Raw genomic sequence first — 288,358 nt, 5'->3', positions numbered from 1 at the left:
GTTGTCAGTTGTTGAAGCCAGTAAAGATTTGGAACCTTTGTATGTGCATGCAATGGTTTCATATTATCATCAGAGCCCGAGTTTTCAGGTGGCCTGTGCGTGATTCATGATGTTTGGTTTTCATTTAATCTGGGCAGTGTGGAAAGAAAGGGAAGGATATTGCAGAGGGTCGCTATTGGCATGATTGGTGGGGGGTGCATAAGGGAGGGAGGAACGTCATGTGAATTGCTGCTGAATGAGATTGTCTCATGCTGTGCAAGCTGCCAACTGGTGCTGCTAAAAGTCAGCCCTTACTCTTTAGCATCCTCTTCCTCAGAGTCGAGGCATGTGACCTGTATTGGAAGTCTCCCCTGTGAAATGATCCAGGCAATGTAAATGTGTTTCAGGAGGCCACTCACCAGCTCGCGGGCATGGCTCTGGTTGTAGCAGTGTTCTGGTGGAATGCAAGGGTGACATAGTGGGGTCATCTGCCAGGTGTTCAGAGGATAGCCCACACACTAGCTGCTCCTGATGGAAAATTGATGGGACATTAGATTACTGCAATATAGCAACATATTGGCATCTCCCTGGGAACTGCATACACACCTCCATAATCCTCACATTATGGTCACTGCCAAGTTGGATATTCATTGCGTAAAATCCTTTCTGATTAAAAAATACAGCTCTCTCATAGGGAGGTGCCCTGATGGCCATTTGTGTGCAATCTTTTACTCCTTACACATGGGGAAGCCAGCAATCCCAAGAAGCCAACAACCTGCTCATGTTGGTTCCTGCTGTCTATGGGGAAAGATATGTGTCATGTATTCAACTATCATTGTAACCCATGTATAAGCTGACCTAAGTTGTACACTTTGAGAACATTGACCACAAGGGGGTGAACTTGTGGGAGACACTCCTAACCTGGACTTTCAGGTATAAAACGGGAAGCTCCACCCACCTTCATCACTTGAGGTCTTGGTAATAAAGGTAACTGGTCACAGAGTGACCTTCTCTCAAGTATGGCCCTCGTGTGCATTTATACTGTATAGTAAGGACATACTATTGGCGACGAGAAACTGGGATTTAAACCACACGAGCATGGCCACTAGCAGCACAGAAGAGAGGTACTGTGTTGGTGGTGATTGGGATGACTTGTAGTCGAACCCAAAGGGGGAATTCAACAGAGACAATGGCTAGCTGAACGGTGATTCGTGCCATCTTAATGGACAATGCGGCCAGTAATGGGGCCATCAACACCTGTTAATGGTGCGCTTAAGGACAGTTACAGAGACAGTCAGAGACAATCGACTGGTAATGGACCTTTTTCTTCCAACAACGGGGCCTCCAGCTCATGCTGGAGGTGTGGAGGCAAACACCCAGCCAGAGCTTGCAGGTATCAGCAATATACCTGCAGAAACTGCAATGTCAGCGGTCACTTGGCGCGTATGTGCAGGAAGCCTGCAGCCAGGTTGATGTACGAGGAGGACGGGGATGATGTAAGCCCTACAAGGCCAAATGAATACTGGGGGAAATCGCTGGAAGCTGAAGTTCAGCGAGTTCATGTGGAGCACATATACAGTTCATTTATCAGGACGCCACCGATAATGATGAAAGTGCTCCTCAATGGCATCCCAGTATTAATGGAGCTAGACACAGGGGCCAGCCAGTCCTTGATGAGTATCATCAGTTCGAAAGGTTGTGGGTGTCCAAGGCCAGGAGGCCAAAATTATTGCCGATTGATGCACAGCTACAGACATACACAAAGGAGATCATTCCGGTGCTAGGCAGCGCCACGGTAGTCGTGACCCACAAAGATTTGGAGAACAGATTGCCACTCTGGATTGTCCCGGGGGACGGTCCCGCACTACTGGGGAGGAGTTGGCTTGCTGTCATGGGGCGATGTCAATGCAATTTCTTCTGTGGAGCGAGTATCATGCTCACAGGTCCTGGACAAATTTGACTCATTATTTCAACCCGGCATCAGCACTTTCATGGGGGCCAAGGTAGTGATTCACATAAACCCGGACGCCAGGCCAGTACACCACAAGGCCAGACTGGTCCGTACGTGATGCGGGAAAAGAATGCGAATTGGACTATCTGCTGAGAGAAGACATCATCTCGCCAGTCGAGTTCAGTGACTGGGCGAGCCCGATCGTGCCAGTGCTCAAGGCGGATGGGTCGGTCGGGATATGTGGCGATTACAAGGCCACCATCAATCGGGTGTCACTCCAAGACCAGTACCCGCTACCGAGAGCAGAGGACCTCTTTGCAACGCTATCCAGTGGCAAATTTTTTTCAAAATTGGACCTGACCTCAGCTTACATGACCCAGGAGCTGGTGAGTGAGTCGAAGAAGCTGACCACCATCACGACAGACAAGGGGTTGTTTGAGTATAACAGATATCCGTTCGGGATTCGTTTGGCCGCCGCGATCTTTCAGCGAAATATCGAAAGCCTCCTCAAGTCGATTCCAAGGACGGTGGTTTTTCAAGACGACATCCTCATCACGGGTCGCGATACTGAAGAACACCTCCACAACCTGGAGGAGGTGCTATGCAGACTGGACCGGGTAGGGCTACGACTGAAAAAGCCAAAGTGCATCTTCTTAGCTCCAGAGGTAGAATTCCTGGGGAGGAGGGTAGCAGCAGACAGGATCAGACCCACTGTGTCCAAAACGGAAGTGGTCCAGAGAGCACCCAGACCCCGTAACATGACGGAGCTGCGTTCGTTCCTGGGCTCCTGAACTATTTTGGCAACTTTCTTCCCAAATTGAGCACGCTGTTAGAGCAGCTACACGTGCTCCTACGCAAAGGTCGCAATTGGTTCTGGGGGGACAGCCAGGAAAGGGCTTTTGATAGAGCACGCAACTTGTTATGCTCCAACAAACTGTTAACGTTATATGACCCATGTAAGAAACTTGTTCTAACGTGCGATGCGTCGTCCTATGGGGTCGGGTGTGTGTTACAGCATATGAATGCCAATGGTCAGTTACAGCCGGTAGCTTATGCATCCAGAAGTTTGTCCCAGGCAGAAAGGGGCTATGGGATGGTAGAAAAGGAAGCGCTAGCATGTGTATATGCAGTAGAAAAAATGCACCAGTACCTGTTTGGCAGGAAATTTGAGCTGGAGACAGATCACAAACTCCTAACGTCCCTTTTGGCCGACAACAAGACCATAAATGCGAATGCATTGGCCCGCATACAGAAGTGGGCACTTACATTAACCGCCTATGACTACACAATTCGGCACAGACCGGGCACTGAAAACTGCGCCGATGCACTCAGCAGGCTCCCACTAGCCACCACTGAGGGGGCAACTGAGCATGATGCTGAGATGGTCATGGCTGTTGAAGATTTCGAAAGCGAAGGCTCACCTGTGACAGCCCGTCAGATTAAAATCTGGACAAATAAAGACCCACTACTGTCTTTAGTTAAGAAATGTGTCCTGAATGGGGACTGGGCAGCCACGTACGGGGCATGCCCTGAGGAATTTAAACCATTTCACAGGAGCAAGGATGAACTCTCGATTCAGGCTGATTGCCTACTGTGGGGAAACTGAGTAGTCATGCCCCAGAGGGGCAGAGAGGTGTTTATCAGAGAACTTCACAATGAGCACCCGGGCATTGTCATGATGAAGGCAATTGCCAGGTCACACATTTGGTGGCCAGAGATAGATGCAGACCTGGAACTTTGTGTTCGCAGGTACAACACGTGTGCTCAGCTGGGCAAAACACCCAGGGAAGCTCCCCTTAGCCCTGGTCCTGGCCCACCAAGCCATGGTCACGCATCCATGTGGACTACGCAGGTCCTTTCATGGGAAAACTGTTTTTGGTTGTAGTAGAAGCCTACTCCAAATGGATTGAGTGTGCCCTTTTAAATTCAAGCACATCCTCTGCCAAGGTAGAAAGTCTAAGGGGAATGTTCGCCGCCCATGGTCTACTGGATGTCTTGGTCAGCGACAATGGCCCGTGCTTCACAAGCACTGAATTCCAGGACTTCATGGCAGGCAATGGAATCAACCATGTCAGAACGGCACCGTTCAAGCCGGCCTCAAATGGCCAGGCGGAACGAGCAGTGCAGATAATCAAACAGGGGATGCTCAGAATCCAAGGGGGTTCCCTACAAAGCCGCTTATCACGCCTCCTGTTGGCCAATAGATCCCGACCACACTCGCTCACAGGGGTTCCACCCGCAGAGCTGCTAATGAAAAGGATGCTCAAAACCAGGTTATCCCTTATACACCCTACTATGAAAGAAATTGTTGAGAGCAGGCGTCAGTCACAATGTGACTACCATGACAGGAATGCGAGGGCGCGATGTATTGATGTCAATGACCCTGTTTTTGTCCTTAATTACGCTGCAGGGCCCAAATGGCTTGCAGGCACTATGATTGCCAAAGAGGGGAATAGGCTTTTGGTAGTTAAACTTACCAATGGACAAATCTGCCGCAAACACGTGGATCAAACTAAAAGGAGGTTCAGCAATCCCATGGAAGAAGCAGAGGAAGAACACGATGTAGAGTTTACTCCACCACAGGTGACCGAACACCAGAACCAAGTGGAGGAGAGCCCAGTCACTGTGGACAGTCTGGACAGGCCTGAGGCACCGCAAACAGCAGACACTCAGGCCAGTGCCCAACAACCGGAGCCTCAACTCAGGCGCTCTACAAGGGAGTGTAAACCACCAGAGAGACCTAACCTGTGATCCCAATAAGACTTTGGGGGGGAAGTGATGTCATGTATTCAACTATCATTGTAACCCATGTGTAAGCTGACCTAAGTTGTACACCTTGAGAACAATGACCACAAGGGGGTGAACTTGTGGGAGACACTTCTAACCTGGACTTTTAGGTATAAAAGGGGAAGCTCCACCCACCTTCATCACTTGAGGTCTTGGTAATAAAGGTCTCAAGTATGGGCCTTGTGTGCATTTATACTGTATAGTAAGGACATATCAATATGTATGTACTTACTTTCCAAAATAAGGGCCCTGATATTTACTGGGAGGCGGGGAGAGTGTAGGTGAGGCCGAAAACAGCCGTTGAACCTGGCAAGGCTGGGGACGGCGAGGTATTGCTGATCTTAATGCAGGGTTTCATTAACATCTTGTAGATTCGTCTCCCACCCGGCAGCTGATCAAATGGACAGCCTGGCCAGCGGACAAGCAGGAGGGAGCATCAGTGGCAGGAGGCCGCAGCCAGTGACCCTTGGGGATGGTCCCCAGCAATCAGGAAGGGGAGGGGAAAGAACCCCGGGAGGGGTGGTGGGTGGGTGGGTGGGAAAGCTGGCAGTTGGACCTCGAGGAGGCTGAAGGATTCCTTGAGATGTTGTGGCAGCTCTCCTGCTCCTCCTGGCCCTCAAGGAGTGTTGAAAGAGCCACTTAGCTTGTGGAGCAGACAGCTCTCACCTCTGATTCATTGCCGAGTTTCCAGGCCTCTGAAAAACCCATGCGGCAGCAGTTAACTTCAAATCAGGCTCCCAATGCACCGTGGGAGCCCGGTTTAAATATATTAATTAAGTGTCCCACCTCTCCATGGCAGGACATGCGGGCACCTCGATATCTGGCGACATAAAAAGGGCGGCAGGCGCGTGAGCGGCGGGTTGGGGACACATTCCATGCATTTCACTTTTTAACCCACACCTGACCCTCTCCAGCCCATCGAGGGGGTGTTAATATTGGAGCTAAGGAGTCTGACGTCTGCCGAATGCAGGAATGAATAGAAAATTGATTAATATTCATTATTGCATCTGCTGCAGCCTGGAAGGACCCAGAGACAAAAAAGTTCAGTGCTATCATAACTTTGATGGCCACTGGCAAGGCACGACCACCTCATGTGTTGGATTCCAGATCAGACTATAGCAGATGACACAGCGCGGTTGTTATATATGTATACTATAGATCTACTCTCTGTGTAGTCACTGTATTATTGCATAAGATGGAGACTTGTTTACCGGTGGTACCATCAACAAGATTCACACTGTATACACTATGCTGGCATCACCAGAGGGCGCAACTGGTGGAGGCCCAGGGGTCACCTGTACACCACAGGTACCCAGGTATAAAAGGGAGTCCACCATGTGGTATCCTCACTCTGGAGTTATATTAAACGGACTAAGGTCACTACAGTTCAAGTACAATACTTTGCCTCATGGAGTCATTATCAGAGCATCTAAAGATATAACAATTGGTGACGAGATTACGGGCTTTCACACGAAAATGGCTAACCTTTGTACATTGCAGCAGTTCGCCGATGGGGATGATTGGGATGTCTTTGTGGAGAGGCTCAACTATTTCTTCACAACAAATGATCTGGCAGGCGATGATCCGGCCACACTGGCTGATAAGCGCAGAGCTATCCTGCTCACCAGTTGTGGGCCCACCGTCTATGGCCTCGTCAGGGACTTGCTGGCACCAGCGAAGACAACGACCAAGACGTATGAAGAGTTTGTAACGCTGATCCAAAAACAACTCAAGCCCAAACAGAGCATCCTCACAGCCAGACACCGGTTTTACACCCACCGACGGCCCGAAGGCCAGGAAATCGCGAAATATGCTGCCGACCTCAGGAGGCTGGTGGCACCATGTGAATTCATCAAAAACCTCACCGAGGCGCTGCGGGAAATCTTTGTCATCGGAATCGGCCACGAGGGCCTTCTTCACAGGCTACTATCTGCGGATACCACAGTCACACTGCAGAAGGCCATCACCATGAGCCAGGCATTCATGACCTCGACCTGCGGCTCTAGGTGGCTGACTCATCCTCAGGACACAAACTCGGCAAGTACTGTACACAGACTTGCACCTTTTAGAGGCTGGACTGTAGAATGTGAATCTCCTCAGGGAGAGAGGACAGGCCCCCGAGTCCCTTAAATCTGAGTCTGCCGAGGAGGTGCTAATCGGTTAGCACCATGCTGGCGTTGTGGAGGAAATCACCGGGCTCACCAGTGCCGTTTGAAGGACTATGTGTGCAAAAGGTGCAGCACAAAGGGCCACCTCCAGCGAATGTATAAAAGAAATAGGACTCACCGCGTTGATGAAGAATCTGCAGAGGGCCATGAATCCAGCGCGGATTATGAAGAGGTGGTCAGAGAGGCAGCTCAGCCCCATGATGAGGTGTGCAGAATGTTTATCTGCACCACAGAATGTTCCCCGTTGAGAATGGAAGTCGAGATAAACGGCGTTTCAGTCTTCATGGAGGTGGACACGGGGGCGAGCCAGTCAGTAATGAATGAAGAAGCCTTTGAGAGGCTATGAGACAATCAAATTGAACGACCCAAGTTGGTCCCAGTTCCAGCAAAGCTGCTCCCTACACCAGTGAACTTATCCCAGTCGTTGGTAGTGTGAATGTAAAGGTACTCCATGATGGCACGGCGCACAGGTTACCTCTGTGGATTGTTGCAGGTGATGGACCAACGCTACTCGGAAGAAGGTGGATGGAGAAGATCCATTGGAGCTGGGAAGATTTCATCCCTCCAGTGATCGATGTCCCCCGTGCTCAGAGGCAAAACAAGCCCACCTGAGGTTGGATCCGGCATCAGAGAGCAGACCAGCACAGCACCCGAGGCACAGCACAACTGCACGGAGATGATCCAGCTGAGACGACCTGAAAGCACCTTCCAGGCTCCAGTGGCAGGACTCCGGAGGAAGAAAATCGGATCCAAAGGCGACTTTCCAGCTTCGGTGGCAGAACCCTGGGAGAAGAGGGTCACAGCAGCTGACATCGTGGATGGAAGAAAGATGGCACCCAAACCATGAGGTGAAGCGCTGAAGAAAAAGATGGCGGCGGCCAGACCACGAGGTACAGCGCTTATGGAGCAACACGTGGTACCAAGTGAAGAAGAGGAGGCCAGCAACCCACCACACTTAAAGGGACAGTCCCACATTCTCACTCAATGTAATAACAACTGTGAGCTAAATGTAAAGCTTGTAATTGATGATCAGAGTTTTATACATGTAATAAGCAAAGGAAAGTTGGGCGATTGCGATCGGAGTACAGTTTATCTACAGTAAGCAATGAAACGTTGTGCGATGCAGGATTTCAATTGTATTCTGATAATGTAGCGGGCAAACACCCATCAGAAGCACATAGGTCCAGCAGACTACCCGACGCTGTAGCCTGCGCCCCTGGGACCAGAGTGATGCACCACGGAGTGTGGCCACAAGCAGCTAAAATAGACAAGCTGCAGAGCAAGCGAACTCAGAAGGGCAACGGCACCGGTATCAATACCCTGCCCCTGATCGGCTCCGCTTCTCAGGCATCCGATGGCACCAACTGCCACGAGCCTGAAAGAGCAAACTGCACTAAGGCACAGCCCCAGACCCCATAGCCACCAAGGCTACACCCTGGAACGAAGGATCATCTGCAACGGTTCTCCTGGGACCGGGACCAGCCAGATTCTCAAACCAAATAACGCCCAGACAAGCGAGTTAGCAGTTCCCTGTGCACTGCTAGACGACTGCTCCTCTGGGAGCAGCAATAACCCAGGGTTCAAGGAGAGGACAGGGAGGTCACAGGCATCTGTGAACCTGCCCGATGCTAGGAGCAACGGCAAAGGGCCCGAGAGCAGACAACTCGAGCCAACCGGGTTCCCACTGCCAGCGCCGGGCAACATGCCGCCACCAGGCTGCCTGGACACCATCCAGCAGCTCTGGAACTAGCTTGTCCTCACGCACCGGTGCTGACCCCAGCACTGATCCCAAAGATGTACCATCAATGTATCTCATCAGTCAAATGTACTTGCCTCACAACTGTACCACAAATGCAGTGATGTAAATGTAAATTTCCTTTTCTGGACTTGAATGTTTATGAATGTATATGAATGTGATGAGCCACCGGCATGATCTACATGTGGGGCGGGGGGGGGGGGGGTAGGGCGGGGAAATGGATGTATGTAGCCATGGACACACACATGGATCACACCCAGAACCCACTGAAGCCCCACTGCATCATTGAACCATCCCAACTCGTAACCACTATCCAATGTTATGGCAATGAGGACTTTGGGGTTTACAGGGAGAGAGCCAAGCCAATGCACAGCTAAGGTGCAAGGGCTATTGGCACTTAAGTCTGAAGAAAGCTAAGCCAGAGCACATAGTGCAAAGGTATTGGCTCAAAAGACTTGGGGGAGAGTGATGTTATTTATGTATACTATAGATATACTCTCTGTGTAGTCACTGTATAGTTGCATAAGATGGAGACTTGTTTACCGGAGGTACCATCAACAAGGTTCACACTGTATACACTATGCTGGCACTACCAGAGGGCGCAACTGGTGGAGGCCCAGGGGTCACCTGTACACCACAGGTACCCAGGTATAAAAAGGAGTCCACCATGTGGTATCCTCACTTTGGAGTTATATTAAACGGACTAAAGTCACTGCAGTTCAAGTGCAATACTTTGCCTCATAGTGTCATTATCAGAGCATCTAAAAATATAACAGCGGTTACAGTCTCACAGCTGAACCCAGGCTTCCACGGTCGCTGCTCCATAAAGAAGTTGAGGTATGTGACCCTGAGCTGGGTATTGTCATCTTGCTTCCTCACCGCCACTCCCACCCCCACCACCACCACTCTTCACAAGGATCCTGCAGCCTCCTTAGCAAGTTGTGGCTCCCCATGTTGTTACTGTTACTGCTTTGCTATTGCTGCTCGTCTTCCACTTCCACCAACCATATAGAGGTAGCAAAATTACTCAATTTTAACAAGATTTCCACCTTCTAAGACAGCCTCTCCCAGTGCTCTTGAGAAACCAATAAATCCTACCAGAAAAGGCCCTATGTTCTGGCTAGTTACCTGTGAGTGCTCCTTTAATAGTGCTCGAGACTCACTCAACTTCCTGAGCACCCAGTTTCCTGTGCAGGTCCTGCCCTCAGCATTAGTCCACTGAATTGCCTGAAAAGTGAATGAGGGTCCTATCTGCACTATTGGACATTTCATTTATGTATCTCTCTCGATGCTGCCCTTACGTTATAGGTCTATAAAATAGCTGCAAAATTTAGAAAATAACATGCGTTACACAAATTACACAGCTAAGCTTTACAGACTGGTATGAATCAAATGTCTTTCCATAATGTACACGTTTGAATAGTTTAATAATGTTCATGCCAGATACTGGCAGGTGCCTGGGCCACTTGCGCCCTAATCAAAATGGCGGCGGCAATCTCGCAAGCACAATTGAGGTCGTTAGTACTGCACCGCCAATTTTAACTTATTACTGCCACATTTGCACCCATCTGCTGAAAGAAAAACAAGGACTTTCCAGTATCTTGACCAAATATCCTCCCACAACCATCACCGCCAAAAACAGATTATCTAGTCATTCATTCATTTGCTGTTTGTGGGGCCCTGCTGTGCACACATGGGCTGCTGTGTTTCCCTATGCAACAAAAGTAATCCATTGGTTGTAAAATGATTTGGGACTTCCTGAGGAAGCTCTATATAAATGCAAGTTTGCTCATTCATTCAAAGGGTCATGTTAAGTTTTGCGGGTTAATTTAGTGAAAAAGATTCAGTTAGCACTTTAAAACCAAACAACAAATACATTCTATGCTTATCTATATTTTCCAAATTAGCAACTGTTGTTATAACATGATGACGACAAAGGATTACCCTAGAGTTTACATAGTTGCTGGTTCATGTTTATTTTCTACATTGGAATGAACTGGACATTGAGTAACATGGAGAAAGATGAACTGTATTTGGGAAATTGTTGTAATGTTTCTGAAAATCATGCAAAAATGGGGGATAGGATGCAGTAATTTTCTAGATTTCAAGTAAGCCCTTGCAAAAACTAACCATAAAATAAATTAAAATCAACTCTCCGGGAAAAGGAATGTGAGTGGGTAATTTAACAATTATATGCCTCAGCTTTGTCTAGCTGGTAGCACACACATCTTTGAGTCAAAAGGTTGTATCTTCAACCCCAATTCCAGATCTGAGCTTGCAATCTCGGCTGACACTCCAGCATACATGCCAATGTAAAAAGCTGCCGAAAAGTTTTAAAAAAAGCTGACAATTCACCAAAAGCTAACAACTCAAGAATGGCCTGACATGTAAAAACATGTAGGTTGCACAAGCATCTTGCCTTAAACTGGAGGTATACACAACAATCCTTCATTTGTATTGGATGAATAAAAAAACCATAGTACATGAAAGCCTGAAGAGAAAATCCAAATGTTAAAGGCACAAAATTGGTGGTGCATTTCGAGGATGACCTGAGACACAATTAAAACAGATGCATTCTGGTTAACATTGAGCACTTTTATACTTCATAACTAATAGTTTTTTGACAAGGAAAAAAAGTGATGTTGGATTTTGAACAGAATCACACTCCCACATTCAATGCCCCACACACCCCAGTTCATAACAGCACTCCACCCCAACCAATGTTAGTTCACAGAGACATCGCACTCCATTCAGTCCCCACTCTTTCACAAAGACACTAGCCTAGAAATTGTGGGGCAGTACTTCCACCTGCCATACTGTTTCAGAGCTGAACAGCTAAAAATTACAGGGTCAGTTAATTATAATATTTAATGGCATTGTAGGCTGTGTAAATTTAGCCTGCACTCCAAGATGCACTGGGGTGGGGGAGGGGGGGCTGTTGGAGGAGGACAATGGAAAACACATGAAGAGGCAGGAATAATGTAATTGATAAGCCCTGAATGTTCGGATCATTGGCGGGGGCGCGGGGGGGCAGGGGGGAGTCATTTTGGGAGAGACCTAGTGTAGCAACAGGATATAAAACCTGCTGGAATACAACTGGAAGCAGTAGCTATGACAGAGAGAGGGAAAAGGAGAAGTTTCAACTTCAGGCAATTTTTTTTCGAAGATATTAGACGGAGGAGGAACTGACTGTTTGGGACCAAGGCCAGCGACTTCTACATGGAGAGTCGAAGGCAATGTAGGAAAAGATTATAATTGCACTCAGTGCCCCATCGGTAACACCCAGGACTTCTCTTCAGTGCAAACAAAATGTAATGATCCCACCAGAACAACAAAGAAAAGGTCCATGTGATTTGTAACCCTTCCCTACACTCAAAATTAATATGTTAATTGAACTATATTTAAATGTGACATGCTCTGTATGACACTGTGATGTATGGATCAAATACCCACCATCAGTGACCAGCAGAAATGTTAATATTAAGAAAATCCATCATTCTTTACAACAATTTATATTAAAGATTTAGACTTTGGAATCAATTTTTAAATTTGTGGATGACACCATATTGTGGGGGGTGGGGAATGGTTGGAGATAGTCAATACTGAGGAGGAGTGCAACAAGTTACAAGAAGACATTAATAAACTTATAGATTGGGTATATCATTGGCAAATGAATTTCAACAGAGATAAATGTGAGTTACTACATTTTGGTAAGAAAAATAAGGAGGTCACCGATTGCTTGGAAAATAGGAAACTAAGGGGCAGAAATTGCCCCCCTCTATAGCAGATAGGCCTTACCGACCGGGGGCAGACAGATAGGCCAATTCATCCTAAATTGTATCCGGGCCGGGAGCGGCGGGAACAGCTTTCCGCACCGCCCGTGTTCCCATCCTGTCGGGCACACACCAACACCACACCGACCGCCGGCGGCCCCCTTTCCGACCCCCGCGGTCGGTGCCACTGACAGCTTTCCCCTGCGGGAAGCTGTATGTGCCTGGGCGGCATATCCGCTCTTAAAGGGGAGGGCGCACTGCCAGCGCCTCCATTTTATTTTAATTGTTGGCCAACTCTGAGGTTGACAATTAAACCTCAGGCTGCCTGGTACCCGCTCTTGGGAGGGCTGGCCGAAACCCTCCCTGATGGCCCAGTCGGCCAAACAAAAATATATGCAGAGTTCACAGTGGCCCTCCCCTTTAACAGTGCGGTGCTGATGACTCGGAGCGGCGGCCGCCCCAACAGCATGGCACGTCCGCCCCACAGCCGCCCGGAACACCACCCCGCTGCAAAAAAAGAAATTAAAGTGCTCATAGATTGGGGCAGAGAAAAACATAAAAAATCAGTAGGGACGCCCCATTTCGGCCCCTAAGTGGGATAGAGGAGTCATCATCATCATAGGCAGTCCCTCGGAATCGAGGAAGACTTGCTTCCACTCTAAAAATGAGTCCTTAGGTGGTTGAACAGTCCAATACGAAAACCACAGTCTCTGTCACAAGCGGGGCAGATAGTCGTTGAGGGAAAGGGAGGGTGGGATTGGTTTGGCGCACGCTCTTTCTGCTGCCTGCGCTTGATTTCTGCATGTTCCCGGCGATGAGACTCGAGATGCTCAGCGCCCTCCCGGATGCACTTCCTCCACTTAGGGCGATCTTTGGCCAGGGCCTCCCAGGTGTCAGTGGGGATGTTGCACTTTATCAGGGAGGCTTTGAGAGTGTCCTTGTAACGTTTCCTCTGCCCACCTTTGGCTCGTTTGCCATGAAGGAGTTTCAAGTAGAGCGCTTGCTTTGGGAGTGTGGTGTCTGGCATGCGAACAATGTGGCCTGCCCAGTGGAGCTGATCAAGTGTTGGGGATGTTGGCCTGGTTGAGGACGCTAACATTGATGCGTCTGTCCTCCCAGGGGATTTGCAAGATCCTGTGGAGACATCGTTGGTGGTATTTCTCCAGCGACTTGAGGTGTCTACTGTACATGGTCCACGTCTCTGAGCAGTACAGGAGGGTGGGTATTACTACATTCCTGTAGACCATGAGCTTGGTGGCATATTTGAGGGCCTGGTCTTCAAACACTTTTCCTCAGGCGGCCGAAGGCTGCACTGGAGCACTGGAGGCGGTGTTGAATCTCGTCATCAATGTCTGCTGTTGTTGATAAGAGGTTCCCTAGGTAAGGGATAGAGGAGAAAAGGGATCTGGAAGTAAAAGTTGCGATGCAGGTCAAATAAGGCCATACAAAAGCAAACCAAGCTCTAGGGATTATTTCTAAAAAGATAGAATTGAAAAGTAGTGAAATTATGCTAAACTTGTATCAAACCTTAGTTAGACCACACTTGGAGCATTGTGTACAGTTCTGGTCGCCATATTATAAAACGGATATAGAGGCACTGGAGAGGGTGCAAAAAAGACTTACAAGGATACCAGAACTGCAAAGTTATACCAAGAGGAAAGGATGAACAGATTAGGTCTCTTTTCTCTTGAAAAGAGCAGACTGGGGTGAGCTAGTAGAGGTCTTTAAAATTGTGAAAGGTTATGATAGAGTAGAAAGAGGGAATGTTACCACTTGTGGGGAAGAGCAAAACTAGATGCCATCAATATAAGAAACCCAATAGGGAATTCAGAAGAAACTTCTATACCCACAGAGTGGTGAGAATGTGGAACTCGTTACCACAGGGAGTAGTTGAGGTGAATAGTATAGATGCATTTAAGGGGACACTAGATAAGCACATGAGGGAGAAGGGAATAGAGGGTTATGCTGATAGAGTTAGATAAGGAAGGATAGGAGGAGGCTTGAGTGGAGCATAACCTGCATGGACTGGTTGGGCCAAATGGCCTGTTTCTGTCGTGTATATTCGATGTAATTCTTGGAGTGACACATAGCAACATGCCTGTACAAATGCCTGTACTTCAGCTGTGCAGGTCTCAGACCCTCTCTAAAGATGACTGGGCCTGAGAAGCAAAATTTGGGAAGGCATGAAGAAGCCAAAGTGGTCTATTGTCAACAAATGACCAATATCCATTTCTCTATTAATTTTCATCACAGGAGGGGACTCAGCGGCGGGCATGAGGAGATCCACCACCTCACTGGTGATGGACTCCAGATCTTCTCCCGCGCCCTCCACCGAGTCCCCGTCCCCCTCCGGGAGGTCGCCACCAACAACCGGTGGGTGGACCTCACGCGGTACAGCAAACAGCCCGGCCGTACCATCTGGCCCTACCTCTGTCACGATTCCACCCCCAGGATCATCGGCAGAGAGTTCCCCCTGGGCTCCCCCGGGATGCCGAATCAGGAAGCAGCAGCAGACGGGGGTCCCCCTCCGTCCTAGGCACCAGGGAGCATGGAGAGACCGGGCTGAAAAACAGCTCCAGGTCCTCCAAGTCCCCCGGCTCCAACGTCAGGGACAACAATTGGGGTTCCACACCCTCCCCGCTACCACCCCCCGGCCCAGCGGGTGGGTGTTCATGAAGTGCATTAAAATCTTGTTCTTTTTCCGCCAGGCCGAGCAGATCCCGGGGGATGTCAATAATTGGCTGGGCGGGTTTTGACTCGGCCTCATTGGCCTCGCCTGCCTCAGTCCCCGGGACACTCGACCCGGCGGCGACATTTTCTTTTCGCGGCCCCGCGCCCCCCGCAACAGGCACTTCTTGTTCCCCATCCCCCGGGAGGCTCAGGCTGGGCAGCCTTGGATGTCTTGCCCTCCCGAGGGACAGACTCCCCCCCGCCACCTTCGGCGCGCTGGTGGGTGATGCGGGACTCGCGCTGGGCACCAACTCCTCCATGGAGGTATCCTGTTCCTCCTTCGCTTCCTTGGAGCGGTGCCTCCTTTTTTTCCTGGAGGGACGCGGAGGCGGGGAGTTCTCCATGTCTGCTGGGGTTCCCACCTCCGCTCCCTCCTTCCAATTATCTTGCCCGCGGCCGAGCCCGACCACGGGTGGCAAACTCCCCGCAGAGGCGGGTGCGGTCAGGGGCTCGGGCCCGGGCTCGGAATGCACCGCGCTCACCGGCGATAGTCGGGGGGGGGGGCAAGTGCGTTGATTGCGCTGTGTGGCCCACTGAGGGGACTGTCTGGAGGCTGTTTATTTGTTATCTTCCACGCCTTCCTTCCATGTGGACGCTTTCCCTCCCCTCCCCGCCGGAGGCCACGAAGACAAAGGCCTCCGACGATACCCGCATGCCTATGGCTCCCAGCACACTGACGGTACAAGGGGGAGGAGTGGCAACAGCACCAGCTTTGGCTGTTTTAGCGGCCTTGGAGGCGGGGCAGTTCTTGCCGACGTGCCCCACTTCCTTACAGGCGTGACACCGCACGCCGTCCAACATCCAGAAGACGCGGTAGGCAGTTCCCTCGTGGACCACACTGAATGTACCCTCTGTTACCTCCTCCCGGGCCAGCTGAACGAAAAGCTGGCGCTGGAAGGAGAACACATGACGGAGGCTGGCTTTCCTGAAGCCGAGCGGTATTGGCGTTATCCCCGACCTCACCGCCCCCAGTTGACGTAGGTGGGGGAGGAGGAGCTCACCGGGAACAAAAGGCGGAACATTCGAGATGTCGACCCTCTGCACGGTGGCCTCGAGGGGATCCACCAGCAGGAAGGTCCCACCCACTGTGAACCCCTTACTGAGGGCCAGGGATACCGCCCGCTCCGACCCCAAGAAGAACACACCCATCCTGTACATTTTGGAGGTGGCGCTAATGGCCGAGGGGCCGACTACCCCAGCCACTGCCCTCACGCACTCCTCGATGGTCGTGTTGGGGTGAGTGTAGCTCTTGACCCTCTTCTTTTTAGTAATGAGTCTGAAAGGTGACGGGAAAGCAGGAATCGCCGCGGCCTTTGCTGCCACGCGCGCATAAGTTTGTGCTGGCCCCGCCACTGGCAAAGATGGACTCGCCATATCGGGGTCCCTTTAAGGGCTACAACTCTTTTAGAGGAGACAAATAAACATTAGGTCAAGTGACCCCCGATCTGGGGGGCCACTCCAAACATTTTCCAATGCCCTTTTTTGGGGGTTTTTTGTGTTTTTTTGTGTTTTTTTTGTATTTTTGTATTTTTTTTGGGGGCATTAAAATCGTATATTTTACAAGTGCCCCCTATAAAAGGGGAGGGGGACACTAAAACCCGGCAATTAAAACAAATTAAACTTTAAAACATATCAAGTCAAATTAAAATTTGGTTGCCTGGCCCGGATGTAGGCGCGGAAGAGAGGCAGGCAGTCAGGCTGAATGACCCCCTCGACCGCCCGCTGCCTGGACTGGCTGATGTCACCCTTGGCCGTGCCCAGGAGCAGTCCTACGAGGGGGCCCTCGGACCTACCTGCTCCCCTCCGCACAGGGTGCCCAAAGATCAGGAGCGTGGGACTGAACTGCAGCCAGAAATTGAGGAGCAGCCCCTTTAAATAATGAAACAGGGGCTGCAACCTCACACACTCCATAAAAACGTGGAACACGGACTCTTCCAAACCACAGAAATTGCAGGCGGCCTGGCAGCCCGTGAACCGGCTTAAAAATTTATTGCACGGGACTGCTCCGTGCACCACCCTCCAGGCCAAGTCCCCGATAAATAGTGGGAGGACTCCCGCGTAGAGTGCCCTCCATCGGGGACCCCCGCCTCCTCCGGACAGCAAGATGGTACGCCATGGCGTGTCCGGACGGCAGACGAGGATGGCAAAGTTGAGAGTGTGCAGGAGCAGCCCGTACAGGAAACCCCTCCGCGCAGAACTGAAAGGCACGGAAGGGATTTCCCCGAGGCGGCTCAAGTTGTGAGGCGCCGGCTCCCGAGGGAGGTTCCGGGGTTTGGCGCCGATGAGGAATTCCGTCCGGACGGGGGTCAGTTCGGACGGAATCTTCCCACGTGCTTGAGCCTCCTCGACACACCTAACGGAGTCAGGGCCCAGAGCTGTTTTTAGCGACTCGATGGCATCGGCCGCGCGGCGGACGTCGGACGAATTTAGGCGCCGCGCCAGCACGTCTGGCGCCATCCAGCCCGCTCCTCCGCCATCGAGCAGGTCCCTGACCCTGGTCACCTCGCCAGCCACAGCCCTCTCGTCCGACCACCACCTAAAACCTCGGTCGTGGAGGTACGGATTCCCGAGCAGCGGCTCCTGCAGGACAGCCGCCACTCCAGCCGGTGGAGAGCTGCGCTTGGTGGAGACTTTGTTCCAGACCCTGATGAGTTCCTGGTAAAAGACAGGCAGCTCCTGGAAGGCGGTCCTGACGCCCCCCATGCTCACAAACAGGAGCTGCGTGTCGTAGTTGAGGCCGTGCTGCTGGCGGAAGAAATACGTCGCCAGCGCACACCACCTAGGAGGGGGCTCGACGTAAAGGTATCTCTGCAGGGTCTGAAGATGGAAAGTCGCTAGCTGGGCGCTGACCGCCCTCCCTAAGCGGGAGACTCAAGACTGCCGCAGAGACCCAGTGCTTCCTGTTGTTCCAGAAGAAGTCCACCAGCTTCTTCTGTATCCTGGCGACAAACGCAGGGAGAGGGATCAAAGTGACCAGCCGGTACCACAGCATAGCGGCCACCAGCTGGTTTATGACTGGCGCTCGACCCCTGTAGGACAGCACTCGGAGCAGTCCTGTCCAGCGCCCTAGGCGAGCGGCGACCTTGGCCTCCAGCTCTTGCCAGTTCGCCGGCCAGGCTTCCTCGTCAGGGCTAAGGTAGACTCCCAGATATAGGAGATGGATCATGCTCCAGGCAAAAGGCCTGAGCTCCTCCGGCAGGGAGTCATTCCGCCACTGACCCACCAGGAGTCCGGAACATTTCTCCCAGTTGATCCTGGCGGAGGATGCGGCCGAGTAAATCTCCTGGCACTCACGCATCCTCCGCAAGTCAACGGGATCCTCTACCATGAGGAGCACGTCATCGGCATAAGCCGAGAGGACGACCTCCACGCCCGGCCCTTGCAGAGCCAGTCCCGTCAACCTCGTCCGCAGGAGGCGCAGGAAAGGCTCCACGCAGATGGCATATAACTGGCCCGACATGGGGCATACCTGGCGCACCCCTCTCCTAAAGCGAAGGGGCGCCGTCAAGGACCCGTTAACCTTAATCAGACACTCCGCGGCGGCGTACAAAAGTCGGATCCGGGCGACGAAATGCATCCCGAACCTGAAAGCGCGCAGAGTTCCGAGCAGATAGGCGTGATCCACCCTGTCGAACGCCTTCTCTTGGTCGAGAGATAGGAAGGCGACCGACAGACCAGCCTCCTGGGAATGATGGATGAGGTCCCGGACCAGATGGATGTTATCGTGGATTGTCCGGCCCGGGACCGTGTAGGACTGGTCGGGGTGGATCATGTGGTCCAGCACAGCGCCAAGGCGAGCAGACATCGCCCTGGCGAAGATTTTGTAGTCCGTGCTGGGGAGGGAGACCGGGCGCCAGTTCTTAAGTAGACGGAGATCGCCCTTCTTAGGCAGTAGGACGATGACTGCCCTGCACCAAGAGAGGGGCATCTCCCCCAGGACCCGTGCGTAGTCGCCCCCCAGGACGTCCCAGAGTGCCCTGTGGAACTCCACGGTCAGCCCGTCCAGCCCCGGGGCTTTTCCCCTCGAGAGCCGGTCGAGGGCGCTGGTCAACTCCGCCAGGCTTAGCAGAGCTTCCAGATTTTCGCCGCCTTCCGGGCCGACCTTCGGCAGGTCCTCCCACAAAACTCTACGCGCTTCCTCGCTGGACGGCTCCGGAGAGAACAGAGCCCCGTAATAGTCTCGGGCACTGTTGCTGACGCCCTCCGGATCCAAGACGAGAGAGCCGTCATCGGCCAGCAGCGTCAAGAGCTGCTTACGGACACCCTGTCTTTTTTCCAGCGAGTAGAAGAAGGGGGAGCCGTGGTCCAGATCCCGCAGGAACCAGATCCGCGACCTCACGAATGCGCCTCGGGACCCGACGAGCTGCAGATCCTTCAGCACGGCCTTCTTCGCTTCGTACACCGTCTGCAGGGCCGGTTCCTCGACAACATGACCGAGACGGGACTCCAGATTGAGCACCTCTTTTTCTAGGCGCCCGACCCTGGCCGCCCGTCTCTTGGTCGACCCCCTCGCATACTCTTGACAGAAGACACGGACGTGAGCCTTGCCCACGTCCCACCATAGCCTCAAGGAGGGGAAGCCCCCCTGCTTTCTTCTCCAGTCGGCCCAGAATCGACGGAACGAGTCCTGGAACCGCTCGTCCTCCAGCAGCCGGTTGTTAAAATGCCAGTACGCGGACCCCGTCCCCGCACGGAGCGAAGCGAGCTCCGCCCACACCAGGTGGTGGTCTGAACACGGCGCCGGCCGCATGGAGGCCGCCGGAACACAGGAAACGTACGCCCGAGACACGTAAAGGCGGTCGATTCTGGACCATCCTACTCCAGGCCTCACCCAAGTAAAGGCGCTGGAGTCAGGATGGAGATTTCGCCAGATGTCCACCAAGTCGAAGGACCCGACCAGGTCCCTCAACTTCTCGATCGCCGTCATGCTCTGCGGGGCACCGGAGCGGTCCCTCGCATCGAGGGTGCAGTTAAAATCCCCCCCGAGGACAATGCAGTCGCCGACGTCGACGGAGCCAAGAAGAGCGGACACTTCTTCGAAGAAGCGTGTTTGCTGCGGGCCGGGCTGAGGGGCGTACACATTCACGAGATGTAGCAGCACATCCCCCAGGCGAACCGTGACGTGCAGCAAGCGGCTTGGCACGGGCTCCTCAACCCCCAAGATCTCCGGCTGAAAATGCGGGGCGAGCAAGATGGCCACCCCACAAGAAGTGGCGGTGAGGTGGCTCATGCGGACCTCTCCTTGCCATTCCAGGAGCCACGTGGCTTCGTGTCCCGGAACGGTGTGGGTTTCTTGCAGGAAGCACACCGCATATTTCCCCTCCCACAGGAGCGAAAAATTGTTAAATCTACGGCGTGCCTCTCTGCCGCTGTTTATGTTGAGGCTGGCTATGGTTATCTTCATGGCAAAAGCATAGTGCAACCTCTACCTTAACCTATTGTGGGGGAGGGAGCGGAGTCGTTTGTTGAACTCCGCTCCTTCAGCAACCCAGCGAGGAACGTTTTGAGCCGGCGCAGCTCAAGGCTTTGCGCCTTTGATAAGGGCCCGCCCGCGGCCATGGTTTTGACAGTGGCGCGGACGGACCTGATGAGCAGCGCCGGCTTGGACCATTTGTCCAGGGCCAGATGGGCTCTATTGCGGCGACCTTGGCATTACACCAAAAAGTCCCGAAGTTCCTTGGCAGGTATGAGGGGGGACTCAGCGGTGGGCACGAGGAAATCCACCACCTCACTGGTGATGGACTCCAGATCTTCTCCCGCACCCCCCAGCAAGTCCCCGTCCCCATCCGGGAGGTCGCCACCAACAGCCAGTGGGTGGACCTCACGCGGTACAGCAAACAGCCCGGCCGTACCATCTGGCCCTACCTCTGTCACGATCCCACCCCCAGGATCATCGACAGAGAGTTCCCCCTGGGCTCCCCCGGGATGCCGAATCAGGAAGCGGCAGCAGACGGGGGTCCCCCTCCGTCCTAGGCACCAGGGAGCATGGAGAGACCGGGCCGAAAAACAGCTCCAGGTCCTCCAAGTCCCCCGGCACCAACGTCAGGGACAACGATTGGGGTTCCACACCCTCCCCGCTACCACCCCCCGGCCCAGCGGGTGGGTGTTCATGAAGTGCATTAAAATCTTGTTCTTTTTCCGCCAGGCTGAGCAGATCCCGGGGGATGTCAATAATTGGCTTGGCGGACTTTGACTCGGCCTCATTGGCCTCGCCTGCCTCAGTCCCGGGGCACTCGACCCGGCGGCGACATTTTCTTTTCGCGGCCCCGCGCCCCCCGCAACAGGCAGTTCTTGTTCCCCATCCCCCGGGAGGCTCAGGCTGGGCAGCCTTGGATGTCTCGACCTCCCGAGGGACAGACTCCCCCCGCCCCACCTTCGGCGCGCATTGGGAGCGCTGGTGGGTGATGCGGGACTCGCGCTGGGCACCAACTCCTCCATGGAGGTATCCTGTTCCTCCTTCGCTTCTTTGGAGTGGTGCCTCCTTTTTTTCCTGGAGGGACGTGGAGGCAGGGAGCTCCCCATGTCTGCTGGGGTTCCCACCTCCTTCCAATCATCTTGCCCGCGGCCGAGCCCGACCACGGGTGGCAAACTCCCCGCGGAGGCGGGTGCGGTCAGGGGCTCGGGCCCGGGCTCGGAATGCACCGCGCTCACCGGCGATAGTCGGGGGGGGGGCGGGAGCAAGTGCGTTGATTGGGCTGTGTGGCCCACTGAGGGGACTGTCCGGAAGGTGTTTATTTGTTTTCTTCCACGCCTTCCTTCCACGTAGACGTTCTCCCTCCCCTCCCCGCCGAAGGCCACGAAGACAAAGGCCTCCGACGATACCCGCGCGCCTATGGCTCCCAGCACACTGACGGTACGAGGGGGAGGAGTGGCGATGGCACCAGCTTTGGCTGTTTTAGCGGCCTTGGAGGCGGGGCAGTTCTTGCCGACGTGCCCCACTTCCTTACAGGCGTGACACCGCACGCCGTCCAACGTCCAGAAGACGCGGTAGGCAGTTCCCTCGTGGACCACACTGAATGTACCCTCTGTTACCTCCTCCCGGGCCAGCTGAACGAAAAGCTGGCGCTGGAAGGAGAACACATGACGGAGGCTGGCCTCCCTGAAGCCGAGCAGTATTGGCGTGATCCCCGACCTCACCTCCCCCAGTTGACGTAGGTGGGGGAGGAGGAGCTCACCGGGAACAAAGGGCGGAACATTCGAGATGACGACCCTCTGCGCAGTGGCCTCGAGGGGATCCACCAGCAGGAAGGTCCCACCCACTCTGAGCCCCTTACTGAGGGCCAGCGACACCGCCCGCTCCGACCCCAAGAAGAACACATCCGTCCTGTACATTTTGGATGTGGCGATAATGGCCGAGGGGCCGACTACCCCAGCCACTGCCCTCACGCACTCCTCAATGGTCATGTTAGGGTGGGTGTAGCTCTTGACCCCGTTCTTTTTAGTAATGAGTCTGAAAGGTGACGGGGCAGCAGGAATCGCCATGGCCTTTGCTGCCACACGCGCATAAGTTTGTGCTGGCCCCGCCACCGGCAAAGATCGCCATATCGGGGTCCCTTTAAGGGCTACACTCACCCCAAAGTCACAGGCCTGAAAGGTCTTAATTGGCCTTGCTGATGAGCAGAGGGAGCTCTTAATGAGGCCCACCTCTCCCCAACTTTTGACAATTGGGGAGGGGCCTTTTTCTCTCTGCTTAGTCGTTGCTTTTTTTAATACATATATTTTAAAAGAGGCTCTCAGAGAGAAAGAGGAGAGACAGAAAGAGGAGAGACAGAGAGAGGGGGTTGGTGGCTGACGGAAAGAGGGAGGCAGTGTTATCAGGTACTTCTCTCAGCATTGGGTGGGTGCTTGCAGGGGGTGCACTCCCCGGATCACAAACAAAGTCTTTATATTCTTCTGGCATGGGGAGAAGATGTCTTCACCTGGGATGGCTGGAACTACCCAGGCACAGTCCTCCAAACGATGGGAAAGAAAAAAGCACCTAGGTAGCTCCAGCCAACCCGGGCCAGACAATGGGGGAGGGGTGCTTCCAGTGGTGTGTGGGGCCTAGTTGTTCGCAAGAACCCCAAACATTTGCACGCACACACCCCCCCCCCCCCCACCCCCAACGATGTTTTTATTAATCTTTTTTCTTCCCCCCCACCGATTAAGCAAAGTCTTTTTTGGGGAGTGCATCAAAATACACCCACCTGTTGATGTTGACAATGGCTCTCCCTCCTTCCTCACAGTTAGTGAGTAGTTGAATGGCAGTTGTTCCTTCCCCCTCTCTCAGACTCTGCAGCAGTAACAGGAGTATTGGCAGCTCTCCCTCCTCTCCCCTCTCCAGGCAGCAGGCCTCCTCCTCCTCCCAGACACTCACAGTCTCCCTGTCGATGTACCTAGAAGGCAGCTTTTTTTCTTCCTCCTCTCACAGGGTCCTGGGTTCATTCTCACTCTCACTCTCACTGTAGTTGTAGCAGTATCAGCAAAGGTTTAACAATCACACTGCACATTACCAGTTCATGCACCAGGCTCACAACTACCTGCCTCATCGTGGATCCCCTGAACCCAACTGGCTGGGGTTTTATTGAATCTTGTGAACAACATGTGACTGGCTAAGCCGCTCCCAACTCAACAACTCTACAAACCTGCTTCGGTCCTCCCAATATTCAATTGGAGAAAATTTCTGCTCATCCAGAACTTAGCAGGAGCTAAGGATAAGTCCTTGAGGGAGTCAGCCATTCTCCATGTACTGTGCAACAACCCAGGCTAAGGCTTCTTCTAATTTCATTTCCCTTCCCATGAGGAGGAATTTCTTCACTCAAATCATTGTGAATCTTTGGAATTCTCTACCCGAAAGGGCTATGGATGCTGAGTCATTGAGTATAGTCAAGGCTGAGGTAGATAGATTTTTGCACTCGAAGGGAATCAAGGTATATGGAGATTGGGTGGGAAAGTGGAGTTGAGGTCAATGACCAGCCATTATCTTATTGAATGGCAGAGCAGGCTCGAGGCACCATATGGCCTATTTCTCCTCCTAATTCTAATGCGGCCTCAGATTTCAGTGGAGATAAAAACCTGCAAATGCTGGAAATCCGAAATAAAAACAGGAAATACTAGAAACATACAGCAGATCAGTCAAATCTGAAAAGAGCAAGGACATTTTGGATGCATGTCCTTTGTTGGGACTGGCAACAGGTCGATACCAAAAATGTAATGCCCCTATTTTAAAAAGGAGGCAGACAAAAAGTAGGAAACTGTAGACCAGTTAGCCTAACATCTGTAGTTGGGAAAATGTTGGAGTCCATTATTAAAGAAGCAGCAGCAGAACATTTGGAAAAGCATAATTCGGTCAGGCAGAGTCAGCATGGATTCATGAAGGGGAAGTTGATACACTCATAATAAAGGATGAAACTGAGTACTGTGAACAATGAGCAAGTGTGACCTTAGCTCCTTTAATAAGACTCCAGAGTGCGGGTACTTCGTGGGTGACCCGCTTATATACAGTGCTCCCAAGGGATGCTAGGATCCCTTGGGACTCCAACAGGTAGGCCCCCTGGTGGTAGGCAGCAGTGTGCGGCGGCGTGATCCCAGCCTGCAAGACCATCAGCAGGCCGGGGCCTTCAAAGGGAACAGCATGCAGCGGCATACCACTGCAGTAGGGCGACAGCTGCAAAGTCAGGTCGCTGATTGCAGTGCGGGCAGGCACAGCAGGAGGGGCGAAGGAGCGGCAAGAGTTTGTAGAAGGAAGTGACCGGGGCCCAGGAGAGACATGAGTCTGGGGCCCAGGGGCAGCATGGACCGGCCCACACTGCTATATGTGTGCGCGCTCAGTCCGTGCAGCAGAGCTGGTCTCCAGTCGTCTTGGTTAATCCTTGCCACAAGACCAAGACCTAGCTCTGTCAAGCCATTTGTGGTGGCTGGTGTGCAACGGCCATCACACATTAAAAAATCCAAGCACAGGCATCTTCCACCCTCCAAAATGTAGTTCGGGATCTGGAATATTAGATCCTTCATTGAAACACCTATGAACTCATTCCTTTTTGGCGCGGAAGCAAGTCATCCTCGCTTCGAGGTACTGCCTATGATGATGAAGATGAAGAATATGATACAGGTTGCAAAGGGTTAAATACATAACATCACTCCCTCGTAAAGTTAATAGTACACTTATTTACAAGGTGAGACGATCTGGGGCTCTTCGCTCCCTTGTCGATCGTCACGGTACAAATGCAGATGTGGGTGAGTTGGTTAATTCTTCACTGGGCTGCTGGGCAGCTGGCCTTGCCGGGCTGCTGGGGATGTTGTGTTCAGCTTCGTGGTCAGCCATGATGTCAGTTGCCACTTGTGTGCGTGTTAGAGGGTCAAAGTTGATGGTGTCTTCTTCGGGTTGTTCGTAGCTGTTGGTGAACTGTAATTTAATTTGGTCCAAATGTTTTCTACATGTTAGTCCATTGGCCAATTTGACCTGAAACACCCTACTCCGCTCTTTGTCTATGACCGTGCCAGCGAGCCATTTGGGATCATTTCCATAATTGAGTACAAACACAGGGTCATTGACCTCAATATCGCGTGACAAATTTACGCGGTCATGGTATACACTTTGTTGATGCCACCTGCCCTCCACGTGATCATGGAACTCAGGGTGGACAAGAGAGAATCTTGTTTTGAGCGGCTTTTTCATGAGCAGCTTGGCTGGGGGAATCCCGGTGAGTGAGTGGGGTCTGGTGCGGTAGCTGAGCAGCACTCGGGACAGTTAGGTCTGCAGGGAGCCTTCCGACACGCATTTCACGCTTTGCTTTATGGTCTGAACTGCCCGTTCTGCCTGGCCATTGGATGCAGGCCTGAACGGGGCAGATGTGACATGCTTGATCCCATTGCAAGTCATGAATTCCTTGAATTCAGCACTGGTGAAACACAACCTATTGTCGCTGACTAGGACATCAGGCAGGCCGTGCATGGCAAACATGGCTCGTAGGCTTTCAATGGTGTCCGTGCTTTCAGACATTATTGCACATTCAATCCATTTTGAGTAAGCATCCACGACAACCAAGAAAATTTTTCCCAGAAATGGGCCCGCATAGGCCACGTGGATCCTCGACCACGGTTTGGAGGGCCACGACCACAAACTTAGCGGTGTCTCTCTGGATGCATTGCTCAGTTGAGAGCAAGTGTTGCACTGGCGCACGCATGACTCTAAATCTGAGTCAATGCCGGGCCCCCACACATGGGATCTGGCTATGGCTTTCATCATTACAATGCCTGGGTGGATGCTGTGCAGTTCACATATGAACGTATCTCTGCCTTTCTTGGGTAAGACCTCGCAATTACCCCACAACAGACAGTCCGCCTGCAGGAACATTTCGTCTTTGCGCCTGAGGAATGGATTAATCGGTTCCTGCAGCTCCGCTGGAACGCTGGACCAGCTCCCATGGAGGACACAGTTTTTTACCAAGGACAGTAAAGGATCCTGGCTGGTCCAGGTCCTGATCTGGCAGGCCGTAACGGGTGACTTTTCATTTTCGAATGCATCCAGTACCTGAGCATGTCCGCAGGCTGTGCCATTTCCACCCCGGTGGTGGGCAATGGTAGCCGAAGGAGAGCATCAGCGCGGTTCTCTGTGCCTGGTCTGTGGCGCTATGCCGACAGCGTGAGCGCCATCTTTGAATGCGGGCAGAGGCATTGGTATTAATCTCTTTGCTCTCAGAGAACAGCGATATGAGCGGCTTGTGGTCAGTTTCAAGCTCAAACTGGAGGCCAAACAAGTACTGGTGCATTTTTTTTACCCCGTAAACGCACGCCAGAGCTTCTTTTTCAATCATGCTGTAGACCCTTTCGGTCTTGGACAAACTCCTGGACGCATAAGCGACCGGTTGCAAAATCCCCGATTCGTTAGCCTGTTGTAACACACACCCGACCCCGTATGACGACGCATCGCAAGCTAGCACTAATCATTTACAAGAGTTATACAGGACAAGCAGTTTTTTTGAGCACAACAGATTTCTGGCTTTCTCAAAGGCAGCCTCTTGTGAATTCCCCTATACCCAGTCATCTCCCTTGCGCAGTAGCACAAGTAGGGGTTCTAGCAGGGTGCTTAACCCAGGTAGGAAATTACCAAAATAATTAAGGAGTCCCAGGAACGACCGCAGCTCCGTCATGTTCTGTGGTCTCTTGATGGTCTCCATCTTGGCATCAGTGAGTCTGATGCATTCTGCTGTGATTCTTCTTCCCAAGAACTCAACCTCCGGCGCCAGGAAAACACACTTCGATCGTTTCAACCTGAGTCCCAGGCGATCCAACCAACTAAGAACCTCTTCCAGATTCTTTAAGTGCTCAATGGTGCCACGGCCTGTAACCAGTATGTTGTCCTGGAAAACCACAGTGCAAGGAACTGACTTTAGCAGGCTCTCCATGTTCCACGGCCGACCGAATCTCGAAACGGCATCTGTTATAGATGAACAGATCTTTGTGCATGTTGATGCAGATGAGGCCTTTCGAAGATTCCTCCAGCTCCTGAATCATGTAGGCCGAGGTCAGGTCCAACTCGGTGAACATCTTCCCTCCAGGCAGGGTCGCAAATAGGTCATCTGCCTTGGGTAGCGGGTACTGGTCCTGCAGCGAGAAACAGTTAATCATTACTTTATAGTCCCCACAAATTCTGGCCGTGCCGTCCTCTTTAAATACTGGGATAATTGGACTGGCCCACTTGTTGAATTCCACCAGCGCGATGATGCCTTTCGCTGCAGCCTGTCCAGCTTAATTTCCACTTTCTCACTCATCATATATGGTACCGATCGTGCCTTGTGGTGGATAGGTCACGTACCGGGAACCAAATGGATCTGCACTTTCGCCCCCGAGAAGCTTCCAATGCCTGGCTCGAACAACGATGGAAACTTGCTCAGAACCTGGGCACATGAGGCGTCGTCGATGGATGAAAGCGCTCGGATGTTGTCCCAGTTCCAGCGAATTTTTCCCAGCCAGCCTCTGCCAAACAGTGTGGGGCCATCCCCGGCACGATCCATAGCGGGAGTTCGTGTACTGCTCCATCATAGGAGACTTTGACTTCTACACTGCCAATTACAGGGATTAGTTCTTTGGTGTAAGTCATTAGTTTGGTGTGAATGGGGCTGAGCTTGGGCCTGTGTGCCTTGTTGCACCACAGCCTGTCGAACGCCTTTTTACTCATTATAGACTGACTCACACCCATGTCCAGTTCCATAGATACTGGAATTCCGTTCAGTTCAACTTTCAACATTATTGGTGGACATTTCGTGGTGAATGTGTGTACCCCATACACTTCTGTCTTCTCAGTACGAGTCTCCAATTCAGCCTGATCCACAGTTGATCGATTTTCCTCTGCAACGTGGTGGTTTGCAGGGTTTGCAGCTCGCCTGCACATTCGCTGGAGGTGTCCCATTGTTCTGCAGCCATTGCACGCATAGTGTTTGAAGCGGCATTGATGGGCCCGATGATCACCTCCACAACGTCAACAAGGTGTTAACTGCCTCGCATTAATGATTGATGGCAGACTCTGGGTCATCTGAGGTCGGGCAGCAGCAGCCGGTGTGTACGTTCTGCCATGTATATTTCTGCTCGAAAACGACGTTACTTTGTGTACAGTACTGGCCGAAACCTCTTTACTCTGCGAAATCTGCTTGGTCTTGTTGCTGATGGATATAAATGCCTGGGCTATCGTTATGGCTTTGTTTAGATTCGGAGTTTCAACAGTCAACAGTTTGCGAAGGATTACCTCATGGCCAATGCCCAGTACAAAAAAGTCTCTCAGCATTTGTTCTAGGAATCCCTCAAATTAGCAATGTCCTGAGAGGCGCCTTAGTTCAGTGACATAGCTTGCCACTTCCTGGCCCTTCAATCATTGACACGTGTAGAACCGATATCTCGCCATCAAAACCTTTTCCTTAGGATTTAGGTGCTCCCGTGCCAGCGTACACCATTCTTCAGAGGATTTAGTTGTTGGTTTTACCGGAGCTAGAAGATTCTTCATGAGTGTTATGTATGTAAACCTGTAAATACCATGTCTAATCACCAGAGGGCTTATCCCCTGGAGTCCCAAGGGATCCCACAATCCCTTGGCAGCACCTGTACATAAGGAGGCCTCACAGGCTGGAGAGGCACTCTGAGATCTGTAATAAAGGACTACGGTCACACCTTACTTTGAGCTTGCAGTATCTAGTCTGACTCTTTATTCAAGACATAACAACTGGTGACGAGATACAAATGACGAACCCCACCACAACAATGCAGAGAACCGTGGGCATCCTGGAGAAATTTTCGGAGGGAGATGATTGGGAAACCTTCGCGGAGCAACTCGATCAATACTTCGTGGCCAACGAGCTGGAAGGAGAAGCGAACGCTGCCAAATGAAGGGCGATCCTCCTATCCTCCTCACCATTTGTGGGACACTAACGTATGGCCTCATGAAAAATCTGCTCACTCCAGTGAAACCCAAAGACAAATCATACGATGAGTTGTGCACACTGGTCCGGGAACATCTAAACCCAAAGAAAAAGGTTCTGATGGCGAGGTATTGGTTCTACACGCACAAAAGGTCTGAAGGCCAGGGAGTGGCGAGCTACGTCGCCGAGCTACAGCACCTTGCAGGACATTGCGAATTTGAAGGACACTTGGAGCACATGCTCAGGGACTTCTTTGTAGTTGGCATTGGCCATGAAGTAATACTTCGCAAACTTGTGACCGTAGAGACCCCAACCTTGAGTAAAGCCATAGCAATAGCCCAGGCGTTCATCACCACCACTGACAATACCAAACAAATTTCTCAGCACACGAGTGCTGCTGCAAGCACTGTGAACAAAGCAATGTTGCTTTCGAATCAAAATGTAGAGGACAGGACTTACACGCCTGTAGCTGCATGTCCACAGATGACTCAGAGTTCACCATCAAGGGTGGTGAATACAAGGCCATTAACACCTTGTTGACGCTGCGGGGGTGATCATCATTTCCATTCATGCCGCTTCAAAGGATACGTTTGCAAGGGCTGTGGAACAATGGGACACCTCCAACATATGTGCAGGCGAGCTGCAAATCCTGCTAATCCTGCAAACCACCATGTTGCAGAGGAGGACAGATCCACAGTGGATCACGACGAACCAGAGCCTCAGACCAAGGAGGCAGAGGTATATGGGGTGCACACATTTACCACAAAGTGTACCCCGATAATGCTGAAGATTGAATTAAATGGACTCCCGGTGTCCATGAAGCTGGACACAGGTGCAAGCCAATACATAATGAGCAAAAAGACTTTCGATAAATTGTGGTGCAGCAAGGCCTCAAGGCCAATCCTGACTCCCATTCGTACTAAACTGAGAACGTACACAAAGGAGCTGATTCCCATAATCGGCAGTGCTACCGCAAAGGTCTCCTACAATGAAGTAGTGCACGAGTTACCACTCTGGGTGGTACCAGGCGATGGCCCCACGCTGTTCGGCAGGAGCTGGCTGAGAAGATACGCTGGAACTGGGATGACGTCCGAGCGCTTTCGTCCGTCGACGACACCTCATGTGCCCAGATCCTAATCAAGTTCCCCTCGCTGTTCAAACCAGGCATCGGGAAGTTCCCAGGAGCAAAAGTGCAGATCCATTTGATTCCGGGGGCGCGACCCATCCATCACAAGGCGAGAGCAGTACCTTACATGATGAGAGAGAGGGTGGAGATCGAACTGGACAGGCTGCAACAAGAGGGCATCATTTCGCCGATTGAATTCAATGAATGGGCCAGTCCGATTGTTCCAGTCCTCAAGGGAGATGACACCATCAGAATCTGTGGTGATTATAAAGTAACTATCAATCGTTTCTCCCTGCAGGATCAATACCCGCTACCGACGCTGGTGGAAGGGAAAATGTTCACGAAGCTGGACTTGACCTCGGCCTACATGATGCAGGAGCTGGAGGAATCATCGAAAGGCCTCACCTGCATCAACGTGCACAAAGATCTCTTCATTTACAACAGATGCACATTTGGGATTCGATCGGCCGCGGCGATATTCCAGAGGAACATGGAAAGCTTGCTGAAGTCGGTCCCGCGCACCGTAGTCTTCCAGGACGACATCTTGGTTACAGGTCGGGACACCGTCGAGCACCTGCAGAACCTGGAGGAGGTTGTTAGTCGGCTTAATCATGTGGGGCTCAGGCTGAAATGCTCGAAGTGCGTTTTCCTGGCACCTGAAGTGGAGTTCCTGGGAAGAGGAATCGCGGTGGACGGCATCAGGCCCACCGATTCGAAGATGGAGGCAATCAAGAACGCACCGAGACCACAGAACGTGATGGAGCTGCAGTCGTTTCTAGGATTCCTGAACTATTTTGGTAACTTCTTACCGGGTCTGAGCACATTGTTAGAACCCCAGCACTCTTTACTGTGTAAAGGAGATGAATGAGTATGGGGTAAAAGCCAAGAAAATGCCTTTGAGAAAGCTAGGAAGCTGTTATGTTCAAACGAATTGCTTGTGTTGTACGATCCATGTAAACGTTTGGTACTAGCATGTAATGCGTCGTCACACGGGGTCGGGTGTGTATTGCAACAAACAAATAAATTTGGGAAATTGCAACCGGTTGCTTATGCATTCAGAAGGCTTAGAGGGCCTATAGTATGATCAAAAAAAAAGCGTTAGCGTGTGTTTACGGGGTAAAGAAAATGCATCAATATTATTCGGGCTGAAATTTGAATTGGAAACCAACCATAAGCCGCTTATATCCCTCTTTCCTGAAAGCAAGGCGATAAATATGAATGAATTGGCCCGCATCCAGAGATGGGTGCTCACATTGCCCACATTCAATTACGTCATCCGTCACAGGCCAGACACAGAAAACTGTGCCGATGCTCTCAGTAGGCTGCCATTGCCCACCACAGGGGTGGAGATGGCACAGTCCGCAGATTTAGTCATGGTAATGGAAGCTTTCGAGAGTGAGCAATCAGCTGTTATCGCCCGACAGATTGGACGAGCCAGGACCCCTTACTGTCCTTAGTAAAAAAACTGTGTGTTCCACGGGAGTTGGTCTCATGCCCCATTAGAGATGCAGAAGGAAATAAAGCCATACCAGCGGCACAAAGTTGAAATGTCTGTACAGGCAGACTGCCTTCTATAGGGTAACCGGATAGTGGTGCCAAAAAAGAGCAGGGACACTTTCATCAGTGATCTCCACAGCACCCACCCAGGCATTGTCATGATGAAAGCGATAGCCAGATGTGGTGGCCTGGTATCGATGCAGACTTATAGTCCTGCGTGCACAAATGTAATACATGTTCACAGTTAAGCAATGCACCCAGGGAAACGCCACTAAGTTTATGGTCCTGGCCCTCCAAACCGTGGTTCAGGTCCATGTCGACTATGCAGGCCCATTCTTGGGAAAAGTGTTCTTAGTTGTTGTAGATGCATACTCACAATGGATTGAATGCCTGATAATGTTGGCAAGCACGTCCGCCGCCACCATTGAAAGCCTACGGGTCATGTTCGCCACGCACGGCCTGCCTGATGTCCTTGTAAGTGACAATGGGCCATGCTTTACCAGTGCCGAGTTCAAGGAGTTCATGACCCACAATGTGATCAAACATGTCACATCTGCCCCATTTAAACCAGTGTCCAACGGTCAGGCAGAATGAGCAGTTCAAACAATCAAGCAGAGCTTGAAAAGGGTAACTGAAAGCTCACTGCAGACTCGCTTATCCCGAGTCCTGCTTAGTTATCGTACAAGACCACACTCGCTCACTGGGGTCCCTCCTGCTGAACTGCTCATGAAAAGGCCACTTAAGACAAGGCTCTCATTAGTACACCATGATCTACACGAACAGGTAGAGAGCAGGCGGCTTCAACAGAATACATATCATGATCGCGCAAATGTGTCACGCGAAATTGAGATAAATGATCCTGTATTTGTATTGAACTATGGACAAGGTCCCAAGTGGCTTCCTGGCCCTGTTTTGGCCAAAGAGGGGAGTAGGGTGTTTGTGGTCAAACTCTCAAATGAACTCACCTGCAGAAATACTTGGACCAAACCAAACTCAGATTTATGGACTATCCAGAACAACCCACAACGGACTCCATCGTTTTCGACCCTCCAACACACACAGCGGTTGACCACGAAGCAGAACCCACCACCCGCAGTAGCCCAGCAGGACTCAGCACCCCCAGCAGCCCAGCAAGGCCAGCTACGCAGCGGCCCAGCGAGGGCCCAACAAACGACTCACCAAAACCAGCATTTGCACCGAGACGATCAACCAGGGAAAGGAACCAGATCAACTCACATTGTAAATAGTTACACTATTGACTTTGGGGGGTGGGGGGAAGTGTTGTTATGTATGTAAACCTGTAAATACCATGTCTAACCACCAGAGGGCTTATCCCCTGGAGTCCCAAGGGATCCTACAATCCCTTAGGAGCACCTGACTATAAGGAGGCCTCACAGGCTGGAGAGGCACTCTGAGATCTGTAATAAAGGACTACGGTCACACCTTACTTTGAGCTTGCAGTATCTAGTCTGACTCTTTATTCAAGACATAACAATGAGGCCATAGTTTGGTGCCCCACAGACAGTAAGGAGGATTGCCCTTCTTTTGGCAGCGTTCTCGTCCCCTTCCAGCTCGTTGGCCACAAAGTATTGGTCGAGTCTCTCCAAGAAGGCCTCCCAATCATCCCCTTCAGAGAACTTCTCCAGGATACCAACTGTTTTTTGCATTTTCGTGCGGTTGTTCGTTACCTCGTCGCCAAATTGGTACATTCATAATAAAGGATGAAACTGAGTACTGTGAACAATGAGCAAGTGTGACCTTAGCTCCTTTAATAAGACTCCAGTATGTGGGTACCTCGTGGGTGGCCTGCTTATATACAGTGCTCCCAAGCGGTGCTGGGATCCTTTGGGACTCCAACAGGTAGGCCCTCTGGTGGTAGTTTGATACATGTTGCAAGGGGTTAAATACATAACAGAAGTCATGTTTGACAAATTTGCTGAAATTCTTTGAGGATGTAATGAACAGGGTGAATAAAGGGGAACCAGTGGATGTGGTGGATTTGGACTTCCAGAAGGCATTTGACAAGGTGCCATGTAAAAGGTTACTGCACAAGATAAAAGTTCACGGGGTTGGGGGTAATATATTAGCATGGATAGAGGATTGGCTAACTAACAGAAAACAGAGAGTTGGGATAAATGGTTCATTCTCAGGTTGGCAATCAGTAACTGGTGGTGTGCCGCAGGGATCAGTGCTGGGACCCCAACTATTTACAATCTACATTAACAACTTGGAAGAAGGGACTGAGTGTAATGTAGCCACGTTTGCTGATGATACAAAGATGGGAGGAAAAGCAATGTTTGAGGAGGACACACAAAATCTGCAAAAGGACATAGACAGGCTAAGTGAGTGAGCAAAAATTTGGCAGATGGAGTGTAATGTTGGACAGTGTGAGGTCATGCACTTTGGCAGAAAAAAATCAAAGAGCAAGTTATTATTTAAATGGAGAAAGATTGCAAAGTGCTGCAGGACAGCGGGACCTGGGGATACTTGTGCATGAAACACAAAAGGTTAGTATGCAGGTGCAGCAAGTGATCAGGAAGGCCAATGGAATCTTGACCTTTATTGCAAAGGGGATGGAGTATAAAAGCAGGGAAGTCTTGCTACAGTTATACAGGGTATTGGTGAGGCCACACCTGGAATACTGTGTACAGTTTTGGTTTCCATATTTACGAAAGGATATAATTGCTTTGGAGGTAGTTCACAGAAGGTTCACTAGGTTGATTCCGGAGATGAGGGGGTTGACTTATGAGGAAAGGTTGAGCAGGTTGGGCCTCTACTCATTGGAATTCAGAACAATGAGAGGTGATCTTATTGAAACGTGTAAGATTATGAGGGGGATGCAGAGAGGATGTTTCCACTGACAGGGGAGACTAGAACTAGAGGGCATAATCTTAGAATAAGGGGCCGCCCATTTAAAACTGAGATGAGGAGGAATTTCTTCTCTCAGGGGGTTGTAAATCTGTGGAATTCGCTGCCTCAGAGAGCTGTGGAAGCTGGGACATTGAATAACTTTAAGACAGAAATAGACAGTTTCTTAACCGTTAAGGGAATACGGGGTTATGGGGAGCAGGCAGGGAAGTGGACCTGAGTCCATGATCGGCTCAACCATGATCGAATTAAATGGCGGAGCAGGCTCGTGGGGCCGTATGACCTACTCCTGCTCCTATTTCTTACGTTCTTGTGTTCTTATCGCTTTCTTCACATGCTAATGATACTTCTGTGCATTTTTAGCATTTTCTGTTTTATTTCAAGACATCAGTGTGTGGTGATCAGTGCAATTCAAAAAATATATCTATTTGCATGATGCACTTCTAATTCACAAAGCCATTAGAAGGGCAAAACTCTTTCTCTAAGATTGAAGAGAATGAGGAGGGGAAGGGAAAGAGGGTAGAGAGAGAGAAGGTAAGATAATCTCTCATTCTTCTGAACTCCAATATGTATAGGTCAAACCTACTCAACTTATCTTCATAAGTCAACCCCCTCATCTCCAGAATCAACCTAGTGAACCTTCTCTGAACAGCCTCCAATGCAAGCATATCCTTCCTTAAATACGAAGACCAAAACTGTACACAGTACTCTAGGTGTGGCCTCACCAATACCCTGTAAGTTGTAGCAGGACTTCTGGTTGCTGTGTGTGTCTTTGTGTTGGTTGGTGTGTGTGAGTGTGTGTGTTGTTTGGTATTAGTGTGTATGTGTGTTGGTTGGTCTGTGTGTGTTGGTGTGTGCATGTGTGTGTGTGAGAGTTTGTGTGTGTGTGTTTTGGTTGGTCTGTGTGTGTGTTGGTTGGTGTATATGTGGGTGTGTGAGTGTGTGTGTGTGGTTGGTGTGAAAGTGTGTGTGTGTGTTGGTTAGTCTGTGTGTGTGTGTGTGTGTGTGTGTGTTGGTGTGTGCGTGTGTGTGGTGGTTGGTAAATGGAGACAGAAGCAAAAGATAGAAAGGAGATGAGTAAAAGTGGAGGGCAGAGAAACCCAAGGCAAAAAACAAAAAGGGCCAATGTACAGCAAAATTCTAAAGGGTCAAAGTGTAATAAAAAGGCAAGCCTGAAAGCTCGGTGCCTCAATGCGAGCAGTATTCAGAACCCAGGAGAGGGCTCTGAGCTAGTTAGAGTGGGTGAGAGCTCAGATGAACAGGACCCCAAGAAAGAATGCAAAAGGCAGGATGCAACAGAGCAGAGTAGCACTGGGGTAAGTGTAAACCACAAGGTGATAGGAAGGGACAATATGTATGAATATAAAGGGGCTGCAGGAGGGGTCAAAACTAAAAATCATGGTTTAAAAACTAGTATTAAAACACTTTACCAAAACGCACGCAGCATTCGAAATAAAGTAAATGAGTTGACGGCACAAATCATTACAAATGGGCATGATTTGGTGGCCATTACAGAAACGTAGTTGCAGGGTGGCCAAGACTGGGAATTAAACATACAGGGGTATCTTACAATTCGGAAGGATAGACAAGAAGGGAAAGGAGGTGGGGTAGCTCTGTTAATAAAGGATGATATCACGACAGTTGTGAGAGATTATATTGGCTCTAGTGAACAAAATGTTGAATCATTGTGGGTGGAGATTAGAGATAGTAAGGGGAAAAACTCACTGGTGGGCGTAGTTTATAGGCCCCCAAATAATAACTTCATGGTGGGGCGGACAATAATCAAGGAAATAATAGAGGCATGTGAAAAAGGAATGGCAGTAATCATGGGGGATTTTAACCTACATATCGATTGGTCAAATCAAATCGCACGGGGTAGCCTGGAGGAGGAATTCATAAAATGCATACGGGATTGTTTCTTAGAACAGTATGTTACAGAACCTACAAGGGAGCAAGCTATCTTAGATCTGGTCCTGTGTAATGAGACAGGAATAATAAACGATCTCCTCGTAAAAGATCCACTTGGAATGAGTGATCACAGAATGGTTGAATTTGTAATACAGATTGAGGGTGAGGAAGTAGTGTCTCAAACGAGCGTACTATGCTTAAACAAAAGGGACTACAGTGGGATGAGGGCAGAGTTAGCTAAAGTAGACTGGGAACACAGACTAAACGGTGGCACAATTGAGGAACAGTGGAGGACTTTTAAGGAGCTCTTTCATAGTGCTCAATAAAAATATATTCCAGTGAAAAAGAAGGGCGGTAAGAGAAGAGATAACCAGCCGTGGATAATCAAGGAAATAAAGGACAGTATCAAATTAAAAACCAATGCGTATAAGGTGGCCAAGGTTAGTGGGAAACTAGAAGATTGGGAAAATTTTAAACGACAGCAAAGAATGACTAAGAAAGCAATAAAGAAAGGAAAGATAGATTACGAAAGTAAACTTGCGCAAAACATAAAAACAGATAGTAAAAGCTTTTACAGATATATAAAACGGAAAAGAGTGACTAAAATAAATGTTGGTCCCTTAGAAGATGAGAAGGGGGATTTAATAATGGGAAATGTGGAAATGGCTGAGACTGTAAACAATTATTTTGCTTCGGTCTTCACAGTGGAAGACACAAAAACCATGCCAAAAATTGCTGGTCACAGGAATGTGGGAAGGGAGAACCTTGAGACAATCACTGTCACTAGGGGGGTAGTGCTGGACAGGCTAATTGGACTCAAGGTAGACAAGTCCCCTGATCCTGATGAAATGCATCCCAGGGTATTAAAAGAGATGGCGGAAGTTATAGCGGATGCATTCGTTATAATCTACCAAAATTCTCTGGACTCTGGGGAGGTACCAGCGGATTGGAGAGCAGCTAATGTAATGCCTCTGTTTAAAAAAGGGGGCAGACAAAAGGCAGGTAACTATAGGCCGGTTAGTTTAATATCTGTAATGGGGAAAATGCTTGAAGCTATCATTAAGGAAGAAATAGCGGGACATCTGGATGGGAATAGTGCAATCAAGCAGATGCAACATGGATTCATGAAGGGGAAATCATGTTTAACTAATTTACAAATTCTTTGAGGATATAACGAGCATGGTGGATAGAGGTGTACCGATGGATGTGGTGTATTTAGATTTCCAAAAGGCATTCGATAAGGTGCCACACAAAAGGTTACTGCAGAAGATAAAGGTACGCGGAGTCAGAGGAAATGTATTAGCATGGATCGAGAATTGGCTGGCGAACAGAAAGCAGAGAGTCGGGATAAATGGGTCCTTTTCGGGTTGGAAATTGGTGGTTACGGGTGTGCCACAGGGATCGGTGCTGGGACCACAACTGTTGACAATATACATAGATGACCTGGAAGAGGGGACAGAGTGTAGTGTAACAAAATTTGCAGATGACACAAAGATTTGTGGGAAAGCGGGTTGTGTCGAGGACACAGAGAAACTGCAAATAGATTTAGAGAGGTTAAGTGAATGGGCTAAGGTTTGGCAGATGGAATACAAGGTCGGAAAATGTGAGGTCATCCACCTTGGGAAAAAAAACATTAAAAGGGAATATTATTTGAATGGGGAGAAATTACAACATGCTGCGGTGCAGAGGGACCTGGGGGTCCTTGTGCATGAATCCCAAAAAGTTAGTTTGCAGGTGCAGCAGGTAATCAGGAAGGCGAATGGAATGTTGGCCTTCATTGCGAGAGGGATGGAGTACAAAAGCAGGGAGGTCCTGCTGCAACTGTACAGAGTATTGGTGAGGCCGCATCTGGACTACTGCATGCAGTTTGGTCACCTTACTTAAGGAAGGATGTACTAGCTTTGGAGGGGGTACAGAGACGATTCACTAGGCTGATTCTGGAGATGAGGGGTTACCTTATGATGATAGATTGAGTAGACTGGGTCTTTACTCGTTGGAGTTCAGAAGGATGAGGGGTGATCTTATAGAAACATTTAAAATAATGAAAGGGATAGACAAGATAGAGGCAGAGAGGTTGTTTCCACTGGTCGGGGAGACTAGAACTAGGGGGCACAGCCTCAAAATACGGGGGAGCCAATTTAAAACCGAGTTGAGAAGGAATTTCTTCTCCCAGAGGGTTGTGAATCTGTGGAATTCTCTGCCCAAAGAAGCAGTTGAGGCTAGCTTATTGAATGTATTCAAATCACAGGTAGATAGATTTTTAACCAATAAGGGAATTAAGGGTTACGGGGAGCGGGCGGGTAAGTGGAGCTGAGTCCACGGCCAGATCAGCCATGATCTTTTTGAATGGCGGAGCAGGCTCGAGGGGCTAGATGGCCTACTCCTGTTCCTAATTCTTATGTTCTTATGTTCTTATGGATTGGACGTCACCAAGATCCAGGTTGCTGATTGGAGTGTGGGCAGGTACTGCAGGAGCGGCGAGGTCGGGGCGCAGGAGCGGTGAGTGATCGTGGAGCGACGTGATCGGGACCCAGGAGAGGCGTGAGTTCGGGGCCTAGAAAAGGCGAGGGCCCAGGGGCAGCACGCGCCAGCCCACACTACTATAGCGAGTTGGTCGTACCACAGGGAAAGGGTCCACAGCCAGATAGGGAATGGAAGACCAACAGGAAGAGCAGTGCAAGGAAGGTAGTGCAGGAGTCCCCTGTGGTCATCCCCCTGCAAAACAGATACACTGCTTTGGGTACTGTTGAGGGGGATGACTCATCAGGGGAGGGCAGCAGCAGCCAAGTTCATGGCACCGTGGCTGGCTCTGCTGCACAGGAGGGCAGGAAAAAGAGTGGGAGAGCAATAGTGATTGGGGATTCAATGGTGAGGGGAATAGATAGGCGTTTCTGCGGCCGCAACCGAGACTCCAGGATGGTATGTTGCCTCCCTGGTGCAAGGGTCAAGGATGTCTCGGAGCGGGTGCAGGACATTCTAAAAAGGGAGGGAGAACAGCCAGTTGTCGTGGTGCACATTGGTACCAACGACATAGGTAAAAAGAGGGATGAGGTCCTACGAAACGAATTTAAGGAGCTAGGAGCTAAATTAAAAAGTAGGACCTCAAAAGTAGTAATCTCGGGATTGCTACCAGTGCCACGTGATAGTCAGAGTAGGAATCGCAGGATAGCGCAGATGAATACGTGGCTTGAGCAGTGGTGCAACAGGAAGGGATTCAAATTCCTGGGGCATTGGAACCGGTTCTGGGGGAGGTGGGACCAGTACAAACCGGACGGTCTGCACCTGGGCAGGACCGGAACCAATGTCCTAGGGGGAGTGTTTGCTAGTGCTGTTGGGGAGGATTTAAACTGATATGGCAGGGGGATGGGAACCAATGCAGGGAGACAGAGGGAAACAAAAAGGAGGCAAAAGCAAAAGACAGAAATTAGATGAGGAAAAGTGGAGGGCAGAGAAACCCAAGGCAAAGAACAAAAAGGGCCACTGTACAGCAAAATTCTAAAAGGACAAAGGGTGTTAAAAGAACAAGCCTGAAGGCTTTGTGTCTTAATGCAAGGAGTATCCGCAATAAAGTGGAAGAATTAACTGTGCAAATAGATATTAACAAATATGATGTGATTGGGATTACGGAGACGTGGCTCCAGGATGATCAGGGCTGGGAACTCAACATCCAGGGGTATTCAACATTCAGGAAAGATAGAATAAAAGGAAAAGGAGGTGGGGTAGCATTGCTGGTTAAGGAGCAAATTAAGGCAATAGTTCGGAAGGACATTAGCTTGGATGATGTGGAATCTATATGGGTAGAGCTGCAGAATACCAAAGGACAAAAAACGTTAGTGGGAGTTGTGTACAGACCTCCAAACAGTAGTAGTGATGTTGGGGAGGGCATCAAACATGAAATTAGAGGTGCGTGCAATAAAGGTGCAGCAGTTATAATGGGTGACTTTAATATGCACATAGATTGGGTTAACCAAACTGGAAGCAATACGGTGGAGGAGGATTTCCTGGAGTGCATAAGGGATGGTTTTTTAGACCAATATGTCGAGGAACCAACTAGGGGGAGGCCATCTTAGACTGGGTGTTGTGTAATGAGAGAGGATTAATTAGCAATCTCGTTGTGCGAGGCCCCTTGGGGAAGAGTGACCATAATATGGTGGAATTCTGCATTAGGATGGAGAATGAAACAGTTAATTCAGAGACCATGGTCCAGAACTTAAAGAAGGCTAACTTTGAAGGTATGAGGCGTGAATTGGCTAGGATAGATTGGCGAATGATACTTAAGGGGTTGACTGTGGATGGGCAATGGCAGACATTTAGAGACCGCATGGATGAACTGCAACAATTGTACATTCCTGTCTGTCGTAAAAATAAAAAAGGGAAGGTGGCTCAACCGTGGCTATCAAGGGAAATCAGGGATAGCATTAAAGCCAAGGAAGTGGCATACAAATTGGCCAGAAATAGCAGAGAACCCGGGGACTGGGAGAAATTTAGAACTCAGCAGAGGAGGACAAAGGGTTTGATTAGGGCAGGGAAAATGGAGTACGAGAAGAAGCTTGCAGGGAACATTAAGACGGATTGCAAAAGTTTCTATAGATATGTAAAGAGAAAAAGGTTAGTAAAGACAAACGTAGGTCCCCTGCAGTCAGAATCAGGGGAAGTCATAACGGGGAACAAAGAAATGGCGGACCAATTGAACAAGTACTTTGGTTCGGTATTCACTGAGGAGGACACAAACAACCTTCTGGATATAAAAGGGGTCGGAGGGTCTAGTAAGGAGGTGGAACTGAGGGAAATCCTTATTAGTCGGGAAATTGTGTTGGGGAAATTGATGGGATTGATAAATCCCCAGGGCCTGATGGACTGCATCCCAGAGTACTTAAGGAGGTGGCCTTGGAAATAGTGGATGCATTGACAGTCATTTTCCAACATTCCATTGACTCTGGATCAGTTCCTATGGAGTGGAGGGTAGCCAATGTAACCCCACTTTTTAAAAAAGGAGGGAGAGAGAAAACAGGGAATTACAGACCGGTCAGCCTGACATCGGTAGTGGTTAAAATGATGGAATCAATTATTAAGGATGTCATTGCAGTGCATTTGGAAAGAGGTAATATGATAGGTCCAAGTCAGCATGGATTTGTGAAAGGGAAATCATGCTTGACAAATCTTCTGGAATTTTTTGAGGATGTTTCCAGTAAAGTGGACAAGGGAGAACCAGTTGATGTGGTATATTTGGACTTTCAGAAGGCTTTCGACAAGGACCCACACAAGAGATTAATGTGCAAAGTTAAAGCACATGGGATTGGGGGTAGTGTGCTGACATGGATTGAGAACTGGTTGTCAGACAGGAAGCAAAGAGTAGGAGTAAATGGGGACTTTTCAGAATGGCAGGCAGTGACTAGTGGGGTACCGCAAGGTTCTGTGCTGGGGCCCCAGCTGTTTACACTGTACATTAATGATTTAGACGAGGGGATTAAATGTAGTATCTCCAAATTTGCGGATGACACTAAGTTGGGTGGCAGTGTGAGCTGCAAGGAGGATTCTATGAGGCTGCAGAGCGACTTGGATAGGTTAGGTGAGTGGGCAAATGCATGGCAGATGAAGTATAATGTGGATAAATGTGAGGTTATCCACTTTGGTGGTAAAAACAGAGAGACAGACTATTATCTGAATGGTGACAGATTAGGAAAAGGGCAGGTGCAAAGAGACCTGGGTGTCATGGTACATCAGTCATTGAAGGTTGGCATGCAGGTACAGCAGGCGGTTAAGAAAGCAAATGGCATGTTGGCCTTCATAGCGAGGGGATTTGAGTACAAGGGCAGGGAGGTGTTGCTACAATTGTACAGGGCCTTGGTGAGGCCACACCTGGAGTATTGTGTTCAGTTTTGGTCTCCTAACCTGAGGAAGGACATTCTTGCTATTGAGGGAGTGCAGCGAAGGTTCACCAGACTGATTCCCGGGATGGCGGGACTGACCTATCAAGAAAGACTGGATCAACTGGGCTTGTATTCACTGGAGTTCAGAAGAATGAGAGGGGACCTCATAGAAACGTTTAAAATTCTGACGGGTTTAGACAGGTTAGATGCAGGAAGAATGTTCCCAATGTTGGGGAAGTCCAGAACCAGGGGACACAGTCTAAGGATAAGGGGGAAGCCATTTAGGACCGAGATGAGGAGGAATTTCTTCACCCAGAGAGTGGTGAACCTGTGGAATTCTCTACCACAGAAAGTTGTTGAGGCCAATTCACTAAATATATTCAAAAAGGAGTTAGATGAAGTCCTTACTACTAGGGGAATCAAGGGGTATGGTGAGAAAGCAGGAATGGGGTACTGAAGTTGCATGTTCAGCCATGAACTCATTGAATGGCGGTGCAGGCTAGAAGGGCCGAATGGCTACTCCTGCACCTATTTTCTATGTTTCTATATGTGTGCACTAGGTCCGTGTAGCAGAGCTGCTCTCCCGTCGTCTTGGTTAATCCTTGCCACTGAACTAAGACCAAGCTCTGTCAAGCCCATGTGGTGGCTGGTGTGCAACGGCCACCACACGTTAAAAAAAATCCACGCATAGGCATCTTCCACCCTTTTAATTCGCAATCTTGTTGTGCGACGCCCCCTGGGGAAGAGTGACCATAATATGGTGGAATTCTTTATTAAGATGGAGAGTGACAGTGTTAATTCAGAGTCTGGGGTCTTGAACATAAGGAAAGGTAACTTCGATGGTATGAGACGTGAATTAGCTAGGATAGACTGGCAAATGATACTTAAAGGGTTGACAATGGATAGGCAATGGCAGACATTTATAGATTACATGGATGAACTTCAACAATTGTACATCCCTGTCTAGAGTAAAAATAAAAATAAAAATAAAAAGGTAGCTGACAAGGGAAATTAGGGATAGTGTAAAATCCAAGGAAGAGGCATATAAATTGGCCAGAAGAAGCAGCAAACCTGAGGACTGGGAGAAATTTAGAATTCAGCAGAGGAGGACAAAGGGTCTAATTAGGAAGGGGAAAATAAAGTATGAGAGGATGCTTGCAGGGAACATAAAAATTGACTGCAAAAGCTTCTATAGATATGTGAAGAGAAAAAGATTAGTGAAGACCAACGTAGGTCCTTTGCAGTCAGAATCAGGTGAATTTATAATGGGAAACAAAGAAATGGCAGACCAATTGAATAAATACTTTGGATCTGTCTTCACTAAGGAAGACACAAATAACCTTCCGGAAATACTTGGGGTTCGAGGGTCTAGCGAAAAGGAGGAACTGAAGGAAATCATTATTAGTCAGGAAATTGTGTTCGGGAAATTAATGGGATTGGAAGCCAATAAATCCCCAGGGCCTAATATGCTGCATCCCATGTTACTTAAGGATGTGGCCCTAGAAATAGTGGCTGCATTGGTAATCATTTTCCAACATTCTATTGACTCTGGATCAGTTCCTATGGACTGGAGGGTAGCTAATGTAACACCATTGTTTAAAAAAGGAGGGAGAGAGAAAACTTGGAATTATAGACCGGTTAACCTGACATCGGTGGTGGGGAAAATGGTGGAATCAATTATTAAAGATGAAATAGCAGCGCATTTGGAAAGCAGCGAAAGGATCGGTCCAAGTCAGCATGGATTTATGAAAGGGAAATCATGCTTGACAAATCTTCTAGAATTTTTTGAGGATGTAACTAGTAGACTGTACAAGGGAGAACCAGTGGATGTAGTGTATTTGGACTTTCAAAAGGCTTTTGACAAGGTCCCACACAAGAGATTGGTATGCAAAATTAAAGCACATGGTATTGGAGGTAATGTATTGATGTGGATAGAGAACTGGTTGGAAGACAGGAAGCAGAGAGTCGGAATAAATGGGTCCTTTTCAGAATGGCAGTCAGTGACAGTGGGGTGCCGCAGGGTTCAGTGCTGGGACCCCATCTATTTACAATATACATCAATGATTTAGATGAAGGAATTTAATGTAATATCTCCAAGTTTGCAGATGACACTAAGCTGGGTGGCGGTGTGAGCTGTGAGGAGGACGTTAAGAGGCTGCAGAATGACTTGGACAGGTTAGGTGAGTGGGCAAATGCAGTATAATGTGGATAAATGTGAGGTTATCCACTTTGGTGGCAAAAATAGGAAGACAGAATATTATCTGAATGGTGACAGATAAGGAAAAGGGGAGGTGCAACGAGACCTGGGTGTCATGGAACATCAGTCATTGAAGTTTGCCATGCGGGTACAGCAGGCGGTGAAGAAGGCAAAATGGCATGTAGGCCTTCATAGCTAGAGGATTTGATTATAGGAGCAGGGAGGTCTTACTGCAGTTGTACAGAGCCTTGGTGAGGCCACATCTGGAATATTATGTTCCATTTTCGTCTCCTAATCTGAGGAAGGACGTTCTTACTATTGAGGGAGTACAGCGAAGGTTCACCAGATTGATTCCCGGGATGGCAGGACTGACATATGAGGAGGGACTGGATCAACTGGGCTTAGAAGAATGAGAGGGGATCTCATAGAAACATATAAAATTCTGACGGGATTGGACAGGTTAGAGGCAGGAAGAATGTTCCCATTGCTAGGGAGTTCCAGAACCAGGGGTCACAGTCTAAGAATAAGGGGTAAGCCATTAGGACTGAGATGAGCAGAAACTTCTTCACTCAGAGAGTGGTTAACCTGTGGAATTCTCTGCTGCAGAAAGTTGTTGAGGCCAATTCGTTAGATATATTCAAAAGGGAGTTGGATATGGCCCTTACGGCCAAAGGGATCAAGGGGTATGGAAAGAAAGCAGGAAAGGGGTACTGAGGTTGAATGATCAGCCATGATCTTATTGAATGGCGGTGCAGATTCGAAGGGCCGAATGGCCTGCTCCTGCACCTAATTTCTATGTTTTTATGTTTCTATGTTTCAACATGTAGTTTTGGACCTGGAATATGGTCCTTCACTGAAACATCTGTGAACTCATCCCTTTTTGGCGTAGAAGCAAGTAATTCTCGATAGGAGGGACTGCTTATGATGATGATGAGGAAGACCATTTTCCTGGCTCAAGGCTGATTATTGACGCAGGATGGGCGCCTGATGCATCTCCACCACAAGGGGGAGCTCATTGCTGCCAGGAAGCAAAATTTGGTGCTGTTGCTGTGAGACAGAAGATGAAGAGGGAGAAATGCCTAAATGGGCAGAAAAGACTTTAATATCTTTTAAAATGTCAATAAACACTCTCCATCAGTCGGTTGGCCGAGAAAAGAGGTAAGGGGCCATAAGGCAGGGAGAGAGGCCCACTACAGGACCTTCAAGCTCCAACGGGGAGCTCAGCAGGCCACCTTCCCCTGCCCTAGGGTTGACTGACGCCCCCACTCCTCGCAGTCCCTGGGGTCAGCAAGGAGGGAAATTGGGCATAAACCCGTGCCACGCCATTTACATGTATTGGGACAATCTAGGCTCAATGACAGGGTAGGGAGAGAAATCCAAGTTGGTGGGGTGTGGTGATAGGCCTCCCCATCTGATTATCCTTCATTTTGAGCAGTATAGCAGAGGAAAATCTAGTCCCATTTGTTGTAAAAAGAATTATTGAATTTGGGAGGGAAACATCAATCCATGATGATCGAATTATAAAAACTGGCAACAGGTGGAGCAAAGGAAGGGCAGTGAACAAAACGCTAAAGAGTTAGACAAGTTTCTGATAACTAAGAATTAAGCCAAGAGCTCCAATCTGGTAAAATTAGTTACGGGGGTCAGAGACTGACTAATAGCCACAAATAGAAAGAAAGCTATGTCCTGGTCAGAGGCATACAAAAGCGCAAAATCTTGCTATTATGAAAAGATACCTGAAGAAATCCACGCACAAAGTTGGCTGGAGGTACTTCCCTGATAGGAGCAAGTCGTGAAATTAGTGTGGCGTTTTTGGGCAGGAACTGTTTAGAGTGTAATTATGAGAATGCGTGATGAGTCTTAATTTATTAATTAAAATTCAGAAGCAGTTAAACTTAGGGCTAGAATTTCCTTCCTCATCGCTACCACCCGAATCTTAGCGGTATTCTGGCGATTGGGTCTTTAGAACCGCCGGGATAACGCTAAGGAGCACTCCCAAAATTCTGGTATGTTGGATGTTGGTGGTGGCAGTACTAAGCAGTAGCACGCCGGAGCGGGCAGTGGTGTTTGCGATCTGCTTGCCCCTAGCAACGAGCATTTGTCTCTTCTCTGCTCATGCGCGACCATTCTCCCACAATTTGGGGGTCAGAATTGATCCTGCGCATGCAGAGAAGAGAGAGAGGCTTATTGCTAGTGGTGAGGAGGAGAGAGAGGATCATTGTCTACAGTTAGGAGAGCAGTTAAGAGAAAAGCATTTTGAAAAGAATTTCTGAATTGTATTTGAAGCATAATAATACATATTATAATACATATAATACATAATACTACATAATAAATAAATACTACTAATAAATAATAAATAATAATTATATACAGATCAATTAATATATATAAAAATAAATATAAATAATTAATACAGTTCAATATGCAAAGAGAAGATATGGAGGTGGAGAGGGAGGTAGGTGGGAGGAGGAGGAGGGCCGTGCATTTTTCTGAGGAGGCGCAGGAATCGTTGGTACATGAGGTGGAGGCTCGCTGGGAGCAATTGACATGGGGTGGGTGAGGACAACCTGCACCAAGCGTATACCAAAGAATATGGCGAGAGATCACTGAGGCGGTGTCATCTGTGGCGCCCATGATGCCGAACCAGTGCCTCAAACATTGGAATGACATCGTTGTGTCGGCGAGTGTAAGTAATACCTTGTACCATGCACTGACTAATTACTCTTAATGTAATGCCACGCTTTATTATGTTTTAAAGCTTGGAGTCATTTTTTATTTTCCATCATCAATCTCATTGTGTTAGTTTTCTGTATTTTGATGTGTTCATCATGCAACACTTGCGTCCTAATGGTACTTAAATGGTGCACTCGTTGACGAAAGGACTGGGGATGGTTAATTGGGGATATCTGCCGATCTATCTGTGAATACCAATGCTTCGTCCCGCATCCAAAGATGGGTGCTAACATTATCCGCTTATGACTATGTTATCCGCCACAGACCAGGCACTGAAAACTATGCTGATGCTCTCAGCCGGCTACCATTACCCACCACCGGGGTTGAAATGGCACAGCCCGCAGACTTGATGCTAGTCATGGATACTTTTGAGAGTGAGGGGTCACCCGTCACAACTCGCCAGATCAGGACCTGGACCAGCCAGGATCCTGTGGTATCGTTAGTAAAGAGTTGCGTCCTAAATGCAGGAAGAGTGTTCCCAATGTTGGGGAAGCCCAGAACCAGGGTTCACAGTCTAAGGATAAGGGGTAAGCCATTTAGGACCGAGATGAGGAGAAACTTCTACACCCCCAGAGAGTGGTGAACCTGTGGAATTCTCTACCACATAAGTTGTTGAGGCCAATTCACTAAATATATTCATAAAGGAGTTAGATGTAGTCCTTACTACTAGGGGGATCAAGGGGTAAGGCGAGAAAGCAGGAATGGGGTACTGAAGTTGTATGTTCAGCCATGAACTCATTGAATGGCGGTGCAGGCTCGAAGGGCCAAATGGCCTACTCCTGCACCTATTTTCTATGTTTCTAAATGGGAATTGGTCGGCCGTTCCCGGGGAAATGCAAGATGAAATTAAGCCATTTCACTGATGCAAAGATGAAATGTCCATCCAGTCGGATTGTCTCTTATGGGGTAATCGCGTGGTTTTGCCAAAAAAAGGCAGGGAAACGTTTATACGTGACCTACACAGTACCCACCCAGGCATAGTCATGATAAAGGCAATTGCCAGGTCACATGTTTGTGGCCAGATATTTGACTCGGATTTGGAGTCATGCGTGCATCAGTGCAACACTTGCTCGCAATTGAGCAATGCACCAAGGGAGGCTCCACTGAGTATGTGGTCATGGCCCTCCAAACCGTGGTCCAGGATCCACGTAGATTTTGCCGGCCCCTTTCAAGGAAAGATGTTTTTAGTAGTTGTGGACGCTTACTCCAAATGGATGGAATGTGTAATCATGTCATCCAGCACGTCCACAGCCACCATTGAAAGCTTCCGGGCCATGTTCACCACCCATGGCTTGCCCGACGTCCTTGTAAGCGACAATGGACTGTGTTTCACTGGCTCGGAATTCAATGAGTTTATGACCTGCAATGGCATCAAGCATGTCAGGTCTGCTCCATTTCAGCCCGTGTCTAACAGTCAAGCAGAGCGGGCAGTCCAAACAATCAAGCAGAGCATGAAACGCATGACGGACAGTTCCCTGCAGACCCGCTTGTCTCGCATTCTGCTCACCCCACTCGCTCACCGGTGTTCCCCCCGGCAGAATTGTTAATGAAGAGAGCCCTCAAAACCAGGCTCTCCCTAGTCCACCCAGATCTTAATGATCACGTGGAAACCCGGCGACACCGGCAGAATATGTACCACGATCGCGTGGCTGTTTCACATGACATTGACGTTAACGACCCTGTGTTTGTCCTGAATTATGGTCATGGTCCCAAGTGGGTTGCTGGCACTGTTTCGGCCAAGGAAGGGAATAGGGTGTTTATAATTAAACTGTTAAATGGCCAAATGTGCAGAAAGCATTTAGATCAGACCAAATTGCGATTTACTGACAACCAGGAACGACTTGCAGAGGACATCACCATCGACGATCCACCAACACACACCCAACCAGCAATCGACCTCGCTGTCAATCACGAGGATGAACCCACCATTCCTGACAGTCCGGTCAGACCAGCCGCGATGCAGTGCAACAATGGTCCGGCCAACTCACACATGCCAGGGTTTGAACTTAGATGATCAACCAGGGAGCGAAGGGCTCTGGATCACCTCAACTTGTACATAACTTGTACTGAAGACTTTGGGAGGGGGGAGTGATGTTATGTATGTAACTATGTAATACTTGCCACCAGAGGGCGCGACTGTTGGAGTCCTAATGGTCATCTGCACCTACACGTGCAGGGCCAGTATAAAAGGTTGGCTGCCATGTTGTTTAGGTACTCTGGAGTTGTAATAAAGAAGACTAAGGTCACACTAAGTTTAGCTCACAGTACTCAGCCTCGTGTAGTTCTTGTATACACAACACCTCCCTTCCCTCTCCTCCCCTCCCCGTCACTGACCATTAATGTTATGTTTTTACAGATGCACAGGAGGAGTCGCTGCCCCTCCCAGAGAGGAGTTATTAGAGGAAGTGATGATGGAAGAGACGGTGGTGGAAGAGATGGTTGAGGAGGAGGAGAGCACTCCTCAAAACTTTGTGATGGTGGTGGTGGTGGTGGAGGTGGAGGAGGGAGAGATGGCGGGACTTGAAGGGTCCTTTCTACCTGCGGCCACGGGTTCCTCGTCGGAATCCAATTTTCTTGGATTCTGGTCTGCGGCGGCTGATCCAGCAAGGTGGGAATGCTGCGAGATAGGCAGATGCGAACCTGGACATGGTGGGACTGTCTAGGTCGAGCAGCGACGTGAGAGCTCCTCCAGGCTATTGCTGGGTTGTCTGCAAATATCGCGGCTTGTGCAGCAAGTCAATCAGAGGACATGGTGGAGCTGATTGCGGCGGTGAGGGAGAATACCCAGACCGTCAATGCCAATGCTATGCGGCAATCGATGGTCCTGGGATATGGCACTGCACCCCAAGGTGCCATACTGCCAATGTTGACAGCACCTGACTGGCGGGAGGAAGTACTTGCTTCCAACTTTGAAGACTGGTCCTCAACACCCACCCCCCCTCCCCCCCGCCGCTTCTCCAGAGCCCACACATATCGCACTGTCATTGTCGCCCCCCCCACTCCCTCCAGCAGCCACACTCAAGGTGCTCTGATGCACGGCGTACTGGTCTTGACGTGGGCAGGGCCAGGGGTATTAAAAGCGGGAGGAGGAGGGCAAGGAAGGGTCGGGGGTGGGGGGGGGGTTGGGAAGGAAAGGCATTGGGAAAGGTAGCTGCAGGTAGAATCCGAGGAGGGCGGGGGGTGGGAGAAGTGTTGTTTCTACTGTTGATGTTGTTGTTGTTGTTGATTGGAATGTTTTGTTTTGTAAAATTTTCATTGAAAACAATTAGTTATTATTTTATTTAAACTTGTTAAAGTTAATTTCAAATTACAACATTTATTAAAAAAAATTATTCAACTAAATCATTCTTGTTCAATGTCTCACTCACTTCTGGAACATGAGGAGTAACAATCATTGTAAGGGTTACATACATGGCCATACAAGGGTGAAACATAACTCTCAACATTCAAGCAAAGCATTCATTTATGAGCTGCTGAAGTAACAGTTTTGCAGTTGCTAAAGCACCACGAGGCTTCCTCTGTCGGGGGGTGGGGGGCGGTTGCGGGGGGGCAGTGGTGGTACAGGTTCATCACTAGGCTCCTTGACCTCGTCCTCCTTGATGTCTCTGTCTTCCTCCTCATCCTCTTCCTCCACCCATCTCTCCTGAGGTGGTTTGGCAGTTCCATCTGGCAATTCCTGTCCCCTCTTGATGGCTAAGTTATGCAACATGCAACACACCACAACGAACTGAGCAACCTGCTCAGGATGGTATTGTAGGCTACCTCTGGAGTGATCTAGACATCAGAAGCGTTGCTTCAGAACTCCAATTGTCTTTTTGACGTAATTGCATGTGGCTATATGGCTTTCGTTGTAGCGCTTCTCAGCTTCTGTCTGAGTCTTTCGCAGGGGGGGTCATGAGTCAGCCGGCAAGGACATATCCTTTATCCCCCAGCATCCAGCAGTGACCTTGTGGCTGACTATTAAATAGGTCAGAGACAGTGCTCTCATGCAAGATGTATGCGTCACGGATGCTCCCTGGAAATGTTGTATTTACTGCCATGATTGTTTGCTTGTGGTCGACAACGAGCGGCACGTTCAGGGAATAGAATCCCTTTTGGTTTCGGTACACCTCCGCTTCTTCTAAAGATGCTCGCAGGGCAATGTGTGTACAATTGCACTCTGGACCTTGGGGAAGTTTGCTATTCTTGAAAAACCCAAAGCCCTCCCACTCTGTGCCACTCTGGTCATTGGAAAGTTAATAAAATCCATCTTGTAAGCATAAAGCGCATCACTTACCTGGAGAATGCAGCGATGTGTGGCATATTGAGAGATTCTGCATATGTCACCAGCTGATGCCTGAAATGAGCCGGATGCATAGAAAGAAAGTGCAGCAGTCATCTTCATCTCAACAGGTAGTGCAGTCCTGATGGTGCTGATAGGTTGCACATCTCCCTTAATGAGCTGACATATCTCAGTGATGACCTCTTTTCGGAAGTGCAGCCTTCTAATGCACTGCGTGTATCGGTCAAGTGCCGGTATGAATAATGCTCCCTGTAATTTTGTTGAGGATAAGTGTGGTGTATGTAGCACACAAATCACTGACTCCACACGGTCTGGTGTAAGTCTAACTGCTGTGACCTTCGTCCTTTATTGTTCAGCTCCAGAGTGCCTCCCAGGTGTAGTGGTCAGCCTTATATAGCCTTTGTTACAGGTACTACCAGGGTTTCCCACCGCAGCGCCCTCTGTGGTGTGGCATAGTACTTACAATACATTTAAGGTACTGGGACGATACACACATCATTACATAACAGTAAGGTCTCCTCCGCCTTAAGAATCTGTGTCCTATTTGATTAGGCACATTGTGCTCTTCAACAAACCATCTTCCAGCTCTATTCTGCATCATGTAAGTAGTCAGAAATATTGGCAGTGAAAGTACAGGCCCCATTTCTTTTAAAGTACTCAAAAATGTTCAGATGTCCACAAAAGAATTAAAGTAAATCCTATTATTATCCACAATATAATCAAAATTCCTTATTAACTACTCCAGAAATCACTCAAAATCACGCAAAATAAATTCCAGGCTGCTGGCAACACAGCCCTTTCCCCCACAAAAATCTTTTTTCCAAAGATGGAGGCATAACGCTGGGATAAGCCATGCGAAGTACCTAAAAAAAATTGGCGGTATGTATCCTCAGCAATAGCGGGCTGTAAAACCGGGCGAATTGGCTAATTTCACACTGGAGGGGAAGTTTCTGCATTTTTTGGGCGGGAAAACTGGGCTGGCAATCTGCAGCAACGCCAACGGTAATTGCATGCCGAAATTACCGTTGGCGATAATCGGGTCTTAAACAGACTGTAAGCGGGCAGTAATGGGTTGTAATTTCCAGTTCAAGCATTTTTGGGCGATAAACGAGCGGTAAACGGGCAGTAAACGGACAGCCAAAATGGAAATTCTAGCCCTCAGAATTTATTAAACGCGATTCAATGGCACTCATTCAAAGTAATATATTGACAGACAGTGGGCAAGATTGGCTATTTATAATTATGTTAATGTAGGGAAACTGAGAAGCATTACTGGAATAATTTATTGGACCAATAATTTATTGATGAACTTCTGAGAAACAGTCAAAGGAGACTTATAATTGATTTATTATTGTGCCCTAATTAACTTACTGGAGAGCTTCACAGGAACACTGTGGGAAGTAAGTTAGTGGTGAACATTATATCATAGCCACTGAGGAGCCTGAGGGAGAAATGTTATTATTTTCTAACTTATTGATAAGCAGACAATTAATAAAAAGCAGGGTATGAGTCCCAAGGTAAACATGGGTGACTGCCAGAGAATTAAATCAAAGCAAGGAGCACTGTATCCAATGTACAGTAATACGTTCAGTAGTAGCGAGCAGGGTCCAGTCAGTTCCAAGGCATACTGGCAGGCCAGCAACAACTGTGAGCCTGTAGAAGCCATAATAAGGTTCATTGTCCTAAGATAATGCACCAGGCTGTTGGAGTATTCTCCAAATCAAGATTTTACTTTGACAGTTTAAGAAAGTTGAGCCAAACAAGCACATAGATAGGATAGAAACACCCTGTGACTTGTACTGATTCACTTTGTAAACTAAGAAATCACTAAACCTTTCAATTAGTTCAATTTTTTGGGAGTTGCTTGTTTCTCAGAAGCAGGAAATGTTAATAGGATACAGGGAGATGATATGCGCCCAGTATCAATGCAGATTTCCTTCTTGTCAGCAACATTCCTTATAATTGCAAGAATAAAGAGTAAAAGAGAGACCAGGCAATTGTGCCTTGTACCTCACTCCATTAGAAATGGGAAACTTGCCTGGCCAGAAATCATGCTTTTTGTAGGGTTAACAAAGAGAATAGCAAGCCTCCTTTAAATCCACATTTCCCCAATCAGGGATAAAGGTGTATACTATAAATGCCTTTCCCTACATTGAAGAATTATGCAGTGACCAGATCCCTGAACATCACAGCAACATAAAAAAATCTGCAAATATTGTCTAATTGAAACCTTCCTTTAAGAAATCTATTTAATCTTGGCGAATTAAGTGCCATAAATAAAAAATGCTGGAAATACACAGCAGGTTCATCAGCATATGTAAAGACAAAAGATAGGTTAATGTTTCAGATGTGGACTCTTCCAGCATTTTCTTTTTTTATTCAGATTTCCAATATTTGCAGTTTCTTTTTATTTATAATGACGCTAAATAGATATTTCCAAGTTATGGTCCAGAACTTCACGAAAATTTGACAAACTGTATTGATGAATAAAATATATCTGTGTCTGCCACAAAACAATTAGTATATACAATGCAAGGAGTATAAGGAATAAGGCAGATGAGCTGAGAGCAGAGATAGACATGATATTATAGCTATTACTGAGACATGGCTGAAAGAAGAGCAGGTATGGCAGCTCAACATTCCTGGTTACAGGGTTTTCAGATGGGATAGAGAGGGGGGTAAAAAAGGAGGGAACTCGCAGTATTAATTAAAGAAACAATTACAGCTGTAAGAAGGGATGATATGTTAGAAGGGTCATCAAACGAGGCCATATGGATTGAATTGAAGAACAAAAAAGGAGAAATCACATGACTGGAAATAGTACTATAGACCCCCAAACAGTCAGAGGGAGATCGAAGAACAAATATGTGGGCAAATTGCTGCAAAGTGCAAAAACTATAGAGCTGTAATAGTGGGGGATTTCAACTACCCTAAAATTAACTGGGAAAAAAGTAGTGTGAATGGTACAGAGGGTGCGTAATTCCTAAAATGCATTCAGGAGAACTTCTTTAGCCAGTATGTAACAAGCCCAACAAGGGAGGGGACGGTTCTAGACTTGGTTTGGGGAATGAAGAGGGGCAGGTGGAAGGGGGATCAGTGGGAGAGCATTTTGGTGCTAGTGATCATAATTCAGTAAGATTTAGGGCAGTTATGGAAAAGGACAAAGGTGGGCTAGGAAAAAAAGTTCTCAATTGGGGTAAAGCCAATTTTGCTGAGTTGAGATGCGATTTGGCCAAAGTGGACTGTAAACAGCTACTTGATGGTAAATCAGAGTCAGAGCAGTGGGAGGCATTCAAGGAGGAGATCCTGAGGGTACAGAGCAAGTACGTTCCCTTAAAGAAAAGGGTGGGGCTAACAAATCTAGAGCCCCTTGGATGTTAAGGGACAAACAGGGTAAGATAAAGACAAAAAGGAAAGCTTATGACAGATACTGAGAACTCAAGACTGCAGAAACTTTAGAGGAGGATAAGAAGTGCAGGGGTGCAATTAAAAAAGATATCAGGAAAGAAGGAGAGTGTGAGAGAATGTTGGCAAGTAAAATCAGGGAAACCCAAAGATATTTTCTAAATACATTAAGAGCAAGAGTATAACTAGAGAAAGAGTGAGGCCTTTTAGAGACTAAAGGAAATCTATGTGTGGAGGCAGAAGACGTGGGTATGATTCTTAATCAATAATTTACATCTGTTTTCACAAAAGAGAGGGGCGTTGGAGACTTTGTAATGAGGGAGGAGGAGTGTGAAATATTAGATGAGAAAAACATAGTGAGAGAGGAAGTATTAAGGAGCTTAGTAGCTTTGAAAGTGGATAAATCCCCAGATTCAAATGAAGTATATCCCCAGCAGTTAAGAAAAGCAAAAGAGGAATTAGCAGAGGCTCTGAAATCATTTTCCAGTCCTCTCTACAGATGTGGTGCCAGAGGACTGGAGGACTGCTAATGTTGTATCTTTGTTTAAAAAAGGAGAAAGGGATAGACCGAGTAATTACTGGCCAGTCAGCCTAACCTCAGTGGTAGAAAAATTTTGGAAAAAGTCCCGAGGGACAGGATAAATTTTCCTTTGTAAAGACATGGATTAATCAAGGACACTCAGCATGGATTTGTTAAGGGAAGGTCGTGTCTGAGTAATACAAAAGCAAAATACTGCAGATGCTGGAATCTGAAATAAAAACAGAAACAGCATGTCAAGTCTGACTAACTTTATTGAATTTTTCAAGGAGGGAACCAGGAGGGTCGATGAGGGCAGTGCATATGATGTAGTGTATATAGATTTTAGCAAAGCTTTTGATAAGGTCCCACATGGCAGACTGGTCACGAAAGTAAAAGCCCATGGGATCTAGGGCAAAGTGGCAAGTTGGATCCAAAATTGGCTCAGAGGCAGGAAGCAAAGGGTAATGGTTGATGGGTGTTTTTGTGACTGGAAGGCTGTATCCAGTGGGGTTCCGCAGGGCTCAGTCCCTTGCTTTTTGTGTTATATATCAATGTCTTGGACTTGAATGTTGGGGTACGATTAAGAAATTTGCAGATGACACTAAAATAGGCTGTGTGGTTGATAATGAAGAAGAAAGCTGCGGATTGCAGGAAGATATCAATGTATTAGTCAGATGGGCAGAACAGTGGCAAATGAAATTCAATCCGGATAAGTGTGAGGCAATGCATTTGGGGATGTCTAACAAAGGAAGGGGATACACATTAAATTGTACAACATTGAAAAGTGTAGAGGAACAAAGAGACCTTGGAGTGCAGGTCCACAGATCCCTGAAGGTAGCAGGCCAGGTAGATAAGGTGGTTAAGAAAACATATGGAATACTTGCCTTTATTAATTGAGGCATGGAATACAAGAGCAAGAAGGTTATGCTTGAACTGTGTAAAACACTGGTTAGGCCGCAGCTAGAGTACTGTGTGCAGTTCTAGTCACCACATTAAAGGAAAGATGTGATTGCACTGGAAAGGGTGCAGAGGAGATTTACAAGAATGTTGCCTGGACTGGAGAATTTTGGTTATGAGGAAAAATTGGAGATGATGAGTCTGTTTTCTTTGGAATAGAGGAGGCTACATGGAGACCTGATTGAGATGTGTAAAATTATGAGGGGCCTGGAAAGAGTGGATAGGAAGGACCTGTTTCCCTTGGCGGAGGGGTCAACAGCCAGGGGCCATAGATTAAAAGTAATTTGGGGAGGGGAAATGTCTTCACCCAGAGGGTGGTGGAGATCTGGAACACACTGCTTGAAAGGGTGGTTGTTATTTATGTAATAACTTGATAGACTGAATACTGTAAACTCACTCAGGTGCAAACCTGGCTCAACTTTATTCGGGCCCAAAGTGCACGTATTACATGGTGGCTTGCTTTATATACCTGGCCCGCACACACGTGCGTACAGCCCAATGACCTCCGATAGTGGCGCCCCCTGGTGGCTAGTAATCCCAAGCAGACATACATGGAAACATCCCCCTTCAAGATCTTAGTATCAGTCTTTTTACAAGTTAAGACGGTCCGGAGCTTTCTGCTCACGAATTGATCATCTCAGTTCAACTCCAGTTCTGGGCGAGCGTTCTGAGTCAGTTATGACTGGAGGCTGGGTAGCCGATCTGATGGGAGTGGCAATGACCATGTCAGAGATTGAAAGTCCAGATTCATTGATGACAGAGGAGTCCTCTGATGGATGAATAGCGGTTGGTTGATCACTGATCGTATCTTCCTCAACTTGTTCCAGTTCATCCATGTGCCGCAGCTTTATCTGATCAACATGTTTCCTGCATGTTTGCCCATTCTTGAGCATGACAATAACACTCTGTTACCCTCCTTGGCCGTAACAGTACCGGCGACCGACTTGGGACCTTTACCATAATTTAGCATATACACAGGATCGTTAACAGAGATGTCGCGTGACACCGCAGCACGATCATGATACCACTGTTGATTTTGACGTCTGTTTTCAACACGATCATTCAAGTCAGGATGGACGAGAGAGAGCTTGGTCTTGAGACCTCCCTTCATCAATAGTTCAGCAGGGGAGACCCCAGTAAGCGTGCAGGGTCTTGTCCTGTAACTAAGCAATATGCATGACAAGCGACTCTGCAGTGACCCCTGAGCTCCACGTTACATACTCTGTTGATTGTTTGGACAGCACGCTCTGCTTGACCATTAGAAACAGGTTTGAATGGTGCTGACCTCACATGTTTAATACCATTGAGTTTCATGAAATCTTGAAACTCCAGACTTGTGAAGCAAGATCCGTTGCCGCTCACAACACTATCAGGCAGACCATGAGTAGCAAACATGACACGAAACATAGAAATATAGAAACATAGAAAATAGGTGCAGGAGTAGGCCAGTCAGCCCTTCGAGCCTGCACCACCATTCAATGTGATCATGGCTGATCATACAACTTAATACCCAATTCCTGCTTTCTCTCCATACCACTTGATCCCTTTAGCCGTAAGGGCCACATCTAACTCCCTTTTGAATATATCTAACGAACTGGCCTCAATAACTTTCTGTGGTCGAGAATTCCACAGGTTCACAACTCTCTGAGTGAAGAAGTTTCTCCTCATCTCGGTCCTAAATGGCTTACCCCTTATCCTTAAACTGTGACCCCTGGTTCTGGACTTCCCCAACATCGGGAACATTCTTCCTGCATCTAACCTTTCCAATCCCATCAAAATGTTATATGTTTCTATGAAATCCCTTCTCATTCTTCTAAATTCCAGTGAATATAAGCCTAGTCAATCCAGTCTTTCTTCATATGTCAGTCCTGCCGTCCCGGGAATCAGTCTGATGAACCTTCGCTGCACTCCCTCAATAGCAAGAATGTCCTTCCTCAGATTAGGAGACAAAAACTGTACACAATATTCAAAATGTGGCCTCACCAAGGCCCTGTACAACTGCAGTAAGACCTCCCTGCTCCTATACTCAAATCCTCTCGTTATAAAGGCCAACATGCCATTTGCCTTCTTCACCGCTTGGTGTACCTGCATGCCAACCTTCAATGACTGATGAACCATGACACCCAGGTCTCGTTGCACCTCCCCTTTTTCTAATCTGTCACGATTCAGATAATAATCTGCCTTCCTGTTTTTGCCACCAAAGTGGATAACCTCACATTTATCCACATTATACTGCATCTGCCATGCATTTGCCCACTCACCTAACCTGTCCAAATCACCCTGCAGCCTCCTCACAGCTCACACTGCCACCCAGCTTAGTGTCATCTGCAAACGTGGAGATATTATATTCAATTTCTTTGTGCAAATCATTAATGTATATTGTAAATAGCTGAGGGCCCAGCACTGAACCGTGCGGTACCCCACTAGTTACTGCCTGCCATTCTGAAAAGGAACCGTTTATTCCTACTCTTTGCTTCTTGTCTGCCAACCAGTTCTCTATCCACATCAATACATTACCCCCAATACCATGTGCTTTAATTTTACACGCTAATCTCTTGTGTAGGACCTTGCCAAAAGCCTTTTGAAAGTCCAAGTACACCACATCCACTGGTTCTCCCTTGTCCACTCTATTAGTTACATCCTCAAAGGATTCTAGAAGCTTTGTCAAGCATGATTTCCCTTTCATAAATCCATGTTGACTTGGACCGATCCTGTCACTGCTTTCCAAATACGCTGTTATTACGTCTTTAATAACTGATTCCAGCATTTCCCCCACTACCGATGTCAGGCTAACCGGTCTATAATTCCCTGTTTTCTTTCTCCCTCCTTTTTTAAAAAGTAGTGTTACATTACCAACCCTCCAATCCATAGGAACTGATCCACAGTCTATAGAATGTTGGAAAATGACCACCAATGCATCCACTATTTCTAGGGCCACTTCCTTAAGTACTCTGGGCTGCAGACTATCAGGCCCTGGGGATTTATCGGCCTTCAATCCCATCAATTTCTCTAACACAATTTCCTAACTAATAAGGATTTCCTTCAGTTCCTCCTTCTCGCTAGACTCTCGGTCCCCCAGTATTTCCGGAAAGTTATTTGTGTCTTCCTTAGTGAAGACAGAACCAAAGTATTTGTTCAATTGGTCTGCCATTTCTTTGTTCCCCATTATAAATTCACCTGATTCTGACTGCAAGGGACCTACGTTTGTCTTCACTAATCTTTTTCTCTTCACATATCTATAGAAGCTTTTGCAGTCAGTTTTTATGTTCCCAGCAAGCTTACTTTCATATTCTATTTTCCCCCTCCTAATTAAACCCTTTGTCCTTCTCTGCTGAATTCTAAATTTCTCCCAGTCCTCAGGTTTGCTGCTTTTTCTAGCCAATTTATATGCCTCTTCCTTGGAATTAACACTATCCCTAATTTCCCTTGTTCACCACAGTTGAACCACCTTCCCCGTTTTATTTTTACACCAGACAGCGATGTACAATTGCTGAAGCTCATCCATGTGATCTTTAAATGTCTGCCATTGCCGATCCACTGTCAACCCTTTTAGTATCATTCGCCAGTCTATCCTAGCCAATTCACGTCATATACCATCGAAGTTACCTTTCTTTAAGTTCAGGACCCTCGTCTCTGATTTAACTGTGTCACTCTCCATCTTAAAGAATTCTACCATATTATGGTCACTCTTCACACTCAATGGTAGCTGTGGATGTACAGGATGACATGATTATACACTCTATCCACTTGGAATATGCATCCACCACAACAAAAAAACATTTTATCCAGGAAAGGAACCGCAAAGTCGATATGGATCCTCGACCATGGCTTGGATGGCCACGACCACAGACTCAGGGGAGATTCCACTGGTACTTTGCTTAGCTGTATACAAGTGTTGCACTGATGCACACATGATTCCAGATCAGAGTAAATTCCAGACCATCATACGTAAGACCTGGCGATGGCTTTCACCATGACAATACCGTGATGAGTGCTGTGTAAATCACGTATAAATTTCTCTCTGCCTTTCTTAGGCATAACAACACGATTAGCCCACAGTAAACAATCTGACTGAATGGATTGTTTGGCTTTGCGACGGTTGTAAGGTTTCGTCTCATCACACATTTCCATAGGTATAGCATACTAATCACCACTAAGGACACAACATTTTACAACCGATAAAATCGGGTCCTGTCTGGTCCAGGTCCTAACTTGTTGCAGTGACAGGGGTCCCTTCACTCTCAAAAGCATCCATAACTAACAGTAGATCTGCAGGTTGTGGTGTCTCCACCTCCAGTGTGGGCAAAGGCAGATGGCTCAGTACATCGGCACAATTCTCGGTGCCAGGTCTTTGGCGAATGACATAATCATAGGCAGATAATGTCAGCGCCCACCTCTGGATGCAGGACGATGCTTTGGTATTGATAACTTTGTTTTCTGAAAACAATAAAATGAGTGGCTTATGATCCGTTTTGAGTTCAAAACGAAGACCAAACAGGTACTGGTGCATCGTTTTAACCCCAGACACACAGGCTAAAGCTTCTTTTCCTACCATGCTGTAGGCTATTTCTGCCTTTGACAAACTTTTCGAAGCATACGCAACAGGTTGTAGTTTACCCGACTCATTAGCTTGTTGGAGCATGCAGCCAACCCCATAGGATGAACATCACAGGCCAATACTAGACGCTTACACGGATCATAATGTACCAGCAACTTTTTAGAGCAAAGCAGATTTGTGGTTTTCTCGAAAGCTCTATCTTGAGACACACCCAAAACCCAGTTGTCGCCTTTTCTGAGCAGCATGTGCAGTGGCTCTAATAAAGTGCTCAATCTAGGTAAGAAATTACTGAAGTAGTTGAGTAGACCAAAGAACGAATGCAGCTCCATCACATTCTGAGGCCTGGATGCATTTTTGATGGCCTTGGTTTTCGAGTCCGTCGGTTTGATGCCAGCAACAGCAATCTTCCTTCCCAGAAATTCGACTTCCGGTGCCATGAAGACGCACTTCGAATGTTTCAGCCTGAGTCCCACTTTGTCCAGACGATGCAAATCCTCTTCAAGGTTGTTCAGGTGTTCAGCAGTGTCACGACCTGTGACCAGAATGTCATCTTGAAATACGACGGTTCTAGGGATGGACTTCAGTAGACTCTCCATGTTCCTCTGAAATATGGCTGCAGCCAAGCGAATTCCAAAAGGACACCTGTTGTAGATAAATAGTCCTTTATGAGTGTTGATGCATGTAAGTTTCTTCGACGTGTCAACGAGCTCCTGTGTCATATAGGCTGATGTCAGATCCATTTTAGTGAATGACTTCCCACCAGCTAGCGTTGCAAACAGGTCATCAGCCTTCGGTAACAGGTACTGATCCTGTTTTGAAAATCGGTTGATCGTAACCTTGTAGTCTCCACAAATCCTGACAGTACCATCACTCTTCAACACAGGAACAATGGGACTGGTCCATTCGTTAAATTCAACTGGTGATATGACCCCTTCATGTTGGACTCTGTCCAGCTCAATTTCGACCTTCTCCCTCATCAGCCCGAGCTTTGTGATGGATGAGTCTTGCATCCGAGTCCAGGTGAATCCGTACCTTGGCTCCCGTGAAATTGCCGATGCCTGGTTCAAACAGCGAGGGAAACTTGCTCAGCACTTGAGCATACGAAGTGTCATCCAGTGATGACAACGCTTTGATATCATTCCAATTCCATTTGATTTTTTCGAGCCAATTCCTGCCGAACAGCATTGGACCATTTCCTGGAACGATCCATAACGGTTGATCATGAACCACACCATCATACGACACCTTGACTACTGCACTGCCAATCACCGGTATGAGTTCTTTGGTGTAAGTACGCAACTTGGCATTGACTGAACTCAGCTTAGGCTTCACAGCCTTAGTGTCCCACAGCTTGTCGAACGTCCTTTGGCTCATTATCGACTGACTTACATCCGTATCCAATTCCATCGATACCGGCACGCCATTTAGTTTCACATTAACCATTATCGGTTGGCTCTTTGTCAGGAACTAAAACAGTCCATACACTTCCTCCTCGGGTATCTCGGGATGCATATCCAGGTCCGGGCTGGACTGGTCGTCATCATCCATGTAGTGAGTCGCGCATGCTTGCTCAGTTGTGGACACATTCGCTGAAGATGCCCCACTTTCGAACAGCCTTTACAGATGCACGTTTTAAAATGACTCTGATGATGCTGATGATTGCCCCCACAACGCCAACAGGTTGAAATCAGATTCGTACCCATTGGCGGAATTTGAGCAGCTACAGGTTTCGCATTCGCAGTCGAGTAGGCCCTGCCATAAGCAGCTCTGCCATACGACGACACAATCTTGTTTACAGAACTTGCCATGGAGCTCCGACTCTTCGTTAATTATCTGCCTTAAATTATCATCTGTCATCATGCATGCCTGGGCAATCATGATGGCCTTGCTCAAATCCAGCATCTCCGCAGCCAATAACTTCTGGAGGATCATCTCGTGGTTGATTCCTATTACGAAGAAATCTCGCAGCATGTCTCCCAACGCGTCTTCGAACTTACATGACCCAGCAAGACGTATTAGGTCGGCAACAAATTCCGACACATCCTGGCCCTTAGAACAAACATGCGTGTTGAATCGATAGCGTGAGATGATGATGCCTTCTTTTGGTTTGAGATGGTCACGTACCAGAGCAAATAATTCCTCATACTCCTTGTGTTATGGCTTTAGATGCTCTGATAATGACTCCACGAGGCAATTATGTTGTACTGGAACTGTAGTGACCTTAGTCCTTTATTGATTACTCCAGAGTGAGGATCACACCTGGTGGCCTGCCTTTTATACCAGGCCTGGCACACCTGTGCAGGTAACCTACAAGTCTCCCACTGCTGTGCCTTCTGGTGGCACACCTTGTAATAGTACAAATAGTAACCATGTAGGATACATGACATCACTCTCCCCCAAGCTTTTAGTGCAAATCGCCTATGCATTGACTGTGCTCTGGGCTTAGTTCTATCTAGTTGACCCTTGGCGGGTCGTTTCTAACTTGGGTGAGTGGGTGGTGTTTCATTGGCAGTGGAGTGCTGGTGGTTTCTGTTTGTGTGCCCATGACCACTTCATTCTCCCCCCCCCCCCCCCGACCCATATATAGATGGTGCTGTTGGCTCATTACATTCATGTCAAAAAAAAAAATTTGCATTTACAGTGTTGCATTTGTGGTGCATGCTTGGAATATTCTTGGTGAGGACAACTAGTGCCAGGACTGCTGAATGGTGTCCAGGTAGTCTGGTGACAGCGCAGTGCCCAGTGCTGGCAGTGGGAACCCGGTTGGCTCAAGTTGCCTGCTCTCGGGGCTTTTGCCGTTGTTCCTAGCGTTGGGCAGGTTCACAGATGTCTGTGACCTCCCTGTCATCTCCTTGTGTCCCAGGTCGCTGCTGCTCCCTGAGAAGAAGTCGTCTCGCACTGCAGAGGGGACTGCTGACTCGCTTGCCTGGGCGTTATTTGGTTTGGGATCCTGGCTGGTCCCGGTCCCATTTGGGAGAACAGTTGCGGGTGACCCTTCATCCCCGGGTATGGCCTTGATGGTGTTAGGATTTGGAGGCTGCGCCTTGGCACAGTTTGCTCTTTCAGGCTCGTGGCGGTTGGTGCCATCGGATGCCTGAGAGGTTGAGCTGATCAGGGGCAGGGTATCGATACCGGTGCTGTTGCCCTCCTGAGACCGCTTGCTCTGCAGCTTGTATGTATTGGCTGTTTGTGGCCCACTCCATGGTGCATGACTCTGGTCCCAGGGATGCAGGCTACTACCTTGGATAGCTCGCTGGACCTGTGTGCTCCCAATGATTGCCTGCCCGCTGCATTGACTGAATGCAGTTGAAATCCTACATCACACAACTTTTCATTATTCATGGTGAGTAACCTGTAGCTCCAATCGCGATCGTGCAACTTTTCGTTGCTTATTGCATGTACACAACTCTGATCATTAATTACACATTTTACATCTAACTCACAGTTGCTGTTACATTGAGACTTTTCTTTGCTTATTGCATGTACACAACTCTGATCATCAATTGAACATTTTACATCTAACTCACAGTTGCTCTTACATTGATTAAGAATGTGGTGAGTTGCAGGCCTCCTTTAAGAGAGCCTTACTAACTTTACCCCAAACCTCTCCTCCGTTTGGTGCCACGAGTTGCTCCATCAGGGATGGTTTTCTAGACCAATATGTCGAGGAACCAAATAGGGGGGAGGCCATCTTAGACTGGGTGTTGTGTAATGAGAGAGGATTAATTAGCAATCTCGTTGTGCGAGGCCCCTTGGGGAAGAGTGACCATAATATGGTGGAATTCTGCATTAGGATGGAGAATGAAACAGTTAATTCAGAGACCATAGTCCAGAACTTAAAGAAGGCTAACTTTGAAGGTATGAGGCGTAAATTGGCTAGGATAGATTGGCGAATGATACTTAAGGGGTTGACTGTGGATGGGCAATGGCAGACATTTAGAGACTGCATGGATGAACTACAACAATTGTACATTCCTGTCTGGCATAAAAATAAAAAAGGGAAGGTGGCTCAACCGTGGCTATCAAGGGAAATCAGGGATAGTATTAAAGCCAAGGAAGTGGCATACAAATTGGCCAGAAATAGCAGCAAACCCGGGGACTGGGAGAAATTTAGAACTCAGCAGAGGAGGACAAAGGGTTTGATTAGGGCAGGGAAAATGGAGTACGAGAGGAAGCTTGCAGGGAACATTAATACGGATTGCAAAAGTTTCTATGGATATGTAAAGAGAAAAAGGTTAGTAAAGACAAACGTGGGTCCCCTGCAGTCAGAATCCGGGGAAGTCATAACGGGGAACAAAGAAATTGCAGACCAATTGAACAAGTACTTTGGTTCGGTATTCACTAAGGAGGACACAAACAACCTTCCGGGTATAAAAGGGGTCAGAGGGTCTAGTAAGTAGGAGGAACTGAGGGAAATCCTTAATAGTCGGGAAATTGTGTTGGGGAAATTGATGGGATTGAAGGCCGATAAATCCCCAGGGCCTGATGGACTGCATCCCAGAGTACTTAAGGAGGTGGCCTTGAAAATAGCGGATGCATTGACAGTCATTTTCCAACATTCCATAGACTCTGGATCAGTTCCTATTGAGTGGAGGGTAGCCAATGTAACCCCACTTTTAAAAAAAGGAGGGAGAGAGAAAACAGGGAATTATAGACCAGTCAGCCTGACCTCAGTAGTGGGTAAAATGATGGAATCAATTATTAAGGATGTCATAGCAGCACATTTGGAAAGAGGTGATATGATAGGTCCAAGTCAGCATGGATTTGTGAAAGGGAAATCATGCTTGACAAATCTTCTGGAATTTTTTGAGGATGTTTCCAGTAGAGTGGACAAGGGAGAACCAGTTGATGTGGTATATTTGGACTTTCAGAAGGCTTTCGACAAGGTCCCACACAAGAGATTAATGTGCAAAGTTAAAGTACATGGGATTGGGGGTAGTGTGCTGACATGGATTGAGAACTGGTTGTCAGACAGGAAGCAAAGAGTAGGAGTAAATGGGTACTTTTCAGAATGGCAGGCAGTGACTAGTGGGGTACCGCAAGGTTCTGTGCTGGGGCCCCAGCTGTTTACACTGTACATTAGTGATTTAGACGAGGGGATTAAATGTAGTATCTCCAAATTTGCGGATGACACTAAGTTGGGTGGCAGTGTGAGCTGCGAGGAGGATGCTGTGAGGCTGTAGAGTGACTTGGATAGGTTAGGTGAGTGGGCAAATGCATGGCAGATGAAGTATAATGTGGATAAATGTGAGGTTATCCACTTTGGTGGTAAAAACAGAGAGACAGACTATTATCTGAATGGTGACAGATTAGGAAAAGGGGAGGTGCAATGAGACCTGGGTGTCATGGTACATCAGTCATTGAAGGTTGGCATGCAAGTACAGCAGGCGGTTAAGAAAGCAAATGGCATGTTGGCGTTCATAGCGAGGGGATTTGAGTACAGGGGCAGGTAGGTGTTACTACAGTTGTACAGGGCCTTGGTAATTTCATCGCCAATTGTTATGTCTTTAGATGCTCTGATAATTACTCCACGAGGCGATGTGTTGTACTTGAACTGTAGTGACCTTCGTCTTTTATTGATAACTCCAGAATGAGGATCACACCTGGTGGCCTACCTTTTATACTAGGCCTGGCACACCTGTACAGGTAACCTACAAGTCTCCCACTGCTGTGCCCTCTGGTGGCACACCTTGTAATAGTACAAACAGGAACCATGTAGGATACATGACACCTTGTCCATTGGACATGCAGGCGAGAGGAGATTCTTTATGAGGCCATAGATTTTCGTACTACAAACAGCGAGGAAAACCGCCCTGCATCTAACTGCATCCAGTAGCTTCCTCCATTTTGTTGGCCACGAAGTATTGGTCCAGGCGATCGATAACATTCGACCAGTCCTCTCCCTCCACGAGTCTCTCCAGAATTCCAATGGTGTTCATTTTACATGCGAAGGTTCTTGAGTTATCTCGTTGCCAAATGCTTTGTATGTAATAACTCAATAGACTGAATACTGTAAACTCACTCAGGTGCAAATCTGGCTCAATTTTATTCGGGCCCAAAGTGCACGTATTACATGGTGGCTTGCTTTGTATACCTGGCCCGCACACACGTGCATACAGCCCAATGACCTCCGCCAGTGACGCCCCCTGGTGGCTAGTAACCCCAAGCATACATACATGACAGTGGTAGAGGCAGAATGCCTCACCACATTTTAAAAATATTTGGATGTGCACTTAAAGTACCGTAACCTACAGGGCTACGGACCAAGAGCTGGAAAGTGGGATTAGGCTGGATAGCTCTTGGTTGGCCGGCGCAGACACGATGGGCTGAAATAGCCTCCTTCCGTGCTGTAAATTTCTATGATTCTATGATTCTTTTCCTGGTTGAGAGACAACATAAGGTTATAGAAAAATTCAGAGTAAGGAAAGACTGACTGGCTCATTAATGCAATTTATCTATTAACTCACCCATCATGGAATGTGAATATATTTTGAACCTATATATTAGCTCCATACAGTGCGCCACACGTTTTGGGTTTTTCTGCTATTCTTGGGCTCAGCACACCCCACGTCCCCTAGGACCTGGAATGCACCTTTCTTCTGCCTAATACACAGTTAAGCAATGTAATAGATCATAACAGGGAAGCATTATTTTATACACTGATTACCGAGATATGACACGTGCTGACAACTGAAGTCACCTCCCTTTACAAAACATAGACTGAATAAACATTCTCCTGAGACAAGGCATAGACTTTAGACCATTAATTGGTCTATTTACACAAAATACATGAATAAACAGTATACAGTTTACAAAACAAGGAACAATTTATTTCAGACCAGATTAGACAGGTAAAGGGATATGGGAACAGCCTGTGTGCACAGGATTAGGACTATGGTCATATGGAGGATAAACATCAACATGGATGAGCCTGTTTTTATGTTGTAATTCTATTTAATATGCTGCTTGGTTATGAAAAACAAAGACACAATTGGCTGAATACATGCTTTACGCTTTAAACAGATGCATTAAGCTAGTGTCAGTAATATGTCTGATAATTCACTTATTTTATTATTGACAACAAATCAATCCTAAACACCCGTACAGAACAGCGCACATTGGTCTTACATCTACAAAGATCATAAAACTTAATTTCAAGCTTATATTCTTCAGGCAATGCTTGAGATTTGTTTCCAAGGATGTAGATAGAATCATACAGCACAGAAGAAGGCCATTCAGCTAATCGGGTCTGTGTCGGTTCCTTGAAAGAGTTATCCTATTACTCCCCCACCACTACTCTTTCCCGATAGCACTGCAATGTTTTCTCCTTCAAGTATTTATCCAATTCCCTTTTGAAAGTTACTACTGATTCTGCTTCCACCACTCCTTCAGCCAGTGCATTCCAGATCATCATAACTCGCTGCATAAAAACAATTCTCCTCATCTCCCCTCTGGTTCTTTTGTCACTTTCCTTTAATCTGTGTTCTCTTGTTGCTGACTGTCCTGCCAGTGGAATCAGTCTCTCCCTAGTTACTCTATCAAAACCCTTTAATTTTTAACATTGATTTACCACCTGGTTCAAACCGAACAGTGTAGTCTTGCATGGATTACCTAGAAATTTCAAAAAATATAAAAAGTTTCAGTATTTTTTTTAAATGGAAATCAATTTTCCCCACCTATTGTATGAGGTAGGGGCGTTAGCTGTCAAGTGTTTAAGCTATGATTCCACATCCTGTGCAATTTGGACATGACAAAAGCTAGCAATTCTGCCCTCTCCAAGCTCATCCCATCTAAGAGACCCATTTTCTGCTCCCGCAATCCCATTCCCACTCTACTCCTAACCACCCACCTCCCATTCCTGGCTCCATTGCTTGCTGACATTGTCAATGGTACCCTCTCCTCAGTCACCATTCTCCCTTATCTTCAAAGCTCTATTAGCAACCCCTTCTCAAAGAAATGCACCACAAAGCTTCCATCCTTGCCAGTCACTGCCCTTCTTTTAGTCAAACTTATTTTTCTTCTCCAAGGCCTTTGAACATGTCATCACCTCCTGGGTCCATGCCCATCTATCTCATAGCTCCCTGCTTGAATCCCTCCAATCTTATTTCCACCTTTCTCAGATGACCTTAAATATTGTCTTGAATTACGACGTCTGTGACTGTAGCCATGCTGTATTATCCCTACTTGACCTCTCTTCAGTGTTCCACATAGTTGACCACACCATTCTCCTCCAACACCTCTCTTCCATTGTCAACCTGGGTGGGACTGCCCTTGCATGTTCTATTTCTACCTATCCAAATATAGCCAGTGCATCACCATCAATGGCTTATTTCCGCTGTATTGCACAATCATATTCAGAGTCCCTCAAGGATCTATCCTTGGGCCCTTCCTCTTCCTCATTTACATGCTGTGCCTTGGTGACATCATCCATGCATGTATGCTAAACAAAGGCAGCTCTACCTCTCCACTTCCACTCTTGACTCCTCAGCTGCTGTTGTGCTGTTAGACTGCTTGTCCAATAACATGCATTTATATAACAGCTTTAATGTAGAACAATGTCCCAAGGTGCTTCACAGAGATGTAGTGAAAAAAATGGATGCTGAGCTAAAGGAGATATTAGATTGGGTAAAAGAGGTGGGTTTTAAGGAGGGTCGAAGGAACTGAAAGCAGAGAGATGTAAGCACAGAACTCCAGAGTTTGGGTTCAAAAATGGGGCAAAAGGAATAGGGAATGCACGAGGCCAGAATTGGAGGAATAGAGTCTTCTGGATGGGGAGGAGAGGTTATAAGGCTGGGGGAGGTTACAGGGATAGGAAGGGGCAAAACCATGAAAGGGTTTAAATAAAGGGATGAGAACTAAAAATTTAAATTGGAGGATTGGGAGCCGATGTAGGTTTTTGGGGACAGGAATACTGGATGTGCGGGACTTGGTGTGGAATCGAGTATAGGCAGCAGAAATTTGGATGAGTTGAAGTTTATGGAGGGTGGAGGATGGGAGGCCAGGTGCCTGTTCCAGAGACCATTGGAATAGTCAATTCTGGAGGTGCCAAAGACATGGATGAGGTTTTCTGTTGCAGATGGGCTGAGGTAGTAGTGGAGGAAGGCAATGTTACAGAGTTGGAAGGAGGCAGTCTTCTTGATGGCGAGGATATAGGGGCAAAAGCTCCGCGCGGGGTTGAATAGGACGCAGAGGTTGTGATCAGTCTGGTTCAGTCTGAGATACTGATTGGAAGGTGGTGGAATCTGTAACTAGTAAGGAGTTTATGGTGTGGGCTGAAGACATTGGCTTCTGTCTTCTCAATGTTTAACTGAAAGAAATTATGGCTCATTCAAGAGTGGATGTCAGACAAGCAGTGTTATAACACAGAGCAGCAAACGAAGTCGAGGTGATATACACCTGGGTGTTGTCAGCCTATATGTGGAAGCTGACCCCATGTCTGCGGATGAAGGTACCAACGGGCAACATGCAGATGAGGAAGAGAAGAAGGTAAAGGATAGATCCATGGAGAACTCAAGAGGTAGTAGTGCAGGAGTGGGAAGAGTAGCCATTGCTGAGGTGCTCTGGCTAAGATAGGATTGGTAAAAGTGGAGCCAACCAAGGGCAGTCCCACTGAGTTGGAAAAGGGAGGAAAGGTGTTGGAGGAGTATGGTGTGGTTGACCTTATCAAAGGCTGTAGAAAGATTGAGGAGGGATAATGCACTACCATCACAGTCACAGAGGAAGTTATTTGTGACTTTGTTTATGGCTGTTCTGAGGATTTGGCAGGGATGGAAAACTGACTGGAGAGATTCATATAGGATTTTGCAGAAAAGACGTGCAGGGATTTTGGAGGCGACAACACATTCATGGACCTTGCAGAGGAAATCTAGATTGAAGATGTGGGGGGTGGGGGCGAGGAGGTAACTTGCAAAGACTGAGCTGCCAAGGGTTTTTGATTAGAAAGGGAAGAGGACAGTGCCTGAGGAGATGGAACCATTTAGAATGCCAGATAGTATAGGAGCCAGGAAGGGAAGTTGAGTGGTCAGTTTTGTGGGAACGGAATCAAGGGAACATGAGATGGATCTCATGGAGAAGATTAGCTTGAAGCGTGCATAAGGGGAGATGGGAGAGAAACAAGAGAAAGAACTGGAGTCAGGGCTAGAGCAGAGAGGAGTTTGGGGAGTTGGTTTACTGGGCGGGGGGAGGAGAAACAGCTGAGCATATGATCTCAATTTTAATGACAAAGATGTCGATGTGCATTTGTTAGAGATGAGGTTGGGGAGAGCAGGGTAGATGATTTAAGGAGAAAGTTGATTGTGGAGAAAATAAGATAGGGATTATCTTTCTTTTCCAGTATTATTACGTAGAAACATAGAAACATAGAGAATAGTTGCAGGAGTAGGCCATTCGGCCCTTCGAGCCTGCACCACTATTCAATAAGATCATGGCTGATCATTCACCTCAGTACACCTTTCCTGCTTTCTCTCCATACTCCTTGATCCCTTTAGCCGTAAGGGCCATATCGAACTCCATCTTGAATATATCCAACGAACTGGCATCAACTACTTTCTGCGGTAGGGAATTCCACAGGTTAACAACTCTCTGAGTGAAGAAGTTTCTCATCATCTCGGTCCTAAATGGCTTACCCTTTATCCTTAGACTATGTTCCCTGGTTCTGGACTTCCCCAACATCGGGAACATACTTCCTGCATCTAACCTGTCCAGTCCCATCAGAATTTTATATGTTTCTATGAGATCCCCTCTCATCCTTCTAAACTCCAGTGAATACAGGCCCAGTCAATCCGGTCTCTCCTCATATGTCAGTCCTGCCATCCCGGGAATCAGTCTGGTGAACCTTCGCTGCATTTCCTCAATAGCAAGAATGTCCTTCCTCAGATTAGAAGACCAAAACTGAACACAATATTCCAGGTAAGGCCTCATTAAGGCCCTGTACCACTGCAGTAAGACCTCCCTGCTCCTATACTCAAATCTCCTAGGTATAAAGGCCAACATACCATTTGCCTTGGTCACCACCTGCTGTACCTGCATGCCAACTTTCAATGACTGATGTACCATGACACCCAAGTCTCGTTGCACCTCCCCTTTTCCTAATCTGCTACCATTCAGATAATATTCTGCCTTCGTGTTTTTGCCCCCAAAGTGGATAACCTCACATTTATCCACATTATACTGTATCTGCCACTCGTTTGCCCACTCACCTAACCTGTCCAAGTCACCCTGCAGCCTTTTAGCGTCCTCCTCACAGTTCACACCACCACCCAGCTTAGTGTCAGCTGCAAACTTGGAGATATTACACTCAATTCCCTCATCCAAATTATGAATGTATATTGTAAAGAGCTGGGGTCCCAGCACTGAGCCCTGTGACACACCACTAGTCACTGCCTGCCATTCTGAAAAGGACCCGTTTATCCCGACTCTCTGCTTCCTGTCTGCCAACTAGTTCTCTATTCACGTCAGTACATTACCCCCAATACCATGTGCTTTGATTTTGCACACCAATCTCTTGTGTAGTACCCTGTCAAAAGCCTTTTGAAAGTCCAAACACACCACATCCACCGGTTCTCCCTTGTCCACTCTACCAGTTACATCCTCAAAAAAAGATTTGTCAAGCAGGATTTCCCTTTCATAAATTCATGCTGACTTGGACCAATCCAGTCACTGCTTTCCAAATGTACTGCTATTTCATCTTTAATAATTGATTCCAACATTTTCCCCACTACTGATGTCAGGCTAACCAGTCTATAATTACCTGCCTTCTCTCTCCCTCCCTTCTTAAAAAGTGGTATTACATTACCTACCCTCCAGTCCATAGGAACCAATCCAGAGTCGATAGACTGTTGGAAAATGATCACCGATGCATCCACTATTTCTAGGGCTACTTCCTTAAGTACTCTGGGATGCAGACCATCAGGCCCCAGGGATTTATCAGTCTTCAATCCCATCAATTTCTGTAACACAATTTCCTTCAGTTCCTCCTTCTCACTAGACCCTCGGTCCCTTAGTATTTCCGGAAGGTTATTTGTGTCTTCCTTCGTGAAGACAGAACCAAAGTATTTGTTTAACTGGTCCGCCATATCTTTGTTCCCCATTATAAATTCACCTGAATCTGACTGCAAGGAACCTACGTTTGTCTTCACTAATCTTTTTCTCTTCACATATCAATGGAAGCTTTTGCAGTCAGTTTTTATGTTTCCAGCAAGCTTCCTCTCATACTCTATTTTCCCCCTCCTAATTGAACCCTTTATCCTCCTCTGCTGTATTATAAATTTTTCCCAGTCCTCAGGTTTGCTGCTTTTTCTGGCCAATTTATATGCCTCTTCCTTGGATTTAACACTATCCTTAATTTCCCTTGTTAGCCACGGTTGAGCCACCTTCCCCGCTTTATTTTTAGTCCAGACAGGGATGTACAGTTGTTGAAGTTCATCCATGTGATCTTTAAATGTTTGCCATTGCCTATCCACCGTCAACCCTTTAAGTATTACTCGCCAGTTTATTCTAGCCAATTCACGTCTCATACCATCGAAATTACTTTTCCTTAAGTTCAGGACCCTAGTCTCTGAATGAATTGTGTCACTCTCCATCTTAATAAAGAATTCTACCATATTATGGTCACTCTTCCCCAAGGGGCCTCGCACAATAAGATTGCTAATTAGTCATTTCTCATTACACATCACCCAGTCTAGGATGGCCAGCCCTCTAGTTGGCTCCTCGACATATTGGTCTAGAAAACCATCCCTAATACACTCCAGGAAATCCTCCTCCACTGCATTGCTACCAGTTGGTTAGCCCAATCAATATGTAGATTAAAGTCGCCCATGATAACTGCTGTACCTTTATTGCACGCATCCCTAATTTTTTGTTTGATGCTGTCCCCAACCTCACTACTACTGTTTGGTGGTCTGTACACAACTCCCACTAGCGTTTTCTGCCCTTTGGTATTCTGTAGCGCCACCCATACCGATTCCACATCATCCAAGCGAATGTCCTTCCTTACTATTGCATTAATTTCCTCTTTAACCAGCAACGCCACCCCACCTCCTTTTCCTTTCTGTCCATCCTTCCTAAATGTTGAATACCCCCGGATGTTGAGTTCCCAGCCTTGGTCACCCTGGAGCCATGTCTCCGTGATGTCAATTACATCATATCCGTTAACTGCTATCTGCGCAGTTAATTCATCCACCTTATTGCGAATACTCCTCGCATTGAGGCACAGAGCCTTCAGGCTTGTCTTTTTAACACCCTTTGCCCCTTTAGGATTTTGCTGTAATGTGGCCCTTTTTGCTTTTTGCCTTGAGTTTCTCTGCCCTCCACTTTTACTGGAGTAATGGTTGTTTTTGGCGGAGAAGAGATGCCCAATCGAACTTGATGTGGTCCAGCCAGATCTGTTGCTGGATGGCTAAACCAGTTGTGTACCAGATACAATCACAGCTGTGCCCCTTGAACCTAAGGCAGTGAAGATGGAGGCATATCAGGAATTGAGGCGAGTAAAGGTTTTGCTGGGGACAAGGACATCAAAGGTGAGGGAGTGATTGTGCAAATTGATGGCAACAGAAGTATTATGCAAACAGGCAAGGCAGTTGGGTGTTTGAAAATAGTTGTAAGTCACTTATGGGGAGGGAAAGCTTTTTCCAAGGCCAGGTGAAGAAAAGGGGTAATTAGAAGAGGGTAGGGAATTGTAAATGGCGAGTGATACAAGGACAGGCTGGAGGCGAGCAATATTGTGGAGGTGTAAGTAAGTAGTCTTTGTGGTGTAGAGGGTAAGGGATTAGGTTCGCAAAATACCTCTACACCACAAAGACCATTTCGTTCCACCTCCACAACACTGCTCGCCTCCGTCCCTCCCATGCAGAAACCTGTATACATGCCTTTGTCACTTCTCGACCCAATGATTCCAACACCCTCCTTGGTGGCTTCCTTTCCTCCAACTTGTGCAGCACTGTGCCATACACATTCTGTTCTGCTGTAAGTCCTGCTCACCCATCACTCCCATCTTCACTGACTTACATTGGCTCCCCATCCCCCAACACATTAAAGTTAACATTTTTGTCATCTTTAAATTTTCTATTTCCTTGCCCCACCCTATTTCTGCAAAGCGCCACTCACCCGCCACCCCGCCCCCCCAAAAAAAAAACACTCCACTGTCTTCCTACTCTTTAGAATTTCCTACCGACACCTCTCGGCATCCCTCTACTCCTTTAAAACCCGTCTCAAAAATGATCACTTTAACCAAGCCTTCAGAGAGATTTAGGGATAGAATTCCGGAAAGTAGGATTTGGGTGGCTGAGGACTAGTGCCAATGATGGTACGCACATTACAGCAAAAACAGTGATACATTTTATTTCATATCTATCCTGTGAAAATGAATAGTGATGAAAGTAGAAGCAGTTTTTGTACCATAAACATGTTTACGGTACAATTCAGCTGACTAGGCCCCAAGCTCTGAACTCCCTCCCTAAACCTCTCCACCTCTCTACCTCTCTTTCCTCCTTTAAGATGCTCCTTAAGACCTACCTCTTTGACCAAACTTTTAGTCATCTGCCATAATTTCTTCTTGTGTGGCTCAGTGTCAAATATTTTGTTGTTGTCTTATAACACTCCTGTGAAGCGCCTTGGGACATTTTACTGCGTTAAAGACGATGTATAAATATAAGTTGTTGTCGTCGTTGTAGTTAACTGCTTCCACTGATTGTGCATAGACTAACCAATCTTCAGTGGTGACTCTCAAGAGTGTTAGAGATGGTTGTGCTCCTTATTCGATCCAAATGCTGTGGTCGTCTTAAAAGCTGTAGCTGTATCAGGATCTGGCTTATGTTTTCATATTATTTGTGGGATGTCGCACTCTGCACCCCAAGATGAGTTGACACTTGTTGCAAGACTGCTCCAAGTTGCTGAGGTGCACAGTATTAAGGATGAAAACAGTGCTTTTAGAAATTGATAATTTATAGCCTAAGCATTCTCATCCCTTAATTAAGAAATCTAAGTGGCTGGCAGTTCAGCTCAGATTCCTTTTTGCCCAGGGTGCTCTGAGCAGATAATGCATCATCTGTACATTCACTCAAAGTTATCTTTGATAGTTGTATTTCATTGATTTGCACCCAAGTCCCAAATTCTAAAGATAAGGAGCAACTAGCCTAGTTCTTTGCATTATGTATATTAGGTTATAGATACAGGGAGAATGAACGGTAACATGGACAGATGCAGTGAGAAGGAGGAACTGAAGGAAATCCTTATTAGACGGGAAATTGTGTTAGGGAAATTGATGGGATTGAAGGCCGATAAATCCCCGGGGTCTGATAGTCTGCATCACTTAAGGAAGTGGCCCTAGAAATAGTGGATGAATTGGTGATCATTTTCCAAAAGTCTATCGACTCTGGATCAGTTCCTATGGACTGGAGGGTAGCTAATGTAACACCACTTTTAAAAAAAGAAGGGATAGAGAAAACGGGTAATTATAGACCGGTTAGCCTGACATCAGTAGTGGGGAAAATGTTGGAATCAATTATTAAAGATGAAATAGCAGCCCATTTGGAAAGCAGTGACAGGATCGGTCCAAGTCAGCATAGATTTATGAAAGGGAAATCATGCTTGACAAATCTTCTAGAATTTTTTGAGGATGTAACTAGTAGAGTGGACAAGGGAGAACCAGTGGATGTGGTGTATTTGGACTTTCAAAAGGCTTTTGACAAGGTCCCACACAAGAGATTGGTGAGCAAATTTAAAGCACATGGTATTGGGGGTAATGTACTGACGTGGATAGAGGATTGGTTGGCAGACAGGAAGCAGAGAGTCGGGATAAACGGATCTCATAGAAACGTTTAAAATTCTGACGGGTTTCGACAGATTAGATGCAGGAAGAATGTTCCCAATGTTGGGGAAGTCCAGAACCAGGGGTTAAAGTCTAAGGATAAGGGGTAAGCCATTTAGGACTGAGATGAGGAGAAACTTCTTCACCCAGAGAGTGGTGAACCTGTGGAATTCTCTACCACAGAAAGTTGTTGAGGCCAATTCACTAAATATATTCAAAAAGGAGTTAGATGTAGTCCTTACTACTAGGGGGATCAAGGGGTATGGCGAGAAAGCAGGAATGGGGTACTGAGGTTGCATGTTCAGCCATGAACTCATTGAATGGCGGTGCAGGCTCTAAGGGCCGAATGGCCTACTCCTGCACCTATGTTTCTATGTTTCTATTTGTAATAGAGTGCACCTAACCTTCCCTTTCTGGTTGAGCGAGTGTTTTCTTGAAGTACTTTGGGACGTTCCTAACATTAACAGCACTATGGGGCGGATTTTGCGATGACTATCATAGGCAGTCCCTCGGAGTCGAGGATGACTTGCTTTCACACTAAAAATGAGTTCTCAGGTGACTGAAGAGTCTGATGCGGGACCTACAGTCTCTGTCACAGATGGGGCAGACGGTGGTTGAAGGAACGGGGGGTGGGGGGGCCTGGGTTGCCGCACAATTCTTCCGCTGTCTACGTTTGACTTCAACTTGCTCTCGGCGAAGAGACTCGAGGTAGTCAGTGCCTTCCCGGATGCTTTTCCTCCACTTTGGGCGGTCTAGGGCCAGGGATTCCCAGGTGTCAGTGGGGTCATTACATTTCTTCAAGGAGGCTTTGAGGGTGTCCTTGAAGCGTTTCCTCTGCCGACCTGGGGCTCGCTTGCCGTGTCGGAGCTCCAAGTAGAGTGCTTTTTTTGGGAGTCTCATGTTAGGCATGCAGACGATGCGGCCCGTCCAGTGGAGCTGATTGAGCATGGTCAGTGCTTCGAGGCTGGGGATGTTGGCTCGAGCAAGAACACTGACGTTGGTATGCCTATTCTGCCAGTGGACTTGCAGGATCTTGCGGAGGCAACATTGGTGGTACTTCTCCAGTGTTTTGAGGTGCCTGCTGTGCATAGTCCATGTAATTGAGCCATATAGGAGGGAGGGTATCACCATAGCACTGTAGATCATGAGCTTGGTGCCGGGTTTGAGGTCCTGGTCTTCAAACACTCACTTCCTCAAGTGACCGATGACTGCGCTAGCACACTATAGGAAGTGTTGGACCTCGTCGTCGATGTCTGCCCTTGTTGACAGTAGGCTCCCGAGGTATGGAAAATGGTCTACGTTGTCCAAGGCCTCGTTGTAGATTTTGATAACTGGGAGGCAGTGTTGTGTGGCGGGGGCAGGTTGGTAGAGGACCTTTGTCTTACGGATGTTTAGTGTAAGGCCCATGGTCTCATACGCCTCGGTGAAGATGTTGACGATGGCTTGGAGTTCGGCCTCCAAGTGTGCGCAGACGCAAGCGTCATCTGCGTACTGTAATTCGATGACGGAGGATGGGACAAACTTGGATCTGGCCTGGAGGCGACGGAGGTTGAACAGATTCCCGTTTGCCCTGTAATTTAGCTCCACTCCAGTGGGGAGCTTGCTGAGGGTGAGATGGAACATTGCAGCAAGGAAGATCGAGAAGAGCTAATGGTGAGGCTAACAGCACTCACCGTTATAACTGGGTAAATCGGACAGCAACTTCTGATGTCTGCAGACGCAGTTGAACGCGGAAATCCGGAAATTGCTGTCAGAGATACCCTGATCCTTCACCGGATGCGCTGATATAGCTCTCGGCAATAGAATTGGCACTGAAATGACTGCAACACCATGAATTTGGGGTACTTGCCCACTAAAAACAGCTGAAAAAACAGCTGAAAAAGTTAGGGCTGATGCATTCAGAAGTGAAATTTTAACACTGTGATAATTACTGCTGAACAACCTCTCTGGCCCATAAAATGTAATTTTACAAATGTGGAGTCTCATTACTTCAGAAGAAAATTAAGTGTTGGAGATTTTTTTAAATTACATTTTTTTACTTTTTTTGGCTCTTCTGTTTCTCTCTCTTAATCCCATCTGTATTTCCCAATCTTTATTTCGCTTTCTGTAAATCATTTAAATCTAATTTATATTTCCTGCTTTATGCCACCTAGTTTAGACTCAGTGAGGATTCTTCAATCTGACTGGTTGAAGAGCCTCGCTGTTCCTTTCCTACTCACAGATGCCATGTAGAGGGTGCCATGCTGGATCAGATTGGATTGGAGCATGTCTACGCTCTAAAGCCCACAAAAACTATGTGGGTAGCTGTCAATGAACAGCGAAGCGCTGTTCCGTTGCCGCTGGCTGCAAAATCCGAGCCTTGATAAATTCTGTAAAATTTGTTGTGGCAGCTTATCAGTGAAAGAATGTTATTATTGCCACTCGTGTTTATTTTACTAAGTGTGCCTAATTTGACGTTTATACCTAAACCGAGAAAATGCAGAGAGGCAAAATACTTCAGATGCTGGAAATTTGAAATAAAAACATAAAATGCTGTTAATACTCAGCAGGTCAGGCAGCATCTGTGGAGAGAGAAACAGAGTTAACGTTTCAGGTCGATGGCCTATCGTCCAAAAGAGAGTAGTTTCTGGCTTGGCGCAAAACAAACAGAAATCTTTCCAAATAGCAAAATACTGCAAATGGTGGAAATGTGAAACAAAAATAGAAAACGCTGGAAACAATCAGCAGCTGAGAGTAGAGGAGCCAGTTCAGGTGTGCAGCATGGCTTGCTGCTCTCTCTGACACAGCTGTCGCCCCGCACCCTCCACGCTGAGAGGGATCATGTGACCGGCAGCGGGCGGGGCGCCGGATTGTCACATTCTGGTTGCCAGGGTCACAGTTTGGGCGTTGCTATGGTGACATTCCGGCAGTTGCTACTATAAACATTTGGCGAAGCGGTGGTTCCAGCTCCAGGCGCCCTCCAGCTCCAGGCACAGACCCCCCGATCTCGGCGGCTCCAGGTAATGGCCTTGTGTGGCTGCAGTGCCCGGCGGGGCTCCTTGCTCACCCGGTTCAGAAAATAAATAGTCCTGGGTAATGGGCAGTTAGGCAGCGAGGCGGGAGAAATCATTACAAACGCTTACTGGGAGAAGCACCGTTACTCACCCGCTTATGATCTTTCCTTTCGATTTTCAGCAGTAGGTAGGTCACCACCTCTGATCAGTATAGACCAGAAATGTCCTATGCTGGATCCAAAGTCTGTGCTGAGTCAATTGCAAGGCAGCATTTGGAGCATGGTGGGGTGCGCAACAGCTGATTGCAGTACCTCTGGGCTGGGGAGAGGGAAATTGGCCAAATTTCCTGTTTCTCATTGTTACCCTTTGACATCTGCTGCAAGTGTGCGTGTGCTGTGAGGCTCCCATTGCTGAATAGCCCGCTGAATAGCCACAAATAATGGCTGCTTGGACCAACTACCAGAGGGGAACTGTTATTTGAACCTGTAAAGGAGTCAGTGCCTTCAGGAGAGGAAAAAAATAAAAGTGAAATGCAACACCAGCTGCAAACTTATACCCTATGATTCTTTAGTTAAAGGATCAAAGAACTTGCATATACCTGTGTATAGCACCTTTCACGTCCTCAGGACATCTCAAAGCACTTCACAGCAAATTAACCACTTTTGAAGTATAATCACCATTGTACTATAGATAAATGCAGCAGCCAATGTGCGCACAGCAAGATCCCACAGATAAGAACGAGATAAATAACATTTTAGGACCCACTCACCTCACGGCCCCACCGCCTCACTCTCAAATAGTGCCAAGGGATCTTGTACATTCACCTGAGCAGACAGACGGGGCTTTAGTTCAACATCTCATCTAAAAGTCATCACCTCAATACTGCACTAATGTTGGGCTACCTTATGTGCTTAAGTCTCTGGAGTAGGGTCTCAACACACAATCTTCTAACTCAGGTGGGAGCGCTACACTGAGCCAAAGCTGATGCAAAATCAAAGAGGTATTAATGCTAAACCTATACCTTATTAGGCCAAAGTTAGAATCTTGTGTTCAGTTTTGGGCCATCTGCTCTAGGAATGATTTTAAGGCACCTAACATATAGAAATATGTGGATGTTACAACATGGAAACACCATTCGGCCCAACTAGTCCGTGTTTACCCCCCTGCAGGAGCAAATAGTTTTAATAGCATTTATCCACCATGTTCCCATATCCCTTCAATCATGTTTTCTTCACCCACCTATCCAATTTAATCTTGAATGTTGACATAGCTTCTGCCTCAATCACTAATCCCAAAGTGAATTCCAAAGCCTCACAGCTCTCTGTGTGAAGATGTTCCTCCTGCCCTCTGTTCTAAATCTCTCACATGTAATCTTGTATCTTTGGCCCCCTGTTCTTAATCTATCAAATACTGGAAACAGTATGCTTCTATTTACCTTGTCTCATCCTTCTATAATTTAAAACATTTCTATAATATTGTCCCATAATCTGCATTGTTCTAACAAAAAATAACCTAATTTCTCAAGCCTGTCTTCATATTTGTATTTCCTCATGACAGGCAGCATATTAGTAAATTTGCATTGCATCCTCTCTAAAGTCTCAATATATTTCCTGCAGTGTGAAGCCTAATATTTTTGGCTTTTATATTTGATACCCTTTAGTGACAAAACTTAGAATACTACAGGTTGAACCTCTCTTATTCGAAACCTCGGGACCTGGCCTGTTCTGGATAAGGGATTTTTCCGGAGGAGGGGTGGTTATGTTAAATTGGATGGTACAGGTACTGAGCAAGGGGATATTCAGGCTGGCTGGCTTGGGGCTGGGAGTACGGCAGAGAGATCATGGGGGGCGGTGGATCACGGGGTCAGGCCAGCGATTGCGGGAGTCGGCAGCGAGGAAGGACTTCAATTTGTTCAATTTGTTCATGTCGGAGTTCTGCGCATGCGCCACCTGGTGGCCGGAAATGGTTCAGGACGAGGGGTGGTTCCGGATACGAGAGTTCCGGATAAGGGAGGTTCAATCAGTATTAGCTTTTTTTTACAGCCTTATCAACCTGAAATGCTGCCTTTAATGTCCTTTGAACCAATTACCCGCCAAACCCTCTGCTCTTCAACAGCACTAAATCTACCTCCATTCAGAGTAGGGCTACTGCTGTTATTTATTTTGCCAAAATGTATTACCTCACACGAAGAAATTGCCATTTATTAACCCATTCCCCTATCTTATCTTGCAGAATCAACCCTGTGGGACACCACTATCATAGAATCATAGAGTGATACAGCACAGAAGGAGGCTATTTGGCCCATTGTGCCTGTTTTGTCTCTTTGGAAGAGCTACCCAATTATTCCTACACCCTTACTATTTCCCCATTTCCCTGTAATACTTTTCCCTGGAAGTATTTATCCAATTCCCTATTGAAGGTTGCTATTGAATCTGCTTTCACCACCCTCTCAGGCAGTGCATTCTAGATCATAACAATTCGCTGTATATGTCGCCTCTGGTTCTTTTTCCCATGACTTTAAATCTGTGTCCTCTGGTTACTTGACCCTACTGCCACGGGAAATAATTTCTTCTTATTTACTCAACCCTTCCAAATATTCTGAAAAACTGCCTTAACTCTCATTCTCTTCTAAGCCATTTTTATTCCAGTTTGCTATCCTTCCCCAAATTCCATACCCCTTAATCTCCTTCTTTAGTAATCTCCGATGTGGTACTTGTCAAAGGTTTTCTTAAGGTCCCTGTGCACTGCATTTCCCCTATCTAACATGTCTGTTACCACCTTAAAACATTCTATAAAGTTTGTTAAGCACAGTTGTCCCTTTTGAAATCTATGCTGGCTGCTTATAACTATTCTCTCTTTATTTAGATACGTGGTAATATCATCCATCCAGAGAATGTAAGTTCAAATCCCACCATAGCAATATGAGAATTTGAAATCCATTAAAAAATATAAAGTTGGTATCACTAAAAGTGACCATGAAGCTGTCGGATTGTCATTAAAAACCCAACTGGCTCACTACTGTCCTTTAGGGAAGGAAACCTGCTGTGTTTACCCGGTCTGGCCTACATGTGACTCCAGTTCCACATCAACGTGGTTGACTCTTCACTGATCTCTGAAGTGGCCGAGCAAGCCACTCAGTTGCATCAAACCGCTACAAAAATTCCACACAGACTGCAGCGACTCAAGAAGGCAGCCCACCGCCACCTTCTCGGGGCAACTAAGGATGGGCAATAAATGCCGGTCTTGACAGTGACGCCCATATCCTGAGAATGAATTTTTTTTTAAAGAATTTGGCCAGGTTAATAAAAAGGTCTTTTATATTTCTTTACATAACATCATAATTTACTAAAATTATAGAACATCAATATCGCATTGTGGAATCACGTGAGCAGGATAGGACTGGAATGAAGTGACACTCGTATTTTGTTTCTCTCCGAAAAAAACAAGATTTGCCAATGTCTCCATGAAGCTAATTCCCCTTTAAAATGGCACTTGTACTAATGTAAAGCATTTATTTGTAATGTGTTTCTTGTAATTTGGGCCTTGTGCAGCATGAACACCAGCTATCAGTGTCAATTGCACTAAAACACAACTGCAGTTTGCAGCTGCTTTTCGCTTATTCTGATTTTCTCCCTTCTTCACCATTGATTGTGGTGAATCATAATGAGGCACCGTTCTACTTGTATAAAAACATAAAATGCTGGAAATACTCAGCAGGTCAGGCAGCATCTATGGAGAGGGAAACAGAGTTAACATTTCAGGTTGATGACCTTGCATCAAAACTGGAAAAAGTTAGAGATGCAACAGATTTTAAGCAAGTGCCGGGGCAGGGGGAGGGGAGGAAAGAACAAAAGGGAAGGTCTGTGATAGGGTGGAAGGCAGGAAAGATTAAATGACAAAAAGTATGATTGTACAAAGCAAAAGGAGATGGTAATGGGACAGGTAAAGAAACAAAAGTTGAGTCTAGAAGAGGTATAAATGCGAATGGCAGAAACATCAACAGCTGCCAAAAATAGGGGCAGAGGTTATGGTCTGAAATTGTTGAACTCAATGTTGAGTCCAGAAGGCTGTAAAGTGCCTAATTGAACGATGAGGTGCGGTTTCTAGAGCCTGCGTTGAGCTTCGTTGGAAAAGTGGAGGAGGCCAAAGACAGAGAGGTCAGAGTGGGAGTGGAGTGGAGAAGAGATTTAAAGTGACAGGCGACCGGAAGCTCAGGGTCACGCTTATGGACTGAATGGAGGTGTTCCGCAAAGCGTTTGGTCTCCCCAATATAGAGAAGACTGTATCATGAGCAGCCAATACAGACAGTATACTAAATTGCAAGAAGTACAAGTAACTCGCTGTTTCACCCGGAAGGAATGTTTGGAGCCCTGGACAGTGGGAAGGGAGGATGTAAAAGGGCAGGTGTTGCATCTCCTGCGCTTGCACGGGAAGGTGCTGTGGGAAGGGGAGGGCATGCTGGGGGTGATTGAGGAGTGGACCAGGTTGTTACGGAGGGAGCGGTCCCTTTGGATTGCTGAAAGGGGAGGTGAGGGGAACATGTGTATGGTGGAGGTGCCGGAAATGGCGGAGGATGATCGTTGAATGTGGAGGCTGGTGGGACGACACCCTGGTCCACTCAGTAACTGCTAGCTGAAGGATTGAGACTCCACACTTGTAATAGTTAATTTTCAATGCCAGAGAGGTTAACAACAGTAATCAACACTTATTACATCATTAAAAGGATACTTAAACTTGAAATAACTTGACTTAACTTTCTATGGCAAGTTTAGTTCGTATCTACCACCTAAGTCCAGCAACTTCACGCTGTTCAATGCATTTCAATGTGAGGCAGCCAGTGAGATGCTGTTTTTGCAAAGCTAAAGATGGAGTGGCACATCTCAGACAGCAGCTTCTGGATTTCCGCGTTGAACCTCACATCTTCCCTTGCCAAAGTTGCTGTAGCATAAATAATGGCAAGTGCCATTAGCTTCGCCATTATTTTGGTAGAAAATTATAGGCCAATATGTTTTTCAAATGGATTTAGTTACAGGTTTCGGGTCTTCCTTAGATATTCTCTTGGGTACAGCAGTACTGATCACTCCGGTAAGTGGTTGGAGTGCCTTGTGTTCAGTAATGTGTTCGTACAGCCCAATGTCGAAATAAATAGTAGTGTAACCCGGGTGGATGGGTGTAACAATAGAAACCCCTTGTCATCTGAACTGGATATTCATGTGTTTCACATATTCCTCTCCAATGTTTTTTAAAGCAGACTGAGAAAGGTGAGATACGAATTGTTAAGTTGCTTTATTTCAAGTGGACATTCAGAGTTACAGACAAAGCAAGTTCAGCTTCATGCAATCTCACTTCTCTCCTCGATAAATGGGAAAAAATAATAAACCACGTCCCTTTCATAGGCTGACTTAGTTGCTTTTTACATTATCTTTCTTTCTAAAAAGAAAAAAAGAAAAGAAAGACTTGCATTTATATAACGCCTTTCACGACCACTGAACGTCTCAAAGCATATTGATCTAGGTGATTGCTAACTGCAAAAACTGACCTCTTACATTTTAGCTTCCAGATCCAGGCCCAGGCCTGCATTTCTCAGCACCTTGTTTAAAATCTAACTAATCATGTGTCCCTTTACCTTTTTCTTTATGTTCCCAGACCAGGGAAGGGCTGTGACACTGACTTTCTATGATTAGTGATTCGCCAATAGCCATGTCAATAAAAAATGGCTGATTCTACTCTCTTCGGATGTGGTTTTAAAGACAATGGGGGCGATTTTCTTCTCCATCATAAATTGGGTGGGAAGTGGGCGTCTGCCCAAAGGAATTGACTTAGAACCTGTGCCATTATTATGGCCGGGTCTATTTTAAATGAAATCGTTGAGTTGCCTATAGGCAGCTTGCAGATTGGGAGGACATGAAATCTTCCAGGGCAACCACTACTTAAAGGCAACCAGCAGCATCTCAAAGGGGACATGATTTTTACAATGGTGGTTAAGAGACAGCGAGATTGTACAGCAGCTGGCAAGCTGGCATCAACTATGAAGCAATCGAGGTGCTGATTGGCCAAGTGAGCAGCAGGAAGTAGGTCCTCTTCCCCTCCAATGGGCAATAGGTGACCAGATAAATTAGACACTAGGCATGGAGAGAGGTGCCAGAAAATGTTAATGCCAACAGCACTATCTCCAGGACCTGGCAAGAAAATAAATAATGGTGTCTGATGCAGCCTTTAAAAGAAAGATGCTTTATGTGCACCAACAATTGCTGACCGTATTGGACTGACTGCTAGAGAACAACATGTCGTTAGTGGAGGAATCCACTATCAACTTATGTGGGGTTCTGATACATGGCATTTGCACTTTGCAGTGAACCATGGAGCGTGTGGTCACCTCAATAGACGCTGCGACAGGAAATAGCATTTCTAAGGGATGCTCACACTGAGGCGAGGCAGGCTCTGGACTCCACATTCTCCTTCAAATTGGACAGGCTGGGAGACTGAAAGAATATGGACCTCAATCGGATTATGGATGTCCTGCTCTCTCACAGATCAGTAGGAATAGGTAAGACAGCCTCATCGTTGTTATATATGTAAACCTGTAAATACCTTGTTTAACCACCAGAGGGCTTATCCCCTGGAGTCCCAAGGGATCTCACAATCCCTTGGGAGCACCTGAACATTAGGAGGCCTCACTGGCTGGAGAGGCACTCTGGAGACCTGGATAAAGGACTACGGTCACACATTACTTTGAGCTCACAGTATCTGGTCAGATTCTTTATGCAAGACATAACAACTGGCGACGAGATACAGATAATGAACACCACTGCAACAATGCAGAGAACCGTGGGCATCCTGGAGACATTTTCGCAGGGAGATGATTGGGAAACATTGTGGAGCGACTCGACCAATACTTCGTGGCCAACGAGCTGGAAGGAGAAGCGAACGCTGCTCACCCTTTGCGGGGCACCAACGTATGGCCTCATGAAAAACCTGCTTGCTCCAGTGAAACCCACAGAGAAGTCATACAATGATTTGTGCACACTGGTCTAGGAGCATCTAAACCTGAAGGAAAGCGTTCTGATGGTGAGGTACCGGTTCGACACGTACAAGAGGCCTGAAAGCCAGGAAGTGGCGAGCTATGTCGCTGAGCGAAGACGCCTTGCAGGACATTGCGAATTTAAAGGACACTTGGAGCACATGCTCAGGGACTTATTTGTACTTGGCATTGGCCATGAAGTAATACTTCGCAAACTTTTGACTGTAGAGACCCTAACCTTGAGTAAAGCCACAGCAATAGCCCAGGCGTTCATCACCACCACTGACAATACCAAACGAATCTCTCAGCACACTGGTGCTGTTGCAAGTACTGTGAACAAAGTAATGTTGCTTTCGAATTGTAACATACAGGGCAGGACTCGCATGCCTGCAGCTGCACGTCCACAGATGTCTCAGAGTCCACCATCAAGGGTGGTGAATGCAAAGCCAAGGAAGCTTGATTTAGCGCTCCACTTCCTATTAGGAGTGCAAAGCAATTTTCTTGAGAGGGGTAAAGATTAGCACCTAGCGGGGTGATGATCAATTTCTCCCCCATAAATCTTAAATAATTAAATAAATAAAGCAAGGTATATAGGGATAGCAGTGCAGGAGGTATGTCTCAACTGCAGCATGCGTGAGTTTGTGGAGAGCATCGCAATCCTGGCCAACCACATCTGCAGTAAGTGTCTGCATCTCGAGGAACTTCGGCTCAGAATTGTTGAATTGGACTCTACGGTGCAAACATGGCAGGGCATCAGAAAGGAGTTATCTGGACACTTTCAGGTGGCAGTCACACCCCTTAGGTTAGGTAGTGATACAGGTCTGGTTAATGATCAGAGACAGCAGGCTGTGACTGCAACTCAGGCAGGTAAGGTGACCCCAGGTGCAGTGCTGGAGGAGCCTCTCTGCCTTTGTCCTTATTCAACATGTATGAGGTTCTTGCTGCCTGTATGGATAAGGGCAAAGACTGCAGGATGGATGAGCAAACTGACCATGGCACTGTGGTGGAGGAAGCCATTCAAGTGGGAGGAGTGAAAAGGAATGTGGTTGTGGCAGGGGACATTATAGTCAGAGGGATAGATACTGTTCTCTGCAGCCACAACCGGGAGATCCGACGGTTGTGTTGCCTGCCTGGTGGCCGGGTTAAGAACTTGGGCGGGAATCTCACCAGCCCTGCGAGTGCGAGTTTGGAGGCGGACCCACTGTCAAAAATGGCCGTGATTGACAGCGAGATGGAAGTCTGCTCTGAACCCGCCTCCTTGTGAATTTCCCAAGTGCTGGCTCTGTCTGCGGATTGCAGACCCGGCACTAAGCGGCATGTCAGGCAATTGAAATACTTAAGAAGAAAGAGAAATAAAAACAAAAGAAAAGAAGAAAAAAACTTAGATTTATATTGCGCCTTTCATGACCACCGAACGTCTCAAAGCGATTTACAGCCAATTAAATACTTTTGGAGTGTAGTCACTGTTGTAATGTGGGAAACACGGCAGCCAATTTGCACACAGCAAGCTACCACAAACAGCATTGTGATAATGACCAGATAATCTGTTTTTGTTATGTTGATTGAGGGATAAATATTGGCTAGGATACCAGGGATAACTCCCCTGCGAAATAGTGTCATGGGATCTTTTACATCCACTTGAAAGAGCAGACAGAGCCTCGGTTTAACATCGCATCTGAATGACGGCTTCTCCAACAGTACAGCGTCCCTCAATGCAGCACTGGAGTGTCAGCCTAGATTTTTTTTTGTACTCAAGTCCCTGGAGTGGGACTTGAACCCACAACCTTCTGACTCAGAAGCAAGGGTGCTACCCACTGAGCTACAACTGACACTAAAGCTTAATTTAAGCAGCACTTTTCCAGGTCCTAACCATTTTACCAAGTTTTTTAAGAGGTTCCCATCCCTCGGGAATCACGTCAGGTAAGTGTGTCGGGTTCTCAACAACTCTGGATTGGTTTGACTAGTTGACAGCTGGAGAAGTGGAATAAAAGCTACCATTTCACAGCTGTTCAATTTCCAATCTTAGAAGCTGGAGCCTTCAGTATTGGGAATACATTTTTCAGTTTTATGGAGATTTGAAGTGTTTGCAGTGAATTATCTATTCAATGTCACCTCCTTGGAGCAACGTATCTCACCAATGACATCGCTTTTGTCATCTCAACCTCACCTGCCATCTATTCCATTAGCATCGGTGCCCTTGAAAAAAATCTCACCTTGGTCCTTAGAATCCCACCACGATCAGCCCCATCACCAACATCACTAGGCACACCAGCATCACCAACAGCAAAATCAACCTTCTCCGCAATCACCTGATGCTGCACAGGATACAGAGCATCAGCACCCGACCACATTACTGCCCGGGAAGCCAGGGATGGACTCAACATTGCCACATTTGCTTTACTTGATGCTGTACACCCTGGCTGCCACATGATGCGCCAGGTTGGCACCACCTCACACCAAGACCATAAAGCATCCCTACAATGCCCAAGCCATTCCTTTCATGCCTATCACCATTGTGGGGGGCGGGGGGGGGAGTAACGTTATGTTTCACCATTCAGCAGTGCAACTCACTAAGCCACTTCCAAAGGTGTACACAGATCTGTCCAAGAAGGCAAAGTATTGAAAATAAAGATTTCAATGTTCAGCAACTCATTAGCAGAAACTTTACATCAGCATTGGCGATAATACCCAAGTGCCAACCATTATGTATTGTTAGTTGGACAAAGATGTGAGTAAGTGTGAAGGGTGGGTAGTGAGGCAGGGATGTGATAATGTAGTTAGAGAGAGAGGGATGGGTGGAGGTGCAGGGTAAGTTGGTGTGAGTAAGGACGCGCAAGGGTAGGGTAGGGAAGGCAGAGTGATGGGGATGTGATAAGAGGCACAGCAGGATGAGGTTGAATGTGGCTTTGCAGTATCGTTTTGTGATCTACTGAGATTATTGAAGGATTTGCGTCACTGCAGCCAGGTCCTCCTGACGACATCCCTGCTTGTGCCCTCCTGTACAATGTGCAACCAAGCTGTGTTGGAGTCCTGGGGAAGTCTCTTCTGCCTATGGGAAGGGAAGAGAATCTCCCTGGGTGCTGTGACTCCCTCCATAAACATGAGAGAGGGTGGGTGCAGCTGTGCATCTTTGTGCAGTGACTGTCAGTATTTGTGGCACCTCAATGCTGTAGAACATTGACAGCACAACTGTCAAAATGTATGTTGGCATGATCCCTTTAAGGAAACTGGCTGATTATGCGTCTTTAGATGATGTCATCAGACCGGCTTCCTTTTATTTGGCTGGGAACCTCGCAGGGCGGACTTAACAAGCCCAATCTAGGGAAAGTCGTGGGGGATGCTGACATGGAGCCAGGAGCGGGGTCGCAACCCGCCTCTCTCTCGGTTGGAAAAATTGAGCTCTTTGGAGTGGAATGGGGAGGATCCAGTTGTCATGGTCCATGTAGGAAAAACCGACATAGGTAGAATTAAGAATGAGGTTCTGCTGAGGGAGCTCGAGGAGCTAGGGTCCAAATGAATAAGCAGAACCTCAAGGTAGTTTAATGATTGTAGTGCTGATCTTAGCATTAAACGTGTTGCTGGTTGGCTTAGCAATGAATGGGAGGGGGTGGTGGTGGAATATCGAGTGCAGTCTACTGGCCAGTAAAATTTGGCCTAGACTCTCTGCATTACTTAAAGGGGAGATGCTTTGTTGCAGAAGCATCTCATTGTCACTCTGATGTCATGGCTCAACAGGCAAGAGAGAGGGCGAGGAGGTTTTCCGATTTGGCACTGGAGGCCTTGGTCCTGGGTGTTCACAGATAAAGCGCGGTTGTCTACCCGCAGGGGGGCAGGAGGCCTTCCAGGCAGAACGCCTGAAGGATGTGGGAGGAAATAGCTCAAGCTGTCAGTGCCACGAGTGTTGTCCCCATGACCTGGATCCAGTGCCGCAAGTAGTTTAATGACCTCACATGAGTGATCAAGGTGAGTGAATTCATCTTCAAATGCCATATCCCACCAACTGCACCACTAGCCTCACACAATGCACCACAGCCCCATCATTCACTTACCAACAATCTTTAGCAATCACCACTCAAACCTCGCAACCACACTCACTGACACACTTCCTTTTCTCTTGCAGGCCAAGGTGACTCATAAATGCCGGGAGCAGCAGCAGACGGGTGGAAGCGAAACCCTACTGCAGAATCTCACGGAGCTGGAGGACACAGTGCTGGAGATAATTGGAGGGGCCATCACTGAATCCGTGACGAGTGGCGAAGTTGAATGCATTGCTGATGACGATGGTATGCTCATACCTAATCATTCTTCTCACATCTCACTTCCCCCTCAACCCCCAATCTCCTCACTTGCAAGCTCCCGATGGTGTAAGCATGCACAACTTGCTTTCCCCCCTCCCGTCACCACAACCTGACTCTTGTGCCTTTCTCCTTTCAGATACCCATGAAGTCCCACCAGCCCAGCCTGTCCCCAAAGTTATGGAGGAGGAGAGTGAAGGAGAAGAAGAGACACTGTCACTCGATTTGACACTCCCAGGCAGCAGCTCAGAAAATGGCACTGCCCAGACTTTAGAGGGTAGCAAAGAGGCGGGATCTGCAATTGGTGAGCCACAGGGCACGAGTGGGCTGCAGCCAGGCCGGAGGAAAGGGTAGCTTGGGTGCCAGCTCCCTGGAGGGTGAGTTCACGCACAAGTTCTGCTGCACAGGACTCAAATGATGACCTCGATGGTGTGGCCTTCAGAAGAGAGTGATGGGCATGCACCAAGAAATACTTGGTGCAATGGCCAGGCTGCCAGAATTTCTCCTATCAGTGCCAAGAAGCATGGAGGTATCTGGCTCCAACATTGCACCGGGATTTGCACGGAGCTTGGAGCCCATGATTTCCAGGATGGAAATATTGGGCAACTCCATTAGAGAACTTGTGGACCCAACCATGATACTGGGTGTGATGGACAATCTTGCAGCTCCAATTGCAGCACAGGCGAAAGGGACCCAACATCTCACTGCTGCAGTAGAAGCTCAGACTGCTCTCCTGCAGTTCCACCTTGCTGCCACGCAAGATCAGATTGCTGCTATCGTGGCTGGGTTTACAAGTGTAGCGGTTGCAGGGTCTCAGCGCAGTCCAACAATCTGTCCTTCAACAGATGGCTAGGAATGCTGAGGCACTGGGGCGTGGCAGTGGCTCCGTGGAGCAAGAACCTGGTGTCCTCCCTCAAAATGAAGGCATTCCTACTCCTCCACCAGTATGCTTGCTGATGTCTGTCATTCAGCCAGCCCAGACTGCTGCCACCCATGCCAAGGTGGTGCTGTCTACAGCCGGGCCTTCTAGGCTCAGGTCTGCTCGAGAGCATCCTGCAATCTCCTTGACAGAAAGTCAGCAGCCTTCCACCAGCTATGTTGCAGCCACACATGGAGCACTGCATATAAGCACTCGAGTAGGAAAAGGAACATGAAAGACAGCCACTAAGGGAATGCACAAGGGTGATTAGTTGACATGGTTGTATAGTGTTGGGATCGATATGTTTATATATTATGTTTGGACTGTTTGTTTTCTGGCGGCCCTCATTTCAGCTTTGTGCCCAGGAGGATGCTGTGATGTTCCGTGACAGAGGGATGGTACGGTGGGGAAGTGGTGAGCAACTGGGATCTGGGGTTTCATTCATTGGAACCATAGTCTGATAAGGCACTCATGGACAGTCCGCCTGGAATGGGGATCTGCTGCCTGCCTCCTCCCTTCCTTCTCCTCCTCCTCCATCTTTCCCTCCTCCTCCTCCCAAGGTGGTCCCGGAACTGTGGTGGCAAGGGCTACACCCTCATGATGGCCAAGTTGTGAAGGATACAGCAGACCACCATGAAATCGGACACCTGCTCCAGCGAGTACTGGAGGGTTCTTCCTGTTATGCATCTGTAAAGCGTGCGCTCCCATGTTCTGCCACCAGGGAGCACATTCCCTGAAGTCCCAAGGGATCCCAGCATCCCTTGGGAGCACTGTATATAAGCCGGCCCCGAAGGCCTGTTCCTCACTCTGGAGTGTCTTAATAAAGACTGAGGTTACTTTTACTTTAATCTCCCTGTGTGCAGTCTCATCTGTGTTAGGAACACAATAACTGGCGACGAGTGAACGAATACAATGCAAAGATGCAGCAAACTGTGGGCATCCTGGAGAATTTTTCGGAGGGTGAGGACTGGGAAGCCTATGTCGAACGGCTAGACCAGTACTTTGTAGCCAACGAGCTGGACGGAGAAGGAAGCGCTGCAAAAAGGAGAGTGGTCCTCCTCACGGTCTACGGGGCACCGACCTACAGCCTTATGAGGAGTTGTGTACACTGGTTCAGGAGCATCTTAACCCGAGGGAGAGCGTGCTGATGGCGAGGTATCGGTTCTACACGTGCCAGCAATCTGAAGGTCAGGAAGTGGCGAGCTACATCGCCGAGCTAAGGCGACTTGCAGGACAATGTGACTTTGATGGCTACCTCGAGCAAATGTTCAGAGACTTTTTTGTACTGGGCATTGGCCACGAGACCATCCTACGAAAACGTAGAGACACCGACCCTCAGTAAGGCCATTGCGATAGCACAGGTGTTTATGTCCACCAGTGATAACACCTGGTGAAAGAGAAGATTAATGCAATAGTTAGGAAGGACATTAGCTTGGATCATGTGGAATCTATATGAGTAGAGCTGCAGAACACCAAAGGGCAAAAAACGTTAGTGGGAGTTGTGTACAGACCTCCAAACAGTAGTAGTGATGTTGGGGAGGGCATCAAACAGTCAATTAGGGGTGCATGCAATAAAGGTGCAGCAGTTATCATGGATAACTTTAATAAGCATATATATTGGACGAACCAAACTGGAAGCAATACGGTGGAGGAGGATTTCCTGGAGTGCACAAGAGATAGTTTTCGAGACCAATATGTCGAGGAACCAACTAGGGGAGAGGCCATCTTAGACTGGGTGCTGTGTAATAAGATTAGCAATCTCGTTGTGCGAGGCCCCTTGGGGAAGAGTGACCATAATATGGTGGAATTCTGCATTAGGATGGAGAATGAAACAGTTAATTCAGAGACCATGGTCCAGAACTTAAAGAAGGCTAATTTTGAAGGTATGAGGCGTGAATTGGCTAGCATAGATTGGCGAATGATACTTAAGGGGTTGACAGTGGATGGGCAATGGCAGACATTTAGAGACCGCATGGGTGAACTACAACAATTGTACATCCTGTCTGGCGTAAAAATAAAAAAGGGAAGGTGGCTCAACCGTGGCTATCAAGGGAAATCAGGGATAGTATTAAAGCCAAGGAAGTGACATACAAATTGGCCAGAAATTATAGCGAACCCGGGGACTGGGAGAAATTTAGAACTCAGCAGAGGAGGACAAAGAGTTTGATTAGGGCAGGGAAAATGGAGTACGAGAGGAAGCTTGCAGGGAACATTAAAACAGACTGCAAAAGCTTCTATAGATATGTAAAGAGAAAAAGGTTAGTAAAGACAAACGTAGGTCCCCTGCAGTCAGAATCAGGGGAAGTCATAACAGGGAACAAAGAAATGGCAGACCAATTGAACAAGTACTTTGCTTCGGTATTCATTAAGGAGGACACAAACAACCTTCCGGATATAAAAGGGGTCAGAGGGTCTAGTAGGAAGGAGGGACTGAGGGAAATCCTTATTTGTCAGGAAATTGTGTTGGGGAAATTGATGGGATTGAAGGCCGATAAATCCCCAGGGCCTGATGGACTGCATCCCAGAGTACTTAAGGAGGTGGCCTTGAAAATAGCGGATGCATTGACAGTCATTTTCCAACATTCCATAGACTCTGGATCAGTTCGTATGGAGTGGAGGGTAGCCAATGTAACCCCACTTTTAAAAAAAGGAGGGAGAGAGAAAACAGGGAATTATAGACCGGTCAGCCTGACATCAGTAGTGGGTAAAATGATGGAATCAATTAGTAAGGATGTCATAGCAGCACATTTGGAAAGAGGTGACATGATAGGTCCAAGTCAGCATGGATTTGTGAAAGGGAAATCATGCTTGACAAATCTTCTGGAATTTTTTGAGGATGTTTCCAGTAGAGTGGACAAGGGAGAACCAGTTGATGTGGTATATTTGGACTTTCAGAAGGCTTTCGACAAGGTCCCACACAAGAGATTAATGTGCAAAGTTAAAGCACATGGGATTGGGGGTAGTGTGCTGACGTGGATTGAGAACTGGTTGTCAGACAGGAAGCAAAGAGTAGGAGTAAATGGGTACTTTTTAGAATGGCAGGCAGTGACTAGTGGGGTACCGCAAGGTTCTGTGCTGGGGCGCCAGCCGTTTACATTGTACATTAATGATTTAGACGAGGGGATTAAATGTAGTATCTCCAAATTTGCGGATGACACTAAGTTGGGTGTCTGTGTGAGCTGCGAGGAGGATGCTATGAGGCTGCAGAGTGACTTGGATAGGTTAGGTGAGTGGGCAAATGCATGGCAGATGAAGTACAATGTGGATAAATGTGAGGTTATCCACTTTGGTGGTAAAAACAGAGAGAAAGACTATTATCTGAATGATGACAGATTAGGAAAAGGGGAGGTGCAACAAGACCTGGGTGTCATGGTACATCAGTCATTGAAGGTTGGCATGCAAGTACAGCAGGTGGTTAAGAAAGCAAATGGCATGTTGGCCTTCATAGCGAGGGGATTTGAGTACAGGGGCAGGTCAGTGTTACTACAGTTGTACAGGGCCTTGGTGAGGCCACACCTGGAGTATTGTGTACAGTTTTGGTCTCCTAACTTGAGGAAGGACATTCTTGCTATTGAGGGAGTGCAGCGAAGGTTCACCAGACTGATTCCCGGGATGGCGGCACTGACATATCAAGAAAGACTGGATTAACTGGGCTTGTATTCACTGGAGTTCAGAAGAATGAGAGGGGATCTCATAGAAATGTTTAAAATTTTGACGGGTTTAGACAGGTTAGATGCAGGAAGAATGTTCCCAATGTTGGGGAAGACCAGAACCAGGGGTCACAGTCCAAGGATAAGGGATAAGCCATTTAGGACCGAGATGAGGAGAAACTTCTTCACCCAGAGAGTGGTGAACCTGTGGAATTCTCTACCACAGAAAGTTGTTGAGGCCAATTCACTAAATATATTCAAAAAGGAGTTAGATGTAGTCCTTACTACGAGGGGGATCAAGGGGTATGGCGAGAAAGCAGGAATGGGGTACTGAAGTTGCATGTTCAGCCATGAACTAATTGAATGGTGGTGCAGGCTCGAAGGGCCGAATGGCCTACTCCTGCACCTATTTTCTATATTTCTATGTTTCTAAATCTCTCAGCACACAAGTACTAGCAATGTTCATAAATTAACTGGAACTGTGTTCGCGAGCAGAAATGTACAGGGCAGAAACCACGAGTCTGCAACTGCCAGCAGGCTTCAGGTGACCCAGATGACTCAGTGTCCGCAACAAAGGATGAATGCAACGCAATTCACACCTTGTTGGCGTTGTGGAGGCTTCCATTCAGCCTATTCATGCCACTTCAAAGGGTATGTTTGCAAGAGCTGTGGAACAATAGGGCACCTCCAACGAGCTTGCAGACGAGCTGCAAGCTCTGCAAAACCTGCTAATCACCACGTGGCAGAGGAAGATCGGTCCATGGTGGATCAAAGCAATTTCGCGTCTCAGAGAGAGGAGGGAGATGCTGAAGTACATGGGGTGCACACATTTTGTCGAAATGTCCACCAATAATGTTGAATGTAAAATTGAATGGCTTACCCGTAGCCATGGAACTGGACACTGGCGCAAGCCAATCCATCATCAGTAAAAAGATGTTTGAGAGACTGTGGTGCAACAAGGCACTCAGACCAGCCCTGAGCCCCATCCACACGAAACTGAGAACGTACACCAAAGAGCTCATCACTGTCCTGGGCAGCGCCATGGTCAAGCTCAGCTAGGGGGGCACGGTGCACAAACTGCCACTCTCGATTGTCCCAGGCGATGGCCCCACTGCTTGGAAGGAGCTGGCTGGGCAAAATCCGCTGCAACTGGGGTGACATCCGAGCGTTATCACATGTCGATGAGGCCTCATGTACTCAGGTTCTTCACAAATTTCCTTCCCTTTTTGAGCCAGGCATTGGAAACTTTTCCGGGGCGAAGGTGCGGATCCACTTGTTCCCAAAGGCACGACCCATTCACCACAAGGCGCGAGCGGTACCTCACATGATGAGGGAGAGAGTGGAAATCGAGATGGAAAGGCTGCAACGCGAGGGCATCATCTCCCCAGTGGAATTCAGCGAGTGGGCCAGCCCGATTGTTCCAGTACTCAAAAGTGATGGCACGGTCAGGATTTGCAGCGATTATAAAGTAACTATTAATTGTTTCTCGCTACAGGAACAATACCCGCTATCTAAGGCATACGACCTATTTGCGACGCTGGTAGGAGGCAAGACGTTCACCAAGCTCGACCTGACTTCGGCCTACATGACGCAGGAGCTGGAGGAGTCTTCGAAGTGCCTCACCTGTATCAACACGCACAAGGGACTGTTCATCTACAACAGATGCCCGCTTGGAATTCGGTCGGCTGCAGCGATCTTCCAGAGGAACATGGAGAGCCTACTCAAGTCGGTACCACGCACGGTGGTTTTTCAGGACGACATATTGGTTACGGTTCGGGACACCGTCGAGCACCTACAAAACCCGGAGGAGGTCCTCCAGCGATTGGATCGCGTTGGGCTGCGGCTGAAGAGATCGAACTACGTCTTCATGGCAACAGAAGTGGAGTTTTTGGGGAGAAAGTTCGCGGCGGACGGCATTCGGCTCATAGACACCAAGACAGAGGCTATCAGGAACGTGCCCAGGCCACAGAACGTCATGGAGCTGCGGTCGTTCCTGGGACTCCTCAACTATTTTGGTAACTTCCTACCGGGGTTAAGCACCCTCTTAGAGCCCCTACATGTGTTATTGCGTAAAGGTGAGAACTGGTTATGGGGAAAAAAACAAGTAATTGTTTTTGAGAAAGCCAGAAACATTTTATGCTCCAACAAGCTGCTTGTATTGTATAACCCGTGTAAAAGACTTGTGCTAGCATGTGATGCATCGTCGTACGGAGTCGGGTGTGTATTACAACAAACTAATGTTGCGGGGAAGTTGCAACCTGTCGCCTATGCCTCCAGGAGCTTATCTAAGGCCAAGAGGGCCTACAGCATGGTTGAGAAAGAGGCATTAGCGTATGTGTTCGGGGTAAAGAAAATGCATCAGTACCTGTTTGGCCTCAAATTTGAACTGGAAACCGATCACAAGCCCCTCATATCCCTGTTCACTAAAAACAAGGAGATAAATACTTATGCCTCAGCCCGCCGACAAAGGTGGGCACTCGCGCTATCAGCATATAACTATACCATCCGCCACAGGCCAGGCACCGAGAACTGTGCGGATGCTCTCAGTCGGCTACCATTGCCCACCACGGGGGTGGATATGGCGCAGCCTGCAAACTTGTTGATGGTGGCGCAGCCCGCAGACTTGTTGATGGTCATGGAAGCGTTTGAAAATGATAAATCACCTGTCACGGCCCACCAGATTAGTACTTGGATCAGCCAAGATCCTCTGCTGTCCCTAGTAAAAAACTGTGTACTGCATGAGAGCTGGGCCAGCATCCCCGTTGAAATGCAAGAGCTAATCAAGCCGTTCCAGTGGCGAAAGGACGAGCTGTCCATTCAGGCAGACTGCCTATTGTGGGGAAACTGCGTAGTGCTACCCAAAAAGGACAGGGAGACGTTCATCTCGGATCTCCACAGCACACACCCGGGTATAGTAATGATGAAAGCGATAGCCAGATCCCACGTGTGGTGGCTCGGTATCGACTCTGACTTAGAGTCCTGTGTACGGCAATGCAGCGTGTGTGCTCAGTTGAGCAACGCACCCAGAGAGGCAGCACTAAGTTTGTGGTCCTGGCCCTCCAGACCATGGTCGAGGATCCATGTCGACTATGCGGGCCTGTTTCTCGGTAAAATGTTCCAAGTGGTGGTGGATGCTTTTTCAAAATGGATTGAATGTGAAATAATGTCGGGAAGCCTCGCCACTGCCACCATTGAAAGCCTGAGGGCCATGTTTGCCACCCACGGCCTGCCTGACATACTGGTCAGTGACAACGGGCCATGTTTCACCAGTGCCGAATTTAAAGAATGACTAAGAAAGCAATAAAGAAAGGAAAGATAGATTACGAAAGTAAACTTGCGCAAAACGTAAAAAAAGATAGTAAAAGCTTTTACCGATACATAAAATGGAAAAGAATGACTAAAGTAAATGTTGGTCCCTTAGAAGATGAGAAGGGGGATTTAATAATGGGAAATGTGGAAATGACTGAGACCTTAAACAATTATTTTGCTTCGGTCTTCACAGTGGAAGACACAAAAACCATGCCAAAAATTGCTGATCACGGGAATGTGGGAAGGGAGGACCTTGAGACAATCACTATCACTCGGGAGGTAGTGCTGGACAGGCTAATGGGACTCAAGGTAGACAAGTCCCCTGGTCCTGATGAAATGCATCCCAGGGTATTAAAAGAGATGGCGGAAGTTATAGCAGATGGATTCGTTATAATCTACCAAAATTCTCTGGACTCTGGGGAGGTACCAGCAGATTGGAAAGCAGCTAATGTAATGCCCATGTTTAAAAAAGCGGGGCAGACAAAAGGCAGGTAACTATAGGCTGGTTAGTTTAACATCTGCAGTGGGGAAAATGCTTGAAGCTATCATTAAGGAAGAAATAGCGAGACATCTAGATAGGAATAGTGCAATCAAGCAGACGCAACATGGATTCATGAAAGGGAAATCATGTTTAACTAATTTACTGAAATTCTTTGAGGATGTAATGAGCATGGTGGATAGAGGTGTACCGATGGATGTGGTGTATTTAGATTTCCAAAAGGCATTCGATAAGGTGCCACACAAAAGGTTACTGCAGAAGATAAAGGTACGCGGAGTCAGAGGAAATGTATTAGCATGGATAGAGAATTGGCTGGCTGGCAGAAAGCAGAGAGTCGGGATAAATGGGTCCTTTTTGGGTTGGAAATCGGTGGTTAGTGGTGTGCTGCAGGGATCGGTGCTGGGACCACAACTGTTTGCAATATACATTGATGACCTGGAAGAGGGGACAGAGTGTAGTGTAACAAAATTTGCAGATGACACAAAGATTAGTGGGAAAACGGGTTGTGTAGAGGACACAGAGAGGCTGCAGAGAGATTTAGATAGGTTAAGCGAATGGGCTAAGGTTTGGCAGATGGAATACAATGTCGGAAAATGTGAGGTCATCCACCTTGAAAAAAAAAACAGTAAAAGGGAATATTATTTGAATGGGGAGAAATTACAACATGCTGCGGTGCAGGGGGACCTGAGGGTCCTTGTGCATGAATCCCAAAAAGTTAGTTTGCAGGTGCAGCAGGTAATCAGGAAGGTGAATGGAATGTTGGCCTTCATTGCGAGAGGGATGGAGTACAAAAGCAAGGAGGTCCTGCTGCAACTATACAGGGTATTGGTGAGGCCGCACCTGGAGTACTGCCTGCAGCTTTGGTCACCTTACTTAAGGAAGGATATACTAGCTTTGGAGTGGGTACAGAGACGATTCACTCGGCTGATTCCGGAGATGAGGGGGTTACCTTATGATGATAGATTGATTAGACTGGGTCTTTACTCGTTGGAGTTCAGAAGGATGAGGGGTGATCTTATAGAAACATTTAAATAATGAAAGGGATAGACAAGATAGAGGCAGAGAGGTTGTTTCCACTGGTCGGGGAGACTAGAACTAGGGGGCACAGCCTCAAAATACAGGGGAGCCAATTTAAAACCGAGTTGAGAAGGAATTTCTTCTCCCAGAGTGTTGTGAATCTGTGGAATTCTCTGCTCAAGGAAGCAGTTGAGGCTAGCTCATTGAATATATTCAAATCACAGATAAATAGATTTTTAACCAATAAGGGAATTAAGGGTTATGGGGAGCGGGCGGGTAAGTGGAGCCGAGTCCACAGCCAGATCAGCCATGATTTTGTTGAATGGCGGAGCAGGCTCGAGGGGCTAGATGGCCTACTCCTGTTCCTAATTCTTATGTTCTTATGTTCTTATTAATGTTGGGGAAGTCCAGAACCAGGGGTCACAGTCCAAGGATAAGTGGTAAGCCATTTAGGACCGAGATGAGGAGAGACTTCTTCACCCAGAGAGTGGTGAAACTGTGGAATTCTCTGCCACAGAAAGTTGTTGAGGCCAACTCACTAAATGTATTCAAAAAGGAGTTAGATGTAGTCCTTACTACTGGAGGGATCAAGGGGTATGGCGAGAAAGCAGGAATGGGGTACTGAAGTTGCATGTTCAGCCATGAACTCATTGAATGGCGGTGCAGGCTCGAAGGGCCGAATTGCCTACTCCTGCACCTATTTTCTATGTTTCTATGTTTCTATGACCCGCAATGGGATCAAACATGTCACCTCTGCCCGTTTAAACCAGCCTCCAATGGGCAGGCAGAGCGGGTAGTACAAACAATCAAACAGAGCCTTAAAACGAGTCACAGAAGGCTCACTCCAAACCCACCTGTCCCGAGTACTGCTCAGCTACCGCACGAGACCCCACTCGCTCACAGGGGTGCCCCCGGCTGAGCTACTCATGAAAAGGACACTTAAAACCAGACTCTGGTTGGTTCACCCCAACCTGCATGATCAGGTAGAGAGCAGGCGGCAGCAACAAAATGTAAACGATGGTCGCGCCACTGTGTCACGGGAAATTGATCTGAATGACCCTGTGTATGTGCTAAACTGTGGACATGGTCTCAAGTGGATTGCGGGCACGGTGATAGCTAAAGAAGGGAGTAGGGTGTTTGTCGTCAAACTAGACAATGGACAAATTTGCAGAAAGCACCTGGACCAAACGAGGCTGCGGTTCACATACTGCCCTGAACAACCCACAGCAGACACCACCTTTTTTGAGCCCACAACACACACTCAAAGGATCAACGACACCATTCCATTCCAGACCAGGAATTTAAACTCATCACACCCAACAGCCCAGCAAGGACAGGCTTACCCAGCAGCCTTGCAGGGCCAACAACACGCCAGCCCAGCGAAGGCACAGCCAACACACCAAAACAGACATTTATACCGAGGCGGTTCACCAGGGAAAGAACGGCTCCCGACCGCCTCACCTTGTAAATAGTTTTCACTTTGACTTTGCGGGGGGAGTGATGTTATGTATCTGTAAAGCATGCACTCCCATGTTCCGCCACCAGGGAGCGCATCCCCTGAACTCCCAAGGGATCCCAGCATCCCTTGTGAGCATTGTATCTAAGCCGGCCCCTAAGGCCTGTTCCTCACTCTGGAGTGTCTTAATAAAGACTGAGGTCACTGTTACTTTAACCTCCCTGTGTGCAGTCTCATCTGTGTTAGGAACACAATACCTCCCGAGCGGTAAAGACGGCGCAACTGTTGCTTCAGGACCCCGATGGTCTACTCGATGAGGTTCTTCATGGCAGCCTAGCTCTCATTATATGAGTGTTGGTCATGAGTGGTGGGATTGCGGAGGTGTCATGAGCCAGGTGTCGAGCGGATAGCCCTTGTCTCCGAGCAGCCATCCTCAGGTTCGACATGGTGGATGGACGATTGCTGGCACCACCGGACTGGCGCAGGATGAAGGCATCATGACTGCTGCCAGGATATTGGGAATTCACCATCATGATGTGCTGGGCGTGGTCGCACACCAACTGCACATTAAGTGAGTGATAGCCTTTGCGATTACGGAACATCTCAGGATTGACATACGGCACCCGCAAAGCCACATGTGTGCAGTCGATGGCGTCCTGCACCATGGGGAAGCCCGATATCCTGGCAAAGCCACATTGTCTGTTCCTCCTGCTTCTCTCTTCAGAGAGAAGACAATGAAGTCCAATCTCCTGGAGTACCTCATGGATGCAGCGATAGATGAAGAACTGGGAGATGTTAGCTATGTCTCCTGCTCCACACTGGAAAGGTCCGGTGGGGAAAAGATTGAGGGCCTCTGGTGGTGACATCATCACCCTGCTCTGAAGCTGCAGATCTGGTTCCAGGAGGTGGCAGAGTTCTCTAACCACCCCCTTGATGAAGTGGAGCCTCCTAATACACTGCATCTGGCTTAAGTGCAGGTAGGAAAAGTGCTGTCGGAAGGACCTATATGGGTAAGGCCTCCTACTCACAGCCCTCCTGCCCCTCCTCCTACCCCTTCATCTGCGAGCAATTTGTCCTCTTCGTCAGTGCCTTCACTCCATCTCCCTGTCCTATACGAGTGCGAGGGGGACTGCAAGTAGAAACCCCATGATTGGGAGCAAGTATTGTGAGCAGAACCATTTAAATCAGAAGCAAGGTGTTTGCCACTTGCAGCACCACACCCTGTCACCTCACCAACTTTAAATAACTGGAAAACTCCGAACAGTTGCGCAAACTTACACAGAGTCAGTACAAGTCAAAAAGCAAGTCAACTGCAAGTTGTTGCTGATCCCTTTAAATAATGCTAGTGGGGGGTCCTACCTGCTGCTGAACGCATCTTCAGCTGGGTTCATGATTTGGAGAGGGCATTGAATGGAGCGGCAACATTGAAAAGATAGGTCGTACTTCAAATCAGCGTTGCATGCTGATTGATGTCATGATCTGAGTAATTTCCAGATCTGGAGCGAGTGCAGGCAGCGGCAGCACTGTTGACCTCCCCAAAATGGCAGCCGCCATGGAACCCACTATTTTAGATCATGTCTTATGAAATGAGACAGGGTTAATTTGTAAACTCATGGTAAGGTATCCTCTGGGGCAGAGCGATCATAATATGAGAGAATTTCACTTTTTTTTATTCGTTCCTGGGATGTGGGCATCGCTGACATGACCAGCATTTTTTGCCCATCCCTAATTGCCCTTGAGAGGATGGTGACGAGCCATCTTCTTAAACAGCTGTAGTCCGCGTGGTGAAGGTACTCCCATCGTGCTGTTAGGCAGGGAGTTCCAGGATTTTGACCCAGCGACTATGAAGGAAAGGCGATATATTTCCAAGTCAGAATGATGTGTGACTTGGAGGAGAACTTGGAGGTGATGGTGTTCCCATGCACCTGCTACCCATGCCCTTCTAGGTGCTAGATGTTGTGGGTTTGGGAGGCACAGTCGAAGAAGCCTTGGCGCATTGCTGCTGTGCATCTTGTAGATGGTACATACTGCAGCCACAGTGTGCCAGTGTCAGAGGGATTGAAAGTTTAAGTGGTGGATGGGTGGCCAATCAAGTGGGCTGCTTTGTCCTGGATGATGTTGAGCTTCTTGAGTGTTGTTGGAGTTGCACTCTTGCAGGCAAGTGGAGAGTATTCCATCACACTTCTGCCTTGTAGACGTTGGAAAGGCTTTGGGGAGTCAGGAGGTGAGACTTTTGAGGTCCTACTTTTTAATTTAACTCCTAGCTCCCTAAATTCAGCTTGTAGGACCTCATCCCGTTTTTTACCTATATCATTGGTATCTATATACACCATGACAGCTGGCTATTCACCCTCCCCCTCCAGAATACCCTGCAGCCGCTCTGAGACATCCTTGACCCTTGCACCAGGGAGGCAACATACCATTCTGGAGTCTCGTTTACGGCCGCAGAAACGCCTATCTATTCCCCTTACAATAGAATCCCCTATCACTATAGCTCTCCCACTCCTTTTTCTACCCTCCTGTGCAGCAGGGTCACCCCTGGTGCCATGAACTTGGCTGCTGCTGCCTTCCCCTGATGAGCCACCTCCCTCAACAGTATCCAAAACGGTGTATCTGTTTTGGAGGAAGGTGACCGCAGGGGTCCCTGCACTACCTTCATTCCTCTGCTCTTCCTGATGGTCACCCATTCCCTATCTGCCTGTGTAACCTTTACCTGCGGTGTGACCAACTCACTAATCATGCTATCCATCACGCCCTCAGCATCACGGATGCTCCAGAGTGAATCCAAGCGCAGCTCCAGTGCCGCAATGCGGTCTGACAGGAGTTGCAGCTGGAAACACTTCCCGCACACATAGTCGCCAGGGACACTGGCAGTGTCCCTGACTTCCCACATCGCACAGGAGGAGCATGGCACGGCTCTGGGCTCTCCTGCCATGACTTAATGGGATTGATGGGATTGAAGGCTGATAAATTCCCAGGGCCTGATAGTCTGCATCCCAGAGTACTTAAGGAAGTGGCCCTAGAAATAGTGGATGCATTGATGATCATTTTCAAACAGTCTATCGACTCTGGATCAAGTTCCTATGGACTGGAGGGTAGCTAATGTAACGCCACTTTTTAAAAAAGGAGGGAGAGAGAAAACGGAGAATTATAGACTGGTTAGCTTGACATTGGTGGTGGGGAAAATGTTGGAATCAATTATTAAAGATGAAATAGCACCGCATTTGGAAAGCAGTGACAGGATCGGCCCAAGTCAGTATGGATTTATGCTTGACAAATCTTCTGGAATTTTTGAGGATGTAACTAGTAGAGTGGACAAGGGAGACCCAGTGGATGTGGTGTATTTGGACTTTCAAAAGACTTTTGACAAGGTCCTACAAAAGAGATTGGTGAGCAAAATTAAAGCACATGGTATTGCGGGTAATGTACTGACATAGATAGAGAACTGGTTGGCAGACAGGAAGCAGAGAGTCGGGATAAACGGGTCCTTTTCAGAATGGCAGACAGTGACTAGTGGGGTGCCACAGGGCTTAGTACTGGGACCCCAGCTAATACAATATACATTAATGATTTAGATGAAGGAATTGAGTGTAAATCTCCAAGTTTGCAGATGACACTAAACTGGATGGCAGTGTGAGCTGTGAGGATGATGCTAAGAGGCTGCAGGGTGACTTGGACAGGTTAGGTGAGTGGGCAAATGCATGGCAGATGCAGTATAATGTGGATAAATGTGAGGTTATCTACTTTGGGGGCAAAAACACGAAGGCAGAATATTATCTGAATGGCGGCAGATTAGGAAAAGGGGAGGTGCAGCAAGACCTGGTTGTCATGGTACATCAGTCATTGAAAGTTGGCATGCAGGTACAGCAGGCGGTGAAGAAGGCAAATGGTATGTTGGCCTTCATAGCTAGGGGATTTGAGTATAGGAGCAGGGAGGTCTTACTGCAGTTATACAGGGCCTTGGTGGGTCTCACCTTGAGTATTGTGTTCCGTTTTGGTCTCCTAATCTGAGGAAGGACGTTCTTGCTATTGAGGGAGTGCAGCGAAGGTTTGCCAGACTAATTCCCACGATGGCAGGACTGGCATATGAGGAGAGACTGGATCGACTGGGCCTATATTCACTGGAGTTTAGAAGGATGAGAAGGGATCTGAAAGAAACATGTAAAATTCTGACGGGACTGGACAGGTTAGATGCAGGAAGAATGTTCCCGATGTTGGGGAAGTCCAGAACCAGGGGACACAGTCTAAGGATAAGGGGTAAGCCATTTAGGACTGAGATGAGGAGAAACTTCTTCACTCAGAGAGTTGTTAACCTGTGGAATTCCCTACCACAGAGCGTTGTTGATGCCAGTTCATTGGATATATTCAAGAGGGAGTTAGATATGGCCCTTATGGCTAAAGGGATCAAGGGGTATGGAGAGAAAGCAGGAAAGGGGTACTGAGGTGAATGATCAGCCATGATTTTATTGAATGGTGGTGCAGGCTCGAAGGGCTGAATGGCCTACTCCTGCTATTTTCTATGTTTATATGTTAACCCTTAGATTAATTTAATTTGGGAACAATGCCAAAGGTTTCCTACTGATAAGAAAAGGAAAAGAAAAAGAAAGAGAAAAAATACTCACCAATCAACCAGCCAATCACTTACCCGCTTGGCTGTGACATCACACTTCGATTTCTTTTTACTTCTATTTTGCTTTTTGCTTTTTGACCCATCACCAGCTAGCTCCTCTGACTGCTGCTCCTCCAGATCTGCTGCTGGCCTTATATAGGCCTCAAGCCTCCCGCTCTCGCTGGTTTCTCCCGACTGCTGCTCCTCCGACTGCTGCTGGCCTTTTATAGACCTCGATCCTCCCGCTCCCGCTGGCTTCTCCCGATTACTACCTCAAAGGTAGTAATCTCAGGATTGCTACCAATGCCACGTGCTAGTCAGAGTAGGAATAGCAAGATAGTTCAGCTGAATACGTGGCTTGAGGAATGGTGCGAGGGGGAGGGATTCAAATTCCTGGGATATTGGAGCCAGTTCTGGGGGAGGTGGGACAAGTACAAACCGGGCGGTCTGCACCTGGGCAGGATCGGAACCAATGTCCTAGGGGGAGTGTTTGCTAGTGCTGTTGAGGATGGGTTAAATTAATATGGCAGGGGGATGGGAACCTATGCAGGGAGGCAGAGGGAAGTAAAAAGGGGACAGAAGCAAAAGGTAGGAAGGAGAGAATTAAGAGTGGAGGGCAGAGAAATCAAGGGCAAAAATTCAAAAGGGCCACATTACAACATAATTCTAAAAGAATAGAGTGTTAAAAAAACAAGCCTGAAGGCTCTGAGTCTCAATGCAAGGAGCATTCGTAATAAGGTAGATAAATTAACTGCGCAGATAGCTGTTAACAGATATGATGTAATTGGGATTATGGAGACATGGCTCCAGGGTAACCAAGGTTGGGAACTCAACATCCAGGGCTATTCAATATACAGGAAGGATAGACAGAAAGGAAAATGAGGTGGGGTAGCGTTACTGGTTAAAGAGGAGATTAACGCAATAGTAAGGAAGGACATTAGCTTGGATGATGTGGAATCTATATGGGTAGAGCTGCAAAACATCAAAGAGCAGAAAACGTTAGTGGGAGTTGTGTACAGACCACCAAACAGTAGTAGTGAGGTTGGGGATGGCATCAAACAGGAAATTAGGTATGCATGCAATAAAGGTACAGCAGTTATCATGGATGACTTTAATCTACATATACATTGGGCTAACCAAACTGGTAGCAATACTGTGGAGAAGGATTTCCTGGAGTGTATAAGGGATGGTTTTCTAGACCAATGTGTCGGGAACCAAATAGAGAGCAGGCCATCCTAGACTGGGTCTTGTGTAATGAGAGAGGATTAATTAACAATCTTGTTGTGCGAGGCCCCGTGGGGAAGAGTGACCATAATATGGTAGAATTCTTCATTAAGATGGAGAGTGACACAGTTAATTCAGAGACTAGGGTGCTGAACTGAAAGAAAGGTAACTTCGATGGTATGAGACGTGAATTGGTTAGGATAGATTGACGAATGATACTTAAAGGGTTGACGGTAGATAGGCAATGGCAGACATTTAAAGATCACATGGATGAACTACAACAATTGTACATCCCTGTATGGCATAAAAATAAAACGGGGAAGATGGCTCAACTGTGGCTAACAAGGGAAATTAAGGATAGTGTTAAATCCAAGGAAGAGGCATATAAATTGGCCAGAAAAAGCAGCAAACCTGAGGACTGGGAGAAATTTAGAATTCAGCAGAGGAGGACTAAGGATTTAATTAAGAGGGGGAAATGGAGTATGAGAGTAAGCTTTCAGGGAACATAAAAAACTGACTGCAAAAGCTTCTATAGATATGTGAAGAGAAAAAGATTAGTGAAGACTAATGTAGGTCCCTTGCAGTCAAAATCAGGTGAATTCATAATGGGGAACAAGGAAATGGCAGACCAATTGAACAAATACTTTGGTTCTGTCTTCACTAAGAAAGACACGAATAACCTCCCGAAAATACTCGGGGACCGAGGGTCTAGCGAGAAGGAGGAACTGAGGGAAATCTTATTAGTCAGGAAATAGTGTTAGGAAAATTGATGGGATTGAAGGCCAATAAATCCCCAGGGCCTGATAGTCTGCATCCCAGATTACTTAAGGAAGTGGCCCTAGAAATAGTGGATGCATCGGTGGTCATTTTCCAACATTCCATGGACTCTGGATCAATTCCTATGGATTGGATGGTAGCTAATGTAACTCCACTTTTTAAAAAGGAGGAACAGAGTAAACAGGGAATTTTTGACTGGTTAGCCTGACATCGGTAGTGGGGAAAATGCTGGAATCAATTATTAAAGATGTAATAGCAGCGCATTTGGAAAGCAGTGACAGGATCGATCCAAGTCAGCATGGATTTATGAAAGGGAAATCATGCTTGACAAATCTTCTAGATTTTTTGAGGATGTAACTAGTAGAGTGAACAAGGGAGAACCAGTGGATGTGGTGTATTTGGACTTTCAAAAGGCTTTTGACAAGGTCCCACTCAAGAGATAAGTGTGCAAAATTAATGCACATGGTATTGGGGGAATGTATTGACGTGGATAGAGAACTGGTTTTCAGACAGGAAACTAAGGGCCCAAGTTTCGTGCTGCACCTAGAACGGCGCAGCCCCGACCTGGACGCCTGTTTTTCGCGCCACAAAGTGCGCCGAAAAAAAACTCCCAGATTCTCCGGCTCCCTGCTGGTCCTCTGGCCCTCGGCGCGGCGCAGCACGAGCTGCAGGGGGGCGGAGCCAGGTCCCTGCACTGAAAACAGTGCCGGGACCTCTGCACATGCACGCATGTGCAGTAGCTCCAGGCACCCAAAACTGTGTGGGAGGGGCCCGAAACACGCAGCCCCTAGCCCTGGCCGAATGGCCTCACTGGGGCTGCATGGATAAGGCTCCTCCCACGCCCAACTCCTGCTTCCTCCCGACCCGACTCGACTCCCGCTCCCCGTCCCCCGACCCGACCCGACTTGACTCCCGCTCCCACCGGACCGCCCCCCCCCCCCCCCCCCGACCCGACCTCCGCTTCCCCCTCTCCCGACCTTTCCCGCCCCCCCCTCCCTGACCGACCTCCGCTCCCGAACGATCTCCCGCCCCCCCCCACACCCGACCGATCTCCACCCCCAATCCGTGCTCCCGACCCCCCCGGACCCCGGACCCGACGCCACCTACCTGTCAATTCGGTAAGTCTAAGCTCGAAGTCTTGGGCCCGGCCGGGCCCGGCCCGTTCAGCCTCCCTCTCCTTTCTTTCTCTCTCTCTCTCTCTCCCCTTTCTCTCTCTCTCCCTCTCTTCCCCCCTTTTTCCCCCATTCCCCTCCCTCCCTTCTCTTCTCCCCCCTCCCCTCCTTCCCTTCTCTTCCCCCCTCCCGACCCTCCTCCTACCTCTCCTCCCCCCCTCCCCTCCCTTCTTTCTCACCTCCCCTCCCCTCCCTCCCTTCTCATGCCCCCTCCCTTCTCACCCCCCCTCCCCTCCCTCCCTTCTCACCACCCCCTCCCTTCTCACCCCCCTCCCCTCCCTCCCTCCATTGTCACCCCTCTCCCCCACTACACCCCCTCTCCCCCACTCCACCACTCCTCCTCCCCCTCCCCTCCACCCCCGCTGCCCATCCTCCCCCTCCCCTCCACCCCTCGCTGTCAGAAACACAGACACTGACAGACAGAGAGTGAGAGACACACACAGACAGACAGACAGAGAGATAGAGACACTGACAGAGACACACTGGGGGACTGGGGGCATCCCAGCACGCTGTTGGAGGGCTCCCGGTGCTGCAGTCGGTAAGTAGAAAATGTTTTATTTATTGATTTAAAAAAAAATTATTTCTTATTAATTTTTTTTTGATTTTATTGGTTGATTTATTGATGTTTTTATAATTTATTATTGATGATGGCTCTTTATTTTTAAAACTGAAGTGTTTAATGTTTGTAAACTTCCCTTTAAACCTCCCCCCCCCATTCCCTACGCCTGATTTGTAACCTACGCCTGATTTTCTAAAGTGTAAACAAGGTTTTTCCGAGCGTACAAAACTCTTCACTTACTCCATTCTAAGTTAGTTTGGAGTAAGTTTTCACTGCCGAAACTTTGAAAACAGGCGTAAGTGGCCGGACAGGCCCCCTTTTGAAAAAAAAATTCTGTTCCAAAGTGAAACTGTTCTAACTGACTGGAACTGGAGCAAACTAAATGCCGAGAATTTGAATTTCTAAGATACTCCGTTCTACACCAGTTGCTCCAAAAGATCAGGAGCAACTGAGGCCGAAACTTGGGCCCAAAGAGTGGGAATAAACGAGTCCTTTTCAGAATGGCAGGCAGTGACTAGTGGGGTACCGCAAGGTTCAGTGCTGGGACCCCAGCTATTTACAATATATATTCATGATTTAGACGAAGGAATTGAATGTAATATCTCCAAGTTTGCAGATGACACTAAGCTGGGTGGCAGTGTGAGCTGTAAGGAGGATGCTAAGAGGCTGCAGGGTGACTTGGACAGGTTAGGTGAGAGGGCAAATGCATGGCAGATGCAGTATAATGTGGATAAATGTGAGGTTATCCACTTTGGTGGCAAAAACACGAAGGCAGATTATTATCTGAATGGTGACAGTTTAGTAAATGGGGAGGTGCAACAAAACCTGGGTGCCATGGTACATCAGTCATTGAAAGTTGGCTTGCAGGTACAGCAGGCAGTAAAGAAAGCAAATGGCATGCTGACCTTTATAGCGAGAGGATTTGAGTATAGGAGCCGGGAGGTCTTACTGCAGTTGTACAGGGCCTTGGTGAGACCACACCTTGAGTATTGTGGGCAGTTTTGGTCTCCTAGTCTGAGGAAGAACATGCTTGCTATTGAGGGAGTGCAACGAAGGTTCACCAGACTAATTCCCGGGATGGCAGGACTGACATATGAAGAAAGACTGGATCGGCTAGGCTTATACTTACTGGAATTTAGAAGAATGAGAGGGGATCTCATAGAAACATATAAAATTATGACGGGACTGTCCAAGTTAGATGCAGGAAGAATGTTCCCGGTGTTGGGGAAGTCCAGAACCAGGGGTCACAGACTAAGGATAACGGGTAAGCCATATAGTACCGAGATGAGGAGAAACATTTTCACCCAGAAAGTGGTGAACCTGTGAAATTCTCTACCACAGAAAGTTGTTGAGTCCAGTTCATTGGATATATTCAAGAGGGAGTTAGATATGGCCCTTACAGTTAAGGGGATCAGGGGGTATGGAGAGAAGGCGGGAGTGGTGTACTGAAGTTGCATGATCAGCCATGATCATATTGAATGGCGGTGCAGGCTCAAAGTGCCGAATGGCCTGCTCCTGCACCTATTTTCTATGTTTCTATGAGATAATTGCCGCAGAATACCCAGCCTCTGACCTGCTTTTGTAGCCACAGTCTTTATGTCGCTGGTCCAGTAAAATTTCTGGTCAATGATGACCCCCAGGATGTTGATGTTGGAGGATTCGGCGATGGTAATGCCATTGAATGTCATACGGCGGTGATTAGAACAATTGTTGGAGATAGTCATTGCCTGGCACTTGTGTGGCATGAATGTTACTTGTCACTTATCAGCCCAAGCCTGAATGTCGTCCAGGTCTTGCTGCATATGCGCGTGGACTGCTTCACTGTGCAATCATCAGCAAACGTCCCCACTTCTGATGGGAGGGAAGGTTATTGTTTAAGCAGTTGAAGATGATTGAGTCTAGGACACTGCCCTGAGGAACTCCTGCAGCAACGTTCTGGGGGTTGAGATTGAGTTGGAGAATGACATACTTTAATCCCAAACTAGAGTATTAAACTTAAATAAAGCCAATTACATAGGTATGAGGGGCAAGATGGCTCACGTAGATTGGGAAATTAGATGAAAAAGTATGACGGTAGATAAACAATGGTGAATATTTAAAGAAATGCATCATAAATCTCAACAAATATACATTCCATTGAGAAATAAAATCTCCATGGGACAAATGAACCATCCGTGGCTAACTGAAGAACTAGCGATAGTATTAGATGTAAAGGAGAGGCTTATATTGTTGCCAAGAAGAGCAGTAAGCCTCAGGATTGGGAGGATTTTAGAAACCAGCAAAGGATGACCAAAAATTTGAAATATAAAAACTGATTGTAAGAACTTCTACAAGTATGTAAAAAAGAACAGAGTAACAAAAGTAAACGTGCGTCCCTTAGAGGATGAGATAGGAGAAATTATAATGGATAATTAGGAAATGGCAGAGATGTTTAACCAATATTTTCTATCTGTATTCACAGTAGAATATACTAAAAACATACCAGAAAATGTTAAGAACCAAGGGTCTAATGAGAGTGAGTAACTTAAAGTAATTATTATTAATTAAAGAAAAAGTACTGGAAATTAATGGGACTAAAAGCCGACAAATCCCGTGGACCTGATGGCCTACACCCTAGGGTTCTAAAAGAGATGGCTCCAGAGAAAGTGGATGCATTGGTTGTGATCTTCAAAAAATCCCTAGAAATGAGCCCAGTGGATTGGAAGGTAAAAAATGTAACCCTGCTATTCAAGAAAGGAGGAAAACAGGGCCAGTTAACCTCACATCAGTGATCAGGAAAATGCTGGAATCCATTATTAAGGAAGTGGTAACAGGGCACTCAGATAATCATAATATGATTAGTCAGAGTCAACATGGTTTTATGAAAAGGAAATCGTGTTTGACAAACCTATTAGAATTTTTTGAGGATGTAACTAGCAGGGTAGATAAAGGGGAACCAGTGGTTGTAGTATATTTGGATTTTCAAAAGGCATTCAATAAGATGCCACACAATTTTTTTTACACAAGATAAGGGCTCATGGGTTTGGGGGTAATATCTTAGCATGGATAGAGGATTGGTTAAAGGACAAAAAACAGAGAGTAAGAATAAACGGATCATTTTCATGTTGGCAGGCTGTAACTCGTTGGGTGCCACAAGGATCAGTGCTTGGGCCTCAGCAATTTACAATCTATATTCATGATTTAGATGAAGGGACTGAGTGTAATGTAGCTAAATTTGCTGACGAGGGAAAGTAAGCTGTGAGGAGGACACAGAGTCCAGAAAGGGATATAAACAGGCTAAGTGGAGTGGGCAATAGAGTCACAGATGGAGTATAATGTGGGGAAATGTGAGCTTATTCACTTTGGTAGGAAGAATAGAAAAACAGAATATATTTTAAATGGTGAGGAACTATTTAATGTTGGTATTTAGAGGGATTTGGGTGCCCTTGTACATGAAACACAGAAAATTAACATGCAGGTACAGCAAGCAATTCAGAAGGCAAATGGTATGTTGGCCTTTATTGCAAGGAGGTTGGAGTACAAGAATAATGGGAGCCGAAATTGTCCATTCCCTTAAGGTCTTTTACCGTCGGAAATTGGCGACCACTCTGCGGAGTGCAATTTTTTGTGTAATGGCCGCCATTTTGAAAATTCAGCTCCTACGGTATCCCGGCGGTGACCCGCTCCCCCCGCCCTCCACCGCTCCACTGCTGCCGATCCGTTCTAAATGCTTCATCAGAGCACGCACCGCCGATGTTGCCCCCCAATGGCAAAATCCGCCGAAAAAACCTTGCTCCCACCACGCAGTGCCAAAAGCACTAAGCTTGGGTCCTTCTAAAATGGCGGTGCGGTTCCCATTAAAGGAGAGAACCTACAGTCACTGCCTCCATGTTTTTTTTTGAGGGCCGACTGCCATGTCGGCCCGACAATTATGCCCCGGGTTCAGCCGGGCCGACAACAGCAGCCTGGCAACCCCTCTTGACTGCCAGGCCGCTGGTCCAGCCGAAATCCTCCCTGGTGGCCCAGTGGACTGAACTTAAAGAATCGTGCAGGCTCTTCCCTTTAAGTGAAGGGGAGAACCGTGGTGACGTGGCGCTGTGATGACATCATCAGCGCTAGGCTGATGACTGACAGCGGCGGCCACTACACCTGTCCCCAACTTCTGCCCCTCTAGAGTGTGAACTTCTGCTTATCACCGCACATCCGCCCCCATTACGACTGACTTCTGGTCTGCTGGAAAAAAAAGCCAAAGAGCGGGATTTTGCTCAAGTGGCCACCGCAGCGGTAAAAACAACAGAAACTGGGTAGGTGCACCCTGTTTCCAACAGAGGGCAATTTTGGCCCCATGAAGTCTTGCTGCAGTTGTACAGGAGTTTGATAAAACCACACCTGGAGTACTGTGTGCAGTTTTGGTCTCACTACCTAAGGAAGGATATACTTGCCTTAGCAGGAGTGTAACAAAGGTTCATTAGATTGATTCCTGGGATGAGAGGGTTGCCGATTGAGTAGAATGTGCATATATTCTCTGGAGTTTAGTAGTATGAGAGGTTATCTCATTGAAACATATAAGATTCTGAGGTGGCTTTACAGGGTAGATGCTGAGAGGCTGTTTCCCCTGGCTGGAGAGTCTAGAACTAGGAGGCATAAGAGTCTAGAACTAGGAGGCATAGTCTCAGGATAAGGGGTCGCTATTTAGGGCTGAAATAAGGAGAAATTTCTTCACTCAGAGGTTTATGAATCTTTCATAAGAGGGCTGTGAATGCTCGATTGTTGATTATATTCAAAACTGAGATCGATGGGCTTTTGGTCTCGAAGGGAATTGAGGGATATGGAGATTAGGCAGGAAAATGGAGTTGAGATTGAAGATCAGCCATGATCTTAATGAAGAACGGAGCAGGCTCGAGGGGTCACATGGCCTAGTCCTGTTCCTATTTCTTATGTTCTTGAGTTCTTATCCTTTGATACCCTTAGCTGATCCATTTAGGTTGGTGGTAGAGGCAATACAATTAGCATTGGCTCTCATACTTAACACTGAGAAAATTGTCTCCCATTCCTGATCAATATCTAAATAGTGTGGAGGTAGAGGCACTGCAATGTTTTTGTGACTGGAAAGATGTTTCCAATGGGGTTCCGCAGGGCTCAGTACTGGGTCCCTTGCTTTTTGTGGTATATATCAACGATTTAGATTTGAATATAGGGAGTATGATTAAGAAGTTTGCAGACTACACTAAAATTGGCTGTGTGGTTGATAATGCAGGAGGATATCAATCTACTGGTCAGGTGGGCAGAGCAGTTGCAAATGGAATTTAATTCAGAGAAGTGTGAGGTGATGTACTTTTGGAGGGCTAATAAAGAAAGGGTATACACATTAGGCGGTAGGCCACTTAATAGTGTAGATGAACAAAGGGACCTTGGAGTGTTTATCCACAGATCCCTGAAAGTAGGCAGCCAGGTGGATAAGGTGGTTAAGAAGGCATACAGAATATTTGCCTTTCTTGGCCGAGACATAGAATACAAGAGCAGGGAGGTTATGCCTAAATTGTATAATACTTTGGTTAGGCCACAGCTGTGGTACTGAATGCAGTTCTGGTCGCTGTATTATAAGAAGGACATGATTGCACTCGGGAGGGTCCAGAGGAGATTTACTAGGATGTTGCCTAGAATGGAGAATCTTAGTTATGAGGACAGATTGGATAGGCTGGGTTTGTTCTCATTGGAACAGAGGAGGTTGAGAGGAGACCTCATTGAGGTGTACTAAAATATTGAGGGGCCTGGACATAGTGGATAGTAAGGGCCTATTTCCATTGGTGGAGGGGTCTACTACGAGGGGGCATAGTTTTAAGGTGGTTGATGGAAGGTTTAGAGGGGATTTGAGGGGGGGCTTCTTTACGCCGAGATTGTGGGGATCTGGAACTTGCTGCCTGGAAGAGTGGTGGATGCAGAAACCCTCACCATTTTTAAGAGATGGTTGGATGGGCACTTAAAGTGCCATAACCTGTAGTTGGGATTAAACAGGATGATCTTTTGTTGGACGGCACAGATATAATGGTAAGTACTACAGGGAATAGAATGCAGCCAGGGTAATCTCCTTGACTAGTTTTGATCGCCTGGATGGGTCGGAGAGGAATTTTCCTAGATTTTTTCTCCCTAAATCGACGTGGGTTTTTATCTGGTTTTTGCCCCTCCCAGGAGATCACATGGCTCTGGTTGGGGTGGAGTGTAGAATGTTTCAGTATAGGGGGTGTCGCAGTTGTGTGGGGCGGACTGGTTGGGCTGGGTGCTCTTTGCCTTTCCATCATTGTTCATAGGTTTATATGTAACCTTTAGGGCTGCTGACCAAGGGCCGTGTGGCTCTTTGTCGGCGGGCGTGGACACGATGGGCCGAAATGGCCTCCTTCTGCGCTGTAAGTTTCTATGTTTCTATGTTTCTAACAGGCTTCAGTGCCAGTAAATTACCATTCTCATTGTTAAGGTGCAAAAATGAAAATTGCCACTTTTGCAGGGTCCCAGATTGTAACTAGTGTCCCTTAAAGTGTTCCCCAGCAGGACGAAAGGTGAGAGCAATGTCAGAGAAAGGAGACCAAACATTTTTTTTTTAAACAGAGAAACATTTACCTTGACCATTTTTTTAAATATAAATAAAGATATAATTAGTTGAGTAATTTTTTTTAATATCCAAACTTCTATATTGTCTATAAAAAAAGATTTACTTTTTAGAGGCTCAGCCAACTAAATTCTGTACATTATTGAGAGTAAAAGATAAATAAAAAGTGTATACTGAAATGAAAATGGGTAACAAATTTAGCAAATATAAGTGATATTTCACAAGTGTGATAGGCCAATAAGTGAAGCAGCACAGACAGAAATGAGCTATTTGGGTTCAATTCTGACCAGTTTGGGTTTTTGTCATTTGGGCTCAATAAAATGAAAATCATTTGCTGGGTTCGTAGAAATGTTGTACTGCTCCGTTGTTGTTTTTTTAATTCTTGTCTGAGCCTGGCAGTATCCTCTTATAGCTGGTGCTTTTGTTGAAATGCATTTTTGTGACTGTCTCTGAAAACCCTGGTAACTGACCATGTATATCTAGGGTTTCTCTTTTTGTGTTTTTTCAGGATTCTTGTTTATTTTAGTATCTTTTTGATTATTTTCGTTAAAAAAGTCAAAAATCAATGTAAATTCAGGCAGAGCAGCACACACTATTCAATTTGAGCATTTTGGTCATTTTTTTCTTGGTGCAAACATAACATAATTACAAATGCTTGAAAGTTGCTTGGCCCATCTTAATTCATCTATCCAAAGAGATCCTAACTTTTTTCTCATGCAGCATCCAATTGTTTCTTAAATGATTCCAGAGTTTGCCCCCTGCCCCCCCCCCCCCCCACTAATCTATCTGGAAGTACATGGCAATCACTCTTTGTGTGAGGAAGAACTTCCTGATATCATTTTGAAAATTCATGTGGACTGATCCTGTGCACCCAGCAGAGAGACGCATGTGAAGGAAATGCTACAATAGTATAACACCATTTCTCCAACTCATACACTCTTTGAGCGGCCCCTTCCCACCCCCCATCCACTGTGGCTGTGCAGGATGAATTAATGGAAAGCTCTTGGTATGAATATTTAATTAGTTATTCATTAGCTGTTTTCTGTAAATTTTGGTGTTCTATCGGTGTTTTGAAATTCTGCATTTGGTACAATTATATTGGTTAAACCTGAAAACTGGAAACCCTAATCATATGTATTTAAGTACATGTTAAGTCCGCTGGGGTCGTTTTGAATTTTAGGGCAACCGATGACTGCGCGGTAAGGAAGAGGCTGGAGCCAGTTAAAGAAAGTGGTTAGCTATCTGCCCCAAACTGGTGTCCCAATGCAACTCGCAGAATTCAGGCCATCAGTTGGCCTGAAGGTGCCCGTCCAGCAGCAAAGTAAGTCCAGGGGTTTGGGGTCCCAATTACGGAGAATGGGAAGCCAGAGCTCCTCCTGGTCCCACATAAATAATTTTTCAAAGCCTTTCCAAATAAAACTGGTCAGAGTCCTATGTATGCAATAGGACCTCAATTTGCATATTTAAAGGGCTTGTCACCTAAAACAAGCAGGCGTTTCGGGCGCCCAATGGTAGTCCCCTGAAAAAATGACATTGTATAGAGCGTCAGTGCTAACAGAGCGGTAAGTCTACCAACCCCATTTTGAGGCCGTTACTGCCCTGTCAACACTGATTTTGCAAGTTAAAATCAACCTTAGTGAGTTTTTCTGTGGTGAAGGACAATAGTGTTGGAGACAGCAATGTTTTTCATTTTTACAGTCAACATTAACCATTTCCACACGAGTTATAACAACATGTGCCAGTTGCAAGGTAGAGCTCCCTCTACTCTTCCCCAGCCTTTCCTCCAGCCTCAGAAGAATACATTGGCCTAGAAATCCTGGTCGGCTGCTTCCCGCGGGCGATCGACTGAAATAGGGAAAAAAGATGCACAATTACCTGAACCTGCTGCACCCACCAGAGATCCCGGTCCTGAGGCCTCCACTCACTGTGCGTCAGAGCACGTGCACGTCGGGACATCTGTAGAGCTGGAGCTGCAGTCACATGGCTCTGGGCAGCCAATCCAGGTACAGTATTTTCTCATTCATAATAATGGGAACTCCGTAAGTTGAAGTTCCCATTATTATGATTGAAAAACCCCCTCAAACACCCAAACAAAAATAAAAAATAGAAAAAATACACCACATATTTAACATTAATTTAAATTAAAGTTATTTATGTCTTATAAAAAATATATACTTTTCCGATTTTTAAAAAAGTTTTTGTAATTATGGTTTAAAATACACTTACCATAGCGGGGAGGATTTTTAATAATAAAATGTGTGTTTTTAATTTTATTTTATTATGGTTTTGTGTGTTTTAACACTCTTATGCCTGTAAAAGTGGGCTATGCGCCTGCTTTTATCAGGCACAAGAGTTTTCAGGACATTGTCTGGGCAAGATATGGATAAATACCGCAATCTTGCCCTTGCAAATGTCCTCGCTCTTGAGATACAGAGGATCTGTCAAGTTGGAGCTTGACAGATCGGAAAAGCCGGTTTTCAGCGCATGCGCATTGTGCACAGAAAACCTGCCTTCCTGGATCCGTACACACTCAGTATGGACCTGGGGAGTCCACAAATTCTGGGTCAATTATAATATACTTTTTTTTACAACCCATTAACTTCCCTGTATATTTCTGCATAGTTTTGTACTGTGGACTTACACCTATTAGGAACTGTGCTGTTTATAATTGTCCAGATTCACTTCAATTCGGGTCCTTGCAGTAAACAGAAAGAAAAAGATTGCACACTTGGTTCTAGTTCGTTTTGAGCCCAATTAAAATACAGTGTTCTATTGTTCCATCCCCAAATTAATTGAATTAAAATAACTATTTTACAGAGACTATATGCTATTACATCATAACTGCGGACTTCATTTATTTATCAATGCAGTTTTAGCGTCCGAAATCCAGAGTTCCGGAATTCGGAATGTTCCGAAATCCGGACACCGGGCCAATCCGTAGCGGGGTTGTCCGGAATCCGGAAAAGTTCCAAAATCCGGACCCGCCACCACGCACCCCCCCCCACCCCACCTCCCCCGCTTCACCGCCGGCTCTTCTCCCGCTTGGCGGGCCCGACTGACTCCCACTCGGCCGCCAGAACCCCTCCCCCACTCTTACCTCGCCGCCCCCTTCCCCCCCCCCCCCCAGTTACTTCAGCCCAGGCGTTTCCAGATTCGGGACGTCAGAAAGACGTTCCAAAATCCGGAAATACCCGAACCTCAACCCGGGCGTTTCCAGATTCAACCCGTCGGAAAGATGTTCCAAAATCCGGAAATAGCCGAAATCCTGAATGGCCTTGGTCCCGAGGTTTCCAGATTTCGGACGCTCTACCTATATACATATTTTTTAAATTATAGAAAATTATAACTAAGTAAAAGGCTGTAATTCAAGCTTGAGATTCAGATGATCTCCAAATACTTTGGTCTCATGGTTTATATGCCCAACTGAATTCTTCAAATAAATGTCATCCTCATTATTTCCCTTCATCCATAATTCTATACATTACCAGATGAACTGAGTAATTTCTGACAAAATAACAATTGGCAGTTTCATTGTCCCATACTAGTTCTCTGTCATCTTAGGCAACATCATCTGTCTGTCACTGGAGCCACAATGTCCAAGGTAGTTTTACAAAAAATTGGCAGTTTTAGCAAAAATGATTCTAATTGCATTTTTTAATGCTTTAAAAGATGTTACCAGATTCTCGTGCACAGAATTATAACATTTGTGTAATGATTACAGCTGACGATACAGAGGCACCAAGTGAGACCTACTGTTATTGCATATTGTTAATGTTCTTTTACAGTGCTGTCACTACATGTTGTTCTGGAATGTAGAAATTGTACTTCAGGTGAATTCTAGTTGTATTAAGCAACTGAGCAATCAATCATGTACTGAAATCCATGAGTTTAGAGTGAACATTTCTTCAGGGACTACAGGTATAATAGTTTATCTTTCCAGTAACATTGTTCCCATTAGCCTTCTAGCAGATTTTCAAATGGTTCACTAGTAAATGCATTATCTGGTGTGGTGGAGTCTGAAGCCCCTAAGTTTGACCCCTGATCTGGGCTACGTCAGCCATGGCAGCAGTGGGGACACTAAAATGGACCTCATTTTCTCTAGGCTAGGAAGAAAAAATTCAGCCAAGAGCTCTTGCTCCTAATTACAATTCAGTGATTTCTCCTGGCGAGTGCGCTTGTAAGGATGTTTATTGAGTACGTGGTCAGTTTATGCTATGACACCCATCATTAAGTAGCCTGGCCTCACTCACTGTCTAAGTTCACACATGAAGAACGACAGCTTGGGTGAGGAACTAGAGGGCTGCCAGTGTCCATGGACCCATACTCCAGGATGTCACCACCTTGAGGAGAATAGAGTGCAAAATGAGAGGAAGTTTTGAAAAAAAAACAAGCATTTCCTGAGATTGACAGAAGAAAACTGGTTTTACATATCTTCATTAAGTACCTTTTATTGACAATGGGAAGACTGGTTCTCATCTGATCAATAACCTTGTGTTTATTCTTACATTGAGAATATAGGATAAAGTATTCAATTACTGTAAATTGCAGGTGATGGTTGCTAGCTTGACCCCACTAAAATTTCACCCAGACTTTGAAAAAGGTAGATAACATTTCAGATTCAAGTCTTGGGAGGGGAAAGAAGTGAAGAGATTTCGAAACGTATTTAATTATATTTTTAATGTAACAATTTATTGATAACAGCACAATAATTAGAAGAAAACACCTATTTTAAATCATTTTCAATGTAATACCTCTTCAGTGTAGATTATAAGGGCACTCTCTGCTCCACCAGAGACAGAAGAACGTGAGTTGCATTCAGGTTATTGACAATTCTTTGAAAATAGCTGCTTTGACGGTGCTGCCCTCCTTATTCTTCCTCTGGCTATAGCTGGTAGTACAGCTTTCAGGACTGTGGGTGCAGAGGATCCCAGTTTCAATTCTGGCTTTTATTCTAGAGACCAAGGTGGTCAATTTGACCTGACATGCCCGGCGGGAAACCAACATTACCAGATTGGTTGCTCATTGTATACCCACTCGATTTCACTTTCCATTGGAATGACCACATATGCAAGAAGTGTGCTTGTACTTGAGCTGAAAGGAATAGTATGATAAGGGAATTAAGTGCACAGCTAGAGAGATGTTGTAGATGGGAAAGTTTCATATTTCTCGTATATTGAGACCAGTTCTGGGATATGAGTGACACCGAACAGATGAGCTTCATTTGAACAAGGCTGGGATCAATGTCCTTATTGGGAAAATAACTAGTGCCAGGGATTCAGGCATGAAAGTGGGATCTAATTGTGGAACAGAGACTCTGGAGAAGTCAGCTCCTGGCTCCAGAACCTGCAGACTCTGATCTCTGCTGTCCTGGTTTAAAAAGAAGGATGCTGGATGAGCATCACATTCACCTAGAGGCACTGAGAACCATATTGGAGCATCTGAGATATATGGCGGAGGTCATGGCAGAATCCAATGCTATCCACCTGAAGTGATGGCACCAGGAACGTCTGCATCCATCCCAATAAAAGAGAAGCCTCCTCATCAGTCAGTGTGTCCCAATATGGATGCTTTGGCCAATAACCTTCAGGCTTAATTCTATGGGCTAGATTTTACACTTTTGTGCAGATCGCCCAAAAATGGGCGGTATTTCCGGCGTGGGCGGTAAAAACGGGTTTTCAGATTGCCGGCTTGTTGCCCATTTTCAAAGCCCCTAGTCTCCATTTTAAAGATTGGGCGTTACCACGAGCGATATGAAATGGGCGTTAGCGTTACATCTCTCTGACCTTCCGTAAAGTGTCGCCGTCCTTAGCAACGGCATGGCAATGCTCGCTTCCCACGATTCAGGAGGTCAGGGGTCATCATTACATGCGCAGAAGAGGAGACAAAGAGATAGGGAGCAGAGAGGCAGTGAAAGCATGTGTGGGTGTGGTGTGTGCATGTTTGGCTGGTGTGGGAGGCACGAGGGAGATACACCAGCAGCAAAAAGCCTACTAAGCACCAAGAACATAGTTGGAACCGAGTTTTTGTCCAACAATTAATATATAACATGGAAGAGATGGAGGAGGCCCTGCAGCTGTTAACCCGGAACACTGGTGGCAGAGGCCTCTCAGTGGTCCCAGAGCACGGCACAGCACCCCAAGGTGCCGCTCCCCCATTGCCAATTACACATGAGAGCCAGGAGCAACATCTTGCTTCTGGCTCGAGCAACATCTTGTTTCTGGCTCTGAGCAAGTTCCCACCTCGGGACTGTCCTCTCCCATATCCGTCCAAGCAGCAATTCAGCCGTCATCTCCCCCAATGAAGCAGCGCTTGAGGAGCTCCTCGGTCAGGCGGCTTGGAGTCAGCAGGGGAAGGGGTAGAGATGGGGAGGAGAAGCGGGGCTGGGGGGGGTGAAGGGAAGGGTTTGTTTTTACAGAAATACTTATGATTTCAGTCAAATGATCGGTTTAAATGTTTTTTATTTAACATAACCTTGTTGCGCATTGGCTCAGATAGCTGCACCATTACATACTGGTGATTCCTTAACATCAAAAAGAGTGATTCCTTAACTTCAATCAACTTAAACTTTAACTGTCACCAAGGTGATGCACACCACTGATGTCTGACCTGCACACCCAGCAGTGTGTCAGCTTTGTAAATACCACCAACGTTCTTTCAGGCAAAGCGCTCATTTATAAGCTCCTGACATAAGAGTCTTGCAGCTATGATGCCACCATGGGCCCTTTCATGCGGTCTACAGGGGGCAGGGGCATGGTTTAGCATCACCCTGATTGTGTGGCCCGAGGTCAGCGTCCGCCTCCTTCTCTTCCTTCCTCTCCTGAGGTGGACCGTCAGTCCCTTCTGGCAATTCTTGTCCCCTCCTGATAGCCAAGTTGTGCAGCATGGAGCACACCACCACGAATTGAGCTACCTGCTCAAGGTGGTATTGGAGCTCGCCTCCTGAGTGGTCCAGGCATCTTAAGCGCTGCTTCAGCACTCCAATGGTTTTCTCCACGATATTGCAAGTGGCTCTGTGGCTCTTGTATCGCTTCTCGGCTTCAGTGTGGGTATCACGCAGGGGGGTCAGTAGCCAGGTGGCGAGGCAGTATCCTTTGTCACCAAACATCCAGCATTGACCTTGTGGCTGATTGTTAAACAAGTCAGATACAGTGCTCTCACACAGAATGTGACCACCATGGATGCTGCCCGGAAATTTAACATTCACTGCCATAATAATTTGCTGGTGGTCGACAACAAGTTACACATTCAGGGAGTGGAATCCCTTGCGGTTCCTGAAAACCTCTGCATCCTGAAAAGGTGCCCGCATCGCGATGTGCGTGCAATGACTCAAGAGTCTGGTTACTGTAAACTCACTCAGGTGCAACCTCATCCATCTTTATTCCAGCCCAAGAGTGCCTGCGTGATAAAGACACCCAACTTATATACAGGTGACCAAGCACACATGCCACATGTGTACAGCCTGATGACCTCCGACCGCGGTGCCCTCTGGTGTCTGGTGATCCCCAAGCATGAATACATGACAACATCCCCCTTTTAAAATCTTAACAACAGTCTTTTTACAAATTAAGACGGTCTGGGGCTTTCCTCTCACGCGTTGATCGTTTCAGTTCAACTTTGGCTCTGGGCAAGCGTTCTGAGTCCGTTGAGACTGAGGGCTGAGTAGCCGATCTGATGGGAGTGGTCATGACTATTGTCTTCCTAACACAGGAGGCTGCACACAGGGAGGTTAAAGTAACAGTGACCTCAGTCTTTAATAAGACACTCCAGAGTGAGGAACAGGCCTTAGGGGCCAGCTTATATACAGTGCTCCCAAGGGATGCTGGGATCCCTTGGGACTTCAGGGGAGGAGCTCCCTGGTGGCAGAACATGGGAGTGCATGCTTTACAGATACACAACATCACACCCACTGCAGAGACAAAGTGAAAACTAATTACAAGGTGAGGCGGTCGGGAGCCTTTCTTTCCCTGGTGGACCGCCTCGGTACAAATGTCTGTTCTGGTGTGTTGGCCGTTCCCTCGCTGGGCTGGCGTGTTGTTGGCCCTACAGGGCTGCTGGGTGAGCCTGGCCTTGCTGGGCTGTTCGGCTTGATGGGTTCGATTTCTTGGTCCGGCGTGGTGTCGTTGATCCTTTGGGTATGTGTTGTGGGCTCAAAAAAGGTGGTGTCTGCTGTGGATTGTTCAGGGCAGTCTGTGAACCGCAGCCTCGTTTGGTCCAGGTGCTTTCTGCAAATTTGTCCATTGTTTAGTTTGACTACAAACACCCTATTCCCTTCTTTAGCTATCACCGTGCCCGCGATCCACTTGGGACCATGTACATAGTTTAGTACACACACAGGGTCATTCAGATCAATTTCCCGTGACACAGTGGCGCGACCATCGTTTACATTTTGTTGCTGTTGCCTGCTCTCTACCTGATCATGCAGGTTGGGGTGAACCAGCGAGAGTCTGGTTTTAAGTGTCCTTTTCATGAGTAGCTCAGCCGGGGGCACCCCTGTGAGCGAGTGGGGTCTCGCGCGGTAGCTGAGCAGTACTCGGGACAGGCAGGTTTGGAGTGAGCCTTCTGTGACTCGTTTAAGGCTCTGTTTGATGGTTTGTACTGCCCGCTCTGCCTGCCCATTGCAGGCTGGTTTAAACGGGGCCGAAGTGACATGTTTGATCTATGAATTCTTTAAATTCGGCATTGAAACATGGCCCGTTGTCACTGGCCAGTATGTCAGGCAGGCCGTGGGTGGCAAACATGGCCCTCAGGCTTTCAATGGTGGCGGTGACGGTGCTTCCCGACATTATTTCACATTCACTCCATTTCGAAAAAGCATCCACCACCACCAGGAACATTTTACCAAGAAACGGGCCCGCATAGTCGACATGGATCCTCGACCACGGTCTGGAGGGCCAGGACCAGAAACTTAGTGGTGCCTCTCTGGGCGCGTTGCTCAACTGAGCACATACGCTGCATTGCCGTACACAGGACTCTAAGTCAGAGTCGATACCGGGCCACCACATGTGGGATCTGGCTATCGCGTTCATCATTACTATACCCGGGTGTGTGCTGTGGAGATCCGAGATGAACGTCTCCCTGCTCTTTTTTGGTAGCACTACGCGGTTACCCCACAATAGGCAGTCTGCCTGAATGGAGAGCTCGTTCTTTTGCTGCTGGAACGGCTTGATTGGCTCTTGCATTTCAACGGGGATGCTGGCCCAGCTCCCATGAAGTACACAGTTTTTTTACTAGGCACAGCAGAGGATCTTGGCTGGTCCAAGTCCTAATCTGGTGGACCGTGACAGGTGATTTATCATTTTCGAACGCTTCCATGACCATCAACAAGTCTGCGGGTTGCGCCATTTCCACCCCCGTGGTGGGCAATGGTAGCCGCCTGAGAGCATCCACACAGTTCTTGGTGCCTGGCCTGAGGCGGATGGTATAGATATACGCTGATAGCGCGAGTGCCCACCTTTGTAGGCGGGCTGAGGCATTAGTATTTATCCCCTCGTTTTCAGCGAACAGGGATGTGAGGGGCCTGTGATCGGTTTCCAGCTCAAATTTGAGGTCAAACAGGTGCCGATACATTTTCTTTACGCCGAACAGACACACTAATGCCTCTTTCTCAATCATGCTGTAGGCCCTCTCGGCATTAGACAAGCTCCTGGAAGCATAGGCGGCAGGTTGCAACTTCCCCGCAATGTTAGCTTGTTGTAATACACACCCGACTCCGTACGACAACGCGTCACATGCTAGCACAAGTTTTTTACACGGGTTATACAATACAAGCAGTTTGTTGGAGCATAAAATGTTTTTGGCTTTCTCAAAAGCAATTACTTGTTTTTTTCCCCATGCCCAGTTCTCACCTTTACGCAATAACACATGTAGGGGCTCTAAGAGGGTGCTTAACCCCGGTAGGAAGTTACCAAAATAGTTGAGGAGTCCCAGGAATGACCGCAGCTCCATGACGTTCTGTGGCCTTAGCACGTTCCTGATAGCCTCTGTCTTGGCATCTGTGGGCCGAATGCCGTCTGCCGCGATCTTTCTCCCCAAAAACTCCACTTCTGTTGCCATGAAGACGCATTTCGACCTCTTCAGCCGCAGCTCTATGCGATCCAGTCGCTGGAGGACCTCCTCTAGGTTTTGTAGGTGCTCGGCGGTGTCCCGACCCGTGACCAATATGTCATCCTGAAAGACCACCATGTGTGATACCGACTTGAGTAGACTCTCCATGTTTCTCTGGAAGATCGCTGCAGCCGACCGAATTCCAAACGGGCATCTGTTGTAGATGAACAGTCCCTTGTGCGTGTTGATGCAGGTGAGGCCCTTCGAAGACTCCTCCAGCTCCTGCGTCATGTCGGCCGAAGTCAGGTTGAGCTTGGTGAACGTCTTGCCTCCTGCCAAGGTCGTCTGCCTTAGGTAGCGGGTATTGGTTCTGTAGCGAGAAACGATTAATAGTTATTTTATAATCACCGCAAATCCTGACCGTGCCATCACTTTTGAGTACTGGAACAATCGAGCTGGCCCACTCGGTGAATTCCACTGGGGAGATGATGCCCTCGCGTTGCAGTCTGTCCATCTCGATTTCCACTCTCTCCCTCATCATGCAGGACATTCTAAAAAGGGAGGGCGAACAGCCAGTTGTCGTGGTGCACATTGGTACCAACGACATAGGTAAAAAAAGGGATGAGGTCCAACGAAATGAATTTAAGGAGCTAGGAGCTAAATTAAAAAGTAGGACCTCAAAAGTAGTAATCTCAGGATTGCTACCAGTGCCACGTGCTAGTCAGAGTAGGAATCACAGGATAGCGCAGATGAATACATGGCTTGAGCAGTGGTGCAGCAGGGAGGGATTCAAATTCCTGGGGCATTGGAACCGGTTCTGGGGGAGGTGGGACCAGTACAAACCGGACGGTCTGCACCTGGGCAGGACCAGAACCAGTGTCCGAGGGGGAGTGTTTGCTAGTGCATTGGGGAGGAGTTAAACTAATATGGCAGGGGGATGGGAACCAATGCATGGAGACAGAGGGAAACAAAAAGGAGACAAAAGCAAAAGACAGAAAGGAGATGAGGAAAAGTGGAGGGCAGAGAAACCCAAGGCAAAGAACAGAAAGGGCCACTGTACAGCAAAATTCTAAAAGGACAAAGGGTGTTAAAAAAACAAGCCTGAAGGCTTTGTGTCTTAATGCAAGGAGTATCCATAATAAGGTGGATGAATTAACTGTGCAAATAGATGTTAACAAATATGATGTGATTGGGATTACAGAAACGTGGCTCCAGGATGATCAGGGCTGGGAACTCAACATCCAGGGGTATTCAACATTCAGGAAGGATTGAATAAAAGGAAAAGGAGGTGGGGTAGCATTGCTGGTTAAAGAGGAGATTAATGCAATAGTTAGGAAGGACATTAGCTTGGATGATGTGGAATCTATATGGGTAGAGCTGCAGAACACCAAAGGGCAAAAAACGTTAGTGGGAGTTGTGTACAGACCTCCAAACAGTAGTAGTGATGTTGGAGAGGGCATCAAACAGGAAATTAGGGGTGCATGCAATAAAGGTGCAGCAGTTATAATGGGTGACTTTAATATGCACATAGATTGGGCTAACCAAACTGGAAGCAATACGGTGGAGGAGGATTTCCTGGAGTGCATAAGGGATGGTTTTCTAGACCAATATGTCGAGGAACCAACTAGGGGGGAGGCCATCTTAGACTGGGTGTTGTGTAATGAGAGAGGATTAATTAGCAATCTCGTTGTGCGAGGCCCCTTGGGGAAGAGTGACCATAATATGGTGGAATTCTGCATTAGGATGGAGAATGAAACAGTTAATTCAGAGACCATGGTCCAGAACTTAAAGAAGGCTAACTTTGAAGGTATGAGGCGTGAATTGGCTAGGATAGATTGGCGAATGATACTTAAGGGGTTGACTGTGGATGGGCAATGGCAGACATTTAGAGACCGCATGGATGAACTACAACAATTGTACATTCCTGTCTGGCGGAAAAATAAAAAAGAGAAGGTGGCTCAACCGTGGCTATCAAGGGAAATCAGGGATAGTATTAAAGCCAAGGAAGTGGCATGCAAATTGGCCAGAAATAGCAGCGAACCTGGGGACTGAGAGAAATTTAGAACTCAGCAGAGGAGGACAAAGAGTTTGATTAGGGCAGGGAAAATGGCGTACGAGAAAGAAGCTTGCAGGGAATATTAAGACAGATTGCAAAAGTTTCTATAGATATGTAAAGAGAAAAGGTTAGTAAAGACAAACGTAGGTCCCCTGCAGTCAGAATCAGGGGAAGTCATAACGGGGAACAAAGAAATGGCAGACTAATTGAACAAGTACTTTGGTTCAGTATTCACTAAGGAGGACACAAACAACCTCCCGGATATAAAAGGGTCAGAGGGTCTAGTAAGGTGGAAGAACTGAGGGAAATCTTTATTAGTCGGGAAATTGTGTTGGGGAAATTGATGAGATTGAAGGCCGATAAATCACCAGGGCCTGATGGACTGCATCCCAGAGTACTTAAGGAGGTGGCCTTGGAAATAGCGGATGCATTGACAGTCATTTTCCAACATTCCATTGATTCTGGATCAGTTCCTATTGAGTGGAGGGTAGCCAATGTAACCCCACTTTTTAAAAAAGGAGGGAGAGAAAAAACAGGGACTTATAGACCGGTCAGCCTGACCTCAGTCGTGGGTAAAATGATGGAATCAATTGTTAAGGATGTCATAGCAGCGCATTTGGAAATAGGTGACATGATAGGTCCAAGTCAGCATGGATTTGTGAAAGGAAAATCATGCTCGACAAATCTTCTGGAATTTTTTGAGGATGTTTCCAGTAGAGTGGACAAGGGAGAACCAGTTGATGTGGTATATTTGGACTTTCAGAAGGCTTTCGACAAGGTCCCACACAAGAGATTAATGTGGAAAGTTAAAGCACATGGGATTGGGGGTAGTGTGCTGACATGGATTGAGAACTGGTTGTCAGACAGGAAGCAAAGAGTAGGAGTAAATGGGGACTTTCCAGAATGGCAGGCAGTGTCTAGTGGGGGACGGCAAGGTTCTGTGCTGGCGCCCCAGCTGTTTACACTGTACATTAATGATTTAGACGAGGGGATTAAATGTAGTATCTCCAAATTTGTGGATGACACTAAGTTGGGTGGCAGTGTGAGCTGCGAGGAGGATGCTATGAGGCTGCAGAGTGACTTGGATAGGTTAGGTGAGTGGGCAAATGCATGGCAGATGAAGTATAATGTGGATAAATGTGAGGTTATCCACTTTGGTGGTAAAAACAGAGAGACAGATTATTATCTGAATGGTGACAGATTAGGAAAAGGGGAGCTGCAACGAGACCTGGGTGTCATGGTACATCAGTCATTGAAGGTTGGCATGCAGGTACAGCAGGCGGTTAACAAAGCAAATGGCATGTTCTCCTTCATAGCGAGGGGATTTGAGTACAGGGGCAGGGAGGTGTTGCTACAGTTGTACAGGGCCTTGGTGAGGCCACACCTGGAGTATTGTGTACAGTTTTGGTCTCCGAACTTGAGGAAAGACATTCTTGCTATTGAGGGAGTGCAGCGAAGGTTCACCAGACTGATTCCCGGGATGGCGTGACTGACCTATCAAGAAAGACTGGATCAACTGGGCTTGTATTCACTGGAGTTCAGAAGAATGAGAGGGGACCTCATAGAAACGTTTAAAATTCTGACGGGTTTAGACAGGTTAGATGCAGGAAGAATGTTCCCAATGTTGGGGAAGTCCAGAACCAGGGGACACAGTCTAAGTATAAGGGGTAAGCCATTTAGGACCGAGATGAGGAGAAACTTCTTCACCCAGAGAGTGGTGAACCTGTGGAATTCTCTACCACAGAAAGTTGTTGAGGCCAATTCACTAAATATATTCAAAAAGGAGTTAGATGAAGTCCTTACTACTAGGGGGATCAAGGGGTATGGCGAGAAAGCAGGAATGGGGTACTGAAGTTGCATGTTCAGCCATGAACTCATTGAATGGCGGTGCAGGCTAGAAGGGCCGAATGGCCTACTCCTGCACCTATTTTCTATGTCTATGTTTCTATGTACCGCTCGCGCCTTGTGGTAAATGGGTTGTGCCTCTGGGACCAAGTGGGTCTGCACCTTCGCCCTGGAAAAGTTTCCAATGCCTGGCTCATAAAGGGAAGGAAATGTGTTCAGAACCTGGGTACATGAGGCCTCATCGACATGTGATAGCGCTCAGATGTCATCCCAGTTGCAGCGGATTTTGCCCAGCCAGCTCCTTCCAAGCAGTGTGGGGCCATCGCCCGGGACAATCCAGAGTGGCAGTTCGTGCACCGTGCCCTCGTAGGTGACTTTGACCATGGCACTGCCCAGAACAGTGATAAGCTCTTTGGTGTATGTTCTCAGTTTCGTGTGAATGGGGCTCAGGGCTGGTCTGAATGCCTTGTTGCATCACAGTCTCTCAAACATCTTTTTACTCATGATGGATTGGCTAGGGCCAGTGTCCAGTTCCATGGCTACGGGTAAGCCATTCAATTTTATGTTTAGCATTATAGGTGGACATTTCGTCGAAAATGTGTGCACCCCATGTTCTTCAGCATCTGCCTCCTCTCTCTGAGGCTTGAAATTGCTTTGATCCACCATGGACCGATCTTCCTCTGCCACATAGTGGCTAGCAGGTTTTGCAGAGCTTGCAGCTCGTTCCAAAACTCTTGCAAACATACCCTTTGAAGCGGCATGAATAGGCTGAATGGAAGCCTCCACAACACCAACAAGGTGTGAATTGCCTTGCATTCATCCTTTGTTGGGGACTCTGAATCATCTGGGTCACCTGAGGCCTGCTGGCAGTTGCAGACTCGTGGGTTCTGCCCTGTACATTTCTGTTCGCAAACACAGTTCCAGTTAATTTATGAACATTGCTAGTACATGTGAGCTGAGAGATTTGTTTGGTGTTATTACTGGTGGACATAAACGCCTGTGCTGTCGCAGTGGCCTTACTGAGGGTCAGTGTCTCTACAGTTAAAAGTTTTCATAGGATGGTCTCGTGGCCAATGCCTAGTACAAAAAAGTCTCTGAGCATTTGCTCCAGGTAGCCATCAAACTCACATTGTCCTGCAAGTCGCCTTAGCTCGGCGACGTAGCTCGCCACTTCCTGACCTTCAGATCGCTGGCACGTGTAGAACCGATACCTCGCCATCAGCACGCTCTCCCTCGGGTTAAGATGCTCCCAAACCAGTGTACATAGCTCCTCATACGACTTATCTGTGGGTTTCACCAGAGCCAGAAGATTCTTTATGAGGCTGTAGGTCGGTGCCCCGCAGAGTGTGGGGAGGAACGCTCTCCTTTTTACAGCACTTCCTTCTCCGTCCAGCTCGTTGGCTATAAAGTACTGGTCTAGCCGTTCGACATAGGCTTCCCAGTCCTCACCCTCTGAGGATGCCCACAGTTTGTTGCATCTTTGCGTTGGATTCATATTCTCGTTGCCAGTTATTGTGTTCCTAACACAGATGAGGCTGTGCACAGGGAGGTTAAAGTAACAGTGACCTCAGTCTTTAATAAGACACTCCAGAGTGAGGAACAGGCCTCAGGAGCCGGCTTATATACAGTGCTCCCAAGGGATGCTGGGCTCCCTTGGGACTTCAGGGGATGAGCTTCCTGGTGGCGGAACATGGGAGTGCATACTTTACAGATACACAACAATGACTACATCAGAGACTGAAGGTTCAGAGTCAGTAATGTCAGCAAAGTCCTTTGATGAGTGAACAATGGTTGGTTGGTCACTGACTGCATCTTCCTCACTTGGTTCCAGTTCATCCGTGTGCCGCAGTTTAACCTGGTCAAGGTGTTTCCTGTAAGTTAGCCCATTCTTGAGCACGACAATAAACACTCTGTTACCCTCCTTAGCTGTAACAGTGCCGGCGATCCACTTTGGACTTTGACCATAGTTCAGTATATAATCTGGATCGTTGACCGGGGTGTCACGTGACACAGCAACACGATCATGACACCATTGCTGACTTTGACGTCTGTTTTCAACACGATCATTCAAATCAGAATGAACAAGAGAAAGCCTGGTCTTGAGATTTCTCTCCATCAGTAGTTCAGCAGGAGCAACTCCAGTAAGCGTATGAGGTCTTGACCTGTAACTGAGCAATATACATGACAACCGTCTCTGCAGTGAGTCCTGAGTTACATGTTTCATACTTTGCATGATCGTTTGAATGGCACGCTCTGCTTGACCATTAGAAGCAGGCTTGAATGGAGCTGATCTCACATGGCTGATTCCATTGAGTTTCATGAACTCCTGGAACTTAAGACTTGTGAAGAAAGATCCGTTGTCGCTCACAACAATGTCAGGCAAGCCATGAGTAGCAAACATGATACGAAGGCTCTCAATGGTAGCTGTAGACGTGCTGAATGACATAATAACACACTCTATCCACTTGGAATATGCATCTATTACAACAAAAAACATCTTTCCGAGGAATGGGCCCACAAAATCAATGTGGATCCTCGACTATGGTTTGGATGGCCACGACCAAAGACTCAGCTGGTACTTTACTTAGCTGCATGCAAGTATTGCACTGACGCACGCATGATTCCAGATCAGAGTTAATTCCAGGCCACCATACATGAGACCTAGCAATGGACTTCATCATGACAATACCAGGATGAATGCTATGAAGTTCATGTACAAATTTTTCTCTACCTTTCTTAGGCATGATGTCACAATTACCCCACAGAAAACAGTCTGACTGAATGGGCAGCTCATCCTTGCGATGGTTACTTCGAAACGTAGAAACATAGAAAATAGGTGCAGGAGTAGGCCATTCGGCCCTTCGAGCCTGCACCACCATTCAATAAGATCATGGCTGATCATTCACCTCCGTACCCCTTTCCTGCTTTCACTCCATACCCCTTGATCCCTTTTGCCATAAGGGCCATATCTAACTCCCTCTTGAATATATCTAACGAACTGGCATCAACAACTCTCTGCGATAGAGAATTCCACAGGTTCACAACTCTCTGAGTGAAGAAGTTTCTCCTCATCTCGGTCCTAAATGGCTTACCCCTTATCCTTAGACTGTGACTCCTGGTTCTGGACTTCCCCAACATCGGGAACATTCTTCCTGCATCTAACCTGTCCAGTCCCATCGGAATTTTATATGTTTCTATGAGATTCCTTCACATTCTTCTAAACTCCAGTGAATACAAGCCTAGTCGATCCAGTCTCTCCTCATATGTCAGTCCTGCCATCCCAGGAATCAGCCTGGTGAACCTTCGCTGCACTCCCTCAATAGCAAGAATGTCCTTCCTCAGATTAAGAGACCAAAACTGAACACAATATTCCAGGTGAGGCCCCACCAAGGTCCTGTACAACTGCAGTAAGACCTCCCTGCTCCTCTACTCAAATCACCTAGCTAGGAAGGCCAACATGCTATTTGCCTTCTGTACCACCTGCTGTACCTGCATGCCAACTTTCAATGACTGATGAACCATGACAACCAGGTCTCGTTGCAACTCTGCTTTTCCTAATCTGCCACCATTTAGATAATATTCTGCCTTCACGTTTTTGCCACCAAAGTGGATAACCTCACATTTATCCACATTATACTGCATCTGCCATGCATTTGCCCACTCACCTCACCTGTCCATGTCACACTGCAGCCTCTTACCATCCTCTTCACAGCTCACACCTCCACCCAGCTTAGTGTCATCTGCAAACTTGGAGATATTACACTCAATTCCTTCATCAAAATCATTGATGTATGTTGTAAATAGCTGGGGGCCCAGCAATGAACCCTGCGGCATCCCACTAATCACTGCCTGCCATTCTGAAAAGAACCCGTTTATCCCGACTCTCTGCTTCCTGTCTGCCAACCAGGTCTCTATCCACGTCAATACATTACCCTCAATACCACGTGCTTTAATTTTGCACACCAATCTCTTGTGTGGGACCTGTCAAAAGCTTTTTCAAAGTCCAAATACACCACATCCACTGGTTCTCCCTTGTCCACTCTACAAGTTACATCCTGAAAAAATAGGGTCATGGCTGGTCCAGATCCTAACTTATTGAGCAGTGACAGGAGTTCCTTCACTCTCAAAAGCATCCATTACTAACAGTAGGTCTGCAGATTGAGGCGTCTCCATCTCAGTTGTAGGTAAGGGCAGACGACTCAGTGCATTGGCACAATTCTCAGTGCCAGGTCTATGACGAATAACATAATCATAGACAGACAATGTCAACGCCTACCTTTGAATGCAGGACGATGCATTGGTATCAATACCTTTGTTTCCGCAAACAATGAAATGAGTGGCTTGTGATCCATTTCTAGTTCAAAACGAAGACCAAACAGGTACTGGTGCACTTTTTTTACCCCATACACACAGGCCAAAGTTTCTTTCTCTACCATACTGTCAGCTCTTTCCGCTTTAGACAGACTTCTCGAAGCATACGCAACAGGTTGTAGCTTGCCCGATTCATTTGCTTGTTGGAGTACGCAGCCAACCCCATATGATGAAGCATCACAGGCCAATACAAGATGCTTACACGGATCATCATGAACAAGCAACTTGTTTGAACATAGCAGATTCTTGGCTTTCTCAAAAGCTCTATCTTGAAACGCACGCCAGACCCAGTTGTCGCCTTTTCTTAGTAACACATGCAGTGGCTCTAGTAAAGTGCTCAATCTGGGTAAGAAATTACTGAAGTAGTTGAGTAGCCCAAGGAATGAACGCAGCTCTGTCACATTCTGAGGCCTGGGTGCATTTTTGATGGCCTCGGTTTTCGAATCAGTGGGCCTGATGCCATCAGCAGCAATCTTCCTCCTGAGGAATTCGACTTCAGGTGCCATGAATACACACTTCGAGCGTTTCAGCCTGAGTCCCACTTTGTCCAGACGCTGTAGGACTTCAGCAAGATTGTTCAGATGTTCAGCAGTGTCACGACCTGTGACCAGAATGTCATTTTGAAACACGACAGTTCTAGGAACGGACTTCAGTAAACTCTCCATATTCCTCTGAAATTTGGCTGCAGCCGAACGAATCCCGAAAGGACATCTGTTGTTGACCAACAGTCTTTTGTGGGTGTTGATGCAGGTGAGTTTCGTCGAAGTGTCGACAAGCTCCTGGGTCATATAGGCTGACGTCAGATCCATTTTCGTGAACGACTTTCCACCAGCTAGCTTGGTAACAGATACTGATCCTGTTTCGAAAATCGGTTAATTGTAGTTTCCACAAATCCTGACGATGCCATCACTCTTCATCACAGGAAGAATTGAACTAGCCCACTCGTTAAACTCGACCAGTGATATGATCCCTTCATGCTGGAGTCTGTCAAGCTCAATTTCAACCTTCTCCCTCATCATGTACGGAACAGACCGAGCTTTGTGATAGACAGGCCTTGCATTGGAGTCCAGGTGAATCTGCACCTTGGCTCCCGTAAAATTACCAATGCCCAGTTCAAACAAAGAAGGAAACTTTTTCAATACTTGAGCACACGAAGTGTCATCCACCGAGGACAACATCTTGACATCATTCCAGTTCAGCTTGATTTTCTCGAGCCAATTCCTGCCGAACAGCGTTGGACCATTACTTGGGATGATCCATAATAACGGTGACACCTTGATTGCTGCACTGCCGAGCACTGGTATGAGTCCCTTAGTGTAAGTACGCAACCTGGCATTGACTGGACTCAGCTTCGGTTTCGCAGCCTAAGTGCCCTACAGCTTGTCGAATGTCTTTTGGCTCATTATCGACTGGCTCGCACCCGTATCCAGCTCCATTGATATAGACACGCCATTCAGCTTCACATTAATGACTATCGGCTGGTTCTTGCTCAGGAACGAATACAGTCCATTCACTTCCTCCTCATCAACCACGTGGTGAACCGCACCACACTTGCTCTGTTGTGGACACATCCTGTGAAGATGCCCCACTTTTGAACATCCATTGCATGAGTTTTGTTTAAACCGACACTGATGAGACCGATGATTGCCCCCACAATGCCAACAGGGTGAAATCTGGTTCGAACCAGTTGGCGGGCTCTGAGCAGCGTAAACAGCTCTGCCTGAAGACAACGCCATCTTGTTTACAGTACTTGCCGTGGAACTCCGACTCATCGATGATATCTGCCTCAAATTATCATCCGTCATCATGCATGCCTGGGCAGTCGCGATGGTATTTTTCAAATCCAGCGTCTCTGCAGCCAACAGCTTCCTGAGGATCACATCATGGCTGATGCCTATCACGAAGGCATCACGCAGCATGTCTTCCAGCATGTTGCCAAACTTACACGGCTCAGCAAGACGTCGCAGGTCGACGACGAATCCCGACACGACCTGGCCCTCAGCACGAACATGTGTATAGAAACGGTAACGTGATATGATGATCCCCTCTTTGGGCTTCAGATGGTTACCCACCAACATACACAATTCCTCGTACCCTTTTTCCGCCGGTCGTACAGGTGAGAGAAGATTCTTCATGAGGACATAAATTTTCGGACCACAAATGGTGAGGAGAACTGCCCTGCGCATAACTGCGTAGGCCTCTGCCTCCATGCCATTGGCCACAAAATACTGATCCAGGCGGTCGATAAAATCCGCCCAATCCCCGCCCTCCACGAATCTCTCCAGGATTCCAACAGTGCCCTTTGTGCATGCGAAGGTTCTTAAATTACCTCGTCGCCAATTGTAATGACTCAAGAGTCTGGTTACTGTAAACTCACGCAACTTGATCCACCTTTATTCCAGCCCAATAGTGCCTGCATGACAAAGACACCCAGCTTATATACAGGTGACCAAGCACACATGCCACATGTATACAGCCCGATGATCTCCGACCGCGGTGCCCTCTGGTGTCTGGTGACCCCCAAGCATTAATACATAACAGTGCGTATAGTCTATTGCTCCCTGAGCCTTGGGGAAGTTAGCAATTCGGTAGAATCCTAAAGCCCTCTCAGTCTGAGCCTCCCTGGTCATAGGGAAGCTGATAAAGTTCATCCTGTGTGCGTACAGGGCTTCAGTGACCTGTCTAATGCAGCAATGTGTGGCACGCTGAGACATACCGCAAAGCTGAGGCCTGAAAAGAACCCGACACGCAGAACGACAGTGCTGCGGTGACTTTGACCTTGACGGAAAGTGCGGTCCCGATGCTGCTGGCAGGCTGCAAATCTCTCCTGATGAGCTGGCATATCTCAGTGATAACCCCTTTGTGGAAGCGCAGTCTCCGAAGGCAGGTGTTATCGGACAAGTTGAGGTAAGACTGCTTCTCCCTGTACTTGCCGGGGGTGTAACGTCTGGCCATCAGTCTGTCACGTCTTACATTGGGCACATGATGCTGACGAGCGTACCTTCTGCTATCTCGAGTCTGCAGCATGTAAGTGGTCATCAAGAGAGGGTGAGAAAGGACAGGCCCATTCCAGTAGCTATCTGTTTTCCACCGGTTGGTTCCCACTAAGACACCTATTAAATTCCAATCGTCCACAGTATGATAAGATGTTTGTTCAGATGTTCATATCACCTCCAAAGACCTCCAGAGTACATCCGAACTCCCCCGAGGTTGAAGTAGAGCAGCCTTTTAAATGATGCGATATGTGACTTAGAACATGGCGTCCATACCGCTGTGAGTAGTTCCAATTAGTTCCACTTTTTCCCGGCGTTCTTTTCGGCGAGCGATATTGTGGGCGAGATGTGTGCGAGGTGCCGAAAGTAAGGATGGGCGATCTCCTGGGCGTTAGTTTTAGCAAATGTGATCTTTACGACAAAAAACAGTGACCGGGCGGTATTATTAAATCTCGATGTTAATTACGTGCCAGAAGTAACGCTGGACGATATTTTGGGCATTGGGATTGCCCATTCTGAAGAATCCGCCCCAAATAAGTGGGCGGGCGGTATTATTTTTGCTCGGTGTTACACACATGAGGAAAGTAACGCTCGACGGTAAGTGACTGAGAAATGGGCGTCAGTTTCCATTTTGTGGCTAAATGGGCGATATCTGGGCGTTACACATTTCAGCGTTAAAATGGTCGTTAAGTGGGTGTTTACATGCAAAAATAATGGAAAATCTAGTCCTATCACTTTTCCTGTCATTTTCAGCAACAGCAGCCATACAGCAAGATATTATCAAGAGTTTAGTGGGGCCTGCAGGGAATTAGTGTTCTCGAGGTAGTCAGAATACTCAGTACTCTGTATTGCCAGTAATATTGCATTGAAGAATTTCATCCGGTAGATGGCGCCAATTTCTTCAAAATGAGGCATGACAGCAATCTCAAATGATTAAATGGAATATGCAGACCACATTTAGTTTTGTGACTGGGTAAAAATGATTTTCTTTTAATTCATTCACAGGATGTGGGCACGCTTGCCCATCCCTAATTGCCCTTGAGAAGGTGGTGGTGAGCTGCCTCTTGAACCACTGCAATCCGTGTTCTAAAGGTACTGCACAGTGCTGTTAGGTAGGGAGTTCCAGCGACGATGAAGAAACGCGATATATTACCAAGTCAGGATGGTGTTTGACTTGAGTGCAACTTTGAAGTGGTGATGTTCCCATGCACCTACTGCCCATGTCCTTCTAAAGAAAGAAAAAAGAAAGACTTGCATTTATATAGCATCTTTCAAGACTATCAGATGTCTCAAAGCGCTTTACAGCCAATGAAGTACTTTTGGAGTGTAGTCACTGTTGTAATGTGAGAAACATGGCAGCCAATTTGCACACAGAAAACTTCCACAAACAGCAATGTGATAATGACCAAATAATCTGTTTTTGCTATTTTATTGAGGGGTAAATATTGGCCAGGACACCGGATATAACTCCCCTGCTCTTCTTCGAAATTGTGCCATGGGATCGTTTCCGTCTGCCTGAGAGGGAAGACGGGGCCTCAGTTTAAAGTCTCATCCAAAAGACGGCACCTCTGACAGTGCAGCACTCCCTCAGCACAACACAGGAGTGTCAACCTAGATTTACATGCTCAAGTTCCTAGAGTTGGACTTGAACCCATAACCTTCTGACTCAGAGGCAACTGTGCTACCCACTGAGCCAGAGCTGACACTGTGGTAGGTGGGTTCTAGGTGGTACTGGTTGTGGATTTGGGAGGTGCTGTCGAAGAAGCCTTGGCGAGTTGTTGCAGTGCATCCTGTAGATGGTACACACTGCAGTCATGGTGCACCGGTGGCGGAGGGAGTGAATGTTGAATGTGCTGGGTGGGGTGCAATCAAGCTTCTTGAGTGTAATTGGAGCTGTACTCGTCCAGGCAGTGGAGAGTATTCAATTACACTCCAGACTTGTGCCTTGTAGATGGTGGAAAGGCTTTGGGAATCAGGAGATGAGTCAATCGCCGCAAAATACCAGCCTCTCACCTTCTCTTGTAGCTACAATATTTATGTGGCTTGTTCAGTTCAGTTTCTGGTCAATGGTGACCCCCAAGGATGTTGATAGAAACATAGAAACTTAGAAAATAGGTGCAGGAGTAGGCCATTTGGCCCTTCGAGCCTGCACCACCATTCAATAAGATCATGGCTGATCATTCACCTCAATACCCATTTCCTGCTTTCACTCCATACCCCTTGATCCCTTTAGCCGTAAGGGCCATATCTAACTCCCTCTTGAATATATCTAACGAACTGGCATCAACAACTCTCTGCGGTAGGGAATTCCACAGGTTAACAACTCTCTGTGTGAAGAAGTTTCTCCTCATCTCGGTCCTAAATGGCTTACCCCTTATCCTTAGACTGTGACCCCTGGTTCTGGACTTCCCCAACATCGGGAACATTCTTCCTGCATCTAACCTATCCAGTCCCCTCAGAATTTTATATGTTTTTATGAGATACCCTCTCATTCTTCTAAACTCCAGTGAATACAGGCCCAGTCGATCTAGTCTCTCATCATATGTCAGCCCTGTCATCCCGGGAATCAATCTGGTGAACCTTCGCTACATTCTCTCAATAGCAAGAACGTCATTCCTTAGATTAGCAGACCAAAACTCAACACAATATTCCAGGTGAGGCCTCACCAAGGCCTGTACAACTGCAGTAAGACCTCCCTGCTCCTATACTCAAATCCCCTAGCTATGAAGGCCAACATACCATTTGCCTTCTTCACCGCCTGCTGTACCTGCATGCCAACTTTCAATGACTGATGTACCATGACACCCAGGTCTCGTTGCATCTCCCTTTTTCCTAATCTGCCGCCATTCAGATGATATTCTGCCTTCATGTTTTTGCCATAAAAGTGGATAACCTCACATTTATTCACATTATACCGCATCTGCCATGCATTTGTCCACTCACCTAATTGGTCCAAGTCACCTGCAGCCTCTTAGCGTCCTCCTCACAGCTCACACCGCCACCCAGCTTAGTGTTATCTGCAAACTTGGAGATATTACACTCAATTCCTTCATCTACATCATTGATGTATATTGTAAATAGCTGGGGTCCCAGCACTGACCCCACTAGTCACTGCCTACCATTCTGAAAAGGACCCGTTTATCCTGACTCTCTGCTTCCTGTCTGCCAACCAGTTCTCTATCCACGTCAGTACATTATCCCTAATACCATGTGCTTCAATTTTGCACACCAATCTCTTGTGTGTGACCTTGTCAAAAGCCTTTTGAAAGTCCAAATACACCACATCCACTGGTTCTCCCTTGTCCACTCTACTACTTGAATCCTCAAAAAATTCCAGAAGATTTGTCAAGCATGATTTCCCTTTCATAAATCCATGCTGACTTGGACCGATCCTGTCACTGCTTTCCAAATGCGCTGCAATTTCATCTTTAATAATTGATTCCAACATTTTCCCCATTACTGATGTCAGGCTAACCGGTCTATAATTCCCCGTTTGCTCTCCCTCCTTTTTTAAAAAGTGGTGTTACATTAGCTACCCTCCAGTCCATAGGAACTGATCCAGAGTCAATAGACTGTTGGAAAATGATCACCAAATCATCTACTATTTCTAGGGCCACTTCCATAAGTACTCTGCGATGCAGACTATCAGACCCTGGGGATTTATCGGCCTTCAATCCCATCAATTTCCCTAACACAATTTCCTGATTAATAAGGATTTCCTTCAGTCCCTCCTTCACACTAGACCCTCAGTCCCCTAGTATTTCCGAAAAGTTATTTGTGTCTTCCTTCGTGAAGACAGAACCAAAGTATTTGTTCAATTGGTCTGCCATTTCTTTGTTCCCAATTATCAATTCACCTGATTCTGACTGCAAGGGACCTACGTTTATCTTCACTAATCTTTTTCTCTTCACATATTCTATAGAAGCTTTTGCAGTCAGTTTTTATGTTCCCAGCAAGCTTCCTCTCATACTCTATTTTCCCTCTCCTAACTAACCCCTTTGTCTTCCTCTGCTGATTTCTAAATTTCTCCCAGTCCTCAGGTTTACTGCTTTTTCTGGCCAATTTTCTGCCTCTTCCTTGGATTGAGCACCATTCTTAATTTCCCTTGTTAGCCACAGTTGAGCCACCTTCCCCGTTTTATTTTTACTCCAGACAGGGATGTACAATTGTTGAAGTTCATCCATGTGATCTTTAAATGTTTGCCATTGCCTATCCACCGTCAACCCTTTAAGTATCATTTGCCAGTCTATTCTAGCCAATTCACATCTCATACCATCGAAGTTACCTTTCCTTAAGTTCAGGACCATAGTCTCTGAATTAACTGTGTCACTCTCCATCTTAATAAAGAATTCTACCATATTATGGTCACTCTTCCCCAAGGGACCTCACACAACAAGATTGCTAATTAGTCCCTTCTCATTACACATCACCCAGTCTAGGATGGCCAGCCCTCTAGTTGGTTCCTCGACATATTGGTCTAGAAAACCATCCCTAATACACTCCAGGAAATCCTCCTCCACTGTATTGCTACCAGTTTGGTTAGCCCAATCTATATGTAGATTAAAGTTGCCCATGATAACTGCTGTACCTTTATTGCACGCATCCCTAATTTCTTGTTTGATACTATCCCCAACTTCACTACTGCTGTTTGGTGGTCTGTACACAACTCCCACTAGCGTTTTCTGCCCTTTGGTATTCCGCAGCTCTACCCATACAGATTCCACATCATCCAAGCTAATGTTCTTCCTTACTATTGCATTAATTTCCTCCTTAACCAGCAACGTTGCCCCACTTCCTTTTCCTTTCTGTCTATCCTTCCTGAATGTTGAATACCCCTGGATGTTGAGTTCCCAGTCTTGGTGGGGATTTGATGGTGGTAATGCCGTTGAATGTCAAGGGGAGGTGGTTGGACTCTCTTTTGTTGGAGATGGTTATTTCCTGACACTTGTGTAGCACGAATGTAACTTACCACATCAGCCCAAGTCAAGTCAGTAAAGTTCATGTATGCATGATTGCTTAATATCCTGACACTACATTCCTGCATGAATTATTTTAACATAGTTATTATCTCATTTATTTTAAATGGGTTGAAGTCTTTGTAAAAATAGCACTCACAGGAATGTAGTATGAGCGCATTAGGAGAACTTCACCACTTGGAATTTCTATATTCTAAAGCTGTAGCGGGCAAACTACGGGCTGTATCCAGCTTGCTAATGGATTCTGTCCGACCCGCCAAGGCCTGGCTTCGAGGCTGAGCATCGACCACACCTGACTCATCGCCTGACCCCACCCATGTAATATCAGGAGAGGGTGTCGTTGTCTCCGAGGCAGCAGGGCAGTCTATCAATGGGCCTTTGAGACGGGAAGTGAAAATACGAAGACCAGTGGCTGAGGTGGACAGAAGGCAGCCGAGAGTCGCAGGTTGGGCTGCGGCTCCCCCAGGTGAGGGCCTTTTACCAACGACAGTGTGGCCCAAAACTGGTGGAGAATGGTGATTGCAGCAGCAGGCCCAACCCCCAGTGGTGGGGAGACTGATGGATGATGCCTGTTATCCAGTTCTTAACTGCCACCTAACTAATTAATGCAAAACTGATTTGTGTTTACTAATTAGCATTTCAATAATCTCATATTTATTTATTTAACACTGATTATATATACTAACTGATCATCAGTAAATTAGTTAACAGCTTTATTCACAACCTTAATACCCTCTGCTCATCAGACAATTGGTGAGTAATTTAATTGTGCTCATTACTGTACTAATTACATAGCTATTAATTTAAAAGCTTTTGAATGGCCTGCACGTGACCTCCAAACCGCTGCGCAATGACATGGCTATGCAGCTTAACGGGAACATTGGTGTGCATCCTTAAACAGCTCACCAAAACTTGTTAATTGCCCCTTCAGCCCAAATAATTGCCCACCCCTGCTCTAAAGTCTTATTTGTGCAAGAAGCAAAGAATAAAAATGATGAGTAGTCCATATTGCAACTAGTGCAGCTTTGGATTTCTAGCTCTTTGAAAAGCTTTGCTAGTGAACTCCAACAGTAAAACACGTTTTGTGTTGAGAATGCTGTATCTTTGGCTTCCATGAAGAATTGTGATATCACGGCAATGCTATGATGGTGGAAGAACCTCACCTCTCAGGAAATTTGATTTCACATATACAATTTCCCCATTGTTATCATGTCTTTGCAGTCTATCCCACTGTTTTAGTCTTCCCGTGAGATTCAGTATTGCCCAATAAAGGGGAAATCTACTCCCAGATGTAAAACAACAACCTGGGTAACTGGCCTGACTATTTGGTACCTAATGATTAAGGCAGTCATGACAAATGTAAGTCCAATGCGATTGTTGTCTGGTCCAAATTTTGCACTTTATTTTCTCATTCTCCTCCGCCCCCCTGCCACCGCCCCCACCCATCCACTTCTCTGGTTGCTCCCTTCATTTATCTTCATGGTCTTTCTTTCCTGTCACTCCATTTTTATTCTAGGAGCATGGAAATTATAAGAATGAGGTCACCCCAATATGCTGAACAGGAAACAGCTTGCTTTCAGTTGGGCTGAGAATGATCAGAAAGTCCCAGCATCATAATATTCTCTGTTTCATGAGAGAATGTGGCAGTGATAGTAGAGGAAATGGTAGGGTAGCCTTGGAGCAGGCTGCAGGAAAGGGTTTGAAGATATTATCTGTTAAGTATGGAAGAACTCCACGACTGAGTACTGTGAGCTAAAACTGATGTGACCTTAGTCTCTTTAATACAATTCCAGCGTGCCTAAGCAGCATGGCAGACAACCTTTTATACTCCCTTGCACAAGATGTGCAGGTTACCCTTGAGCCTCCAACAGTTGCACCCTCTGGTGGCAAGTCTTACACAGTTACAATGTTTACATACATAACATCACTTCCCCCCCCCCCCCACCCCCCCCAAGTCTTTGATACAAATTATTTACAAGTTGAGATGATCCGGGGCCCTATGCTCCCTGGTTGATTGTCTGAGTTCAAACTCTGGCATGCGTGAGTTGGTCGGACCATTGCTGCACTGCGGCGCCGCTGGTCTGACAGGATTGTTGGGAATGGTGGGGTCATCCTCTTGATTGACAGCGAGGTCGATTGCTGGTTGGGTGTGTGTTGGTGGATCGATGATGGTGATGTCCTCTTCAGGTTGTTCCTGGTTGTCGGTGAACCGCAGTTTGGTCTGATCCAAATGCTTTCTGCACGTTTGTCCATTCAATAGTTTCACTATAAACACTCTATTCCCCTCCTTGGCCAAGACAGTGCCAGCAACCCATTTAGGACTATGACCGTAATTAAGGACAAACACAGGGTCGTTAACATCCGTGCGATCGTGGTACATGTTTTGCTGGTGAAGCCGGGTTTTCCACATGATCATTTAGATCCGGGTGGACTAGGGAGAGCCTGGTTTTGAGTGCTCTCTTCATTAACAATTCTGCAGGGGGAACCCCAGTGAGCGAGTGGGGTTGCGTCCGGTAGCTGAGCAGAACGCGAGGTAAGCAGGTCTGCAAGGAGCTTTCCGTCACGCATTTCAAGCTCTGGCTCATAATTGACTGACTCGCCCCCGTGTCCAACTCCATTGATACCGGAATACCATTCAATTTGACTTTCAGCCTGATAGGAGGGCTCTTGGTGGTGAAGGAGTGTAGCCCATACACTTCTTCCTCGGGTTGAGTTGCCTCTCTTGTTTGTTCTGCATGATCCGCGCCGGATCGATCATCCTCTGCCTACTCTGCCACGTGGTGAGTCGTAGCACTCTTGCACATTCGTTGGAGGTGCCCCATTGTTTCGCAGCCTTTGCACACGTAGTGCTTGAATCAATATTGATGGGCTCGATGATTACCCCCGCAGCACCAACATGGTGCTAATGGATTTGCATTCACGCTCGATGGCGGACTCTGAGTCATCCTAGGTCTTGCAGCTGTAGACGTATAGGCCCAGCCATATGCAGTTCTGCCTGCGAGCGACGTTATTTTATGCACAGTACTTGCCAGTGAGCTTCGATGCTGGGAAGATATCTGTCTGGTATTATCACTCATGGATATGAATGCCTGGGCTATCGTGATGGTCTTGCTCAGGTCTAGGGATTTGGCGGACAGCAGCTTGCGAAGAATGACCTCGTGGCCGATGCCAAGCACAAAAAAGTCCCGCAGCATTTCCCCCAAAAATCCAGCAAATTCGCAAGTTCCCGCAAGGCGTCTCAGGTCGGCGACATCACTCGCTACATCCTGGACCTCGGAGCGGTGGCGTGTATAGAAGCGATACCTGGCGATTAAGATGCTCTCCTTCGGCTTGAGGTGGTTCCGAACCAGTGTCCACAACTCTGTATATATCTTCTCCGCTGGTTTCTCCGGTGCTAGCAGATTCTTGATGAGGCCGTATATTGTGGACCCACACACGGTAAGGAGAATTGTACTGCGCTTGATCGCTTTATCTTCCCCATCCAGCTCATTGGCTACGAAGTACTGGTCGAGACACTCAACGAAGGCTTTCCAATCATCACCCTCTACAAATCTCTCTAAAATACCTGTGGCAGCCATGACTGCATGAAAGTTCGTAATCTGCTACTCGTCTCCAATTGTTAAGTATGGAAGAATTCCACAAGACTGAGTACTGTGAGCTAAAACTGTGACCTTAGTCTCTTTAATACAACTCCAGAGTGCCTAAGCAGCATGGCAGACAACCTTTTATACTTCTTTGCACAAGGTGTGCAGGTGACCTTTGGGCCTCCAACAGTTGCACCCTCTGGTGGCAAGTCTTATACAGTTACAATGTTTACATACATAACATTATCAAATGATAGAGGGTTTGAGAGATGAGATGGCAGGGAGACTATCAAAAATAGAGAGGGTGGAGACACAGAGATGTCATGAGAAGTTTAGTGACATGGATCTGACACAGGAAGTTGCCTCTCAAGAGACATAGAACATTCGGATGAAGGCATTGTCTTGGCATGGACTGGCTAGAGAAGAATGGGCTCTCCATGAAGTGCACTTCTGCAAAATATATATTTTTAAATCAATTAGGTAACTTTTAGGTTTATTGACCAACACAATCAAATATTTTTATAAGCTTTGCTTTCCAAAGTATCTTAACCATCTTGACCATGCCACTGTTAACATTGTTTTCTAGTAATCCCATTTGCCAATAATAATAATTACATAATTGTGTGTCAAAAAATGAATTCTATCTGGTTTCTCTTGTTTTTACTTAATTTTAAAAATACCAGTTTTAAAAAACCATGGTCAAAATGGAGATCACACCATAGATGATATTTTTGGGTTACTAGCACAGGATCCCTTTGAAGTAACTTAACATGTTATATATTGATTAGAATGTGCTGCAGGAAGAATGCTGTATACTTTTGATCTGAAATAAATCAATTGAAATAAATAAAAAGGCTTTAAACCAGGCATGAATATAACATGTCAAATGTCTATTATGTTTTGAAACTGTCACAATTATCAATGTATATTTAGGTCCATCAGATGCCACATATGGTAATGAACATGCCTTTGTATTTATAGCTTGCAAATCTTGTGGTATTGTTCTGCTGACTGTCAACACCAATGCCCATTCTTCAAACAGATTAAGAGTATAAAAAGCCAGCACATTCCATGTGCCAGCAGCTTGTTTTAATTTGTTCTTTTGTCGGAGTGAAATCTGTAATTTTACTCTTTCAGATTTTGTAAAAGGACTGTATTTCTGTTTGTTCAGGAATAAGATTGTTTTCTTCCTGAGAAGTACATCCTCTCAAATTATGGAAGAAGAATTCTAAATGACTTATTTGTTGATTAGATCCTTGAAAACTATTTCCAGACTCTGGTTCCATATCTTGTATATCCTGCTTGCTTCTGTAAATAACTCTGTGAACTAATCTATTCACTAGATTTGTTATGGAAATTGTCTTAAGTAATGTGATTCATACTAGAATCCTCAGTACTATGCAGAGCAAGTTTACAATAAATGCAAAGATTGTTTGCCCAGTGGCATGCTGTATCCCAGAAATGAAACTTTTAAGTTTAACTTTCTGATTATGGGAATAGCAAGCCTGCCTATCAAAGCTATCTTTTGTGGTGAGAACGAGAAAAAGTATTGCGAGTAAGTCCAAATTAATACAGGCTGTTTTAAGAGTGTCACTTTCTAGAAATGATGTAATAATCTTATTGTTTAGTGTTTGACAAGGGTCATGACAAATGCTAGGAAAGGCAAGCCTAAGAAGATCTTGAGCACGGTCCAAAAGCAGATGCAAGTTACTCCAGCTCCCTTTACCAAACAGCCACATTATTTCCCATTGTCACCACAAACCACAGTGCCTCTCCCAGCCCGGCCACCAATGCTGCTGTTGATTCTAGTTCCACTGAAAGCTCTGAATGAAGATACTCCAGGATCCCAGATTCTAGCTGCGTGACCTTTGTCAGACCCCAGTCTAAAGCTTCAGCTCCTGTTGCTGTTCCTGTGACATCAGACCACACTCCAGACTTAGGCCAACAGCTCACTATCTGTATGGACCAAATACTAATTTAATTTAAAATGAAATAATGACCAATTAAAAAAAACAAGTGAGAAAAGGAGAAATTAAATTTAAGTATCAAAAATGAGACTTAAGAAAAGTTGAATAAAACCATGGAAACATAAAACAGAAAGTCAAAAATCTCAGGGGAAGAAAGGAAAGAAAATGGTAAAATAAAGGATACAGAAGGTAACAAAACAAATTGCGAAGATAAACCCATCTTTGTGAGGAGTAAATGAGTGTGTGTGTGTGTGTGTGTGTATATATGAGAGAGAAAAACAAGAAAACAGAAAGGGATATAAATGCAGAGGATAATAATGTAGTCTTAAGTGAGTGGTCTGATCTCTGGTTCCAACTGCTATCAGAATACTGAATGCAATTCTTTGAATAAACAGGCCACCTGCAACCTGAACTGATATTTTAATGTAACATATAACCTGTGCAAGGATTAAGAGTTAAAATGTTAGCAAACTATAGTTATTGTGTAAATATTAAAACAAGATTTATTTTCTGTAGTTCCAGGGTAACCTTTCGTTAACTGAAGGAGAATAATGAATGACAGTAAAATCCTTGACCAATCTGGTAGGTAGTTTTGCAGTTCATTAGATCATGTATCTATTTCAATGTCATAAACAGTTTGTAGTGAAATAAATTTACTGCTGGAACAAGTAAATCTATAATATATCATAACATATGATCAAAAATACAATATCTCACTCACTTTGTCACTCTCTCTATATTTTTATATGCCATCGTTAATAAAGTATGCTCTAATTATCATATTTTACTCATTAGGCTTCATTTATATATTCATTACATGATAATGGATTAATACTAGCAGAGGGAATTCAATAATATGCAAACCTCCAGTGGTGTTGAGGAAATGCCATTGTGCTTTCAATACGAATGACTGTTCCAGGAAAGAAATTCTGTGTATAATCTTTCAACCCCAGAGTATTTCTGCAACATTGCAGCTGGATGGAGGTTATACATTTAAGCTTCTTTTTTCATTCAGAAAACTATCCATAAAATATGTTTCCTTTGTTTAATGTCTTAAATACATTGATGCAACTACTTTAGTTATATTATTTACCATTGCTTCCTATTTTGACAGTTTTAAGCTTTTTGGCATCCAATCTGTCTACTATCATGCGGGTGAGAGGGGACACAATTTGGGGCACAACTTGGATCTGCTAGATTGCCACCCTGTGAATGTTGTGGCCCAAATTCTGCCCAACCTCCTTTAGTACGCTGACAAATTTGAGGGTGTATCTGGGTGATCCTTGGCTACCCTGGGAATTCTGCTTATTATGTTCTCCCTGGGCCCAGGAGGACCAACACCAGATGAGAACTGGCATAGATGCAGTACTGAGCCTTCCAAAAGTGCCAAAAGGTTTACCAGCATATATAATCAATCCTAGAATAGATCAATTAACTTAAACTGACTTCAAATACCCTTCAGGAAAATATTTTAAAAAACAATTTTCCTCACGTTAGTTCGGATGGCTCGGAGCCTCTGTTGAACCCTTGCAGGTGTGGACCTCCCCTCCCCCGACTAGTTCAATGACCGTATCCCCATGGTTTGGTCATAAGTGGCTCAGAGGCCCACTCTGGCACACATCCGATGGTAAAGCAGGAACCCTGGAATTTATGGGCAAGTGTTTTAAAGAGAAATAGTTTAGAATTTTCCACCAATTGTCAGTTCTTGGAAAACGTCAAATATTTTAGAGATTTCCTCTATTTTGCCACTGGCAGCAAATTGTAAACATGTTTATTAGGATTTTGTATGCGATTCTGCTACAACCAGTGGTCAGAGGAATCGATTCCCCTTTGTCAGAAAACATCCATATTCTATGAGCTCTGAATCTGAACTGACCCAAATTGATGTGCCCTTTTAAAAAAAGAAATGGAGTTTCTGTAATGGTAAAGACTTAGGGGCTGAAATGACTTGCCCGGTCTGGCAAACTGCCACAGTAATTTTGTTGTAAGTCCACAGGAACGTCTGCAATCTCCATTGGGTTTAGTGCTGGAGGGTATCAGGGTACGTGACCCTGATGTAAGGGATGGAATTGTGGCCCATTGAAATTCAGGGCCATCGCCTCATGTGGAACTGAGCCATACAAACCAAGAAGGTTACAGGTTTGATTCCTAATCGGTGCTAACATAGCTGATATCAGCGGGGGTGATCGTGGGGAATCACATTTGGCATCAGGGAGGGGAAACATTTGTTCATGGTAATTATCCTTTGAATTCTACTAGAATGTGTGGGATAAAAACAGAACATTCTGGAAATCTCAGCAGGTCAGGCAGCACCTGTGGAGGGAAACAGAGTTAACGTTTCAGGTCTGTGACCCTTCGTCAGAACAGACCCTTCATCTGATGAAGGATCACAGACCCTTCTGTTTTTATTTCAGATTCTAGCATCCACAGTATTTTGCTTTTGTAATAGAATGTGTGGGAGTTGGATTAGGATAAGATCATGTCCACTCCATAATTAAATAAGCATCATCACAATGATATTGTTAAATATGTCAGTGCCTTTAAAAAAGGAGAAAACAGAGGATTTTTAAAAACTGAGGGGTCAAAATTGTTTTTTTAATACCAGCCGTTGCCGCTGGAGAGGGGTGGTTAAGTCCTTACCGTCGGCGGCGACCGGTTTCCTGGGCTGACTGGAAATTTAGTTGGGCGGTGGGGGCAGCGGCAAGACGTAGCACTGCGTGCTTGGCACCCATCCACATGGTGACGTCATCGAGCGTACTACACCCCCTTGCTGCCGTGGCTCTGAAATTAGGTGAATATGGTGTCGTTACCGGCAGGCATCCGTACAGCCTGGGAAAAGTGGTGGGACATCGAGGATCCCGGGGCGGTAGGGTCCAAGGATCAAGGTAAGTGTTTATATTTACTTTTTTTTTGCATTTAGGTATTAATGGGATCAATGGGGAAATGTGGGTGTGTGTGAGGGAAAGTGTCGTAAACTTTTTTTTTCATTTTTTTTACCTCGCATGCCGGCAGCCTATCGTCGGGAAATTCGGTAGGCCTCCTGAGATGCTGCTCCGTTGCGCCCGAGAATGAGTGTGCAATGCCACTTTTAGCGATAAAGTCAGCCGGTGACACCGCTTCTAAAGCAGCGGGACCGAATTTCGACCCCTGAGTGTGCAAGAGCAAGTTATAAAATATTAATTTATGCAGTTGTACTTGTTCATTTTCTGGGTTTTTAGTGGCTTTTTAGACACTGAGGAAATCAAGCGACATAGGGATAGGGCGGGAAAGTGAATTTGAGGTCGAAGATCAGCTATTGATTGGCGGAGCAGGCTCAAAGGGCCTTGTGATCTACTCCTGCTCCTATTTCTTATGGTCTTATGTTCTGATGTTATTGTAGGTTGTAGGCTGGAACCACAACAAAGGTAATTTTTAAAATGTGAAATTTTAAAGTATTTAGCAGCTTAGGAGGTATCTATGATGAATATTCTCCGGTAATATAATGGATAGTGTGTCCAATCTCTGATGATCTGCTGACAGTGTATGTATTTACTATTGTGTTACTGTCTAGATTGTTCCAGAAGGAACATTCTGTGTCCAAACCCAGACATGTAAAAATGACTGTGTGCATTTATTGTGCGCGAATGTATCATTGTTCACTGGTAGTTTGGAGAGGCTTATACATTAGTCAGTAGGATTAAGAATAGAGTGTCAGAATTGCATGAGTACTCAAATTTTCCAGTCTCTAAAACCAAACCCTCATCCCTACAAGTAGCAAATAATCCACCCATGTCCTATCAATTTAAAAGCATTGCAAATTCCGCAATAAATTCAGCAGAAAAATCTATATTTAGCAATGTTCTTTGAATAGATTGCATGCAATAAATTATGTCATCTCAGCTTTGCTGTTGTACAGTGATTATATCAACCTTGTTTATGCTGAGACCCAGTAATGTAATCTGCATGCAGCAGTTTGTGAACCAAGCAGATCTATTAACATTTTTATATCCCTCAATCTCCTTTCTTTACAAGAAGATTGAAGATATGCTGGGTTGCTCCATGAGGCCAATTCTTTTTCGCTACATATACGTGCTGCACATACCCAGTGTATGAGTGCAGCACCAAAGTTTGAGAGGGGTTTCAATGAGATTGCAGTTTATGCAGATGATTAATATAAAGACGAGGTGGTGCACAATGGGAGGAAGGGATAGATGAGGTAATAAAGGGTGGGATGAGGTCATATCTTGGTGACTTTTAAAAAAATATTGGCATGCACCCCAATCAGTACCGTCATAGAATCTACCACTGAAGTGGGTCTGGGTTAAGTCAGCAGCAGTTTAGAATAATTAACGAGACATTCTTTCCCCCTTTGCCGTTTTTCCTCATTATTATTACTATACTACAGGAAGTGAATGGTTCTGCAGTAGTTGGAAACCCTTTGGTGCTTCACCCACATGGCCATTCTAAAGGTGTAGACTTGGAACGTTGTGCTCCCCACCTCTTGTCCAGCAGAATGGGGTGGGAAATACATAGGGAGCTGCTGTATTGTCTTCCTACTTTACTCCACTATTTCTGGGATTTTCCACTGTAAGTGATCAGACATAGACATAGAATACATTTGTTCAAATATGGGCGGGCATATTCAAAGGCTTGCAAGTAACAAGAACATATTATCTTGTATCATCTATTTATGCCTTAGCAACCCTGGGCAATAGGAACTCCTATGCCCTCTGAGCATCCATTACTGTGCCACGCTGTGGGGGTCATTTAATTTTTAAAGGGCATAGAGTTACTCCCCAGCTCCACAAAATTGATATATTTTAAAAAATGTACACACATTTTCATCTGCCAGGAGGCAGCGACTCCAAAATGCAGATACCTGACACCTACTTCAATGATTTTTCTCCTTTCCCCATAATGTATTTCCGAATCTGAGGAAGGACGTTCTTGTTATTGAGGGAGTGCAGCGAAGGTTCACCAGACTGATTCCAGGGATGGCTGGACTGACATATGAGGAAAGACTGGATCAACTGGGCCTTTATACATTGGAGTTTAGAAGGATGAGAGCGGATCTCATAGAAACATACAAGATTCTGATGGGACTGGACAGGTTGGATGCGGGTAGAATGTTCCCGATGTTGGGGAAGTCCAGAACCAGGGGACACAGTCTTAGGATAAGGGGTAGGCCATTTAGGACTGAGATGAGGAGAAACTTCTTCACTCAGAGAGTTGTTAACCTGTGGAATTCCCTGACGCAGAGAGTTGTTGATGCCAGTTCATTGGATATATTCAAGAGGGAGTTAGATATGGCCCTTACGGCTAAGGGGATGAAGGGATATGGAGTGAAAGCAGGAAAGGGGTACTGAGAGAATGATCAGCCATGATCTTATTGAATGGTGGTGCAGGCTCGAAGGGCCGAATAGCCTACTCCTGCACCTATTTTCTATGTTTCTATGTTTCTATGAATGCAGCCGGTTATTTAAATGACTGTGACACTAGAAAATTGGCCACGAGCAAGGGTGGGCCATTGGGTTGGCAGACCTCTCAACTCACCAAAGTTGAACCAGGATTCCGCCAAGGCAGAAAGTCCCATCCTAAGTGTCAGAAGACAAGTTGGGGACCACAGCTATGTCTGATCTGGTATTCTGAGGATTTTAAGGTAGATTAGATTTCCATTTGCTATTATTAATCGCCAAACCTGGATACAAAATGTCCTATGGAGATGTTAATATTATTAATGCATTTTTTTTTAATACACTTTACTTTTTGTCACAGAGCAATTTAAATCTGCCTTACATATAAAAGATGAAAATTCTAACAATAAGCAACGGGAAACCTCACGGATTCCTGGTCTTGGCTACATGACAACTGGGGTGGAAAGATTTCGAGGGCGTCGTAATGCTGTTTTTGATTCTGATTCTGACTACGTGAAGTTAGCAAAGCGAGGGGGTGTGCCAGGTAAGTCTATTGTAGCTAAAAAAGACTGGTCTTGCTCAATGTTTATCCCAATGAAGCAAGGCTTGTTGCTTCCAGAAGCTGAAGGTGATGATGATGAAGAGAGGTGGATGGACCTCAATCCTCACAGCATGACAAAGGTGCACAGGACAGAAAGGATGTGAGAGGGGACAACCAGCATTACTTTATTCAGTAAATAAAGATTGACTCACCAAATAAGGTGATTTCACACTTGTCTGTTCTCCCCCACCATCACAAAGTTCCTTACTGTCAAAGATTTCTGCAAGTGACTTGATAAGACAGAAGCCTACAGTCCCCTTGTCATCATAGCAAACACCCCCATCCTGCAAAAGAGAATTAATGCACAGAAATGAAATCAGAACTCTATGTGCACAAGCCATATTTACTATACAGAAAAATATATTCTGCAAAATGTGCCAAAAATTCCAATCACCCTGTCTACAACTACTTAATACCATGTCTACCCTTTGTACCAGTTAACTGACTTGCTTTTGCTCCTAATATGCTACTCTTATGAAGTGCCTGAGTGAGCGGTTGGTGGCTGAGTTGGGCCCCCGAGAGCCTTGGAGATTTGATGTGACTCTTGTTTCAAGGAAGCAGCTGTCCCATGGGATACCAGGTTTCAGCAAAATTTTTCTTGCAGTAGCAAGGGATGCCAGGTTCATGTCTGGTGCTCCCTCATGTGTAGGCTTTGGAGAAGGCCTTAAGGCAACAGGCTCAGTGCCACTCTCTGGAGAGACAGTGACATCGGTGACCATCCCTTGCAGCCCACTGGTGTTGGGAACAGGTTCAGAGGAGCTACTGGTCTGTGACAGTATACATTGAATAGTACCAGCCAAGTCTTAGAAGCCCAGTGAAAGCATCTATGGCAGCACCATTGGCAGCTATTACAGAAGCCACCAATGTCCTTGGAAGCTGTTCCTGGCTTCTTGTTGCCACAGAAATCTCCCAGGCTGTCACAGTCTCCAGGGTATTATGCAGATTGTGGGAAGCTTCCTGCAGTGTGCTGCAGATTTGGGTAGTGGACTTCTGGGGAGGTCCCAGCAGATTGGAAAATCGCAAATGTAATGCCCTATTTAAAAAAGGAGGAAGACAAAAAGCAGGAAACTATAGACCAGTTAGCCTAACATCTGTGGTTGGGAAAATGTTGGAGTCTACTATTAAAGAAGCAGTAGTAGGACATTTGGAAAAACATAATTCAGTCAGGCAGAGTCAGCATGGATTTATGAAAGGGAAGTCATGTTTGGAAAATTTGCTGGAATTCTTTGAGGATGCAACGAACAGGGTGGATAAAGGGGAACCAGTGGATGTGGTGTATTTGGACTTCCAGAAGGCATTTGACAAGGTGCCACATAAAAGGTTACTGCACAAGATAAAAGTTCACAGAGTTGGGGGTATTATATTAGCATGGATAAAGAATTGACTAACTAACAGAAAACAGAGAGTCGGGATAAATGGTTCATTCTCGGGTTGGCAATCAGTAACTAGTGGGGTGCCGCAGGGATCAGTGCTGGGACCCCAACTATTTACAATCTATATTAATGACTTGGAAGAAGGGACCGAGTGTAACGTACCCAAGTTTTCTGACGATACAAAGATGGGAGGAAAAGCAATGTGTGAAGAGGACACAAAAAATCTGCAAAAGGACATAGACAGGCTAAGTGAGTAGGCAAAAATTTGGCAGATGGAGTATAATGTTGGAAAGTGTGAGGTTATGCACTTTGGCAGAAAAAAATAGAAGAGCAAGTTATTATTTAAATGGTAAAAAATTGCAAAATGCTACAGTACAGCAGGACCTGGGGGTACTTGTGCATGAAACACAAAAAGTTAGTATGCAGGTACAGAAAGTGATCAGGAAGGCCAATGGAATCTTGACCTTTATTGCAAAGGGGATGGAGTATAAAAGCAAGGAAGTCTTGCTACAGTTATACAGGGTATTGGTGAGGCCACGCCTGGAATTCTGTGTACAGTTTTGGTTTCCATATTTAAGAAAGGATATACTTGTTTTGGAGGCAGTTGAGAGAAGGTTCACTAGGTTGATTCCGGAGATGAGAGGATTGACTTATGAGGAAAGGTTGAGTAGGTTGGGCCTCTACTCATTGGAATTCAGAAGAATGAGAGGTGATCTTATCGAAACATATGAGATTATGAGGGGGCTTGACTAGGTGGATGCAGAGAGGATGTTTCCACTGATAGGGGAGACTAGAACTAGGGGGCATAATCTTAGAATAAGGGGCCACCCATTTAAAACTGAGATGAGGAGGAATTTCTTCTCTCAGAGGGTTGTAAATCTGTGGAATTCACTGCCTCAGAGCGCTATGGAAGCTGGGACATTGAATGGATTTAAGACAGAGATAGACAATTTCTTAACCGATAAGGGGTTATGGGGAGCGGGCAGGGAAGTGGACCTGAGTCCATGATCAGGTCAGCCATGATCGTATTAAATGGCCTACTCCTGCTCCTATTTCTTATGTTCTTATGTTCTTCTCCCATTTGCCTAACTCAACCATATGCGTGGAAACCATCTCCACTGCCTCCACCTGAGATCTATGCTCCCTGGTCATAGATCTTTTGAAAACTGGGCCCTTGACAACTGGGTCTCTAGTTGGTTGTTTCGCCACCCTCTGTGGAGGACAATGCTGTCCCTCTTTTTCCACTCAGGTCCTCATTCTCATGAGTATTCAGTGATTCACGCAATGATAGCCATTCTGACTGACTAGCTACTTCCTCTCTTGTCAGTGACTCGTTGCTGGTTCATGTGCAAGTAGAATGCCATGACACAGTCATTGAGGAAATGACAACAATTGGGGCAGTTCTGGCAACTAACTCCCTATTGAAAGTGCCTGGATGGTTATCATCATGGCCGGCGCCCCTTCCTGCAAGGTAACCCCCTGTGATGTGAAATATAGAAGAACTTGTTCAGCTGTGCACACAGTGACATTCCTCCTTGAAAAAATAGTTGTTGAGCATAAGGGCATTTGTAATATTTTGAGAAAGCTCAGAAAGCTGACAAATTATGATGGGAATTTCCCAAAGTTTTGTTGCCACCTCACCTCCAACCTCATCCTTTTCCACAGGTTCTTCTGTCTGCCTACCCATGATTTGCAACACCTCCTCTGTGCATTCAGGGTTTTCAGCATTGCTGCTCCCGGTTGTATTTCTGTGGCATTGGTTGTAGGCCAGCTTTTCCTTTTGGAGGGAGAGAAGATATTGTTAAGGGCATGTAAGTGACATGGACAATTTCACTCATTTGAGTGTATACATCCAATGTTGATGAGATGTATTGTCCCATTAAATGAAATGTCCTTGAAGAGTAGTGGCAGTAGTCCTTGTGGCAGACATTGTGAGTTGCCATGGTGATTTTGAGTACTTGGAAGGTACTTGAATGTTTGCAGAGGTTGCTCATTGCAGGTGAGTTTCCCTGATACTCAGATACTGCGAGAGAAAGAATATGATCAGTACGGATCTAAGTGAAGGCTGTATGAGTGATAGAGGACTAGTATTGGCAAGAATGCCTTGACTTACCTGAGCTCTTCTTGTGAGATCATTGAATCTCTTCCTGCACTGTGTGCAGTTCGTGGGGTGGTGCAAGTTGCATTGATTTCCTCTGCCACCTTCCAGACAGCCTGAACCTCAGTGTTATGGGACTTCCTACCTTCAGTACTCAGCAATCTGCTGCTTCTGGCCCTCAATTCGGTCAGTAACACCTCCAGAAATGTATCTGGGAATCTGGGCAACGTTGTAACCACTCTCTCACTCTCAAGGATGCTGTTGCTGTTTCAAAAATTGCTACTGTTCTTCCTGCTGCTTAGAAAGTAATAATGCCCTTTAACTGGCTATAGCCGTTTAAAGGCTGCAGCAGAACTGAATTTACCTCCCTCACAGTGTCAGTAAATCTATCATGAGCAGTATTACTAGTCTAAGCCAACCCTGCTTTGAAATGAGGGGACCAGGAGGAAATTTCAGTGAGGTAACTCCAAATTCATATTGGCAGCAGTATTCCTGCTCCACTGATAATCTGTCAATGGGAGGATAATTCAGCCCATCATTTTTGCATTATATTATTATAGATCATTTAGCAACGACAATACAGGGAAATGGCTAGAGATGGGTTAAATGTATTTTTCCTTGTTTTGCTAACAGACTTACTAACTTTTGGTGAGTTGTCACTAAAGTCAACATGTGATCCCTTAAGGAAACCTGAGTGGTTAAATCCTGAATCTTCACTCCTGGAAAACAAAGAGTAAGTAGCTGTAAAACTTGTCCGCACATTACAGCAAAAACAGTGATACATTTTATTTCATATCTATCCTGTGAAAATGAATAGTGATGAAAGTAGAAGCAGTTTTTGTACCATAAACATGTTTACGGTACAATTCAGCTGACTAGGCCCCAAGCTCTGAACTCCCTCCCTAAACCTCTCCGCCTCTCTACCTCTCTTTCCTCCTTTAAGATGCTCCTTAAAACCTACCTCTTTGACCAAACTTTTGGTCATCTGCCATAATTTCTTCTTGTGTGGCTCAGTGTCAAATTTTTTGTTGTTGTCTTATAACACTCCTGTGAAGCGCCTTGGGACATTTTACTGCGTTAAAGACGATGTATAAATATAAGTTGTTGTCGTCGTTGTAGTTAACTGCTTCCACTGATTGTGCATAAGTGGTGACTCTCAAGAGTGTTAGAGATGGTTGTGCTCCTTATTCGATCCAAATGCTGTGGTCCTCTTAAAAGCTGTAGCTGTATTAGGATCTGGCTTATGTTTTCATATTATTTGTGGGATGTCGCACTCTGCACCCCAAGATGAGTTGACACTTGTTGCAAGACTGCTCCAAGTTGCTGAGGTGCACAGTATTAAGGATGAAAACAGTGCTTTTATAAATTGATAATTTATAGCCTAAGCATTCTCATCCCTTAATTAAGAAATCTAAGTGGCTGGCAGTTCAGCTCAGATCCCTTTTTGCCCAGGGTGCTCTGAGCAGATAATGCATCATCTGTACATTCACTCAAAGTTATCTTTGATAGTTGTATTTCATTGATTTGCACCCAAGTCCCAAATTCTAAAGATAAGGAGCAACTAGCCTAGTTCTTTGCATTATGTATATTAGGTTATAGATACAGGGAGAAGGAACGGTAACATGGACAGATGCAGTGAGAAGGAGGAACTGAAGGAAATCCTTATTAGACGGGAAATTGTGTTAGGGAAATTGATGGGATTGAAGGCCGATAAATCCCCGGGGCCTGATAGTCTGCATCCCAGATTACTTAAGGAAGTGGCCCTAGAAATAGTGGATGAATTGGTGATCATTTTCCAAAAGTCTATCGACTCTGGATCAGTTCTTATTAACACCACTTTTTTAAAAAGGAGGGATAGAGAAAACGGGTAATTATAGACCGGTTAGCCTGACATCAGTAGTGGGGAAAATGTTGGAATCAATTATTAAAGATGAAATAGCAGCCCATTTGGAAAGCAGTGACAGGATCGGTCCAAGTCAGCATGGATTTATGAAAGGGAAATCATGCTTGACAAATCTAGAATTTTTTGAGGATGTAACTAGTAGAGTGGACAAGGGAGAACCAGTGGATGTGGTGTATTTGGACTTTCAAAAGGCTTTTGACAAGGTCCCACACAAGAGATTGGTGTGCAAAATTAAAGCACATGGTATTGGGGGTAATGTACTGATGTGGATAGAGGATTGGTTGGCAGACAGGAAGCAGAGAGTCGGGATAAACGGATCTCATAGAAACGTTTAAAATTCTGACGGGTTTAGACAGGTTAGATGCAGGAAGAATGTTCCCAATGTTGGGGAAGTCCAGAACCAGGGGTCAAAGTCTAAGGATAAGGGGTAAGCCATTTAGGACCGAGATGAGGAGAAACTTCTTCACCCAGAGAGTGGCGAACCTGTGGAATTCTCTACCACAGAAAGTTGTTGAGGCCAATTCACTAAATATATTCAAAAAGGAGTTAGATGTAGTCCTTACTACTAGGGGGATCAAGGGGTATGGCGAGAAAGCAGGAATGGGGTACTGAGGTTGCATGTTCAGCCATGAACTCATTGAATGGCGGTGCAGGCTCGAAGGGCCGAATGGCCTACTCCTGCACCTATGTTTCTATGTTTCTATGTTCTTTTCAGAATGGCAGGCAGTGACTAGTGGGGTGCCGCAGGGCTCAGTGCTGGGACCCCAGCTATTTACAATATACGTTAATGATTTGGATGAAGGAATTGAGTGTAATATCTCCAAGTCTGCAGATAACATTAAGCTGGGTGGCGGTGTGAGCTGTGAGGAGGACGCTAAGAGGCTGCAGGGTGACTTGGACAGATTAGGTGAGTGGACAAATGCATGGCAGATGCGGTATAATGTGGATAAATGTGAGGTTATCCACTTTGGGGGCAAAAACACGAAGGCAGAATATTATCTGAATGACGGCAGATTAGGAAAAAGGGAGATGCAACGAGACCTGGGTGTCATGGTACATCAGTCACTGAAAGTTGGCATGCAGGTACTGCAGGCGGTGAAGAAGGCAAATGGTATGTTGGCCTTCATAGCTCAGGGATTTGAGTATAGGAGCAGAGAGGTCTTACTGCAGTTGTACAGGGCCTTGGTGAGGCCTCACCTGGAATATTGTGTTCAGTTTTGGTCTCCTAATCTGAGGAAGGACGTTCTTGCTATTAAGGGAGTGCAGCAAAGGTTCACCAGACTGATTCCCGGGATGGCAGGACTGACATGTGAGGAGAGACTGGATCGACTGGATCTGTATTCACTGGAGTTTAGAAGGATGAGAGGGGATCTCATAGAAACATATAAAATTCTGACGTGACTGAACAGGTTAGATGCTGGAAGAATGTTGCCGATGTTGGGGAAGTCCAGAACCAGGGGACACAGTCTAAGGATAAGGGGTAAGTCATTTAGGACTGAGGTGAGGAGAAACTTCTTCACTCAGAGAGTTGATAACCTGTGGAATTCCCTACCGCAGACAGTTGTTGATGCAAGTTCATTGGATATATTCAAGAGGGAGTTAGATGTGGCGCTTACGGCTAAAGAGTCAAGGGGTATGGAGAGAAAGCAGGAAAGGGGTACTGAGGTGAATGATCTGCCGTGATCTTATTGAATGGTGGTGCAGGCTCGAAGGGCCAAATGGCCTACTCCTGCACCTATTTTCTATGTTTTTATGTTTCTATGTCTGACAAAATTGATTCTGGTGGTTGCTGGAAGCACAGAAAAACTTAACGGGCGATTTTATCCGTACCCGCCTGATGGAAACCGGGCAGTTAAAATCGGCTGAGTGACTTACCAGTCATTATCCCGCATAGATCCCGCTGCCTTCTATTTTAACCTGGTCTTCTGAGCTGTTAGCAAGGACATCAACATGAAGCTTGCAAATTTCTGCTTTAAATAGGCAGATCAGGGTGTGATGACTTCATCAAACCCAACTGCAATTTTAGCTGGTGGCCTGAGTAAGGAAGCTGTTGTGGTTTGCTCAATGGGGTAAGATCAGTGATCGGGGCTGGAGGGAGCAAGAGGCCATCGGGGCAGTGGGAGGGATTGGCCATTGAGGCTGGAGGGAGAGAGACGAAATCAGGACTGGAGGGCAAGGGAGGCCATTGCAGCAGGAGGAGAGATAAAAGCCGTGATCGGCACGGGAAGGCGGAAGGCTTCCATGAGAGGCCAGGGGGCGTGTACCTACTCCTCTTGGCCTACAAGGAGTGCTGGAAAAAGCACTTACCTTGTGGAGTTGGCAGCTGCTGCCTTCCTTTCACTGCCAAATTTCCCGACCCCTGGGAAACCCACGTAGCAGTAGTGAATTTTAAATCGGGCTCCCAAATGCACTGTGAGAGCCCAATTTAAATATGTTAATGAAGTGTCCTGCCTCTCTACAGCTGAACAATCAGACATCACAATATCTGGCGCCATAAATAAGACGGTAGTCCTGTGCGCAGCATGTTGGGGATGCGTACCCCATATTTAAGTCTTTAACCCACCCACCCGGCATTTGACTCCATATGCCTAGCCTCTTCAGGGTGGTAGATCGAATTCAGCCATGCTGTAGTATGCGGTTGGATTTGTGACCTTCCTATGTAAATTGATACGACTACATGCACGTACAATTACTGCATTTGCCTCAATTGTGGTTTTCCATTGCTCATCCATGACTTCAGCATATTCAATGAGTCTAAACAAAGTACCCAGAATAGTCTATTTCAACAGCATCATCTGACATTACTGGACCCAGCTTTCCATTTTCCCATTCGATCCACATATTTTATAGTATCTTTTTCTGCTTCTTACCCCTTCTTCCATTGAACAGACAGTTCTTCTTCTTTCTTCTTCTGCCTGAGAAGCACCTGTGTAATTTTGCCATGGACCTCTTTTGATATTTGCAGCCATGCACCACCTTTCTCCAGCTTACTTGCAGGTGGGAAAATTCGGTTACGACTTTCAACACTTGATTAAGTCTCCAGGTGTACCATCCACACTATAGAGTGATAGGGCAAGTACTCAAAATGCATCTCCAGAAATTGGGATAGTGCACAGTAGAAATCATCAGTTTAATGTCATCGTCTGTCACTTGAATTCTCCGCTCCACTCCATGACCTCTCCGTCCTCAGCCTCCTACACTGTTCCAACGAAGCTCAACATAAGCTCAAGGAACAGCACCTCATCTTTTGTTTAGGCACTTTACAGCCTTATGGACTCACCATCGAGATTAACAATTTCAGACCATAAACCCTACCTCTATTTTTTTACTTTTTTTTTCTCTCTTTCCCATGGCAGCTGATGATGATTCTGCCATTTCCATTTACACCCTGTCTGGATTAATCTTTTGTTTCTTAACTTGTCCTATTACCATCTCCTTTTGCCTTGCACCATCATCCCTTTTGTCTCTTAATCTCTTCTGCCTTCCACCCTATCACAGACCTTCCCTTTTATTCTTTCCTCCCCTCCCCCTTTCCCTGCCCCGACACTTGCTTAAAAACCTGTTGCACCTCTAACTTTTTCCAGTTCTGACGAAGAGTCATCGACCAAAGACGTTAACTCTGTTTTTCTCCCCACAGATGCTGTCTGACCTGCTGAGTATTTCCAGCATTTTCTGTTTTTATTATAAGTGGAAATCATCATATTCTCTTTCTTACAGAACAATGCAGGGCAAGCTTCCAGATTCCATGTGTCATGACACAATCCCAGACATGTCAGAGAATGGAAATTACAACACCTCATCCATTCCCTTTGAAACAGCTGACAGATATTTACGTGAGAAGGAAGAAAATCATGGCGACTCAGGAAACAGTAAGGTAACATTACGTGCTATCATCATTGTTACATTTAGAATAACTCCACAAAACTGTACATCTTAAGCTCAAACTGTTGTGACCTTGGTCTCTTTATTGTGACTCCAGAGTGAGGAGGCAGCATGGTAGTCTGCCTTTTATACCTGCTTGCCCAGGGTGTACAGGTGATCCTTGGGGCTCCCACAGGTGCGCCCCCTGGTGGCAAGTCTTGCACATTGGTAGTATTTACATACATAACATAATTCCCCCCCCAAAGTCTTATGTACAAGTTATTTACAAGTTGAGGCGATCCGGGGCTCTGTGTTCCCGGGTTGATCGCCTGAGTTGAGGTCCTGGCATGGGTGAGTCGGTCGGATCATTGCTGCACTGCGGTGTGGCTGGTCTGATCGGACTATTGGGCATGGTGGGTTCGTCCTCGTGGTTGACCGCGAGGTCAATTGCTGGTTGGGTGTGTGTGGGTGGATCAATGATGGTAATGACCTCTTCAAACTGTTCTTGGTTGTCAGTAAACCGCAGTTTGGTCTGATCCAAGTGCTTTCTACACGTTTGTCCATTCAAAAGTTTGACAACAAACACTCTATTCCCCTCTTTAACACAATGCCAGCAACCCATTTGGGACCATGACCATAATTGAGAACAAACACAGGGTCATTGACCTCAATGTTATGTGATACAGCCGCGCGATCGTGGTACATGTTATGTCGGTGACGCCGGGTTTCTACATGATCACGCCGGGTGGACTAAGGAGAGCCTAATTTTGAGTGCTCTCTTCATTAGCAATTCTGCAAGGGGAACCCCGGTAAGCGAGTGGGGTCGCGTACGGTAGCTGAGCAGAATCCGAGATAACTGGGTCTGCAGGGAACCGTCCGTCACATGTTTCAAGCTCTGCTTGATGGTTTGGACTGCCCGTTCCACTTGACCATTGGATGCGGGCTTAAATGGCGCAGACCTGACATGCTTGATGCCATCGTGGGTCATAATCTCTTTGAACTCCGAGCTGGTGAAGCATGGTCCATTGTCACTAACAAGGTCGTCGGGCAAACCATGGGTGGCAAACATGGCCCGGAGGCTTTCAATGGTGGCAGTGGATGTACATGATGACATTATTATACAGTTAATCCATTTAGAGTACGTGTCCACTGCTACTAGGAACATCTTTTCTGGAAAGGGGCCAGCGAAATCTACGTGAACCCTTGACCACGGTTTGGAGGGCCATGACCACAGACTCAGTGGGGCCTCCCTTGGTGCGTTGCTCAACTGTGAGCAAGTGTTACATTGGTGAACGCATGACTCCAACTCCGAGACAATGCCGGGCCACCAAACGTGCAACCTGGCGATAGCCTTCATCATGACTACGCCTGGACGCGTACTGTGAAGGTCGCGTATAAACGTTTCCCTGCCTTTTTTTGGCAAAATTACACGATTCCCCCATAGGAGGCAGTCCAAATGGATGGACATTTCGTCCTTGCGTCGGTGGAACGGCTTAATTTCGTCTTGCATTTCCCCCTGAACAGCCGACCAGCTCTCATTGAGGACGCAGCTTTTTACTAGTGATAGCACCGGGTCCTGGCTAGTCCAGGTCCTGATCTGGTGACTCCTCACTCTCAAAAGCATCCATTACAAGGAGCAAGTCTGCGGGTTGTGCCATTTCCACCCAATGGACAATGGTAGCCGACTGAGAGCATCCGCACAGTTCTCGGTGCCTGGTCTGTGGCGGATTACATAATCATATGCAGATAACGTTAGTGCCCATCTTTGGATGTGGGATGAAGCATTGGTGTTAATACCTTTGCTTTCTGAGAAAAACAAAATGAGCGGCTTGTGGTTGGTTTCGAGTTCGAACCGGAGCCCAAATAGGTATTGGTGCATCTTCTTAACCCCGTATACGCATGCTAATGCTTCTTTCTCAACCATACTGTAGGCTCTTTCAGCCTTAGATAAGCTTCTGGATGCATATGCAACCGGTTGCAGTTTGCCTGACCCATTGACTTGCTGTAACACACAACCGACCCCGTAAGAAGATGCATCACAAGTTAGTACTAAACGTTTACATGGGTCATAGTGTACAAGTAATTTGTTAGAACATAGCAGGTTTCTGGCCTTGTTAAAGGCTGTCTCTTGAGATTTACCCCAAACCCAGTCGTCACCCTTGCGTAGCAATAAATGCAATGGTCTCAGCAAAGTGCTCAACCCCGGTAGAAAGTTACCAATGCAGCTCCGTCACATTCTGTGGTCTGGGTGCATTCTTGATGGCCTCCGTCTTGGAGTCTGTGGGTCTGATGCTGTCCACCGCAATCTTTCTCCCCAGAAATTCGACTTCTGGCGCCTGGAAAACACACTTGGAACATTTCAGCCTGAGCCCCACTCTGTCCAGTCGCTTGAGAACCTCTTCCAGTTTGTGCAAGTGTTCGGTGGTGTTGCGGCCAGTGATCAAGATGTTGTCTTGGAACACCACGGTGCACGGAACCGGTTTTAGCAGACTCTCCATGTTCCCCTGGAAGATGGCCGCCACCGAGCAAATCCCAAAGGGGCATCTGTGGTATATGAACAGTCCTCTGTGCGTGTTGATGCACATCAATTTTTTTGAAGGTTCAGCCAGCTCCTGTGTCATGTAAGCAGAGGTTAGATCCAGCTCATGCTAATGTTGCAAAAAGGTCATCTACTTTGGGTAGTGGGTACTGGTCCTGTAATGAGACTCGGTTGATCGTTACCTTGTAGTCCCCGCAGATTCTGACCGTACCATCGCTCTTCAACACCGGAACAATTGGATTGGCCCACTCGTTGAACTCAACTGGCGATATGGTCCCCTCTCGTTGAAGTCTGTCCAGCTCAAGCTCGACTTTCTCTCGCATCATGTATGGCACCGCTTGGGCTTTGTGATGAACGGGTCATGCATCAGGGACTAGATGGATCTGCACTTTGGCGCCTGTGAAATTGCCAATGCCTGGCTCGAATAACTACGGGAATTTGTTTAGCACTTGGGTGCACGAGGTGTCATCCTCCGAAGACAGTGCTTTGATGCCGTCCCAGTTCCATCTGATCTTTCCTAGCCAGCTTCTGTCGAACAGCGTTGGGCCATCACCTGGTACAATCCATAATGGTAAATCATGCACAGCTCCATTGTACGATACCTTCACTGCCGCATTGCCAATGACTGGAATGAGCTATTTGGTGTAAGTGCGCAGCTTGGTGTGGATCGGGCTTAGTTTTGGCCATTGTGCCTTGTTGTCCCACAGTTTTTCAAAAGCCTTCTGGTACATAATTGACTGACTCGCCCCCGTGTCCAATTCCATGGAAACTGGAATGCCTTTTAATTTGACTTTTAACATTTTTGGTAGGGCTTTTCGTGGTGAAGGTGTGTACACCATACACTTCCTCTTCAGCCTCGGGTTGAGTTGCCTCTCTTACTCATTCAGCGTGATCCGCGCCGGATCGATCATCCTCTGCTGACTCTGCCACGTGGTGAGTTGCAGCACATCTGCACATTCGTTGGAGGTGCCCCATTGTTCCACAGCCCTTGCACACATAGTGCTTGAATCGACATTGATGGGCTTTATGATTACCCCCGCAGCGCCAACATGGTGCTAATGGATTCGCATTCACACCCCACGGCGAGCTCTGAGTCATCCTAGGTCTGGTCTCTGTGGGCGTGTAGGCCCTGCCATGTACAGTTCTGCCTGCTGAAGGCGTTATTTTATGCACAGTACTTGCCGGTGAGTTCCGATGCTGCAATGATATCTGTTTAGTGTTATCGTTCGTGGACATAAAAGCCTGGGCTATCGTAAAGTCCTTGCTCAGATCTAGGGAAACGGCAGACACCAGTTTGCGAAGAATGACCTCGTGGCCGATTCCAAGCACAAAAAAGTTCCGCAACACTTCCCCCAAAAATCAAGCAAATATGCACAATCCCGCAAGGCATCTTCAGTCGGCGACATAGCTCGCCACGTCCTGACCCTCAGAGCAATGGTGTGTATAAAAGCGATACCTGGCCATCAAGATGCTCTCCTTCGGCTTGAGGTGTTCCCGAACCAGCGTACACAGCTCTGCATATGTCTTCTTCATTGGTTTCGTCGGTGCTAGCAGATTTTTGATGAGGCCATATATCGTGGACCCACAAACGGTGAGGAGAATTGCCCTGCGCTTGATCGCGGTTTCTTCCTTTTCCAGCTCATTGGCCATGAAGTACTGGTCAAGATGCTCAACGAAGGCTTCCCAATCATCACCCTCAACAAATCTCTCAAGAATACCAACGGCAGCCATAACTGCATGAAAGTTCGTGATCTGTTACTTGTCGCCAATTGTTACGTTTAGAATAACTCCACAATGCTGTGCTTAAGCTCAAACTGTTTGACCTTGGTCTCTTTATTGTGATTCCAGAGTGAGGAGGCAGCATGGCAGTCTGCCTTTTATACCTGCTTGCCCAGGGTGTGTAGGTGACCCTTGGGTCTCCCACAGGTGTGCCCCCTGGTGGCAAGTCTTGCAGATTGGTAGTGTTTACATAATTAACAATCATCATAGGCAGTCCCTCGGAATCGAGGAAGACTTGCTTCCACTCTTAGCATGAGTTCTTAGGTGGCTGTACAGTCTAATACGAGAACCACAGTCTCTGTCTCAGGTGGGACAGACAGTGGCTGAAGGAAAGGGTGGACGGGGAGTCTGGCAGCTCCTTCCGCTGCCTGCGCTTCATTTCTGCATGCTCTCGGCGACGATACTCGAGGTGCTCAGCGCCCTCCTGGATGCACTTCCTCCACTTAGGGCGGTCTTTGGCCAGGGGCTCCCAGGTGTCAGTGGGGATGTCGCACTTTATCAGGGAGGCTTTGAGGGTGTCCTTGTAACGATTCCGCTGCCCACCTTTGACTCGTTTACCATGGACGAGTTTTGAGTAAAGCGCTTGTTTTGGGAATCTCGTATCTGGCATGCGAACGATGTGGCCTGCCCAGCGGAGCTGATCAAGTGTGGTCAGTGCTTCAATGCTGGGGATGTTGGCCTGGATGAGGACGCTAACGTTAGTGCGTCTGTCCTCCCAGGGGATTTGTAGGATTTTGCAGAGACATCGTTGATGGTATTTCTCCAGCGACTTGAGGTGTCTACTGTACATGGTCCATGTCTCTGAGCCATAATGTTGGATAGTGTGAGCTCATGCACTTTGGCAGAAAAAAATCAAAGAGGAAGTTATTATTTAAATGGAGAAAGATTGCGGGACCCGGGGGTACTTGTGCATGAAACACAAAAGGATAGTTTGCAGGTACAGCAAGTGATCAGGAAGGTCAATGGTATCACTCGCTCATAGGGGTTCCACCCGCAGAACTGCTAATGAAAAGGACGCTCAAAACCAGGTTATCCCTTCTACACCCTACTATGAAAGAAATTGTTGAGAGCAGGCAACAGTCACAATGTGACTATCGTGACAGGAATGCAAGGGCGCGATGTATTGATGCCAATGACCCTGTTTTTGTCCTTAATTACGCTGCAGGGCCCAAATGGCTTGCAGGCACTGTGATTGCCAAAGAGGGGAATAGGGTTTTGGTAGTTAAACTTACCAATGGACAAATCTGCCGCAAACACGTGGATCAAACTAAAAGGAGGTTCAGCAACCCCATAGAAGAAACAGAGGAACAACATGACATAGAGTTTATTCCACCACAGGTGACCGAACACTGGAACCAAGTGGAGGAGAGCCCAGTCACTGTGGGCAGTCCGGACAGGCCTGAGGCACCACAAACAGCAGACACTCAGGCCAGCGACCAACAACCAGAGCCCCAACTCAGGCACTCTACAAGGGAGCATAAACCACCAGAGAGACTTAACCTGTGATCCCAATAAGACTTTGAGGGGGAGGTGATGTCATGTATTCAACTATCATTGTAACCCATGTATAAGCTGACCTAAGTTGTACACCTTGAGAACATTGACCACAAGGGGGTGAACTTGTGGGAGACACTCTTAACCTGGACTTTCAGGTATAAAAGGGGAAGCTCCACCCATCTTCATCACTTGAGGTCTTGGTAATAAAGGTAACTGGTCACAGAGTGACCTTCTCTCAAGTATGGGTCTCGTGTGCATTTATACTGTATAGTAAGTATAAGCCCCCCCCCCATGATGATGAAAGTCAAGATAAATGGCATTCATGGTTCCATGGAGTTGGACACGGGGGTGAGTCAGTCACTTATGAGCCAGAAGGCATTTGAGAGGCTGTGGGGCAACAAAGAACAAAGACCCAAGCTGAGCCCGATTCAGACAAAGCTGCGCACTTGCACCAAGGAACTGATCACAGTTATCGGCAGTGCGAACGTAAAAGTATCCTATGATGGAGAGATACACGACTTGCCACTGTGGGTTGTACCAGGCGACAGGCCAACGTTGCTTGGCAGAAGCTGGATGGGGAAGATTCGGTGGAACTGGGAAGACGTCAAAGCACTATCTTCAATGGACGATGCTTCCTGTGCTCAAGTGCTGAGCAAGTTCCCATCCTTATTTGAACCAGGCATTGGCAACTTCACAGGTGCCAAAGTGCAGATCCACTTGGTCCCCGAGGCACGGCCTGTTCATCACAAGGCTCGAGCGGTCCCTTACATGATGAGGGAGAAAGTGGAGATCGAATTGGACAGACTTCAACGCAAGGGAATCATATCACCAGTCGAATTCAACGAGTGGGCCAGCCCAATTGTTCCGGTACTGAAGAGCGATGGCACGGTCAGAATATGCAGCGACTACAAGGTAACGATCAACCGAGTTTCATTACAAGACCAGTATCCGCTACCCAAAGCCGATGATCTCTTTGCGACATTAGCAGGGGGAAAGGCGTTCACCAAGCTGGATCTAACCACCGCTTACATGACCCAGGAGCTGGCTGAGTCGTCGAAAAAATTAACGTGCATTAACACACACAAGGGACTGTTCTTGTATCACAGGTACCCGTTCGGGATCCGCTCAGCTGCAGCCATCCTCCAAAGGAACATGGAGAGTCTGTTGAAATCGGTTCCACGGACCGTTGTATTTCAGGATGACATCCTAATCACTGGTCGCGACACCACCAAACACTTGCACAACCTGCAAGAGGTTTTAAGTCGACTAAACAGAGTCGGACTCCGGCTGAAATGATCCAAGTATGTCTTCCTGGCGCCAGAGGTAGAATTCCTGGGGAGGAAGATTGCGGACTCGAAGACAGAGGCCATCAAGCATGCACCCAGACCACGAACTGTAACGGAGCTGCGCTCGTTCCTGGTACTCCTCAACTATTTCGGTAACTTTCTTCCAGGGTTGAGCACCTAGGTCGAACCATTGCACAAGTTGCTACACAAGGGAGACGACTGGATTTGGGGTCAAAATCAAGAGGCAGCCTTCAAAAAGGTCAGAAACTTGCTGTGTTCAAACAAGTTGCTTGTATTGTATGACCCAGGTAAACGTCTAGTTTTAGCATATGTCGTCGTATGGTGTCGGGTGTCTTTTACAGCAAGCCAATGTAGCGGGCAAGCTCCAACTGGTTGCATATGTGTCTAGAAGTCTATCCAAGGCCGAAAGAGCCACCGTATGGTCAAGAAGGAGGCTTTGGCCTGTGTCCATGGGGTAAAAAAAATGCACCAGTATTTGTTCGGACTCAGGTTCGAGTTAGAAACCAACCACAAGCCCCTAATCTCACTGTTTTCAGAAAGCAAAGTCATAAACACCAATGCTTCGTCGCGAATCCAAAGTGGGCACTAACATTGTCGGCCTACGATTATACGATCCACCACAGGCCAGGCACTGAGAACTGCGCCGATGCCCTCAGCCGGCTATCGTTGCCTACCATTGAGGTGGAAATGGCGCAGGCCGGAGACCTGTGCCTGGTCATGGACGTCTTCGAAAGCGAAGTGTCACCTGTAACGGCCCGCCAGATCAGGACCTGGACCAACTCTTATAAAAAGTTGCGTCCTCAATGGGGCTGGTCAGCGGTCCCAAGAGAAATGCAAGATGAGATAAAGCCGTTTCACTGTCGTAAAGACGAAATGTCCATCCAATCGGATTGCCTCTTAGGGGGCAACCGTGTCATTCTGTCAAAAAAAGGCAGGGCAACCTTCATACACGACCTACACAGTGCCTACCCAGGCATAGTCATGATGAAGGCTATCGGCAGGTCCCACATCTGGTGGCCCGGCATTGACTCGGACTTGGAGTCATGCTTACGCCAGTATAACATTTGCTCACAATTGAGCAATTCCCCAGGGAGGCTCAACTCGGTCTGTGGTCCTGGCCCTCAAAACCATGATCCAGGATCCATGTAGATTATGCGGGCCCCTTTCTAGGAAAAATGTTCTTTGTTGTAGTGGATTGAATGTGTAATAATGGCATCCAGCACGTCCACCGCCACCATTGAAAGCCTCAGGGCCATATTTGCCACCCATGGCTTGCCCGACATTCTGGTCAGCGACAATGGTCTGTGTTTCACCAGCTCAGAATTCAATGAATTCATGACCCGCAATAGCATCAAGCATGTCAGGTCTGCCCCGTTCAAGCCTGTATCCAACGGCCAAGCGGAGCGGGCAGTCCAAACCATAAAGCAGAGCTTGAAACGCTTCACGAAAGACTCCTTACAAACCCGCCTATCCCGGGTGCTGATCAATTACAGGGCACAACCCCACTCACTTACCGAGGTCCCCACTGTGGAGTTACTAATGAAACATGCACTCAGAACCAGGCTCTCCTTAGTTCACCCTAACCTCAACGATCAGGTGGCAACCAGGCGTTATTGGCAAAACATGTACCATGATCGCGCGGCTGTATCATGCAACATCACTGATAACGACCCAGTGTTTGTGCTGAATCACGGTCATGGCCCCAAATGGGTCACTGGCACTATTTTAGCCAAGGAGAGGAATAGAGTATTTGTTGTCAAACTGCTTAATGGACAAATGTGCAGAAAGCATTTGGACCAGACCAAATTGCGATTTACAGGTAACCAGGAACTACAGGGAGAGGACCTTACCTTCAGCGATCCACCTACACACACCCAATCAGCTACAGACCTTGCTGCCAACCACAAGGATGATCCCACCATCTCCAACAGTCCAGTCAGACCAACAGCGCTGCAAGACAGCAGTGGTTCGACCAACTCACCCATGCCAGAAGTGACACTCAGACGATCAACCAGGGAGCACAGAGTTCCAGATCGCCTCAACCTGTAACTAACTCGCATCAAAGACTTTGGGAGGGAATGTTGTCATATATGTATATGCCGTGTATATACTATGCTGGTGCCACTAGAGTGTGTAACTGTGGGAAGCCCAGGCAGGAGCTGTATTAAAGGCTGGTCACCACACGGTGAAGTCACTCTGCAGTTACAATAAAGAGACTAAGGTCACAGCAGTTCAAACGCAGCACTAGGCCTTGTGGAGTTATTCTACAGATAAGTAGAGACATATTAGGAAGCCTGAAGGGACAATTTTAATCCTACCTGCCCAGCAGAAACAGGTGATTTACCAGCTGATGTCCTTCACGATCCCGCTTTCTTCTATTTTAACCTGCTCTTCTGAGCTGGTGCCAAGGAAACCAACCTGACGCCAGTAGGGTTCATCTTCAAAAATGCAGCTCAAGGTCCTGTGACATCATCAGGTCCCCACGTTAATTTTAACTGTGAGTTAAGCAGTGAAGTATTGTGGGTAAGTGAAAACAGTGAGAAGAGAATCCGGTGCCAGAAGAAGCCATTAAAGGCTTCCGTGCGGGACCAGAAGCACCAGGAGTGCTTCTTGAGGTCCCATAATGAAGGTTTAGACCTCCCCTGCCCTGGGCTCCCCTCCAATTTGGTGCCAGCCAATGGCTTCGTGCTACCCAAAATTCTGCTCCAGCCGGCCGACCAGCTAGACTTATGATCTTGGTAACTCATTAAAAGATACTATACTTAGAAAGAGAAAAAAACAAACTTGCATTCATATAATACCTTTCACATCCTGAGGATCACTCAAAGCATTTCATATCCAATGAATTACTTTTGAAATATAATCACTGTTGTAAAGTAGGAAACCACAACAATTTGCACACAGCAATGAGATAAACAACCAGATAATCTGTTTTAGTGGTGTTGGTTGAGAAATAAACGTTGGTCAGGACATCAGGAGAACTCCACTGCTTTTCTTTGAATTGTATCATGGATCCATTACATCCACCTGAGAGGTGGGACCTCACTTTAACATCTCATCTGAAGGACGGCACCCGCAACAGTGCAGCAACCCCTCAGTACTGCACGATGACAGCCTAGATTGTGTGCCCAGGTCATGATGTGGGGCTTGAACCACAATCCTCTGAGACAGAAGCAAGAGTGCTGCCACTGAGCCAAAGCTGACATGGTATCAATAAAAGATCTGTCCACCTTTATAGGCAATAATAGCTGGCACCAATGAGGCCATCAGGGCACCTCACTAAAAGCCAAGTGCCTGCATCAACAGGAAGGACTTCTATTCCTTTAATGTACAGGTTATATCTGACCACCAGAATGTCATCCTGCATGTCATTGCATAGTTTCCGGGAAGCATACATGAGTTTCCAGCAGCTTATTTGAAGGAGACAAGAGAGGTCCAGCTGACTGCAAGGAGACAGTCCCAGTTTGTATCTCCTGCACAGCAGTGAGTGCTATTACAATGAGGCCCATTCCACGACCCACAGCACAGTGAAATGCACTCTAGACATGCTGAAGCAATCCTTCCACTGTTTGGCCCAATTTTGGGGTGGGGGTTATTGTGTTCCTAACATAGATGATACTGCACACAGGGAGGTTAAAGTAACAGTGACCTCAGTCTTTATTAAGACACTCCAGAGTGAGGAACAGGCCTTGGGGGGCCGGCTTATTATTCAGTGCTCCCAAGGGATGCTGGGATCCCTTTGGACTTCAGGGGATGCGCTCCCTCGTGGCGGAATATGGGACTGCATGTTTACAGATACACAACATCACTCTCCCCCAAAGTCAAAGTGAAAACTATTTACAAGGTGAGGCGGTCGGGAGCCTTTCTTTCCCTGGTGGACCGCCTCGGTACAAATGTCTGTTCTGGTGTGTTGGCTGTGCCCTCGCTAGGCTGGCGTGTTGTTGGCCTTGCAGGGCTGCTGGGTGAGCCTGGTCTTGCTGGGCTGTTGGGCGTGATGGGTTCAATTTCCTGATCCGGGGTGGTGTCGTTGATCCTTTAGGTATGTGTTGTGGGCTCGAAAAAGGTGGTGTCTGCTGTGGGTTGTTCAGGGCAGTCTGTGAACCACAGCCGCGTTTGGTCCAGGTGCTTTCTGCAAATTTGTCCATTGTCCATGTCCATAGTTTAGCACATACAGTGTCATTCAGATCAATTTCCCGTGACACAGTGGTACGACCATCGTTTACATTTTCTTGCTGCCGCCTGCTGTCGACCTGATCATGCAGGTTGGGGTGAACCAGCGAGAGTCTGGTTTTAAGTGTCCTTTTCATGAGTAGCTCAGCCGGGGGCACCCCTGTGAGCGAGTGGGGTCTCGTGCGGTAGCTGAGCAGTACTCGGGACAGGCAGGTTTGGAGTGAGCCTTCTGTGACTCGTTTAAGGCTCTGTTTGATTGTTTGTATTGCCCGCTCTGCCTGCCCATTGGAGGCTGGTTTAAACGGGGCCGAGGTGACATGTTTGATCCCATTGCGGGCCATGAATTCTTTAAATTCAGCACTGGTGAAACATGACCCGTTGTCACTGACCAGTATGTCAGGCAGGCCGTGGGTGGCAAACATGGCCCTCAGGCTTTCAATGGTGGCGGTGGCGGTGCTTCCCGACATTATTTCACATTCAATCCATTTTGAAAAAGCATCCACCACCACCAGGAACATTTTAGCGAGAAACGGGCCCGCATAGTCGACATGAATCCTCGACCATGGTCTGGAGGGCCAGGACCACAAACTTACTGGTGCCTCTCTGGGCGCGTTGTTCAACTGAGCACACACGCGGCATTGCCGTACACAGGACTCTTAAGTCAGAGTCAATACTGGGCCACCACACGTGGGATCTGGCTATCGCTTTCATCATTACTATACCCGGGTGTGTGCTGTGGAGATCTGAGATGAACATCTCCCTGCCCTTTTTGGGTAGCACTACGCGGTTACCCCATAACAGGCAGTCTGCCTGAATGGACAGCTCGTCCTTTTGCCACTGGAATGGCTTGATTAGCTGTTGCATTTCAACAGGGATGCTGGCCCAGCTCCCATGCGGTAAACAGTTTTTTACTAGGGACAGCAGAGGATCTTGGCTGGTTCAAGTCCTAATCTGACGGGCCGTGACAGGTGATTTATCATTTTCAAACGCTTCCATGACCATCAACAAGTCTGCGGGCTGCGCCACCATCAACAAGTTTGCAGGTTTTTTAATTTCCACCCCCGTGGTGGGCAATGATAGCCGACTGAGAGCATCCACACAGTTCTTGGTGCCTGGCCTGTGGCGGATGGTATACACTGATAGCGCGAGTGCCCACCTTTGTATGTGGGCTGAGGCATTAGTATTTATCTCCTTGTTTTCAGTGAACAGGGATATGAGGGGCTTGTGATCGGTTTCCAGCTCAAATTTGAGGCCAAACAGGTGCTGATGCATTTTCTTTACCCCGAACACACAGGTGCTAATGCCTATTTTTCAATCATGCTGTAGGCCCTCTCGGCCTTAGACAAGCTCCTGGAGACATAGGCGACAGGTTGCAACTTCCCCGCAACGTTAGCTTGTTGTAATACACACCCGACTCCATATGACGATGCATCACATGCTAACACAAGTCTTTTACATGGGTTATACAATACAAGCAGCTTGTTGGAGCATAAAATGTTTCTGGCTTTCTCAAAAGCAATTACTTGTTTTTTTCCCCATACCCAGTTCTCACCTTTACGCAGTAACACATGTAGGGGCTCTAAGAGGGTGCTTAACCCCGGTAGGAAGTTACCGAAATAGTTGAGGAGTCCCAGGAACGACCGCAGCTCCGTAACGTTCTGTGGCCTGGGCGCGTTCCTGATAGCCTCTGTCTTGGCATCTGTGGGCCGAATGCCGTCCGCCGCGATCTTTCTCCCCAAAAACTCCACTTCTGTTGCCATGAAGACGCATTTCGACCTCTTCAGCCGCAGTCCTACGCGATTCAGTTGCTGGAGGACCTCCGCCAGGTTTTGTAGGTGCTCGACGGTGTCCCGACCCGTAACCAATATGTCGTCCTGAAAAACCACCATGGGTGGTACTGATTTCAGTAGGCTCTCCATGTTTCTCTGGAAGAACGCTGCAGCCGACCGAATTCCAAACGGGCATCTGTTGTAGATGAACAGTCCCTTGTGTGTTTTGATGCAGGTGAGGCCCTTCGAAGACTCCTCCAGCTCCTGCATCATGTAGGCCGAAGTCAGGTCGAGCTTGGTGAACGTCTTGCCTCCTGCCAGCGTCGCAAATAGGTCGTCTGCCTTAGGTAACGGGTATTGGTCCTGTAGCGAGAAACGATTAATAGTTACTTTATAATCGCCGCAAATCCTGACCGTGCCACCACTTTTGAGTACTGGAACAATCGGGCTGGCCCACTCACTGAATTCCACTGGAGAGATGATGCCCTCGCGTTGCAGCCTGTCCAGCTCGATTTCCACTCTCTCCCTCATCATGTAAGGTACCGCTCGCGCCTTGTGGTAACTGGGTTGTGCCTCTGGGACCAAGTGGATCTGCATCTTCGCCCCGGAAAGGTTTCCAATGCCTGGCTCAAAGAGGGAAGGAAATTTGTTCAGAACCTGGGTACATGAGGCCTCATCGACATATGATAGCGCTCAGATGTCATCCCAGTTCCAGCGGATTTTGCCCAGTCAGCTCCTTCCAAGCAGTGTGGGGCCATCGCCTGGGACAATCCAAAGTGGCAGTTTGTGCACCGTGCCCTCGTAGGTGACCTTGACCATAGCACTGCCCAGGAGAATAATAAGCTCTTTGGTGTACGTTCTCAGTTTCGTGTGGATGGGGCTCAGGGCTGGTCTGAATGCCTTGTTGCATCACAGTCTCTCAAACATCTTTTTACTCATGATGGATTGGCTAGCGCCAGTGTCCAGTTCCATGGCTACGGGTAAGCCATTCAATTTTACGTTTAGCATTAGAGGTGGACATTTTGTCGAAAATGTGCGCACCCCGTGCACTTCAGCATCAGCCTCCTCTGAGGCTCGAAATTGCTTTGATCCACCATGGACCGATCTTCCTCTGCCACGTGGTGGTTAGCAGGTTTTGCCGAGCTTGCAGCTCATTTGCAAGCTCGTTGTAGGTGCCCCATTGTTCCACAGCTCTTGCAAACATACCCTTTGAAGCGGCATGAATAGGCTGAATGGAAGCCTCCACAATGCCAACAAGGTGTGAATTGTCTTGCATTCATCCTTTGTTGGGGACTCTTGAGTCATCTGGGTCACCTGAGGCCTGCTGGCAGTTGCAGACTCGTGGGTTCTGCCCTGTACATTTCTGCTCGCAAACATAGTTCCAGTTAATTTATGAACATTGCTAGCACTTGTGTGCTGAGAGATTTGTTTGGTGTTATCACTGGTGGACATAAACGCCTGTGCTATCGCAATGGCCTTACTGAGGGTCGGTGTCTCTACAGTGAAAGGTTTTCATAGGATGGTCTCGTGGCCAATGCCCAATACAAAAAAGTCTCTGAGTATTTGCTCCAGGTAGCCATCAAACTCACATTGTCCTGCAAGTCGCCTTAGCTCGGCGACGTAGCTTGCCACTTCCTGACCTTCATGTGTAGAACCGATACCTCGCCATCAGCACGTTCTCCCTCGGGTTAAGATGCTCCCGGACCAGTGTACACAGCTCCTCATACGACTTATCTGTGGGTTTCACCAGAGCCAGAAGATTCTTCATGAGGGTCGGTGCCCCGCAGACTGTGAGGAGGACCGCTCTCCTTTTTGCAGCGCTTCCTTCTCCGTCCAGCTCCTTGGCTACAAAGTCCTGGTCTAGCTGTTCGACATAGGCTTCCCAGTCCTCACCCTACGAGAACTTCTCCAGGATGCCCACAGTTTGCTGCATCTTTGCGTTGGATTCGTATTCTCGTCGCCAGTTATTATGTTCCTAACACAGATGAGGCTGCACACAGCGAGGTTAAAGTAACAGTGACCTCAGTCTTTAATAAGACACTCCAGAGTGAGGAACAGGCCTTAGGGGCCAGCTTATATACTGTGCTCCCAAGGGATGCTGGGATACACAACAGTTTTGGTTTCCATATTTACGAAAGGATATACTTGCTTTGGAGGCAGTACAGAGAAAGTTCACTTGATTGATTCTGGGGATAAGGGGGTTGACTTATGAGGAAAGGTTGAGAAGATTGGGCCTCTTCTCATTGGAATTCAGAAGAATGAGAGGTGATCTTATTGAACGTATAAGATTATGAGGGGGCTTAACAAGGTGAACGCAGAGAGGATGTTTCCACTGATAGGGGAGACTAGAGACTAAGGGCATGATCTTAGAATAAGGGGCCGCCCATTTAAAACTGAGATGAGGAGGAATTTCTTCTCTCAGAGGGTTGTAAATCTGTGGAATTCGTTTTCCAGAGAGCTGTGGAAGCTGGGACATTGAATGGATTTAAGACAGAGATCGACAGTTTCCTAACTGATAAGGGAATAAGTGGTTGTGGGGAGTGGGCAGTGAAGTGGACCTGAGTCCATGATCGGATCAGCCATGGTCGTATTAAATGGCGGAGCAGGCTCAAGGGGCTGTATGGCCTCCTCATGTTCCTATTTCTGATATTCTTATGTTCTGTTCCTGTACATCTTGGAATCCTCCACAGGTGCTCACAAGGTGATGTGGGTAGAATCAATGCAGCCCTGTATCTTTGGGAAGCCAGCAATCCTGGAGAAACCCACATCCCTGTCGCGCATTGGCTGGGCGGTCATGGGGGACTTCATGTCGTCATTCCTCCAGGCATATAGTGCAGCTATCATCTGCCGAATGCAGACATGTGTTGCATGTTGAGAAATGGCGCACACATCCCCAGTTGTAATTTGGAAGGATCCGGATGCATCGAATGAAAGTGCAGCAGTAACCTTCACTTCAACTGACAAAGCAGTCCTCCTGATGCTTCTAGGTTACAGGTCTACTTTCACCAACTGACAGATCTCAGTTACAACTTCTTTGCGGGAACTCATCCTTCTAACACAGTCTGCATCACTCAAGTGCAGATATGTCTCGATATGCCTGATGTGGGCAAGGCCTCCTGCCCATCACCCTACAGGCTCTGAGTTTCCTCATCTGATGAAGTTGAATCAATTGTCTCCTCCGCAGCACCATGATGCAAAAGGCTTGCACAAGGTATGGTATTGTCAGTATTGCCCCATGCTTAAATTTTACCTTTGTGTTGTGTATGCAATAACTGTTAGACTGAGTATTGTTTAACTCCAAGAGGTATGACCTTGGCTTTGCTTTATTACAGCCAAAATGACTAATGTACAAAATGGCTGGCCTTTTATACTTGGCCTGCACACACGTGCGTGCAGTCCAATGGCCTCCAACAGTGACACCATCTAGTGCTAGTGATCCCAAAAGTACATACATGACAATATCCCCCTCTGAGATATTAACACAGTCTCTTACAAATTGAGACGGTCCGGTGTTTTACGCTCCCAGGTTGACCATCTCAGTTCAACTCCAGCCTTGGGTGAGTGTTCAGAGTCTGTTGTGACTGGTGGCTGGGTGACTGACCTGGTGGGAGTGGCAATGGCCATGTCAGGGATTGAAAGTCCATTTTCATTGAACATTTCAGTGATTGAAAGTCCCGATTCACTGATGAATGAGTCCTCTGATTACTGAGAGTAGGTTGGATGGTCGTCGATTGTGTCTTCCGCCGATTGTTCCAGTTCATCTGTGTGCCGCAGTTTTGTCTGATCCATATGTTTCCTGCATGTATACCCATTTTTGAGCTTGACAATAAATATTCTGTTGCCCTCCTTGGCCATGACAGTACCAGCGATCCACTTGGGAGCCTGACCATAATTCAGAGCATGTCCAGGATCATTTACAGAAATATCGCGTGACACAGCCGAGCGATCGTGATACCCTTGCTGACTTTGTCTTCTATATTCAACATGATTATTCAAGTCAGGGTGTACAAGAGATAGCTTGGTCTTAAGATCTCTCTTCATCATTAGTTCAGCAGGCGAGACCCCGGTAAGCATTTGTGGTCTTGTCCTGTGACCCTTGGGTTACTCGCTTCATACCCTGCTTTATGATTTGGACAGCACATTCTGCTTGCCCATTAGATGCAGGTTTGAATGGTGCTCACCTTACATGTTTGATACCATTGAGTTTCATGAACTCTTGAAACTCCTGACTGGTGAAGCACGATCCGTTGTCGCTAACAACGATGTCAGGCAGACCATGTGTCGCGAACATGACACTGAGATTCTCAATGGTAGCTTTGGATGTGCTGGATGACATGATTATACACTCTATCCACTTCGAATATGCATCCACCACAACTAAAAACATCTTCCCCGGGAAGGGACCTGCAAAGTCTATGTGGATCCTGAACCATGGTTTGGACTGCCACGACCACAGACTCAGTGGCGATTCCGCTGGTGCTGTGCTGAGCTGCATGCAAGTGTTGCACTGATGCACACATGATTCCAGCTCAGAGTCAATTCCTGGCCACCATACATGAGACCTGGCGATAGCTTTCATCATTACAATGCCAGGATATGTGTTATGTAGCTCACATACAACTTTCTCTCTCCCTTTCTTGGGCGTAACAACACGATTGCCCCACAGTATACAATCCGACTGAATAGACAGTTCGTCTTTGCGACGAATGTAAGGTTTGGTCTCCTCGCACATTTGCTTGGGTATGGCGGACCAATCACCTTTGAGGATGCAACTCTTCACCACCGATAAAATCGAGTCCTGGCTAGTCCAGGTCTTAACTTGTTGAACCGTGACAGGGGTTCCTTCACTCTCAAAAGCATCAATAACTAACAATAGGTCCGCCGGTTGTGGCGTTTCCACCTCCGGTGTGGGCAACGGCAGATGGCTCAAAGCATCGGCTAAATTCTCAGTGCCAGGTCTATGATGAATGACATAATCATAAGCGGATAATGTCAGCGCCCACCTCTGGATATGGGATGAAGCATTGGTATTGATACCTTTGTTTTCAGAGAACAGTGAAATGAGCGGCTTGTGATCTGTCTCCAGTTCAAACTGAAGACCAAACAGGTACTGATGCATCTTTTTAACCCCATATACACAGCCTAGTGCTTCTTTCTCTACCATGCTGTAAGCTGTTTCCGCTTTAGACAAACTTTGTGAAGCATACGCGACTGGTTGAAGTTTACCCGACTCATTAGCTTGTTGGAGTACGCAATCAATTCCATCTGGCGAAGCATCACAGGCCAATACTAAACGTTTAAATGGGTCATAATGTACCAGCAGCTTGTTAGAGCAAAGTATATTAGTGGCTTTCTCAAAAGCTCTGTCTTGAGATGCACCCCACACCCAGTTGTCGCCTTTTCTTAGCAGCATGTGCATTGGTTCTAATAAGGTGCTCAATTTAGATAGGAAGTTACCGAAATGATTGAGTAGACCCAGGAACGAATGCAGCTCCGTCAGATTCTGCGGCTTGGGTGCATTCTTGATGACCTTGGTTTTCGCATCCGTGGGCCTGATGCCATCAGCAGCAATTTTCCTCCCAAGGAATTCGACCTCTGGTGCCATGAAGATGCGCTTCAATCTGAGTCCCACTTTGTCCAGATGATGTAGAACCTCTTCCAGGTTGATCAGATGTTCCTCAGAGTCACGACCTGTGACCAGGATGTCATCTTGGAACATGACGGTTCTGGGAACGGACTTCAGTTCCTTTGAAATATTGCTGTAGCCGAGCGAATTCCAAAAGGGCACCTGTGATAAATAAACAGTCCTTTATGCGTGTTAATGCACGTAAGTCTCTTCGACGTCTCGATCAGCTCCTGTGTCATGTAGGCCGACGTCAAGTCCAGTTTGGTGAACGACTTCCCCCCAGCTTGCATTGCAAACAAGTCATCAGCCTTCGGTAACGGGTACTGATCCTGTTTCGAAACCCTGTTATCATCATCATCATAATGATAACAGGGTCCCTCAAACAAGGATGACTTGCTTCCACAAGAGTTCACAGATGTTTCAAGAAATGGATATTCCAGCCCTGAACTCCATTTGAGGGGGTGGAAGATGCCTGTGCGTGGATTTTTTTAACGTGTGGTGACCGTTACACATCAGCCACCACACGGGCTCGACAGAGCTAGGCCTTTATCCAGTGGCAAGGGTTGAACCAGGACGACTGGAGACCTGCTCTGCTGCACGGATCTAGTGCGCACACATATCGCAGTGTGGGCAGGCCTGTGCTGCCCGAGCCTCGGCTCTTCTGGGCCCCATACCCTCATTCGTCGCACCCTCGCCCGCAATGTTCCAGGGCCCGGCGCTCCAGCTCTATTTCTAGCCCCGACCTGCGGTGCTGTTCTCACACAGGTCAGGACGGCCCACGATGTTCCAGGGCTCGGTGCTCCAGCTCTATTTATAGCCCCGACCTGCGGTGCTGTTCTCACACAGGTCGGGGCGGTACACGATGTAGCCAATGTATGTCAGTGAAGACAGGGGTGATGGGTGAATGGGACGGTGCGAGTTAGGACACGGGCAGCAGAGTTTTGGATGACCCCAAATTTCTGGAGGGTAGAATGTGCGAGACCAGCCAAGAGTGCATTGGAATAGTTAAGTTTTGAGGTAATAAAAAGAATGGATAAGCAGCCGATGAGCTGAGGCAGGGCAGAGTCGGGCAATGTTACGGAGGTAGGCGGTCTTTGTGAGGTAATGCATTTGGGGAGGGCTAACAAGGCAAGGGCATACACATTAAATGTTGGCCGGCGCAGACACGATAGCCAAAATGGCCTCCTTCCCTGCTGTAAATTTCTATGATTCTATATGCGGTCAGAAGCTCAACCAAGGAAGCTCAACCACGTCAAATAAAACATCAAAGTTGTCAGAGAGAGAGATGGTTTCGGTGGCTAGGAAACAATGTTTATGCTGGTGACTGAACACAATTGCTTCGGTCTTCCCAATACTTACTTGGAGGAAATTTCTGCTCATCCAGTACTGGATCCCTAGTCTCCACAGATTCTGACTATGCCATCACTTTTCAGCACAGGAACAATGGGGCTGGCCCATTCATTAAATTCAACCGGTGATATGATTCCTTCATGCTGGAGTCTGTCCAGTTCGATTTCGACCTTCTCCCACATCATATATTGAACTGCCCGAGCTTTATGATGGACGGGTCTTGCATCCGAGTCTACGTGGATCTGCACCTTGGCTCCCGTGAAGTTGCCGATGCCTGGTTCGAACAGCGAGGGGAACTTGCTCAGTACTTGGGCACATGTATCTTTCTCCGACGACAACACCTTGATGTCGTTCCCATCGCATCTGATTTTTTCAAGCCAGTTCCTGCTGAACAGCGTGGGCCATTGCCTAGGATAATCCATAGCGATAACTCGTGAAGCGCGTAACTGTAGTGTCTCTGCACCTTGTTACAAACTCACACGAGACATGTATATACCAGACACAGTCACTCTGTGACCTTCACTATATTCCCAGGATGAAAGAGTGCTGACCCCAGGATGAAAGAGTGCTGACTCTGGGTGGGATCTCCCCTTTTATACCTGGAAACCCAGGTGAGGAGTGTCTCCCGCAAGCTCACCCCCTGTGGTCAGAGTGTGCATTTCAAGGGTACAGGCACAGTGTGCATGAGTTACAGTTACATAACTATTGTCATTGCAAGATGGTGAAATACATGACATCACCTCCCCCCTTGAGTCTTTTAGTTTCAGAGGTTGAGTCTGTCAGGTGGTCGGCGCTCTCTCGTGGAGCGCCGCAGTTGTGGCTCTGGTGGCTGAGCCTCAGCACGCATTTCTGTCACTTGAGGTGATTCCAGCCTGTCCGGGCTGGCTGCAGGGACCGTGCATGCTGAGGGCTGTCTTTGTTGTTCGTACGCTGGCAGTGGTGTGGGTGCTATCTCATCATGCTCTTCTTCCGGTTCCTCCGTATCTATGCTGAACCTTGTCTTTCCTTGGTCCAAGTGTTTGCGGCATATCTGCCCATTGTTTAGTCTGACCACTATGACCCTGTTTCCTTCTTTGCCAATTACGGTGCCCTCAAGCTATTTGGGTCCCAAAGCATGGTTAAGAACAAATACCGGGTCACCTATTTCTATACACCTCCCCCTTGAGCCTCGATCCTGGAGCTCAGTTTGGGACTGGCACTTGCCCTCAACAATGTCCGCCAGGTCTCGGTGAATGAGGGCAGCCGCGTCTTGAGCATGCGTTTCATGAGGAGTTCCGCTGGCGGGACTCCCGTGAGAGAGTGTGGCCGGGACCTGTAGGCCAGCAGAAGGCGCGATAGGCGGTACTGAAAAGAGAGTCCTTGGATGCGTACGCAGACTCTCCACTGTGATGGATGTCGTGCACGAGTTCAATATGATGCACTCGATCCACTTCGAGTATGCATCGACTATGATCAGGAATATTTTCCCCATGAACGGGCCCACATAGTCTACGTGAATACGTGACCATGGCCTGGTGGGCCAGGGCCACGGGCTGAGTGGAGCCTCCCTGAGGACATTGCCCAGCTGGGCACACGTCATGCTCCTGCGAATCCAGAGTCAATCCCCGGCCACCATACATGTGACCGGGCAAAGGCCTTCATTAATACGATGCCAGGGTGCTCGCTGTGGAGTTCCCTGATGAACGCTTCCCTTCCTTTCTGGGGCATGACTACCCAGCTGCCCCGTAACAGGCAGTCGGCTTGGATGGAGAGTTCATCCATCCGTCTCTGAAACGGCCTGACTTCCTCGGGGCACGCCCTGTGTGCGGGCGCTCAATCCCCAGTCAGGACACATTTCTTTATCATGGATAGGAGGGGGTCCCTGTTGGTCCAGAGTTTGATCTGTCGGGCTGTGATGGGGGAGCCTGTAGTGTCAAAAGCCTCAACGGCCATGACCATCTCGGCGCTCTGCTCCGCGCCCCCTCGGTGGCGGCCAGTGGGAGCCTGCTGGCACAATTTTCAGTGCCTGGCCGGTGCCGTATGGTATGATCATATGCAGCCAGCATGAGGGCCCATCACTGTATGCGAGCTGACGTGTTAGCGTTGACAGCCTTGCTGCCGGACAACAGGGATGTTAATAGCTTGTGGTCCGTCTCTTGCTCGAACTGTCTACCGAAAAGGCATCTTTTTCACACTGTACACACACGAGAGTGCCTCCTCTCTCTGTCTGGGAGAGCGACCTGGAGGCGTAAGCCACTGGTTGGAGTTGGCCGTCATCGTTACCCTGTTGCAATACACACCCAACCCCGTAGGATGACGCATCGCATGTTAAAACCATTTTTTTACAGGAGTCATACAAAGTCAACAGTTTGTTGGAACACAGCAGTTTCCTCGCCTTATTGAAAGCCTGTTCTTCACAATCCCCCCAAAACCATTCACAACCTTTACGGAGGAGCATGTGTAACGGCTCCAACAATGTGCTTAAGTTCTGCAGAAAGTTCCCAAAATAGTTCAAAAGTCCCAGGAATAATCGCAACTCCGACGTGTTGCCGGACCTGGGTGCCCGGCGAATTGCGTCTGTTTTTGATTCAGTGGGCCGGATCCCGTCTGCGGCAACCCTCCTGCCCAGGAGCTCAACCTCTGGGACCAAAAACACGCACTTGGTCTTTTTCAGCCGCAAGCCTACCTGATCCAATCGGTATAGCACCTCCTCCAGGTTGTGGAGGTGTTCCTCGGTGTCTCGACCCGTTATAAGGATGTCGTCTTGGAATACGACCGTTCCAGGGATGGACTTCAGCAAGCTTTCCATGTTTCGCTGAAAGATAGCCGCTGCCGAACGAATGCCAAACAGGCACCTGTTGTAGACAATTAATCCTTTGTGCGTCGTGATGGTGGTCAGAAGCTTGGAATCTTCCGCCAGTTCCTGAGTCATGTAGGCCGAAATGAGGTCCAGCTTCATGAACAGCTTTCCACCTGCCAGCGTGGCAAAGAGGTCCTCCGCTCTCGGAAGCGGGTATTGGTCTTGCAGCGACACTCGGTTGATGGTAGCTTTGTAGTCGCCACAAATCCTAACCAAGCCATCTGCTTTGAGGATGGGAACGATGGGATTTGCCCAGTCGCTGAATTCAATGGCCAAAATGATGCCCTCTCTGAGTAGCCTGTCCAGTTCACTTTCAGTTTTCTCACACATTACATACGGCACTGCTCTGGCTTTGTGGTGCACTAGTCTGGCGTCCGGAGTGATGCGTATCACTACTTTAGGGTTGAAACAGTGACTCGAATTTTTGCAAGACCTGCGAGCATGAACTTCGCTCCATAGATGAAATGGCGTGCACATCCCCCCATTTCCAATTCATCTCAGCTAGCCAACTCCTCCCCAAAAGTGCAGGGCCATTTCCCGGAACAATCCAGAGTGGCAGCTGGTTCTGTAATCTATTATGCGTTGCCACCAAGTTTGCACTGCCCAGCACTGGGATGATCTCTTTGGTGTACGTACATAGCAGCATCTCGATGCGTTCCAGTTTGAGCCTGCTAGCTCTGTGTGACCATAGTCTCTCAAACTGTTGGGTGCTCATGAGTGACTGGCTAGCTCCCATATCCAGCTCCATGTGCACCGGGATGCCATTCAGTAAGACTTTCATCATCATGGGTGGCATTTTGGTGTATGAGCTGTGGACGTCAGCCACATGAACTCTCTGAACTTCCGCATCCATGGTTGTTCCCAGGCCTCATCCTGCATTGCAGACCCCTCGTCTAGTTCCTCTGTCTCGCTACTGCCTTTTTGCACATCCTGGCCAAGTGTCCACTGACATTACAAATCCTACAGGTATAATGCTGGAACCTGCAGCTTTTGGCAGTGTGTCTACCCCCACACCTCCAACATGAGCTGAGATTGCTGTTAACAAAAGGACTATTCCCAGGCATTCCTCTGATGGTCCGTTTGGCTGTTTCTAAGCACTCTGAATGGTCCCATCATGGGATGCATTGTTCCTCGTGATGGTGTGAATTGCCGATCACCTTTCCATTGTCCCTGTTGCGGGCCCACCCTGGAGCTTGTTGCTGCCTGGGCGATGTCAAATTGCCCTTGCCTGCCTGCCTAGGCGGTGTCGAATTGCCCTTGCCTGCCTGCAGGGTTCTGTATCACTTTTACAACATTACTTCCCTGGTTCATCGCAACGTTAAAACCAGGGCTGCATGCATAAATTAGCTTGGTCTCCTCTTCCCCTGCCATAAAGGTCTGAGCTATCAACGCCGCCCCTTCTAAAGTCAGGTCCTTGGTCTTTATGAGCTTCCTGAAAATGCCGGCATGATTAATGCCCTCGATGAAAAAGTCCCGTAATATCTCCCCCCGTGCAGGCATCGGAGAACATACAGAGACTGGCCAAACGCCGCAGTTCTGTCACGAAGTCCGAGACCTTTTGTCCCTCCCGACGCCGGTGAGAGTAGAACCGGTGCTGGACCATGTGTACGCTACTTGCCAGCTTGAGATGCTCACTGATCAGCTGGCTGAACTCTTCGAAGGACTTGTCCGCTGGCTTTTGGGGTGCGAGCAGGTCTTTCATCAGCACATACGTCTGTGGACCACAGCTGGTCAGTAGATGCACCCTCCGCTTGTCAGCCGCTGCCTCTTCCAGCCAGTCCTTTGTGACAAAGCTCTGCTAGAGTCTTTCCACAAAGTCTTCCCAGTCCTTACCCACACAGTAGTGTTCCTCTGTGCCACCGGTGGCCATCCTCGTGGTTCGGTCATTCCCGTTTCTCGTCGCCAGATGTAGTGTCTCTGCACCTTGTTACAAACTCACACGAGGCATGTATTCCCAGGACCAAAGAGTGCTGACCCTGGGTGGGACCTCCCCTTTTATACCTGGAAACCCAGGTGAGGAGTGTCTCCCGCATGCTCACCCCCTATGGTCAGGGTGTGCATTTCAAGGGTACAGGTACAGTGTGCATGAGTTACAGTTACATAACTATTGTCATTGCAAGATGGTGAAATACATGACATGCACCATCATACGACACTTTAATTGTGGCACTGCCAATCACCATTATGAATTCTTTGGTGTACGTGCGTAACTTGGCATTGACTGGCCACAGCCTGGGCCTCACAGCCTTAGTATCCCACAGCTTGTCGAACATCCTCTGGCTCATTATCGATTGACTCGCCCCCGGGTCCAGTTCCATCAATACTGGCACCCCATTAAATTTCACGTTGATCATTATCGGTTTGCTCTTAGTTAGGAACGAGTACAGTCCATACACTTCCTCCTCTGTTATCTCGAATTGCGTATCCGGATCCGCGCTAGTCTGACCATCATCCTCCACGTGGTGTGTCGCAGCACGCTTGCTCATCTGCGGACACTTGCACTGGAGATGCCCCACCCTCAGACATATTGCTTAAATCGACACTGCTGGTGTCAGTGATTTCCCCCACAACGCCAACACGGAGAAATCGGATGCATTCCCGCTGGCAGACTTTGGGCAGCCACAGGTTTTGCGTACGCAGTCGAGTAGGCCCTGCCATGTGCCGCTCTGCCAAATGCCGAATCAATCATATTTACAGTACTTGCTGAGTTTCGATTTTTCACTGATATCTGCTTTAGACTTCTATCCGTTGTCATGCATGACTGACGATCGTGATGGCCCTGTTCAAGTCCAATGTCTCCACCGCCAGTGGTTTACGTAGGATCAGCTCGTGGTTGATGCCGATTACAAAAAAGTCCCGCAGCATATCTGCCAACACAGCCCCGAACTTACACGGTCCCGCTAGACGTCTCAGGTCGGCAACGAATTCCGCCGCATTCTGGCCCTCTGAGCGAATGTGTGTGTAAAATCTGTATCTCGAGATGATGATGCCTTCGTCTGGCTTAAGGTGGTCCTGTACCAGTGTACACAATTTTTCATACATCTTCTCTGTTGGACTCACAAGCAGGAGTAGATTCTTTATCAGACCATAAATTTTCGGACTGTAAATCGAGCGGAACACCGCCCAGCGCCAATCTGTGTCGCCAACTTCCTCCATTTTGTTGGCCATGAAGAACTGGCTCAAATGGCTCACAAATGCCCAATTTTCTCCTTCCATGAGTCGCTCCAACAATCCAATTGTGCTCATTTTTGCATGGAAAGGTTCTTGTTGCCTCGTCGCCAAATGTTGTGTATGCAATAACTGTTAGACTGAGTATTGTTTAACTCCAAGAGGTATGACCTTGGCTCTGCTTTATTACGGCCCAAAGTGACTAATATACAAAATGGCTGGCTTTTTATACTTGGGCTGCACACACGTGCGTGCAGCCCAATGGCCTCCAACAGTGACGCCATCTAGTGGCTAGTGATTCCGAAAGTACATACACGACACTTTGCAAAAAGCTGCAGGCAGGCAAGACAAGGTTCTTTGTTCTCTCTCCCCACAGATCTGTATGGACCACAGCCAGGTCTGAGCAGGCACAGTGATCAGGAACCCCACACCCCTTAACCCCCGGGGCTACATTTGATGTGTAGTGCAGTCTTGTGATGCCTTCCGATCATCTTCCACAGCCCCTCACTCACCCGGGCTTGATTTGATGTGTAGTGCAGTCTTGTGATGCCTTCCCCCCACCGCCCCAGCCTTCTTTTGCAGCCGAGCCCCTGTGTCCAGGCACGGGACTGATTCTGCCGGCCGACCCTCGAGCCCTGTTTTCAGACGTTCGGTGGTGGCGTGTCAGTTGAAAGAATATGAAAAGTTACAGAATTCCATCAAACTTCCATTTACTGCATTATAAGGTAAAAGAAAATAATCTTTGTTATGTATATTTAAGTCTTCTTAACTCCCTCCAAAACTTTGCTGAAAAACAATGGTGTCATTCTGCAGCGATTTTTCAATGTGCGCTGCTTTTTCTTAACTCACCAGATGGTTTTTTGGAGTGGTCAGATACGCCGACCTAGGAGAAATTTTTTTTTGGCAAACTTCCACAATTGACAAAAACTGGTGCAGACATTGGGTTACGCCCCGTATGACGCAAAAAAAAACGAACCTAAAAAAATCGGAACTAACTGAGTTACGCTGGCGCAGATTCCTTGGGGGAACTTAAATTTTTTAACTTATGCCAAAAAGCAGCGTGTGCGGAAAAAAACGCCACAAATCACTAGGGAAAATTGAGCTCACAGTCATTAACTTAGGATGCTTCAAAGATTTTTATTATTTCAGTTATGGTTGTCTTCACACCAGAATCTCAGTAACTCCTTCCAACCAGTTACTTTGTTATGCTATCAGCATTTAGTGCTCAAACAAAATGTACTTTTTTAACAATTCAGCTGAAATACAGGCCCTGCTTCAAAAAAGGATGTCAAAGGTAGCTATATATTGCCCATGCTTATGTTGGATGGGAGTATGCAGAGGCAGTTTTCAAACTCAGCTGAGCCATTAGGGAAGATACCAAGCCATTGATAGGCACTTCACACAGGGAGAGAATGAAAATCAGAGGGATAGTCATTTTAGGCCATTGTCCATTTTCTAGCAGCCATCCATTGAGTGGTATCATCAGAGGCTTGGGAGCAATGTCATCTGTCCATCCTTTACAATAAGAATAATACATGGTGTAGAAAGAGTAAAAACAAAGGAAAAGATTAAAATTAAAATATTCAAGATGAGATTCTCTTTGTTTATTATGATCACTTGTTTAATATTTGCAGAAATAATGAGAGCACTGAAGTCAGTTTCAAGATTATTCATGTACTTTTTCCTCTGGTGTAATTTGTTCAGTCAGGGACTCCAGAAATTGGTAATGGGAGACAGCGGGACAGGAATATTCCATCTCAGCTTCAGATGGAGACCATGACATTAGATACTGAAACAAATCAACAGTTAATGCAGCCTGTCATACTAGCTAATCCAACAAGGTAAGTGCTACAGATTATAACATAAGATATCCATTAGAAAATGTGAGTTATCTATACATTGTCTAACCAAAATCACTAGATAATAATAATGGGACAACTGGTGATGTTTAATTTAATTCTTCCATAACAGCATGCATAAAAGGCAAACTTTACAATAATGTTGTACTTTTGGCATTCAAAACTGACAAGATTACAATTTTTAAAGTAGGATGTATGAAATCTTATGACAGTGTGGAGCTCTAGGTCGTGGATTTGTGCCTGCATTGTCTCACTCGGTGGGTAGTTTACAGCTATGCTGTCAGAGAGACTGGATACTTCATGCCAGGGAGAATGGAAAAATCTGAGGGCAAGTTCCCATAGGCTCCTCGTATCTGCTTCATCACAGCCTGTAAAGTAGACCTTGCACATCCTCCCAGTGGTGCTAGGTGTGAGAGTACCGAAAGAAGAAAAGGGGAAAATAGCAATTAAATATTGTTTTTTTTTAATCTTTATAAAATTCCTTTCTTTCTAGTTTTTCACTGCCAATTTTCTGCCCATATATCTTCCTCTCATGAAGACACTGACTGACGTCTTGCTGATTTGCAATTCCACAGTCAAGTGGCCATTATTCATGTGTGATCCTTGTCACTGAGTGTTGGCAGTCTATTTTCCATTGGAGATATTACACTTGTCCTGACTTGCTTACACAAGCATACTTCCTGGAGAGGTCACAGGTATTATTCAGGAGATGGAACTTGGCTGATTTTTCCTTCCCTAACCTGTGAATTTGAGGCCAATTATAGCACTCCAATTTGCTCCCCTGCTGAGATCAGCTAACTGAACACTGAAACTGACACCTTCCTGGTCTGTATTGCTCAGCTACTCATTGTGTAAACTGGCTGGATTTTTTGAAAATATCTTTAATTCCCCTAATAGGGAGGATCGGAAATCAGTGGGAAAAAAAATTAATTAAAAAATTTAAAATGAAATTCCTGCCATTAGTTACAATTTTCCCATTAATGACCCATGGCCAGAGCAGGGAGGAAAATCAACCAGGGTTTTAGCTATTGATTAACCAGCGACCCATATTGGAAATATCCATATATGCAGATATGTGGAAGATGGTGAATAAAGTATGAGGCTTAACTGTAATACACCATTAGGTTAATCAGTCTGCCTATATCACCTTTGAAACTGCACCTCAGCAAGAAATCTATAGTGAGCTGCAGTCCTGTGTCCAAAACTAGTATATTTTTCTGGCACCATTTTGGTGAAACTGGGGGTGCCTTCCCAGGTGGGGGAATGGAGGGCGAAATATCACTGGAGCACTTTGCTGGATGAAGTGTTGAGAAGAAGGGCAGCAAGAGCACAAATTTAAAATGCACAGTTCCAAAAAGCACCAATTGATCACAGAGAAACCTTCAAAAATTTGCTAAGCCCTACTTTCACCAGGATTTAAAATTGCTATGCACTGTATATCATAAAGTATGTCTTGAGCAACTGAGTCAAAACTGTCATATTATAGGATGCCTGATGTCATCCTGCTAGACCTCCCTCCTCCTCTGACATCACATGGGGGACTGGATAGAAGAAATGCCTGCTTGTGTCAGAATTTCTCTTTGGGCTAGAAAAGGAAGGGAGACCGGGCAGAGAACAGGGTTCTACACCAAGTTCCTCGTCTCCCACCAACCAAATTTCACAATTTCATGCTTTAAAGGCACAGCAATTTCTAACCCCATGCCTTTGGGGGGAAATGATCGAGAAAATCAGTGGAAAGGAGGCAAAAAATGTCATGACCTGAAGGAATTTTTGAATGGAAAGCTTGGACTCCTATTTGTGGTTCCTTTCGGCCCAAAATTGCCTCGGTGACAGATCCTTCCAGGTCTGCCATAATGGTGCAGGCGGCAGTCAGCAGCAGCAGGGGGAAGGACCGCTGCATGAAAACAGGTCTAACCCCAACGGTAAGTAAGTAAGCAAAAAAAGATTAGTGAACTTCTTTTATTTATTTCTTTTTCAGCAATTCAGGGGGATGGGGTCCCCTGAAGGTGTTCATGTATTTTTTTTTTGTGTTCATTTTTATTCTTATGTGTTCCCCTGCAGCAATTTGGCGAGGATCACATTTGCCGCCGAGATTGGGAACTTCCGCCCGCTGCCACCCAGATTTCGGGTGTAAGTCGGGATTTTGCCGCCGGGTGGTACTGGCAGATGTTTTAGAGGAATCTTCCTGCCAAAGTACCGCCCGATCTCTCGGTGGTCCTTTGGGCAGCACTTGGGCGGGCCTTCGCTTTCACCAAGTTCGGGCCCTAAGGCCTGCCCAAGTGACGCCTAAAGTACCATCGGTAGTCCCCGAGAGACCGGGCGATACTTTGCCAGGACGATTCTTCGAAAAGAGATGGCAGTACCACCTGCTGAGGATTGAGTTGGGCCCAGGGAGGGGGGGGAAGACCTAAAAATTAAAATCTTTAAAAAAAACACTGGAGCACCTTCAGGGTACCCCGTACAGATAAATCGCTGGGAAAAAAAATTAAAAGATGTTCACTGTTATATATGTAAACCTGTAAATACCTTGTTTAACCACCAGAGGGCTCATCCCCTGGAATCCCAAGGGATCCCACAATCCCTTGGGAGCACCTGTACTTAAGGAGGCCTCACAGGCTGGAGAGGCACTCTGGAGACCTGCAATAAAAGACTACGGTCGCACTTTACTTTAAGCTCACAGTATCTGGTCAGGCTCTTTATTCATACACTACAACTGGTGACGAGATACAGATAACGAACCCCAACGCAATGATGCAGAGAACAGTGGGCACCCTGGAGAAATTTTCGGAGGGAGATGATTGGGAAACCTTCGCGGAGCAACTCGACCAATACTTCGTGGCCAACAAGCTGGAAGGAGAAGCGAACGCTGCCAAACAAAGAGCGATTCTTCTCACCGTTTGAGGGGCACCAACGTATGGCCTCATGAAAAATCAGCTTGCTCCAGCAAAACCCGCAGAGAAATCTATGATGACTTGTGCACACTGGTCGGGGAGCATCTTAACCTGAAGGAAAGCATTCCGATGTACAAGAGGTCTGAAGGCCAGGAAGTGACGAGCTATGTCGTCGAGCTAAGACGCCTTGCAGGACATTGCAAATTTGAAGGACATTTGGAGCACATGCTCAGGGACGTCTTTGCATTTGGCTTTGGCCATGAAGTAATACTTGGCAAACTTTTGACTGTAGAGACCCCAACCTTGAGTAAAGCCATAGCGATAGCCCAGGCGTTCATCGCCACAAGTGACAATACCAGGCAAATCTCTCAGCACACGAGTGCTGCTAAAAGTACTGTGAACAAAGTAATGTTGTTTTCGAATCATAACATACAGGACAGGCCTCACATGCCTGCAGCTGCACGTCCGCAGATGACTCAGAGTCCACCATCAAGGGTGATGAATGCAAGGCCATTAACACCTTGTTGGCACTGCGGGGATGGTCATCGTTTCCATTCATGCGGCTTCAAAGGATACATTTTCAAGGGCTATGGAACAATGGGACACCTCCAACGTATGTGCAGTTTAGCTGCAAATCCTGCTAATCCTGCAAACCACCATGTTGCAGAGGAGGACAGATCCACGGCGGATCTCGACGAACCAAAGCCTCAGACTGAGGAGGCAGAGGTATATGGGGTGCACACATTTACCACAAAGTGTCCCCCGATAATGCTGAAGGTTAAATAAAATGGACTCTCAGTGTCAATGGTGCTGGACACGGGCGTGAGCCAGTCCATTATGAGCAAAAAGACTTTCGATAAATTGTGGTGCAGCAAGGCCTCAAGGCCAGGCCTGACTCCCATTTGCACTAAACTGAGAACTTACACAAAAGAACTGATTCCCGTAATCAGCAGTGCTACTGGAAAGGTTTCCTACGATGGAGCGGTGCACAAGTTACCACTCTGGGTGGTACCAACGATGGCCCCACGCTGATCGGCAGGAGCTGGCTGGGGAAGATATGCTGTAACTGGGACAACATCCGAGCGCTCTCGTCTGTCGATGACACTTCGTGTGCTCAGGTCCTAAACAAGTTCCCTTCGCTGTTCGAAACAGGCATCAGGAAGTTCCAAGGAGCAAAAGTGCAGATCCACCTAATTCCGGGGGCGTGATCCATCCATCACAAGGCAAGAGCAGTACCGTCCATACATGATGAGAGAGAGGGTGGAGATCGAACTGGACCGACTGCAACGAAAGGGCATCATTTCGCTGATCGAATTCAACGAGTGGGCCAGTCCAATTGTTTCAGTCCTCAAGGGAGACGGCACCGTCAGAATCTGGTGATTACAAAGTAACTATCAATCATTTCTCCCTGCAGGATCAATACCCACTACCAAAGGCAGACGCCCTTTTTGCGACATTGGCGGGAGGAAAGACATTCACGAAGCTGGACTTGACCTCGGCCTACATGACTCAGGAGCTGGAGGAATCATCGAAGAGCCTCACCTGCATCAACACACACAATGGTCTCTTCATTTACAACAGATGCCCGTTTGGGATACGATCAGCCTCGGCGATATTCCAGAGTAACATGGAAAGCTTACTGAAGTCGGTCCCGCACACCATGGTCTTCCAGGACGACATCTTGGTTACAGGTCGGGACATAGTCGAGCATCTGCAGAACCTGGAGAAGGTTCTTCGTCGGCTTAATCGCGTGGGGCTCAGGTTAAAACACTCGAAGTGCATTTTCCTGGCACCCAAAGTGGAGTTCCTGGGAGAAGAATCGCGGCGGACGGCATCAGGCCCACCAATTCGAAGACGGAGGCAATCGAGAACGCACCAAGGTCACAGAATGTGACGGAGCTGCGGTCGTTTCTGGACTCCTGAACCAGTTTGGTAATTTCTTACCGGGTCTCAGCACACTGTTGGAACCACTGCACGCCTTTCTGCGTAAAGGAGATGAATGGATATGGAGTAAAAGCCAAGAAAATGCCTTTGTAAAAGCTAGAAAACTGTTATGCTCAAACAAATTGCTTGTGTTATATGATCCATGTAAGCGTTTGGTACTAGCTTGAGATGCGTCGTCATACGCTGTCGGGTGTGTATTGCAACAAGCTAATGAATCTGGGAAATTACAACCGGTTGCTTATGCATCCAGAAGTTTGTCTAAGGCTAAGAGGGCCTACAGCATGATTGAAAAAGAAGCATTAGCGTGTGTTTATGGGGTAAAGAAAATGCATCAATATCTGTTTGGGCTCAAATTTGAACTGATATCCCTCTTTTCTGAAAGTAAGGAGATAAATACGAATGCATCGGCCCGCATCCAGAGATGGGCGCTCACATTGTCCGCATACAGCTACGCCATCCGCCACAGGCCAGGCACAGAAAACTGTGCCGATGCTCTCAGTAGGCTGCCATTGCCCACCACGGGGGTGGAAATGGCACAGTCTGCAGATTTAGTCATGGTAATGGAAGCATTCGAGAGTGAGCAATCACCTGTTACCGCCCGACAGATTAGAACCTGGACGAGCCAGGACCCCTTACTGTCCCTAGTAAAAAAAACTGTGCGCTTCACGGGAGCTGGTCCAGTGTCCCGTTAGAAATGCAGGAAGAAATAAAGCTATACCAGCAGTGCAAAAATGAAATGTCTATACAGGCAGACTGCCTTCTGTGGGGTAATCGGGTAGTGGTGCCTAAAAAGTGCAGGGACACTTTCATTAGTGATCTCCACAGTACCCACCCAGGCATTATAATGATGAAAGTGATAGTTGGATCCCACGTGTGGTGGCGCGGTAGCGATGCGGACTTAGAGTCCTGCGTGCACAAATGTAACGCATGTTCACATTTAAGCAATGCACCCAGGGAGGCGCCGCTAAGTTTATGGTCTTGGCCCTCCAAACCGTGGTCTAGGGTCCATGTCGACTATGCAGGCCCGTTCTTGGGTAAAATGTAGATGCGTACTCCAAATGGATTGAATGCGAGATAATGTCGGCAAGCATGTCCGCTGCCACTACTGAAAGCCTGCGGGCCATGTTTGCCACGCACGGCCTACCTGATGTCCTTGTGAGTGACAATGGGCCGTGTTTCACCAGTGCCGAGTTCAAAGAGTTCATGCCCGCAATGGGATCAAACATGTTACATCTGCCCCATTCAAACCAGCATCCAATGATCAGGCAGAGAGAGCAGTGCAAACAATCAAGCAGAGCTTGAAGAGGGTAACTGAAGGCTCACTGCAGACTCGCCTATCCCGAGTCCTGCTGAGTTACCGCACGAGACCCCACTCGCTCACTGGGATTCCACCCGCTGAGCTGCTCATGAAAAGGGCACTTAAGACAAGGCTCTCGTTAGTCCACCCTGATCTACACGAACAGGTACAGAGCAGGCGGCTTCAACAAAGTACATATCATAATAGCGCAAATGTGTCACGCAAAATTAAGATTAATGATCCTGTATTTGTGTTGAACTATGGACAAGGTCCCAAGTGGCTTCCCGGTCCTGTCATGGCCAAAGAGGGGAGTAGGGTGTTTCGGGTCAAACTTGCACCGAGACAATCAACCAGGGAAAGAAAGGCCCCGGATCGACTCACCTTGTAAATAGTTACACTATTGACTTTGTGGGGCGAGTGTTGTTATATATGTAAACCTGTAAATACCTCGTTTAACCACCAGAGGGCTCATCCCCTGGAGTCCCAAGGGATCCCACAATCGCTTGGGAGCACCTGTACTTAAACTGACCTCACAGGCTGGAGAGGCACTCTGGAGACCTGCAATAAAAGACTATAGTCATAATTTACTTTGAGCTCACAGTATCTGGTCAGGCTCTTTATTCATGCACTACATTCACTAACCTTTTTTTGCAAGTCTTCTTATTTACTGTCAAGGTTAGACCTGTCTCCACGCAGCGGTCCTTCCCCCTGCTGCTGCCGACTCCCGTCCGGAGGAATCTGCCAGCTCGGTGGGCAGGAGGACACTTACGCGACTTGGCCGCCAGCGGGCGGTTCCTGGCGGCACTCCCCTCCCGCCGGCGGCAGACCTCCACAAAAATGACATCAAGGGGAGACCATCCAGAAAATTCAGCGGCATCCGGCGGCAGTGGTCGGTAAGGCCACCAAGTTTGGGCCCTTTGTTTCTTAGTCTTAGTCACAGCCTTATAGACAATCAGCTCATCCAAGTACCCTAAAGTATACTGGCAGCACACCAAGATTTTAGCATGCTGATATTTTTAGCGAAAGCATTGGTTTTTATCTGTATTTGTCAGTTTCTGTTCTCTGGTTCAAACAGTTTGATATGAACACTATAAATCACTTTGAAATACAGAAGGTTATTTAAATGAACAAAGCATAGCCTAGAAATGACTATTGACGACATTAATAAATAATGCTTAACACATTCACATGATATTTCTGTCTCTATTCTGATGGAAGTTTAACTTGTAACGCCGCTATTAAAATAGCTGACAGGGAATTTGCATATGGGCATGTTTAACATTCGTCCACTGATATCGCTAGTAGTAATTTCTACTCTCTTAAGAGGCATTTTATAATGATCATTTAAAATGCACTGCGATAGCATTTAATTATCTCTGGGAACTTGGGGGGTGAAATTCCATTGCGTCCTGTTTGGGGGCGGGACAATTTGCAGCAGATGCCATTAGGGGCGAAAAATCATTTGCCCCCTAACAGGAGGTGCAAACGCCCTGAATTTCTAAGCCCTGGACTCTAAAAGTGTTTCAGCGCTATTTACTTATAGAGGCCCATTTTTCAACTCCGCCAAAATGGGCTTCAGCTGACACATGGCAATCAGCTCAGGTTGCAGGCAGCACCAAATTTTATTCCTTGATTTGAATAGCTACTAGCACATAAGAAACTTGTTTAGAGACCTTGACCTGTAATGCACATGACTGTGGAACAGAAAATCATACAAGGCAGCAGCTCTTAAATGTCTGCAACTCACCATTAAAGAGCAAGTTGCAGCAACAGAAAAATTGACTAATTGTTCACAATACTACAGCAGAGGTATGTAGACAGCATTGCAACTTTAGTTGGTAGTGGATTGGTGGTTCTGCTGAAGGAATTACACCAAAGGAAGGTGGCTCGTTTTGGAGGTGAAGACTGTCCCCCAGTAAAAGCACAGGAACAAGATGCATGGAGGAAGGTGGACCAGTAGTACTGGCAGCTCCTGAAGAAGCTGGGTAGAGCAACACTTCCTGACCTCTCTTCTAGCCATAGTGGAGCTGGATACATTGGCGGAGTCAGGAGTGGAGGTCATAGGTGGGCACTCCCAAACACTTACCCCGACAGAATGGTCCCATGGACATTCGGGGCCTGTATTTTTAAGAGCAGTTGACTCATTTTTTTTAGTAAAATGGTCATTGTGACATAAGCAGGGGAACACTCTATCATTATCTGGCTGATTGCATAACTATGTTTATTTGTATTAAAAGTTCATGTCCCAGCAGGCACTTTTTATTAACAGGACACTGTAAAACCATGAAAAAGTGCTCAACAAATATTTTTGTTAAGGAAGAGATATGGGTAATTTTTGCCACATGTAAGTGTCTATCAATTTCCCCATTTTTACAGCATGCTATTAATCCACACTCTGTTCACCCATGTTACTGTTAGCTGTGTGCTCTGCTGTTTGGAGAGTGTTTGGACAGTGAAATTGTGGATGAAAAATCCTGTCTTAATAACTTTGAGCCAGCTGTTCTTTCTCAATTCCATAAGAAATGAGTTTGTAAATTTTTTTGTATATTTTTAGTGTAAAGTGTGGAATTATAAAACCACACCTTTGATTGTATTTGAATTAAAAAGTGGCCATGTGAAACAAAAGAGAAAGTGTATACGTTTGTGGAGTGGCTATAGTAGAGTGAGAAAGAACAAGAGAAGAAAAGAAAGAACGTGAATGTATCAGCCTTAGTTCAGTCATAGTACTTTCACCTCTGATTCAGATGGTCATGAATTCAAGTCTCTCTCCAGACACTTGAGCATATAGTCTAGGCTGACACTCTAGCGCAATACTGAAGGAGCGCTGTACTGTCAGAGGTGCCATCTTTCCAATGAGAAGTGAATCAAAAGCCCCGATTGCCATCTCGGATGGCGCAAAAGGTCCCATGGTACTATTCAAAGAAGAGCAGCAGAGATGCCCTAGCCAACATTTATTCCTGAACCAACACCACAAAAACAGATTATCTGGTCATTTATCTCAATGTTGTTGTGGAATGTTGCTGTGCACACATTGGCTGCCACGTTTCCCTACATTACAACAGTGATTACACTTCAACAGTGCTTCATTGGCTGTGTGGCACTTTAGGACATCCTGAGAGCGTGAAAGGCAATATATAGCAACACAGGAAGAGGAGTAGGCCATTAAGCCCTTCAAGCCTGTTCCGCCACTCAATTAGATGATGGCTAATTCCATTTGCCAGCCTTTGCTCCATATCCCTTGATACCCTTACCTAACAAAATTCTATCGACCTCAGACTTGAAACTGTCACTTGACGCAGTCTCCACAGCCTTTTGGGGGAGCGAGTTTCAAATTTCCATTACCGTTTGCTACTATATGGCCTAGATCAAATTTTAGGTTTCCCCCACCAGAGCAAATACTTTCTCTGGCTGGAATCTTCCCAGCCCTGCGAGTGTGGGTTTGGAGGCAGGCCCGCTGTCAAAATGTCCCTGATTGACAGTGGGTCAGGATCCCGGTCTGAATCCGCCTCCATGTGAGTTTCTGACTTGTCAAATCTGCATTCGGATAGCAGCTGGCAAGGCAGGTAATTAACATCATTAAAAGATACTTAAGAGGCTTAAAAGCAGGCACACAATTTTACCAACCTTTTGCTGGGTTTTCCATGCCTTGGAGAACATGCCAGGTAAGTGGAGTCAGGTTCTCAGTGACTCTCTATTGCTTTGGCTAGTTGACAGCTACAGAAGTGGTATAAAAGCTACCATTTCATAGCTGTTCACTTTCCAATATCACAAGCTGAAGCCTTCAGGTTTTGGAAGAGACTTGTGAGCTGTATGCACTTTGGAAGTGTTTGCAGTGAACTCTCTATTCACTGTCACCTCCTTGGAACAACCTCTCTCACTATTGACAGGGCACTTCTGTCATCTCAACCTCACCTGTCATTTATTCCAGCAGCATCGGTGCCCATGAAAAAATCTCACCTTGGTCCTCAGAATCCCACCACGATCAGCCCCAACACCAACAGCACTAAACACACCAGCATCACCACCAACAATACCAACCTTCTCCGCAATCACCTGGTGCTGCACAGGACATAGAGCAACAGCACCCGACCACATTGCTGCTCGGGAGGCGAGTGATGACATCACCATGGCCACATTTACTTCAGGGTGCACAGGGTTGTACACCCTGTTTGCCACATGATGTGCCAGGTTGGCACCACCCCACACCAACACCATAAAGTATCCCTGCAATGCCCAACCCATTCCTTTCACCATTGTGGGGGGTACCCTTATGTCTCACTATCCATTGCAACTCACTAAGCCACTTCCAAAGGAGCCCACAAATCTGTCCAAGAATGCAAAGTGCTGAAAATAAAGATGTCAATGTTTGACAACACATCAAATTTAACTATACATGAACATTGGCAAAAGGACCCAAGTGTGTTGTTAGTTGGTATGATTGGACAAGGATGAGGGTGAGTGTGAGGAGTGGCTAGTGAACTGATAATGTAGATAGAGAGTGAGGGATGGGTGGAGGTGCAAGGTAAGTTGGTGTGAGTAAGGATGTGCAGGGGTAGAGTAGGGAAGTCAGAGTGACGGGGATGTAATGAGTGGCTCAGCAGGATGAGATTGAGTGTGGCTTTGCAGTAATGTTTCATGATCTACCGAGATCATTGAAAGGTTTGCGCCACTGCAGCCTGGTCCTCCTGATGACATCCCTGATTGTGCCCTCCTGTGCAATGTGCAACCAGGCTGTGTTGGTGTCTTGGGGGAGATCCCATTCTGCCCATTGGAAGGGAAGAGAACGCCCCTACGTGATTTGACCCCCTCCATAAGCATCTGGAGGGAGTTATGGGAGAGCCTGGGTGCAGCCATGCACCTCTGTGCAATGCTTGTCAGTATTTACAGCACCCTCAATGCTGCAGAACACTGACAGAAGAACTGTCAACAGAATGTGAGCACGGTCCCTTCAAGGAAACCGGCTGATGACGCATCAGCAAATTACGCCATCAGATCGGCTTCCTCTTAATTGGCCGGGAAGCCCACAGGGAGGGCTTAGCAAGCCCAATCATCGGAAAATTCGTGATAGAGAGTGGGCTCGAGTTGGGAGCACGATTACCACATGCCACCTACCCCGACTTCATCGATCCTGCCACGTGTGACGAAATCACGACCATAGTGTCTACCCTATCAAATTCCTTTATCATTTTAAACACCTTGATTAGTTCACCCCTGAACATTTTAAACTGAAATGTATGCAATCTGTCTTCATAATGTAACCCTTTAAGCGCTGGTACAAATGCAAGGTTTTTCTTGAACTCCTCAGGACATCCCAAAGTGCTTCACAGCTAATGAAATTCTTTTGAAATATAGTTATTGTCTATGCGACAGTAAATCTGCACATGCACCCACAAACAGAAAATGAGATGAATGATCAGTTGAATGATGTTGAATGAGAGATAAATGTTGACTAGGGCACGAGTGAACTCCCTTGCTGTTTTTCAAATACTGCCATGGGATCGTTCATATCCCCTTTAACAGACACACAGGACTTCAGTTTAATGACTCATCCAAAAGGCAGCACATTCAACAATGTATGAGTCCCATAATTATTACTGAATTTTGGCCTAGATTTTGTGATCAAGTCCTGAGGTGGGGCTTGAAACCACAATCTACTGGCTCAGTGATGAGTGTGTTACCACTGAGTTAAGCTGAAGGGTGTATGTATTGATGCATGGAGAGTGTGAGAAAGATGACAGAACATGTGCATGTCAATGTAATAAGAAGAGAGAAGATTGTGTGCAGTCTGAACTTGTTAGGGCGAGCTGTTCATTCCTAGTTCACAGAGGCAATAATTATTTTCATGGCGCGAAACCCGCACTTTTAGCAAATCCTTCCACATCATTGGCCAGTCTATCAGAACTGCTGATCTATGATTCCCCCAGTCTACACTCACAAATGAAAAATTACCAATTGGGCCAGGTATCAGAGGGATGCCAATGGATTGTTTTGAGGCATGAGCCACTTCCTTTAGACAAATACTTAGCTCGCTGATCCCCTCGGATTAATGAACAGTTGATATGCAGAAAAAATTAAATATTACTAATTCAGAACTTGAACAAGGCCAAGGTTAAAAATTCTGTGTGTGCCAATAAGGATCAATGTCCAGTTTCTAGAATTTTAGTAGCTTCTGAAAAGTTTTATTTACAGGTTCACTTATTCCCAATAAATATGCATAATGATTACTCATTTGACAGATTGATAGTTTTCAATTACATCCAGCAAGATAGATGTAACAATGTGACAATCAAGCTCCGTTGTGATACTATCAAATAGATTGAAATGCTTTGTTACGTGATTTCTTTATTTAGAAATTATGCTGCCAAAATATCTTGTGATTCTGTATTGTAATATACTGTATTTGATTTTTCTAAGTAACAGATTTACACGTAGAAAGGAACCGCCAATTAGCATGCAGAAGTTGCTTAGTTTTGGCTATGCTGATGATTGGTTTTCAGAACATAAGGATGTGAAGAACACCAAAGAACAAAATATGGGTACTGTATCATAATTGATCAATCCTGAAAAAAATGAATGACCATGACTGATCTTACTTTGTATAGCTAGGAGCTTTAGGCTGGTATATGCAACTACTGCCATGTAATTTGACTCCAAGTGCCAGATGTTGAGAAGAAATTTAGCTGCTACTTTTACATTATGTGCTCAGTGGGGAATGCTCAGACAGCTGTCTAGACTGAATGCTAGAGTGATACTGCCTATAGAACTAAATTTGTGTGATTTCTAGGTAACATTGAGGGTGGTGGAGGAGGCATTTGGAAAGAATGTAGGCAATAAAATAAAATTTAGGCAAAAAAAAAAATCAATAATGCAATGTTTAATGGCCATAATGCTACTGTATATCAGGCACTGCCACCCTATAATATCGAGCTTTGATGCCTGACGCTTGGTACGCATAGTGCTATACTATGTGCTGGGGAAGAACCTATGGTGCTGTGTGAATCGGCAACTTATATTAATGCGGCATTAGCCCTATGATATGGTTGGCATACCTGAACAGTGCTCACAACAGTGACTACATTCCAAAAGCACTTCATTGGCTGTAAAGCACTTTGAGACGTCCAGTGGTTGTGAAAGATGCTATATAAATGCAAGTCTTTCTTTCTTTCAGATACTTAGCACCCATTTTAAATGGCACTGCAAAAGGCGTGGCTGCTATGGTGGCTCCTCTCTCTTAAAGTGGACTCCTATTTTTGTAACTGGTGCTCTGTTTGCACTCATTTCAATACATCTTTGTTGTTTTCAAAACTGAACTTATTTGGAGACTCTTGAAGCTGTATCCCATCTGTTTTATGTGATTGTTTCTCCACTTATGCTGCCGAGATAGGAACTGGGGTTACCCTCTTGCCATCCCTCTTCATTTGCAGGTTCTGGAGGAGGGTGACAAGAGCAAGCATGCAAGGCAGGTGTGTTTGTACCTTGCATCTTGCAGATACAATGGCTGAAAAATTTGGTTGTGCAGCGCCTCACTTAGTGTCCCAGAGGGGCAGTAATGCGCCTCAAATGGTTTACCACCCAGCCGTGGAGGTTGTAGCGCCCCGCCGGGAAATTTGGTTCAGGTTTACATAAGAACATAAGAATTAGGAACAGGAGTAGGCCATCTCGCCCCTCGTGCCTGCTCCACTACTCAACAAGATCATGGCTGATCTGGCCGTGGACTCAGCTCCACTTACCCGCCCACTCCCCATAACCCTTAATTCCCTTATTGGTTAAAAATCTATCTATCTGTGATTTGAATACATTCAATGAGCTAGCCTCAACTGCTACCCTGGGCAGAGAATTCCACAGATTCACAACCCTCTGGGAGAAGAAATTCCTTCTCAACTCGGTTTTAAATTGGCTCCCCCATATTTTGAGGCTGTGCCCCCTAGTTCTAGTCTCCCCGACCATTGGAAACAACCTCTCTGCCTCTATCTTGTCTATCTCTTTCATTATTTTAAATGTTTCTATAAGATCACCCCTCATCCTTCTGAACTCCAACAAGTAAAGATCCAGTCTACTCAATCTATCATCATAAGGTAACCCCCTCATCTCCGGAATCAGCCTAGTGAATCGTCTCTGTACCCCCTCCAAAGCTAGTATATCCTTCCTTAAGTAAGGTGACCAAAACTGCACGCAGTACTCCAGGTGCGGCCTCACCAATACTTGCGGTGCAAACTGCTACTGTCTCACCATGTAACTTCAGTCAGACCATGACGTCGGTACACGTGCAACGACCCACTGGCACCCCACTCACAAAATTAGGTGTCTCCGCCTCATTTAGCATCCGCTGCTGAACACAGCAGAGAAACCAGGCAGTCCCAACTTCTTTAGGCGATACCTGGAGACTATTTTAAGGGAGGAGTAACCGGATTAATCGGAGGTCAGAGTGAGTGCAACATTTCAACAGAGCACAGTGCATGAATCTCTTACTGGGCAGCGGCAGATTTAGCTGACCTTACAGGTTCCGAGCAACTTGAGTTTGAGAGTTCATTACTAGGACGCTAGTGTCGCCTTCTACATGATCTTGTTAGGCAGCGTCAAGATAGAAGGGCTGTTGGCCATGTCGGCTCACAACTGTGGAGACCCCGTAGACGTCAGGACAGGAAGCCTTACCCCCCACGGGTTTACCGGGAGCCACGCTCAGACCAGGACATGTCAGAGGAGCAGTGTGTCAGAAGGCTGCTCTTCCAAAAGGAGTTCCTCACAGAGATATGCCATCTTCCTGCAGGCAGACCTGCAGCCAAACATTGGCATCAGGACTGCACTGCCCGTCCCAGTGAAATTGACTGTGGCGCTTACCTTCTATGCCTCCGGCTCCTTTCAGGCTGCATCAGGGGACATATGCAGCGTCTCTCAATTCGCTGCACATCACTGCATCTGCAATGTGACACATGCTCTGTACAGACGGAGAATGGACATCATCATGTTCCCAATGAGCAAGGATAAACAGGATGAGCGGGCATGTGGCTTTGCCAGGATAGCGGGCTTCCCGATTGTTCAAGGAGCCATTGACTGCGCACACGTGGCCTTGCGAGCTCCATTCCAGAATGCCGAGGTCTTCCGAAACAGAAAGGGATACCGCTCCCTGAATGAGCAGCTGGTGTGCGACAACATGCAGCACATCCTCCCAGTGAATGCCCGCTATCTGACAGTATACATGATGCATTCATCCTGCGCGAGAGCAATGTGACACAAATGTTTCAGCCACCATGGGAAAGGTGCGACTGGCTGCTCGGGTCCTGGCTAATACCCCCCTCCGGCACTCCGCCACCCAAGCGGAGCATCTCTACAAGACAGCCATGCAGCCACCCAAAGCGTCATCAAGCAGACAATAGGGGTGCTGAAGCAGCATTTCTGATGCCGAGACCGCTCTAGAGGCAGCCTTCAATACTGCCCTCATCAGGTGTCGCTATTCATTGTGGTGTGCTGCATGCTGCACAACTTGGCCATAATGAAAGCCCAGGCTTTGCCAGTAGGAATTGGAGCCCCACCTCAGAAGGAGGAGGAAGAGGAACTTGCCGAGGCCCCGAATGGCCAGCCATACGAGGAAGAGGAGGAGCACCGTGGCAATGCTGCTGTGCAAGGGCCGCACATCAGCGGCTCATACTGCATCGCTTCTCTTGAATGGAGGAAGCTGATGGATGCAACTGATATTGGCCTGGCTATGTGCTATGATAATGACACATCTCGGTGAAATTACACATTAATACACAAGAGGGGAATGCAACCAGTTAAATGAACATTTTACGACCGGCATCAAAAGTCTCGCCTCAAACATTACACCAACAACCCCTCACCAGCAATGAATAAAAAAATGTAATAAATGCCCCTTCAAACAGCATAACACACAATCAACTTCAGCAATATGTGTACAAACGACCCTGACATTTGTAATTCCACATCAGGTTCTATGTGCCATATTAGGCCCAGATCCATACACCAATAGCAGGCATCAAACAACAGCAATGAGATGTTTATAATGATATTTACAGGATGAGGACATCTGTCCATGGTGGGCAAAGCCTTTATTGAGACTTGCTCAGCGATTCGCCACCCCTTTCCTTAATGCCCCTCCCATGCTTACTGCTCCACCTTAATGATGCCGCAGTGCCTGCAGGAAGGCTGCTTGAGAGTTGCTGTGTCTATAAGGCAGACACTACAAAGACCTGTCATCTTGAGCAAGGACAGCACCTTCCATTTCCAGTGGTCCACTGCCACACCCCCGGGTCAGAGCTTCAGCATCTGGAGCAATCTGGGAGCACAGATTGCTGGCCTGCTTCGGCACCGTCACTTCCCCGTTGGACTGTGAGAAACATAAAGAGGATGGCAGCAACCAGTGATTGCTTGGCATCAATCTGAGACTGACTCACAGGAGTCTGAAACAAAGCAGTCTGAGAGTTGATGCCAGCAACCAGTGATTGCATCACATCACAAAGGCCTTGCGTGGCTTCGGCCTGTGATGTAATAGCTGCTGCCATGTCAACCATGGCATGCGCCATTACCTCTGCAATTCCACTGTCGCTCGTTGAGTCCATCTCCCTCTGTAACTGGGCAAGGATGGGCTCGTTGAGCTGCTGAGAGGCATGGTCAATTCATGAGGTGGCCTCCCCCAACCTCAGAGCAAGTGCATCCATGCTCTGCGGGACCCTTTCCAATGCACCCATAACTTTGCGGTGCATTACCATGGACTCTCTTGACATAGCCTCCAAGTCCAGGTCCACATCTGAGTGACTGGGAGCAGGACTCTTGGGCCGACTTACCCTCTGGGGAGCTGGCCCCCAAGCTTCTCCTCATGTTGCACATGCTGCAGGCCACTGGGGCCAGGAGCCTCAGGGTCTTCGAGGCCCAGGAACGTCGGCTCTTCCAACGAGGTGTTGTCCACACTCGGTGCTGCTGATGGACGGTCCCGCTGTGTGGCTAGACTTTGGTCCCCTTCCTCCTTGTCTCCACCATTGTTCAAAGTAGAGGGCTCACGGGCAGGCTGCTGTGCTTCTGGCTCATCATCTGTAGGCACAAAGCAACACAACTGTGGTTAGCAGCAGGGGAGGGGGCAGGAAGGGAAGAAGGAGGTGCCATTGGATATTTATATGTAAAGGAGGTAAGGCCTGTGGTCTCAAGGGTAAAGGAACTCACGTACGCTGCCTCTTGCTGCTTCATAGTTTGACAATATTTCAAACTTTGTAAAACTTTTGGCTGTTAAACTCCGCCCCCCTTCCCCCCCGCCCCCCACCCCGCTTAAAATGGTTCCTATAGTCCCTTTAAAAGTTGCAATAATGGCAGAATTCCACCCTTCACCATTGAACAAGTTTCCAACAGAAGGCCCAATCCAGACTGGATGTGCCATGATGTCTAGGTGGCAGTGCCCATTGTACAACATTCCAGAGTCAAAAAATCCATAATTGGAAAGTCTGCTCGATAGTCACTTTTTAAAAATTTGTTCCGGGATTTGGGCATTGCTCATGAGTCCAGCATTTATTGCCCATCCCTAATTGCCCTTGAGAAGGTGGTAGTGAGCCGCCTTCTTGAACCACTGCAGTCCTTGTGATGAAGGTACTCCCATAGTGCTGTTAGGGAGGGAGTTCCAGGATTTTGACCCAGTGACGATGAAGGAACAGCGATATATTTCCAAGTCAGGATGGTGTGTAACTTAGAGGGGAACCTGCAAGTGATGGTGCTCCCATGCGCCTGCTTCCCTTGTCCTTCTAGGTGGTAGATGTCACGGGTTTGGGAGGTGCTGCCGAAGAAGCCTTGGCGAATTGCTGCAGTGCATCTTATACATGGTACACATTGCAGCTACGGTGCGCCGGTGGTGAAGAGAGTGAATGTTAAAGGTGGTGGATGGGGTGTCAATCAAGGGGGCTGCTTTGTCCTGGATGGTGACGAGCTTCGTGAGTGTTATTGAAGCTGCACCCATCCAGGCAAGTGGAGAGTATTCCATCACAATCCTGACTTGTACCTTGTAGATGGTGGAAAGGCTTTGGGGAGTCAGCAGGTGAGACACTCACTGTGGAATACCTAGCCTCTGAGCTTCTCTTGTTACCAAAGCATTTATGTGGCTGGTCCAGTTAGGTTTCTGGTCAATGGTGCTTCCTAGGATGTTGATGGTGGAGGATTCTGCGATGGTAATACCATTGAATATCAAAGGGAGGTGGTTAGACTTTCACTTATTGGAGATGGTCATTGCCTGTGTGGCGCGAATGTTACTTGCCACTTATAAGTCTAAGCCTGAATGTTGTCCAGGTCTTGCTGCATGTGGGCATGGACTGCTTCATTTTCTGAGGAGTTGCGATTGGAACTGAACACTGTGCAATCATCAGCGAGCATCCCTATTTCTGACCTTATGATGGAGGGTAGGTCATAGATGAAGCAGCTGAAGATGGTTGGGCGTAAGACACTGCCCTGAGGAACTCCTGAAGCGATGTCCTGGGGCTGGGATGATTGATCTTCAACAACCACAACCATCTTCCTTTGTGCTAGGTATGACTCCAGCCAGTGGAGACTTTTCCCCTGATTTCCATTGATTTAAATTTTATGAGGGCTCCTTGATGACACACTCGGTCAAATGCTGCCTTGATGTCAAAGGCAATCACTCTCACCTCAACTCTGAAATTCAGCTCTTTTGTCCATGTTTGGACCAAGTTTGTAATGAGGTCTGGAGTCGAGTGGTCCTGGCGGAACCCAAATTAAGCATCGGTGAGCCGGTTATTGGTGAGTAAGTGCTGCTTGATAGCACTGTCGACGACACCTTCCATCACTTTGCTGATGATTGAAAGTAGATTGATGGGGGGGTAATTGGCCGGATTTGTCCTGCTTTTTGAGGACAAGACATACCTGGGCAATTTTCCACATTGTGGGTAGATGCCAGTGTTGTAGCTGTACTGGAACAGTTTGGCTAGCGGCACGGCTAATTCTGGAGCACAAGGCCTCAGCACAACAGCCGCGCTGTTGTCGGGGCCCATAGCCTTTGCTGTATCCAGTGCACTCGGCCGCTTCTTGATTATCACGTGGAGTGAATCGAATTGGCTGAAGACTTACTTCTGTGATGGTGAGGACCTCAGGAGGAGGCCAATATGGATCATTCACTTGGTACTTCTGGCTGAAGATGGTTGCAAACGCTTCAACCTTGTCTTTTGCACTTGGTGCTGGGCTCCGCCATCATTGAGGATGGGGATATTCATGGAGCATCCTCCTCCCATTAGTTGTTTAATTGTTCACCACCATTCACGACTGGATGTGGCCGGGCTGCAGAGCTTTGATCTGATCCGTTGATTGTGGGATCGCTTAGCTCTGTCTATAGCATGCTGCTTCCACTGCTTAACATGCATGTAGTCCTGTATCGCAGCTCCTCACATTGGTACCTCATTTTAGGTACGCCTGGTGCTGCCCCTGGCATGCTCTTCTGCACTCCTCATTAAACCGGGTAGGTCCCCTGGCTTGATGATAATGGTAGAGTGAGGGATATGCCAGGCCTTGGGGTTACAGATTGTGGTGGAATACAATTCTGCTGCTGCTGATGGCCCGCAGTGCCTCATGAATGCCCAGTTTTGAGCTGCTAGATCTGATCTGAATCTATCCCATTTAGTATGGTAATAGTGCCACACAACACGATGGAGGGTGTCCTCAGTGTGAAGACAGGACTTCGTCTCCACAATGACTGTGCGGTGATCATTGCTACCAATGCTGTCATGGACAGATGCGGGTGAGGACAAGGTCAAGTAGGTTTTTCCTTCGTGTTGGTTCTCTCACCACCTGCTGCAGGCCCAGTCTGGCAGCTGTGTCCTTCAGGACTCGGCCAGCCCGGTCAGTAGTGGTGCTATCGAGCCACACTTGGTGATGGGCATTGAAGTTCCCCACCCAGAGTACACTCTATGCCCTTGCTACCTTCAGTGCTTCTTCCAAGTGGTGTTCAACATGGAGTACTGATTCATTAACTGAGGGAGGGCGATAGATCATAATCAGCAGGAGGTTTCCTTGCCCATACTTGACCTGAAGCCATGATACTTCATGGGGTCCAGAGTTAATGTTGAGGACTCCCAGGGCCACTCCCTCCTGACTGTATACCACTGTGCCGCCATCTCAGGTGGATCTGTCCTGCAGATGGGACAGGACATACCCAGGGATGGTGATGGAGGAGTCTGGGACATTGCCTGAAAGATATGATTATGTGAGTATAACTATGTCAGGCTGTTGCTTGACTAGTCTGTGGGACAGCTCTCCCAATTTTGGCACAAGCCCTCAGATATTAGTGAGGAGAACTTTGCAGGGTCGACTGGGCTGGCTGTGCCATTGTTGTCTCTATCTGCCTTGTTTCAGAAACAGAAATTTCCAATTTTTAATGTCAAATCCTTTCCTCAACTATATTTAATAGGATTAAAACATGAGGATTCCTTGCTGCATTAAACTTTGAGATATTGAATATCAAATGCACTATTTAAGCAGCAAATTATGTTCTCTCTAATCTTCGGGTTTGGATTCTTTAGAAGAGCATTCAGTTGCTGTGAAAGATGAAGTTTTGCTCGAGGAAAATCAGCCCATTTATAGAGGAAAGAGGATGACTGGCATCAGAGGAAGTGGGACGAACAAAGCTACGGCGGAAAATGATTCTTTCTTCAAAATCTTCGGAGAACACAGGCAAGATGCATATTCATACCTAAACATCTTATGAGTGCAAAGAAATCACTTCTCTTCATTTCAAATCTATGCAGTCTTTACATGCAGCAAAGTTGTGGGGTCTTTAAAAATATTTTCTCCCTTTACTTTCTGTAGGTCTGCACAATATGCACCATTCCCTAATTGCCAGGGTCAGAACATTGCCATGCATATGTAATTAGCTGTTCAGAACATGAGATAGCATGTGGTGACTAACCTGCCAATTTTAACGTTCCTGTGGAGAAACACCTGCCCTTTGTTTGGTGTCTCCCTCACTCTGCTGGGACAGCACCATGCACTGAATTGAGTGTCTTGGTGTAAGCCTGTATTGTACTATTTTATAAGTGTTGGAAATCTTAATACAAGAACAGCTATGCTTCCTACATAACCAATCAATTTATGTTGGCTGTAATAACACTGTATACAGTTTATGAATGCACAATGTTTTATGGGAAGCTCTGTGGGTGTCTTGCCCCTGAACATCTTTTGGCATGCATAGTGACTGTGGACAGATGCTAAGTTCAACCTGCCATACTCCCATTGCTTCCTCTTGACTTTGAAAGTACATCATAATATCTGAGTTTGAAGTTTGCATCAGAACTTATACTGGTCTGCTACTCAAGTCATCTTTCAATTTTGGGGAAATGTTGCTCTGGAAGCATGGATCTTGCATTGGAGTTGAACTCACTCCTATTTTTTAACTGAAATTAGCAGGTAGCATTTCACCCCCTTTTGTGCTTCTACCTGTTTTATTTTATTTTCCCCTTTTAGCCTCCCTATGCCTCACACCATTTTCCTGCCCAGAAAGTGGACAGGAGATCAGTTCTCAGACCTGTGCCGTCACTCCCAATTTGGAGGCTAGGAATTGTGTAAGAGTATCCCAGGGTTACTTACTGTAGCTTGTGTTTGGTGCCTCCTTTTATTTATCTTTTTTAATTAAAAAGATTAGAAAATTTGTATTTCATAAAAAAACACTAACTCGTGGAATTTCCGCACATAAATGAGGCTTGTACCAAGCATTTGACGAAGTTACGGTGGCACAATGGGAGAAGCCTCGAAGAAATTCAACCCTCTAAGTATACCATTAAAATCTATATTGAGAATATTGAAGACTTCCTGCAGTAGGTCACAGAAATGTCCTACTGCCTCTTTCCTGAAGCACACTCTACTTATGCACAACTCCTCGGAAAGGGTTTCATAAGACCTGTGCTGCCTGTATATTCTGGGGGGAAGGAGTGTTAATATCTGGTGGGCTGCATCCTCCTTAAATGGTGTCCAGCTCTCCTTAGCTCCATCCTGTGCTTGCTGCTTCATGATAATGCCATAAAATGGTATGCCCATGGGAATGCCATTCCTGCTCCTGAGAAGCCCTGACTGCGTGAGGACAGTTTGATAATATGTCAGTGAGCTGACTCTGTTAAAAGCAGTTAGAACCAAGAACAGGTACTTGTTGTCAGAAATACAGGGGGAAAAAAACTTTAAAAAGTGTTTCCCAGCTTTGGAAATCAGTGTTTAAACTCTCCATACTCTTCAGGCTCAAAAACTCCTCATTTTCACCTTGATCCAGTGATCCTGACAACTGCTGTGCCTCATAAATCTCAGTTTCGTTACCCAAAATGCATTGACAGAGCAAACCTAGGAAACTCACAACTACTACATCACTGGACCTCACTCTGACACATGCAAATGAGGTCAGTGGGGACTCAACAGATGGACTGTAAGAAAGCCCAAAAATCAGGAGGGAACTCAGTGGAAGCATTTTAATGGCAGAAATCAGGCAAAAAAAATTCCACACAGTTTTCCTGCACTATATATCCATCGCTAATGCACTGAAAATGACGGGGAAATTCACCTCATTCTATTAAATTTGTAAATCATGACTACCCTTTTAGAAATCCAATACTGGCTCTCCTTGATTGACTGATGCATTTTGCAGTGCTTGCAAATGTTATCTTGAGGTTAACATGTGCAAGGTTACTTTAGTCAGCAAACAGTGATTTATTTCTTGCATAACTTTTGTTTATATATTTCCCGATCTTTGATTATAGATCCAGCCATTACATCAACTTTCATTGTCCTGTTCTCCACCGTTCCTTTTTTCCTCCCTCCTTTTGATATTTCTCTAACCCATATAAAGAATATATATACTAAAGAAAACTTTAAATTTAAAATCTAAATATTTCAATTCACGTGTTGATCTAAAGGGTTGATCTGATTATCATGTGAAAAAGCATACAGTCATCTGCAGCAGCAGAGACACAGAGCCTGAGCCATGTCATAGCAATGCATGGATTCAGGGCATGATCTTGCGTAGTGGCATCAGCAAGGCCTTGAACCTAGGCTCTCTCTTTCTCAGTGGTCACTGCTGTTTGGAGTGGAGTCCAGGACTGAGGTTTAGGTAGAGGCTGGGACTTAAAATGTATTAAAAAGTGCAAAAAAAAGTCACTCTTTGCTCTATTTTCTCTAAGTCAATCTTAACCTGTCCTGGACTTTCAAATTTCAACACAGATTTCTTGCATCCAAGACTGAATATTAGGGCTGATGCCACAGTTTGGCACTCAGAGGGAGCTCTGGTTGAGATTTTGTGGGCCCCGATGACCTGTATTTCTATCCAATGTTCCCAATGTAACCATGCCTCAGGCGCCTTTCCAAACTGCTCTGGAATCCTCCCCACAACATCTATATCTGAAGCATTACCGAGTAAGTTACACCCAATTTTCCATCTTCCAGCACTACCATAACCTAGGTTTCATTTACCATATCGCAGAAACATTCCCCAATGTTACATACAAAATCTCACCATCCTCTCATAGTTGCTCATATACACTATAATACCCATTTATATTACTACTCCAAAGCCCCATATCCCTACAACCAATCTGCTACATATTGCCACCCATCTTCCTACATATTTAAAAAAAGTAAGACAGAAAAATTAAATTTGTAAGTTAAGGAACATATAATAAGAACGGACACTCATATAATGCAAAAATAGCCAGAGCTGTAAAATTTAATCAGTGGTAAGAAGTCAGAGAATACCATGTATAAAGCTCCTTCAATTCACTGTGAGCAACACCATGGAAGATTCACTTGTAATATATAAATTTTGAGTATGCATGCACTTCAGATTGTCATCAGACCTCAGATGTAACACAATCTATTGTTAATTTCTGTTACACATTTAAAATGTATTTACTTCAATTTATATTTCTTCCATGTGAATGAGTATAGAAATAGGAGGATGGAGCAGATGAATATATGGCTGGGAAGATGGTGCAAGATGGAAGGCTTCAGATTCCTGGGACATTGGGACCGGTTCTGGTGGGAGGTGGGACCTGTACAGGCCGGACAGGGTTGCACTTCAACAGAGCCGGTACCAATATCCTCATGGGATGGTTTGCTAGTGCTACTGGGAAGAGTTTAGACTAAGTTGGCAGGGAGATGGGCACCAGGATGTAGCATTGGAAAGGAGAAAAAAAGGGCACAAAGGATTGGGAGAGACGGATAGCACTAAAGCAAGAAATAGTATTAGGTGGGGTCAGACTAAGAGAGAACACAGCATGGTCTAAGATAGGTTTACAGTGTATGTATGTGAATGCAGGAAACATAGTAGACAAGGTTGGTGAGCTGCAGGCGCAAATAGCCGCAGGGAATATGATGTCATGGCAATAACAGAGACCTGGCTCAAAAAAGGGCAGGATTGGGTATTAAATATTCCTGGATATAGGGTGTTCAACAAGGAAAGATAGGAAGTGTGTGGCAATATTGGTTAAGGAGAATGTTACAGTGCTGGAGAGAGAGGATGTCCTGGAGAGGTTAAGGACAGAATCTATTTGGTTAGAGTTAAGAAGTAATAGAGGTGCCATTACACTACTAAGTGTATTCCATAGGCCACCAACTAGTGGGATAATTATGGAGGAGCAAATTTGCAGAGAAATTACAGAGAGGTGCAAGAACTATAGAGTAGTGATAATGGGGGACTTCAGCTATTCTAATATATACTGGGATAATAATAGTGTAAAGGGCAGAGAGGGGGAAGAATTTCTGAAGTGCGTGCAGGAGAATTTTCTTGATCAGCATGCTTCCGGCCCAACGTGGAAAGAGGCATTGCTCAATCTGGTTCTGGGGAATCAGATGGGTCAAGTGGAGAAAGTGTCAGTCGGTGAACATTTAGAGAATAGTGATCATAGTATCATAAGGTTTAGATTAGCAATGGAAAAGGACAGGGAGCAATCTCGAGTAAAAATACATAATTGGAGGAGGGCAAATTTTGATGGGATTAGAACGCATCTGGCCCAGGTAAATTGGAATCAAAGATTGGCAGGCAAAACTGCAGTGGAACAGTAGGCTGCCTTTAAAGAGCAAATAGTTTGGGTACAGTCGAGGTACAATACAACTAGAGGGAAAGGTAGGGCAACTAAAGTCAGAGCTCCCTGAATGACAAAAGAGATTGAGAGTAAAATGAAGTAGAAAAAGAGCGCGTATGACAGATGTCAGGTCGAGAATACATCTGAGAATCAGGCTGAATATAGAAAGTTTAGAGGAGAAGTGTAAAAGAAAATAAGAGGGGAAAAAAGAGGGTATGACTATCTTTTTAGTTGCAATTTTGGCCATTTAATTTGCGCTAGTGTAAATGAGTTAGTTAGGTTTTTTTTTAGTTCAGTTTTTTTTCAAAAGGGGACGTTCCCAGCCACTTACCCCTGTTTCAGGCATTTGGCCAGCAAATAGTTGCTCCAAACTAACTTAGGCCAGCGTATGTTGCCACTTCTGTCCGCACAGAAAAACCTTTCCTACAGTTAAGGAATCGGCACAAGTAACTACATTTAAAGCACCACTAAGCACCAAACAAAGCACAAAAAGTAATAAGCAATTAATTAACAAATAAAATAGAAGGAACCCTGCACCTAAAGCACCAAGACCAAAGTAATAAGCAATCAATAAATTAAAAATTAAAAAATAGAAGAACCCTGCACCTAAAGCACCAAAATCAATCAGTAAATAAGAAATAAAAAATAGAAGTCCTACCTTAGGGAACGCAGCGGGCCGCCGATGAGGGAGCCCATTCGGCCAGGGCTAGTGATGGCATGCTTCGGGCCCCTCCCACACAGTCTGCACGCGTTTGCAGAAATGGCCTGCCAGGAGCTACTGCACATGTGCGCAGACTCCAGTGCCAGGACCTGGCTCCACCTCCAATCCATTGGCCCACGCTGGGCCATGACCGAAGAGAGGCTGGGGAGCGACCAGAATACGGACATCTTTTTTCGGCATGCTTGGAGGCGGACAAAAGCGGCGCACCTCGGGTGAGGGCGCCAGAAAAGCAGGTTAGGGAAACACTAGCCCATAAATAGTAAATGGGCAGTAAGAGGAGGGGTGGGGCCGATTAGGGACCTAAAAGGAGAGCTACGCATGGAGGCAAAGGGTATTGCTGAGGTACTAAATGAGTACTTTGCATCTGTCTTCACCAAGGAATAAGATACTGCCGTAGATATAATAAATGAGGAGGTAGAGGAGATACTGGATGGGATAAGAATTGAGAAAGACGAGGTACTAGAAAGGCTGGATGTATCTAAAGTAGATAAGTCACCAGGAACAGATGGGATGTATCCTGGGACGCTGAGGGAAGTGAAGAAAGAAATCGCGGAGGTACTGGCCATAATCTTCCAATCCTCCAAATGGGGTGTTGCCAGAAGACTGGAGAATTGCAAATGTTACACCCTTGGTCAAAAAAGGGTGTGAAGATAAACCGGTCAGTTTAACATCGGCACTGTGGAAGCTTTTAGAAACAATAATCAGAGACAAAATTAACAGTCACTTGGACAAGTATGGATTAATTAAGGAACGCCAGCATGGATTGTTAAAGACAAACCGTGTTTAACCAACTTGATGGAGTTATTTGATAGAAACATAGAAACATAGAAAATAGGTGCAGGAGCAGGCCATTCAGCCCTTCTAGCCTGCACCGCCATTCAATGAGTTCATGGCTGAACATGCAACTTCAGTACCCCCTTCCTGATGAGGGCAATGCGGTTGACATGTACATGTATTTCCAAAAGGCGTTCAACAAAGTGCCACATAATAGGCTTGCCAGCAAAGTTAAAACCCATGGAATAAAAGAGACAGTGGCAGAATGGATAAGAAATTGGCGAAGTGACAGGAAACAGAAAGTGATGGTGAACGGTTGTTTTTTCAGACTGGAAGAAGGTATACAGTGGTGTTCCGCAGGGATCAGTAATTGGACCACTGCTTTTCTTGATACATTAATGATTTGGAGGTGGGTGTACAGGGCACAATTTCAAAATTTGCAGATTACACAAAATCTGAAAGTACAGGTTGAACCTCCCTTATCCGGATCCCTCTGGACCTGGCCTGTTCCGGATAAGGGATTTTTCCGGACGAGGGGTGGTCACATTAAATTGGATGGTACAGGTACTGAGCAAGGGGATATCAGGGTTGGCTGGCTTGGGGCTGGGAGTGCAGCAGAGAGATCATGGCGGGGAGGGGGGGGGGGCGGGGTCAGGCCAGCGATTGCGGGAGTCGGCAGCAAGGAAGGACTTCAATTTGTTCATGTCGGAGTTCTACATATGTGCCACCTGGTGGCCGGGAATGGTTTTGGATAAAGGGTCGTTCCGGATAAGGGAGTTCTGGATAAGGGACGTTCAACCAGTATAGGGAACAGTGAGGAAGATAGTGATAGACTTCAAGAGGACATAGACGTGCTGGTGGAATGGGCAGACATGTGGCAGATGAAATTTAATGCAAAAAAATATGAAGTGATACATTTTGGTAAAAAGAATGAGGAGAGGAAATATTAACTAATGGGTACAATTCTAAAGAGGGTGCATGAACAGAGAGACCGAGGGGCACATGTGTACAAATTATTGAAGGTGGCAGGGCAGGTTGAGAAAGCGGTTACAAAAGCTTACAGATCCCGGGCTTCATGATTAGAGGTATAGGAATTGGTCCGCGGGCATCATCTATATATTGGGCTAAACTATCGGCACAGTTGTGCCTCCACAGGCAGTTCACACCACGGGAAAAAATCAATTTTAGGCTCCCTGGCTGCGGCCCTCAGGTAAGTTGTGGGGTGTGGAGGGGGTTGGAGCGGGTAATGGCCGGTGGGGCAGTGAGGTGGTCAATCAGCACTATGGAGTCAATGGGAATGATCATGCTCCTCCTGGCTCTAAAGAAACATTTGTTTTAAAAGTGTTCAATTAAAACTTACCTTTAGTTGGTGGCCACAGGGGTCACTGAAGAATCTTCAGCAGGGCAAGCCTGCTATATGGCTGGTTCTGTTAAGCTTCTGGTCAGCAGTGACCCCTAAGTCGTCAACTTTGCTGGTACCATTGAAGGTCAGGGAGAGATAGCTGGGTTTTCTCTTGTTCAATGGAGATCAATAACTGCAACTGAAATGGCGTGAATGTTTCTTGCCATTTGTGAGCACAACCCTTGCTGTTATCCAGCTCCTGCTGCAGGCTGGCATAGGTTGCTTCATTATTGGAGGATTTGAGTTTGGAGCTGAACACGATGAATTTGTCAGCAAATAGACCCACTCCTGACCATATGGTGGAGAGAAAGTTATTGATGAAGCAGCTGAAGATGGTTGGGCCAAAGACACTTCCCTGAGGAATTCTTGGAGAGATGTCTTGGGGCTACAATGATTGGCCTCGAACAACCACAACCATTTGCCTTTGTGTGCCTTCAGCTCTTTGATCTCATTTTTGCTGAGGCCTCTTGGTGCCATACTCAGTCGAATGCTGACTATCAAGGGCAGTCACTCTCACTTCTCCTCTGGTCTTGCGTCCTTGTCTGGAGTAAGTCTCTGATGAGGTCTGGAACTGAGTGGTTCTGACAGAACCCAAACTGAGATTTAGGTATTGGTGAGTAGGTGTCACTCAGTAACTGCTGATGACTCCTTCTATCCCTTTACTGATGATTGGGAAGAGGCTGATAGGGTGGTAGTTGGTCTGTCTTTTGTGGATAGGATATACCTGGGCAATCTTCCTTATTGTTGGGTAGATGCCAATGTCATAGCTGTACTGGAACAGCTTGGATATGGCGGAGCTAGCTTTGGAACGGATATCTTCAGCAATTCAACCAGGATGTTGTCATAGCCCATAGCCTTTGTCATGTGGCATGATCTGAATTGGCTAGACTTTATTCCAGAAGTATGGTAGTATAAGGATTATTGTACTGGACTAGTAACCTAGAGTTTAGACCTCTCTATGCTAGTGAAATTGAATTCAATGAATCTGGTAATTTATGAAAGCTTCCTCATTGTCATGAAAACCTAACGGTTTCACTAATGTGCTTCAAGGATGAGCGCTTACTCAGTGCATCCTACATAAAACAGCAGAGCTACACTATATGCCATGTTAGTCTTTCAAAGGACTGTCACTATCACTAGGGGGGTAGTGCTGCTCAGGCTAATGGGACTCAAGGTAGACAAGTCCCCTGGTCCTGATGAAATGCATCCCAGGGTATTAAAAGAGATGGCGGAAGTTATAGCAGATGCATTCGTTATAATCTACCAAAATTCTCTGGACTCTGGGGAGGCACCAGCGGATTGGAAAGCAGCTAATGTAACGCCTCTGTTTAAAAAAGGGGGCAGACAAAAGGCAGGTAACTATAGGCTGGTTAGTTTAACATCTGTAGTGGGGAAAATGCTTGAAACTATCATAAAGGAAGAAATAGCGGGACATCTAGATCGGAATAGTGCAATCAAGCAGACGCAGCATGGATTCATGAAGGGGAAATCATGTTTAACTAATTTACTGGAATTTTTTGAGGATATAACGAACATGGTGGATTGAGGTGTACCAATGGATGTGGTGTATTTAGATTTCCAAAAGGCATTCGATAAGGTGCCACACAAAAGGTTACTGCAGAAGATAGAGGTATGCGGAGTCAGAGGAAATGTATTAGCATGGATAGAGAATTGGCTGGCGAACAGAAAGCAGAGAGTCAGGATAAATGGGTCCTTTTCAGGTTGGAAATCGGGGGTTAGTGGTGTGCCACATGGATCGGTGCTGGGACCACAACTGTTTACAATATACATAGATGACCTGGAAGAGGGGACAGAGTGTAGTGTAACAAAATTTGTAGATGACACAAAGATTAGTGGGAAAGCGGGTTGTGTAGAGGACACAGAGAGGCTGCAAAGAGATTTAGATAGGTTAAGCGAATGGGCTAAGGTTTGGCAGATGGAATACAATGTCGGAAAGTGTGAGGTCATCCACCTTGGGAAAAAAAACAGTAAAAGGGAATATTATTTGAATGGGGAGAAATTACAACATGCTGAGGTGCAGAGGGACCTGGGGTCCTTGTGCATGAATCCCAAAAAGTTAGTTTGCAGGTGCAGCAGGTAATCAGGAAGGTGAATGGAATGTTGGCCTTCATTGCGAGAGGGATGGAGTACAAAAGCAGGGAGGTCCTGCTGCAACTGTATAGGGTATTGGTAAGGCCGCACCTGGAGTACTGCGTGCAGTTCTGGTCACCTTACTTAAGGAAGGATATACTGGCTTTGGAGTGGATACAGAGATGATTCACTAGGTTGATTCCGGAGATGAGGGGGTTACCTTATGAAGATAGATTGAGTAGACTGGGTCTTTACTTGTTGGAGTTCAGAAGGATGAGGGGTGATCTTATAGAAACATTTAAAATCATGAAAGGGATGGACAAGATAGAGGCAGAGAGGTTGTTTCCACTGGTAGGGGAGGCTAGAACTAGGGGGCACAGCCTCAAAATACAGGGGAGCCAATTTAAAACCGAGTTGAGAAGGAATTTCTTCTCCCAGAGGGTTGTGAATCTGTGGAATTCTCTGCCCAAGGAAGCAGTTGAGGCTAGCTCATTGTATGTATTCAAGTCATAGATAGATCATTTTTAACCAATAAGGGAATTAAGGGTTACGGGGAGAGGGCAGGTAAGTGGAACTGAGTCCACGGCCAGATCAGCCATGATCTTATTGAATGGCAGAGCAGGCTTGAGGGGCTAGATGGCCTACTCCTGTTCCTAATTCTTATGTTCTTATGTTCTTATGTAAATATTTAAAATGCATATTTCAGCCTTTCCAAGGCTGTTCATCACAAAAAATGGCCTTCAAAACCCAGTAGCTGGAATAAAAGTAGAGACAGGACATAGAGACTGTGGGCTAGTGATGGCATTGTGTAGCACTCAATCCCACTGTTTAATAGCTGGCAAAGTGAAGCTGCTGCTATATGAGATGATTGTGAGGAGGGTTGCCCCCTATTTACCATTCCAAGTCACCCTCCCCAGAGGACAACAGGACAGTATGGCTGGCAGGAGGTGACAGCCAGGCTCATTTCTGTGTGCACTATCCATAAAATCTGGTAACAAATTGGAAGGTGACACATCTTAAGGAAGCTGCCAAGGTAAACTTTTTCAACAGTGCTGCTTAGCAAGTACATGACTCATGTATGAATGCCACAAAATGTTGCCCAGTTGCCCATTGCACATTTACTACTGGCCCATGGCAAGCTCTACAAAACTTTCTAACCCATTTATCGCTGACCATGCATAATGAAAAGGACACAAATTACAACAGTAGTTTACAATTGAAAGTGTTGGCAGTGTAACATCATCAATGAGAATCACACATAAACCACTGTAAGAAAGATTAACTGCCTAATGCTTGGTCACTTAATAGCATCTTGGATAGGCTGCATCCCATATCTGTCACAATGTATGTGCTCCTTCAATTTGAAAAATGTCAAGCATACATTTCTGCTTGCACAAAATGGTGTTATCTAATACAAGGCAATCGGACAAAATGGTAGGAGGGCTGAGAATTTAAAAGCCCTTGAATCCCTTAGAGGAGGCCATCCTGGACAAATTTGCCTGTCAGAACTTTGAGGAAGTAAAAGAAGGTAAAGTGTAGGACTCTACCAAGCCATGGGCTAGGACTATCCACTGATATATTGATCCTTTCTTAATTCTTCCGATACAACTACACAAACAACATACACAACATTGAGCTTTGTTGGAAGGTGTATCTTGGAGGCAGTGCTGTAATATTTGTCACTGTTGGCCCACAACAACAGCCTGCCAGCATTGCCACTGGGCCAGGACAAGCCAACACCTCAAAGCACCCTGGGGGTGAAAATCGTCTTACTGGGTAGCACAAAACGGGTGATTGCGAATTGGCCGTCCGCGTAACACTCCACCCAATTTTCTTTTCTATTTACTTCAAATATTCTTGACATTAATTATTGCCTGTTTTGCATTAATGGCCAAAACAAATCCCCCCACCTTGCCGTGTCTCTTTCGGCAATATTTGTAAGCAACAGCACATCTATACACATTTGGAGATACAGTTAGTGAGTTTGAGGGAGCTGCATCAGGTAAGTCACAGAGCATAAGTGATAAAGAGCAAGTGGCAATGCCAAAGGAGAAATTAGTTGCCATCAAGGACCCTCTGTATTTTGGGAAATACAGCAGTGATATTGGGCAGCTGTCTCACACTTCTGTTGCTATTTAATAGAAAAGATTTAGTGCCACCTATGTTGCACATATGGAGAGGACAATAACCAATACTGTAGGCGACTCCTAGAAGGAGGTGCACTGCAGTTGATTTAACTTCCACTTAGATGCCATGACACACTCTGTGATCATATAAACATAGTATCATATGGGTCACTTTAAAGATCTTCTTGTCCTGAAGAACGCTTGAAAAGAGTGTCTGCACAGATAGTTTCTGCTCCTTGTCTCATTACATAAGTATTCCCACCATAGTGAAAGCAATAAAATGATACGAAAAGCTCAGGAAATACAGCTGAAAAGAAAAATTAAATTTATACACTTAAAAACAAATTATATTTTGTAAATTTAAAAATACACTAAACATTAGCTGAGAAAAAAAACATGAATACACTAAGGTACCAGAATAATAAAATCTTTTAAAATTACCTTAAAAACTATTCCCCTCTGTCTCTTTAAATAGAATTTTTAAACAGGTTCTCTTAATGCCTTGTTCATAGGTGGAAAAAATTAGGCCCTCTTTAGCATGCTTTAGTATGTTTAATTAGGTTCCCACTCAAAATCAGGTAGAGTGAAATACATAGGTACACGAACTGGGCACAAATCGCAAAAAGGCATGTTTTCAGCTTAAAAGTGCTCGCCAGTCAATTTCCAGGTCTCCACTCACCCGAATTCCTTTGGTACAACAAATTGACCCTAATGGTGCTTAATCCCAAATTTAAAACAGCACCAATGTCAAGTTTCTATATTCCATACCATTCCTTCTTATGACATCAAACACTGGCACGTTATGGAGGGTTTTGTGCTGTTTTTTCAACCTATAGCACCTTGTATACAGACACTTATTTACAGCTAGAAGGTTTTCAAACATAACTTAGGGATCTCAAATACTTGGCCGTTTCAGCTTATTTAGTTATGTTGGGTAAATTACAAAGATGAACTGACTGTACTTCCATCATACGGCATATCTTTAACCCTTATAGCTAAAGCATATGAATGCTGATAGTTATAATTATTAAAATAATTACAGGGAGTGGACAGTATAAGTTTTCATCTGCAAAGTAATTTTTATTAAGACTAAATTTCTCTTAAAGAAAGACTTGGATTTATATAACGCCTTTCACGATCACTGGACTCTCAAAGCGCTTTACAGCCAATGAAGTAATTTTGGAGTGTAGTCACTGTTGTAATGTGGGAAATGCGGCAGCCAATTTGCGCACAAGCAAGCTCCTACAAACAGCAAGGTGATAATGACCAGATAATCTGTTTTTTGTTATGTTGATTTTGTTTTATTGTTATAAATGGTGTATTTGAGCTGAGGAGGAATTTTTTCTCTCAGAGGGTTGTAATTCTGTGGAATTCTCTGCCCCAGTGAGCTGTGGAGGCTGGGTCATTGAATATATTTAAGGCGGAGATAGACAGATTTTTGACCAATAAGGGAATAAGGGGTTATGGGGAGCGGGCAGGGAAGTGAAGCTGAGTCCATGATCAGATTAGCCATAATCTTATTAAATGGCGGAGCAGGCTCGAGGGGCCAAATGGCCTTCTCCTGCTCCTATTTCTTATGTTCTTATGATTCTGCAGCAAATATCTCTCTTCTAGAGAAAGCCATTTTTCTTAATCAGATTGGAGGCACTGCATTAACTCCTAGGTTAGTTATCCCTTTCTCTTTCTTTACAAGCACCAGGGACTTCATTTTGTTATAAAGTAGAACCAGCAGAGCCACCATGTGAAGGGGCCACAATTGTGATTTTATTTTCGAAAATATGGGAGTGATTTAATTATGTTTTGCCCCTAAATACCCAGCACCTGTGCGAGTGGACATAGATCCTCTTCTTTAGCTTGCTAATGATTAAACCCCAGAGCAAGAATAGTGTTATTCTCCAGAAAATCAATCACATTACTTAGTGTGCAGTATAGTAGGGTCAATTTTTGTCTTCACCGCCTGGGTGATGATGTGTTGAGGTGGATCGCTCACCATTTATAAATCACACATCATTTTCATTTCATTGATTTCAATGAAGGCAAAAATCTACCCCTGTAGATGTTGGTAATTGGCAATTGATTGGGAGATAGCAGCCAGAACAGGGAAGGCCATTGCACCCGCTTAACCTTTCTGGACACTGGCAAAAGAACCAGAGGTGAGTTGAGAATTATTTTTACACCACAAGTTGTTATGATCCACAATGCAGCAAGGATGGTCGAAGCAGATTCAATAATACCTTTCAAAGGGGAATTGGATAAATACTTGAAGGGGAAACGTTTGCAGGGCTATGGAGAAACAGCAGAGGTGTGGGACTATTTAGAAAGCTCTACCAAAGGGCTGGGGCACGGTGGACTGACTAGCCTCCTTCTGTGCTGTATCATTCTATGATTCGACGTGGAGGGCTGGGGGTCCATAAAATTTCAGGTGCACTGAGACTGGTTAAGTATAGTGCTGGTCTGAGTAAGAATTATTTTTCAATTGCAGAGAAAATTGCTATCAAACTTTAGAAATCTGAGATCTGCATAGAAACATAGAAAATAGGTGCAGGAGTAGGCCATTCGGCCCTTAGAACCTGCACCACCATCCAATATAATCATGGCTGATCATGCAACTTCAGTACCCCATTCCTGCTTCCTCTCCATACCGCTTGATCCCTTTAGCTGTAAGGGCCACATCTAACTCCCTTTTGAATATATCTAACAAACTAGGCTCAACAACTTTCTGTGGTAGAGAATTCCACAGGTTCACCACTCTCTGGGTGAAGAAGTTTCTCCTCAGCTCGGTCCTAAATGGCTTACTCCTTATCCTTAGACTGTGACCCCTGGTTCTGGTCTTCCCCAACATTGGGAACATTCTTCCTGCATCTAACCTGTCTAAACCCGTCAGAATTTTAAACGTTTCTATGAGATCCCCTCTCATTCTTCTGAACTCCAGTGAATATAAGCCCAGTCGATCCAGTCTCTCCTCGTATGTCAGTCCTGCCATCCCGGGAAAATCGGGTGAAACTTCGCCATGCTCCCTCAATAGCAAGAATGTCCTTCCTCAGATTAGGAGACCAAAACGATACACAATACACCAAGGCCCTGTATAACTGCAGTAAGACCACCCTGCTCCTATAATCAAATCCCCTCGCTATGAAGGCCAACATGCCATTTGCCTTCTTCACCGCCTGCTGTATCTGAATGCCACCTTTCAATGACTGATCTACCATGACACCCAGGTCTCGTTGCACCTCCCCTTTTCCTAATCTGTCACCATTCAGATATTATTCTGCCTTCCTGTTTTTGCCATCAAGGTGGATAACTTCACATTTATCTACATTATTCTGTATCTGCCATGCATTTGCCCACTCACCTAACCTGTCCAAGTCACCCTGCAGCCTCTTAGCATCCTCCTCACAGCTCACACTGCCAGCCAGCTTAGTGTCATCTGCAAACTTGGAGATATTACACTCAATTCCTTCATCCAAATCATTGATGTATATTGTAAAGAGCTGGGGTCCCAGCACTGAGCCCTGCGGCACTCCACTCGTCAAGCATGATTTCCCTTTCAGGTTCCTTGTAGTAAGATTCAGGTGAATTTATAATGGGGAACAAAGAAATGGCTGACCAGTTGAACAAATACTTTGGTTCTGTCTTCACGAAGGAAGAGACAAATAACCTTCCGGAAATACTAGGAGACCGAGGGTCTAGTGAGAAGGAGGAACTGAAGGAAATCTTTTTAGGTACGAAATTGTGTTAAGGAAATTGATGGGATTGAAGGCCGATCAATCCCCGGGGCCTGATAGTCTGCTTCCCAGAGTACTTAAGGAAGTGGCACTAGATATAGTGAATGCATTGGTGATCATTTCCAACAGTCTATCGACTCTGGACCAGTTCCTTTCGACTGTAGGGTAGCTAATGTAACACCACTTTTTTAAAAAGGAGGGAGAGAGAAAACAGGTAATTATAGCCGGACATCAGTAGTGGGAAAATGTTGAAATCAATTATTAAAAATGAAATAGCAGCGCATTTGGAAAGCAGTGATAGGATCGGTCCAAGTCAGCATGGATTTATGAAGGGGAAATCATGCTTGACAAACCTTCTAAAATTTTTTGAGGATGTAACTAGTAGAGTGGACAAGGGAGAACCAGTGGATGTGGTGTATTTGGACATTCAAAAGCCTTTTGACAAGGTCCCACACAAGAGATTGATGTGCAAAATTAAAGCACATGGTATTGGGGGTAATGTATTGATGTGGATAGAGAACTGGTTGGCAGACAGGAAGCAGAGAGACAGGATAAACGGGTCCTTTTCAGAATGGCAGGCAGTGACTAGTGGGGTGCCGCAGGTCTCAGTGCTGGGACCCCAGCTATTTACAATATACATTAATGATTTAGATGAAGGAATTGAGTGTAATATCTCCAAGTTTGCAGATGACACTAAGCTGGGTGGCAGTGTGAGCTGTGAGGGGGATGCTAAGAGGCTGCAGGGTGACTTGGACAGGTTAGGTGAGTGGGCAAATGCATGGCAGATGCAGTATAATGTGGATAAGTGTGAGGTTATCCACTTTGGTGGCAAAAACACGAAGACAGAATATTATCTGAATGGCGGCACATTAGGAAAAGGAGAGGTGCAACGAGACCTGGGTGTCATGGTACATCAGTCATTGAAAGTTGGCATGCAGATACAGCAGGTGGTGAAGAAGGCAAATGGTATGTTGGCCTTCATAGCTAGGGGATTTGAGTATCGGAGCAGGGAGGTCTTACTGCAGTTGTATAAGGCCTTGGTGAGGCCTCACCTGGAATATTGTGTTCAATTTTGGTCTCCTAATCTGAGGAAGGACGTTCTTGCTATTGAGGGAGTGCAGCAAAGGTTCGCCAGACTGATTCCCAGGATGGCAGGACTGACATATGAGGAGAGACTGGATCGACTGGGCCTGTATTCACTGGAGTTTAGAAGGATGAGAGGGGATCTCATAGAAACATATATAATTCTGACGGGACTGGACAGGCTAGATGTAGGAAGAATGTTCTCAATGTTAGGGAAGTCCAGAACCAGTGGACACAGTCTAAGGATAAGGGGTAAGCCATTTAGGACTTAGATGAGGAGAAACGTCTTCACTCAGAGAGTTGTTAACCTGTGAAATTTTCTACCACAGAGAATTGTTGATGCCAGTTCATTGGATATATTCAAAAGGGTGTTAGATATGGCCAATATGGCTAAAGGGATCAAGGGGTATGGAGAGAAAGCAGGAAAGGGGTGCTGAGGTGACTGATCAGCCATGATCTTATTGAATGGCGGTACAGGTTCAAAGGGCCGAATGGCCTATTCCTGCACCTATTTTCTATGTTTCTATGTTTCATAAATCCATGCTGACTTGGACCGATCCTGTCACTGCTTTCCAAATGCGCTGCTATTTCATTTTTAATAATTGATTCCAACATTTTCCCCACTACCGATGTCAGGCTAACCAGTCTATAATTCCCTGTTTTATCTCTCCTTCCTTTTTTAAAAAGTGGGGTTACATTAGCTATCCTCCAAACCATAGGAACTGATCCAGAGTCTATAGAATGTTGGAACATGACCACCAATGCATCCACTATTTCTTGGGCCACTTCCTTAAGTACTCTGGGATGCAGACTATCAGGCCCTGGGGATTTATCGGCCTTCAATCCCATCCATTTCCCTAACACAATTTCCTGACGAATAAGGATTTCCTTCAGGTCCTCCTTCTCGCCAGACCCTCGGTCCCCTAGTATTCCCGGAAGGTTATTTGTGGCTTCCTTAGTGAAGACAGAACCAGAGTATTTGTTCAATTGGTCTGCCATTTCTTTGTTCCCCATTATAAATTCACCTGATTCTGACTGCAAGAAATCTACATTTGTCTTCACTAATCTTTTTCTATTCACATATCTATAGAAGCTTTTGCAGTCAGTTTTTATGTTCCCTGCAAGCTTATTCTCTTGCTCTACTTTCCCCCTCCTAATTAAACCCTTTGTCATCCTCTGCTGAATTCTAAATTTCTCCCAGTTCTCAGGTTTGTTGCTTTTTCTGGCCCATTTATATGCCTCTTCCTTGGATTTAACACTATCTCTAATTTCCCTTGTTAGCCACGGTTGAGCAGCCTTCCCCATTTTATTTTTACGCCAGATAGGGATGTACAATTGTTGAAGTTCATCCATGTGATCTTTAAATGTCTGCCATTGCCTATCCACCTTTAAGTATCATTCGTCAGTCTATCCTCGTCAATTCACGTCTCATACCATCGAAATTACCTTTCTTTAAGTTCAGGACCCTAGTCTCTGAATTAACTGTCACTCTCCATCTTAATGAAGAATTCTACCATATTATGGTCACTCTTCCCCAAGGGGCCTCGCACAACAAGATTGCTAATTAATCCTCTCTCATTACACAACACCCAGTTTAGGATGGCCAGCTCTCTAATTGGTTCTGTTGAGTCCTTAACTCTTAAACATAATCACACGAGGCACGTACTACAGATACAGTCACTCTGTGACCTTCACCTTTATTACCTGGACCAAGGAGTGCTAGCCCTGCGAGGCACCTCCCCTTATATACCTGTATCTCCAGGTAAGAAGTGTCTCCCACAAGTACACCCCCTGTGGTCAAGGTGTGCATTTCTAGTAAGTATGTACAGTATGTAGTGGTTACCTGAGGGTTACAATTGTATAAGGGTTACAGTAATATGCTGGTTACATACATGACATTACCTCCCCCCTCACGTCTTTTTGACTCAAAGGTTAAGTCTATCAGGTGGTCGACGCTCTCTCGTGGAGCGCGCAGTTGAGGCTCTGGTGGCTGAGCCTTGGCATGCGTTTCTTTCACCTGAGGTGATTCCGGGCTGGCCGCAGGAACTGTGCATGCTGATGATTGTCCTTGTTGCTCGTCCACTGGCAGTGGTGTGGTTGACACCTCATGCTCTTCTTCATGTTCATCGGTGTCTATGCTGAACCTTTTCTTTACTTGGTCCAAGTGTTTGCGGCATATCTGCCCATTATTGAGTCAGACCAATATGACCCTGTTTCCCTCTTTACCAATTACGGTGCCCTCCAGCCACTTGGGTCCCAATGCATGATTAAGGACAAATACTGGATCATTCATTTCTATACACCTCTCCCTTGAGTTACGATCGTGGCACTCGGTTTGGGACTGGCGCTTGCCCTCAACAATGTCTGCCAGGGTCAGGTGGATGAGGGACAGCCGCGTTTTGAGCGTACATTGCATGAGGAGTTCCGCTGGCTCCCGTGAGCGAGTGCGGCTGGGACCTATAGGCCAGCAGGAGGCGCGATAGGCGGTACTGCAGAGAGGGTCCTTGGATGCGGAGCATGCCTTGCTTTATGACTTGGACCGCACGTTCCACCTGGCCATTGGAAGCCGGCTTGAACGGCGCTGTCCGGACATGTTTGATGCCATTACCCGACATAAACTCCTGGAATTCATGGCTGGTGAAACACTGGCCATTGTCGCTGACCAGAATGTCCAGGAAGCCGTGGGTCGCGAAAACCACGCGCAGGCTCGCCACAGTGATGGATATCGTGCACGAGTTTAATATGATGCACTCGATCCATTTCAAGTATGCATCGACAATTATCAAGAACATTTTTCCCATGAACGGGCCCGCATAGTCCATGTGAATGCGTGACCAAAGCTTGGTGCGCCAGGGCCATGGGCTGAGCGGGGCCTCCCTGGGGGCGTTGCCCAACTGGGCACACGTCGTGCACCTGCGAACCCAGTGTTCCAGGTCTGAGTCAATCCCCGGCCACCATACATGTGACTGGGCAATGACCTTCATTAACACGATGCCAGGGTGCTCGCTGTGGAGTTCCCTGATGAATGCTTCCCTCCCCTTCGGGGGCATGACCACTCGACTGCCCCATAGCAGGCAGTCAGCTTGGATGGAGAGCTCATTCCTCCGTCTCTGAAACGGTCTGACCTCCTCAGGGCATGCCCCATGCGTGGGCGCCCAATTCCCCCGCCAGGACACATTTCTTTATCATGGATAGGAGGGGGTCCCTGTTGGTCCAGAGTTTGATCTGGGAGCCTGCGGTGTCAAAAGCCTCAACGGCCATGACTATCTCAGCGCTTTGCTCTGCCGCCCCCTCGGTGGTGGCAAGGGGAAGCATGCTGAGCACGTCAGCGCAGTTTTCGGTGCCTGGCCGGGTGCCATATGGTGTAGTCATACGCAGCCAGCGTGAAAGCCCATCGCTGTATGCGAGCTGACACATTTGCATTGACCGCCTTGCTGTCGGACAACAGAGAAGTTAACGGCTTGTGGTCCGTTTCTAACTCGAACGGTCTGCCGAAAAGGTATTGGTGCATTTTTTTCACACCATAAACGCAAGCTAGTGCTTCCTTTTCGACCATGCCATACCCACGCTCTGCCTGGGAGAGCGACCTGGAGGCATAAGCCACTGGTTGGAGTTGTCCGTCTCCATTACTCTGCTGCAACACACACCCAACCCCGTATGATGATGCATCACATGTTAAAACTAGTTTTTTTACAGGGGTCATACAACGTTAACAGTTTGTTAGAACAAAGCAGGTTCCGCGCCCTGTTGAAAGCCCGTTCTTGACAGTCCCCCCAAAACCATTCACAACCCTTACGCAGGAGCACGTGTAACGGCTCCAACAATGTGCTTAAGTTTGGCAGGAAGTTCCCGAAATAGTTCAAAAGTTCCAGGAACGATCGCAACTCCGATATGTTGCCGGGCCGGGGCACACGACAGATCGCCTCCATTTTGGATTCGGTAAGCCAGATCCCGTCTGCGGCAACCCTCCTGCCCATAAACTCGACCTCTGGGGCCGCAAACACACACTTGGCCTTCTTCAGCCACAGACCTACCCGGTCCAGTTGGCGTAGCACCTCCTCCAGGTTGTGGAGGTGTTCGTCGGTGTCTCGACCCGTTATTAGGATGTCGTCCTGGAATACGATTGTGCCGGGAATGGATTTCAACAAGCTTTCCATGTTTCTCTGAAAGATGGCGGCCGCTGAACAGATGCCAAAAGGACACCTGTTGTAGATGAATAAACCCTTGTGCGTCGTGTTGGTGGTCAGAAGCTTGGACTCTTCAGCCAGTTCCTGAGTCATGTAGGCCGAAGTGAGGTCGAATTTAGTGAACAGCTTGCCACCTGCCAACGTGGCAAAAAGGTCTTCCGCCCTCGGGAGCGGGTATTGGTCCTGCAGGGACACCCGGTTGATGGTGGCTTTGTAGTCACCGCAGATCCTAACCGAGCCGTCTGCTTTAAGGACAGGAACAGTGGGACTTGCCCAGTCACTGAATTCAACGGGCGAAATTATGCCCTCTCTGAGCAGCCTGTCCAGTTCTCTTTCAATTTTCTCACGCATCACGTACGGCACCACTCTGGCTTTGTGGTGCACTGGTCTGGCATCCGAGGTGATGTGTATAACTACTTTTGTGCCCTTGAACGTTCCGACATTGGGTTGAAACAATGACCCGAATTTTTGTAGTACCTGTGAGCATGAGCTTCGCTCTACAGATGAAATGGTGTGCACATCCCTCCATTTCCAGTTCATCTCAGCTAGCCAGCTCCTTCCCATAGGGGGGCCATTTCCCGGAACAATCCAGAGTGGCAGCCGGTTCTGTGACCCATTGTGTGTTACCACCATGTTTGCACTGCCTAGCACTGGAATGATCTCTTGGGTGTACGTCCGTAGCTGCGTATTAATTCGTTCCAGTTTGGGCCTGCTAGCTCTGTGTGGCCATAGTTTCTCAAATTGTTGTGCACTCATGAGAGACTGGCTAGTTCCAGTGTCCAGCACCATGCGCACCGGGATGCCATTCAATAAAACTTTCATCATCATGGGTGGCGTTTTGGTGTATGAGCTGTGGACGTCAGCCACATCAACCTGCTGAACTTCAGCATCCATGGCTTTACCCCAGGCATTGTCCTGCACTGCAAGCCACTCGCCTGATTCCTCTATTTCATAGATTAGCCTCGCTACCGGCTGTTTGCAAACCCTAGCCAAATGTCCTCTGGCATTACAATTCCCACAGACGAACTGCTGAAATTTGCAGCTTTTCGCATAATGTCTGTCCCCGCATCTCCAGCATTGGCTGAGATCGTTGTTCACAAAAGGACTGTTAGCAGGCATTCCTCTCTGATTGTTCCCTTGGTTGTTTCTAAACACTCTGAAGGTGGGTGTTAATGGTCCCCTTGATGGCGTGAATTGCCGCTCCCCTCTCCATTGTCCCTGTCGGGGGCCCACCTTAGTGTCGGTTTCAGCTTGGGCAGTTACAAAATGCCTTTGTCTGACTGCTGCAGTTTCAAAATGCCTTTGCCTGACTGCGAGATCTTGAGCCGCGTTTATCACGTTAATTCCTTGGTCCGTCGCCACGTTGGACCCAGGACTACTCGCGTAAATTAGCTTGGTCTCTTCTTCCCCCGCTATGAAAGTTTGAGCTATCAATGCTGCCCCTTCTAGAGTTAAGTCCTTGGTCTCTATGAGCTTCCTGAAGATCCCGGCATGGCTAATGCCCTCAATGAAAAAATCCCTTAACATCTCCCCACTGCAGGCGTCTGAGAACTTACAGAGGCTGGCCAAGCGCCGCAAGTCTGCCACGAAGTCCGAGATGTTTTGCCCATCCCGACGTCGGTGTGTGTAGAACTGGTGCCGGGCTATGTGCATGCTGCTCGCCGGTTTTAAGTGTTCGCTGATCAGCTGGCTGAGCTCTTCAAAAGACTTGTCGGCCAGTTTGTGGGGTGCGAGCAGGTCCTTCATCAGCGCATACGTTTTTGTCCCACAGCTTGTTAGAAGATGCACCCTCCGCTTGTCAGCCGCATCCTCTCCCAGCCAGTCCTTCGTGACAAAGGTCTGCTGGAGTCTCTCCACGAAATCGTCCCAGTCTTCACCCACACAGTAACATTCCTCTGAGCTACCGGTGGCCATCCTTTGGGTTCAGTGATTCCCGTTTCTCATCGCCAGGTGTTGAGTCCTTAACTCTTAAACATAATCACACGAGGCACGTACTGCAGACACAATCACTCTGTGACCCTCACCTTTATTACCTGGACCAAGGAGTGCTGGCCCTGCGAGGGACCTCCCCTTATACACCTGAATCTCCAGGTTTTCTATGTTTCTATGTTTCTATGTAAGGAGTGTCTCCCATAAGTACACCCTCTGTGGTCAAGGTGTGCATTTCTAGTAAGTATGTACAGTATGTAGTGGTTACATGAGGGTTACAATTGTATAAGGGTTACAGTAGTATGCTGGTTACATACATGACAGGTTCCTTGACATATTGGTCTAGAAAACCATCCCTTATACACTCCAGGAAATCCTCCTCCACCATATTGCTACCAGTTTGGTTAGCCCAATCTATATGTAGATTAAAATCACCCATGATAACTGCTGTACCTTTATTGCACGCATCCCTAATTTCCTGTTTGATGCCATCCCCAACCTCACTATTACTGTTTGGTGGTCTGTACACAACTCCCACTAGCGTTTTCTGCCCTTTGGTGTTCCGCAGCTCTACCCATACAGATTCCACATCATCCAAGCTAATGTCCTTCCTTACTATTGTGTTAATCTCCTCTTTAACCAGCGAAGCTATCCCACCTCCTTTTTCTTTCTGTCTATCCTTCCTGAATATTGAATACCCCTGGATGTTGAGTTCCCAGCCTTGGTCACCCTGGAGTCATATCTCCGTAAACCCAATTACATCACATCCGTTAACAGCTATCTGCGCAGCTAATTCATCCACCTTATTATGAATGCTCCTCGTATTGAGACACAGACCCTTCAGGCTTGTTTTTTTAACATTCTTTGTGCTTTTAGAATTATGTTGTAATGTGGCCCTTTTTGGTTTTTGCCTTTGATTTCTCTGCCCTCCACTTTTCCTTATCTCCTTTATACCTACATCAACACATTATTCATGTATATTCCAGGAAATTCATATGAGCTGGTCTTTTGCATGGGGTGAACGGAGCTGGGTAAATCAGCTGACGTATCTTGAAAGTGGCGCAACCGGTCAAGGAAATTCATGCTTAGCTATGTTTCGTCGAAAAACCGACGTAAATCAATTTCGTGCAAACTTCCTCGGAAAAACCAGAACCACTCCCCTCTTATGCTGTAGGTGCACTGAAAACTTCCAGGAAATTCTGGGCCATCCACTAAATTCCAGTTAGGGCCAAGGTGGAATCCCAGAAAGTCTCTGGTAGGGGGATTGGAAAGAGTGGTGGAACCGAATTCCTCTGGAATTCACGCAATTTATTCTGGTTTACCGAATGTGGGATATCCTCCTCGCGCCCACACATATATCAAGGAGGCAAGTCTGAGGGAGTTCCTGAGGTACCCTGCAAATTCTGCCCAGTAAGTCTTTTTTTTCTTCTGGTCTTGCTCATATGTTTACTCCTGTGAACCAATTAGTGCAGGTGAGTGCCCCTTGAAATACTGCTTCCATGGCTCTGAGACACCAGACTTGCGAGGTTGTACTGGCTGCTCCAGCACTGGGACTTCTGTGATTTTGGTTAAAATGGTGGGGGAGGACCCCAATTTAAATATGTTCATGAAGCGCCTCGGCTACCTCTGAAAAATGCACGGTTAAAATGGCGGTGGGCAGAAGCTTGTCAGGAACACAGCAGTAAGTAGGCAACCACTGTTTTAGTTACCCATCCACCCTGTTCCCTTTGGGCGAGAAGGGTTAAATCTCGGTCTATGTGTGTGTGTGTGAGAACTACATGTGAAATTAGGTTTCCAAAAATATTCATTGATAATAGGCCACTATTTGTTGATGTTCCGTTTAACAAAATGTTATTCTTACATTCTAGGCTGAAAGATATTCCTGGGAGCGTGGAAAACCGTATGCAGTCTGAAATTGCGTTTGCCTGAAACTATGCCAGACTATGGGGAAGATAATAAATAGTTTAATGTAAAAATACTGCTTGTTTTTGCAGTACTTAAATTTTTTATATTTGCCATCAAATTGATATTTGAGTAACTGAATAATATGTGAACATGAATGAAGAAATAAAATGTTATTCTTTCACACAAATAACTGTTCCAGTTTAATATCATCTGCATTTTTATGAGCTGAACTTGTATTAATTCAAACAAATACAATGTTTGAAGTTTAATTAAAACATGAAGGTTATTTTGTGGTTTGCACTTTTTTTCAAATTGTATAAATGTTGAATTTGATTCCAGTAGAATAAATGCTGTGTAAAGATGAAATATGGACTTGATCTTGAATTTGACTGGCTTTAAAAGGAAGAGAAAGAAATCTGTGTGTTTTATGTTTTTATAATTTATCGCATGTCTTAGCAAAGTCCTCTGAAATACAGGAATATCAGCGTGACCTTTAATGGAATAAATAGTGTTTAGAGTGTAGTACTCCTAATCAAAAACATGATTTAATATTGATGGAAGATCATTTTGAAATTTGATATTCCTGCAATATTAAGGAGAACATATAATTAATAATATGTATTTTGCAAGGCCACTGTTTTACTGAGATTGAATAGGCTCAATTCCCCTCTTCAAGGCAGACTAGCGGTGGGGTGGAACTTCCAACTGCCCATCAACTCTGATCTACCCATTTTTCTAGGTCAGGGCCATTCATTTTCCCTTGTGCGCTCCTTAGCAAGATTCCTACCACTGAGAGGGAGCCCGATAGAACCTGGCTACAAAATCCCAGCGCTGTTGCAGTGGCAGAAAAATCCTGATGATCAAGAGAGTTGCAGCCTGCTAGGCCTCAGCTTCAATCTGATGAGGAGAGAATTTCTTCTCTCAGAGGCTTGCAAATCTATGGAATTCTCTGCCCCAGAGAGCTGTGGAGGCTGGGCCATTGAATATATTTAAGGTGGCGATAGACAGATTTTTGAGCGATAGGGGAATAAAGGGTTGTGGGGTGTGGGCAGGGAAGTGGAGCTGAGTCCATGATCAGATCAGCCATGATCTTATTGAATGGTAGAGCAGGCTCGAGGGGCTGGGTGGCCTACTCCTGCTCCTATTTCTTATGTTCTTATTGTTATAGAAAATAGGCGCAGGAGTAGGCCTTTCGGCCCTTCGAGCCTGCACCGCCATTCAATAAGATCATGGCTGATCATTCCCTCAGTACCCCTTTCCTGCTTTCTCTCCATACTCCTTGATCTCTTTAGTCGTAAGGGCCATATCTAACTCCCTCTTGAATATATCCAATGAACTGGCATCAACAACTCTCTGCGGTAGGGAATTCCACAGGTTAACAACTCTCTGAGTGAATAAGTTTCTCCTCATCTCAGTCCTAAATGGCCTACCCCTTAGCCTAAGACTATGTCCCCTGGTTCTGGACTTCCCTAACATCGGGAACATTCTTCCCGCACCTAACCTGTGCAGTCCCGTCAGAATCTTATACGCTTCTATGAGATCCTCTCTCATCCTTCTAAACTCCAGTGAATAAAGGCCCAGTTGATCCAGTCTCTTCTCATATGCCAGTCCAGCCATCCCTGGAATCAGTCTGGTGAACCTTCGCTGCACTCCTTCAATAGCAAGAACGTCCTTCCTCAGATTAGGAGACCAAAACTGAACACAATATTCCAGGTGAGGCCTCACCAAGACTCCATGTATGTACTTAACCCCTTGCAACCTGTATCACACTACCACCAGAGGGCTGACCTGTTGGAGTCCCAAGGGATCCCAGCATCCCTTGGGAGCATTGTATATAAGCAGGCCACCCAAGAAGTACCTGCACTCTGGAGTCTTATTAAAGGAGCTAAGGTCACATTTGCTCATTGTTCACAGTACTCAGTTTCATCCTTTTTTATGAGTGTATCACTTATGTTCTTATATTTCCTTTGAAGTGTGATATTCAATCGTGTACTCGTATTGGGCCCAAATTTGCCCAGGAGTTGCGCCGTTTTCTTTGGAGCAACCTGATTTTTCTGGAGCATCTTAAAAATCCTCATTCTGCACATTTAATTTGCGCCAGTGTAAGTGAGTTAGTTAGGATTTTTTTTGTTTTGATTTTTTTTCAAAAGGGGGCGTTACCAGCCATTTGGCAGATGGAGTATAATGTTGGAAAATGTGAGGTCAAGCATTTTGGCAGAAAAAAATCAAAGAGCAAGTTATTATTTAAATGGAGAAAGATTGCAAAGTGCCGCAGTACAGCGGGACCTGGGGGTACTTGTGCATGAAACACAAAAGGATAGTATGCAGGTACAGCAAGTGATCAGGAAGGCCAATGGTATCTTGGCTTTTATTGCAAAGGGGATGGAGTATAAAAGCAGGGAAGTCTTGCTGCAGCTATGTAAGGTATTGGTGAGGCCACACCTGGAATACTGCATGCAGTTTTGGTTTTCATATTTACGAAAGGAAGTACTTGCTTTGGAGGCAGTTGAGAGAAGGTTCACTAGGTTGATTCTGGGGATGACGGTGTTGACATATGAGGAAAGGTTGAGTAGGTTGGGCCTCTACTCATTGGAATTCAGAAGAATGAGAGGTGATCTTATCGAAACGTATAAGATTATGAGAGGGCTTGACAAGGTGGATGCAGAGCGGATGTTTCAACTGATGGGGGAGACTAGAACTGGAGGGCATGATCATAGAATAAGGGGCTGCCCATTTAAAACAGAGATGAGGAGAAATTTCTTCTCTCAGAGGGTTGTTAATCTGTGGAATTCGCTGCCTCAGAGAGCTGTGGAAGCTGGGACATTGAATAACTTTAAGACAGAAATAGATAGTTTCCTAAACAATAAAGGGATAAGGGGTTATGGGGAGCGGGCAGGGAAATGGAGCTGAGTCCATGATCAGATCAGCCATGATCTTATTAAATGGCGGAGCAGGCTCGACGGGCCGTATGGCTTACTCCTGCTCCTATTTCTTATGTTCTTATGTTCTTATGTTCTTATGTTCTACACCTGTTTTGGCCATTTAAGCCAATTTGGACAGCTAATAGTTACTCCAAACTAACATAGGCCAGTGTGTGTGGCCTCTTGTGGCCGCACAGAAAACCCTTGTGGAGAGTTAGGAAATCAGCGCTGGTAACCACCTTCACAACAACAAATACAGATCTTGTACTGTAACCTTTGCATAATTTACACATTCTACTATATAAAACTTCATAAAATAGGCACTTTTTAATATCATTTATATCAGAAGACAAAGGGTTTCATAAAACAATTTCTGAATCAAATATTTTGCTCGCAGGGCTATATTAAAGCAAGTTGTTATCTTGTGTCATCTCTTGGCCGTCATCCATTACGTGGCTTATGACAGCTCCCACACCGTAGCTGGAAGCATCACACACTACCTTAAGCTCATGCTCTGTGTCATAGTACACAAGTAGAGCATCACTAGAGAGACTTCTCTTACAAGCATCATAAGCTTCTTTTTGTGCTTTCATCCACTTCTACTGGACATCCTTCTTGAGGAGCTTGTGCTATGAAGGTAACATGGTCGCTAACTCAGGTAAGAAACGTGCGTAGTACTGAACAATTCCAAGGAAAAATCTTAACTCAGACACTTTCTGTGGCTTTTGAGCATTGATGAAAGCATCACCATTTCCTTCACTGGTTGCAAGCCATTTGTATTAACTTTCAAACTAAGGAACACAACCTTGGGCTGCAAAAAGCACATTTCCTCCTTTTCAATTTGACATTGTGGACATTCAACCTTTGAAGAACTATATCTAACACTTCTAGATTTTCTTCCTCACTGCTTGTTGCGATCAGCACATCGTCTTGATTGCATTAGCAATTTGGAACTCCTTGAAAAATCTTATCCATTGTAGCCTTGAAGATTTTGGGGGAGGTCTTTACACCATACGACAGCTTGGTGTATTGGTGTATGAGTACAGTCCCTTGTGCGTGTCGATGGTGAGATACTGTTGACTCTCTTTGTCAATATTCAGCTGAGTGTAAGTGTACGACAGGTCAAGCTTGGAGAAAACCTTTGACCCAGAGAGTGCTGCATACAAATCTTGCAATGTAGATTACATGTACTGCTAATCATCAAATGCTTGGTTGATAGCAACTTTGTAGTCATTGCACAAGCATACAGTTTTGTCTGCTTTGGGCACTTCTTCTTCTAAGACAGTCCCTCAGAGTTGAGGATGACTTGCTTCCACAATAATATGAGTTCTCAGGTAACTGATGAGTCCAATGCGGGATCTGCAGTCTCTGTCACAGGTGAGGCAGGTGGTGGTTGAAGGGACGGGTGGGTGGGGTGCTTGGGTTGTCATGCGTTCCTTCCGCTGTTTGTACTTGGCTTCCACATGCTCCCGGCGAAGAGACTCGAGGTGTTCGGCACCTCCCCGGATGCTTCTCCTCCACTTTGAGCGGTCTTGGGCCAGGGATTCCCAAGTGTCTGTGAGGATGTTGCATTTTTTTGAGGAGGCTCTGAGGGTGTTCTTAAAGTGTTTCCTCAGCCCACCTGGGACTCGCTTGCCGTGTTGGAGTCAAGTGAAGTTGTGTCATCGCATCAATGCTCTTCTCGATCTTTCTTGCTGCAATGCTCCATCTCACCCTCAATATGGAGTGGAGCTAATCTACAGAACAAACGGGAACGGCTACAATCAGGATAGTTCATTCACTTTTGTCAGTTTTTACTAGCACTCCGTTTTCTCTGAGCTTCGCCAGCTCTTCCTCCACCTGAATTTTCAATGCATAGGGGACCGGCCTCACTGTACAATAGACAGGGTTCGCATTGGACTTGATGTAGATATGCGCGTCATACCCAGTGGTGACCTCCTCACTGTCTGAACATGCTTTCATAAGCAGCATGGTGTGTCTGTCCCCGAACCAGCTTTTCATCAAGCCGATTCGATCCTGTTGGCGATTTGGCCTCCCTTCGGTTGCCGGTCCAACCCGACTGCGGAGGCGAAAGCAGCTGGGGGAATTGCGGTGGGCACGTGGTGCGTGTAATGGCGGCGGCCATTCTATCTTCTCCTACAACCCACCAAGAAGCAAAGATGGAGCAGGGTGTGGCTAACGAGCACGAGCGGAACTCCAGTGTCTGCCCTCAGCCAAGGACCAATACCTGGGAGAGTGAAACATCGCTTCAAGTCTCTTAGTCTCACTCTCCACACCTCGGATTTCTCACCATCTCTCCTAAAGGCACTGCTCAGTGACGAGCTTACAACTTACATCACACTGTAGGCATCTAGGCTCATACAGCAGTGCCTGGTCTCCAGTCGTCTTGGACCCCCTTACCATTGGGCCAAGACCTCGCTCTGTTAAGCCCGTGTGGTAGCCGGTGTGCAATGGCCACCCCACGTTAAAAGAACTCACGCACCGGCATCTTCCACTTCTCAAAATGAAATTCGGGACCTGGAATGTCAGGACCCTCAAGGACAACTCCAACAGCGACAGACTGGAACGCCACACCACCATCATTGCCCGGGAACTTAGACGCTTCGATGTCGACATCGTCACTCTAAACGAGACCCGGCGGGCAGGGGAAGGCCAGCTCAAAGAACAAAGTGGAGGTTACACCTTCTTCTGGAAAGGCAACCAGAGGAAGAACGCTGCCTCCACTGAGTCGGTTTCGCCATCAAGAACTAGTTGGTCGACCATCTTAGAGACTCCCCCTGCGGGATTAGCAAACGACTCATGACTCTCTGACTCAGCCTATCCCGGAACCAGTGCGCCACAGTCATCAGTGCGTATGCCACAACACTCGATGCAACAGATGAGGCCAAAGAGGGATTTTACTCTAGCCTTGAACAATCCCTGTCCCGCATCCTGGAGTATTGTGTACAGTTTTGGTCTCCTAACCTGAGGAAGGACATTCTTGCTATTGAGGGAGTGCAGCGAAGGTTCACCAGACTGATTCCCGGGATGGCGGGACTGACCTATCAAGAAAGACTGGATCAACTGGGCTTGTATTCACTGGAGTTCAGAAGAATGAGAGGGGACCTCATAGAAACATTTAAAATTCTGACGGGGTTAGACAGGTTAGATGCAGGAAGAATGTTCCCAATGTTGGGGAAGTCCAGAACCAGAGGTCACAGTCTAAGGATAAGGGGTAAGCCATTTAGGACCGAGATGCGGAGGAACTTCTTCACCCAGAGAGTAGTGAACCTGTGGAATTCTCTACCACAGAAAGTTGTTGAGGCCAATTCACTAAATATATTCAAAAAGGAGTTAGATGAGGTCCTTACTACTAGGGGGATCAAGGGGTATGGCGAGAAAGCAGGAATGGGGTACTGAAGTTGCATGCTCAGCCATGAACTCATTGAATGGCGGTGCAGGCTAGAAGGGCCGAATGGCCTACTCCTGCACCTATTTTCTATGTTTCTATGTTTCTATCCCTACAAACGACAAACTGATCCTCCTCGGTGACTTCAATGCCAGGGTTGGTAAGGACACAGCCCTCTGGGGAGGCGTGATCGGCAGAGAGTGGGTAGGGAAAACCAACTCCAGTGGTACCCTGCTCCTGACAAAATGTCTAGAACACGACCTTGTCATCACTAACACCTTGTTCCACCAGAGAGACAAGTACAAGGCATCGTGGCAACACCCTCGTTCCAAACACTGGCACCTGCTCGACTACATCATCGTTCGAGCCAGGGATCGCAAGGATGTGCGCATCACCCGCGCCATGACAGGAGCTGATGACTGCTGGACGGACCATCGCCTAATTCGTTCCATCATCAACATCAATATAGCCCCAAAGCAGCGACGGCAGCAGAAGCAGTGCCGCAGAAAAATCAACGCAGGGGCACTCAAAGACCTAGCTAAGAGAGTCCTATACAGCCAGTGCCTCACTGCTAATCTGGCGACCCTTGATGACCCTGAGACGGAGAATGCCCACAGCGCTTGGTCTGCCCTCCAGGCCACCATAACTAGTGCCTGCGAAGAGATGCTCAGTCACTCAACCAGGAAACACCAGGACTGGTTTGATGAGAATGATCAGGAGATCCAAGAGCTAATAAATCGCAAGCGCAGGACATTTCTGAACCTAAAACAACAACCCAACTCGGGAGCAGCAAAATAGCATTACAGACGGATTAAGGCCGAGGTCCAACAGAAAACCCATGACCTAAAGAATAGATGGTGGGTGGAGAAAGCTCAGGAGATTCAGCAGCTGGCCGACAGCCATGATGTGCGAGGATTCTTCACCACAGTCAAGTCCACCTACGACCCAAGCACCCAAGGCCCCACCCCACTGCTGGCCAAGAATGGAGAGACACTCATCAAGGACAGCGAAGCAGTCAGGACCTGCTGGAAGGAGCACTTCAAAGATCTCCTTAACTGAGACTCTGCCTTTGACACAAGCGTCCTCGACTCCATCCCGCAGCATGCTACCCGCCACCATCTCAGCAAACCCCAGCCCTGCATGAGGTAGAAAAGGCCATTGTGAGCTCAAGAACAACAAGGCATCGGGAGCGGATGGAATCCCCGCTGAGGCACTAAAATATGGCGGAGAGGCACTATTGGCATGAATGCATGACCTCATCTTTCTCATCTGGAAGGAGGAGAGCATGCTGGGAGATCTCAGAGATACAGTAATCGTGACCATCTTTAAAAAAGGGGACAAGTCCGACTGCGACAACTACAGAGGAAACTCCCTGTTATCAGTCACTGGGAAGGTCATCGCTAGAATCTTCCTCAACCGTCTTCTCCCTGTGGCTGAGGAGCTCCTCCCGGAGTCACAGTGCGGATTCCGTCCACTACGGGGTACAATGGACATGATCTTTATGGCGTAACAACTGCAAGAGAAATGCAGGGAACAGCACCAACCCTTGTACATGGCCCTCTTTGACCTTACAAAGGCCTTTGACACCGTCAACCGCGAGGGACTATGGAGCGTCCTCCTCCGTTTCGGCCCAACCCAAAAATTTGTCGCCATCCTCCGCCTGCTTCACGACGACAAGCAGGCCATGATCCTGACCAACGGATCCATTACAGACCCACTCCATGTCTGGACCGGGGTCAAACAGGGCTGCGTCATCATGCCAACCCTCTTCTTGATCTTCCTTGCTGCCATGCTCCACCTCACACTCAACAAGCTCCCCCGGGAGTGGAGCTAAACTACAGAACCAGTGGGAACCTGTTCAACCTTCGATGTCTCCAGGCCAGGTCCAAGACCATCCCAACCTCTGTCGTCGAACTACAATATGCGGATGACGCTTGCATCTGCGCACATTCATAGACTGAATTTCAAGTCATAGTCAACATCTTTGAGGCATACGAAAGCATGGGCCTTACATTAAACATCCGTAATACAAAGGTCCTCCACCAACCTGACCCCGCCACACTGCACTGCCCCCCAGTCATCAAGATCCACAGCGTGGCCCTGGACAACTATCCATACTTCGGGAGCCTATTATCAGCAAGGACAGACATTGACGACGAGGTTCAACACAGCCTCCAGTGCACCAGCGCAGCCTTCGGCCGCCTGAGCAAGAGAGTGTTCGAAGATCAGGCCCTCAAAACTGCCATCAAGCTTATGGTCTACAGGGCTCCTGTATGGCTCAGAGACTTGGACATTATACAGTAGACACCTCAAATTGCTGGAGAAATACCACCAGCATTGTCTTCGCAAGATCCTGCAAATCCCCTGGGAGGACAGACGCACCAACGTTAGTGTCCTCGATCATAGAAACATAGAAAAATAGCTGCAGGAGTAGGCCATTCGGCCCTTCGAGCCTGCACCGCCATTCAATAAGATCATGGCTGATCATTCCTTCAGTACCCCTTTCCTGCTTTCTCTCCATACCCCTTGATCCCCTTAACCGTAAGAGCCATATCTAACTCCCTCTTGAATATATCCAGTGAACTGGCATCAACAACTCTCTGCGGCAGGGAATTCCACAGGTTAACAACTCTCTGAGTGAAGAAGTTTCTCCTCATCTCAGTCCTAAATGGCCTAACCCTTATCTTAAGACTATGTCCGCTGATTCTGGACTTCCCCAACATCGGGAACATTCTTCCAGTTCAGTCCAGTCCCGTCAGAATCTTATATATTTCTATGAGATCCCCTCTCATCCTTCTAAACTCCAGTGAATAAAGGTCCAGTTGATCCAGTCTCTCCTCTTATGACAGCCCAGCCATCCCTGGAATCAGTCTGGTGAACCTTCGCTGCACTCCCTCAATAGCAAGAATGTCCTTCCTCAGGCTAGGAGACCAAAACTGAACACAATATTCCAGGTGAGGCCTCACTAAGGCCCTGTACAACTGCAGTAAGACCTCCCTGCTTCTATATTCAAATCCCCTAGCTATGAAGGCCAACATACCATTTGCCTTCTTTATCGCCTGCTGTACCTGCGTGCCCACTTTCAGTGACTGATGAACCATGACACCCAGGTTTCGTTTCACTTCCCCTTTTCCTAGTCTGCCGCCATTCAGATAATATTCTGCCTTCGTGTTTTTGCCCCCAAAATGGATAACCTCACATTTATCCACATTATACTGCATCTGCCATGCATTTGCCCACTCACCTAACCTGTCCAAGTCACCCTGCAGCCTCTTAGCGTCCTCCTCACAGCTCACACCGCCACCCAGTTTAGTGTCATCTGCAAACTTGAAGATATTACACTCTATTCCTTCATCCAAATCATTACTGTATATTGTAAAGAGCTGGGGTCCCAGCACTGAGCCCTGCGGCATCCACTAGTCACTGCCTGCCATTCTGAAAAGGACCCGTTTATCCCGACTCTCTGCTTCCTGTTTGCCAACCAGTTCCCTATCCACGTCAGTATATTACCCCCAATACCATGTGCTTTGATTTTGCACAACAATCTCTTGTGCAGGACCTTGTCAAAAGCCTTCTGAAAGTTCAAATACACCACATCCACTGGTTCTCCCTTGTCCACCTCTGCTAGTTATATCATCAAAAAATTCCAGAAGATTTGTCAAGCATGATTTCCCTTTCATAAATCCATGCTGACTTGGTCTGATCCTGTCACCGCTTTCCAAATGCGCTGCTATTTCGTCCTTCATGATTGATTCCAACATTTTCCCCACTACTGATGTCAAGATCAGGCCAACATCCCCAGTATCGAAGCACTGACCACACTCGACCAGCTCTGTTGGGTGGGCCACATTGTTCGCATGCCTAACATGAGACTCCCAAAGCAAGCGCTCTACTCGGAACTCCTACACGGCAAGCGAGCCCAAGGTGGGCAGAGAAAATGCTTCAAGGACACACTCAAAGCCTCCTTGATAAAGTGCAACGTCCCCACTGGCACCTGGGAATCACTGGCCCTAAGAGGAGGAGGAGCATCTGGGAGGGCGCTGAGCACCTCGAGTCTCGTCGCCAAGAGCATGCATAAAACAAACGCAGGCAGCAGAAGGAACGTACGGCAAACCAGACTCCCCACCCACCCTTTCCTTCAACGACTGTCTGTCCCAACTGTGACAGAGACTATAATTGCCATATTGGACTGTTCAGTCACCTAAGAACTCACTTTTAGAGTGGAAGTAAGTCTTCCTCGATTTCGAGGGACTGCCTATGATGATACTTGTTCTGCATTGTGTCGATTCACTTCTTTGAAACATCTACACTGAAGATGTTTTTCCAGTCTAGTTTTAACTTTCTCAGCCAGTCTTTGTCTATGAGAGCTGGCCTGCTTTTGTAACTCGCTACAATACGAGGCAGCTTTACTGACTGACCTTTGTGTTGCACTGTACATTCCATTTATCCACATGTCTCTAGGATTTCTCCGGAGTAGGTTTTTAACTCTTTGGTACTCTTTGTAAATGATATGTCAAAAGCCCAGCCGGAGTTCGAGAGCCAGCGGCAGTTGGTGAGAGGGGAGCGACCTATCAAAAGCCCAGCGGGAGATCGAGAGCCAGCAGCAGTTGGTGAGAGGGGAGCGACCTGTCAAAAGCCCAGCGGGAGATCGAGAGCCAGCAGCAGTTGGTGAGAGGGGAGCGACCTGTCAAAAGCCCAGCGGGAGATCGAGAGCCAGCGGCAGTTGGTGAGAGGGGAGCGACCTGTCAAAAGCATACCGGTGCAGCTACAGCGGGAGAGAAAGCAAAATAGAAGTAGAAAGTAATCAAAAAGTGACGTCACAGCCAATGTGGTAAGTGATTGGCTGGTGATTGGTGAGTAGCTTTTCTTTTCTTTTTATTGTTATTACCAATTTAAGGGTATCTAAGGTTAAGACATGGCAGGAGAGCTCGGCCATGTGATATGCTCCTCCTGTACCATGTGGGAACTCGGGGACACTTCCGGTGTCCCTGGGCGCTACGTGTGTGGGAAGTGTATCCGCCTCGAGCTCTTGACGGTCCGCGTTGCAGAATTGGAGCTGAGGGTGGATTCACTCTGGAGCATCCACGATGCTGAGAATGACGTGAGTATCACGTGTAGTGAGTTGGTCTTACCGCAGGAGAAGGGTCCACAGCCAGATAGGGAATGGAAGACCAGCAGGAAGAGCAGTGCAAGAAAGATAGTGCAGGGGTCCCCTGTGGTCATCCCCCTGCAAAACAGATACACTGCTTTGAGTACTGTTGGGGAGGATGACTCATCAGGGGAGGGCAGCAGCAGCCAAGTTCATGGCACCGTAGGTGGCTCTGCTGCAAAGGAGGGCAGGAAAAAGAGTGGGAGCGCGATAGTGATAGGGGATTCGATGGTGAGGGGAATAGATAGGCGTTTCTGCGGACGCAACCGAGACTCCAGGATGGTATGTTGCCTCCCTGGTGCAAGGGTCAAGGATGTCTCGGAGCGGGTGCAGGACATTCTGAAATGGGAGGGAGAACAGCCAGTTGTCGTGGTGCACATTGGTACCAACGACATAGGTAAAAAAAGGGATGAGGTCCTACGAAAAGAATTTAAGGAGCTAGGAGCTAAATTAAAAAGTAGGACCTCAAAAGTAGTAATCTCGGGATTGCTACCAGTGCCACGTGCTAGTCAGAGTAGGAATCGCAGGATGGCGCAGATGAATACATGGCTTGAGCAGTGGTGCAGCAGGGAGGGATTCAAATTCTTGGGGCATTGGAACCGGTTCTGGGGGAGGTGGGACCAGTACAAACCGGACGGTCTGCACCTGGGCAGGTCCGGAACCAATGTCCTAGGGGGAGTCTTTGCTAGTGCTGTTGGGGAGGAGTTAAACTAATATTGCAGGGGGATGGGAACCTATACAGGGAGACAGAGGGAGACAAAAATGAGGCAAAAGCAAAAGACAGAAAGGAGATGAGGAAAAGTGGAGGGCAGAGAAACCCAAGGCAAAGAACAAAAAGGGCCACTGTACAGCAAAATTCTAGAAGGACAAAGGGTGTTAAAAAAGCAAGCCTGAAGGCTTTGTGTCTTAATGCAAGAAGTATCCGCAATAAGGTGGATGAATTAACTGTGCAAATAGATGTTAACAAATATGATGTGATTGGGATTACGGAGACGTGGCTCCAGGATGATCAGGGCTGGGAACTCAACATCCAGGGGTATTCAACATTCAGGAAGGATAGAATAAAAGGAAAAGGAGGTGGGGTAGCATTGCTGGTTAAAGAGGAGATTAATGCAATAGTTAGGAAAGACATTAGCTTGGATGATGTGGAATCTATATGGGTAGAGCTGCAGAACACTAAAGGGCAAAAATCGTTAGTGGGAGTTGTGTACAGACCTCCAAACAGTAATAGTGATGTTGGGGAGGGCATCAAACAGGAAATTAGGAGTGCATGCAATAAAGGTGCAGCAGTTATAATGGGTGACTTTAATATGCACATAGATTGGGCTAGCCAAACTGGAAGCAATACGGTGGAGGAGGATTTCCTGGAATGCATAAGGGATGGTTTTCTAGACCAATATGTCGAGGAACCAATTAGGGGGGAGGCCATCTTAGACTGGGTGTTGTGTAATGAGAGAGGATTAATTAGCAATCTCATTGTGGGAGGCCCCTTGGGGAAGAGTGACCATAATATGGTGGAATTCTGCATTAGGATGGAGAATGAAACAGTTAATTCAGAGACCATGGTCCAGAACTTAAAGAAGGGTAACTTTGAAGATATGAGGCATGAATTGGCTAAGATAGATTGGCTAATGATACTTAAGGGGTTGACTGTGGATGGGCAATGGCAAACATTTAGAGACCGCATGGATGAATTACAACAATTGTACATTCCTGTCTGGCGTAAAAATAAAAAAGGGAAGGTGGCTCAACCGTGGCTATCTAGGGAAATCAGGGATAGTATTAAAGCCAAGGAAATGGCATACAAATTGGCCAGAAATAGCAGCGAACCTGGGGACTGGGAGAAATTTAGAACTCAGCAGAGGAGGACAAAGGGTTTGATTAGGGCAGGGAAAATGGAGTACGAGAAGAAGCTTGCAGGGAACATTAAGGCGGATTGCAAAAGTTTCTATAGATATGTAAAGAAAAAAAGGTTAGTAAAGACAAACGTAGGTCCCCTGCAGTCAGAATCAGGGGAAGTCATAACGGGGAACAAAGAAATGGCGGACCAATTGAACAAGTACTTTGGTTCGGTATTCACTGAGGAGGACACAAACAACCTTCCGGATATAAAAGGGGTCGGAGGGTCTAGTAAGGAGGAGGAACTGAGGGAAATCTTTATTAGTCGGGAAATTGTGTTGGGGAAATTGATGGGATTGAAGGCCGATAAATCCCCAGGGCCTGATGGACTGCATCCCAGAGTACTTAAGGAGGTGGCCTTGGAAATAGCGGATGCATTGACAGTCATTTTCCAACATTCCATTGACTCTGGATCAGTTCCTATCGAGTGGAGGGTAGCCAATGTAACCCCACTTTTTAAAAAAGGAGGGAGAGAGAAAGCAGGGAATTATAGACCGGTCAGCCTGACCTCAGTAGTGGGTAAAATGATGGAATCAATTATTAAGGATGTCATAGCAGCGCATTTGGAAAATGGTGACATGATAGGTCCAAGTCAGCATGGATTTGTGTAAGGGAGATCATGCTTGACAAATCTTCTGGAATTTTTTGAGGATGTTTCCAATAAAGTGGACAAAGGAGTACCAGTTGATGTGGTATATTTGGACTTTCAGAAGGCTTTCGACAAGGTCCCACACAGGAGATTAATGTGAAAAGTTAAAGCACATGGGATTGGGGGTAGTGTGCTGACGTGGATTGAGAACTGGTTGTCAGACAGGAAGCAAAGAGTAGGAGTAAATGGGTACTTTTCGGAATGGCAGCCAGTGACTAGTGGGGTACCGCAGGGTTCTGTGCTGGGGCCCCAGCTGTTTACATTGTACATTAATGATTTAGACGAGGGGATTAAATGTAGTATCTCCAAATTTGCGGATGACACTAAGTTGGGTGGCAGTGTGAGCTGCGAGGAGGATGCTATGAGGCTACAGAGTGACTTGGATAGGTTAGGTGAGTGGGCAAATGCGTGGCAGATGAAGTATAATGTGGATAAATGTGAGGTTATTCACTTTGGTGGTAAAAACAGAGAGACAGACTATTATCTGAATGGTGACAGATTAGGAAAAGGGAAGGTGCAACGAGACCTGGGTGTCATGGTACATCAGTCATTGAAGGTTGGCATGCAGGTACAGCAGGCGGTTAAGAAAGCAAATGGCATGTTGGCCTTCATAGTGAGGGGATTTGAGTACAGGGGCAGGGAGGTGTTGCTACAGTTGTACAGGGCCTTGGTGAGGCCACACCTGGAGTATTGTGTACAGTTTTGGTCTCCTAACTTGAGGAAGGACATTCTTGCTATTGAGTGAGTGCAGCGAAGATTCACCAGACTGATTCCCGGGATGGTGGGACTGACCTATCAAGAAAGACTGGATCAACTGGGCTTGTATTCACTGGAGTTCAGAAGAGTGAGAGGGGACCTCATAGAAACGTTTAAAATTCTGACGGGTTTGGACAGGTTGGATGCAGGAAGAATGTTCCCAATGTTGGGGAAGTCCAGAACCAGGGGTCACAGTCTAAGGATAAGGGGTAAGCCATTTAGGACCGAGATAAGGAGAAACTTCTTCACCCAGAGAGTGGTGAACCTGTGGAATTCTCTACCACAGGAAGTAGTTGAGGCCAATTCACTAAATATATTCAAAAGGGAGTTAGATGAAGTCCTTACTAGTCGGGGGATCATGGGGTATGGCGTGAAAGCAGGAAGTGGGTCCTGAAGTTTCATGTTCAGCCATGAACTCATTGAATGGCGGTGCAGGCTAGAAGGGCTGAATGGCCTGCTCCTGCACCTATTTTCTATGTTTCTATGTTTCTATGTTTCTATATTTGATTAAACTTACTCTCATATTTGTCCTTATTCATGATCGAGCAATTCGCTGCCATGTCGATATACATATCAATCTATTGATCAAATGTTTTGTACAGAGGTCTTTCTCAGGACTGCTAGCATTGCCACTAGTAGCATAGATACTGTAGATGCCTAGTTCTTCAACATCAGAATTCATTTCAATATTGTGAACTCCTCCCTTTTGTTGTCGTTGCTTTGCATTGTCACTAGAATGGTTCTTACTTTAGATCTAACTTGTTGAAATATGGCCTTGCTTCTGGCATTGAAAACACTTTGCATTTCTATATTGGCAGCGATAACAATTCATTGAACTGCTCTCACCGACATGCTTTTGACTTGGTCTCACAGCTTTAGGTTTGGCGGTGGCTTTGTGACTGTAGACCTCAGCTGCACTAGCCACTTGAGTTGGACGGAGCTCCCTACCATTCTTGGACGTCATCTCCATAGATAGGGCAACTTTGCATGCTATGTTAAGTGTTAGGTTCGGAATGGTCAGTAACTTGGACTGTTTGCGCACATCCACCAATCCACACAGAAACTTATCTCGCAATGCCCTATCCAAAAATGTGCCGAAGTTGCAATACAAAGCCAGGTTCTTAAGAGCTACAATGTGCTCACTGATAGTTTCACTTTGGTTTTGGTTTATGGTACCAAACTTATAGCTCTCTAACGGCTTTGGGTCAAAATGGTCCTCAAGTTTTTTGACAATGTCTTCAAACGACGCAGCATTCACTTTCCCTAGTGCGAGTAGGTTTGTCAACGTTCCATAAACATCTGGCCCAATCTTTGTTAGGAAAATTAAAATCATAAACCTCTCTAATCCCACAGAACTCAGACCAGTGCTAAAAAATGTCCGATGACTTGACAAGGGCAAGCAAGGTAGTGTATGTCCCTTTACTTCCTTCCAGCAACACATTGTTCACCATCTAAAATTAATAGCTGCACAAGCAACCCTCTACATTTCATTATGGTTAAGAGGGTCACTAACCCGTGATCTCGCAATATGTGTCACCATCTCCCCTAACAGCAATTAGTTGCATGCAGAACATTAAACTCCTTCCCCACTTTACCACCACCAGATCTACAATATCAGCTGTCTGATGTCACCTGGGACATGTTCCTCAAGTGCTAAGCCTCACATAATTTTTATTTCAGGAGAAACTTTCACACAATGCCAATAAAAGGCAAGGGACCAGGGGACATTGTGGGCATCATTCTTCCTTTGAGGAGCAGCTGCCGGCTTTCTGCTCTAGATGGTGAGATGGCGAGAATGCTTGGACAGTACCAGTGGCAAATTGACATGCGTTCACCTAAATAGTCACCACTGTATCCCTATGAAGCAGCCGACAACCAGTAGCTTCCAAACCTTCTCTGTCGCTTGAATCCTAAGGGGATTCTACTCATGCCCTTTTTTCCTGTAGATGCATCATAGCAATACAGGCACAGGATGTTGAAGGGAAAGAAGATGGTGAGAAGGTGGAATGGGAGGGAAGAAAATTATTTCTGGTGAACTATTAAGGATGAGGATCATGATGAGGGAGAAGATATTGTGGACAAGATCATACAGGACTCACAGGAGGAAGATAGAATCATAGAATAGTACAGCACAGAAGGAGGCCACTCGGCCCATCAAATCTGCGCCAACTCTTTCAAAGAGCAATCCAGTTAGTCCCACTTCCATGCTCTTTCCCCATAGCCCTGCAATTTTTTTATCTTTCAAGCACTTATCCAATTCCTTTTTTAAGGCTACAAGTGACTCTGTATCCACCACCCTATCAGGCAATGCATTCTAAATCCTAATCATGCATTTCCTCATGTCACCTCTGGTTCTTTTGCCAATCACCTTAATAAGAACACTATTTAAAGAACACCATTTAATAAGATCATGGCTGATCTTCGACCTCAACTCCATATTCCCACCTGATCACCATGCTGCTTGATTCCTCTAGAGCCAAAAAATCTCTCTATCTCAGCCTTGAATATACTCAACGATTCACCAAACATAGCCTTTTGGTAGAGAATTCTAAAGATTCACAACACTTTGAATGAAGAAATTCCTCATCTCACTCTTAAATGGCTTACCCCTTTTCTCCTAGTTCTAAACTCTCCAGCCAAAGGAAACAACTTCTCAGAATCTTATGTTTCAATTAGATCACCTCTCATTCTTCTAAACTCCAGAGAGTATAGGCCCAATATACTCAATCTCTCCTCATAGGGCAACTCTTTCATCTCAGGAATCAATCTAGTGAACCTTCATTGCACCGTCTCAAAGGCAACCTGTGGAATTCCCTGCTGCAGAGAGTTGTTAATGCCAGTTCATTGGATATATTTAAGAGGGAGTTAGATATGGCCCTTACGGCTAAAGGGATCAAGGGATATGGAGAGAAAGCAGGAAAGGGGTACTGAGGTGAATGATCAGCCATGATCTTATTGAATGGTGGTGCAGGCTCGAAGGGCTGAATGGCCTGCTCCTGCACCTATTTTCTATGTTTCTATGTTTCTATGCAGGTATATCCTTCCTCAGATAAAGAGATCAAAACTCTGCACAGTACTTCAAGTGTGGTCTACAATTGTAGCAAGACTTCCTTTCTCTTGTACTCCAATTCCCTCAAAGCCTCTCCCCTTCATATCATCACTAGCATCACTTGTTTTCTAACGGCCATGCACCGAGGGGAATTAGATAGTGCCAATGAAGTTGTGGCACTGGGTGATTCACAGTGCACAAGGAGCCGAAGGATGGTGACTGGGCGAGGATGTGCCATCTTCTCAGCGGGAGTCATGACACCCAGATCTCAAGGGTATCTGGTTGAAATGAAGAATATTCAAGGGGCATCACACCTGAATTTAAGGGGAAACTAGATAAGTAAATGAGGGAGAAAGGAATAGAAGGATATTCAGATCAGCCATGAGGGGCTAAATGGCATACTCCTGCTCCTATTTCTTATGTTCCTATGTTTCTTATGTTGATAGGGTGAGATGAAATAAGGTGGGAGGAGGCGCGTGTGGAGCATAAACACCAGCATAGAGCTGTTGGGCTGAATGACCTGTTACTGTGCTGTACATTCCATGTAATGTAATTCTATGTAATGTACATACAGTCCTGAGCCAGTCTCTGAGGATGTGTGAAAACTGGCAGATGTAACTCTGAAATCAATAACCCTTATTTGCAGTAACGTCAGAGAAGGTTTTTCATTGTTACAGACATCAGTGGAGCGTATGGAAGCGTAATTGGAATTTGCAGTAGACCCCACCTAAGAAGCAGCCAAGGAGCATTCAGTGCCTTCTCCTCTACGGAAGAAAAGCCTACTACCCTGGTGGTAGTAGGGGAAAGATTTGACAGCATTCAACAATGACTTGCATTTATGTAGCACCTTTAACATAGTAAAATGTCCCAAGGTGCTTCACAGCAGCATTATCAAACAAACATATTGGCTTTCAGATCCTGGCGACTGGGATACAGTCATCTGTCCTTCAGGGCTTTCAAGATCTGATAACTGCTGTTAGACCAGCCAATCTGCTGATCAGTGGGGACATGATTCCGGTCGCAGTGGAATGGTGATGACTGGAGGCCAGTTAATTGAGTCTGCTTTTTCTTAGGACAGCAGAACAGGCTAGGAATCAGGGCTTCTCCCTCAGACTACCATGCAAGTGGCACACAGGAAGCAACACCAGGCTGCCCAAGCTGAAGCTCCGGATATGCAGCCAGCAGTGGCTCCCTCCCAGAAGCAACCTGCCACCAGGGGAGGACCATCTCAGTCCCATGAACATTTTGTAGCACAAGAGCAAGCAACCACCTCAGAGTGAAGCTAGGAGAAAGAAAGGCATCCAGGGGAACACAGTGTGAGGAAAGAGCAGGATGGTTTAAAGTCACTTTTCAGTTCCTTGCATTAAAGGAGAATGAGCATGTGTTATGCTTGGCTATTCATGGAGATTACAGTCATACAGGAAAGGGTGCACTTATTTCATGTTGACTTATTCAATCAGATAATTGAGACTTGCATGATCCTGTAAGGCAAAGAAGTCTGATGTGATAGCCTCAGATAGGAACTGGATTGAAGGATTTGTCACTTAATTGAAGGAATAATGGCAGTGGTAATAAAGGTAGACTTTTAAATAGATAGGACACTTAAATGATACGTTGAGTTCCAGTGCTCTTTGCAGCTGTCTCTAAGGAGTCCACGGAGTGGCAATCTTCCTGAAACTGTATTCTATACTGCTCTGTGACCAAAACAGCTAGTGCCACCTCTCCAGTCCTTTTTGGATGGCAAAGTTATGGAGGACAAGCTACAACTATGAGGGATACTCAATTTTATATATTGCAAAGCCTATTCTGATCTGTCAAGGCAGCAAAAGTTCCCCTTTGAAACCCCTATAGTACTCTCAAAGACCACTTGTGGAGGCATGTGCCTCATTGTAGCACTCCTCAGGTGCTGTTCTTCAACTTTAAGGCAGGTTATTATCCATGGCAGCAAAGGGGAACATCTTGTCACTCACAAGTCATCTATTCCCTTGGCTATCTTCCTGGACATGGAGATGTTTAAAATGATAAAGGGATTCAATAGGGTAGATACAGAGAAACTAGTTACTTTGGTGGGGGAATCCAGAACAAGGGGGCACAATCTTAAAATTGCAGGTAGGCCATTTAGTACTGAAATCAGGAGGCACATTTTCCACACAAAGGGTAGTGTAAGATCTGAAATTCTTTCCCCCAAAACGCTGTGCATGCTGGGTCTGTTGAAATTTTCAAGACTGATAGCGATAGATTTTTATTAGATAAGGGTATCAAGAGATTAAAATGTTCGGTAATGAGTTCCGAACCGCATTGGTGAGTGCACACATGGAAGATTCCAAATCACATCGCAATCTTCAGCACAGCCATTATGGGGCAAAAACAGGTTCTGCCCCAGAATGCAACTACATAAAATGCAGGGACACTCATTTGATGAAAGACTCACACAATTAACGATGAGTAAATTGTCGACCATAATATTTTATTATAGTTGTCCACTCTTGGGAATGTATTGACATTTTGCAGAATACAGAGAACTGGCTGTTACTAATAATATTTTGCAACATACCTCAAGGACAGAATGATCTTATAACATGTGATGTGAGACCAACAGGTCCTTGACATTGCCAACAGTGTTTATGCTTTGACAAGCCACTGTTTATAATTTAAGCAGAGTTCAGTATATTCAACGCTGTAGCCAAAACAGTAGAATACAGGTCAGAGAAACGCATGCTTAAATTGTACAGTACTTTAATCAGACCACAACTTAAGTTGAGGGTCCAGATCTGGTCACTGATCACAAGAAAAATACTCACAAGAAAAAGAGGCTGTGCAGCAAAGAGCCACAAAGTTAATCCCTTTTTTATGAGGAAAAATTAGAGAAACTCATGACTTTTCAGCATTTATAGGGAGGCAAGAGAGTGGTGATCTTATAGAGGTGCATGATAGTAAGCATTATAGAAAAGATAGTTGAACACTGCATCAAATTAAAGATGGGGCACAAAATCAAACTATTGAAAAGCAAATTTAGCACTGACCTCAAAGAGAGTAGTGGAGGCAAGAAACCTGGACTTATTTATAACAACTTGTATTTATATAGCACCTTTAACATAGTAGAACATCCCAAGGCTCTTCACAGGATCAAACAAAATTTGACGCTGAGCCACATAAGGAGATATTAGGACAGGCGACGAAAAGTTAGGTCAAAAAAGGTAGGTTTTAAGGAGTGTCTTAAAGGAGAAGAGAGAGGTAGAGAGATTTAGAGAGAGAATTACAGAGCTTAGGGCATAGGCAGCTGAAGGCACAGCCGACAATAGTGGAGCGAAGAAAATCGGGAATGCACAGTAGGCTAGAATTAGAGGTGCACAGAGATGTCAGAGGATTGTAGGGCTGGAGGAGGTTATAGATAGGGAGGGGCGAAGCCATGGAAGAATTTGAATATAAGGATGAGACTTTTAAGATAGAGGCAAAGGCAGTGTAGGTCAGTGAGCACAGGAGTGATGGGTGCACGGGACTTGGTGTGAGTTAGGATATGGGCACCAGAGTTTTGGATGAAATAAAATCAGAAAATGCTGGAAATACTCAGCAGGTCAGGCAGCATCTGTGGATACAGAAACAGAGTAAATGTTTCAGGTCGATGACCCTTCGTCAGAACATCAGTGGTCCTGATGTGGGGGCGGGGGAAGGAGAATCAAGTTTGGGAAAGAAAAGTGGCAATATGTCACAATACGTCCCCTTTTCCTGCTGTTCCTGGTAATATGCTACCTCATTTGCGCAGGCCAGCGGAAGAAAATTAGCCCATAATTTGAAAAAAAATTCTGTTTATTGCATTCTTATTATCTGTATATTGAAACTTGGTCCTGGAATATTCTTGATGTGATTTACATTGCTGTTGCCCCTTTAAGAAACACTTTGCACGCACCAGTGGCCTGCAGAGGGAATTACACGCAGGTTTCCTGGTCTGCTCATTGGTGTAGGCATTATTGTAAAACCTGATCTACCAGGAAACCTCTGTGTGACCTTAAACAAGGCAGTTCGGCAGCAGATGGGAACAATTAGGTAAGTGAGGAACAATGCTGGATTCTTTCATCACTCTCTTAACTGCATGTCTTACCAATGTTTTTATTATATTTGCACAGAATTGTGATCACGCAAACACCATCTATGCCCAAGCAGCGGCAGGACAATGCTCCAGGGCAGGGCCCATCCAGGAGAGAAACATCAAACTTTACAAATCGGCATGTAATGCCACCCAAAGGCAGGCTGCCGGATGGGGCATCCTCACCTTCAAACCCCTGACCCCTTTAAGGACAAGGCCATGGAGCTCATCCAGCTCTTGAAGTGGGAGAAGGTGCGATCAGCAATATGAACTCACTAAAAAGTGCTTGCTCCTTGTACCATTAATGTACCAAAAACGGTGAGGAAATTCATCGCCCCCCCGCCCCCCCCCCACCCCACACCACACCGATTCCTATATCAGAGGATGTTCTCACAAAATGTCTGCTCTAACGCAGCATCTAAGCATTCTATATAAAACATTAGTTTGGCCTGAGCTGGAGTATTGTGTCCAATTCTGGGTGCCACTTTAGGAAGGACGTGTTGGAGAGGGAAAAAAATATTTACTAGACTGGTTCCAATTTACTAATATTACTAATTTTAGATACTAATTTTAATGTGATAATGTCATATTATCATACCATGGTGTCAGCCTTGGCTCAGTGGTATTACTCTCGCCTCTATGTCACAACTTTGTGGATTCAAGTCCCACACCAGAGACTTAAGCACATAGTACAGTACTGAGGGAATGCTGTACTGTCGGATGAGACATTAAACTGAGGCTCTATCTGCCCTCTTGAGCAGATGTAAAAGATTCCATGGCACTTTTCAAAGAAAACGGGTCTAGTCACCTTTCTTGCCCATTTTATTTTCGTATAATGAACTGTTGAGAACAGCAGGGGGGCAAAATTACCCCTTTGTGTGCCCTGTTATCACCTCTGGCGGGAATGGCAGTTTTCGCCCAAGGGAAGGGAGAAGGGCGATTGCTCCCAGGAAATTGCCAAGATCATGGCGCTGGACCGGGCCGCCAACATGCAGCCCAGCACTCTGTCTTTGTTGCCGGACTGCTGGCCCATTCTCGAGCATCCCTGGTGACCCAGTGGCAGCCACCAAAGGGCCATGCAGAGTGCGCAGCGGCCCTCGCCTTTAATGGAAGGGGAGGGGCATTGTAGAGCATCAGTGCTAGGTGGAGCAGTATCCGCGTAACCCTGGACTCAGCGCCACACTACCACCCCGGCACCGTCCCCGAAGGAGGCGGAGCGCTGGAAACAGCACTCAGCTTCCTTTGAGGGGCGTAAGGCCCAATTCCGTGTCAGGGACTTTTATCACTCGGCCCGGATGTCCCGGCCCCGGAGGGTTACCGCCCCCGATCGGGCCTCGAGGCAATTTCCAGATTTCTTTCACTGAACGCTTGCTCATTTTAAGTGAGACCCATTTCAGAAATGCCTCTAATATTTCAAAAAAGCACAAAGGGTTGCACAGACTAGAAAATTTAATTTACAAAGTGGATGGATTTAAACTTTATTTGGCAGTGGGATGAGCACCAGGATGTAGCATTAGAAAGGAGCAACAAGGTGCACATAGGATAGGGAGAGACAGATAGCACTGGAGTAAGAAATAGTATGGTATTAGGTGAGGTTAGATTAAGAGAGAATACAAGAAGGTTTAAGATAGGTTTACAGTGCATGTGTATAAACACAAAGCGTGGTAAATAAGGTTGGTGAGCTGCAGGTACATATAGCTACATGGTAATATGATGTCATAGTGACAACAGGGACCTGGCTCAAAAAAGGGCAGGTTTGGGTACTAAGTATTCCTGAATGTAGAAACATAGAAAATAGGTGCAGCAGTAGGCCATTCGGCCCTTCGAGCCTGCACCACCATTCAATAAGATCATGGCTGATCTTTCACCTCAGTACCCCTTTCCTGCTTTCTCTCCATACCCCTTGATCCCTTTAGCCATAAGGACCACATCTAACTCCCTCTTGAATATATCCAACAAACTGGCATGACCAACTCTCTGCGGTAGGGAATTCCACAGGTTAACAACTCTCTAAGTGAAGAAGTTTCTCCTCATCTCAGTCCTAAATGGCTTACCCCTTCCTTAGACTGTGTCCCCTGGTTCTGGACTTCCCCAACATCGGGAACATTCTTCCTGCATCTAACCTGTCCAGTCCCGTCAGAATTTTATATGTTTCTATGAGATCCCCTCTCATCCTTCTAAACTCCAGTGATTAAAGGCCCAGTCGATCCAGTCTCTCCTCATATGTCAGACCAGCCATTGCGGGAATCAGTCTGGTGAACCTTCGCTGCATTCATTCAATAGCAAGAACGTCCTTCCTCAGATTAGGAGACCAAAACTGAACACAATATTCCAGGTGAAGCCTCACCAAGGCCCTGTACAACTGCAGTAAGACCTCCCTGCTCCTATACTCAAATCCCCTAGCTATGAAGGCCAACATACCATTTGCCGCCTTTACTGACTGCTGTACCTGCATGCCAACTTTCAGTGACTGATGAACCATGACACCCAGGTCTCGTTGCATCTCCCCTTTTCCTAATCTGCCGCCATTCAGACAATATTCTGCCTTCGTGTTTTTGCCCCCAAAGTGGATAACCTCACATTTATTCACATTATACTGCATCTGCCATGCATTTGCCCACTCACCTAATCCTGTCCAAGTCACCCTGCAGTCTTTTAGCGTCCTCCTCGCAGCTCACAATGCCACCCAGTTTAGTGTCATCTGCAAACTTGGAGATATTACACTCAATTCCTTCATCTAAATCATGAATATATGAGGTGTTTAAGAAAGATAGGGAAGGAAAGAAAGGAGGTGGGGTGGCAGTATTGATTAAGGAGAATGTTACAGTGCTGGAGAGAGAGGATGTCCTGGAGGGGTCAAGGAGAGAATCTATTTGGTTAGAATTAAGAAACAATAGAGGTGCCGTTACACTACTGGTATTCTATAGGTCACCAACTAGTGGGAAGGATATAGAGGAGCAAATTTGCAGGGAAATTACAGAACCATAGATTAGTGATAATGGGGGACTTCAATTATCTTAATATAGATTGGAATAGTAACAGTGTAAAAGGCAGAGAGGGGGAAGAATTGTTGAAGTGTGTTCAAGAGAACTTTCTTGATCAGTACGTTTCTGGCACAATGAGGAAGGAGGCATTGCTGGATCTGGTTCTGGAGAATGAGGTGGGTCAAGTGGAGCAAGTGTCAGTGTGTGAACATTTAGGAAATAGTGATCATAGTATCATAAGGTTTAGATTAGCTATGGAAATGCACAGGATACTTAATTGGAGGTCAGCCAATTTCAGTGGGTTGAGAATAGATCTGGCCCAGGTAATTTGGAATCAAAGATTGGCAGGCAAAACTGTAATCGAACAATGAGTTGTTTTTAAAGAGGAAATAGTTCGGGTACAGTCAAGGTACATTCCCACGAGGGGGAAAGGTGGGGCAAGCAAAGCCAGAGCTCCCTCAATGACGAAAGAGATAGAGAGTAAGATGAAGCATAAAAAGGGGGCATATGGCAGATGTCAGGTTGAGAATACATGAGAACCAGGCTGAATACAGAAAGATCAGAGGGGAAGTGAAAAAGGAAATAAGAGGGGCAAAAAGAGAGTATGAAAATTGACTGGAAGCTAACATAAAAAGGAATCCAGAAGTGTTCTATTGGCATATAAATAATAAATAGGTAGTAAGAGGAGGGGTTGGGCCGATTAGGGATCAAAAAGGAAACCTACGCATGGAGACAGTCAATATGGCTGAGGTACTAAATAAGTACTTTGTATGTGTCTTTAACAAGGAAGAAGATGCTGCCAAAGTCATAGGGAAAGAAGAGGTAGTTGAGATACTAGATGGGATAAAAATTGATAAAGAGGAGGTGGGATGAGGGACTTCAGCTACGTGGATAGACTGGAGAAGTTGGGGTTGTTCTACTTAGAGGGGAGAAGGTTGAGAGGAGATTTGATTGAGGTGTTCAAAATCACAAGGGGTCTGGACAGAGTAGAGAGAAACTGTTCCCATTGGTGGAAGGGTTGAGAACCAGAGGACGCAGATTTAAGGTGATTGGCAGAAGAACCAAAGGCGACATGAGGGAAAACTTTTTTACGCAACAAGTGGTTATGATCTGGATTGCATTTCCTGAAAGGGTGGTGGAGGCCGATTCAATTGTGGCTTTCAAAAGGGAATTGGTTAATTATCTGAAGGAAAAAAACTTACAGGGCTATGGGAAAAGTACTGTAGAGTGGGACTAGCTGAAGTGGTCTTGCAGAGAGCCAGCACAGGCTGTGACCATTCCATAATTCTATGATTCTATGAATGTTGGGCAAATATGTAGGATTTTGACCGCATGTTGGCATGGGATGAGTGTAATATAGTGAAGACCATAATAATGTTCATGTATTGGTCCAAGATTGACAGGACTTTTAATTTAAAGTCCTGTCAATCATTCTTTGATGCGCCAATCATCCCGGCCCTCCATCAGCAGTGGACACATTTACTTCCTCCTCTACTTCTTCCTCTTGTGCAGCCAAAGGGTCTGATGAGACCATCGCACACACAAAGCACGGCCTTCGAAAAACTTCTTCTCCCACAGAATTGGGATTTCAGCATTGAGTACACCGAGGCCTACATTTATGATTCTGCCAAACTTGTGCATCCAGGAAGTGGCCTGCTCCTTGAGTATCAACCCTAATACTTGTACGGGCCGGAGAGGAATTTCCCAGATTTCTTTTTCCTCTGAATTAGCTGATGGTGTTTTTCTGTTCTTTGCCTCGTTGTTGGGAAGCTTTGATATCATGTTGTCTAGTTGGAACATGACTGACTGGAGCAGACTAGTTTGCCTTTTTTGTCCATCTTTTTCATATGTTTGTATGTACCTACATTATATTAAAATTCTAATCTTGAATTTTGGGTAAATTACTGGGAAAAATTATCCCTACATCTTCAATATTGACCAGTACTCATACATGGAATTTCAGGTACGTCCATGTGGTTATTATAGACAGGTATGAAATCAGTAGCAAAACAGTGACTTGGGTCAGACTATTAAAATTGAATCAATCCATTCTGTCAGGCCTATCCTCTCTGCATATCACAGCCACCCTGTTTATCAGCTGTCGCCCCACTTCAATAAAAAAAACATAAAGCCAATACAACCACTGCCAAGTCTGTACTAAATATAGTATTAGATGGAGAGAACATTGTTAATGTCATTCACAGCTACAGAATCAGGAATTAGGAGGTGTTGATTCAAGCCCCAACCAACAGCTAACATTGCTTCTATTTCACCTGCTTGGTAAAGTGCTGTGTCAGTTGCTCGACACAGTGTCACACAAAATTCAGGTGCGCTTTAATGGGATTGTAGAAAAAGTAAACAATTCCTTTTGTTGGTCACACTTCACCCACGCCACCTAGTAGCCTCCCTTAAAATAGAATTGGCAGAGGCTGAAGAGTTTTCATAGCCAGAAGCTTGTCATCAGTTGGAGTTTGTGTTGTACATCTTGGGAGGCTATAGAATGCATAGAGAATTCCAGTGGAATAGAAGTAGTTTTGGATATATAATGCAACTGTTTCTGTTCTTAATTCACACATTTACATTCTAAGGCAGTTTCGTAGATCAGCAGTAAATTGCTGCAGCACATGCACAATATTTGCATTTGTACAATTGCTTAAAAGTCACAAATCCAATTTTATGATTCTGGCCCCAGACTTCTGACATGTTAAACAAAATGTGATTTCCTTTCTGTTGGTGTGGTGATGTATTTGGTAAAGTCTCTTTAGATAAGGACATTTCAGCATATGATTTGTCCTTGCTCTTATCATTTAAAACCTTTGCTAATTTGGCAACAACATCAGATAAAAAAGATATATATGTCAATAGACTGAATGATTTTTTTTTGTTAACTTCATCGTCATTCTTCAGGTAACACAAGTGTTCCTTCCGCTGTGATTAAAGAGCATTTCAAGGTTAATTAGATTTCTCACTGTTAATGTGCATTAAATGCATTTAAATAGGTTATTCAACTTTTCAAGCAACATAAGACTGCACATAAACAAAGAGGGAAGGCTTTAGCTAAATGATTATGTCAATACATTTTTAATAATAATCAGATCATCTTCAAAAGAAAAAATATGTTGGTATTTTGAAGGTGGATCATGTATTAATAACTCGATGCCAATCAGATTTTTCTTTACCTCCCAACCCTCCTGTGAAAGGTTAATGGCAACTATGACAGGATAATTACCACACAGCAATCCCCTTGCTGCGTTTACTGAATTATTCAGTCCATTAATGACAGCTCTGAACTCAACATGTAGTCAACATGAGTATGAAACACTTAAATATTCCAAAACTACAGTGGGACTCCAATTAATTGGATCGACCTGCCAAATAATGGCCTTAATTGCAGTTTCTGCTAAAACAGCTTGTTACCGTTAAGGTTTTCCCCCAACTCTCTTTATTTATGTTAACCATGCATTGCAATTTCATATATGGGCCCACATCCTCCCTAATCTGAAATTTACAACAACAACTTGCAATTATATAGCATCTTTAATGTAGGTGCTTAACAGGAGCGTTATCAAACTAAATTTGACACCGAGCCTTTTACAAGTAAAACATGCTGTAAATGGGAGTATAGGTGGAGTTCCGGAATCTGGACTGCGGACCGATCGGTGGCAGTGTCGTCCGGAATCCATAAAATGTTCCGGAATCTGGACCTGCCGATCTTGCCGACCTCAGGGCTCCGCTGTTGCCCGACCTCGGGCATCGCCTCACCGTCGCTGCCCTTACCTCGCCGCCGCTCGCCTCGCGCCACTCGCCGCCGCTGCCCTTACCCCGTGGCCTCCTCACTGACCCACCCCAACACTTCCTCTGCGACGGGGTCCGCCAGCCCGAACACCTCCTTGGCGGCGGGGCTCAGCCCGAACAGTTCCTCGGCGGCGGGGCCCACCTGAACACCCCCTTGGCGGCGGAACCCCGCCTGAGTACCTTCTCCTCGGCAGGACCCGGCCCAAACAGCTCCTCCATGGTGGGGCCCAGCCCGAACAGCTCCACCTTGACGGGTCCGGCAGCCCAAACAGCTCCTCGGCGGGGGACCCCCTCTTTCTGATGTTCCGAAATCCGGAAATACCCGAACCTGGGCTCGAGTGTTTCCAGATTCGTGATGTCAGAAGGACAATCCAAAGTTCGGAAAAATGCGGAATCCGAAACGGTCTCGGTCCCAAGGGTTCTGGATTCTGGACGCTGCACCAACAGTTACCCTTTCACCAAGATGCTTCACACCAGATGTCATTCCACACATATGGAAATTTCAGCTTTGTGCAGTTGGTAGCACTACCACCTCTGAGTCAGAAGATTGTGCGGTAATTTTCAGTTTGGTCGTGGGCAGAAAACTGGCACCACTGGATCAGCCATCCATTATACACCCTGCTTGATTTTCCTATCCGTTGAAGTCAAGTGAGTTCAAGCCCCACAACAGTATTTTGGGCACATAATCTAAGCTGACCTTCCAATTTTGAGGTAAGACAGTCTCATTAGAGGTACAGTATCTAAGCATTGAAATGTTAAACAAGGCCTCATTTGCCCATTCAGGTAGACATAAAACATCCCATGGCACTATTCGCTCAACTGACACTACCAAAACAGATTAATTGTTCTTTCATCTTATTTGATGTTGGTGGAATTTGCTGTGGGGAAAATTAGCTGCACAATAGTAACTGCCCTTAAAAAGTTGTGAAATGATTTGGGATGTCCTGAAGACATAGGCAAAATAATACAGTGGTGCCATACCATTTTGTTTCGGCAGAAACTTAAATCAAATTTTGTATAGGAAAGAAATCCATAGAGGAAAATGAATACAGCAAAATAAAATACACTGCTAAATATTTTATCTTAACTTGGCTTCTCTTCCTGATCCCACATTGTTACATTTAGAGGCTCCCAAAGGTTCTCTCCTTAGCTCCCTCCTCTTTTGTCATTTACATGCTGCTCTCTTGGCAACATGATCTGCAGACATGGAGTCAGCTTCCTCGTGTACGCTGATGATACCCAGTTCTATCTCTCCAGCACCTTTCTCAACATGTCCACTGCTTTTCTGTTGTCAGACTGCTTATCTGATATCAAATCATGGATGAACTACAATTTACTCCAGTTAAACATTCAAAAGACTAAAGCTATTATCTTCAGCCCCCGGCACAAACTCCATACCTTCGCCACTGATTCCATGCTCTTCCTTGGCCACTATCTCAGGCTGAATCAGACTGTTTTCGATCTTGGCAGCCTATTCGACCACCCAAGAAATAGTCAAGATCCCCCCCCGCCCCCCACCCCACCACCACCAAGATTCACGTCATTTTCGCCCACTTACAGCCCCTGCAAAATCATCACTACTGTAAAGTAACATTGATGAGCCTGTATGGAGCCCCATGGCAACATACTAACATTTTCCAGGCAGGAAAATACTTTCAGTCTATCTAGCTCACCTATTCACATTATTCCTTTGGTGCATTTCTAATAACCCTGAATCCCTTTTGTCAATGAGAACCTGTCTAAATCCTTCTGGAAACCCATTAATGTTTCTTGTTCCACACCCAAGCCAATAATCTGTTCCATATACTTACCACACTTTCAATAAGGAAGTTCCTCCTTCATTTCCTAGATTCTTTTTTGTCCTTAGTTTGTAAATATGACTTCTTGTGCTTAAATTCTGTAAATGGCAGACAAGCTTACTTGAATCTAATTTTTCTTATTCTTTCATAATTTTAAACACTACTATCATAGCCCCACTCAGTCTTATTTTCATGAGATAAAAGACCCAGGGCCATGCTCTTCAATTCTGAAATCAAACATGTTGTCCTTCTCTGTACCTCCTCCATTATCCTTTTTGAAATAGGGAGACCAAAACTGCCATACAATATTTCAGATGGGGTCTCACCAGGGCCAAGTACAGTTTGAAAATGATCTCTCTGAATTTATGTCTTATACCCCTTGTTATGCATCCCAACACTCTGTTTGCTTTTTTAACAGCCTGCGAACATTGTGCTCATGGTTTTACTACCTGTCCATTTAAACCTCAAGATCTCTTTTCTACTCTGATACCTCAGGTAAATTCCCACCTAATCCACATCAACCTAACCTCTGCCAAATCTCATAACCTTATCTTTCCCTGTATTAAATTGCATCTGCCATTTGAGCTTGTAAAGATTCTTATGAATTTGTGGGTATTGATATTCATCATTTGTTACTGCTCCCAAGAAGGTGAAAGGTGACACAGATATACAATTCGACAACACAATTTTGGCTGAGAATCACGCCCACCACTTGGGAGGTGCAGTATCTAAGCATTGAAGGGTACTTTGTCAAACTTACCAAGAGCTTATATAGGAAGGCGGGTATCACTACTGCCCTGTAGATCATAAGCTTGGTGCCAGATTTGAGGTCCTGGTCTTCCTCAGGCGACCGAAGGCTGCGCTCCTATATTGCTCAGAGACATGGACCATATAAAGTAGACACCTCAAAGCGCTGGAGAAATATCACCAGCGCTGCCTCCACAAGATCCTGCAAATCCCTTGGTGGACAGATGCACCAATGTCAGTGTTCTCGATCAAGCCAACATCCCCAGCATCGAAGCACTCATTGGGCGGGCCACATCGTCCACATACCTGACACAAGACTCCCAAAGCAAAAACTCCTACATGGCAAGCGAGCCCCAGGTGGGCAGAGGAAATGCTTCAAGGACACCCTCAAAGCCTCCTTGATAAAGTGCAACGTCCCCACTGGCACCTGGGAATCCCTGGCCCAAGACCGCCCTAAGTGGAGGAAGAGCATCCAGGAGGACGCTGAGCACCTCAAGTCTCATCGCCGAGAGCATACAGAAACCAGCGGAAGGAGCATGCGACAAACTAACACCTCACCCCACCCTTTCCTTCAATGTCTGTCTCACCTGTGACAGAGACTGTAATTCCCATATTGGACTGTTCAGTCACCTAAGAACTCACTTTTAGAGTGGAAGCAAGTCTTCCTTGATTTCGAAGAACTGCCTATGATGATACTTGTTCAGCATTGTATCAAGTCACTTCTTTCAAGCATTTACATTGAAGATGTTTTTCCAGTCTAGTTTTAACTTTCTCACCCAGTCTTCCTCGATTTCGAGGGTCTGCCTATGATAATGATGATGAGAGCTTAAAGGGAGCTCTGCATAGAGATGGTTTCTCTCAGGTAATTCCATTGTTCCTATGCTTTGAGGAGGAAGTTGATGAGGTCTTAAAAGAAGTGGCTGCAGAGATAGTGGATGCATTGGTTGTAATCTACCAGAATTCCCTGGGTCCTGGGGCGGTCCCAGCAGATTGGAAAACCGCAAATGTAACGCCCCTATTTAAAAAAGGAGACAGACAAAAAGCATGAAACTATAGACCAGTTAGCCTAACATCCGTCATTGGGAAACTGCTGGAGTCCATTATTAAGGAAGCAGTAGCGTGACATTTGGAAAAGCATGATTCAATCAAGCAGAGTCAGCATGGTTTTATGAAAGGGAAATCATGTTTGACAAATTTGCTGGAGTTCTTTGAGGATGTAATGAGCAGGATGGATAGGGGGGAACCAGTGGATGTGATGTATTTGGATTTCCAGAAAGCATTCGCTAAGGTGCCACATAAGAGGTTACTGCACAGATAAAAGCTCATGGAGTTGGAGCTAATATATTAGCATGATTGAGGATTGGCTAACTAACAGAAAACAGAGGGTCGGAATAAATGGGTCATTTTCCGGTTGGCAAACAGTGACCAGTGGGGTGCCGCAGGGATCGGTGCTGGGTCCGCAACTATTTACAATCTATATTAATGACTTGGATGAAGGGACCGAGTGTAATGCAGCCAAGTTTGCTGATGATACAAAGATGGGTGGGAAAGCAATTTGTGAAGAGGACACAAAAAATCTGCAAAGGGATATAGACAGGCTAAGTGAGTGGGCAAAAATTTGGCAGATGGAGTATCAGGTGAGAAAATATGAGGTTATCCACGTTGGCAGAAATAATAATAAAAAAGCAAATTATAATTTAAATGAAGAAAAATTGTAAAGTGCTGCAGTACAGAGGAACCTGGGGGTACTTGTGCATGAAACACAAAAAATTAGTATGCAGATACAGCAAGTAATCAGGAAGGCAAATGGAATGTTGGCCTTTATTGCAAGGGGTCTAGAGTATAAAAGCAGAGAGGTCCTGTTACAACTGTATAGGGTATTGGTGAAGCCAAACCTGGAGTACTGCATACAGTTTTGGTCTCCGTATTTAAGGAAGGATATACATGCATTGGAGGCAGTTCAGAGAAGGTTCACTACTTGATTCCAGAGATGAGGGGGTTGACTTATGAGGAAAGGTTGAGTCGGTTGGGCCTATACACATTGGAGTTCAGAAGAATGAGAGGTGATCTTATTGAAACTTATAAGATAATGAGGGGGCTTGACAAGGTGGATGCAGAGAGGATATTTCCACTCATAGGGGAAACTAAAAATAGGCGACAAAGTCTTAGAATAAGGGGCTACCCATTTAAAACTGAGATGAGGAGAAATTTCTTCTCTCAGAGGTTTGTAAATCTATGGAATTCTCTGCACCAGAGAGATGTGGAGGCTGGGTCATTGGATATATTTAAGGCGGAGATAGACAGATTTTTGAGCGATCAGGGAGTAAAGGGTTATGGGGAGCGGGCAGGGAAGTGGAGCTGAGTCCATGATCAGATCAAACATGATCTTATTGAATGGTGGAGCAGGCTCAAGGGGCCAAATGGCCTACTCCTGTTCCTATTTCTTATGTTCTTATGTTCTTATGACATGGAGGAGGAAAGAATGGAGGCTTGGAGAGTGCAGCAGCATGCATGCTGCCAACACCTGACAGCAGGTGTACGCATCACAAGATCCACAGACCACGGAGGACCTCTCTGGATTTTTCCTAGAGTCTGTGTCTGAGCTGGCTGTGCTTTACCCTCAAACTGTAACTGAGATATGTCAGCCTTTGGAACCTGAGTTGCAGTCTCTTTCTGCTTTGTAAAGATGACAACAGCACATTGTTTATGCATCCGGATGCTTCAAATGGCCCCTGGTGACATTAATCAAAGAAGTTAAACAGCAGTGCATCGCTGCGTTAGACAGGTCACAGATGCACTGTTCGGACACACTTCTGAGTTTATTCACTGCGACATGGATCCAGCAAAGCACACACAGTGTATAGGAATATAGGGTATAGAAATGGCCATCTGTTAAAATTGAATATTTGTATTATTGCTACCGTTACTGTTTCTTCAAAAAATATCCCTGCGGCAGAGTTCCGGTTCAACGCCTGATCTGTTCTGAGTTAGCTCATCTCAGCTGTGGTGGCAGTAAAGACACTATAAATAGCACCCTTATGCTATGGATAAGATCAGGCAGGGTTTCCACTTGTGAGTGCAGGAAGTGCATTAGGGTCAATATCAGGACAAGATCAGGGTTAGATTTGATGATCTATATGGTTGGTTAACCTTTCATTACCATCTAAGCTTGTGCGAAAATTATCCACTTGGGCAGGTCCGAACAGCAACCAGTATTCATAGACTGAAATCCCTCAAATGATGCAACTTCAGGAGATGTAAGAAGAAAATTATACAGCAACAAAGTACTGATACATAGAGGTGCTAGACTTTCGGCGCATCATCACCCATTTAGTGCCCATATAAGCGCTGAGATTCAGGCTATCGCCCATATTTGATGAAAAATGGAAACTAGCGCCCGATTATCACTCATTTACATTCGGCGCAACTTTCGACATACAGGAATGAGCTGCATTGCCTGGCCTATTTTAAAATAAAATATGACATCATCCTCGTGCAAGGCCGAGAATACTGTTTATAATGGAAACTAATGCCTGATTATCGCCCAGATTTTTGCCAAGCGCTACTTTCGGCATTTCGCCCATAATTCGCCCAAATGATCGCTGGCCCAAAAAGATACTCAAGAAAAGCTGCAATCGTCTGACCTTAACTCGGCAGTATGGACACCATTTTGTAACTCGGAGGATCTTTAATAAAAGGCCGCTTCAAGTGGTTGTGAGGAGAAGTAATTCGTGAGTGATTTTAAGGGCGTTTTTGAATCTTGCCAATCATCTAATCACATTGTGGTTAATTTCCAGTTTATATTATATTTGTGGAGGACAATGTAAGAAGACAGATTAGGGCATTTATAGTGATGTATAGTGAAGGGGCCTTTAACTTCTCAACCAGTATTTGTTGTGTATCTGTAAAGCATGCACTCCCATGTTCCGCCACCAGGGAGCGCATCCCCTGAAGTCCCAAGGCATACCAGCATCCCTTGGGAGCATTGTATATAAGCCGGCGCCTAAGGCCTGTTCCTCACTCTGGAGTGTCTTAATAAAGACTGAGGTCACTGTTACTTTAATCTCCCTGTGTGCAGTCTCAGCTGTGTTAGGAACACAATAGTATTGATGACTACTCACATGCTGCAGAATAGAGATGGCAGAAGGTTAATTGAAGAGCATTATGTGCCCAATCAAAGAGGTGGCAGACTGCTGAGGAGGAGGAGACGTTGCACTCAACGCATTTACAGGGATAAGCGATCATACCTGGACTTGTCCGATAACATGTGCATTAGAAGGCTGCGATTCCGAAAGGAGGTCATCAGTGAGATATGCCAGCTGATTAAGGGAGATCTGCAGCCTACCAGCACCATCAGGACCGCACTGCCCATTGAGGTTGTGATTGCGGCACTTTCCTTCTACGCATCAGGCTCCTTTCAGGCCTCAGCTGGCGACATTTGCGGTATCTCTCAGCACGCCACACATTGCTGCATTTGACAGGTGATTGAAGCCCTTTACGCCCACAGGATGGACTTTATAAACTTCCCTATGACCAGGGAGGCTCAGAATGAGAGGGCTTTGGGGTTCCTGTGAATAGCAAACTTCCCCAAAGTGCAGTGAGCAACAGACTGTATGCATATCGCCATGCAAGCACCTTTACAGGATGAGAAAGTGTTTCGGAACTGAAAGGGATTCCACTCCCTGAATGTGCAGCTCGTTGTCGACCACAAGCAATTAATCATGGCAGTAAATGCAAATTTTCCAGGGAGCATCTATGATGCGCACATCTTGTGTGAGAGCACTGTCTCTGACCTGTTTAAGAGTCAGCCATAAGGTCACGGTTTGATGCTGGGGGGTAAAGGATATGGCCTTGCCAGCTGGCTCATGACCCTGCTGCATAAGCCCCAGACAGAAGCCGAGAAGCGCTACAATGAAAGCCATATAGCCACACGCAATATCGTCGAAAAGACAATTGGAGTTCTGAAGCAGCGCTTCAGATGCCTGGACCACTCAGGAGGCAACCTACAATACCACGCTGAGTTCATTGTGGTGTGCTGCATGTTGCATAACCTAGCTATCAGGAGAGGACATCAATTGCCAGATGGGATTGGGGGTCCACCTCAGGAGAGATGGGAGGCGGAAGAGGAGGACTAGGAGGAGGACGAGGACCTCAGGGAGGACAATCAACCTGACATTGAACCTATGCCCCCATGCCCCCCCCACACCACTGGAAAAGCCCCGTGGTAGTTATGCAGCTTCAAAACTGTTGCTCATAAATGAACGCTTTGCGTGAAGTTACATTGGTGACAGTTATAGTTGCGTTACATTTCATCCTTGCTTAGCCATTGTTTGCAACCCTTCTATTGATGTTTTACCTTACGTTATTAGAAGATACTTCACAACAATTGTAAAGTTCAATAAAAGTTTTCAATAATTTAACAAGTGATGTAAAATACGTTTTAACAAAGTATAACACCACCCCCCAACCCCTAACAGTCAACAACATTTTTTCAAGAACAATGTAACGATAACACCCTCCCACCATCCCCAACAATCAACAGTCAACAGATTTTTTTCAATAACAATTACAATATATTTTAAATAACGACAACACCCTCCCACCACCCCAACATTCAACATTCAACAAATTGTTTAAAATAATATTATAACAATAATATACGGTCCCTTCACCTCCCTACCTGCGGCCACGCTTCCCTCCTCTAATTTTACACCCCCTTGTCATAACCCGCATTTTCCCACAATCCCCTAGTAACGGGAGCAAGACGTCTTGCAGCAGAGCACCTCAATGGCTGCTGCTGTGGGGGGGCGGTGACATTGACAGAATTACTTCAGTGGATCGAGGAGAAGACGTTTGCGAAGAAATGTCTTCCGAGTCAGAAGGAAGTTCTTCCTCCTGTCTCGTATCTGTCGTGCTGGTTGGTGGTACAGTACCTTGGGGTGCAGTGCTATATCCTGAAACTATCGCGTGCCGCAAGGCATCGACAGAGTCGGTTGTTCGCTCCATTGCCGCAAACATCTGCCCCATGCATTCTGAGATTCTGGCAGATAGGTTGGCAATGTTGCCGGTCAACCCACCAATCGCCTGGAGGAGCTCTCAACCTAGATCGACGTTCACCCTTGAAGGTGCCACCATGTCCTTGTTGACATCTGTCGGTCACAGCACAAACCTACCTCGCCGACACAACCTCCACAGGGTCGGCGTGGGCACTGGACGACTTGGAGTGCCCTGCTGCAAGCTGCTTGGCCCCGCTACTTCATCCATTGAGGATGACATGGCCGCAGGTACTATAGGTGACCCTTCAGGCTCATCATCCTCTTCCTAGGTCGTATCTTGTTCTTCCCCCGTGGTCAGCACGGCCTCCAATGGTAGGCGTGATGCTCCATGGGCCTCCTGTTGCGCCTGGGGAGCCTGAGGAGATGGAAAACATGATTGAGGTTAGTAGAAGAGAAGGGGAGACATGAGAATGCTGCGCTGCGCTGGCCTATATACAAAGAACAACACTACAGCAATAAATGTTAGCGAGAGACATTACATATAATTAACATAGAAACAAAGAAAATAGAAAATGGGTGCAGCAGTAGGCCATTCGGCCCATCGAGCCTGCACCACCATTCAATATGATTATGGCTGATCATTTTTGCAACTTTAGTACCCAATTCCTGCTTTCTCTGCATACCCCTTGATCCCTTTAGCCGTAAGGGCCACATCTAACTCCCTTTTGAATATATCTAATGAACTGGCCTCAACAACTATCGTGGTAGAGAATTCCACAGGTTCACAATTCTCTGAATGAAGCAGTTTCTCCTCATCTCGGTCCTAAATGGCTTACACCTTATCTTTAGACTGTGTCCCATGGTTCTGGACTTCCCCAACATCAGGAACATTCTTCCTGCATCTAAACTGTCCAATCCCGTCAGAATTTTATCTGTTTCTATGAGATCCCCTCTCATTCTTCTATATTCCAGTGAATATAAGCCTAGTCGATCCAGTCTTTCTTCATATGTCAATCCTGCCATCCCGGGAATCAGCCTCGTGAACCTTCGCTGCACTCCCTCAATAGCAAGAATGTCCTTCCTCAGATTAGGAGACCAAAACTGTACACAATATTCAAGGTGTGGCCTCACCAAGGCCCTGTACAACTGCAGTAAGACCTCCCTGCTCCTATACTCAAATCCTCTCGCTATGAAGGCCAACATGCCATTTGCCTTCTTCACTGCCTGCTGTACCTGCATGCCAACTTTCAATGACTGATGTACCATGACACCCAGGTTTCATTGCAGCTCCCCTTTTCTTAATCTGTTACCAATCAGATCATATTCTGCCTTCCTGTTTTTGCCACCCAAGTGGATAACCTCACATTTATCTACATTATACAGCACCTGCCATGCATTTGCCCACTCAACTAGCCTGTCCAAGTCACCCTGCAGCCTCTCAGCATCCTCCTCACAGCTCACACTGCTACCCAGCTTAGTGTCATCTGCAAACTTGGAAATATTACATTCAATTCCTTCGTCAAAATCATTAATGTATATTGTAAATAGCTGGGGTCCCAGCACTGAACCTTGCGGTAACCCACTAGTCACTGCCTGTCATTCTGAAAAGGACCCGTTTATTCCAACTCTTTGCTTCCTGTCTGCCTACCAGTTCTCTATCCACGTCAATACATTACCCCCAATACCATGTGCTTTAATTTTGCACACTAATCTCTTGTGTGGGACCTTGTCAAAAGCCTTTTGAAAGTCCAAATGCACTACATCCACTGGTTCTCCGTTGTCCACTCTATTAGTTACATCCTCAAAAAATTCTAGAAAATTTGTCAAGCATGATTTCCCTTTCATAAATCCAATGACTTGGACCGATCCTGTCACTGCTTTCCAAATGCGTTGCTATTTCATCTTTAATAATTGATTCCAACATTTTCCCCACCACCGATGTCAGGCTAGAATTTCCTGTTTTCTCTCTCCCTCCTTTTTTAAAAAGTGGGATTACATTAGCTACCTTCCAATCCATAGGGACTGATCCAGAGTCCATAGAATGTTGGAAAATGACCACCTACTATTTCTAGGGCCACTTCCTTAAGTACTCTGGGATACAGACTATCAGGCCCTGCGGATATATTGGCTTTCAGTTGCATCAATTTCCCGAACACAATTTCCTGACTAATAAGGATTTCCTTCAGTTCCTCCTTCTCGTTAGACCCTCGGTTCCCTAGTATTTCCGGAAGGTTATTTGTGTCTTCCTTAGTGAAGACAAAACCAAAGTATTTGTTCAATTGGTCTGCCATTTCTTTGTTCCCCATTATAATTCACCTGATTCTGACTGCAAGGGACCTACATTTGTCTTCACTAATCTTTTTCTCTTCATATATCTATAGAAGCTTTTGCAGTCAGTTTTTATGTTCCCTGCAAGCTTACTCTCATATTCTATTTTCCCCCTCCTAATTAAATCCTTTGTCCTCCTCTGCTGAATTCTAAATTTCTCTCAGCCTTAGGTTTGCTGCTTTTTCTGACCAATTTATATGCCTCTTCCATCGATTTAACATTATCCCTAATTTCCCTTGTTAGCCACGGTTGAGCCACCTTCCCCATTTTATTTTTACGCCAGACAAGGATGTACAATTGTTGAAGTTCATCCATGTGATCTTTAAATGTCTACCATTGCCTATCCACCATCAACCCTTTAAGTATCATTCACCAGTCTATCCTAGCCAATTCACGTCTCATACCATCAAATTTACCTTTCCTTAAGTTCAGGACCCTAGTCTCTGAATTAACTGTGTCACTCTCCATCTTAATGAAGAATTCTACCATATTATGGTCACTCTTCCCCAAGGGGCCTCGCACAACAAGATTGCTAATTAATCCTCTCTCGTTACACAACACCCAGTCTAGGATGGTCAGCTCTCTTGTTGGTTCCTCAACGTATTGATGTCGAAAATCATCCCTTATACACGCCAGGAAATCCTCCTCCACCATATTGCTACCAGTTTGGTTAGCTCAATCTATATGTAGATTAAAGTCACCCATGATAACTGCTGTACCTTTATTGCAAGCATCCCTAATTTCCTGTTTGATGCCATCCCCAACCTCACTACTACTATTTAGTGGTCTGTACACAACTCCCACTAGCGTTTTCTGCCCTTTGGTGTTCCACAGCTCTACCCATACAGATTCCACATCTGTCCTTTCTTACGACTGCGTTAATCTCCTCTTTAACCAGCAACACTACCCAACCTCCTTTTCCTTTCTGTCTATCCTTCCTGAATATTGAATACCTCTGGATGTTGAGTTCTCAGCCTTGGTCACCTTGGAGCCATGTCTCCGTAATCCCAATTACATCGCATCCGTTAACAGCTATCTGCGCAGTTAATTTATCCACCTTATTACGAATGCTCCTCACATTGAGACACAGAGCCTTCAGGCTTATTTTTTTAACACTCCTTTTAGAATTATGTTGTAATGTGCCCCTTTTTGATTTTTGCCTTTGATTTCTCTGTCCTCCACCTTTCCTTATCTCCTTTTTACCTTTTGCTTCTGCCCCCATTTTACTTCCCTCTGTCTCCCTCCGTAGATTCCCATCTCCCTGCCATATTAGTTTAAACCCTCCCCAACAGCACTAGCAAACACTCGCCCTAGGACATTGATTCCGGTCCTGCCCAAGTGCAGACCGTCTGGTTTGTACTGGTCCTACCTCCCCCAGAACCAGTTCCAATATCCCAGGAATTTGAATCACTCCCTCTTGCACCATTTCTCAAGCCATGTATTCATCTTAACTATCCTGCTATTTCTACTCTGACTGGCACATGGCACTGAGATTGCTACCTTTGAGGTCCTACTTTTTAATTTAACCTAGCTCCCTAAATTCATCTTGTAGGACCTCATACGTTTTTTTACCTATATCATTGGTACCTATATGCACCACGACAACTGGCTGTTCACCCTCCCGCTCCAGAATGCCCTACAGCCACTCCGAGACATCCTTGACCCTTGCACAAGGAAGGCAGCATACGATCCTGGAGACTCGATTGCGGCTGCAGAAACGCCTATCTATTCCCCCTACAATAGAATCCCCTACCACTATAGCTCACCCACTCTTTTTCCTGACTTCCTGTACAGCAGAGCCACCCATGGTGCCATGAACTTGGCTGCTGCTGCCTTCCCCTGATGAGTCATCTCCCCCAACAGTACCCAAAATGGTATATCTGTTTTGGAGGGAGATGACCGCAGGGGACCCCTGCACTACTTTCCTTCCACTGCTCAGCCTGATGGTCACCCATTCCCTATCTGCCTGTGTAACCTGTACCTGCGGTGTGACCAACTCACTAAACGCGCTATTCACGACATCCTCAGCATCGCAGATGCTCCAGAGTGAATCCATGCACAGCTCCAGTGCTGCAATGTGATCTGTCAGGAGCTGCAGCTGGACACACTTCCTGCACACATAGTAGTCAGGGACACTGGAAGCGTCCCTGATTTCTCACATAGCACCGAAGGAGCATGACATGGGTCTGGGCTCTCCTGCCATGACCTAACCCTTAAATTAACTTAATTTGGCAACAATGCCAAAGGTTACCTACTGATAAGAAAAGAAAACGAAAAAGATTAAATACTCACCAATCCATCAGCCAATCAATTATTGTTGTAATGTAAATGTCTCTTGTGGAGAAGGGTTTTCGAATGTCCATTCCTCCAGACAAGTTAACTTAATCTCAACACGTAGACAGTTCCAATAATCAAGTGGGCTTCTTTAGTTCCCTAGGCCTGCCCACAGGCTTGAATTTGTCTTGTAAAAGTCCAAAATTCGATTAAAGTTCGCAGTTTCTTCTATAAGCACTTTAAGGTTCCAAACTTTCCGGTAGATAGTCCCAAATTAAATTTCCTTTCGAATGAACCCAAACACTGGCGGAGAGGGGGGGTGGGGTTCTTATGAATTTTGCATCCTTTCACTTATCATCTTTCTATTTTTGAATTTGTCTGCAAATGAGCTTGTATCTAGACTTCTAATTCTAAATCAAAGTGACAGCTTTGACTATTAGATCAACTCTCCAAGGACAAGAACAATTATATTTCACCATGAGGTTGATGAGCCCTTTCTTCCAAAGAATTTTTATATTCATTGCTTTTCATTTTTTGACACTTGACACTTACTCATTAAAAGCATATTGGTTGTTAAAACTTCTCAAATAACTAGATGATCTCAGTCAGAGCAGCAGTGGGGAGTGCTACATTTGGCCTCTGGACTCCAGTCCTGAGAGACTATAATATCAGTTAGATTTCCCATCCACTGCTGAAATGTACATTATTACAAATTTCAGGCCTGCTCTAGATATTCTCACGGGTCCAGCATAATTGTAACTGTAGGTGGAGATTAGAGATAGTAAGGGGAAAAAGTCACTGGTGGGTGTAGTTTATAGGCCCCCAAATAATAACTTCACGGTGGGGCGGGCAATAATCAAGGGAATAATGGAGGCATGTGAAAAAGGAACGGCAGTAGTCATGGGGGATTTTAACCTACATATCGATTGGTCAACTCAAATCGCACAGGGTAGCCTGGAGGAGGAATTCATAGAATGCATACGGGATTGTTTCTTAGAACAGTATGTAACAGAACCTACAAGGGAGCAAGCTATCTTAGATCTGGTCCTGTGTAATGAAATAGGAATAATAAACGATCTCCTAGTAAAAGATCCTCTCGGAAGGAGTGATCACAGTATGGTTGAATTTGTAATACAGATTAAGGGTGAGGAAGTTGTGTCAGAAATGAGCATACTATCCTTAAACAAAGGGGACTACAGTGGGATGAGGGCAGAGTTGGCTAAAGTAGACTGGAAACACAGCCTGAACGGTGGCACAATTGAGGAACAGTGGAGGACTTTTAAGGAGCTCTTTCATAGTGCTCAACAAAAATATATTCCAGTGAAAAAGAAGGGCGGTAAGAGAAGGGATAACCAGCCGTGGATAACCAAGGAAATAAAGGAGAGTATCAAATCAAAGACCAATGCGTATAAGGTGGCCAAGGTTAGTGGGAAACTAGAGGATTGGGAAAATTTTAAACAACAGCAAAGAATGACTAAAAAAGCAATAAAGAAAGGAAAGATAGATTTCGAAGGTAAACTTGTGCAAAACATAAAAACAGATAGTAAAAGCTTTTACAGATATATAAAACGGAAAAGAGTGACTAAAGTAAATGTTGGTCCCTTAGAAGATGAGAAGGGGGATTTAATAATGGGAAATGTGGAAATGGCTGAGACCTTAAACAATTATTTTTCTTTGGTCTTCACAGTGGAAGACACAAAAACCATGCCAAAAATCGCTGGTCACGGGAATGTGGGAAGGGAGGACCTTGAGACAATCACTATCACTAGGGGGGCAGTGCTGGATAGGCTAATGGGACTCAAGGTAGACACGTCCCCTGGTCCTGATGAAATGCATCCCAGGGTATTAAAAGAGATGGCGGAAGTTATAGCAGATGCATTCGTTATAATCTACCAAAATTCTCTGGACTCTGGGGAGGTACCAGTGGATTGGAAAGCAGCTAATGTAATGCCTCTGTTTAAAAAAGGGGGCAGACAAAAGGCAGGTAACTATAGGCCGGTTAGTTTAACATCTGTAGTGGGGAAAATGCTTGAAACTATCATTAAGGAAGAAATAGCGGGACATCTAGATAGGAATAGTGCAATCAAGCAAATGCAGCATGGATTCATGAAGGGGAAATCATGTTTAACTAATTTACTAGAATTCTTTGAGGATATAACGAGCATGGTAGATCGAGGTGTACCGATGGATGTGGTGTATTTAGATTTCCAAAAGGCATTCGATAAGGTGCCACACAAAAGGTTACTGCAGAAGATAAAGGTACGCGGAGTCAGAGGAAATGTATTAGCATGGATAGAGAATTGGCTGGTGAACAGAAAGCAGAGAGTCGGGATAAATGGGTCCTTTTCGGGTTGGAAATCGGTGGTTAGTGGTGTGCCACAGGGATCGGTGCTGGGACCACAACTGTTTACAATATACATAGATGACCTGGAAGAGGGGACAGAGTGTAGTGTAACAAAATTTGCAGATGACACTAAGATTAGTGGGAAAGCGGGTTGTGTAGAGGACACAGAGAGGCTGCAAAGAGATTTGGATAGGTTAAGCGAATGGGCTAAGGTTTGGCAGATGGAATACAATGTCAGAAAGTGTGAGGTCATCCACCTTGGGAAAAAAAACAGTAAAAGGGAATATTATTTGAATGGGGAGAAATTACAACATGCTGAGATGCAGAGGGACCTGGGGTCCTTGTGCATGAATCCCAAAAAGTTAGTTTGCAGGTGCAGCAGGTAATCAGGAAAGCGAATGGAATGTTGGTCTTCATTGCGAGAGGGATGGAGTACAAAAGCAGGGAAGTCCTGCTGCAACTTAAAGGGTATTGGTAAGACCGCACCTGGAGTACTGCGTGCAGTTTTGGTCACCTTACTTAAGGAAGGATATACTAGCTTTGGAGGGGGTACAGAGACGATTCACTAGGCTGATTCCGGAGATGAGTGGGTTACCTTATGATGATAGATTGAGTAGACTGGGTCTTTACTCGTTGGAGTTCAGAAGGATGAGAGGTGATCTTATCGAAACATTTAAAATCATGAAAGGGATAGACAAGATAGAGACAGAGAGGTTGTTTCCACTGGTAGGGGAGGCTAGAACTAGGGGGCACAGCCTCAAAATACGGGGGAGCCAATTTAAAACCGAGTTGAGAAGGAATTTCTTCTCCCAGAGGGTTGTGAATCTGTGGAATTCTCTGCCCAAGGAAGCAGTTGAGGCTAGCTCATTGAATGATTCAAGTCACAGATAGATAGATTTTTAACCAATAAGGGAATTAAGGGTTATGGGGAGAGGGTGGGTAAGTGGAGCTGAGTCCACGGCCAGATCAGCCATGATCTTATTGAATGGCGAAGCAGGCACGAAGGGCTAGATGGCCTACTCCTGGTCTTAATTCTTATGTTCTTATGTTCTTATGTAACATTCAACATCTCCTGTAAGTGGATCCCACATCCACTAAGATCAGAAATTTACCTTTACTGCACAATATCTATTATAGGTATAACACCCTAAAACCGGAAATCTTAGGACCTGGGCTGAGATATTGGAGAAGAAAATCCAACATCCCGAATCCGGAAATCTCTTGGACGATTTTCGGGTATTTCCGGATTTCGGAGACAATCCGATGTCCCGAATCCAGAAACCTTTGGGCCAACTTTCGTGAATTTCTGGATTTCAGAGCATTACATCCAACATCCCGAATCCGGAAACTCCATGACCGAGTTTCGGGTATTTCCGGATTTCGGAGAAGAAATCCGACGTCCCAAATCTGGAAACCTCGAGGCCGAGCTGGGCCGCGCAGGCTGCGTATTTTTTTGGATTCATGTTTGGAAAAAGGTATGTACAGCTTAAAATTCTGGTTTTCGGGAAATATTTCCGGATTCCAGACAACGACTCTTAAAATCTGCACAATGTCCAGTTTTCGGACAATTCAGTTTTTAGAACTCCGGATTTCAGAAGTTCTTCCTGTATTATGATAGCATGATCCGTGGAATATCACTGACAGCAACCTCCAGATTTCCGCATTTAGCTGCTCATGTGTGGAAGTCAGAAGATGCTGTCAGTTTTATCCTATAATAATGGCGAGCGCTGACAGTACAGTAAAATCCGGACCATTATGTTTCATTTGGCTGGTCTCAGTGTCTAGGAGGTATTGTATATCCATGAAAGCTCTCATACTCTGCTATCAAATTTTCCTCTCGGTACATATCCAGCTCTCTTGAATTTGCTGATGCAATCAGTTCTCATTATTTCCCTTGGCAGTTAATTTTGTACATTCACCATCTCTGCATAAAATAGTTAAATTGAACAGTTTTTTTACTCTCCCTCGAAAGGTTTGGGGATATGCCCTTTTGTTGCAGAATGTGTATATTAAACATACTAAACAATTATCTTGTGTATACCTATTAGGACCTTGAATACTTTAATAAGATCACCCCTGAGCCTTCTCCTCCAGTGTGTAATTCTGTAGCCACTCTTTATAATTCAGGCATCACTTAGCAATTTAGTTGTCCTCTGTTGCACCCACTCCAATGTCTTGATACATTTGAAAAATTTGTAAGGCTATGAGGAATGGGACTAATTGGATAGCTCTATCAAAGAGTTGAGACAGGCATGATGGGCCAAATGACCTCCTCCAGTACTGTATAATTCTATGTCTTTCTCATAATACAATGACCAGAATTATACAAAATATTCCAGGTGGGGCCATACCAATGCTCTGTACAAACTCAGAATTACTGCCTAAGTTATGCGCTCTACAGTTATGGCTATACAGTTCAATATCCTATTTGCTGTATTTACTGCTGCTGTACAATGTGCCGATGGCTTCAATATTCAACCCTGAAACCCCAAATCCCTCCCCTGTGTCGAGCCCTGTAGATTAATACCTCTTAGTATATATTGCCACTGTTTATTATCCTTTTGCATTATCCTTTCACAATCTCACGACTTTGCCTTTGTCCGCATTAAATGAGATCAGCCACCTATCAATCCAATTTCCCTGTCTATTCAGGTCTTTCTGTATTTCATCTGTTTGTTCAAGCTGTTGCAGTTCCGCCCAGTTTTGTATCGTCTAAGACTTCGAGAGATTTTTTGTCCCCACTTCCAAGTCAGTTATGTACACTGTAAGGGTTCAGCACTGATCTCTGAGGCAACCACCCGCCTTCCCCTAGTTATGTCTTTCCATGACAATTTAGCTCCACCTAAAATCATGTATCTGAAATACTAGGAGATCAATGACATATCAGTCAGTCATATTTTCATGGTTTTGTAAAATAATGAACCGGCTGTCAGTTGATGATCGTTACCTCACGAACTTTTGTGTCAATGGCCTTTTAAGCTGTGTGTTTATTTTGAAATCCCTGAAATTGAATTGTCACTGTGTACCTGGGCAAAGTGACCAAGCACACACAAGTAACCAATAGGATGAAAAACAACACTGCTATGCCCACCGCCTACCAAAGCGCAGTTCAATGCACATAAAATGGAATGGTTAATAACACATTATTCATAAGGGAGTACAGTTGGATAATTGAACCTGGGCACTAAAGAAGAATCTCCATCAAATCCAAATTCCAGCAGTTTTCTGTACTTTTCAGGATATTAAAACTTAATATTTAAACAGTAGGTGAACAATTATTTTATGTTCCTATCTGCTAACTAGTCATTATTGTAAATATTTATTTCATTTCTAACTAGTTACACTTTCCTATTTAGAAATGTACTTTAACCTACTGTTTCTATAAATTTTTATTTGAATTTCTGCAGATTATTTCATACGTATGGAAAGCATTCAGCATGGCACCAATTTTAACCAATAATTCTGAAGCGATTGCAAGTGAAAGGAACGACTATAGAGAGTGAGTACTTTCTGATTTTCTAAAAAGTCAGCATAAAAGTCTAATAAAAAGTTTCCCCTCTGTCTACGATGAGCTAAAAGAGATTGTTAAGTCGTTTTTTCTAACAAAAGCACAGTAATTGTTTTGCGATATGATTTATCATTGAAAATTGCTTGCTGAGGAAACTAAAATGAAAAGCTTTTTCAATTATTCCAGAAATGGCACAGTACAAGTAAAGAACCCTCACTTGGCTTTGATGCTTGAAGATTTTCTGTATCATTTTGATCTGGGAACAAAAACGCACAATCTTCAAGCAATGTTTGGAGACATAAAGGTAGGCAGTTATTTTGAGGAATAGAGCTTACAGCAAAAGCAGTAAAAAATCCTCCTTTACTTTAACAATATTTTTTCTGTTGGAGAAGGAAATGAACGATAATGGTACTGGTTAAAGAAATCCATAGATTAAATTGAACTGCCAAAATTATGTGTATCAGAGGAATACAAATAGGCAGTCCTTCGGAATCGAGGAAGACTTGCTTCCACTCTTAGAATGAGTCCTTAGGTGGCTGAAGAGTCCAATACGAGAGCCACAGTCCCTGTCCCCAAGTGGGACAGACAGTCGTTCAGGGTAAGGGAGGGTGGGACAGGTTTGCCGCACATTTTTTCTGCTGCCTGTGCTTGTTTTCTGCACACTCTCGGCGATGAAACTCGAGGCGCTCAGCATCCTCCCAGATGCACTTTCTCCACTTAGGGCGGTCTTTGGCCAGGGACTTCCAGGTGTCGGTGGGGATGTTGCACTTTATCAGGGAGGCTTTGAGGGTGTCCTTGTAACGCTTCCTCTGTCCACCTTTGGCTCGTTTGCCATGAAGGAGTTCAGAGTAGAGCGCCTGCTTTGGGAGTCTCGGGGCTGGCATGCGGACAATATGGCCTGCCCAGCAGAACTGATCAAGTGTGGTCAGTGCTTCAATGCTGGGGATGTTGGTCAAGGATACTAATGTTGGTGCGTCTGTCCTCCCAAGGGATTTGTAGGAACTTGCGGAGGCATCGTTGGTGGTATTTCTCAAGCGACTTGAGGTGTCTACTGTACATGGTCCATGTCTCTGAGCCATACAGGAGGGCAGATATTACTACAGCATTGTAGACCATGAGCTTGGTGGTAAATTTGAGGGCCTGGTCTTTGAACACTCTTTTCCTCAGGTGGCCAAAGGCTGTGCTGGCGCACTGGAGGTGGTGTTGAATCTCCTCATCAGAGGTTGGGGTGGTCTTGGACCTGGCCTGGAGACGGCGAAGGTTGAACAGCTTCCCACTGGTTCTGTAGTTTAGTTCCACTCCAGCGGGGAGCTTGTTGATTATGAGGTGGATCATGGTGGCGAGGAAGATTGAGAAGAGGGTTGGGGCGATGACGCAGCCCTGTTTGACACCGGTCCGGACGTGGATTGGGTCTGTAATGGATCCGTTGGTAAGAATGTCGTCGTGGAGCAGGCAGAGGATGGTGATGTACTTTTGGGGGCATCCGAAACAGAGGAGGACACTCCATAGACCCTCGCGGTTGACAAAGGCCTTTGTAAGGTCGAAGAAGGCCATGTATAAGGGCTGGTGCTGTTCCCTGCATTTTTCCTGCAGCTGTCGCGCTGCAAAGATCATATCTGTTGTGCCCTGTAGGGGACGGAACCCGCACTGTGACTCTGGAAGGAGCTCCTCGACCACAGGGAGAAGATGGTTGAGGAGGACTCTAGCAACAACTTTCCCAGTGGCTGATAGCAGAGAGATTCCTCTGTAGTTGCCGCAGTTGGACTTGTCCCCTTTTTTAAAGATGGTCACGATCACTGCATCTCTGAGATCTCCCAGCATGCTCTCCTCCCTCCAGATGAGAGAGATGAGGTCACATATCTGCGCCAACACCGCCTCTCTGTCATACTTTAGTACCTTAGCAGGGATTCCATCCGTTCCCATAGCCTTGTTGTTCTTGAGCTGTCTTTTGGCTTTTTCTACCTCGTGCAGTGTTGGGGTTTTACTGAGGTGGTGGCGGGTAGCATGCTGCGGGATGGAGTCGAGAACACTCGCGTCAAAGGCAGAGTCTCGATTGAGGAAATCTTCTAAGTGCTCCTTCCAACGGGCCCTGACTGCCTCGGTGTCCTTGATGAGTGTTTCCCCATTCTTGGCCAGCAGTGGGATGGGGCCTTGAGAGTTTGGACCGTAGGTGGCCTTGACTGTGATGAAGAATCCTCGCACATCATGGCTGTCGGCCAGTTGTTGTATCTCCTGCGCTTTCTCCATCCACCACCTGTTCTTTAGGTCCCGGGTTTTTCATTGGACCTCAGCCCTGAGCCGCCTGTAATGTTGCTTTGCTGCTCCTGAGTTGGGTTGTTGCTTAAGGCTCAGAAATGCTCTGCGCTTGCAATCTATTAGGTCTTGGATCTCCTGATCATTCTCATCAAACCAGTCCTGGTGTTTTCTGGTTGTGTGACCAAGCATCTCTTCACAGGCACTGGTTATGGAGGCCTGGAGGGCAGACCAAGCGCTTTGGCCATTCTGCGTCTCAGGGTCATCAAGGCACGTCAGGTTAGCTGTGAGGGGCTGGCTGTATAGGGCTCTCTTAGCTGGGTCTTTAAGTGCTTTGACATTGACTTTTTTGCGGCACTGCTTCTGCTGTCCCCTCCGCTTTGGGGCTATGTTGATGTTAATTAAATTGAACTGGCAAAATTATGTGTATCAGAGAAATAGCAGATGATAATTGGGAGCCACCATTCAGTCGGCATTGCTAAGAATTTAGAATGCTGCAGTAATTTCCAATTCTGTATTACTCTTGTATCCCAACCATGCTTTCTTGCATTACTCAATCTTTGAAATAGAACTGAAAAAGCATGGATATAAACATAAACTATCAGAACTTCACTTCTTTCATGTACCATTTAGTTAAATTAACAATAATTTAGATTGCTCCATTTAAAAGACGCTTGATAGTCACTTTCTGCAATACAGTCTATTTCTCTTAACTCAAAGTTGCTTAATTCAAATTATCTGATAATTCTATCCTTTAGCATTAAATTTGTACATTGCTGTATTGAAGTTATTAAATAATTTTAAATTTGTAGGCACAATCACTAATTTTGAACTATCAGGAGTAGCCTGTGCTTGCCTTGTTTATATTTCTAAACTATTATCAAAGTGATACCACCCCTCTCCCAAATTTTTCCCTTTGCTCCTCTGTTGGCATACAGTTTCACGGCGGCGGCAGCACTCTGGTACCTCACCTAAATGCCTATCATCACAA

The 288,358-nt window shown here is 46.4% G+C and overlaps 2 protein-coding genes across 7 annotated transcripts in view; both read left to right on the top strand.

The window, feature by feature from the left end:
• Positions 1-80,145: 80,145 nt before the first annotated feature.
• On the top strand, positions 80,146-237,741 carry LOC139259808 (uncharacterized protein C7orf57 homolog). Of its 6 annotated transcripts, XM_070875607.1 has the most exons (12): positions 80,148-80,262; positions 83,122-83,151; positions 86,610-86,803; positions 149,699-149,764; positions 152,562-152,586; positions 154,937-155,119; positions 159,281-159,380; positions 164,268-164,424; positions 192,160-192,296; positions 204,861-204,982; positions 212,966-213,116; positions 237,408-237,737. In XM_070875607.1, the coding sequence occupies exons 4-12, from the start codon at positions 149,738-149,740 to the stop codon at positions 237,466-237,468; spliced, it is 963 nt and encodes a 320-aa protein (XP_070731708.1). In that variant the 5' UTR covers positions 80,148-80,262; positions 83,122-83,151; positions 86,610-86,803; positions 149,699-149,737; the 3' UTR covers positions 237,469-237,737. The 6 variants fall into 6 exon arrangements, with proteins under 6 accessions (XP_070731713.1, XP_070731708.1, XP_070731709.1 ...); XM_070875608.1 differs by lacking the exon at positions 86,610-86,803 and having other exon boundaries at positions 204,867-204,982; XM_070875606.1 differs by lacking the exon at positions 86,610-86,803 and having other exon boundaries at positions 237,408-237,736.
• Positions 237,742-285,043: 47,302 nt separating this feature from the next.
• The window catches only part of LOC139259807 (uridine phosphorylase 2-like), a 55,191-nt gene continuing 51,876 nt past the window's right edge, over positions 285,044-288,358 (top strand). Inside the window, exons 1-2 of the mRNA XM_070875604.1 lie at positions 285,044-285,105; positions 285,301-285,418. Of these exons, the coding sequence (XP_070731705.1) occupies positions 285,044-285,105; positions 285,301-285,418 (180 nt within the window). The remainder of the gene's footprint in view (positions 285,106-285,300; positions 285,419-288,358) is intronic.

Source organism: Pristiophorus japonicus, chromosome 3, assembly GCF_044704955.1.
Source record: "Pristiophorus japonicus isolate sPriJap1 chromosome 3, sPriJap1.hap1, whole genome shotgun sequence".
NCBI classification, from domain to species: domain Eukaryota; kingdom Metazoa; phylum Chordata; class Chondrichthyes; family Pristiophoridae; genus Pristiophorus; species Pristiophorus japonicus.
The sequence above is the reverse complement of the archived record's forward strand: the minus strand, read 5'-3'. Positions and strand labels throughout refer to the sequence as shown.

Coding starts and splice junctions, on each gene's coding strand:
- LOC139259808 (XM_070875607.1), top strand. CDS start 149,738: ATGACAGTAAAATCCTTGACCAATCTG. Junction 155,120..159,280: donor AAAGCGAGGGGGTGTGCCAG/GTAAGTCTATTG, acceptor TTTTGCTAACAG/ACTTACTAACTTTTGGTGAG. Junction 204,983..212,965: donor CACCAAAGAACAAAATATGG/GTACTGTATCAT, acceptor TGGATTCTTTAG/AAGAGCATTCAGTTGCTGTG.